General features: G+C 33.8%; 10 protein-coding genes and 2 long non-coding RNA genes across 17 annotated transcripts; 6 read left to right on the top strand and 6 right to left on the bottom strand.

The window, feature by feature from the left end:
• Positions 1 to 7092: 7092 nt before the first annotated feature.
• On the top strand, positions 7093 to 17403 carry LOC149896414 (uncharacterized). Its single transcript, XM_090117554.1, has 13 exons — positions 7093 to 7319; positions 9187 to 9300; positions 10162 to 10245; positions 10521 to 10628; positions 10935 to 11032; positions 11875 to 11941; positions 12366 to 12468; positions 12552 to 12637; positions 14112 to 14294; positions 15286 to 15387; positions 15958 to 16045; positions 16492 to 16616; positions 17284 to 17403. The coding sequence occupies exons 1-13, from the start codon at positions 7290 to 7292 to the stop codon at positions 17389 to 17391; spliced, it is 1296 nt and encodes a 431-aa protein (XP_089973680.1). The 5' UTR covers positions 7093 to 7289; the 3' UTR covers positions 17392 to 17403.
• An 11875-nt stretch (positions 17404 to 29278) lies between these two features.
• Positions 29279 to 45876, top strand: qvr (glycosylphosphatidylinositol-anchored protein quiver). Of its 4 annotated transcripts, XM_090117742.1 has the most exons (6): positions 29279 to 29454; positions 30617 to 30679; positions 39480 to 39539; positions 40709 to 40756; positions 43274 to 43420; positions 43832 to 45876. In XM_090117742.1, exons 2-6 carry the CDS (start codon positions 30655 to 30657, stop codon positions 44029 to 44031), a joined length of 480 nt encoding a protein of 159 aa, XP_089973868.1. In that variant the 5' UTR covers positions 29279 to 29454; positions 30617 to 30654; the 3' UTR covers positions 44032 to 45876. The 4 variants fall into 4 exon arrangements, with proteins under 4 accessions (XP_089973868.1, XP_089973869.1, XP_089973870.1 ...); XM_090117743.1 differs by lacking the exon at positions 30617 to 30679; XM_090117744.1 differs by lacking the exon at positions 40709 to 40756.
• A 6530-nt stretch (positions 45877 to 52406) lies between these two features.
• On the bottom strand, positions 52407 to 59851 carry Atf-2 (Activating transcription factor-2). The gene is made up of 7 exons (XM_090117741.1): positions 59603 to 59851; positions 58633 to 58789; positions 58060 to 58183; positions 56609 to 56731; positions 55316 to 55993; positions 54547 to 54692; positions 52407 to 53077 (listed from the first exon to the last, which is right to left on the bottom strand). Exons 2-7 carry the CDS (start codon positions 58769 to 58771, stop codon positions 53010 to 53012), a joined length of 1278 nt encoding a protein of 425 aa, XP_089973867.1. The 5' UTR covers positions 58772 to 58789; positions 59603 to 59851; the 3' UTR covers positions 52407 to 53009.
• A 170-nt stretch (positions 59852 to 60021) lies between these two features.
• On the top strand, positions 60022 to 61074 carry LOC149896411 (uncharacterized). The gene is made up of 2 exons (XR_016458326.1): positions 60022 to 60376; positions 60777 to 61074. It is a non-coding gene; the product is annotated as an uncharacterized LOC149896411 (long non-coding RNA).
• Positions 61075 to 64459: 3385 nt separating this feature from the next.
• Positions 64460 to 65846, bottom strand: LOC149896410 (uncharacterized). 2 transcript variants are annotated; one of them, XR_016458306.1, is made up of 5 exons: positions 65716 to 65846; positions 65189 to 65423; positions 64990 to 65061; positions 64792 to 64871; positions 64460 to 64687 (listed from the first exon to the last, which is right to left on the bottom strand). It is a non-coding gene; the product is annotated as an uncharacterized LOC149896410 (long non-coding RNA). The 2 variants fall into 2 exon arrangements; XR_016458307.1 differs by lacking the exon at positions 65716 to 65846 and adding an exon at positions 65512 to 65685.
• A 2957-nt stretch (positions 65847 to 68803) lies between these two features.
• Positions 68804 to 71712, bottom strand: LOC149896409 (uncharacterized). Of its 2 annotated transcripts, none has more exons than XM_090117734.1 (6): positions 71625 to 71712; positions 71204 to 71330; positions 70653 to 70720; positions 70255 to 70354; positions 69947 to 70077; positions 68804 to 69103 (listed from the first exon to the last, which is right to left on the bottom strand). In XM_090117734.1, exons 1-6 carry the CDS (start codon positions 71692 to 71694, stop codon positions 68859 to 68861), a joined length of 741 nt encoding a protein of 246 aa, XP_089973860.1. In that variant the 5' UTR covers positions 71695 to 71712; the 3' UTR covers positions 68804 to 68858. The 2 variants fall into 2 exon arrangements, with proteins under 2 accessions (XP_089973860.1, XP_089973861.1); XM_090117735.1 differs by having other exon boundaries at positions 69956 to 70077.
• Positions 71713 to 73529: 1817 nt separating this feature from the next.
• Positions 73530 to 93147, top strand: LOC149896408 (protein prune homolog 2-like). Its single transcript, XM_090117691.1, has 10 exons — positions 73530 to 73698; positions 77114 to 77834; positions 81472 to 81564; positions 82216 to 82359; positions 86476 to 86594; positions 87356 to 87488; positions 89808 to 89944; positions 91240 to 91371; positions 92299 to 92385; positions 92973 to 93147. The coding sequence occupies exons 1-10, from the start codon at positions 73694 to 73696 to the stop codon at positions 93091 to 93093; spliced, it is 1692 nt and encodes a 563-aa protein (XP_089973817.1). The 5' UTR covers positions 73530 to 73693; the 3' UTR covers positions 93094 to 93147.
• An 8507-nt stretch (positions 93148 to 101654) lies between these two features.
• Positions 101655 to 196385, bottom strand: LOC149896407 (talin-2-like). Its single transcript, XM_090117382.1, has 67 exons — positions 196048 to 196385; positions 183635 to 183772; positions 171251 to 171334; positions 170743 to 170837; positions 170296 to 170450; positions 169291 to 169446; positions 168766 to 168869; positions 168273 to 168414; positions 167062 to 167253; positions 165961 to 166039; positions 164178 to 164346; positions 163443 to 163615; positions 162707 to 162868; positions 162276 to 162367; positions 160797 to 160885; positions 159345 to 159464; positions 158788 to 158926; positions 158417 to 158497; positions 157920 to 158044; positions 157414 to 157515; positions 147221 to 147391; positions 146451 to 146652; positions 145867 to 146015; positions 145275 to 145394; positions 144304 to 144414; positions 143841 to 143930; positions 143333 to 143470; positions 142981 to 143099; positions 141543 to 141687; positions 140526 to 140722; positions 135810 to 135939; positions 134698 to 134822; positions 133971 to 134136; positions 133111 to 133203; positions 132744 to 132818; positions 131502 to 131664; positions 129869 to 129996; positions 129141 to 129272; positions 128390 to 128575; positions 127883 to 128037; positions 126942 to 127085; positions 126307 to 126440; positions 125429 to 125541; positions 124863 to 125021; positions 124187 to 124347; positions 120521 to 120623; positions 120077 to 120207; positions 119395 to 119527; positions 118859 to 118982; positions 118079 to 118243; positions 117243 to 117433; positions 114723 to 116498; positions 113322 to 113438; positions 112719 to 112913; positions 111902 to 112097; positions 111248 to 111378; positions 110153 to 110272; positions 109624 to 109752; positions 109095 to 109175; positions 108761 to 108939; positions 108071 to 108214; positions 107447 to 107833; positions 105838 to 105876; positions 105172 to 105259; positions 105032 to 105102; positions 103661 to 104655; positions 101655 to 102175 (listed from the first exon to the last, which is right to left on the bottom strand). Exons 5-66 carry the CDS (start codon positions 170429 to 170431, stop codon positions 103662 to 103664), a joined length of 11061 nt encoding a protein of 3686 aa, XP_089973508.1. The 5' UTR covers positions 170432 to 170450; positions 170743 to 170837; positions 171251 to 171334; positions 183635 to 183772; positions 196048 to 196385; the 3' UTR covers positions 101655 to 102175; position 103661.
• Positions 196386 to 197555: 1170 nt separating this feature from the next.
• LOC149896406 (kallikrein-5-like) lies at positions 197556 to 198404 on the bottom strand. Its single transcript, XM_090117516.1, has one exon. It carries the CDS (start codon positions 198402 to 198404, stop codon positions 197556 to 197558), a length of 849 nt encoding a protein of 282 aa, XP_089973642.1.
• Positions 198405 to 217281: 18877 nt separating this feature from the next.
• Positions 217282 to 223173, top strand: LOC149896405 (uncharacterized). The gene is made up of 7 exons (XM_090117444.1): positions 217282 to 217372; positions 218144 to 218245; positions 218694 to 218900; positions 220536 to 220795; positions 221277 to 221428; positions 221907 to 222093; positions 222991 to 223173. Exons 1-7 carry the CDS (start codon positions 217282 to 217284, stop codon positions 223171 to 223173), a joined length of 1182 nt encoding a protein of 393 aa, XP_089973570.1.
• A 693-nt stretch (positions 223174 to 223866) lies between these two features.
• LOC149896404 (uncharacterized) lies at positions 223867 to 224796 on the top strand. Its single transcript, XM_090117416.1, has one exon. The coding sequence runs from the start codon at positions 223867 to 223869 to the stop codon at positions 224794 to 224796; it is 930 nt and encodes a 309-aa protein (XP_089973542.1).
• Positions 224797 to 230919: 6123 nt separating this feature from the next.
• On the bottom strand, positions 230920 to 240193 carry LOC149896403 (aldo-keto reductase AKR2E4-like). The gene is made up of 8 exons (XM_090117508.1): positions 240104 to 240193; positions 236808 to 236909; positions 236372 to 236482; positions 235009 to 235080; positions 234667 to 234783; positions 232538 to 232705; positions 231818 to 232021; positions 230920 to 231130 (listed from the first exon to the last, which is right to left on the bottom strand). The coding sequence occupies exons 1-8, from the start codon at positions 240143 to 240145 to the stop codon at positions 230951 to 230953; spliced, it is 996 nt and encodes a 331-aa protein (XP_089973634.1). The 5' UTR covers positions 240146 to 240193; the 3' UTR covers positions 230920 to 230950.
• Between the last annotated feature and the right edge of the window lie 5612 nt (positions 240194 to 245805).

Below are 245805 nucleotides of genomic sequence, written 5' to 3'. Positions count from 1 at the left end.
ATTTGTCAACAACCGTCATTATGACTCACGTCAGGAGTGCACTTGTCTTCTATCATTGTTGATTGTTGTTTTGATTCGAGTAAAGAGTTTGGTTAAATTTGTGTTTCAATTTATATATTTTACGATGGAAACGACATACTTAAAGGCAGCGTTCGGCAAATTTTCAATGGCATGGTCATCAGTACTATCAAAAACACCAATTTCAATATGATTTTAATTGATAATAATTATATAGAAAGAGGTTTAATTGTTAATAATTCTACGCTCTATGTTATGACATACGAAAATATCTCAAATTTGACGCGTCAGTTGTCAACTCAAACGCCTAACAGTCGAATAGCGCGCTATCTGGCCGTTGGAGCGGCAAATAGATTTATTCCTCAAATAACGTAGTTATTGGATAGATAAGTCCTATTCGTCTATTGAAAAATTGAATATTTTGTTAACTGAAGAATAAAGTCTATCTAGCTGTTTATCTGGGCATTGAAAAATCGGCCCTAAGGGCTGATTTTTCAATCCTTGGATAAAACTTATTCGTCGAATAATGTATAAAACTACCATTTAAAAATCGTATTCTAATTGCCCGTATTTGACAGTTTACGTGACATTTTAATATTATCGTGTAATACTTTATTGGACGAATAAGTTTTATCCTAGCATTGAAAAATCGGCCCTAAGTAGAATAAAAAAATAGGTAGATATAAATATATAGAGGTAGATCGTTGAGTTACTATGTACTACGTACTAGAGAGGGCATCGCTACTACATTATTTTGTAACACGTGTTAGAGCCAAGTGTCTCAAACATCGCTTATATAATAGCCGCCCCACGCGCGCCCCGCACCGCCGCGATTGCCACACAGATTTTGTTCGTAGTGTCCTCTCTATACTTAGTAATAATACCTCAATGAGGTATAATAAATTAATTTAAATGTATAAGTCAGTTCTTTAAAGAAACGAATCTTCAATGGCGGCGCTTATCATTCCCTCTCGCTCACACACGGCCGTACGGTATGCAAAAAAAATAGGGTAAAGTAAAATGTATTTAATTTTCCCTGTTATAATTTTTGGAAGAAGTGTACAAATATAACCCTCGAATTTAAGGTTTTTGTGGGGGGGAGGGGAGGGGGAGTGGTGAGAATCCCTCCTCCAAAGGGGGGGGGGGTGAGGAGTCACTTAGTTTCTGAGATATTGGAGTTTAAAGTTTTGAGAATTGCCTTGAAATTGCAAAAAAAAATATGGACAAGAAATAATATGAACTTATCACCAAGTTGTATAGTCCCAGCAGTGGGTACTTATATGGGCTGATGATGATGATGAATCTCAAACAAAGAAATAAAGAAATAGGTATTTAAAGAAATGTATTGCTCAAAATTATAATTTTCAAATTTGACTACCTGAATTTGACTACCTGTCGACCCCTATGCGAAACCCGATCATAAATTTAGAATGACAATTATGTATTTGCTATAGTAAATAATATTTTCTTTAATAATATATTCTTTGGGGAAAGTTGTTCAGTTTATGGGCTAATTACGAGACTACGAGTATCTATTAATGGGGATTTTGTTGCGTTCTGTATATGCCATTTGATAGTTCATATAAATACACAAATATCATAACAAAACAGTTTGTCAACAAACAAATTAAAATAATTAACAAAATAATAAATAAAATAATTATCAATTTACGTTATTTTTATTTTCTTTTTTGCTGATCCTACCATCTGTCAAAGTCAGCTTTGGCCGCCATTGAAGATTCGTTTCTTTATTGAACTAATAAATCCTTTTCGTTTATATATTTTAAAATTGGAACCTACCTATCTAAATATGCATTTCGAACCCTATTTTGTACATATTTTTCAATCATTTAACTTTTAAACGTATTAGAATAACGTTCAAATATCAAAGCTATTATTGAATGATATTTTTCATTGATGAATAAGGATTATTCGAATTTTTCGTAATAAAACATTACGATACCTACCAAACCGTCCAAATCTGTCTTTTATTGTACCTACTCCTTTTAACACAATGGATATTGAATCTCTGTCAAGACTCTTTAGGCCGCGTTTCCATCTGCAAGAAAACTTTGAGAAATGTCCGACAGTCTGTCTGACAGCAGCTTGCAAGTCTACTTGCAAGTGGAAACGGAGAATTAGACTTGTAAGCTACTGACAGACAGACTGTCGGACATTTCTTGCGGAAGTTTTTTTGCAGATGGACAGGCGGCCTTAGAGTATATAATATATTATTACAGTAGTAATAGGGTCATTGCGCCTGTTCGCGTCCACATGCCTATTCGCGTCCATTTTGCGGATATCTTTTAGAAAATTCACGAAAATAAGTATACTTTAAGTAAAATTGTAATAAGAAAAATTTCCGATAATACCTCAATGTATAAGAGACATGCACACATATTCAAAATATGCCTGCGCACCGCCTATCCTATTAAAAAAATATATTTAATTTTGGCTATTAAACGAGAGAGCTAAAACGCGCGGGATTTTAAGAAAAAAATAGTGCGTAGCGTCGCGTTTGACGGTAAGTATTTTATTGTTAAATGTGAATTTTTGAATATGTAACTGTTTCTTTACTTTGCTAACAAAACATGGAATAGTATGGATTATAAATCCGCTTATTTCTTTTACAATTAATAGCTAAAATAAGGTGGACGCGTATTACTACACCGAATTTGTACAACTTCCATTTTGCGTCCACGGTGGGCGCAAACTATACCTATAGTGCATAACAATAGAACATATTGCGTCCACATTGTTTTTCATTAAGTAGCAATGAATTGTTTGTTAAAATATGTAATTTAAAATAGATTGTAAATTTTTGACTAAGACTACAAGTTGATAGTTTAAATTTTCATTCAAATTAGCAAATTTTTATGCAATTTTTTTCATTTTAAAATGGGTTTTCTAAGAATGAGACTAGTATCTTTGAGAATGAGAATCAATAAGTTTGTGGTTAAGAAAATCATATAAACAAAAAATAAATTTAATTCATTAGAAACTAAAAAAAATCAGATGTTTTGCGCGAAGTGACAGTAGTACCCACCTCAACGCTTCGCTTATGAGGCGTGCAATAGGGTAGGTAGGTGCAATAGGGTAATCTTAATAGAACTGATTATTATTTATTTACATAACGTAACTTTGTTTTTTGTTAATTTTTAGTTCTATTAATGATGAGAAGATAAATATAAATAAGTTGTTCCAGTTTCCTTACAGTGAATTATATTAATAATAATGTTGATTTTAGGGTTCCGAACCTCAAAAGGAAAAACCGGAATCCTTGTAGGATCACTTTGATATCCGTTCGTCTGTATGTCCGTCTGCCGGTCTGTCTTTCTGTCAAAACCCTTTTTCTCAGTAACGCGTTGAGATATAAAGCTGAAATTTATATTGAATACTCAAGTCTACAGTCCCTTGAAGCAGTGAAAAAATCAAACTTATAAGCCAAAGCAATCAGAAGATACAGCCGTTTATGCTGCAAATTTTCGCAAATTTCGACATTCGCAAGGGAATCAAAACCTACAGGGGTACTTTACGTGAACACAGACACTTGAAGTTTGGTACGAAGCAACGTCTTATAGCACAAATAAGGGAAACATTGAAAAAATAATCATTTATTACAGTTAAAACATATGAAAAAAAAACAGTTTATACTGGAACCCTCGGTGTGCGAGTCCCACTCGCATTTGCTCGGTTTTTATTAAATAACTTTATTCGTAAATAATTAAATTATTAAAATCTAATTTTTATTTGCATTTATCTGATAAAATATCACCCAATACACTCTTAATTCTTTTTCTAAGCTGGTGGACGCGAACTGGTCCACGGGTGGACGCAAACTGGAATTTATGGACGCGAACTGGGTAAATCGCCTAATTCCGCTATTTGTCTAGATAAATAAAAACCACATGATATTTCCAACACAATCGAAAGTAAATCTTAAAATAGACTATGTAATGAACACGTTACATAAATTTTGCGTTGAAATTAGTTCTGGAACATTTTTATTTTCTCCTTCAAACTTTCCAACTGCACTAAGTGGACGCGAACAGGCGCAATGACCCTACTCTAAGTAGGTACTCTGTCCACCAACTGTTCACACAATATTAACCTAATTTAAATAATCGTTTCTTGTAATCTAATGAGAACTAGAATAAGAATGAGAATAATCATAATTCCAATGTTATGTGTATATTTTCATTTTTACCGCTCGTTAGAAATTATCTTTGAATATAAAACGGATAGAATAGAAATAGAGCGAATATATACCTACTATTTAATATACAAGCTAGGTTTTTCGCATTCATTTTATTTATTTATTTACATCACATAGAACTTACTATCATTACAGGATTCTTACCTAATAGGCTGGGGTAGAAGCCTTTAAAAATAATGAAAAGATAAAAAAAATCGCAGTCGGATGAAACCCATTAGAAAAGGAGGGGAATATGATGAAAATAAAAGGAAAAATAAATTACGGTCAATCCGAGTTCGGGAAGTGGGAGGGGGGAGCTTTTAAGAGAAAAAAATGGTTTCTCCTGATTTCCGACAAAACTACAAGTCCTATAGAAAAAAGTTCAATGGCAAAGTTGTAGGTAATTAAAAGTTCTACAACTTTTGTATTAACAATTTTTTCACATAACCTAAAAATTTAGGTGAAAATTTCAAAAAACCAAGTTTTTGGTCTTTTATTGCACGCCTCATAAGCGAAGCGTTGAGGTGGGTACTACTGTCACTTCGCGCAAAACATCTGATTTTTCAAACTTACAATGTCTTTATGTATCATACATTGCACTTGTAAGATAATACATACACACACATATTAAGAAAAAACACTATTTTTAACGTTCATGATATTTTTGATGTCATTTTTGTTATTTAAACTAGTTAAAAAACAGTTTAAAAAAGTTCTGTCTTGGACGTCCGTGTGTCTGTATGTGCGGATCCTTTTTCTTGTTAACACGATAGCGACCGAAATACTTTACTAATCGAGTCTTTTTTTTTCTCTTACGCTTGAGTATGCTCAGGAATAGAACCCTTTCATTTTTCAGGGTCTGATTCGATGTGGTTTAATTGTTATTAAATAAACAAAAATAATAATTAATAAATATTTATTAAAAAAAAAATTATGAGGCGTGCACTTTTGGATTTTCCAAATTATTTTTATCTACTTCAAAATTTATTTTTTTTCTACGAAATTTGGTGGAAACTTACTTTATTATGTCTTAAATACACTGTAATTTTTTCGATTGAAAATATTTATTTTTTCGCCTTATTTTGAATTAATACCAAAAAAACAACCTAATTTTCAATCGAAAAGTCACCCGTCAAAATATCAGCTTTTTTCAAAAACTTGGGGTGCCTTTTATTCATTGAAATCTCTACTTTCATATGGTGTAAAAAAAATAAACACCACGATAGTAAATGTTCTCAGGAAATACATACAAACAGTGTGATAATGAGCTTTTACTAAATCCGGCACACTTCTTGAACTCTATATCTTCTCTTGTATCGGCTTTTCGGTAATATTTCAAAAGAAAAATAATTATCTGTTCTAAGTTTAATATTTTACAGCATATTCAAAAGCAAAATGATGTCGATAAAAACATTTCAGGTAGTTCGAGAAGTGTGCCTGATTTAGTAAAAGCTAATTTTCACACTGTTTGTATGCATTTTCTGAGAACATTTACTATGGTGGTGTTTATTTTTTTTACACCATATGAAAGTAGAGATTTCAATGAATAAAAGGCACCCCAAGTTTTTGAAAAAAGCTGATATTTTGACGGGTGACTTTTCGATTGAAAATTAGGTTGTTTTTTTGGTAATAATTCAAAATAAGGCGAAAAAATAAATATTTTCAATCAAATAAATTACAGTGTATTTGGGACATAATAAAGTAAGTTTCCACCAAATTTCGTAGAAAAAAAAAATTTTTGAAGTAGATAAAAATAAAAGACCAAAAACTTGGTTTTTTGAATTTTTCACCTAAATTTTGAGGTTATGTGAAAAAACTGTGAATACAAAAGTTGTAGAACTTTTAATTACCTACAACTTTGCCATTGATTTTTTTTCTATAGGACTTGTAGTTTTGTCGGAAATCGAGAGAAACCATTTTTTTCTCTTAAAAGCTCCCCCCTCCCGCTTCCCGAACTCGGATTGACCGTAATTTATTTTTCCTTACATTTTTATCATATTCCCCTCCTTTTCTAATGGGTTTCATCCGACTGCGATTTTTTTTTGTTTCATAAATTATCTACTCTAGTCATTGAGATAATATTACTACGTATGGAGGAGACACCACGAACAAAATCTGTGCGCCATTTTTTGCTCTAACTAAGTTTTAAAAATTATTATTTAGTTAGGTACTTAACGATGAAAGTTATTCCTTTGCACTTTTCCGTATTATTTGTATTATTTGTGCAATATCGTAACACACACGAAGGCATGTTTGATGCGTTTCACTTTAAAACCATTAAAAAAAACCGCTCAACATACGTCACATGACGTATGTTGAGTGGAACATAAGTGATGTAGGCGGTGTCGTCTCCTATTAATATTATCTCAATGACTCTAGTCTATAATTCGACAGTGTTCTTTTATAAATTAACAAAAACAAATCTCATCAAACATCAACATCATTAAAATTAAAAATAAGTACTACTTATCAATTATAATCTTAATTAATAGAATTAACATTCCCGATAACATAACATTTATTGAATTTTATAAAGAGATCCGTTTATTAAAGTTATAGGGAATGTGTTATAATTAAATTAGCTACATACTACGCTCATGATTTTAACGTAATTTATTCAAGACCGAAAAAATTAAACAGATTCAGTATCAAACCTAGGCGAAATAATTTATAATCTGTTGTCATCTGTCAATCATCGTTATTTGACATAATTGACAGATGACACAATTTTGACAACCGGTTTTTGAACGAGTGTAAAATAGAATAAAAAAAAGCTAAAAAATATCGATTGATTGTTTCATTAATTAAATGCATTCTCATTATCAATTCATGTTATCGTTATCATACGATTAGAAAAATATTGTTTTGCCGACAAACAAAATGCTACCTGCATAATAAGTGTCAGATTGTTTCTGAACGCACTATTCAATGCACAACGAAGAACGGGGTATACTCGGTCGGCGAAAAATTAAAAGACGTCCATATTTGTTGGATATTTCATTAATCCGTGGTTGTGTATTTAGGGCCAGTGGACTATAAACTCAACACTGTGGCTAAGGTGACACCGTTCCCGAGTATGACTTATTCCGGAAGGAATAAATTCGAGGTGAGCCCATTGTTCGCATCCTACCTTTGTTTGTGTTTTCATCAAAACAGCTGACATCAATGTATCGAAGTACCAAACCCGTTTCTTTGTTCTCCCATGCCTTGATAATCATCGAGGAAAAAAAGATCGAAATTTAAAAACATCTATTGATATGCGATTTTTTTCGAAGTGACGAATGTGTTTGGATTAAAATGCAGTTAATTACATAAACACATTATTTTCTTTGTTGCGTCGCCGGTTTAATGACCTTAGACGTTCAGTCAACTCTTAATCACCAATTACCGTTACGCGAATCCCAAAATTACGTGACCCCTGTGATAAATATAATTTAAATAAAAAAATTACACTTATAAAAATAGTCCTTTTAATACATAATAATCATAATATACAATATATGTATTTGAAACAAATAAATGCAGTTTAATCCGTCAGTCCTCGGATCACAGACACAATAGAAAATCTATTGTGTCTCGGCCCGATCGGGCCGCTCGGTGGTCAATGGGTTAAATGAAGTCATGTAATTTATGTATTTATTTTCAAATAATGTACTAGCATTTATTTATGATTTATCCTCACTTTAATACGTCACTTTGATCAGCGAGGTTGCCATATTATTACTTGTCTCAATGCTTTACTAGTCCAGATTACTTGGACTTTTTAGAATTAAATTAAAAAACTCAAGTTAACATAAAATCACTCAAGTCAACGCAATTTATTAAAAATAGGATCATTAATTTAAGGGATAAAACCTATCCTATGTGTTAATCCAAGTTACCCTCTATACGTGTGCTATATTTCATTGTAATCGGTTCAGTAGTATTTGCATGAAAGAGTAACAGACATGCATACACATACATCCATCCTCACAAACTTTCACATTTATTATATCGGTAGGATTTATTTTCTGACAATTTTTAATAAATCAATTTTCATGAGAAAAAGAAAAGCTATTTTATATAAAACCAACCAGGAAATAATTAAAACAAATTTATTACCATAAAAACAACATTTATCATATACAAACATAATACAATATTAACAGATAATACAATTAATGTACTACAGACTTGATAAAATAAGGATTACACAGATTAGATAACAGTGTTTATAAACATTGTTAGAACCATAACATAGGAGTAACATAATTATATTATAGACTCCATTTGTCACAAGACATGAGTATTTTTATACATAGCAACGGCGTCACACTAAGTTTTATTATTAACTAGCTTTTAGAGCAGTTGGCTTCACTTTAACCTGGGTAGAAAGTAGCATCGTCTATATTTTTAGAATCAGCCCCCCTAGACAAGTGGCTTTCTATTAGCGTAAAGTTCAATAGAATAGATTATGAATGTATGAGATTGACGTAATCAATCGTCGTCGTCGTCGTAATCAAACGTCAATCTCATACATTCATAATCTATTCTATTGAACTTTACGCTAATAGAAAGCCACTTGTCTAGGGGGGCTGATGGAATGTACTCTTAATACAGTAAGTAGAACATTTTATTTGTCCATAAAAGGCCGGCAAAACACCTGCAACACTTCTAGTGTTACGAGTGTTTATGGGCGGTGGTGACCACTTAACATCAGGTGGCCCACCTGCTCCTTTGCTTGCTCTGACATAAAAAAAGACGTGTGGCACTCGGGGACTGCCGCGGTAAAGCTATTGCATGCTATGCCTTCAAGCCACACCTCCGTGCCCGTCGGAGTGGGGAGCGTGAGGTTTTTCGTTACTAAATTTCTGATTCGGTCCCCGCGCTCAAGGCCCGCGATAGAAACTATGCAATAGCTTAAAAATTCTCGATTGTCGTATCTTACATAAGAGTAGGGTTTTCTTTATTTTTCTATTTTTTCCTGTTTACAGATCGCTCGGTTTTCGGGCGAAGATGAAAATCATATAAACAAAAAACTACCAAAAGAACTACTGCTGCGAATACTCTCTTACCTCGACGTAGTTTCATTATGTAGATGTGCTCAGGTAAATATAATGTTTTTATAGATTTTATATTATTACTAGCTTTCGCCCACGACTTTGTACGTGCATCCCCGTTTTTCCCCGTTCCCGCAAGAATTACGGGAAATCCTTTCTTACGGATGCCTACGTCCTAACATCTACCTGCATGCCAAATTTCAGCCCGATACGTCCAGTGGTTTGGGCTGTGCGTTGATAGATCACTATATCAGTCACCTTTGAGTTTTATATATATAGATGTGCCTCCTTGGTGTAGTGGCTTCGATTCACTGCTAGGTAATAAAAAAATAATCATTAGTCTTTGACGCACTTTAAACCACTAGACTCACTGTAGCCTATTAAATGGTCGCCAAGCAATGTCCGAGCATCCGATTCATTGAAATTAACACCTTATAACAGGGCAGTAATGTTCAATATCTATTGTATTGTTTATCAGAAAACTCTGCCTAGTTCACGCGTAGGCATAGTTTTGTTACGGACCTTTTTTGAGCGTGATTGTGATTCTAGCTGTTAATGTACGTCATTATTGTTTGTAGTTAGGTCACTTACATCAAATCAATTTTTCTAAGGAAACAGATATGAAATGCATATTAAGGGCTGATTTTTCAATCCTTGGTTAAAACTTATTCGTCGAGTAATGTATAAAACTACCATTATAAAAACGTATTCTAATTGCCCGTACTTGACAGTTAACGTGACATTTTAATATTATCGTGTAATACTTTATTGGACGGATAAGTTTTATCCAAGCATTGAAAAATCAGCCCTAACTGTAATAAGCATTATTTGCTTGAAATTTGATGACAATAACTTCAAATCTATCCTTACAAATGAAAAATAAGCATTAATAAAAAAGCTTTATTCCAGGTATCAAAGTTATGGAATATCTTGGCTCTGGACGGCTCGAACTGGCAGAGAATTGACTTATTCGACTTCCAAAGAGATGTAGAGGTATCTATCCAACTTATTATAATAAACTAGACACTTCCGATTGGTTTGCGTTAAAAATATAATAATAAATAGCTTTCAGTCGAGAATAATAAAAAAAGAGAAATAATATGTTAAATTGGCGGCCTTATCGCTGTAAGCGATCTCTGCCAGGCAACCTTATAAAAATATTGTAAGCGAAAGGCAACTGAAGTAAAACGAAGCCACCTGCACCTGCTACCAGAGCTGTTATTACCTTTTTACTTATCATTGTTTAAATGTATTTTTCTCCATTCCAGGGCCCAGTAATAGAGAATATATCACAAAGATGCGGCGGATTTCTGCGTCAACTCTCACTGAGGGGTTGCGAGAGCATAGCCGATGGATCTATGAAAACTTTAGCTCAAGTAAATAATTTTAATTTATTTGCTACTCCGGTTTAAACTGGTTTGATATTTGTTAATATAGGCTTTATTGTAGAATGATTTAGGTCGAAATTCATTTTTATTACAATACTAGCGGTCCGCCCCGGCTTCGCCCGTGGTACATATTTACGTTTTCTCTACATAAAAACCATCCTCGTACTTCAAGGAATATAATAAAAAAAGAATTATCGAAATCGGTTCAGCCGTTCTCGAGTTATGCGATTACCAACACATTTTGCGATTCATTTTTATATATAAGAAGAAGAAGAAGATTAATATTTTTTTCAGTCTTGTCCGAACATAGAAGATTTAAACTTGAACAAATGTAAGAAGCTCACGGATCAAACGTGTCAGGCGTTGGGCAGGCGGTGTAGCAAGTTGCAAAGGTAAACATACATACATACACATTTTTTTTTATTTGCAACACAAACACATATAACAATAATATAGGTACAATACTTATTTCACTTTAAACCTTATTGACTAATTGTTATTGCAATAACATGTGTTGACTACTAGACTATAAATTACAATCGCTTACACATAAATAAAGAGTTATCAATAACTAATAGATAATAGGTAATTTAAAAAGGGAAATGGTGTAAAAACTACAGAGACAAATTTCTAATCTATTGAAGGATTATAGATACATCTGCTATTTGGTACAATTGGTAGAAATATGGGATACTAGATTTCCGGCCGCGGCTTCGCCCGCGTTTTCAAAGGAAAACCCGCATAGTTCCCGTTCCCGTGGGATTTCCGGGATAAAACCTATCCTATGTGTTAATCCAAGTTACCCTCTATATGTGTGCTAAATTTCATTATAATCGGTTCAGTAGTTTTTACGTGAAAGAGTAACAAACATCCATACAAAGTTTCGCCTTTATAATAGTACTAGATTTGTTATTTATAAACAGAAACTAGGTATATTATATTGACTGGAACTTTATTTTAAGGAATGAAATAACAAGATAAAGTCTACTATACTAGCTTACCGCCCGCGGCTTCGTCCGCTTTAAAACCTAATAAATTATAGACTGGAAAATTATCTATTTAAAAAAACCGCATCAAAATCCGTTGCGTATTTTTAAAGATTTAAGCATACATAGGGACAGAGAAAGCGACTTTGTTTTATACTGTGTAGTGACTTTTTTAGCATATTATTATGTCAATTGGTTCTAAATTAGTTTTCCTTCGAAAATTATTAAATAATATGTTTATTTTTTAGGATCAACCTCGATTCCTGTCCAAGTATATCAGATATATCATTGAAAGCTCTCTCAGATGGATGTCCGGTAAGTTTTTTGTCATAAAAATAACATTATGTCAAATAATATGAGTTAACATGAAGACATGATTTGACATGACCTTCTAACAAATTATGTGTTTAACTGACATGACATGTTTTTACATATGACAGAATTAAATCATACTTTTTTATATTATGTAAAAATATTTTATAATACATCACTTTTATGAATTAATTTAATAAATAAAAAAAAGTGCGTGTGTGCCGAGCACACGTGCCAGAATTGAAACTTCTTTGGCAAGATTCAAAGATACCAAAATCGTCGCCTTACTCCATGACGTGACGGTATTGCCATGACACGACCATGAAATTTTACTCTCACGTGCCTAAAGGTGTTTCACTTCAAAAATTTAAAATTGTATTGAATAACTAAAATTATAATTTAGTTAACATTTTCATTATTATTTCAGTTATTAACACATGTAAATGTATCCTGGTGTCAGTCGATAACGGAAAATGGCGTCGAAGCGCTGGCAAGAGGTTGTCCAAAGTTAAAGAGTTTCATCTGTAGAGGTACAGCAATTATACATTTTTGCAACAGAATTTAGATACACAATTATTAAAATTGAACTAAACATAATAAATAAATATTTCAGGCTGCAAAAACGTCAATGACAAAGCGGTATCATGCTTGGCCACATACTGTCCAGATTTGGAGGTACTCAACGTGCAGGGGTGTGATGTGAGTATTAATTTGTCAATTATTTAAATTATCAATTTTAAATTATATGGCATAATGTCATAAAACATGGCATAATATAATTTAAAATGTATATGAGTTAACAAATTGACATGATATGACAATTAATGGCCGATCCCAATATCATATCTATCTTCGGTTTGACCCTACTAAAGATAGAAAATGCTATCTATCTTTTGTTTTGGCGTCCCAATAAGCTTAATAGCGATAAGCTAACCTTTCTCTGATCGCTGTCTATCGTCTGGAGGACTAACTGCTTACTAGAGGTATATTTTTCTCTTTGAATTTGTCTATTTGAGCGTCCCAATAACGTTTTGACAGCTGTCAGCCAACAATGGCCGTTCCCAATATCGTATCTATCTTACGATAGACAGAACCTTACTAGCTATCGGAGATAGCTGTCTATCTTTAACCGTAGTTTGAATATTGGGAACGGCCATTAGTCATGTTTGTACAGAGTATGAGTTTATAATTTTCATAGTGTGGGAATACGTATTTAAATATAAATAGAATAAATTTAAAATCGACACAAAATACAAACTATAGAGTTGCATTCTTGTATTCTGTTCCATCCATTCCTGATGTCACATCTAGCCAACATTTTGAAAAATCTTTTATGTAAAAGTGATATTCAACTTTCAACATATTATCTGTACTAACATGTATAAGTAATTTAATAATTACCCGTTGCTATTAATAATGTACGAAATTTTATGATAAACTACCTTTTTATTACCAGAACATAACAGACGAGTCCATATCCCGTCTGGGCGGGGTATTACGCAGACTCTGTGTCTCTTGTTGTTTGCGTCTGACTGTTGTTACTTTTATCAATAGTTATTACTTATTATTATCTATACATACAGTGTAAACTCTATATAACGTCACTTAAGGGACCGTGCATTTTTCGACGTTATAGAGAGTGGTCGTTAAATGGAGAGAAAGGGAAAATTGCATGATTGGTCCCGAGACAGGAATATTATTTTGACATTGCCTATGAAACCATGTTATCATCGCTTGATCAAGGTCTTCATATTGAGGTTTCTTCAATTTTTTGGCAGATCGTCCATCTTCTTCGGCATGCAGAATTTTTTCTTTATTTTTCTACAACTGCATTTCTGAGAATCTTCGGTATGTCAGTAAAAAAGAATGTACACAACTACATTTTCATTGATTTCGGCAACTTAGTCAGTACAACCTAGTCCTAGTTCATAGTGGTAATGTCTTATTGTGGTCGTTAATTAGAGTGAGCGTGATGCTATATGGAGTGTATTATTGTATAGACAACAATATAAACCAACCAAAGTCGAGAAATCTTGACGTTATACGGAGTTTGACGTTAAATGGAGTGTCGTTATATAGAGTTTACACTGTATATGTAAAAGTAATTTAATTTTTACGAATTAAATTATTATAGATATTAATTTCGATGATTAACGCCCTCTTTTATTACCAGAACATAACAGACGAGTCCATATCCCGTCTGGGCGGGGCGTTACGCAGACTCTGCGTGTCTGGTTGTTCCCGTTTGACAGACGCTTCATTATGTGCGTTAGCAGCACATTGTCCAGATTTGGCTACTTTGGAGTTAGCTCAGTGCGCTCAACTTACTGATGCTGGCTTTCAGGCACTTGCTAGGGTAAGTAAAATGTCTAAAGTGTCTGGTTGATTGTTAAAGTGAAAACTTCTTTAGCGGCGTTGGGTTTAAAATCTTAAACTCGCGTCAGGACACGTGGCCTGATCGAAAAAGCGTAAGACGGATGTTTTTTTTTAGCCCTTTTAATCCATGCGTAAGACGGATACCATTCCAATATATCAAACATGCTGAACGTTAATAATCAAGTTTTCACTTCTGCCGGCACTCCCCCAGTGCAACCCGTCTTTTTCGTTCATATATTTATTTATGCTCTGCCCTACTCCTATCCTTTACTTAATTTCTCTCTGTACAACCGGTTGTCTGGAAGAAATCGCTATTTAGCGATAAGGCCGCCGTTTCTTACAATGTATTCTAGATTAAGTCTCGATTTGTAATTTTTAAGAGCAATAATGAATTTAAAATAAATTAAAATAAATAAATAAGTGTCTGGTTGGTGGTGTCTAAAGTGTCTGGTTGGGAGTGTCTCAAGTGTCTGGTTGATTATTTTTCCGTGTTGTTTATTGTATTGTATGTGTGAGTAGAAAAATAGTTGTTTGGTTGATTTGTGGGATGAGGTGTAATTGTAGAGGGTGTGATATATTATGTAGTTAGATATAAGTTACATATTATGTAATATTGAAATGATTTTAAAAGAGCAACTATGGAGTTTCTTGCCGATTCTTCTCCATAGATACTGCTTTCCGAATCGGTGGTAAATGTTAAAAATACTTATGTAATGACGATTCGAAAGTGCTACTAAATAGTAGTCTAATTGAATAAATGAATGTTTGAGTTTGAGTTTGATTTTGGTCTGGTTCAGATAACTGTTAATAGAGCGTCTGGTAAGGTGTGTCTGCTAAAATATGTTTGTAATTGTGTGATCTCTAACGTAATATACAAGATGATTTTTTTTTCATTGGCGAATTGAATTATTTATCTATAAAAGCAATTATATTATTCGCACAGTATAATTGAATTTTGTCTGTCTCCACAGAGCTGCAGAATGCTGGAACGGATGGACCTAGAAGAATGTGTTTTAATAACAGACACTACGCTCGTACACCTAGCTATGGGCTGTCCGCGGTTAGAAAAACTGGTAAATTTATATTAATGACTGGCTCTCCCATCAGCGATCGATTATAATACATAAGAAAAAAAAGACGTGTGTCACTCGGGGACTGCCGCGGTAAAGCTATTGCATGCTATGCCTTCAAGCGTGAGGTTTTTCGTTACGGAATTTCTCGATTCGGTCCCCGCGCTCAAGGCCCGCGATAGAAGCTATGCAATAGCTTAAAAAGATTAAATGAAACAACTTTGCAATAAAAGTGGTCATCTTAAATTTAAACAAATCATATCATACTAAGTATTATTATGTTTTATACGACTAGAACGTATTTATTGAATACTTTATTTCACACAAAAAAGAAATAGAAATACAGACAGATCATGAAATAAGAATCTGTATAAATGGCTTATTGCTAATTTGTCGCGAATTTGTTACAATCAAATATCAATTTTAGTCTCTTTTGCTATAGATTTGCCTCTGCAAAAAAAATGTTGTTATTTAGAGAAATAACATCATTTTTTTATAACTATTTCTGCCTAAATGTGACTTCGTTGCTGACCCTACACAATATATTATATAGTCCTAAAATCAATTTTGCAGACGCTATCTCACTGCGAGCTGATAACAGATTACGGCATCAAACAGTTGTCAATGTCGCCTTGTGCTGCAGAACATCTTACTGTGCTGGGTGAGATATTTTATCATTAAATTAATGTAAATATGTAAATAATAGTTTAATTCATCAAAATAAGCCAAATTTACCACATAGCAGTCTTTAAAATAAAAAGAATGATCGAGATCGTTTATAGCCCATCCAGCCAAAAATAATACAATCAAATTGACATACAAAATACGCTCGTGGGATCACACCGTTGTCCAAAACTTAATCCATACTAATATTATAAATGCGAAAGTAACTCTGTCTGTCTGTTACTCAATCACGCTTTAACTACAGAACCAATTTGCATGAAATTTTGTATAGATATATTTTGATACCCGAGAAAGGACATAGAATAGGTTTTATCCCGGAAATCCTACGGGAACAGGAACTATGCGGGTTTTTCTTTGACTGCGCGGGCGAAGCCGCAGGTGGAAAGCTAGTATGTATGTGTAATATTTATTTCATTATTTCAGGATTGGACAACTGTCCTCTTGTTACTGACGGCGCGTTAGAACATTTGATATCGTGTCACAATTTGCAACTGATCGAATTGTACGACTGTCAGATGGTTACCAGGAATGCTATACGGAAACTACGTGTGAGTATTTACAGCTATATTTATTTTATTTAATATACACAATTATATTTTACAAGTTGACACTTTAATCCGCCTGTCGTATTAATATAATATGACAAACAATTTTTTTTTCATACAACCGTCCTAAAATTTGACATTTTTTGTCACAAAATGTGGGTTCGAATCCCACTTCTAATATTTATATTATGATGCAAATTTTATGTTATAAGTAACACAAGAAAAATAAGTAAAAAGTATATACGCTTTTTTATCTTATCATGTCTTCTATATTATATTATAATAAAAATGAATCGCCAAATGTGATGCTCAGCGCAAAACTAGAAAACGGCTGAACCGATTTCCTTAATTTTTTTTTACTAGCGGTCCGTCCCGACCTCGCCCGTGGTACATATTAACGTTTTCTCTACATAAGAACCAACCTCGTACTTCAAGAAATATAATAAAAAAAGAATTATCGAAATTGGTCCACCCGTTCACGCGTGATGCCATGACCAAGGAAAACGGGTTTCTTTTATATATATATATTGATAAAGATAATATACCTTATGGAGAGGAAACGTAAACATGTACCACGGGTGAATCCGGGGCGGACCGCTAGTTGTTAATCATTATGTTATTTAGTTAGTTATTAGCTTAAATATTTATAATATGAATATTATTTGTACAGAACCACCTTCCAAACATAAAAGTGCACGCTTACTTCGCGCCCGTGACTCCGCCCGTCACTGGCGCCGGAGCCAGACCTAGATACTGTCGGTGTTGTAATATCATATGAAATATCGTTAAACTGTATATATTTAGATAAATCTCGTGTTGGGGTTAAATCGGGTTTGACAAAAATGTCATATTTTGTGAGCAATTTTGACATTTATTAATGTTCAAGTCATGTCGAATCGGGTATTAAAATGTCATGTCATTGAGATACTATTACTACGTACGGAGACGACACCGCCCACATCACTTATGTTCCGCTCAACATAGGTCAAATGGCCTCTCAATGGTGTCTCCTCTATACGTAGTAATAATAGCTCAATGTGTTTTGTGTGTAATTTTGATATTTATAGTAGAGCCATTTTAATAGGCAACATTTGACAGTTCAACAAAATTCAACAACGTAACCTAGTAACGACGACATAGAATAACATGATATTTCGTTTTGTTAGAACTGCACATTTGCTTAACTTTTTTCAATTACGATTACATATTTATAATAATAATGACCGATGCAACTAATTTTAAGATTTGATTTTACTGATAAACCATTCTAAACATAATAAACATTTTCTTATTTAAAGAACTGACGTCGCTACAATTTTGTGTCAATAAACCTTTTTTCTTTATTAATACCAGAGACGTTACTCTAAAAATCGAAATCTGACATCTAGAATCGAATGCATTGGTTACTTGGGAATAAAAATCATCATAAATTATTGACATGTGTTTCAAGTTCGATTGACAATTGTTTCAAGTCCGTATCGATTAATTCGCTTTAATCGATGTTTTTAAGCAGGTTACCACCCTATGAAGATAAAATTGATAGACGTCAAATGTTGCCTATTAAATTGGCTCAACTATAGTGTTCAAGTCATGTCGAATCGGTTTTTAAAATGTCATGTAAAAAAATCAGTTTTCAACTAGTTTGGTAGTTGGATCATTTATACATATATTCTATGATTTTGTGTCAATAAATGTATTTATTTTTGTGTTTTGTGTAATTTTGATATTTATTGTGACTCAAGGGTGCTTTTCCACCAATAATGTGCGAGGATGTTTAGCGAGGAATGTGTTTGTAAGAACCAATCATATCGCTTCATTTAGTTTGAAGTTTGAAGCATTTAGCGTTTGAAGCGATACTATTGGTTATTTACAAACATATTTACTTGCAGTTCATTAGTGGAAAAGCGCCCTAAGAGTGTAGAAATATGCTTTTTGTGCGTATAAATTGTTTTTGCAATAAAGTTGTTTATTAAAATCCGCTTGTACCTTTTAAGTTGAAAGTTAGTAGTTGTTTTCTTTTAAAAACGCATAAAAGGGACTACTGAAAATCAGCGCTTCACAACATAACGTGTAGCAAATGCTGAGTAGCTACCCTTTTTGGCACCACACTGATCAGCCGTAAGTACCTACCTTTTTAATGTATTTTATTTTTTTTCTGTTTATTTTTGTTATTTTTTTTTCCGTTTGTATTGTGTGGTGCTAAATAAACATTTTTTCTTTTCTTTTCTTTTCTTATAAATGTATGTCAACTTTGATTCGTTCTAAATGTATTTTCACAGGTAAATAATATGGCCATTTAAAATGTCATTTGCCCGATTAAACCCTAACATATTCTTAGTTTGACATATGTCATCGTAAGCTAATGTCAGGTTATGTCAATGAGTTTTTGACGTCATGTCAAGTTTGTGACTAAGGCTGCCTGTCCACCGGAGCGGAGCGAGGCAGCGGAGCGGAGAAACGGAGAAATATTAACCAATAGGACTGCACAAAATCTCCGCAGCTCTGAGGTGCGGAGATTTTGTGCAGTCCTATTGGTTAATATTTCTCCGTTTCTCCGCTCCGCTGCCTCGCTCCGCTCCGGTGGACAGGCAGCCTTATTTATGTAATAAGTCACGTCAATAAAAATGTATGTCGTGTGTATTTTTTTTATATACTTTCGTTGTTACAATTCACAGTGCATATTTTTTATATTTAGTAGCAATATCTTTATGAACTTGTATTATATATTTAATATTATTTTCGTCATAATGCTAATTTTATTTTTGTCAAACAAAAAATTGTGTGTGTTTTTATGTATATATCTAATAATTAAACACTAATGAGTTAAGAATCTTATTTTTGTAAATGTTTTTTTTTAATATATCAACTTTGTGACAGAATATGTCAATCTGTCAAATCATTTATATTTTTGTATTTTTCATGTCATGATTTTACTATCTATACGTAATATTTGTGATTAAAAAAACGGAGTTATGTCAAGTTTTTTGTTTATGTCAAAATGTCAAAATGGAAATTTAGTTTATTTTGTTATTTGACAATATCTATATATATAACAGTATGATTTTTTTAATACAAATATTATACAAACCTTTTAAAATTGGGTTGATCATCCTGGAATATCGTGGGAACGATTAGACCGATATTGATGGAGTTTTTAGTCAAGTATAACTTTTGTTGTAAATCATGTTATTGGGACGTAACTTAGTAGATAACTTAACTAGCTTTAAACGCGACTTGGCTTTTGCCTATCCTGGATTAATTTAGGTTATTTTTTTAATTGGAGAATTCCGGGGAAAAATTATTGGAAAAAATCATCTCGTTATGTCCCCCCTTTTGGTAGATTTGTTAGCATCTTAGCTTAGAATCGAAAGGTCCTAGGTTCGATTTCCGATAGAGACAAATATAAATCTACCTTGTAATGGGCACAGAAGGCTGATCACCTACTTGTCCCTGAAGAAAATCGATCAGTGAAACAGATGTATAATGTATCTGCCCCTTACCCCACTAGGGGACACGGTTTTTTTTATTCATATTTGGTTTTTAAGTGAGAATCCTGTTACAGTTCAAATTATAAGTAAAAAAGAATAAAAATTCGTTTTTTTTCGTTTATTTGAAAAACAATCTACCCGCACAATTAACAAAATTGAAATAATATCAATGTGCACACTTTGTTGCTTACCTTGAAATAAAAACTTTAAATAGTCGTATCGTATAAAAAATGTCGTGTCATACGATATCGTATCGGATAGTGTAAAACTTGAAAAAATTTATGGGACTTTAAAATAGTAAAAACGTATTTAATCTCAATAACTAATGTGATTTTTATAAACAGTAATTAAAAATGGACTGAGCGTTTGCTATCTCATCAAGTGGATATAGGAGTGAGGGAGACAGAGATATGAAATGAAAGACGTTGAGTTTTTAATATTGCTTTTATTTAAACAATATAATGATGAAACCACACAAAATGATGACTACCAAAGTTTATCACAATCTGTAATTAAAAATTTCTAACAATTCTTTTTAGTGTATACTAGCTGTGCCCCGCGATTTTACACGCATTGCTCCTGCTGGTCTAAGCGCGATGATATATATCCTATAGCCTTCCTCGATAAATGGGCTATCTAACACGTTTTTTTTTTCAAATCGGACCAGTAGTTCCTGAGATTAGCGCGTTCAAACAAACAAACTCTTCAGCTTTATAATATTAGTATAGACGTGTAAAAAGCTATTCATATACTGATCCTGTTTTGTCTCTCTATAATATATATATATAATCTATAATTATAGGCGTTAGAATTGCTCAGTCCATTTTCTATTCTGTGAAGAAATACATACATGCAAAAACATTAGACAAAGACGCACGTATACGCTCGTCTTCTAGTTAGAGGGATATAGCAAATGAGTCAGAGTAAAAAACATGTATTGTAATTTAGTTATATTGTTGTACAATCAATAAATGATGCATTTTTTATTTATTTTTTGTTTTCTTTTTGTTTTTCCATCACCATTTTTTATTTAAGATACATTTTTCAGTTTTTAAACTATCTATTACTATCTCTTTCTATTGCTTTTAAATATTCTATGCGAAAGTGAGATACATATAAAAAATAAATTTTGCTTTTCAATAAAATAAAATTATATTCTGTCTCTCGCTCTAACAAATCAGATACCAATGCGATAGAAAGAGATAGCATTTGACAAATACAAAGTGATTACATACTTTTGTTTTTAAACAACTGCTGTGATATTAAAACTTATTTCATATATTATTACCTACATGTGATTGAGTTCTGTGAGAAATAATGTGTTTAATATAAATATTATTAATAACCTTAGATTAAGGATTGGTCTCCGCGCGCGCGCTACGTCTAGATACCGCCCCACCTAAAAACAATAGCTCTGTGAGTGCGGCAACTCATTTCTGTAGTGTGTGTTAGGCAATTTGTAAAGACGCTAGTGTGTGTGAAGAATTGGGCTGCCAGCTACATAAATTTTACCTCATAAATGGGAAATCTGGCATCTTGGAAAGAAGTTTGAAAAATATTTTTTTCATCCTGACCTGGCCGGGAATCGAATCCATGAACATGTGACTCAAATCCACTTGCGACGCTACTATACTATAGTCACAAAGGTTGTTTAAAAGTAAAAAAGCGGAAATTAAAAAAATAAAACATATTATATGAGTCAGTTAAACATGGTTAAACAGAAATAAATTATTGTATTATACTTTTTTATACATGTGTTAGTAATAGTATTGAAAAAAAAAAGTTCAAATTATTGCTAAAATATTTCCTCAACCACGTGTATTTTTTTGGATATGCAATACGGCAACACTGAATGGCGTCGTATTTTCGTAGAAAAATTTTTCGAAGTAAAGGAGAAATTTAGAATAATACGATACTTAGTGATGGTACGTGATCCCAGTGTCTTTCTTATTTTTTGTTGTATTATTTTTAAATAGTTTTATGACACAAATAGGCATTTTACTTCAGATTTTGTTCAAAATCTTTATAAATTATCGGTTCACCGTCTCCACACAATGCTTGTGACACGACTGGCTTGGGTACGCCGAATTCGGCGTACTATAAGTTGCCGCATTTTTCAAGTACGCCGGCGGTATCTAGTCGTAGCGCGCGCGCGGAGACCAATCCATAATCTAAGTTAATAACTATATATCCTTACTATAATTATCTCTTATTACATACTAATATTACTATTTATCTAATACTGATAAGTATTATTTACCTTCTATACAGGGTGTCCCACTATTGGTACACTAAGCGCGAAGAGATTTGTAGTCTTGCATACACTGATCACGTAAAAAATAATTAAACAACAAAATCATCTTTATCGGGGTTGGAAAAAAATTTAGTGTAACATTTTTTGATTTTTCGTTACGCGTGACATTTTCCCGTTACACGCCATCTTTTTCCTATCCCTACCACGCGTGATTCAACGTATTATTAAAGTTGCATATAGTATTTTTTTTTGAAAAATAAGGTCATAATGAAGTTTCACCTCTTACGTGTACACGCACACATTTTTTGTTCCTTTTGTTTTCTTCTCTAGTTTCGCGCAGCCGTCGTATACCGCTTTTCTAACGTGAGCATTTTGTCTATGAAAACATAATCTTAAACGATAGCTCACGTGCGGGTGGCAAAGATGGGCGGGTTGCTTGTTATGGGTGTACACAAAGAGTTTTAAGAATTCATCTATTTGAAAAAAAAATGCGTCTGGAATTTTTTAAGTATTTTTTACGTACTAAGCGTATGCAAAACTAAAACCTCCTTTGAGCTTAGTATACCAACACCCTGTATATTGATAATTATAATTATTTACCTTCTATATTCTATACCATGTTCGTGTCGAGTGTGTGTTCCATCGCGATTGGTGCAGTGGAGCGCGGCCTTAAGAGCGTATACGCACTATGCGGGTAGCCGCATTGCGCACTGCGATGCGGCTACCGCAGACCGCACAGTGCGCATAGAAATGAATATTACGTACATAATTGTGCTTGCGGTCAGCCGGACGGCTACCCGCAATGCGGCTACCCGCATAGTGCGTATACGCTCTTAGAGTAATTCTAATTTTTTATGATCTTGTACATATTTCGTGTAATAGTTGAAATCTTTATATTTAATATAACAATACTTCGCTTATATTTTAATATATTATGCTTTGCTTGATTTTTACAGTACTGTAAACCACCAGAATAAATCTGTTTAGTCAGTTATTTTTCTATTTGAAAAAAATACATATAAATAAGGTTTAAATTAAAAACAATCATACCTACTTATCTATGATATATGGCTTTTATCATATTATTAATAAAATAATATAATTTTTATTTATCCACTAATAAGTTAATATTTATTTTTACTATTTAAGATAAAAAACCACATCACGTGTTCATTAAACACTAGTTATATATTTAACCAATTAAATTGGATGTGTAATCAATAATAAGTTATCAAATCAAACAATACTATCAAAATAAAAAAAGACGTGTGTCACTCGGGGACTGCCGCGGTAAAGCTATTGCATGCTATGCCTTCAAGCCACACCTCCGTGCCCGTCGGAGTGGGGAGCGTGAGGTTTTTTCGTTACGGAATTTCTCGATTCGGTCCCCGCGCTCAAGGCCCGCGATAGTAGCTATGCAATAGCTTAAAAAAACAATCTCATTTATGAGTAGGTTACTCATATAATTAATAATATTGAGTATTTTTATGAAAAACTTTAGTACGCAGATGATCTTCGCTAGCATACCTACGTATATCAGAGTGTGGTGTCGCACCGTTAGGCTACACGTACCGTGTTCCCGCAGTACAATGCGGGTGTCGAGTGTGTGTTCAATCATGGTCCGGGAGCCAGCAGCAGATTTTATGACCAAGTTCCTCTCAAGCGGTAATTAGTAAAATGCATCAAAGTATAGTATTATGAAGCCTCGTGAACGTCAGCTGGAGCTCGGTTGGGGGGAAGAGCGGTTGTAGCCTCCCGTATCAGCTGACGGTTTTTCCACCAAGATACAGCCAGCTGACATATATATTTATCCACAGTTACATATAAGCTATCATCAGGTAAATTTTTGTTTGAGAGGAAATAACGGAAAATAAATTTTTCTTTAAATTTAACTTTCATGTTCGAGACACCAGCTGACGTAGGTATAATACACCATGTTGTAACCAGCTGACTATTTTTTTTCGTTGAGATATTGGGTTAGCTACAATTTGACAAATTTTTAGCTGAGAGGAAATGAATGAATGAATGTATTTTTTTTCCTATGTGCGTGGGAGGCTACAACCGCTCACCCCCCCAACTGAGCGCCAGCTGACGTTCACGAGGCTTTATAATACTATACTCTCATGCGTCTGACGAATTATCTCTTGAGAGGAAATAGTTAACCAAATTTGCACCTGGCTCCCTAACCATCATGTTCTATCGCGATACGTGCAGTGGAACGCGGGGCTTTAGAAATTCGAAATCTGCCACTTTTATAAATCCTTGTTAAATTTCAAATAGGCATTGTCTAGTTTTGATAACTTATTTGCGTAACTAATTGTAATTAGATTAAGGCCAGCATTTAACTAATATAGAATTACCCGAAATTGTTAGACAAGTTCAATCACGTAGTGTTTTTCCCAAATAAAAAATTACTAGTTACCCTATACCTTAATGTTCACCAATAAGAACTGAGAGTTAGTGAAAATGTTTTAACCTGCTTATTAGCTTCACCTGTATATTTGTATGTTACCGACACATTTAGCCTCAGTTTTATCCAACATTAAACGGACAGATTCAAACTTTGTTCACTTATCAAGGATCACCATCCACAGTACTGTAATCGAGTTTTCTTTTTGTGTAGAATGCAGTTGTCACTTAATGTGTAAGTGATGGTTTAGATTTTTAAGAGCGTACATATTTACCTATATTTTAAGTTTTATGTGCTCTTATATTTTAATTGATAGGTATTAAATTCCGAAGAAGGTTATCATGTGTAAAACATAAATTTTACTCTAGCGTGCTCTTTCATGAATTGTTGGTGAATGTTACATAGTATCCTTACCTGAAAATAAATGCATTTGAAAATTATTATTTGTTTTATTTATCTTCCCTTTCCTCTATCGGTGCATTTAGATTTTAGATCAAACGAGCGAAGGCTCATTCTAACCCCACTATGTCAAATTATTTTAGTGTAAGCAGGCGTAGATCATTCTTTCGCTGTATTTAGTGCGTTCGAAAAGATTCTGTGCAATGTTCTAATACTGACCAACACGGAATGGACTTTTGCTCTTGCTAGATCATTTATAGTAACTAGGTAGCATAGAGCTCTAGTTCGTTAGGGTATTAATTATGAAAATAACATAAACATTTTCGATGCGCTTTTACTATTAAATGCTATTCAATGTTCTATATTTCTCTTTCCTAAAACTGCTGAAAAGCGACATTAAGAAGGCGTTGTTTTTGTCGTCTTTTCAGAACACAGAATAAGGTATTTCCACTAGTTGATACTAGATGGCGCTGATACAGATATTATTATTCATTGCTATAATAGTTCTCTTTATTGAACACTAGATGGCATTACATTATCAATTTCACTATGAATAAATAATAAATTATGATAGAGCTGTTTTTAAAGTGTCCTATGTGAGCTTATACGTGAGGCAAATGCATTTAACACCTTTTTCATTTATTTTTCCATATGGTCTTCCGTCTGTTTGCCAGTTGTAGCGAGGAGAAGGTTTTTCAATTTGAAAATTACTTTATAACACAAACTAGTGGTCCGCCCCGTCATCGCCCGTGGTATTTAAACTCAAAACTCAACTCAAACATTTATTTATTCAATTAGAATAATTCTTCTAGAAGTACTTTTGAATCGTCATTACATTTATTTTACACTAGAGGTCCGCCCCGGCTTCGCCCGTGGTACATATTTCGCAAAAAAAGGTAGCCTATGTCCTTTCTCGGGTATCAAAATATCTCCATACCAAATTTCATGCAAATTGGTTCAGTAGTTTAGGCGTGATTGAGTAACATACAGACAGACAGAGTTACTTTCGCATTTATAATATTAGTATGGATTTACCACCACATTATATATCAATATGTAGTCTATAGAAGTCAGGAATCACGAAATCCAACGGTGAATGAATTTTTGAAGTCTGTCCCGTAGTTCATGAGTTTAGCGCGTTCAAACAAAAAAAAAATCTTCTATCGGTACAAGAATTTTCAAAATCGGTTGTCAATTTTTAGATTGTTAATAGTTCTCTAACGGTAAATTAATAATGATTAAAATTCGTATTTCGAATAGATTTGCAGTTAAATGAAAAAAATATCTATTATTTTTATTCATTTAACGGTGCATTTACATCAAACGAGCTAATGCCCATTCTAACTCCCCACTATGTCAAATTATTTTAGTGTTAACAGGCGTAGAGCATTATTTCGTTGTTCTTATTGTTCGAAAAGAGTCTATACAATGTTCGGATGCCTGACGAAAGAGTAGCCAAGCGCATATTCTACTGTGAGCTACTAGAAGGCAAGCGAAAACATAGTGGACAACTCCTTCGATACAAGGATGTTCTAAAGCGGAACATGAAAAAATGTGGGATCGATTCCTCCAGATGGGAGGCATTGGCTAATGATCGATCTAAATGGAGACACCTTCTTAAGCAAAACATCAACGCTTTTGAGGAGATACGTTGCAGAGAGCTAGACGCCAAACGCGATGAGCTCAAAGCCCGACCACCTGCGGCAATCAATTATAATTATTGCGGTGGTGTTTTGACGTGCCCCAAATGTAACCGCACATTTTTAGCCAAAATTGGCTACATCAGCCATTTACGTGCGCATGAAAGGGCTGACCCGCCGTGTTGACAATGATATTAGCAGTCGCCGTAGCCGAAATCGGCAAGGAGTGATTATTATACAATGTTCTAATACTGAACAACACTGAATACGTGTTTTTGTTTACACAAATAGATCATGAAACAATGCTCTAGCTCTATGTTCGTTTGATGTAAATGCACCGTTATGCAATAATTATACATTAAACATTTATTGAAGAAATGCCTCTATAGTCGAGGGTAATCTATCTAATCTTAATCTTAATACTATTATAAAGGCGAAAGTTTGTAAGTATGGATGTATGGATGTATGGATGTTTGTTACTCTTTCACGTAAAAACTACTGAACCGATTACAATGAAATTTAGCACACATATAGAGGGTAACTTGGATTAACACAGGATAGGTTTTATCCCCGAAATCCCACGGGAACGGGAACTATGCGGGTTTTCCTTTGAAAACGCGGGCGAAGCCGCGGGCGGAAATCTAGTAATTAATAAATATTTACCGTAATTCACAAATAAATTTCATATTGTTTAGCCGTTTGGCTCTCCTTTTTGGCGTGAAAGAGCAATTTTAGATAGACATATATATTATTTATATATTTTTTCGGAAATGGCATTTCATGACAGCTTATGTTTACTTATAAATATTAATGGGAACACATAGGCCAAGCAGCAAGCAATCTAATTATTAATTATTAATAACTATAGTTCCGCCCCACAGTTTTCCCGCGGACCAAATCACGGCGGAAAGCTTTCATCATCAAAAAAGTGGATAGCATTATATTGTGATTTAAGTTATGTAGCGGGATTGGAGGAGTTTTTAGGTATAATTTGTTATTTCTAAATGAAGAGCCCAGGTTACGTCGACACGTCTTTAATAGATAATAACACCTTACACAAAAGAGCAGCAAACATGGTAAATCTGAAATATCACTGTAAAAAATCACAAGGCGCAAAAAATTTACAACAAGTTGTTATGTTTGATTCGTTCTATGAAATTGAATACAAATCGGTTTAGCTCTGAAAATGACACACAGATTTTTATAATTTTATTAATTTAAGATATTTTTTTGGCGTTAATTAATGTAAATCAAAAATACAAAATAAATTCCCCCTTTATCATACGAATTTTCTCCAGTTGTAATATTTTTAATTCATAAAAAATAGAGCGAATAATCGTCCGTAATTTAAAAATAATAAATTCATTTAATAACTTATGTTCTTAAATCGTGGTTCTTTCATTTAATTTATTGTTAAACCATAGATTGTTCTTATCATTATATTACACACGTTAATGACAAAATAATATATTTATTCGCATGGATTCTCCGCATAGCAGTATGGCGCAGTCGATGTTGTAGTGTTGCCAGCGCCTGTATATTCCCAATATTATGCAATTCTATTTCGAAATGGGGCAGTAGAGCAACTCTACTGTTGCTTAGAAAGTATCAGAAGCTAAATCAGAACTATAATTGATAAATACTTAGATAAAATAGATAAATTAAGGTATTTTTATACGTACACTATGCATCGGTATTTGTTGTTGGTATTCATAGGCTAAATAAAATAGTGAAAGAATAATTTATATTTCATGAAAAAAAATGTTTCTTTTGTTTATTTTGTCATTAAAATCGCCAACAAAAACAGGTAAAAGTAACTTAAGTTTTTTTTAAACAATCCCTCTTATTTCTGATGTAGAGTTCTAATATAAAAGTAGTAAATATAGGTATATAATTATGAGTTGTAGAGATATATATACATTTATAAAAGTTCATGTACTTATGAGAAATTTATTATAATAAGAGATACAATCTTTTCTTTTTCTTATTACACTATAATGTCTTAAAATAATATTGTCATCCGTTCAAATAATATTTGTAATATGATCGCTGTAATTTCCTGTAAGTAAAGATACATTTAAATGATTTTTGTCGTAAGCAATCTTAGAATTAAGAGTTTTCAAACTATGTATTCTTTGTTGGAAATTCAAAATAAAAATAAAATAAAAATAAAATATTTGTTTATACTGTGAAAATTGAGAACAAAGGTAAATCTCATCTATTTTGAATGTAGTATTAATTAATTAATTTACTGCTAAAAACATAAGAAACAACTCCTGAATCCTGATATTTTAAATAATATTCTGTGTTAAAACTTTCAATAATGCTTCAAATTCGACTGAGCCAGTATAGCTCCGATTAAAAATCTTAAAAACTATAAATCCAAATCGATAATACGTCGCATTCTGCCTAGCCAAGGGTAATTTTATCCAAGAGACTGTCAACCCAGTACGCCAGTGTGCGTCGAGCGCGCTGCACGCATTCGCTCATAAAAACATGGAACATAAACTTAATTACACCCGAAAAACGTTATGAGACATCATAATAAATTATAATAAAAAAAATAAAAACAACAAATATGTTCGCGTCTTTATAACAGACAGTGCGTTCGAAAAACTTGTGCTGTGTACAATGTTCATTATTTTTATCGGTAAGAATTCTATTTTTGAATATTTAAAAAAAATAAACGTCAAATCGAATTTATTTCAAAATCTCTTGTTTCAATTTATAAATTAAGTTTTAGGTTAAATTAGATTAATTTTGTTTATTGTGTATCATTCTTCAATGTTAATATCAAATAGATATAGCTATTATCGTTTAATTTATTTAAAAAATAGTTGTTAATTTAACGTAAATAATAGTAAACAGTACGCGAATGTTTCACGCAAGACCCAAAATCAATATTGTCTGCGCAGGGCTTTGTATTATTTTACGCTATAGAGGGCTAGATACTCGATACAATATTAAAAGATTTCTTCCCTCTTCAAAATTCACGCTTAACTTGCGTATATTACGTAAAAATACGGAATATTATGTCATAAATTGGCTCAAATTGTAATGCAAGCAATACACTATAAAAATTATTTGATTTCCTTACTGAACACACACTGAAAAAATAATTGTAAATACACATATTTATAAGAGAGTCACATGTTATATATTATATTTTAAAATAAAAAAAATAAAAATAAGCTCTACATTCGTATCAATACAAAATTAATCCATTTAAATAAAAAAATACAATGTGGTAATTTTGAAATATTAAGCTTGCAACATTTTTAAATGTTAGTCAATATAACATCTAGCACTATTGTTAAATAATATAAAAAAAGTTTTAATATTAGCTACTTTGATGTCACATAAAAATCACTAAAAAGCTCTGACGCACGAACACAAATTCAAATGTATAAAATTAGATTGCAATCTAATTTTACCTATATTTCTAAAATAAAATGGGTGTGATTATGACACGTCTGGACTCCCGCCTTATTATCTGTCAGATTTTATTGTTTCTACTTTTTTTTATTGGCTATTAAATGAAGCACAAAGGCAACAATCATTCTGCCAAATTATGTCACACTTATTTTAAAAATTTACAAAAATATTAAAGTAGATTTATGTACATAGAGCACATTTATATTCTTTAAATTATTACATTACCTATACCATACCTAGGTACTAATACAAAACTTGTATGATTTATGACTAAGTTCGATGAATTGAATGTTATATAATATTATGTCAGACAGGTAAGAAGTAATAATTTTAATACATAATAAATGAATAAAACATAATTTCGTGTGATACGACAGTTTTCTGAAGCCCGCTGTTCAATCGGTGACTCGCAAAGATGCGCTGGATTTTTCCTGTGCCAGGTAAATATTGAATTGTTTCATGTTTTACCATTAAAATTACATTTAATCTGTAATGAGTAGAGATTAATTAGGAATCATAATTTTGAGGGCATTAATTCAAGTATTCCCATTTAAAACGCACCTAGTTATATATGCTATAATAATTATTATGTAAAATAAAAAATTATGTATTATGCTTGCACTGGGCAGATGTACAGTAGGGCAATATGTACATTTATTATTTAAAAAAAATAATTGCTAAAAAGTTAGCCTGTCAGCTTATTTTTTTAATCCTCAATACATTTTACTTACGCTGACAAATTTTAATGCAATTTTCATTGACAGATCATTCATTACATAGAGCACGAAATTAGATTGCTACTAAAATTTAAAAAAATCGAAATATCGGAAATAAAATGGTAAATTAATAATGGTAATACATAAATTATTATCTTGCGCATATTTTTCGAAATGTATTTTTTAGGAGCCAAAGGAAAAACTTTTAAATCAGAAATTGTAGAGATAGGTACTTAAAAACTGTTTTCGCGGTAATACATTATTCAATTCAATTTCCTTTTTTTATTAGGTCGATTAGTTTTTGATAATATATATCGTAACGAAGCAAAAAAAGGCAAAAATATTTAGGTACTAATTATTATGAGTAGGTAATATATATTCGTCGAATAATGTACCTATATAACTACCATTTTAAAAACGTATTCTCTTCGTATTCTAATTGCCTGTATTTGACAATTTACGTGACATTTTAATATTATCGTGTAAGACTTTATTGGACGGATAAGTTTTATCCAAGCATTGAAAAATGTAATATTTGAAGATGCATTAAATACTTACCTCAACATAGAGCCTGTAATGAAGTATAGCTTATTACTTAGAACCTAGATTCCTTATGTAACTACTTACACTAAGTATAAAAGATAATTCTCAAATCTACTTAATAATAATAATAATCTCAAATAAACTTTGCGATCCGCCCCGGTTTTGCCCTACATAAAATCCTAGCTGTGCCCCGCGGTTTTACCCGCAGTGCTCAGCTAATGTTGATTTTAGTGTGATGATATATATCTATTATAGCCTATGATTATAGCCTTCCTTGATAAGAGGGCTATCTAACACGGAATTTTTCAAACCAGACTAGTAGTTCCTGAGATTAGCGCATTTAAACAAACAAACAAACTCTTCAGCTTTATAATATTAGTATAAAATATAGCCTATGCCCTATATTAACCGGGGATCATGACAATTTCCAACAGTGAAAGAATTATAGAAATCGGTCCCGTAGTTCCTGTGATAAGCACATTCAAACAGACTCATCTGCTTTATATTATACTAGCTTACCGCCTGCGGCTTCGCCCGCTTTGTCTATAACCTAATAAATTATGTACTAAAAACTTCCTCTTGAATCAATCTATCTACTAAAAAAACCGCATCAAAATCCGTTGTGTAGTTTTAAATATTTAAGCATACAAAGGGACATAGGGACAGAGAAAGCCACTTTGTTTTATACTGTCACTAGAAATTAGTAACGAAATAGTAAAATGCATCTATCACTTACCTCACAAGGGGACAAAATACATAGGACTTTATTCTCAGTATTAAAACATGACCTAAGAAGAAAAACTCAATCTATGTAAGTACTACGTCAGAGCATAATTAGATTATTATAGTAATATTCTAAAGTATAAATAAATCGTTATTACCTAGAGGATATTTAACGTAACTAAAAATAATTTACTTAATCGATTTTAATGCTTACTCATATTATAAATACGATAGAGTGTATGTTCACGCTAAAAAAGTGCATGGGGAGGTACACCATGCACTTTTTTAGCCTGTCATTAGAGTCCGGTATTGGATGAGATTTCTAAAGTTAGTTCGATGAAAATATACTTTAAAAAGGTAGGTATTATTTTACTATAGTCGTTGAAATTGACTGAAATATTATCAGTTTTTAAAAAATAACGAAGGTCGATGGCCGCCGTAGCTCTTTTGATAAAAGCAAATTTTAATTTCCTTCTGAATATGTACTTACTAGCTTACTAGTCTAAAACATAATAAATTATATACTAAAACCTTCCTCTTGAATCTCTATCTATTAAAAAAAACCGCATCAAAATCTGTTGCTTAGTTTTAAAGATTTAAGCATACAAAGGGACATAGGGAAATAGGGACAGAGAAAGCGACTTTGTTTTATACTATGTAGTGAGTCATTGATCAGGGTAAATTCTCAGAAAAACTTTCAGCTTTTATAAAATAACGAAGGTCGATTGCCGTCGTAGCTCTCGCTCTAAAAGCAAATTTTAATAATCAGTTCTTATGGCGCTAAACTTATTTTTTCCATGTTTTATCATTATTATTTATTAGATATAAAGAATAAGCCAAATCGGTGCGCAATGATTGTACATAAAGCTGAACAGTCTGTTTGTATGTTTGTCTCAACGCACTAAACTCAGGATCTACTGTTTTGAATTGAAAATTTATATTTAAGAAGTCCATTTATAGAAGACTTTAGGCTATAAAAAATCATTAACGACCTAAAACTGTAGTAAAACCTATATAGAACATAGATAGATACAGTGCAGCGTTAAGAATGAACTCTCTCATCTAAAGACGTAACTCTTTCCACAAGACGCCAAAAAACCGGCAAACATGACCCCAGCTGACCTACTTTTCTACAATGTCAGCGAATAATTAAGCCACGCTATAATATGTATCTATATGTCACGGCACTTCTATTTAGTTTTACATATATTTATGTCCTTACTTGAAAGAGAAATGAGATATAGAAGACGATATATATATAGGTATATATATATATATATATACAGTGGTGGACGTTTAATTAGAAACTCGTAACACGATGAAGTAGTCATCAAATTCATTTAACATTTACGTATTAACGTATTAAAGATTAAGTATTATTTCGTATGTAATAGAACACCCGTTTATCTAGTTTTATAAGACAATGCTTAATTTTAATCAAACATTAGCTTAAATTAATAAAATTAAACAACTTTAAGTGAAACCTGATTTCCGAGTATTTTCAGTCTGGACAACAAATTAGAAACAGCATGCTTCGCGTGATCCAAAGTCAAAACCTGTTGAAATGCCGCCAATATTCTTTCTTCTACAAATATTTTCACCGTTTTTTAAACATTCGATCTAAAAGTTTCCGAAAATTATTAATTTGCTTTACAGTATAAATGGTTAAGAGTATGATTTGTGACCAATCAACAAGAAAAATAATTTTAAGTTTACATTTTGACAAAAACTAGAGTTACAGGAAAATTGCAAATCATTTAGAGTGTTCGATAAAAATATCTTCAATGCTATAGTTTATTTAAAAGAGCATGGTACTTCCGAAAAAGTGCCTAGAAAAGCTCGACCATGAAAAACCACTGCACGCGAGGATAGGCAAATGATTCTTTTGGCAAAGATGGATCCATTTAAAAGTTCAAATTCTATTATAAAATTAGTTTTTCCCGAAGATGAACCTCGCAATGTGTCGATGAGATCGGTTCGCAGGTAATTTGAGGCAAAATTTTTTGGAGAGACGCCAGGGAAGTACAGCTTCTTACAAGGAAGGGAACAACGTGTTTCATTTACTTAGAAATATTGCTAGTGGACAGTACGCCAGTGATAAAGTTTTATTTTGGGATGAAACTAAAATTAATTAAATCAATTTTGATGGCAAAGGATACACGCGTCGTTAAGTTAACCAGGCCTTAGATAATAAATAAACAGTTAAGCATGGCGGAGGAAACATTATAGTATGGGCATGTATGGGGTTGTTTTTAGACTGTTATAATCATTATAGACAACAACGGCTTTACAACGTCGTGCCTTAGATTGTATGAGATTTTAACACGTTTGTAAAAACATATTTTCTAATAGAATTGGAACCTTTAAATGGATCCATCTTTGAGAAAAGAATTATTTGCCTATGCTCGCGAGCAGTGGTTTTTCATGGTCGAGCTTTTTTAGGCACTTAATCAGAAGTACCATGCTCTTTTAAATAAACTGTAGCATTGAATATCTTTTTATCAAACACTCTAAATGATTTTATTTTTTCCTGTAACTCCAGTTTTTGTCAAAATGTAAACTTAAAATTATTTTTCTTGTTGATGGGTCACAATTGTTACTTTTACCCATTTATACTGCAAAGCAAATTAATTTTCAGAAACTTTTATACGGAATGTTTAAAAAACGGTGCAAATATTTGTAGAAGAAAAAAATATTGTCGGCATTTCAACAGGCTTTGACTTTGGAACACTCGAAGCATGCTGTTTCTAATTTGTTGTCCAGACTGAAAATGCTTGGAAATCAGGTTTCACTTAAAGTTGTTTAATTTTATTAATTTAAGCTAACGTTTGATTAAAAATAAGCAATTTATTATAAAACTAGATTAACGGGTGTTCTATTACATATGAAATAATGCTTAATCACTAATACGTTAATACACAAAAGTAAATAAATTTGATGACTACTTCATCCTGTTACGTGTTTCTAATTAAACGTCCACCACTGTATATATATATATATATATATATATATATATATATATATATATATATATATATATATATATATATATATACAGTGGTCGTATATATATATATATATATATATATATATATATATATATATATATATATACGATTCCTAAAAAGAGGGCAGTGTTTAAGATTTATTTATTTAAAAGGGACGTTCAAAAATTGAAATAATTGTTCTGGTTTGCATATTAGATTGAACTAGCGGTTCGTCCTGGCTCTGCCTGTGGTACATATATAAAGCACTTAGGGCTCACGTACATATCCAACGGTGAAATATTTTTTGTAATAAGTCCGGCAGTTCCTGAGATTAGCGCATTCAAACAAACAATCAAACTTTAAAGAATTTTAAGCTTTTAAAAACAATTAAGCTTTATAATTTATATAAGAATTGACTGTTTCATACCAAAATTATGTGATCCCATGGAACCCATGTATGTTGTTAATAAATTGTATATTTTTGTTATTTAATAATTTTTTTATCACTGATAGAGTCGCTAGTTTGGCATGAAAACGAACCATTTGTACCACCAGCAATGTAGTACACACTAGGTTAGAGGCGGAAATAAAACACACAAAAACGCTCTGACCGTATATTTCCAAGGGTCGCGGAACTCATCTCATCTCGGGGTCTTCCACGCAGGCCTTCACAGGCCTCGGGGTAACTGTTCGGGGCGACGGCCCCTTTCAGTGGTGGCAACGCCGCCTGCAACTACAGGCGGGGCACTGGGTGGGACCTAATGGTCCGAGGTGTCGTGTCCGGGAAGTGTCCTGCTGCAGTGCGATCGAGCCCGCGTGGTATCGCGGGCGATCTGCTAGCTGCTGCAGGGAGGAATGTCCGTGGGTGAAGCCACCCGCCGCTTAGCGAGGTCGAGCCCGCCGGCAAGGTGCCGGGGGGCGCCCATCAGCCAGCGGCGAGGAAGCGGTCGTGTCCTAGGAGATTAGGTCACGTGGTAGGCCTCTTATGTCCGGCGGTCGCCGATGGTATGGCGCGATGCCCTGCAAATGCTGGGATCGCGCTCCGTCGGCGCGCGCGAACATGGAGGAACTCAGGCGACGAACGAAGTCGTCCAGGCTCTCCATGCGCAGGTCCCTGGAGATGACCTGATTCCGTACGAAGCGTGGTGCTCCGGAGATGGTGCGGAGCGCTAGCGACTGCTGCGCTCGCAGCGACTTGCGGTCTGTCTCTTTGGTTAACGCGAACCACGCTGGGGCCGCATAGGTGAGTCGCGTGCGAACGTACGCCTTGTAGATGCACAGCTTCGTACGGAGAGGCAGGTGAGATGCTAGCATGGGGCGGAGTATGTTCCGCACGGCACGCGTCTGGGCAACTACGTTCTTCACATGGGGCCGCATCGAGAGCGTCTTGTCAATGGTCACACCAAGGTACTTGGCCGTCGGTGACCATTCGACGCTCTCGCCCATGAGAGACACCGGGGGCGGCAGAAGGCGCGCCCGCCCGATGGAAATCGCCTGAGTTTTACCCACGTTGACCTTGAGTCTCCAGTCCTCCAGCCATGAGGGAAGCGCATCCAGTGCTCGCTGCATCTTTACCGATGCGTGCTTGGCGTTCAGCGAGGTGGTGATAAACGCAGCGTCGTCGGCATACAACGCTAAAATAGCTCCGCCAGGGTCGCGGAACTACTTTTCACGTAAACTATTTACCCCATGAAAATAGTTTACGACCAGATCTACCAAATATTCACAAAACATTTCCTAAAAATCAGTCAAGCCGATTCTGAATCTTATAAATAGTGAATTAACAGATAAAAGTGGTTTCATAATTAAATATTAGATTGCTAATCAGTTACTTTTCAATCTTCTTAAACTATACAACAATATACTAGTTACTTACATAATTTATTAATATGTCATGTAAAACCGTAATAAGTATATCTAGGACGAATTAGGATGACCCTATCGCGTTCCACTGCACTGCACAGTGCACACTGCACACACACGACGTCGACAGTCGACACCCGAATTGTGCTGCGGGAACACGGTATGTGTATTGTGTAGCCTAACGGTGCGGGGACACCACATTTTTATATACGTACGTAGGAGAACACTACTAACAAAATATGTACCTAGCTTTCCGTAGAACTTTACAATTTATATACTTAAACCTTCTTCAAGAACCACTCTATCTATTTAAAACCCCCCATGAAGATTTGTTGCGTAGTTTTAAAGATTTAAGCATACATTGAGACGGACATGCAGCGACAGCGACTTTGTTTTATACTTTGTAGTGATATAGATTATTGTCACTCACATTAAATATCACGAGGTTATAACGCATATTATAGTAAACTAGTCGTGCTCCGCAGTTTCACCCGCAGTGCTCCGCTCCTGTTGGTCATAGCCAGTCATAGCGTGATGATACGCCTTCCTCGATAAATGGGCTATCTAACACCGAAAGAATTTTGAAATCGGACCAGTAGTTCCTGAGATTAGCGCGTTCAAACAAACAAACAAACTCTTCAGCTTTATAATATTAGTCTAGATATAACAAAATGGTATCGTTCAACGCGAGAAGCTGTAACATTACGACTAAACTGTAACTACATAGTAAAATTACACTAAAACAAACAGAATATAACGGGACAGCTTTATGGCTGCCGGGGACATGAAAACGTCTGTAAATAATCTTTATAATAAATCAACATTATTGTTTTACGGGTCGTTAGCCATTTTATTTGTTCTGATTTCAGGCGTTGGACATAAATGTATTAAAAACTGAGACATGTTGGTTGGTAGAGCTTTGAAATCTATCTCTTAAGTTTGTAGAGGTGAAATGATCCTTTTTACGAAGAAAGAAGCAGTCGAAAAAGTATTTAGCTTATCGCAGTAGGTATTTTATAATACCTATAGTTTGAAAACCATTGATTAAACAATTACGCAGATAACTCTCGTTACCTCGAATCAGCTGTAGTCTCTACCCCTTTTGAGAACAAAAGTACGTACGTAGGTACATATAAAATACCTACTTATACTCATCTTATACTATTTCCCTTTGAGAGGAGAAATCACACTAAATAAAATCGTAAATACTGTTCAATGTGTATTACGTTAAAAAAAATCGTTTTTGTTTTGTTTAAATACTTACTGTTATTGTACATTTTTAGGGATGGTCCATTCCGTCCATTTGCGTTTTGTGTTAATATTTTTGAATTAATTAATTTCGAGATTTCAATTTTCATTTACGTAGATAGAACATAAACCTAATTTACGTAACAATATTTGTTAGTAAGTGTGCTAGTAGAAAGAATATTTACTTTTGCAGTGTCTCTTTCATTTCAACACTCGATTCATGTTAAAAATCTACACTATTCACTAAACGCATCCAAACCCGAAATATATATCCGTGAGAGAATATTCAATATATTAATCCGTCCCTAGTCTTAAAATAGGTGCCTATTTATAAGCTAATAAACTGCTGACAGATTTCAGCAGGGCATGAGACACGTAAATTTTTACGTTGTTTACACATAAATTGCCTAAACGAAGCATTATTATAAATGGACATTGTATGAAATCATTTGTAATCTTTTATTAAGTTTGTAATAATGTAATGTTTAACCAGCCTTGTATCTATGTAAGCATCCTGGACTCATTTGTACTTTGACGTTTCCTAATTCGATGCTGTCTCTGTCATTTTCAAGATGTTTGGCGTAGGTTAGAAAGAAACAGCAAAGCCAGGAGTTAAAAAATTAGTAAGATTAGTAAGAGCGGAGAGAAGCCTTTAAAATTTGAGCTATTAGTGATATTAGTCCTTTATGTTCATAAATCATAATATATTATGTTTATTGACATGTACATATTCTATCTATAAAAAAACCTACTTATCGTCAAAATCATCACCATCAAAAATTGTGAAATTTTGTATTTTCTGTCATCACTCAGAATACGAGAATCATTCAAGCTTCATTTTTGTAATTTATTCTGCAATAGGCATCGAACCCACGGTCTTTTCATTCTAAACTCACGTGGTCTACCACACCACTCATCACTACAAGATGGCAGATTATGGAAATAATTTTCTTTTCCAAAAACTTTACAAAATCTAAAATGATTACTAACTAGATGACTAAAAATTTTCAAAAAAATAACATGAAAAATATAAATCTGTCTTGCTTTCAGCTTAATCACATAAATTTTAACAGCAATCAATACCACCCTTATGCCTGTATTATATTTTACACAAAATAGTGATGTATAATAATTATGATATAAATTATTTAATTTTTCAGTTCTCCTCATGTCCTGGTTTGGCGTGGACCAAGTAAAAGCAAATTCCTGCATTCGTACTGGTAATGTCGACAAATAGTGGCCTAAATGGACGTTATAGATGTTTTTAGATATTGTGTTGTATTTGTGGAAACATCGATATCGAATCTATCGACACGTTGACATCACTATACAGGACGATCGATTTATTTGGCTTTTTTGTTATTTATTTATTTAATGCCTATGATGAATGTTTTAAATTAAGTCGGATAAAGTTATTCAATTATTATAGAAATATTAATTGTTTCTATATTGCTTATTTGAGTAATGTGTTTGTGTGTGCGTGTGTCAGTGTGTGGTATTATTTAGTTTTGTGTGTGCTAGAAACGTAACCTAATATCAACTATATTATTCAAAGTTAATTCTTTTAACAGCTAAAAAGTAATCCTTTATTTTTATTTCCATGTACATTTAAAATTCCAATCTGAATACCTAACATGACAAATAAAGATTAACGCGAAACAATTTCCAACAGATTAACAGCGTAGTGTTGCGCGCACTCTATCGATATCGATGTTTTATTAAGTGTGTTTGTTCACGTGTTTAAATCCACAGGAATGCGTGTTGACATTAAAAGGAATGGGTAATTTTTGCATGTCTGTTATTTAGACACTATTGGTTCCACCCGGATTCCCTCCTGTTAATAACTGATGTAGAATATAGATTAGATTATTGGATTGGTAGACAAATTGGCGGGAAAATTATAAACGTTGTTTCTTATTTTCCTTTCTTTAACGTGTTGTCGAAAAGTATGTACAAAAACTAGTCAATATTTGAAATATAATTTTGTACATTATGTAGATATATGTTTTTTTTCTGTATAATATTTTGAGATCTTCTTAAAGTAAAAATATATTATTGTATTATATTGAAATACTAGTTTTTGTACGTTTTATAGCTTAAAATAATTAAAATTTCACAAATATCGAATCGTACCCAGTCTACGGCACATTCATTTCTAAAGTTTCCTTTATATTTTCAGTTATTGACAGGATTCTAAATTTCTTTCTTATTTTTTTTTATATCTATGTACAGTTCTGTTCTTCCTCTTACACACGTGAATATTTCTGATTCTAAATTAATAAAAAACGATGTCAAGTTTTTTTTAATAAGTAGATAGAGATATTCACGCGAAGGCCGTGTTTCATACAGCCAATCCCCTTTTTTTACTAATTCTGGCATGGATTTTCAGCGTTGTGGACTCTTACACTCACCCCTCTTATTCAGGCCGAATGCCAAAGTAAGTATGAGTGAATTTTTAAACACAACGCTTGGGCTTTTTACGCGCATGCTGCTTTGTGATATTCAAAAACCCTACAGTATTAATAAACTTATTTATAAACGAAAGATCGAGTGAAAGGAACATACATTTCATTCACTATTTAGTCAATAAGTTAATATAAGCAAAGTACTCATTAAAGTTGTTTCAAATGACGTGGGGTTTTTGAATATAAATAATACTCTATTAGTTTACTTCTCGTCGTAGACTGGGTTTAAATATATTCAACATAGTTAATGCTTAGTTGCATGTTTATTAGATATTAATAGTATAGACCCCTGGTGTTTGTATCGCAGGTATTTTATTTATTTTTAGAAATATATACCTATAGAAATGCTTGGATATTAAATATCACAATATTTTATAATCTAACGTATATGCACGCTATTTCTTGGTGCTTTATGGTATGGTAGTACCGCTTTTAATAAAATTATTTCAAGTAACCAACATATTATCTCACAAACTCAAACTCAAACTGAAAAGAAATTACAACACGAAAAAGAAAACATGCACAAACCCTTATCCACATTTCTGTTGTGTATCGGCAAAAGTAAATAAATAAGCATTTATCGATAATATTTTAAACATCACTAGAACTGACCTTGATAAGTTTTGTGTTTAAGTTGGTATTTATTTTAACTACGTCCGCTGTGAAATTATATTTAGGTTTCAAGAAATCTAGATCGCATAAACTTAAGAATTAAATATTACCTATGAAAATAGCGCATTTACTTTAACTCGTGTCAAAGCTCAGCTTTATTTGGGTCGTTAAGCTAAATTATGATAATTAATGTGTAATTCAGTGACATATAAATTAATATGGAAACCAAGAACAACGCGAGTATATCCACGTTATCCAGACAGTGCTTTCATTCATTTTAAACTAATACCAATAAAAAGTTCTCAAAATCTTTACCCTCACCTACATCGAAGTCGGTTAAAATGATAACACTATATTCAAACAGCATGAAAAGCACACAATATACTTATTATTTGCTTCAATAATACAGCATGCATGTTTAAACGATAAATAACAATGTACAACAAATTATTTGCTTTATATTTTATGTAATTGCATGCAAGGCCTCGAATGTAATATGATAATGCCATAGTAATTGCCTTCAATATGATATATTACAATGACATGAATTTTGTAACGTTTTGCGCACAACAAATTGTAAAACATAACATCGTATGGTCATATTTACAATATTATCATGTCATATAACCAATTTCTAGCAGTGCCAAAAATGCCTTCCTTATTTTTTGAAGTGAAACTTCTTTAGGCGCGTTGAGAGTAAAATTTCGAGGTCGCGTCATGGAGTGGCGACGATTTTGGTATTTTGAATATTGCCAAAGAAACTTCACTTCTGACACGTGTGCTCGGCACACACGCTCTTTTTTACCTTGCCTGTTTATGTAGATTTTTTTAATAAAATACTTGAGTTTAATCCGCTTTACTTTTTTAAACTTTACCGCTTTTTGTAATGTTATTATTGTTATATTATGCTTTATTCCCTAGGCTGTATTTATTTAAAAAGTACAAAAGTAATTTGCACTAAGTATAATAATGAATGCATAATTTAATTTCCTTTCCCCATAGCATGTTCTTGCATAGTTTCTGAACGTTGCATGTTATAAAATAATTAAATATTTTTATTTTAGTGATGTCCGTAAATGTATCGATAAATTGTGTCCGTTTATGTGCTTTGGATCCTGTAAGTAAGTTATTGGTTGATTTAATTCTTGACCTTATAAATTTAATTACGATAATAATTTAAATATATAATATTAGAATCAAGACTATTTGGAGGAAATTCGTTTAATATTTTTTTTGTATTGAAAATTATTCTTATTTGAAAAACTTACCTGTCTTCGTAAGACTTAATAAATGAGGTCTCATTTGAACAATACAAAATATCTTAAATAAATCTCCAAATTAATTAACCTTGCCAGGTAATTTCACAATTATAAATTATATCTTATCGATTATAGTTATAAAAAATACATAGAATATATGTAGCGAAATCCCTGTCAGATGAAAAATCTTTTAAAGCATTTCCAAATTTCAATGTGTTCATATTTGGCACTTACTTTTGTTCGTTTTATGTTAGTGGAAACTAATGGACATTCGGGTCACCTGGTTTTAACTGACCCGTTGCTATTCAACACTAGATACGGTGCAGGGCTTTAACGGCCTGTAACATACAACTAATTGTTAGACTTCAACACGGCTTCAATCATCAATGTGATTCATTCTAGAACCTTGCCAGTGGCAAATAGAACAATTTCGTTCTTATACTTCACCATAGGTAGGTACATTAAAATAACGCTCTTTATTTAAATTGAATTCAATTCAATTGAATGAAGCTTTTCAAAGATTTTTCCATTATAAACATGTCATACGTTCTGACAGGGTTTTCACCACAAATATTGTGTACTCAAACACCAATCTCAGGTTACTAAACAAAATTTCAGCCAGAACAATTTACTGCTATGAGTGCGACAGCTGGACGGACGCGAGATGCAAGGATCCCTTCAACTACACAGCGCTGCCCCGCGACCAACCTCCCCTGCAAACGTGCAACGGATGCTGCGTTAAGATGGTTCGGTATTCCAAAAGTCGTAAGTATTAAATGTCTTTCTTTATTAGTAAATGTGATAATTGTGATAGTATCGTAGCAGTGCTGGAAGAAATTTGAACGAATACGAAATTAAAAAAGTTATTGTTTTTCTTTCCACTTGCTGAGATGTAACTTGGCCAAAATATATAATATTGTAGTTAGTGAACGTGTTGTATATATTGCTGTGTGTCACTTAATTAAGACAAGCCGTGGATCCCTGCCAGAACTTAAGCTGGTTTCGTAGACCATAAATTAGATACACATTCTTATTCTTACATTATAACAGTACAAGTTGTACAACTTACAAGGTCTAAGAAAACATCTATAAGTTATGGATTAAGTTAAACTATGTAAATATATCTAATGAATTGAGTAAACAAATATACACTTATCAATTTGTTACCAATTTCAGCGTACGAGGTCGTCCGCCGCACATGCACATCGCAGCTCCAAATCAACCTATTCATGGTGGATCACGTTTGCATGATGGAAAGTACAGGCAATGGCCACATGTGTTTCTGTGAAGAAGACATGTGCAACGCCGCGTCGGCTGTCACTAATGCGCTCGCATTCACGGCACTGGTCTTGCTAGCATGTGCATGGAGCAGCTGAAGTAAGGGGCTGCTAGTCGATCGACTCGATAAAGCGCATCAATATACGCGTTACATCCCTATTGTGATATTGCTCGTAGTATAGTCTTGGTGACTGGCTTGCTTCGTTGGTATCTCGCTGGACGGCGTAAACGCACATTCATGAATTTATGATATAAAATTTATTGGTTTCCCATTGTTATTATTTGTCAACGTAAGTAATAACATTAGGAATTCAAACGCGATAAAACTAAAAAAATAAAGACATCCATCGACAAATAGCTGTTCACAACACTACTTTACGAATAACCGTTGCGCAATAACGGTATGCAATATCGGTATCGAGTCGGTCGACATCGGTGCAACCCTAGATTTTAATTATTTCGTCCAAAGTAGCTGTAGTGATGCGATTGGTTTTCACGCGTTCGGTTTAACAAAATTCGCAATGAATTAATCGGCTTTACACGCTTCTAATGAACGATACGTGGAAAACTAATCGCTTTTTAAGACACTTCGCCGGCTTCGATTAGATAAAACAAAGACATTTTAATGTTGTGATGACGGAAATCGATCAACAGGCACGTAACACGTGATTTTTTAAGACAGTATTATATTATTATATGCGTAACGAATTCAAACGTTGAATGCGTCAGTCAATCGTTATGACTTACCTCTATGTTGAGTGGGAACCGAATACAATAAGCAAGCTATTTGTTCAGGTTATTCTTCCCAATTACTTATATTTTAAACTCGGCGCTTTTAGGCGTAATTCGGATTTACGATCGGAGTCGAAATATCGTGATTTAAGGTTAAAATATACTTACAAATACACGTCATATAAGTACTTTGAAAATCCTTCAACAACCTTCGGTAACGGTATTCTGAAGGTATCGGTATGTAGCTAGTGTTTATTGTGATATCCGATAAAATATCGGTATTTTAAGAGTTTGTAGAAAATCTTGTTTTTCGAATAATTAATAACTATTTGATACTTATAATTGACGTGTATTTCTATTTATATCGTTATGAACGTCGGCGTTGACGAGATAATATGTTCGTGTAAAATAATATCGGTGGATAGCGTTTAGTTACTACATAGTTAGATTGAGAATTTTCTAAATTACCGCGTTTTAGAATAGTTTGTCAAACGGTCTGTGAAATTTAAATACAGCTAGCTTGAATATACGAAAAATAAAGAACACCTTAGTTTTTTTATAAGATAAATAAGTGCATTCACTTTGATATGCCTGGATGAGATCACTTTGAAGTGATAAGATCAGCTTTTGTTGGTATCAGTAGTAGATAAAAAACCTTTTAAAACAATAAAGAAGTAAACAATGGATTATAAATTAGAATTTCTCATATAACTAAATAATAAAAGTAGTAGTAGTAGTAGATCTTCATAATACTTTATTCAATTATGTTATTAATTTCACAGCCGTTTGACAAAGCTTTTAATCGGTCGCATAGTGATGGGACTGATTTATCGATAAATCGAAATTCGCGCTCTCAATTGGTCCAATTTTAGACCAATGGTATTTGCTCATAGACGCACTTTGAATAGACGAAGTTTTGAAGCAATACGAACGGAAATATGATTATAAATAAACAGAGATGTTTATATATTAGTTTCCGTGTTGCTCCAAAACGCAAAGCACTATTTAGATAGAAATTAAATGAAAAGAGGTGAACTAGCGAGTACTGCCGATACGTAGAATGATATATCGATATAATATTATTATGATATTATATAGAAGTTAGGTCTCCAGTGACGTGATATTGTAGAAATTTAAAATTTCTATCGTTACGACGTGATCGTGGTTCGCAATGTTTTATTTTTATTGTGTTAGAAATTGCACTTTGGCGTAAACTTAAACTTTGATAAGCATCTTATTCTATCTGTAAACATATAAAAACTGAAATAGACGTTTATTAATTGGTTTTTATTTACAGAGAACATATTGCTAGAGTGAAATCCATTCTAAAACATAACGAGAACCAAAACGAACATTTCTACTACTTCAGCTATAGTTACAAAAGCAAATTTACATTGTAATAGAATTTACTTCGAGAACAAATCATCTATCATCGATTTTAAACATGAACCATGACCTTCGTTTCTAAGCTGAATAATATTTATTTTATGTAAGAGAAGCCACACAAATTCCCACGTTATACAATCTTATATCATTTTACTTCTGTTACGCCTACAGTCATTGAAATGTACATGTACTAATGGTTTTGGCCTGTGTTCACAAGTTTTACATGTTGAATCCAATTTTAATCTCGAATTGGTTAGAAATAGTTCTATGGTATCTTTTTGTTAGCAGCTTCTATCTATGATGTTGAATGGCAATATTACTTAATAGATTTGGAAAAGAACATATTACTTTTGTCACAGAAACAAAACTTGTAAGAACTGAAATTGAAGATATAGCTATTGATATATTCGAAGGCTTATATTAGCAGGTTTTATTGTACAACAGAAATAGTACAGTCTGATGCTTAAAACAATTCTTTACAACAAATAATATCCCTTGCTGTACCTTTATATGAGACAGTCAAAATGCAATTTCTAACATTCCGATGATATTAAGGACCTTGTACCTAACAAGTACAAAGTATAATATAAACGCCAGTAATGGTTACCTCGGTTGTTGCAATAATATAATCAATATACATATAACGATTTATTATAACTATAATAGCGCAAGGTTTGCTTACGGGTTCGTTTTTATTCGACGCTAGATTATAAATGGGGTTTCGATACCTCATATACTTTAGGAACGTAAACACCAAGTAACTTTAAATAGTTATATTATACTATCGTTAAGTTTTTCGATTGTAAAAGGTAATTAGATAGATACATTTTATCGATACATTAACGTTACTCGTACGTCCCTATTTACGTTCCCTTGATTTGTCTATTTATACAAGGAGTTCATGAAAACACTATATTTTAGTACGTATTATAAACTAACGTATAAAAATTTCATATTGTATTTAAAAATTCTTCTCTTTAAAAACTACTATTTTATCTCTTTCGCTCGCCTTTTTTAGGACAGGATGCAGAACGCTAGACTTTTCAAATAATATTATGTATAGCAATAAAATACGCTCATAGTTATAACGAAAGTAAAAATAGTGTTGTTAATACCGGTATCATTTATAACGCGTTTACAATAAATTAGGTATCGTTATTTTAATCATACGTTGCTGGTATTCATTCAACAGATATATTAAATATATTTTAACGATAGCTTAATTATTTTAATCAAAATAGATAGAGTATCCAAACTTCCAGATTAGCATAACTTTTTATACTTGTTTAACGAAGTGTCTTAAGTTAATATTAAGTTTGTATGATGCATTTGGTAATTTTGCATGTTATGATGAGGAATGAGCATGGATGATGCACTGTAGTTGGGCTTCCACCCAGCTTTATTGACACTAAGGTAAACTGTAGTCTATTTGAAGCAATATTAAAGTATTCGGGTTGTTGTTTCTGTATACAGAGAAATATCACGCCAAGTATACGATTATAAAATGGGGCGACAGAGAACTAAACCCAGGCAATATTATACTGAAAAAATTTAATTGTGATTTAATATAAGCAATAATAATTTATTGATTAATTGGGCTTTTTACGTAACGAAAGTTTATTCAAATAGACTGCAGTCACAAGTACGTATTATCAAAGGTATGTGGAATACATTTTGTTTTACATTATTACAAGTTTATTACATGGTACTTCAGTATTCCTAGTTACGTATATTATTAATATGATTTGTTAATTAGTTTTTAATACCATTGTAATTTATTATAATAGCAATAATTGGAAACACCAAGTAAAGAGAAATGTAAATAGTTCTTCGCTTCAGTTAAACATTGAAAATGTAGTGTTGAAATATACGTTGTTAATCATTTGTTGAAAAAAATAAGAATTGGCTAAGAAAATATCATGCTGGATATTAATTTTAACTACCATAGACGCGGGTTGTTTGTATTTGGTAGAAAATTCTGAGTTCGTCTGAAATAAACAGATTTCCACTAGACTGTAGCAATAGCTTCGAATATTAGGTTACAGGCATTCAGCCGTACAGTTTAACATTAATTGGTGCTATATAAATCAAACAATTAAATGCTACAGCAGTTTTGTATATTAGTGAAATACGATAGATATTATATTTCAACACAAATTTAAACTCTTCACAGTCGCATATCACGTGTAGATTTAGATGTTCTGGTTAAATATTTAGACTAGATTTAAACATATCTAACGGGTGATGTAAGGGCAGAGTCGGCACTGTTACGATCACCTAGATTGAATGCTTTCCCTTCAACCTTCTTATCGTCTACTCATAATGTCAACGACTAATTTTCTTTCCATAAACTGTGTTAGGGAGAATGAAAACTGAGATATATACTAATAATAATGCATGTCACTGAAAATAATAGCATTATTTTGCAAATCATTATTCATATGACGTACGATTTCAAAGTAATGCAAATATATTCAGTGATTGTACAGTTTTGATGCATCGAAACTCCTTGGTCACAATTTTGTTTTATAATCCCATTCCATATCCATTACAAGTAACTTTTCTTCCATTTTTCCATAAAAGCAGATTCTGCCCATTTGCAGATGTTACCCCTTCACTATCAGCATGCTGAATAACATGTACCGCAGTCTAAAACAGTAATCAAAGATAAATTTATTTGTCGTCACAAATATTCATAGCAATAATACTAAGTGACAAATAAAAGACCTAATTACACATATAAATAAAAACCTATATAAGTATTATGATGTTATACAATTTTGCCATTTAAATTCTAAATTGAAACCGAACACTATCTATTAAGAGAACAAAATACTAATAAACTCTCTATAACGTTCTCTCTTTCAGTCACACATAAGAGAATTACGAATTATTCTTTTAAAATTAATATCAAAACGATTCTAAGTTCTTTGATACCGGTTTTAGACTGCGAGATAACGCTTTCAGCATGTACCGATACCGATAACGAAATTGTAACGTTATACTAAAAACGTTATTCTGTTACGTAACTATGCACTATTCGTTTCACTTCGCTTTTGAGGACAGTTGAAACGACAAGAAGTGGGTATTTTTGTCAACTATTATTGCAATAATTTATTATTAATAATTAATATGCATTTAAGAATGATAGAGATACATGCAGAGTGGGCATTTAATTTTCCTTTTTTTTATTAGATCCTAAATATATATATATTTTTAATAGCTAAATAATACAATTACGTGCCTACATAAGGCATGTTTGATGTCATTAACGTAATAGTTGATACAAATATCCATAGTGAAACTAATGTGGCCTGTCTGTCATTTTTCTTGTGTAATCATGGTCTACTTGTACCTATAAAATCCTTTCATTTAAATATATTTTTATTACCTAACCGAAAAGCAATAATGCAATGTAGAAGTGGTAACATTATACTTTAACCTTTTATATGTGCGAGGGAGATAGCATATTATCAACCAGCAATGTGCAAGCGAGATAGCAGTGCCGCCTATCTTTCGAATATTTTATGGCGCGAAGGTAACATCAATTATTTAAATGAAAGGAAATTCTGTTGTTTCGTTTATAAATCGTATAAAATGTTAATTAAATTTATCGTTTTAAATTGTAATTTATTATTGTTAGTTACAAAGCTAGCCGTAAGGACATTTGTTTTCAAATTTTTATAATTATGCGTTTAGGATACGAAAAATCGCTCATATTGTAATAATAATTTTATTTAGGGCTATTTATTTAGTCGGTAGGTAATTATTATCAAACGATTTATGGTATGTATATAATGTAAGCAAAATTATACATTAATTTCTTTTAATCGATTGAAATTGTATTTAATTTTAGAGTCAAGCAAAAATTTTATCTGGACAGCATTATAATTAAATAATGTATTAGTTATTTACTTCATAAAAATAACAACATAGACAAATGGTAAATTAAAAAATCACGCGTCCATAAAGTTTTACAAGGCGGCAAAAGTTCGAACGGCCGCCATGACACTTCATTGACGCGGAATTTTTGACGTTTGTCATCATTGTCATAACCTGTGGTCATAACATTTTTTTAATGCTAAAATGGGCGCGTATTTGCAAATTACGGGCACCTGCCTTGCTCGCCCATGGGTAATAAAAAAAGTTCAAAACGCAGCTTTATTATGAATAAATCAAATGCGTTCAGCCTCTTTCACTATCATATCAAAAAGTTGATGTATTAGACAGGGATGGAAGAATAATTGTTTATGTAACTGAATTTCTCAGTTTCGTAAAGAATTTAACTTCTAGCTCTTAGACTACAATAGCTACAGTACCAACAGAGAAATATACAAAATATAAAGCTATTTTGCTGACAATATATCGTTGTATTATTTTAATCCCCACTTCAAAACTACATATTTATAAAATAACTATGCTGTCCCGGCAAACGTTGTTCTGCCTTACTCTTATCACTCAGGGGTATGAAAAATAGATGTTGGCCGTTTCTCAGAGCTACCCAATATGCACAGAAATCTTCATGAGAATCGGTCCAGCCGTTTTGGAGGAGTACGGTAACTAACATTGTGACACGGGAATTTTATATATTACTAGCGGTCCGCCCCGGCTTCGCCCGTGGTACATATTTATGTTTTCTCTACATAAGAACCATCCTCGTACTTCAAGGAATATAATAAAAAAAGAATTATCGAAATCGGTTCAGCCGTTCTCGAGTTATGCGCTTACCAACACATTTTGCGATTCATTTTTATATATAAGAAAGATATTAAACACAATTTATAAAACCAGCATACTTATTTATGATTTTTATTTTTCTAAGTTTTAATTACTATACATTTTTATAACGAACTAGCTGTTGCCCGCAGCTTCGCCTGCGTGGAAACGATAAATGTTCATGGTACAAACTTTCATCCCCTATTTTATCCCCTTGGGGGTAGAATTGATCAAAATCCTTTCTTAGCGGATGCCTACGTCCTATCATCTACCTGCACGCATTTCAGCCCGATACGTTCAGTAGTTTTGGCTGTGCGTTATAGATCACTTATGTCAGTCAGTCAGTCACCTTTGAGTTTAATATATTTAATAGATCGGTCACCTAGCCAACAAAAAATAGCCGAATTGGTCGAGCCGCTCTCGAGTTTTACGCTTACCAACACTTTTAGAGGTTCATTTCTAGAGGTCCGTACATAAAGGTAAAACCGGACCCTATAATTGAGATTTCTGTGTTTGTCTGTCTGTCTGTCTATCACCAGGCTGTATCTAACCAACCACGATAGTTGGGCAGTTGAAAATTTTCAGAGATACTATTGGGACTGTGCACGATTACAGCGCCAACTAGCGTCCACAACTTTGTGGGCTCTGTCATATTGACGTTTAGGCCGTTTATTGGTGAAAAAATATCGTAATGAAAAAATAACAAATATTTACGACTAATAAATTGTTGTGATACCACGATTTGGGTGGAAAAAAGGTGTTGAAATTATTTTGGTCATTTAAATCAAATGAGGTAAGTCCAAAAAGTGTGTTTAATTTTGATTGTGTCAGGGTTTGTTTACTTTGTCTCCGCAACTATTTTGTCTCCGCAACTATTTTGTCTCTCCACCCATGGGCTAGTATGAAAGTGCGCGCACGTAGCGACGCAACTCCCCATACAAATTGATGGGAGAGACAAAATAGTTGCGGAGACAAAGTTGCTCGTGCGCGCTAGCTCTTACAGTAAAACAATAAGAAAAAGCTACTGTAATGGTTTCATTATATAACAGTAAATACATTTAAATGTTCCTGTATCGCTAGTAATAAATTAAATATCGTTTTCAGATCGAAATGAGTGTTGTTTAGACCGGGTATGTGTGTTACTCACGATATCAAATTCCAACCACAAACTGTAATTCAAGGAAAGTTGTTGGTATTGGCTGGACATGTCCGAAATGTAGAAGAATTAAGAACAAAGGAAGGGCAGAGTTCAATAATTCACGCTCTCATCATAAGGCAAACATCTATTACGTTGCCACCTTACAAAACGGTTAACGTGAATAGAGCACGAGTAGTCACTAGTGTTAAATGCATTGAGATAATATTACTACGTATGGAGGAGACACCACGAACAAAATCTGTGCGCCATTTTTTTGCTCTAACTAAGTTTTAAAAATTATTATCTAGTTAGGTACTTAACGGTGAAAGTTATTCCTTTGCACTTTTCCGTATTATTTGTATTATTTGTGCAATATCGTAACACACACGAAGGCATGTTTGATGCGTTTCACTTTAAAACCATTAAAAAATACCGCTCAAAGTGGAACATAAGTGATGTAGGCGGTGTCGTCTCCATATTAATATTATTTCAATGGTTAAATGTAATTGTGTTTATAATCAAAGTGGTAAATGGTTTGGTAATGTTTATTAGCGGACTAATGCGATTAAATAATGATATTAAAATGTATTTATGTAGAATCACTTTGCAATTGACAGATACATCTGATGACAGAGCTTACATTATTTCTACTTTTGACCACCATGAGCGCTGCGATAGATTATGTTACCCCCACCTAATACTTCGCACCCAGCGAATATTTCTGTTGCCGCTATAGCAATAAATAAAAATATAAGGTTAAGCAACGGTTGGCGCGGTCATAAATTGGATGTGTGATCTTTTTTTCATATTTAATTTATTTTATTTTGTACTTAAATATTTATTACGTGAATAAATAATTTTTTCTTCCTTTTTCCTTTCGAATTCATTCATTTATTTTGCAGAACGTACAGATATACGGAACCCTTTGTGTCACGAGTCCGAATCTCACTTGACCGATTTTTATTTATATTGATTATCGAAATATAATTTCATTTTAAATCTTGTACAATCTTTTCATTCACTGTGGAATATCATTGCTTCATGGTATCATCCATTTTCTTATTTTTCCAAAATAACTTTTTCAAAAATTTTCAAAAAATTTCTTCATAATTTACTCGTATCAAGATCGATGTCAATTCTATCTGCTGACCGTAGTTTCTCTTGTATGTCTCCTGAAACACGAAAACTTAATTATAAGCTATTCAACTATATCTTAATACTATTATAAAGGCGAAAGTTTGTATGGATGTATGGATGTATGGATGTTTGTTACTCTTTCACGTAAAAACTACTGAACCGATTACAATGAAATTTAGCACACATATAGAGGGTAACTTGGATTAACACATAGGATAGGTTTTATCCCGGAAATCCCACGGGAACGGGAACTATGCGGGTTTTCCTTTGAAAACGCGGGCGAAGCCGCGGGCGAAAATCTAGTACACTATAAAAAAAAGACGTGTGTCACTCGGGGACTGCCGCGGTAAAGCTATTGCATGCTATGCCTTCAAGCCACACCTCCGCGCCCGTCGGAGTGGGGAGCGTGAGGTTTTTTCGTTACGGAATTTCTGTATTCGGTCCCCGCGCTCAAGGTCCGCGATAGAAGCTATGCAATAGCTTAATAATATTTTTTAGACAAAAAAAATCCTTCAAAGGGACAGAATTGAACAAAATTTAAATAGGACCAACTGTAGGGCTTTCAATTAATAAAATAATTATCAAAATCAGTTCACTCCGTCGACAGTTCTGATGTAATAAACCCAAAAAAAGGTCACCCGCGTTATTTTAAATATATGTTATAGTCAAATCCCGAAACACAATCTCTTCGCGGAAGGACTGGTTCATCTTAGGTTTGGCAAAAGCCATCGGGCAATCCTCGAAATACATTTGAATTTCACCTTTTGACTGAAGTCAGCATCAGTCTCGGGCGTAGGCGAACGCAGCATTGGCATCACACGCGCATAAGATGCCTTAGCTAGACAACGACTGAAGAAAATTTATTAGTAAAAGGCCGAAATATTACATTTATTTGGGCTTTGACAAAGTCATTATGCCAGACCTGAGGTTTGACCAGTCCAACCTACGAGTGCCCGAGCTTCGGGGTTTGACTATAACATATACATACATAGGGACAGACAACGGGAAGCGACTGTTTTATAATATGCAGTGATTATCCAGATATATTAAAAAATATTATATTTTGCTACCTATTTTTTAAATCAGATTTTAGTTTTAGATATTATGTTTATTTTGCCCTAAATGAATAAAAATGTAGTAAATCACAAGAAAACATATTTTTTCTTGTATTTACTTCATTTGGCGATTATTATTATATATAGATTTATTAGCTTTCCGCCCGCGGCTTCGCCCGCGTTGTTAAAGAAGAACCCGCATAGTTCCCGTTCCCTCTAATAATAATCCATAGGGATTTCCCGGATAAAACCTAACCTATGTCCTTTCTCAGGCCTCAAGCTATCTCTGGACCAAATTTGAAGTAAATCCATGCAGTACATTTTGAGATTAGCCCGGACATACATACAGACAAACAGACAAAAACTTTATTCTACTTTAAAAAAATATTCAATGTACAGTTTTAACTTTCCTACGATTTTATTATATGTATAGATTTATTAATACTCACTCAAGTCATTTCCCATTGGGCATTTCTTTAGATGTTTCGCCAAAACCAACCTTAACACCTTGACTTCAGAGCTCAATTTTAAGTTGGCATCTCTTAATCTCTGCACCTCCATTTCTTGACGATGTTTTACTTCTCTCAATTTTTCCCTATAAATGATGAAAAAAGTTATTCTATTGTACAAAATTTAACACATTTTGATATCATATAAAGATCTTTATAGGGAGACTAGCTGTGCCCCGCGGTTTTACCCGCATTGCTCCGCTCCCATTAGTCTTAGCGTGATTATATATAGCCTATAGCCTTCCTCGATAAATGGGCTATCTAACACCGAAAAATTTTTCAAATCGGACCAGTAGCTCCTGTCGTTAGTATTATTAATGCGAAAGTGTGTTTTTAAGCTAATGCATAGCTTCTATCGCGGGCCTTGAGCGCGGGGACCGAATCGAGAAATTCCGTAACGAAAAAACCTCACGCTCCCCACTCCGACGGGCTCGGAGGTGTGGCTTGAAGCATAGCATGCAATAGCTTTACCGCGGCAGTCCCCGAGTGACACACGTCGTTTTTTTATCTTTCTTTCACGTCGTTCGTTTATAATATGGAATTTGTGCGGGATATAGTTAAGATAATTATATGGGCTAGTTATTATACTTAGAACTTGGCACCCGACTTTTAAAAAATTCACAATTTTTGTGTTCATCAGAAACCTAGGCAAAATCGCTGTATATACGCTACATAAAAAAAAATTGGTTGTAAATATATGAAACCTTACCTATATCGTTTAGAAGCGGCACTCGAACAACTCCGTTTTTCGTTCAAATCATTAACATCACTATTCTGTTCACCAACACTAACACTATCACTTTTGGTCCTCACTTTACCGTTCACTTTAGGCAACCTCGGTATAGGTAATTTGTGCACAACAGGTATTGTATTTATCACTTTAACAGGTATTAACGTACCCATAGGTACAGGTGGCGAAGTTTTCTTATTAGTGATAACACTTTTTAGTTTTTCCTTCGTCCCGTTTTCAACTGTTTTCACATCGTCCACCGCTTTCATCTTAACCCGTTTGCCGTTTGGCAGTTTTATAATAACTTCAATGTTTTCATCACTATTGTCTTTCTTTTTCTTGTCATGCTCTTTTTTCCTATTATCTTCCGTGACGTCACTTGTCAAGCTATCAACAACATAATCTAATGACTTCTGGCTCATTATTGGTGGGGGTGCTTCTAAATCCTTTTTCTCTATATTAACTTTGCCATCTTTTCTTATTTCGTGAATTTTTATAACATTATTAGTGTAGGAGACTGTTTCAACATCTTTCTTTTCGTGTTTTGACTCATCTGTGTCTTTAACAACTCTGCTTATGGTAGTCACTTCGTTTGTGAGTTTCGATATAGTTGTTGTTTCATATTCTTTGACGGCGCCCGACTCGTCACTGGATGACCTTTAATTATTGAAATGTTAATATAATATGTATGACTGACCGGTAGGCTTGGTTGGTAGTGGCCCTGCCTTCCAAGCCAGTGGTCGTGGGTTCGATTCCCACCCGGGGCAAATATTTGTGTGATGAACAAAGATGTTCGCTCTGTGTGTGGGTGTTAATTATCTATACAAGTATTTATTTAAAAATTATATATGTATGTTTATCAACCATCTGGTTTCCATAACACAAGCGAAAGCTTAGTATGGGATCAGATTGTGCCGTGTGTGAAAATTGTCCTGAAATATTTATTTTTTATTTATTAATTGAATATATAAACCTTTATAGTGTAAATAGCATATCAGCGACTTAGTTGATTCAATGTTATATTAAATAGTAACCCAGAAACAACAGCGCCATTTAATTAAGAAGCTAGGCTATTAATAAAGCTAGTTTGCTGTGCCGGTCACAAATATGGTGACAGAATATTAAAGGTTTGTGCTAAAAAAAATTTATTGTTATATTATTTTATACAATTAAATAAATAATCTGTAACATCAAATGGCAGCAAGACAATACTATAATGAAGTTTATGCTTACAAATAATATGATATTTAAAATAGTATTCAATTTATTTACCTGCTAATAGTAATATTTCTCTGATTATTAGCCGTATAGGTACAATCCGCGTCCAGCGGGAAAACAAGGTGCGGTGTGTGTAGCACATCCTCTGTTGATGATTCCAACGATAGCATGTTGTGCCTGCAAATGGAAAGTATAAAATAATAAAAAAAGTTTGGAAAATCCAAAAGTGCACGCCTCATAATTTTTTTTTAATAATTATTTTTGTTTATTTAATAACAATTAAACCACATCGAATCAGACCCTGAAAAATGAAAGGGTTCTATTCCTGAGCATACTCAAGCGTAAGAGAAAAAAAAAGACTCGATTAGTAAAGTATTTCGGTCGCTATCGTGTTAACAAGAAAAAGGATCCGCACATACAGACACACGGACGTCCAAGACAGAACTTTTTTAAACTGTTTTTTAACTAGTTTAAATAACAAAAATGACATCAAAAATATCATGAACGTTAAAAATAGTGTTTTTTCTTAATATGTGTGTGTATGTATTATCTTACAAGTGCAATGTATGATACATAAAGACATTTTAAGTTTGAAAAATCAGATGTTTTGCGCGAAGTGACAGTAGTACCCACCTCAACGCTTCGCTTATGAGGCGTGCAATAAATAAATAAATAATTCCTTTATTTAACAAGACAGGATTATTACAATATGGTGTATTTCACAATATTAATTAATTTAATAATTTGATATTAATATAATCATGAGATTCATTGGTTCCCGCACTAGGGGAAGCCTGTCCTGCGGGACCAAACAACGATTAACAATATAATATTATTTATAACAGAGCGGCATAGATTATGTGGTTAATATTTAAATTCGTATTCAAGTCATTACATAAAAATATTATTTTAATTCATTAAATTCATAAGTATTTTTTATTAACTAGCTTTCCCACTGTGTCTAATACCTAATAAATATATAATAATATTATAAAGCTGAAGAGTTTGTTTGTTTGTTTGAACGCGTTAATCTCGGGAACTACTGGTCCGATTTGAAAAATTATTTCGGTGTTAGATAGACCATTTATCGAGGAAGGCTATAGGCTATATATCATCACGCTAAGACCAACACGAGCGGAGCAATGCGGGTGAAAACGCGGGGCGCAGCTAGTAAATTATACATATAAACCTTCCTCTTCAAGGGGATGAAAGATTGTACAATAAATTTATATTTTTCACGCAGACGAAGCTGTGGACAACTAGTAATATTATAAATGCGAAAGTTTGTGAGGATGTATGGATGGATGTTTGATACTCTTTCACGCAAATACTACTGAACAATTACAATTTACTTTGAAATTACAATGAAATTTGGTATGCAGGTAGCTGAAGACCCAGAAGACACAGGCTACTTTTTATCCCGGAAATCCCACAGGAACGGAAACTGTGCGGGTTTTTCTTTAAAAATGCGGGCGATGCTTTATAATATTAGTCACGATACATACTTCGCCTCCATGGCTCGCTTGAAGCCCTCATCAAACGGGTTGACAGTGACATGCTGCAGATCTTGGAACAGCCCCACTTCTTCGCAGTTTCTTATAAATCGGGTTGGTGTCGGCGTTTGGTCCGCTGTAAGTTGTTATTAAGTATTATCACTTTGTGAAGATAAAAACAAGATAATTTTAAATTTACAAAAAAGACGCTTGATGATGAAATCAACGAAGAATCTTTTTTTTATATTTTTAAAGTGAACCGTCATGTCCATGGAGTGAGTCAATGATTTTGGTAACTATCTAATCTCTAGAGTCTTTGGTAACTATGAGTCCATGGATCTCAATGAAAACTATCTAATATCCTATATTTTTTCGCAGGCAGATAGCTAGCTATCTTTGTACGAAATTTCAGCCAAATCAGTTCAGTGGTTGAGGTGTGAACAAAACAGACTTTTTGCACTTTTGCTATTAGTACTAATTATAAATTTTAATATTAGTTAGGATTTTACATTAAAGTTAGGAAAGAAAAGTAACCATTCTTATATATAATGTTTAATGATGCTAAAATAATTCCAGAATCCTTACCAGCGAAAGCCGCTTTCTGCTCCATACCAAGCTGCAGCACCATATCATGTTTCTTGGTATGCACATGCAGGTGATCCTCGTTTGTGAATGTCATGCCGCAGTCAGGGATCGTACAGGCGAACGGTTTTTGTGGCTCCATTGTGTTTATTCACATTTTCTGTAATAATTTTTTTATTAATCTGTATGCATGTTTAAAGTTCATAGCAAATGTTATAATTTTCAATAAATAACTTGAAACTAGTTAGTCAATCATAGTAATAACATTTTTTGCAATGTATCTATAATCTTATATATAAAAATGAATCGCAAAATGTGTTGGTAAGCGCATAACTCGAGAACGGCTGAACCGATTTCGATAATTCTTTTTTTATTATATTCCTTGAAGTACGAGGATGGTTCTTATGTAGAGAAAACGTAAACATGTACCACGGGCGAAGCCGGGGCGGACCGCTAGTCTTATATATAAAAATGAATCGCAAAATGTGTTGGTAAGCGCATAACTCGAGAACGGCTGAACCGATTTCGATAATTCTTTTTTTATTATATTCCTTAAAGTACGAGGATGGTTTTTATGTAGAGAAAACGTAAACATGTACCACGGGCGAAGCCGGGGCGGACCGCTAGTTGGAAATATTTTTCTAATTACTAACGACTATCAAATTATCAATGCTGCATTATCTTTGTATTAGACCATAAAAGGAATACAGTAATCACTTCCTAGTTTACCAGAACATTGCATTAGTAACTTGAATATATATTTCAACAAAGATCAAGGAATTTGGTAAACAAGCTTGCTTATAACATGCCCCACTACAATACGGTTCATAAATTGAATAAGAGTTTACCTTTTAAAACAGATACTTCCGTATTCGCCGAATCAAAAGCATAACAGAGGTAAATTGCACACAAATTTATTATGTTTATAAATGTATATTTATAATATAAAAGCGAAATTTTTACCAATACAAACCTGTTTCAGCAATAATGTTATAATTCAGTTGCCCTTATAGGTGAGTATACATTCATTTGCATTCTCATTAAACTTCACTAAATGAATTACACCCATTGATAAGACCACTAATCACTTTGAATAAAAACAACACGATAAACACTCCAAATAGTTACAGTAGTAACCAATTTAATATAGCTTCTTTAAATACTGGTTCGATTAATAAGAATGTGGATAATTCTTTAGATAAATATGTTTTAAATTTTAATTCACAAACACATTCACAAATATTAATGTTGCAGATTTAGGTATTATACCTACACCTGAGACCTACACTTTGTAACAGTGACTTTGACAACAGAATGAACAGTTAAACACCGAGAGTTAAACATCAGATTGAAGTTGAATCATTGATGCGTTCATTATTGATATAGTTTTAAGCGTAGAGTGAGAATGAACCATAGAGGAGGCACTAAAATGACAAGGAATGCGTGAGAGAAATACACTTATGACTATAAAGCTAAGAGCAAGAGAGACAGAAACATTGTTTTTTGTTTCTCTCATGTTATGCGATTTCTTTTGTTGGGGACAAAGGCAGTTTGTCCCAAACAAGCGGCTACAGTCCATTGTTTTGCTAGTTTTCTGTTTTTTCTCGCTGTTAAGTGACTTCAAAGTTTAATAAACGTTGACAGTGATCTGTTTTAATCCGACTTTAAGTGAAAATATGGTGCGTTGTAGTGTGATTGGTTGTAAAAATCGGCCGGAACGAAGATTACCAAATATTACCTTTCACACGTAAGTAAACTTATTTGAAGTATATTGTTTTATAGAACTGGATATAGTTGATACATTTTCATTAACTCTAATGTGAAATTATCTACAAATATATAATATTTTCATCGAAATAGACGTAAACATTTTTTTGTGTTATCCGACTAAATTACGAAGTGTTCTTGTTGTTCAGGACGCCATTTGTTTTTACGTAGTTTCAAATTTATGGTATAATCATGTGATTAACATTAGGGATACCAGTACAGGGTAAAATTTTCCCCAAAATCGTGAAATGTTTTTTTAATATTAAATGTTAATGTTTGTGTAAAGTTTGTTACACGGTTCGGTTTTCCGGTTCAGCTTTCCTCATTTGCATTGGTTTAAGTATTTTTTTTTTCAATGTCGGTTTTTTTGTATATTCCAGGTTACGATGCACATCATAACGCTGAAGACTGCGAAGCTGGCCCTTCCACACGAGCTGCAGCTGCCACTGAAGGCAGCGAGGACCCTGCCCCGTCAGGAGAGGCGGTGTTGGAGTAAAATCCGGAAGGCCACCCCCCGCGCCTTCCTCACCGAGGTGCGGCGCGCCTTTATAAGAACGAACGAGCGGCGGAGTCGTCCATTTTCGTCTGCTACTCGCGCGCACATTATCGCGGACCCTCTGCCCATTTATTTCTACCGTCATTTTGCTGTTCATTTTCAAATAAATGTATTTCGTTTAATTTACTTTTAATTTGAACTATTTCCAGTACGTTTTTATTAGACTACATTTACGGCTGTATCTTCTAATTGCGTTGACATAGAAATTTGATTTTATTACTGCTTAAAGGTATAATAGACCTAAGTTTTTGATGTGAATATCAATTATTGAATACCTACATTACATTTGCGTTCATGAGTAAAGGGGTTATAAGATTAATTTTTTTTTTTATATAATGTAATAAAAAATTCATGTTTTTCGTAATTATTCCCGTATCTGTTTTATAAGATATTATTCTGTCTTCTGATTCAAATTCAATTTGAATCTGAATCAGAAGAAATAGCAATTAAAACCGCATATTCTGAAACTAGCAACTACTTGCAAGGGAATCACAACCTACAAGGTACTCCCCACGTCCTATAGCACAGACAAAGAAAAAATTGCTACAAGCAACATTTAAAGATACAACATAATAAAACAATTAGGTTTGTTCGAAGCCCTCGGTGCGCGAGTCCGACTCGCACTTGACCTTTTTTGTCCTAATTTTACTGTATTTTCTATTATTATTTACCATTGATTGAAATGATATCTAAACTTTAGCCTTGTTTTTTTATAAAAAATATATGAACTGGGATATTTCGATATTTGTGGTTAATTGCGAGAAGTGTAAAAGCAAAAGTTGTAATAAATATTTTAAATACCTACAACTTTACCATTAAACTTTATTCCGCAGTTATAGTTTTTTTAATCCCGATCTCAGATCGATCGTAAATAACTTTTCCTCTAATTTTTGTTACCTATATTCTCTTCCGTTTGAAATTGATTTCATTGTTCTATAATATTACTTTTATGTTTCAAAAGTTAATAAAAAATCATGTTGAACAATATTACTTTGTTAATTTCAAAAGTTAATATTAAATTAGTGGTCCACTTAGGTCGTGCACATGGCCCAGGGGGGGGCATGGCCCATGACCCCCATGACCCCCCCCCCCTGGATCCGCGCTTGTACCGGCCGGCCGCCCGGCTATATATTTTATACCCGTGCGAAGCCGGAGCGGGCCGCTATGTTTTTATATACAACGTTCACAGTTTTTCTGTAGTGTATTTACTATTTAGTATCAGCATTGCACCCGTGCGAAGCCGGGGCGGGTCGCTAGTTAAGTTAATAAATAACAAAATCTTTTCAAATCTGTCTTTTTCTTCATAAACCTATCTTACAAAAAAATACCCAAACATTTATAGATATTTTGCCAGTTTTTCGGATAAAAAGTTTTTGTAATAGTTGGCAACATTGACGTAAGGATTCGCCATCTCGTTCGGGTATACGCCGATGTCGTCTCTAGTACATTCTCCCTCTACGGTTTTAAGTTATGGATTTAGTTTAATGAATAAAAATAGACTTTTGAACTAAAAAATCTTTTTAAATTCAAATAGAAGGTATTTTATATTAGTTTGTTCAATCTACGTTAAAAAAATTATTCATTGATAAAACATTGATGCAACATAGACCAGTGCAAACTTAGCACCCCATCAATGGAATTTTGGGTCGAAAATGACCTTGATCGTTAGGTCCCCGTTAGGTCCTTTAAGGTCCCACAATTTTTTCGTTAGGTCCCCTTTAGTTTTTTTTTAAATAATTTTTTAAATTTTAGGTATAAAAAAAAATGCACTTTAGCACCCCATCCATAGAATTTTGGGTCAAAAATGACCTCAATCGATAGGTCTCCGTTAGGTCCTATAAGGTCCCACAGTTTTTTCGTTAGGTCCCCTTTAGTTTTTTTTTAAATAATTTTTTTTTAATTTTAGGTATAAAAAAGTTACACTTTAGCACCCCATCCATAGCAAAATTGGCAAATTTTATCAAAATCGTATTCTTTACCGTTAGGTCCGTATGGGCTCATCATTGAAATTGTTGAATTATTTATTTTATTAAAATTATAAAATAATAAAAACCTGCGCATGCGCCTTAGAGCATTAAGGCATGCGCACATCATACATAAACAGCGCGAAATTTAAAATGGTATCGTTTCATTTATTAAATAAATCTATTGTTCTGAGAGTGCTTATTTATTAAAAACCTACTTTTCAACCTAGAATTAAAATAACCTGGTATTAGTGTCAATCTATGGTGTCAATATATTTTTTGTAGCGGCCACAGGGCCACACTACGGTCAAGGTATAGATTCGGAAAGAATAACATGCAACAAATCATTAATTTGATTCGGGATGACCTTCGCGTGGACACTCGAGGGGGCGGTATTCCAGTGGAACTGCAAGTGATGGCAGTTATTCGATATTGGGGCCGGCATGAGGTAGATGTGACTTGTGCTCTAGTTTTGGATATATACAATAGAAAAGCCTGTATAACGATCTATTACATTACAGATCCAAGAAGATTGTGCTGACATTCACAGAATGAGTCAACAGACACTTTCCCGTTTGTCCCGAAATGTTGCTATTGCGTTAGCTTCTAAAAGTTCGCGTTATATTAATATGCCGTCGAACTCAACCGAGGAAGCCAAAGCAATTAGGAAATTTGAGGCCATAATATGCGGGATGAAGCGTATCATTGGTGCAATAGATTGCACTCATATTAAGATACGCAAAGTGAGTGGAGAGGCTGGACAGTACTATGTTAATAGGAAGGGACATTACTCCATTAACACTCAAGTATGAACATTGTACAACAACATTTTAGTTTGATCATAGTGTATTTAAAGTAATAAATTTTCATTGTTATGTGTGCTATTATGTGTTTCTAATTTATAATAATATTGATGACAATAATTACAGGTAGTATGTGACTCTGACCTTAAAATCTGCGATATTGTGTGTCACTGGAGAGGAAGTACACATGATTCCCGCATATATAGAGAAAGCTCAATAAAGCGGAGGTTTGAGGAGAATGAATTTCATGGGAAGCTGATTGGAGATAGCGGGTATCCTTGTACTTCGCATCTTCTAACACCAATATTAAGACCAAGGACACAGGCAGAAGAAAGGTACAACCTGAGTCACATACGAACGAGGAATACTGTAGAGCGTTGCTTTGGGGTGTGGAAGCAAAGATTCCGCATACTCAACGAAACAATGCGAGGGTCTCTGCAAGTGATCAAGACCACTATTGTTGCTTGTGCAGTTTTGCACAATTTAGCAATACTCTTTAATGAGTCTATTTTAAATCAAGGTATTTGTGCAAACTAATATGTAAACAAAGTATATTTAATAATGCCAATACATAAAAAATAAGCATATTTTAATTCTTTATTTTGTATTTTTCTAGATCCTTCAGGCCTTGAAAATCAATTATTAATCGATCCAACTATCCCTGATAATATAGAAGATGAAGACGAAAATATAAACAGGGCCATTTATATTGAAACTTATTTTAATCAATAAAAACCATATTTTATTATTTTTCAAAATTTATTTTTTTTAAATATTCCTCCTCTAATGCAAGTATTTGGAGCTTCTTCTCGTGAAGCTCCCTCTCTTGTTCTATTCTTAATAGGTGAAGCTCCCTCTCTTGCTCTATTCTTAATAGATGCAACTCTTGTTGTTGCTTCATTAATTCCTCCCTGCTTTTTTTTGCAAGGAGGAATAATTGATGCTCGTAATTGGAATTTGATTTCCCACTGTAAAAATAACATAAACATTAAACATTATTTCACATAAATCACAGCTGAACAATAAGCACAGGAAATTTCATGAAATTCTATTTTCAACATTACATACTTACGTTTTTTTTGGTTTAGCTTTGAAAATATGATGTGTAGGATTTATACGTGGCAATTCAGTGGAGAAATTTGGCAATTCAGGCTAAAAATAAAAAAATAATAATTATTTTAAAATAATATAAATTTTATTTATAATACTGATATTTTTGTATAACATAACTGATAAAAATATTATACAAATTATTATATAATATGATTACCTATGCATGTGCAGTGCTTTCATCATTTTCATTCAATTTCAATGTATCATCAGCAGACTCCTTAGTAACTTCCTATAAATATATAAAATATAATTACTCAATCTCACAATAAAAAACTATATATGCATAGCGCTATTATCCCTTAATGGATATTCCAAATTAAGGAATAATAGCAGTAGAAAATGTAAAAAATATAAACCTGTTGGCCATGTGTTGCATCGCTATCGAAAGGATTGTTATCAACCACAAACTCATTAGGAAGAGCTGCTATAAGCTCTTGATCTTCAGGCGGAGGACTTGGTGGCGGAGGTCCCCCGCCTGTCATGTTTCTTGCCGTTCTAAATTTGTGTTCCGAAGCCTTAGCTTTCTTCAAATTCCTCCACTGATTTTGTATTTGGCTTAAGTCCCTTTTATGGAGTGAAATGATATTATAACTGAAATATAAATACAATAATAATGTTATTACACTGTAACAATTTATTAAATACAAGAAACTGTTAGAATAAGTAAAACTAAAATAACCAAGACAAAACATCTTCCCATGCAAGTTTTTTTGCTGTATTTGTATTAGTCGACGTATCCTTATTCTCTAATATAATATGTGCTCGCTCGAGCACTAATTATTTTCGAAGCACTTTCTAAAGAGCAATATATATTTATTAATAAGCATTAAAACATGTAAGGAAATAAGTACATTCTATTAGATTTCTTGTGTACATTACGTACCTTATCCTCCTCACTCCAATTCGTCGAACGAGAACGTTTATTGATCATTGAACTCATTTTAAATTAAAACTGAATTTGAATTTATCAAAAATCTCAAATCTGTACAAATGTTTGAAATTTGAAAGTTATCAACCTGTCAGTTAAACGTCATACAAAATAAAGTCTACCATTCATATTTGTCAAAAAGTACATTTTTAGTCAAGTTTTACGTGAATAGCGGGTTTTATTTCGATAATGTTACTAGAAAAAAATACATATATTGACGTAACTTAGTTGAGAGACTGCTGAGATAGGTTTATAAGTACCTATTTTAATCATTGTTTAAGGAGTTGAGAGTTATTTAACTGAGAGGTGTTTATGCAACAGATCAGTCAGTTTTTATAAGTAAGGCTGGTAATTTTTTACGACATCACATTAGAAACCTCAAAAATAGCAGAACTTCTCCACTATTTAATGGATGTTATTATACATATAAACCTTCCTCTTGAATCACTCTATCTATTAAAAGAAACTGCATCAAAATCCGTTGCGTAGTTTCAAAGATTTAAGCGTACAAAGGGACATAGGGACAGAGAAAGCGACTTTGTTTTATACTATGTATAATATAATAATGATAGTGATAGCACAGTATTACAATATTATTTCCTACAGTAAGGAAACGCCTTTGATGTCGCGCGATGCCGCCGCCAGCGTAGGTACTTACGCTGCCACACGAAAATACGCTAGGGTTGCAACAAATGGGAAATAAAACAATTGTGATTATTAATATTATGATGAAATCATTTATTCATATGTACATTCAAAATAATTGCGATTATTAAATCTGATGTAATCATTTGTTCATAAATATATAATTACAGATATTGCACTGCTAAATATTATTTACGTGGACACTTTATTTTTGGATGTTCCTAATTGTATATTATACCATTTAAGAAGTAATGCATTCGCATTGGGATGTACAATCTGATTAGAAAATAATGAGGACAACATATACATAGCTTTGATTTTAATTCAACAGATACAATTATTAATACAATCTTTCTGAAATATTGTTTCCTTCTGGGATTTCAATGTAGATTTACATCCGTAAACGGAACAGTTTTTGCGCGCCATAATAGAATATGTAAGTACCTATGTATAATAAAATTATTACACAAAAAATACGACTGCGTCGTCCTTTCGCGATAGTTAATGCAAACTCAGCGTGATTGCATTAAGCGGCCCGCGTCGCCCGACCCCCCGCCAGTTCCCCTCCGTTTCTCTGCACAAGTACATTCGTCGCCATACTGTAGGAAATATGGTGATACTGTGGTGATAGTCCGGCTAACGAAAGATAAGACTGGAAAAGGCGGCAAATTCAAAAAATCATCATATTAAGGTAACCTAATGGTAACTTAGGTTATAGTTGGAAATAAAGTTTTGATACTTTAATTTATTATTACGAGCTTTGTTTTTTTGAGAGATTAACAACCTCTACAAACTCTTCATCTATATAATATTATATATATGTAATCTGGTACAGTTATCTGATACAGATAAAAAAAGAACAGCTAGTGAAAGTAATAAAAAACATAATAAAATACAATTAAATTTTGTTTAATCAATATAATCATATTAAATCTAAAAGCCGCGTTCAGCCGCGAATAAAGAATAAGAATCACTATCATTATCTCTGACATCATTAACTCTTCCATTTCTGCAGTTATTCCATCTTGTTTTTTTTGTACTGCTCTTCAACATGAATAACATGGTTCGGTCATAGAAGAAATCTCGTTGAGATACTGATTTTGTGTCTTTAAACATTTTGAACGGACAGATCGTTCAATTTTATATTGTTGCTTTAATAGTTTATAACTGGATTACTGGTATCATCCATGCAAAATAATAATAATAATATTAAACAAATCATATAATGTGCAATGCAATCAAGATGAAAAGTATCAAAATATCAAGTCACACTGTGTGTTTTTCCTTGAAAACTACATCTCTTTCAAATTGTTTCTTTTTAAATTTATTAATCATAGTTTAAAGTTTTCGTCATGTTTTCAACTCAGTTTTCAATTATTAGAAATCACTAAAATCCTAAGCTAAAATCGCAGAAAATAAAATCACTTTGACAAGCTTTGACACATCAACAACTCAGGTTTTAATGACAGTTAACTGTTAAGTGTTGCCAAATAAATTTTCGAAATAAAAAGCCAGTCTCATCTTTCGAACCAGACGTGACTAATATAGATTTATTTATTGATTTAATAAATGAAACGATACCAATTTAAATTTCGCGCTGTTTATGTATGATGTGCGCATGTCTTAATGCTCTAAGGCGCATGCGCAGGTTTCAATTATTTTATAACTAGTGCCCCGGCTTCGCCCGTGGTACATATTTAGTATCCTATATCCTTCTCCTGGCTCTAAACTACCTCCCTGCCAATTTTCAGCTAAATCGGTTCAGCCGTTCTTGAGTTATAAGTGGAGTAACTAACACGACTTTCTTATAAATATATAGATTTTAATAAAATAAATAATTTAACAATTTCAATGATGGACCTATACGGACCTAACGGTAAAGAATACGATTTTGATAAAATTCGCCAATTTTGATATGGATGAGGTGCTAAAGTGTAATTTTTTTATACCCAAAATTAAAAAAAAAATATTTAAAAAAAAACTAAAGGGGACCTAACGAAAAAATTGTGGGACCTTATAGGACCTAACGAAGACCTATAGATTAAGGTCATTTTTGACCCAAAATTCTATGGATGGGGTGCTAAAGTGTAATTTTTTTATACCTAAAATTTAAAAAATTATTTAAAAAAAACTAAAGGGGACCTAACGAAAAAATTGGTGGACCAGGACCTAACGGGGACCTAACGATCAAGGTCATTTTCGACCCAAAATTCCATAGATGGGGTGCTAAGTTTGCACTGGTGCAACATAGAGCCTTGCATAAAAAAGGCGGTAAATTCAAAACTTTTTTCTTTTTTTTTCACAAATTAGGCAAATTATAGTTCTAGAACCCTAGAACCTAGAACTTAATAAAAATCAAACACACAATAAAATACAATCAAATTTATTTCAACAGAGCATAAACAATGGATAAATTGCATTGATATAATAAACATTTTAAGTAACACGATAATTTAAGACATATTGAAATGTAATTTCGGGTTAGTGATTGCTTTCACATTGTTCGCGAAATATGAAGTGTATTTTTCTGGTGAATAGCCATGTATTTTAACTTGATGTGGTGTGTACGCGCGTTCGCGGAGGAGTCCTCTGTCAAATAGAGGATACGTTGTGGATCTCTTCTTTCTAGGTGAGTCTTGCATCTGTTGTGAGGGATAAGGGTCCACATAGCGTCTTCCACTAATATCGCTGCCATCCGCTGTCGGGAATATCGTTGGCTAAATTAATAAAACATTGATGTTAAAGGGTTTGTAAGAAATTAGCATAGTTAGATCTATTTACAACATGTACATTAGTTACGATGTTAGTGTATTAAAAACAAAATTGTCAAAATTAAAAGTAAAATAATTTGCGGTTGTGGATACATTTTTATCCTGACCACAGATAATATAATACAAGTCCTTACTCATGTTTTATATGCGAAAATGTGTTTGTTTGTCTTTCTTTCACATCAAAACAGAGCGATTTATTGAAATGATAATTGTATCTGGCAATAAAATTACGAGGCTAGACCGCTAGAATAGGTATTTATATGCTACTTTTTACCGCGGTGAAATATCTCATTTTTAAGGAAATAATACTTGTGCATTGATGTTCAATAATATAAATTCCTTAGTGACGCGTACCTTCTAATCATATCGGAAGAGAAAGTATGACCTCATGACTCTAACACTTTCGCATTTAACGTTCGCCACCATATAAGTAATTATTGTAGTACGTATATGTATGATTAACGATCAGTTGAGAAAAGATGGGCCAACTTTGATTTATAAAAAAAATATTCAAGTATTGAAGCAGTCGAAGTTAAATTAAGGATTACCTAACGAAAACTACTAGTCAGAACTCAGATCGCGTTTCAAATTTAAATAGCGGTTTAAAAAGATATTAACTAGAACAAAATTTTTCCAATCTGTAATATTTATGATTCCACAAGCAACATGAATCGTCAACCTTTTTTAGTAAGTCGATAAAAAATTACATTTAATTTTATAAATGGTAACATTTTTCAATAATAATTAACTCATACACGTAACAAAATTACTTGGCTTGCCTGCGCCTCTGCTGTTGAAGATCCCTGGAGAGGGTTGGCTCTGAGGTTCGCCTGTGTTCTGTTGGATCGGGCCCATTCCAACCACGGCTGGGTTCGGCTCGTTTTGCTGACCTTTCCATGGTCTGCAATATTATTTTTAATAAATTACGTTATAATACGTTGCCCTTTTTCAAATCGGTTGAAGTTGTTGATTACAAACACAAAAATAAAACTAATATTAACCAAAAATTCATTTAACAAAAATCGAAAATGAATGTGTAGATATATAACTAAAAGTACAAGTAAGTAGGTATTCTTACTTATCGGGGAAGAGTTCTCCGGGCTGTCCTCTGGTTTGAACTATTCTTTCGCCATTAACTTCCACCACGCATCTTAAACGAGCGCAGCATGTTGGGAATTCTGTTAAAATTATCAAGAAGAGCATTAAAACAACATAATATATGTATAGGACATATTTTAAAATGGCCTATCGCTATAACTAATAAACTTCTAATTTTATTTTGTGTTAAATAACATTGACATCGGGTTTTTATTTTATTTATTTATAGATAGTCTCTCTCTCTTCTCTGCTCATAGAATATCAGAATGTTCTTAATGTACATACAGTATGTAAAATTACTGGACGTCGAACCCACGTACACTAGCGTAATCGGTAATTTATCAATACTGTATAAATTACATTAATTTTCATACATACCGACATTTTCATCTTCAATATACTCATGACATTCCAACGCATTTTCTGGAATTTTTGGTTTCCTGCACCTGCAATATTTGATGCGAGTTAGTTAAAATAATCTAGCCGATTGTTTCGCCTCTGCACGGATTGGTACGGGTTAAAAACAAAAATGGACAATGCAGTGGCCTTGGAGTTGCAAATATTTCCAGAATACATCTTTTTATTAAAATAATAGCAAAGACAAAAATTTGGCAATGGATGATTTAAAACTTCGTATACGAATTAAAACATACAAAACGTAAGTAAATTAAACTTTAAATACTTTCAGAGTGCGATCATACACATTTTTAAATGAACCCATAAAAAGTTTGTGTAAAAATAGACAGTTTTGAAAGCCCGCCATCGTTTGTAATACAACTGCGCGCGCTATCGTTAAAAAATAAAAAGGCTCTACCAATTAGGATGCAGTTTACGTAGTGTTACATAATAATAATGTAAAAAATTTAAACCGAAATACAAAAACCTAGTTACATTCCCTTACATTTTTTTACTAAAAATAAAGTACTAACCCAACAGCAGCGATGAAATATTTTCCATCCCGTATTTCGCATCTATATCGATGGCAGGTATAGTGGTCTGACCACTCCTGCCAAGGCTGGTAACCCTTTCTTGAATATTTGTCTACACACGCTTGATCTAAAAAAAGAGATTAAATTAATTAGCAGGTATAGGGCTTTTCAATCACGTCTCATTTATTTACCGTTAAAATTCTATCAAATCTGCATATAAAACGGTAAATAAAGCAATTAGGTACTAGAAAATTTTAAGACAACGATACAGTTCTAGAATAATGTACAAAGAAACTGCATTCTTCTCTTACAATGTTAAAACATTTGAAAAAAAAAATGAGTTGGCTACCTCATTATTTATTGAGTGTTAAATTATAATATGTATTGATATAAACGGTTTAATTCACGTTTATTTACTTACAGCTTACATCTTCAGCTATCGCAAATCGCAATCCAAGTCCCATCAGAAAAATTAACGATCTGTATTCCATAATTGTGAATTAAAAAAATATCTAAAATAAAAAAAATATATTAAAAAATAAAGCTACTCCAACTTCCTGGAACACACTGAATTAAAATCGCCATTCACGCTCTAGAAATACGTTTCCGAGAAACGATTATTTTCAAAACTTTTGCGAAATGATACATGTTTTCAAAAGAAATGTTAAATATTTTGTATGTAGTAGGCGGATTTCCCACACTTGTTTTACACATAATTATAGAACTTCTTTAATATTTCCTTAACCAAATTGTATTTAGATGTACACTCCATGATGTATACTCCACTATCATCAAGATGATTATTTTATTAAGTAATAGATTTGCAGATCATTGCAACATAATATTAACTCTGCTCGAAAATCATCCTCTACGATCCTCGGAGCAATCTACGATCGATCAAACGTGATTTCACTTTAGACTAGTCAGCTTTGAAAATGTATATTCGATTACATTACACTCCAATAATTAATTAAAGAGAGATCACACTGGACCATGTCAACAACATTGCTAACTATATCGAGGCACTTTTATAAATACGCGCTCCTAATGAAATTTATTTCCCGAAACTTTTTTAACATTTCACTTTGTATATAAGCTACTTAACATTATCAAGCCAATGGCGCGATTTTTCGAGATACAAATTTACCTGAAATTAGAATTTTAATTTTAATGCAGGTAGAAACTAAAAAAGAGTGTTGCAGCGCTGGCAACACCAAGAACTGTATCGTTTCAGTCAACATATTTCATTCTTTTTTCCATTCGAAAGTTCTAAGAATATGGACCATTGTTCTGTTTCAAGAAAAAATATTTGATTATCTATGTATGAAGGATTTATGTGATTATATTCTTGATTTACCAGAGATGATTAATTAATCAACCATCATCATAATATTATATTTTTAGAATTATTATAATCATGCACTAGATTATAGAGGTAATCTTAGATTATAATATTATGTATTTAAAAAAATAATTACAAGTTACAAATTTCATTTTTGGCAATAATTTATTATCTACTTTTATTAAACAGTTCTAGTTCTGATAAAATTAAAAATATAAATTTTATTGAACGCATCCTTAAATGCCTCGATGTCTCTGAAAGGGCATTGAAACTTTCTGGCATATCAACCCGGCCGCCATTTTGATTTTTTTTCAAAATCGCGGCGCACGATTAAGGTTGTATGCATGGATAGAGGATACATAGACAAACAAAAAATGTCTAATAACATAGTACCCTAAAGCGTCACATTACCGAGATATTTGGAGATAAATATTCACTTATGAGTACAACGACAAACACTAAAAATTGACTTATTACGTGTCTATATGCATAATATTATCTCCAAATAATCACTCCCAGGTAGATTATTATTAATTAACAGTTTATTGGAAGAAAGTAGGTACATTCATTACATAAAAACATACATACATTACATAAAAATGTAAGTAATGTAATGAATACCTAATTTCTTCCTGTAATAATAATAATCTACCTGGGAGTGATTATTTGGAGATAATATTATGCATATAGACACGTAATAAGTCTATTTTTAGTGTTTGTCGTTGTACTCATAAGTGAATATTTACCTCCAAATATCTCGGTAATGTGACGCTTTAGGGTACTATGTTATGAGACATTTTTTGTTCGTCTATGTGTCCTCTATCCATACATACCACTTTAATCGTGCGCCGCGATTTTGAAAAAAAATCAAAATGGCGGCCGGGTTGATATGCCAGCGTCCATACAAAAAGTTTCAAACCCCTTTGATTCGTCCGGAGTCCGTACGTCCGCTAAAATGTCGTAAATCGTAATTCGACATCGACATTCGAGGTTTGTCTGTCGTGTATCGACAGAGGACGGTATTTGTGAATTTTGATTTCGTATTATGTTGAGGGTGCATAAAATAAATCCACATAAAAATAATATTAAGTAATAAACCGTTTGTGAATAGCGCATTGATAAGTGAGTGCACAAAAACGAAAGTACAAATGAAGTAAGTATTTATTTATTTTCACAGCGTTTGCGTGCAAAAGTTCAATGTTTTTAATGTAATATCGTATATTACTTCCTTTATTAACGTATTAGTCACTGTATTGCATTTCAAATAACATCCGTTTTGATGAAATTTTTACATATTACCTGTATCCAATGAAGCAACTTCCTTTTTGCGTTCAGCCAAATAAGAAAATAATCAATTTATTTTTCGTATTATAAATGTCAGCAATTATTAAAATATCAAGGACAGTTGAGTCAGATTGAAAAATACTGCATGCATAATATTTTGTGCATTTCAGTTATTACAAAGGTATTTCTTTAGAAATTTGCGGCACGAATTAAGGGGGGGGAGGGGAGGGAAAGGGAGGGGGGAGGTAAGGGGAGACCCCCTATAAAGTGGGGGGGTGCGGAAACTCCCCCTTCTATTTTTTTTTTAATTTTTTTGGGATTATATTTATACTAGCTTACCGCCCGCGGCTTCGCCCGCTTTGACTTAAACCTAATAAATTATATACTAAAAACTTCCTCTTGAATCACTCTATCTATTAAAAAAAACCGCATCAAAATCCGTTGCGTAGTTTCAAAGATTTAAGCATACAAAGGGACATAGGGATAGAGAAAGTGACTTTGTTTTATACTATGTAGTGATGATGTAGTTAGAAATATAACAAAGATTATGGGCTTTCTTGACTGCTCCGGCGCTGCAGAACGTGGCTCTTGCCCCCGTGTACCTCGTTGCAGGCAGGAGTCTTCACTCGCCTTCGTAGCTTCGGCTTTTTGGGTCGCCTTTGGCGACCAGCCTCAGCCACTCCGGCTCGCTTGACTCTGCCTGCTCCTCAGCACACGCGGGCGCCACGCTCCTCCGCGCCTCCGACTTTTTAAATACACTCTAGTGTATGACAGACAAGTACCACGTGGAATCGGGGTGGACAGATTCGTTTCTGTGATTAACAATTTGTGTGCAATATACATACAATAAAAACATTTTTTTTAAATAATTATTTATTCAAATCTTGTATACATGTTTGATACAATTTACGATGGCAATGAATGGATCCATTTTATTTTTTTCCACTCATCGTCTCCACATACTCTATAATATTATCACCGAAGTTTGCTCGGTGGTTATAGTTATCTTTTTTAAAAAATCTTTTTACAACATGCCACTGGGACTCAAATGGGTCAGAGGCAACAAATGGGTTGTCTGGGTCTGAGTGATTAACTTTTTTATGAACATACCCATATTGCCCCAAACAATCATAATATCGCCAATAATCCGTATGAATTGTTGTCCCCTCAGCAACATGCTTTTGAATGAACTATGGTTTTTAATATGTACATTAAGGCATTTGTTATCTCTTTCAAACACAATTCTTGTAGTTTTGTCAATGTAACTCAAACAATTTTCTACATAATCTCAAAAATTAAAAAAAAGATTTCTCTGTAATTACACGTTTCCTCACGAAAAGCCGCTAATGTATGTTTCAGGGCATCATTATCGATCGATAAAAATTAAAATCGCGCCGAAATTCGTGCCGCACGTTTCTAAAGTCAACCCATTACAAATTTATACATAAAAATAAAACTTGAGTTTATAATTATTCATTAGCTACTTTTCATATTTCCGATTTTTTAAATATGATTTATCTCCACAAACACGTAGGTAGAAGAAATATAATATCCTATTAAACTGATAAAGGTATATTGTTTGCAATTCTGTTATAAATAGTGAAGCTTGAGTTCAATGATTAATAATTAATTTTATTATCATTAGGATATACACCCCTAGTTTATATTATTATAGTAGTTTTTGTCCTACTAGGACCTTAATTGATTAGCAGTAACTAAATTTACTCTAAGAACTATCAAAAATAAAGCTATAAAAAATATCAATCTATTTCAGAGGAATATGAATCAGATCACACAAGAATTTTCTACATTAACAAATTAATGTATTTTGTTTCGAGAAGAAAAATACATATATTTTAGTATAACATGGTGGGCGGTGGCATCTCTTGATTGCCACAATGTGCTGTCTTTTCATTCGATTGCAAATACCTCACACAAGTAGCCGATGGCGACCACTAACTACTGAAGTATCGGCAACAAAATATTAAAAAAAAATGTGTTATGTGGCTGTGGTCCATAGCCCATTTGTGCTAACCTGAACATTGTTTGATCACATCTCATCTCTAAATTGCAGCTTAGCAATATGTTTCTTCAAAAAAAATATAGCGTATATTTCAGAATAAGGGCCGATTTTTCAATGCTTGGTTAAAACTTATCCGTCCAATAAAGTATTACACGATAATATTAAAATGTCACATAAACTGTCAAAAACGGGCAATTAGAATACGTTTTTAAAATGGTAGTTTTATACATTATTCGACGAATAACTTTTATACAAGCATTGAAAAATTGGCCCTTAATGTAACATGATGTTTTTTAATCTTATTTGATACAAGCAATGAACACAACAAATCTTTTCGTGTAGGAAAAAATTCAAAGTAGGTAGGTATATATAATTTAATCTGCATACAATGCAACATGCAAACATGTGGGCTAAAGCTATTATTCTTGGAAGTAAATCAAATTCCAATTTAAAAGATTGCTAGTTTAAAAATATTAGCAATGGCCTTGACATTTGCATGCACTTCTAACTTTGGGATTTTCCCCATTATGTTATCAACATATATTGTTATATTATAAAACCCTGTGTTCCTAAATTATTTAAATTGATTGTTTATCAAATTTAAAGTTAACCTTGACAGTGATTAGTTCATACATTTTAAATGTAATGTTAAGCAAAATTTTCTGTTCACAAATGCAATGGATAATCTATTCTAATAATTTAAAGCTGAAGAGTTTGTTTGAACGCGCTAATCTCAGGAACTACTGGTCTGATTTGAAAAATTCTTTCAGTGTTAGATAGCCCATTTATCAAGGAAGGATATAGGCTATATGTCATCACGCTAAGAAGGAGCGGAGCAATGCAGGTGAAACTGCAGGGTAAAGCTAGTTTAAAATAAAGCTACTTGATAAATCTATCCAACTCTTAAGTTATCTTTTTTGTATGTTCCTAGTACGGAAACCTTCTACAAAGTATGAAACAAAGTTCTTGTTGCTGTCTGTTTATCCCTATGTATGCTTAAATCTTTTAAAACTATGCGGATAACTAATGGATTGTGATGCTGTTTTTTATAGAAAGAATGATTCTCGAGGAAGGTTTTAGTGTATAATTTATTAGGTTTTAGACAGTGTAAAAATAATAGTACCATATAAATGTCGACCATATTTGTACATGTATATTGTATATATTTTGTATTTGATTTAAAAAATGGACAAAAAAAGTAAATTGCCCGCAAGAGCAAATTCCTTTAAACTTCATATTAACACACTTTATTTTGTTCCAGTAATTTCAAATCGCCACAGCACAGCCGCGACGATCTCCTCAACTCACAATCGTCCGATGAGAAAATGGACACAGGCTCGGAGTCCATTCAATCGCAGGGCACACCCAATTCCAACTCATCAGACTTCGAAGATCGAGACGCAGAAGTCCTAAGACTTCAGAACCCGTACGTCCAACGACCAGACCCTTTAGACAACAGAGTGCAAGAACTGTCTGATAGTTTTCTGAACAGAATGTCCGAATTGAATATAAATTCTCCCGACAGTAGGCCGAGAAATCTTAAAATAAGTCCGCCGAAACTCAGTTCGACGCTTACACTAACAACGAACCATCCCCTAATGGGTTTAGGCAGTCCCGATGACAATTACCCAGATTTAATACCGAAAAACAGTCACAAAAGGGAAGAAAAAGACCTGAGTCTGTCATCTATAGAGGGTGATAAAACTGACATAAACGGTTACGAATTCTACAGCCCTCAACGAAACACGTCTAAAAGTAATCTATATATTTCGGACAATTATGTGACGGCTGAAAGTCATATATTAACAGATTCTTTGAATTATTCGAATGGGCCAAGAAGGAAAATTATTCCGAGGTTGTCAGAAACGCCTGGTAAAGAGGGGGTGGTGGAAAATCGTGGTATATCTAGTGAAAGAGTGACGATACAAAGCACGCCAAAGTATAAAATTGATATGCCGGAGAGCGGGAGTTTTCATTCTGGGGTAGGTAAAATCGTAAATTATTGCTTGTTTTATAGTAAAGAACTACATTTTATTTATAATATCTTCTGTGTAGTAAATAGTTAGTAGTAGTGTAGGTATTGGGTTAGGTATGTTACAAATAAGTTAAAATTCCACATTCTTGAGGATAAAGTCCAGAGTTTGAATTCATTGAAAACATTGCATTCATCAAAATTCTTCATTCATTCCTAATCATTGAGTTACCATGTACTACGTACTAGAGAGGGCATTGCTACTAAACTGTTTGTAACACGAGTTAGAGTCACTCGTCTCAAACCATTGTTTTTGGTACATTGATTGGTTTTAATTAGGGATGTAACGATACATGATTTTGCCGATACGATACCGATACCGATATTTGTAGTAATGTATCGGCGATACCGATACCGATACCGATATCGATGGCTTGGTAGAAAAATAAATAGTGAATTATGCATAAAAAGTTACCAACATTTAACAGAGACAACTGTTAATCGTATTCTTTTAAATAAAAATGCCAAATCAAAAAACAACAAAACCATTTATTTTAGTATTATTATTTTACGAAGTCAGTTAAACGCCGACTTACACACAAGAGTAGGAGATAGACACTATTATGGCACAAGGAACAGAAATAGAATTGAAATGCCATTTTTCCGATTAGCTAAAGTTAAAAATTCATTTATGGGTCAAGGTATACGCTTTAACAATAGAATTCCTCATAATATTAACTAGCGACCCGCCCCGGCTTCGCACGGGTACAATGCTGATACTAAATACACTACAGAAAAACTGTGAACGTTGTATATAAAAACATAGCGGCCCGCTCCGGCTTCGCACGGGTATAAAATAGATAGCCGGGCGGCCGACCTGTAGCGCTGCAAACGCTACGTCCCGCAATTTTTAAATCTGTAATATCTTCGAAAATATTCACTTAAATCATACGGTGTAAAGGGCCATATAGATCTATATTAAATGAACAATGTATTCAAGGTATTTAATTGGTTAAGGATTAATGCTGTATTGGTTAAAATCGCATCGAAAATTAGCCATTATTTATCGTAAAAAGTAAATGACAAAAAAAAGTTATTGTGGGTTATCCATAAGAGATAGACATATACCATCGCGGACTTTTCTGTAGACCTTTTCAATGTGTATAATACTTAGTACATTATTTTGATAGAACTCGTAGGGTTCAGCCTGCGTTTGCAATTTAAGCGGAATAAATGTAATTTTTTACGACATCACATTAGAAACCTCAAAAATAACAGTACTTCTCCACTATTTAATGGATGTTATTATACATATAAACCTTCCTCTTGAATCACTCTATCTATTAAAAAAAACCGCATCAAAATCCGTTGCGTAGTTTCAAAGATTTAAGCGTACAAAGGGACATAGGGACATAGGGACAGGGAAAGCGACTTTGTTTTATAATATGTAGTGAAGAGTTTAGTAGTTCTAAATTTAAAACTTATATAAAAAATGTACTAGTTCAGAGAGCGTACTTCAGTATTCAGGAATATATGGACGATAAAAACCCATGGGGGGTTGTCGCGAAAAAACCACAGGACAGTTCTTTGGCATGTTATTATAATATATTATGACGTTACATATGTATTTTGTAAAATTGTAAAACTGACATGATTTAAAAGAGCAACTATGGAGTTTCTTGCCGGTTCTTCTCCGTAGATACTGCTTTCCGAATCGGTGGTAAATTTTAAAATATGTAATGACGTTTCAAAAGTGCTTCTATAAGAAGTCTAATTGAATGAATAAATGTTTGAGTTTAAGAGCGTATACGCACTATGCGGGTAGCCGTCCGGCTGACCGCAAGCACAATTATGTACGTAATATTCATTTCTATGCGCACTGCGATGCGGCTACCGCAGACCGCACAGTGCGCATAGAAATGAATATTACGTACATAATTGTGCTTGCGGTCAGCCGGACGGCTACCCGCATAGTGCGTATACGCTCTAAGTTTGAGTTTGTAAACTTTAAGTATGTAATACACATACAATCAGTACCTAATAAAAGTTTACTATTGGTAGAGTTTTTTCAGAAAACAAAGTGCGCACGCGCGGGCGGCCTCCCGCATCGTTCATTGGGCGCGGGTTTTTGAATTATTTGATATCAAAAAAATTGTTTTTTTGTAAAGTAGGTTTACGATCGAGATGTTTACGTGATAACATAATGCAGTGGCAGCGCTCAGGAGATCGGTCCGTCTCTCTCTCGTTATACCTGCGATCGCGCTCGTGAGGTTTTGGTGTGACACAAGTTTATGAACATGTCACCCGACTAAAACGATTTTAAAAACTTAATCACGTTAAAAATTAAAAAAATTCAAAATTATTTATTTCTTTCCTTTACATAAACAAATTTGTGATTGGAACACTCCTAGTAAGCAAATAAAATGCTTGTGTCAGGAGGTTCCGCTCTTCCTTAACACTATTACAGAAACAGAAATAAAACAATATGAATGAATACAATGCAAAAACATAAAAGAAAAGAAAGAATTTAATAAAAAAATATCGGTATCGGTTGATTTATTATCGGCGATACCGATATATCGGCTTGCCGATATATCGGCCGATATATCGGTATCTGTATCGGTATCGTTACATCCCTAGTTTTAATTAATAATTTTGTTCATATTTTTTAAATAAGATATACAATATTTATTTGTTACATTGATTGGTTTTAATTTATAAGTAACTAGCGGTTCGCCCCGGCTTCGCCCGTGGTACATATTTACGTTTTCTCTACATAAGAACCATCCTCGTACTTCAAGGAATATAATAAAAAAAGAATTATCGAAATCGGTTCAGCCGTTCTCAAGTTATGCGCTTACCAACACATTTTGGGATTCATTTTTATATTATAGAGATAAGAGGCAGAATATCTACAAAGTGTATGGGCGTATTCAGAAAGAAAGCTTGAAACTTATAAGCGCTTATCGGCGCTTATAAGCGCTGGTAACCCGCGCAGGAAAATATATGAACATGCGCTTATAAGCGCCGACAAGTTCCAACAAGTTTCAACAAACTTGTCGGCGCCTATCAGCGCTTATAAGCGCATGTTCATATATTTTCCTGCGCGGGTTACCAGCGCTTATAAGCGCCGATAAGCGCTTATAAGCGCTTATAAGTTTCAAGCTTTCTTTCTGAATACGCCCTATGACTCACTAGCCGCCCCGCGCCGCTGCGCTTGCAGCAAAAATTTGTTCGTGGTGTCCTCTCTATAATAATACCTCAATGTTACAAATATGATAAAAAAAGCAAGACATATTTATTTTAATAGAGACACATAAGATACTAAAAAGTTAACAATTGTTGATAATATATGTCATGGAGTGTTTTTAAATACATCCATAAAGTAAAAATTATATTAATTTCATGTGTATTATAGGTACTTAGTTTAATATTTTATTATTACTAGCGGTCCGCCCCGGCTTCGCCCGTGGTACATATGAAAAATAGATGTTGGCCGATTCTCAGACTTACCCGATATGCACAGAAAATTTCATGAGAATCGGTCCACCCGTTTCGGAGGAGTGTGCAGACTAACATTGTGACACGAGAATTTTATATATGTATAAGATTAACCGACTTCATTTTAATCATACAATTATTTCCAGGCAACAGAGTGGTGTGATTCGCCGTCAAATCTCCGTTCGATGCCCAATTTTGACTTGCCAATTGAAATGTCGAGCACTATTGGAGTACAAAATGTATGTTATTTATTATACTAACTTTAGCCTGTGGCTTTGTTCATGTTGGAGTACGCTAATTTTAATTTTAGGGCTTATTTAATATTATTTTAATAATGTTTTTGTGTCTTCTTTCCAAAGAATATTCATCAAGTTTATTGCATTTACTGTATTACAATTAAATTTATTATTAAATCTCCTTTTTCTAAATCTGCTCAGAATTTTGATAGGAAACAAACGGATAGAAGAGAAATAAACCTATATATCATTAATTTGTGTCTTCACGCTTCACCCTATTTTATTCCAATTCATCTGCACTTTTTGTTAGGTTATATTCCTATATCACTAAGCCAAGAGATAAATTTATTATGATTACTACTAATCATCCATATACACTGATTTTTTATAACTTTTTCCCCCCATTTCATAGATAAAATTTATTGAAGTGAAACTTCTTTATCGGGGTTGGACAAAAAATTTAGTGTAACATTTTTGCGTTACGCGGTACGCGTGACATTTTTGTGTTACGCCGTACGCGTGACATTTTTGCGTTACGCCATACTCGTGACATTTTTAAGGTCATAAAGAAGTTTCACTTCTTACGTGTGTACTCTAGTACACGCATACATTTTTTTTTGTTATTAATTGCAAAGTTTATGTCCCATTTCCCAGAATCTAGACTCGCCAGACATAATATCATCGACGCAAGACGATAAATCGGCGTACCAAGCCCTACTAGATCCCTATACAGGGTCTGTGGCGCTTCGCCCCACGGCCCCGAGAATCTCGGGCTCGCCCAGACGGAAGATACAAGTGGTATGTGGTGTTTTATATAGTAGATCTATATTATTAATTACTAGCTTTCCGCCCGCGGCTTCGCCCGCGTTTTAAAGAAAAACCCGCATAGTTCCCGTTCCCGTGGGATTTCCGGGATAAAACCTATCCTATGTGTTAATCCAAGTTACCCTCTATATGTGTGCTAAATATCATTGTAATCAGTTCAGTAGTATTTGCGTGAAAGAGTAACAAACACACACATACACATCCTCACAAACTTTCGCATTTCGAATATTAGTAGGATTATACATAATATAATATACCTAGTCTGGTCATAAGTTCTGTCACATATGTTTTATTAAATAAACAAAAAGTTACTTTTATATATTTATTGTTTTATATGTGGCAATAAAGCTTACATATTACTTAATAATTTCGTATAAAAATTATTCAAAATGGCATCCATGTTTTGCGATACAAGCTTTCAACCTCCGCGGCCAGTGGTCTATCGCAGCACGAACCATGTCCATGTTTATTTCAGCAGCTAGAGATTGTCTAATCTAAAAATGAACGCCCCTCCACTAAACTTAATTGTTTCAATGTGTGAGGACAAATAATTATTGAACCACTTTATATGTGTGCGCGCGTCGATTCTACTGCAAACTAGGGTTGTTGAGGAAGTGATTATGAGGAAGAGGAGGAGGAAGAGGAATTTTCACACGCAAATTTAGGGGATGCGGATGAGGATGAGGATATTTTTTTGAGGAAGAGGATGCGGATGAGGAAGCGGAAGAGGAAGCGGATGAGGACGAGGATGATAGGAAATTATAATCAAAATTTAAAATTAAAACAAAAGCCACTCTCCTGTCTGTACATATTGAATATTGATATTTTTACTATGTACTAGGAAAATTGCCCCTTTGTCATAAAAAAGCATCTTACTCAGTGTTCATATTCAATAAAAATATTAATTGGTCCAACAGTTTTCGAGCTTATTAATTGCAAAAAAATATTATATGCAAAAACAAGCAAGTAACAGCGAGGGTGGCATGGTCTCGTTCGCCCGATCGCGAATTTACAAAGCCTAGCCTATACAATACTATTTGAGTCCCGAGTCGGACTCAGATATGATTTTGTTTATGCATATTACTCGACAAAACCTAATCTATCTCAGTAAAAACGTGACTCAAATAAATTAGATTTTGTCGAGATATTTTCATACATTACATACGAATACCTAAAACCTAGAGTTGAATAGAGTCTCCGCCCGATAAGATCGGCCCGGCATCGCGCTGCAGCGAGTGCGTTGTCGTAGATACGGCATCCTCATAAATTTCCTCTAAATTTTGAGGAAGCGATAGCGGAAGAGGAATTTTTTGATTTAATTTTTGAGGATGCGGTAACGGTTGAGGAACCCAAAATATTGCGGAACTTCCGCATTATGAGGAAGCGGAAGAGGAATCCTCAACAACCCTACTGCAAACTTTGACACTCGCGCACTGATTTGTCAACTAATCGGGCGATCAGTTCAGGTGCCTAGCATTGTATGGCGGGGAGAGTGCGCTATGTACAGAATGACACGTCCGTTCTGTCGTGCATTGCGTCATTTATGCACTAGTTGGCCAACTGGTCCTGTCGTTCGGGCATGGACGGGACTGGAGGACTGAACGACCAATGAGGCAGACAAATTTGTGTGTATTGCGTCTATACACGTACTTTGAATGTGAGCGTAAACACAGTGGAGGGGCGTTCATTTTTAGATTAGACAATCTCTACTTTAATAATGGATGCTTTGGGTGACTCCAAATTTGGGTGGGATTTAGCGCAGGTGCTCTCCTCTAAATATTACCAGATTTTATAATCCGGAGGATTCAGGTCCGGGCTAGAACTTAGAAGATGGCCAATCTTCATGACGAATGATGTCAATCTGACGGGCGGCTAGCCAGTTTTGGATACTCTTGGCTTTGTGGGCAGGTGCTGAGTCCTGCTGGAATCCCCAGTGTTGATTTTTTAACATGTTCTGAGAAGGAGGTTTTACGAGGTTTTTCAGGACCGTATTTTGGTAAACATTGGAACTTATTTTCACACCCTTTTTACAGAAAAACACCTCTGTTAGGCTAAAATAAGACACTCCCCGGAAAACCATTACTGATAAGGGGTGATGGCCGCGTTGGACTCGAGATTCACGTTGACAAGCTTCTTCATTACTGTGGGTATACACTTTGATATTCTGTTTGTTGCAGCACTCCTCCGCTGTAAATTTTTTTTCATCTGAAAACAGGATTTCACGATACATTTTTCTCGCGTATCGTTTATGTAAAGCGCGACATTTATCCAGTCTTAATTTCTTCACGCGTGTGTTAAGAAGATGCGATGTTTTTCTACAATAAGCCCATAGTCCTAGGTCCTCGTTCAACACCTTTTCAACTGTGGTACTGCTAAGGCCCATCTGCAGTGCTAACTGTTTTCGATTTCGGACCGGACTTTTCCTTATTCGCACCTTTACTGCATTTATCACTGCCGTCGTCCAAATCGTACGACAAAGACCACTTGTATTCCTATCTTCTACTCTTGAATCTTACTTAAAACGTTTTATAGTGCAATAAAAAAATATCTGTGTTATTTGTAAATTTTAAAGCAAATTGAATATTTCTCTTGGCGCGTAACCGCTACGATGCAGAGCGAGAACAGAAAACAAATAATGAAAAATCGCACGTGAAAAAGAAATTTGCGGTAAACATTAAAAATTAGAAAATCTAACATGATGACAGAACTTATGACCAGACTAGTTATATTAGTTATCATTTAAACGATTTTTGTGACTTGGATTCAATTACATTAGAATTAGATTAACTAAAAAATGTTTTAAAAAAATCCTGGTGTCAAATATTAGTTTAGTTTCACATATAATATTTATACCTATATTTTAATCAGTTAAATGCTATAAAAATATGCTTGAGAACCTTTAGAATAGTGCAGTAGGTTAAAAATTTTAATACGCAATTATGCGAAACTGTCTTGTGTAAGTGAAAAAATTCACTCTAGTGTGTGAACCGGGAAATATTTGTCAAACAAAACCATTGTGTTTGCTAATTGTCGTTTTTAACGCGCTTTTATTAGCTTCACCTGTATGTTTGTATGTAATCTACTCGTTTAGACTCGATTTGGATAGACAGATTTAGTTCCAACTTTCTAGCAAGGATCGGTGATAATACAATAATTTCTTGTTTTTTTTAACTATATTTATTATTTTTCTTTTCGTAACGTTCGTACCGTTTTGTTTAATTTCTGTAATGTGTTGCGTGGTTTTTTTTTACGGGACAAAAGATATAGTAGAGTCATTTTATGGCGTCGTTACTAGGTTACGTTGTTGAATTTTGTTGAACTTTCAAATGTTGCCTATTAAATTGGCTCCACTATAGTAGTTATTTCTAAAATTCATGTGTTATTCAGCTACTAACCATAATATTGCCATGTTACAAACAAAATGTATTTATTAATTTTGGTGACTAGGAACAAACATTTTTCAATTATGTTTAGTGTACATTATGATTATGTTTAGTGTACTTTAATTTTTAAACGACTTCAAAAAAAGGAGGAGGTTATCAATACGGCGGGTATTTTTTTATAGTTCTATAATCTGTCCTAATGCAATGTGACAAATTTAATTGTTTACTAGCGCAGTTTCACTCGCGTGGTAGCCATATTTATTTATTTATCTATTTGATGATGATAATCTATTTTTGTATCAATTTTAAGACAGATTAATAATTTGTATTCTGCAAATACCTAAATCAATTATTATTTGTATCTGAATCTGCATATCTATGTCTGTATTCGTATTTGTATTGATATTTATGTTGGCATCTGCATTTAAATTTAAATTTGCACCTGTATCTACATCTATATGTCTTTCTATTTACATCTGTATCTATACCTCTACCTCTACCTCTATCCATATTCTATAGGTACCTTTACCTCTATCTATATTCTATATGTACTTCTACATCTATCTGTATCTGTATTCTATAGGTATCTCTACCTCAACCTGCATCTATATTATATATGTACCTCTACTTCTACATCTATCTGTAAATTCTATAAGTACCTGTACATCTACCTCTACCTGTACCTGTATCTACACGTATATTCCAGCCGCCAGACGAAGACAGTTGCAGTCTAGACAGCGTGTCTGGTTGTTCGCTAGAGTCTGAAGATGAACCGGTGATGCCAGAACCTGTGGACTTTCCCAGTGAACAGGAGGACTCGAAAAGGTTTATTTTTTAATTCATGAATAGGTAAACATTTGGCCGCTGTTTCACCTGATTTTAAGTGAGAAGGCATCCTAAGTTGGAGCATGTTTACCTAGAAGGGGCCTATTCACATTTGCCTTAAATTTATCCAGATTGTAAGAAGCTGGTAGTAAATATTATGTAAAAATTAGAATAAAAAAATGTACAATTTAGTAGATTTTTCCTTTTCAAGCAATGGTTTAGGTTTGATATTGTAAATTGATTAATTAAATTTATTAATAATTAACCGACTTTTAAAAAAGGAGGAGGTTCTTTTAAAAGCTCATGTTCTTATTAGATGAATAAAATGGGCATTACCTTTTTTTAATAGGCTATTTTGCAATTGACAGACATACACTATAATTTTTGTGATATTTAATATTTATACTTTTATTTACTTTCTTCGAATATTTTAAAGAATTAATAAAAATGGAAACGTCAAGCGGCATTTATATACCTTTTATCTGAAGCTATTTTTTAATGAGCAACTAGCTTACCGCCCGCGGCTTCGCCCGCTTTGTCTAAAACCTAATAAATTATATACTAAAACCTTCCTCTTGAATCACTCTATCTAATAAAAAAAACCGCATCAAAATCCGTTGCGTAGTTTTAAAGATTTAAGCATACATAGGGACATAGGGACGGAGAAAGCGACTTTGTTTTATACTATGTAGTGATTTTTTCCATTTTTCTCATATTGTATGTTTTTTTTTCACATTTTTTTTTTGTTTTTTTCGCCCCAGATCGAAATCAACAGCCACGGCGAGCGAATGCAGCGATCCGATACCGGAATATTCCGCGGCGGAGGAATTTCGCGACGAACGGTCGTGGCTTCACGTGCAACATAGCGGGAGACAGGCCACTTGTGATATGAAGGTATTTATTAACTAGCGATCCCCGGCTTCGTCCGTGGTACATATTTACGTTTTTTCAGAATAACCAACCTGGTACTTCAAGGACTATAATAAAAAAAGAATTATCGAAATCGGTCCATCCGTTCACGCGTGATGCCGTGACCAAGGAAAACGGGTTTCATTTTTATATACATACTAGCTGCTCCGCGCGGTTTCACCCGCATTGCTCCGCCCCTATTGATCTTAGCGTGATGATATATAATCCTCGATAAATGGGCTATCTAACACCGAAAGAATTTTTCAAATCGGACCAGTAGTTCCCGAGATTAGCACGTTCAAACAAACTCTTCAGCTTTATAATTGTATTAGTATATATATATGTATAGATTTTTTTTACTTTTAAGCAAAAATATTTTTTGCTCTTTTTTTGAACTGAAGCTCCATAAAATGTAGCTCTTTTTTCATTGAAGTTGTAAAAAAAGCAGGTGCAACTAATCGATTTGGATTTTTTCTGGTATTCTTTTCATGTAAACAAAAGAAATAAACCATGCCTGACTATAGTGTCTTATTTAAAGCTCTGGATTTTTTTTATAACTTCCAACATTGTTTATGGTCTATTGCTTGGCTGTTGTATGGTAATAAAATACTTTTTTATTTATTAAGCATAGCTTCTATTGCGGGCCTTGAGCGCGGGTACCGAATCCAGAAATTCCGTAACGAAAAAACCTCACGCTCCCCACGGGGACGGGCGTGGAGGTGTGGCTTGAAGGCATAGCATGCAATAGCTTTACCGCGGCAGTCCCCGAGTGACACACGTATTTTTTTATTTATATTTTTATTTATTGCTCCATGCTACATTTTCAAACTCAAACTCAAACTCAAACTCAAACTCAAACTCATTTATTTGGCACCACATTATACAGAAATAAGGTAATTATATAAAAACAAACAAAAAGAAGAAATACAAAATAAAATTAAAATTAAAAAAAAGATAAAATTAGTGTGATGCCAAAACGGTCCCCACGTCAGCAAAAGTTACAGAGTGTTTCTGTAACACTGGTTTTCAGTGAGTACCGGTGATAAGGATAACTTGCGGCTCAAATAACAGAGCACGACTGCCAGTCAATATAACCTTAACGAATATAGTATTTATATAATATATTGTACAACAAATAATCGCTTATAAGTACATAATACATATACACATACACATATAATATACATACATACAAACATATATAATTATATATACAACTAGCACCATTCACTACTATCAACTACACAAGAAACAAATAAATACGCCGACAACATGCAGACACTGATGAAGCAAGCAGGTACAGCAGTTATGTAATATTATACGCCGTGTAAGTGGGAAGAACGCGTGAGCCAGGAGGAAACTGATTTTGGTGATGATTTAATTTAATTTTTAAGTGTTTTTTAAATGGATAGACAGATCCTAAATTACGAATGGGAGGTGGAATGTTATTCCAACACTTACACGAAACGTATCTAAAACTACCACGAAAAGCCGCCGTGCTATACCGCTGTAAACGCAGTGCCGGGTTGCTTACCAGACGAGTGTTAACAATACCGCTGCACCATTCCAGTTTTTCGTAGAGGTAAGTTGGTTTTTTACTGGTCACAATACCGAAGAGCAAAGTGGCAATGTGGAGTTCCCTTCTGAGAGACATCTTTAAAATGTTTCTCTCGTTGAGGTAAGGTGTCACGTGAGTGCGAGGAGGTATGTCGAAACAGTATCTTGCACAAGCATTTTGCACTCGCTGCACTATTCGCTCTGTTCTTGCAAGAAGTCGAGGCCCGTATACACAGTCGGCATAGTTAAATTTAGAAAGAACAAGAGCCTCGCATAACCTAGTTCGAATATCAGTGCTGAGAAAATTACGAATTTGATATAAAATTTTTAAACGATAAAAACAGTTCCTGACTAAATTTTGTATGTAGGTTTCGAATCGAAGCTCATGATCAAAAATAAGTCCTAGATTACGAACCTCTAAAACTCTTTCCACTGGAACACCTTGTACCTTTATGTCCAAATTATTACTGACGATATCTTTTATTTGTTTTTTAGATCCCAATACCATGAACTTTGTTTTACTAGGATTTAACGCTAAAGATACCGAATCTGCCCAGGCTGCTATCCTATCCAGGTCTTCATTAATTTTTACCACGGCACTGGATGTATCATTAGGATTAAAGGACAAATATATTTGAATATCGTCTGCATAGAGATGATACTGACAATATTGAATTTCATTTATTACCTCTGCTGTATAAAGAATAATTTTGTCTATTGTCTATGAATATCTATTATATTTATCAGGTAATAGAGCCCTTCAAGCGTGTAATATCACACGGCGGCTATTGTAGTGACGGTGCTGCCATAATTGTGTTCAGCGCTTGCCACTTGCCAGATAACGGCCGGCCGGATTATAGATACGTTATGGATAATTTGTTTTTGTGAGTATTGATTATTTATTTTAATTATTTATATGTAAACTAGCGGTCCGCCCCGGCTTCGCCCGTGGTACCTACATGTTTAAACTATCCTATCTCTAAAGTTGGATCGAACTGCACATGGTGTGCGAATTTTATTATAATCGGTTAAGTGGTTTAGGAGTCCATTGAGGACAAACATTGTGACACGAGATTTATATATATTAAGATTATTTGTAATAAAAGTTGGTTAATGGTCGTCTGGATTGAGTGTGGACCTATCTGAAAATTTCGACTTGACCTTTGGGACATCCTGTATACTTAAATTCTGCTAAAATTTTTATTGTGACATAAACTTTCTCAAACGTTAATCAATTCTCAATTCCGAATCTGGGCTTTAATGTTTGATTAAATGCTTCTGTGTTTAAAATTTCTATAAATATCTTTCGTCAGTGTATTATGTTAAGCCTTAGTAACTTAATTTAATTCAAATTCAAATTCATTCAAATTGAATTTTAATTTGAATAAATTAATTTCATTTGCAGAGGATATTCACAAAACTGATTTTTGCAAAGCTTTCGATAAAGTCAATCAAACAAGTGATAACTGCGTTAAAAACAACCGACTTCAAACTTGCACTTGCAACATTTACAAATATACAGACAAAAATGCTCATAAAATAAAAACTACTGGGCCTATCCGAATAAAATTTTTATGGGACCAATTCGACACCATCCCGCATCGAACAAAAAAAGAATCACGTAAATCGGTTCAGAAACCTCGGAGAAATCGGTGTACATACATAAAAAAAAACATACCGGCCGAATTGATAACCTTCTCCTTTTTTTTGAAGTCGGTTAATAAATTTCATAAATCTTAATGTGTATGGTATCACTGGATCTTTGTTTAATTGTTTTGGTTCATATTTGAGTTATTGAAGATCATACGTAGTTGTAATTTATCTTATCAAATTATGAATATTTCAATCAAATTACTTTGTCGTGAGTTCGGGTGTTCTCCAGGGGTCACATTTAGGACCGCTCTTATATCTAGTTTGATTACAATTTTCCGTTGTTCTTGTGGGAGGTGCATATTATAAATTTTTAAGGTGCATATTTTGATATAACTACATAATATATCATAATATATCATAATATGCCAAAGAACTGTCCTGTGGTTCTTACGCGACAACCCTCCATGGATTTTCATCTTCCATATATTCCTTAATAATGCTGTAATAGGCTGTATATTGTTTTTGTAATGTCCTTGTGAGGTTTTGTGTCATTGAATAAAGGTTTTTCTTTCTTCTTTCTTTCCAGATACGTGATCTGGAGTCTAGAACGTTTGGTCACAGACGAGTACCGGCTCGTGTATTTGCACGGCAGTGCGGGTAGACGGAGAATGCCGAGTTTTACGTGGTTGCACGAGTGTTACAAGCTTATTGATCGCCGGTGAGTAAAAATAATACTTTTGAAGTGAAAACTACTTTAGCGGCGTTGAGCACTTTTTCTGTACTGGGTATAAAATCTTAAACTCGCGTCAGGACACGTGACCTGATCGAAAAAGCGTAAGACGGATACCATTCCAAAATATCAAACATGCTCAACGTTAATAATCAAGTTTTCACTTCTGCCGGCACTCCCCCAGTGCAACCCGTCTTTTTTTTATTTATTTATTGGTTTTAAACATATTTATATAACATTACTAGCGGTCTGCCCCGGCTTCACCCGTGGTACCTACATGTTTAAACTATCCTATCTCTCAAGTTGGATCGAACTGCACATGGTGTGCGAATTTTATTACAATCGGTTATGTGGTTTAGGAGACCATTGAGGACAAACATTGTGAATGTGAATGGGAAGAAATTGTGTTTAAAAGCTAGCCAGTCTATTAGAATTGATGATTCCTCCTAAATCTAGCTTAAGGAGGTACATTGAACCGCACTACAGTGCGGGTAGACGGGAAATGGCAAGCTTCGGAAGCTTCAATTTAGCCCTTTTTTAACTTTCAATATAATTAATGGCAGATATAAAAAGTTTATAGTTTTTTTGTCTTTGCAAAACCATTTGAATAGTGAGTGGTGAAGATTCAATTCAAAAGATATAATGGTACTTTTTTCCACAATTTTTTTTCTACAAATAACTAGATTTCCGCTCGCAGCTAAGCACGCGTTTTCAAAGAACTCGCATAGTTCCCGTGCCTATCTCTTATTCTGGGTCTTCAGCTACCTACATACCAAATTTCATTGTAATCGGTTCTGTAGTATTTGCGTGAAAGAGTAACAAACATCCGTCAATAGCATTCAACATACATTACTTTATGCAATATTCACAATAAAAATTAGCCTATGATTTCTAATTAATTTTTTTTCTTTGCAGGCTTCGGAAAAGCCTAAAGGAACTATACTTAGTGCATCCCACCTTCTGGCTGAAATCTTTCGTCGTCATCACAAAACCGTTTGTTAGGTAAGTGATTAATTTTAACTTTTTTACTAGAATAAAATGATTTTTTTATAGTTTTAATTGTAATGTTTTTTCATATGTTCTTTTTTACTAAATATGAAGAGCAGTAATGCTGTTGATAATCTAAAATTTTAGTTTTGTTACAAAAGGAAAAAAAAAATTATAAAATTAACGTTTGTTAGGTTGTAGAAAGTAATATCTGGATCAACTGAACTGATTTTGAAAATTCTTTGCTATAACTATAGGCTATATTTTTGACCCTGGTCCTGGTGGTGGAAAGCGACAATTAGCTTGTATTCAGATAAATTGATAAATTCTTGATCTTAAGTCATCTTTTGTCGCTAATTTAGCTCCATTATATACTAGCTGTGCCCCGCGGCTTCACCCACTTTTGCTCCGCTCCTATTGGTCTTAGCGTGATGATATATAGCCTATAGCCTTCCTCGATAAATGGGCTATCCAACACTGAAAGAAATTTTCAAATCGGACCAGTAGTTCCCGAGATTAGCACGTTCAAACAAACAAATTCTTCAGCTTCATAATATTTAGATATGCATTCAAAAATTAACCTTAAATATATCTCATTACAGTTCAAAATTCTTCCGCAAATTGAACTACGTGAAGAGTCTCAAGGAGCTTTTGGAGAAAGTTCCCGTCGAACCGAACGCCATTCCAGATATAGTGAAACATTTTGACGCACATAAACGATAAATAGCAGTAAAATTAATAGAAAATTACAAGAAATCTTAATGGAAAAGTCCTTTTTTTAAAGCGCTAATATAAATTTGAATATGCAAGAGATTTTTGGGAAATGTACAAAGAATACACCGGTAGATGGCGCTTTTTAAGGCGCAAACGATATTTCTAAGAAAAAGCGCTTTTTAAAAGCTCTAATATAAATTCGAATAATGAAGAAATATCTCAGAAAAGTTCGAAAAAACAATGTTAGATTGCGCTTTTTAAGGCGTTCAACGAAAAATTATACTTACAAGAAATTTCTGAGGAAAGTTAAAACCACGAACCGCTTTTATAAATGAAGAAACATTCCCGAAAGATTGGAATTTAATGTGTTTTTGTAAAGAAATGCTGTCGTAATAAAAATTATGTCTTTAATATCAATGGATTGCTAATGTTGAAGTAATGTAAACAACTAGACGCTGTCTATTAAAAGGTCAAAAATGTCCAAGTTGTACAAAAATGCATTGAAATTAACATCTTATTTCGTGGTAGTAATGTTCAAAGGCTATTAAATCTCTATATATAAAACTCAAAGGTGACTGATATAGTGATCTATCAACGCACAGCCCAAACCACTGGACGTATCGGGCTGAAATTTGGCATGCAGGTAGATGTTAGGACGTAGGCATCCGCTAAGGAAGGATTTCCCGAAATTCTTGCGGGAACGGGGAAAAACGGGGATGCACGTACAAAGTCGATGGCGGGAGCTAGTAGCTCATAAAACTAAGCGAAGCAAAACTACCTACACGTTTAGGCAGAGTTTTGCCTATATTATGTATTTAGTCCGAAGCAAAACTCTGCCTGCACGTGTGAGTAGTTTTGCTTTGCTCAGTTTTATGAGCTACTAGCTTTCCACCCGCGGCATCGCCCGCGCTGTCAAGGAAAAACCCGCATAGTTCCCGTTCCCGTGGGATTTTCAGGATAAAACCTATCCTATGTCCTTTCTCGGGTATCAAAATATCTCTATACCTAATTTCATGCAAATTGGTTCAGTAGTTAAGGCGTGATTGAGTAACATACAGACAGACAGAGTTACTTTCGCATTTATAATATTAGTATGGATTCAATGGACTTTGAACATTACTAGCAGAGTTTTGAATCGGACAGTTTTTGAGTGTTAAATCTAGTTATGAAACTCTGCCTCACGCTTGGGCAGAGTTTAAATTCGGACATTTTTTGAGTGTTGAGTCTAGTTTTTTCTACTTCAATTAGAGAAATATATTGCAATAAATAAATGATAATTTTGGCGCTTATATAGCTTGCGCTGAAAATCGAATTATGTGGGTGTTTGTATTAAAAAGCGTGTTTTTTTTAAATAAGGATGAAAGAATTTTTCAATGTTTAGAAGCAATTGTGTGTAGGAAATCAATGGAGGCGCATAATAAATGGGTTTTAGCTTTATTTTGATAATGTAAGTTTATTTTTCAAGTACAGTAGATAGTGAAGGTAGTTGTTCATTTAGTGCTAAGTAGTTAAAATCCCAAGTAGATGTGATTTTAAATTATTTTTAAATATGTACATTCCTCGTTTCGAAATTCTAAAAGTATTTTTCCATATACAAAATTTATTTTTATTTCTACATTATCGAATCTCACGTATATTTTTAAAATGTCCTACAAAATTAGAGATATTTTTTTAACGAATCGTGTATACCTGAGTGTTGCCATATCGCGTAGATTAGTGGAGGAAATTATTTTTTAGTGAAATGTAGGGAAAATTATTTTTTAAAAACAACGCAATTGGTTTAAACCTAGATGTGCCATCTTTCCCCTTGTACCTAATATTAATGCTTTATTTTTAACCGACTTCAAAAAAGGCGGTTATGTATTCCAGTTTTTGTATATTTATTTACCACCGTTCGGAATTATTTTTACCGAAATTTGCTCATAAATCAACTTTATTTTATTAAGAAATTAATTGTTTCAAAAATAATATATACTTAAGACAGATCATGAAAAAGCCAATGCAGAAAACATATTGTTATCTCTTTCTGCCGATTATAAAATACATTTATGAGAAAGAGATGAATAGTTTTTACATTAAATGCATAAAAAGCTGTCTATCTCGCTCTTGTGTATGAAGTTTGTAAGTGTAAGAAAGAGACAGAATGATTATAATAGGAAATTGCTGACTGTAAAACGAGTAACAATCTTAATGTCAATAGAATAAGGTTTAATTTCCTTGTAAGTAAAAGTTTTGTTTGTATGTAAAATAATGTAAGATGCGATTTATTAATTAAAACCTTAAACATGTCAGCCATTTTTAATTTTAATGTAATTGATTAATATTGACGTCCAGATTTTTGTGCCCGAGAATTATGTCATATTTTTGCAAAATTAAATTATATAATAATACTTATATCGAAGAACTAGCAATATTTGATTGATATCAAAATCAAAACATATAATTAGTATATACTTTAAAGATATTTTGTCAAAATTATGTAAAACTAAACTATTTTTCGTTGTTCCTCATTGGTCTCAAAACTAAACCAGTGTTTTTTGGAAAATAGTCAATCACATTTTTTAATTTTCAATATATTACATTTCTATATCTTATTTTTAACAGCCATTTTAGTGTAGATTTGGCACTATATAGAATAAAGTGGTGTTAAAGGCACCCTTAAACTTAAACTTCGTAGACATAATTGTAAACATCTCTCAAACTTCGTAAACATTTTTGAGCAACAATTGATAAACAAATGTTACTGGAAACTATCAAATGTTGCAATTTTTTCAAAGAAAAAACAAATCATTTATTTTCACATAATAATAATGATATTATAAGTAAAAACGTGTAGATAGGTTACCAACACAACATTCGTACTTCAAACACGGCACTAACGCACACACGATTAGACGTCACAGTGAGATGGCATGATTCAACTATCGTGAATGAAAGAGACAACTGATGTGAATTGTGGCTAATTAGCCACATTTGACACTTCCGGATTGCTAATAACTTATCTACATCTTTTTGCTAATAATTTCCTGTTGAAACAAGTATAATAATAATGTTGCCAGCAGCATGTTGCTTCAACTTTTGTCGCTAAAATGTTTATGAATACGAGGCTTGGGAATATCCGTTCCCGAGGTACAGATAAACTCACAAAATAGTCTAGGTAGACGGCACAATGCGGTAGGAGGTTTGCTTTAATGTTTACAATTTTATACACCCGCTTGCATTGGCGTAGTTAGTATAAATATATATATGTATTCAGAACAGTAGTTTTTCATGAAGATGCGGATGCTGATTGAAGGACGTTTTTCTCCATTATTTTTATTCCTTTCAGGTATGTAAATTTCAGATAAAAGTGTTCGGATAAAAAGCAATAAACTTATTTACTCTATAACTGCACACGTGTCAGAAGTGAAACTTCTTTGGCAAGATTCAAAGATACCAAAATCGTCACTTTACTCCATGAAGTGACGGTATTGCCATAACGCGACCTTGAAATTTTACTCTCAACGCGCCTAAAGAAGTTTCACTTCAAAAAATATTAATATATTATGCGCTAACACAAAACGAAATTGATAAAATGGATATTTTTCTAACTATGCCAATGTTCGCTTAAAAATTCGGTGCTTCTTTTATAGTGTGGTTCCAGTGTGTATATTATGTTAGAAACTGAATATAAACTGATAGAAAATATTAAGGAATATTATGTGGTTAAGCTTTACTTTATTTTTTAAGACATTCGCTTAGATCTTGGTCCATATTTCAATCTGTATTTAGTTATTTCATTGTCGAAGATTTTAGAGGTATATGAAAACAACTTTAAATTGGAAAACGCGAAAAATTTATTTTGATTTTTACGTTAACTGATTTGAAGGACCTAAATATTGGTCCTTCAAGCCAGGTTATTCATTTATTTAGTGATTAATAAAAAAAACGGTATTTTTTTTAAATAAGTGATTTATTAAGAATTCTCTAACGTTTTTTCTTTTTAAATATTGTGATGATAGAAGGAATTATTAAGGTTTCAATGCAATACTGTAGAAATTAAAAGATATATACAACCTAGTCTCTGAATTAGGCGTGATAGTGTGTGGATGTGTGTAGTGTGTCCAAGTATTATTTTATTGTATTAAATATTATCAATTTTTACTTTATTTTTAAGTGATAAACAGACTGTTTTGGAAGTTTGTCAATCTGCACACGCGAATCTCTGAAACTATTCAAACTTTAAATATAGCTGTGTTTAAAAAGCAATGTTTGCCTACAATCTTGTAATTTTATGTTATAAGTTTTACTTTTTATATTTCATTATCCATACAGAAAATTGAATTTTGACATGGGAGAAAAATGCCAAAAATAACTGTCCGTATGGATTTTTTTTTAGTTAAATATAATAAACACTTGTGGCTGATTTGAGCACAGTTTTTCTCAAATTACACATTCCGGCATTTGCTACAAGGTGTCTGCAAATAAAAAATAATTTGCAGACACCTCTATTCTTAATATAAAAAATAATGCCAACAATTGTTTTTCTGTTATATAAAAGGTTTTATTGTATATGTTTACGAAAGGGAACAATTATATTTGAAATCAAATAATTTTCATATATTTGGCTATGACTAAAAATCTGAATTATTTTTATGTATACTTTAGTGAAATGAATACAGTTTAAATGTTAAATATATGTAAATTTATTCAAAAAATATCTTTTGTGTTGATAAATAACCTATTCACCAAAGCAAAATGCATTTTTTTTCACACAAATTGTAAAATTCCGCATTTTTGTAATTACGGACACTTCACAATGACCGAATAAAATAATATTTAATTAAAATTAAAATAGAAAAATACATTTATTCTGTCATTGTGAAAATGTCTCAAAATATTTGCTACTGGTCTTTTTTATGATTTTCTACTGTTTGCAAGACTTTTTGTTATTTGTTTATATTGTAATAAATATGTGATGAGTATTTTGTGTTTTTATTAACCCTTTAATTTTAAAACAAGCTAGCTGAGAATCTCTTTTCTGACTATCTATATAATCTGATTTATTTACAGCTAGATATTTGTCCAAATCCAAAATGTAGGATAAAATTAATAATACTAAATATATTGTCTTCAAAAACAATGATAATCGCAATCTTCACTTATAGGTGGTTATACATGAAAATATGAAAATTTAGTAGGTACTGCACAAACGCCAAAACAATTGAACAGATTTGAATAAATCATCTTACTTAAATAGGCTATTCACCCGCATGGTCAAAATTAGATAGAATCAATCAGTATCAATCATCAAACAAAAATATCACTATAAAATACCTCCATTGCGACGTAAAGAAGAGAAAACTGAAAATTTTTTCGAAAATTGATTCGCATGTAAATTGTATTCAGATCTAATAAGCAATTGGAAAAAATGTGAAGTGTATGACTATTGCAGATCATTAAAAACAAGTAAAAAGCGACTACGGCTTGTATGCACCATATTTTAGTTATAGTAAATAAGTTACTATAGTCTATAACTAAATTACTATAAAGAATAATACACGTAGATGTAGAAAATACTCGGCAACAACTAAATCTACATAGGTAATAATATAATGTTGGTAATGATACCCAACTTGTACAATGTTTTGGGTCGATTACGAATGGTGACCGTCAGGCGTCAGCTGCGGCATCTTAGTTGGTTGAACAGTGATTAGGTACCTTCTAACATAAAATCATTCATCAGCTTGTCATTTGTTCATTCAGTCATTTTCGCCAGCTTGAAATTTTTTTGTCGTAGATAGTTCATATTATATTAGTTACAGATGTATTTTAAAAAACTCGAATTGAGCTTTTTCTCTGCAAAAGGCTGATGGTCAGCGAATCGCTTGTAGTGTTAAAGATTGAGAGTCGACTTCATCCTACTAGATTTGATATTCTACGTGAATTAATATCTAGGTACTAAATGCGACATTTTTAAATTGAATGCATTTAGGTAATTACATATTTGTTACCATTTTTAAATGGATCTTGATGATACTTTGTAGGTAAGTACAGAAGGCATAGAAATAGTACTTTTTTGCAGCGAGTTGTATCGAAGTAAATTCATGTTTCTCTTTTTAACAGTTTTGTAGTAGGTAGGTATCGGGGTATAATGGTACCCTGTGTATGGTATTGATTTAAAAAGATTGCCGTTAAAATTGTATTTATTTATCTGCTTTATAAGTTTTAATTGTTGATATATTGGTACCTTTTTTACTTTCTGTAATAGTTATGATAAAGTAATTGTTCGTGTTTGGATAAGTTGAAGGTTAGATAACTTTTTAGGTTAGGTCATCATGTCTTTTTATGAGAATCGCATCGAAATCGGTTCAGCCGTTCCAAACATTAGACAACAATCACAAAAAAACAGAAACGTTGATAATTTTGTTTTTATAGGATGTGTTACTATGACGCCTTAAGTTATCTTCTATTGAAAATCTCATCAAAATCGATTCAACCATTCCGAAGTTGAAACAATCACATACACATTAGAGAATTTTGAAAACAACATCACTGTCTTTTATTATTGTTTGGAAAAATAGAATGCCCTATCTTTTAATGAAAATCTCATCAAAATTGGTTCAGCCATTACAACATTTACACATAAGATAGTTAAATAAATAAAAAAAAAAATAAAAAAAATAAAAAAAATAAAAAAAAAATCATCACGTCTATTGTTCGGATAACTATAGGTTGCCCTATCTTCTATTGAAAATCCTATCAAAATCGGTTTAGCCATTCCAAATATCAGATTGAGAATTGATTTTAATGAAATTTTGTGTGCACATAGGGTCTGAGAATTTCTTATCTTTACTTTATAAGTAGTCTTAATGATAAAAGTACCTAAGGCAGAGTTATTATAATAACTTAATAAGAGTCATCTAGTAAAATCAATGTACATTCAGATTTTTATAGTGTATACAGGAAAGGCTAGCAAAATGTGTATAATAAAACAAAGTCTGCAATTTCAATACTTTATTTGTATAACTAGCGGTCCGCCCGGCGTCGCCCGTAGTGCACATAATATTATAGCCTCACAGGATCGTGTCCAAAGCTGAAAGAATTTTTTAAATTGATGTTGCGTTGAGAGATTACACGTTGTACGTTCAAACAAACTCGTGTGAATTACTATTATCAATACATATAGAACAGGAAATCAGTTTCAGTAGTTTTTATATTTTGTACAAAACTATATATTATTTATTCTAGTAGTGGCGGTAGAAGCCAAATATAATATAAGTTTGTATAAGAAATCTTTCCCTAGCAATAATAATAATATGGAAATTCAATCTGTCACCTTTGAAAGGGAAGCTTGCAATCAATCATTGTTATATATCAGAAAAAGTTTGGAAAATCCAAAAGTGCACGCCTCATAATTTTTTTTTAATAATTATTTATTAATTATTATTTTTGTTTATTTAATAACAATTAAACCACATCGAATCAGACCCTGAAAAATTAAAGGGTTCTATTCCTGAGCATACTCAAGCGTAAGAGAAAAAAAAAGACTCGATTAGTAAAGTCGGTTCAGAAGTAAAGTCGGTCGGTCGCTATCGTGTTAACAAGAAAATCCTCCGCACATACAGACACACGGACGTCCAAGACAGAACTTTTTAAACTGTTTTTTAACTAGTTTAAATAACAAAAATGACATCAAAAATATCATGACTGTTAAAAATAGTGTTTTTTCTTAATATGTGTGTGTGTGTATTATCTTACAAGTGCAATGTATGATACATAAAGACATTTTAAGTTTGAAAAATCAGATGTTTTGCGCGAAGTGACAGTAGTACCCACCTCAACGCTTCGCTTATGAGGCGTGCAAAAATGGAACCTATATTATTCTAGCAAGCGATAAGGCGATATTATTTATTGTACAAAAAGTTGTATTTCATATAGTGTTTAAGAAATTGCTAATTATTATGCCTACAAATTATGAAGATGTAAGAACGAAGATGTGGTATAAGTCAGGTAACAGGTTATACTAAAATCAAATGTGTGCGTGTACGTTGTACTAGTGTACACACACATAAGTGAAACTTCTTTATGACCTTATTTTTCAAAAAATAATTTACTATATGCAACTTTACAGAAATACGTCGAATCACGCGTGGTAAGGATAAGAAAAAGATGGCGCGTAACGGAAAAATATCACGCGTAACGAAAAAATGTTACACTAAATTTTTTTCCAACCCCGATAAAGAAGTTTCACTTCAATAATTAATAGTGTGTAATGTCTTCATATTTAACTAGACTTAAAATTACTGAATAAAAGAGCTAAGGTCCATTAAAAACCTTAGCGTTATCTCAGAATATACTGCCCCCCTAGTCAAGTGGCTTTCTGTTAGCGTAGCGTTCAATAGAATAGACTACGAATGTATGAGATTGACGTAGGCTGTAGATAAACGTATCTACAGGTTACGTCAATCTCATACATTCGTAGTCTATTCTATTGAACGCTACGCTAACAGAAAGCCACTTGACTAGGGGGGCAGTACTTTCTTAGAATGTGTATGTAAGGAAGGGGAAAGGAAATAAAAAACAAGTAATTTGAGTTACACAGTTTATTAAATATAAATTACACATAAATGTCGCTACCTCTACAGCTACCGACGATTATTAAAATCTCAAAATAAAAAATAACATGTACTCATTAGTATCACTTATATATCGAAACAAATCATTTATTTGGCTTATAGTTACATGAGATTAATATACTTAAAACTAGCGTACGACTTATTGGTTATAAGTTATCAAAATTACATTGAACAATACAATATATGACTTATAATATATTAAAACATAAATGTCAATCTTAGTACAAATAGCTAGTACATTTTTAAATACATTTATATGGTTATAAAATATAGAATCTATTACATTGGTGTTGTTTACCTTCAGTGGACGTTAGCTCACATGGGCATCACTATCCTATGTTAAAAAAATAAAAATAAATACAAAAAAAAAGCCGCATATAGTTAAGGCACCTTAGCATTGTAAATACATATAACTCTTATATAAAATTTACGCGGACACGTCGCACGAGCGTTGAGGGCGAGATCCCAACTTGCTATAAAAGAAATATAAACAGATATATATCTGTGCTTTTTGTGTTAATTCTACAACTACTATATCATGCATAGAGAATAGACCATAGTCAATATATTATTAATATTTATTTTTTATATATGTTAATTTTTTGGGAACGGATGGACCAATAGTGTAAAATAACAAGTCATTGTCAAAGTATAATTTTGTACTATGTATTTAAAAATACATCTTAATACTATATTCTTAAATAAATCAAATTTTCTGTACGGTCTATTCTTTATCAACTATGATTTATACTTTTATCTACTTAAATTACCAATTAATTAAAAAAAGAAAAACACTTCACTACATTACAATGTAAATAATATTTATATAAAAAGAAGTCAATTTGTTTAGCCAGTTAATTAATAAACAACAATACGTACCTTTTTGTTAAAAATAAAAACATGTTAGAAATTATTAATAATTGCACCGTCAATCACTACGCCTGTTAAATATTACTTTATTAATAATATTATATTATTAAATACAATCTCTATGGCACTAATATCGAGCTACGCGTACATATACCTAATTAAAATACATTGTTAAACCAACATGCCTCTTATGTCTATGAAAATAGAGTTCACTTTTGAACTGCTTATTACAATATAAAATAATTCAAAAATGAACTCTATCACATGGACATAAGAGTCAAAATTGTTTAATAGAAAATGTGCATTGATTGAAAATGTTCTTGTAAATCGTAGAACATTGTGTACAAACAGACAAAATGCTATATACATATAACCTGTAGTAAGGAGTCGTGAAAATAGATAAGGAAAAATAAATAGCTGCTCTTTTTGTACTGTTTCTTTGTGACATTGGCATAAATTCGTGTCTCAAATTATTGAAACGTAATTTTAAAACAAATAATATAATTTTACACTTTTAATAGTCACTTTTACATGCAAAGGTCAATTTCTATATATGTCATTTAAATTTTTATTCATACCTGTTAAATGACACGACTACTACAGGTTATATCAATATAATATATCGGAGGTAGCCACGCGCATAATTAGCGAGATTTCATCATGTTACATGCAAGGCACACATCAAACGACAAATGGCACATCGGCTTTACACAACTACAATTTAAACACTTAAAAATCCAATAAATTATATTTCAATAGAAAAATTCTTTAAGGCATCTTTAAGGTCTCTGCTTGAGAGATAGCACTTTGTGAATTTCAACTCGATTATAATATCAACACATCTTTATAAATAAAATTTTCATAAGCCGGAAAATCTCGGCCATTATAGAGAAAGAATAATTTAGCACCGCTTTCCTTAAATCTAAAAGGCTCTGTGATTACATAAACATTTACAATCTACCGAAAAGAATTGCCAAAATTACATAAGTACAACATTTACAGTGGTTTTTTGGCAGCCGAATTATCACTGGAGGATGCAAACGTGCATACACACAAACACACACACACACAAGCAAAAGTTATCAAACCTTAAAAGTTGCCAAACTTCTTGGTGACCGTCGAGCTGGTCTCCGACTTGTGCGAGCTGGTCATCACCGACTTGCGCTCTATCGTCTCCGAGGTGATCGTTTGCTTCGAGAACTTTTTATCTAGACTGTCGATTTCCTTAACCAGATCTGATGGCTTCTTTACTTTCATGCTGCTGGTCTGATAATCAGTTGATTGGAACTCTGAAGGTCGCATAAAGGATCGACTAGTGTCAGAACTCATTTTCGACTCGAGCGTGTTGAATCGAGAGTCGAGTGTGCTGTAGCGTGAGTCGTTATCGAATTTCGACAGCTCATCTATGCCTTCCAGCTTGATTGGCTCGTATTTAGTGCTTGTGCTCGTTAAATTCACTGGCGATGAGCTGTAAATCTTAGTGGTTGTTATCTTCTGCGTGCCGTTTGGTATATCTTTCACTTCAGTGGTCGTTTCCTCGAGGAAATTCGGGCCACCGTAGCTGTGCACATCTTTGCCGTACGGGGATGACATCTTGTCGAAGTCCGGTGTGGGCACTTTCACCATGTCCATATGTTTGAAATCTTTGAAGTCCTTGTCTATTTTAGTTGGCGTAGATGTGGCGAACGGAGATTTGACGTCTTGTCGCATTTCCGTTTTGATGAATTCCGTTTTAGGGTAGCTCTGGTACGACTCGCTTTTGACCGAGAACTCTGAATGTTTTGTGCCACCGGGAATAGCTTCAGTCGACTTGTGGTGTTCGCTGAACGTCTGTCCGATACCGTCTAACGGCGACTTAGATTTCCTTAGAGTAGAGTATATCGGTTCTTTATCGTCAAAGAAAGTTGGAGTTTTGGGAAGATCACGCGCGTTAAACTTGGGACTCATCGGCGCTGTCACTTTGGGCGCATCGTAACCGTATTTCTCTTCCTTATAGTACTGATTGCTCTCATATTGCCTTTGCTCATCCGTTTTATAGTATTCGTTGACGGGACGCGGCGTGTCGTACAGGCGGGTCTCGTAACTGAAACCACCACGGTCGATTAGTCGGGTGTTAGTGTTTTTAAAGTTAACCCATAACCGAAGGAAGAGGTATGAAAGCCGACACCAGCATGCCATGCGTTTATTGACCACGAATGTAAATAAGAGGCAACACTCAACGGCGCGGAACGGCAAAGGGCGTGTCGCGTTAACATCAACTAAAATTGCCAAACCGCACGTTAGTCGCTATTAATTAGAATTAGAAGCAAACCAAACTCAACACCAACAAGACCGTTACCGTTCAAAACCTTGATTGTCGTCAAACTGTTTCTGTTGATTCTGTATGAAATGTGCGATGACCTACCCCCGGTGCGAGTAGAGAGATAGACGAACCCAATTATGAACCGTTGTCCTCATACTTTAGGAGCGAGATTCGCCTGGGCGGCGGCGGCGGGGCCCTCTCGCGGCGGTAGCTCACCACCTCCCCCCCCTCGGGCACCAAACGGGCTGTTCTCATCACCTCCCCCCCCTCAGACACCAGCCGGCCTGTTTTCACCACCTCCCCCTCCCCCTGCACCAGCCGGGCTGTCCTCACTTCCGGCAGGCGCAACGACTTGACGACAACCGTTTCCTCTGTCATGCTCGTCCTATGTTATATTAGACACCCGCATGCGCAGAAACAACTGTTAGTCGCTACGGCTACATTACGCATTAACAAAATTTACGAACAGTTACCGGCTGCGTGACTGCGAGTCTCTTGTTATGTGATGTAGGAATTAGTTAACGGTAAAATTCCTATTAGAAAGGTAAGTTAAAGATAAGTAATGCAGTCAAACAACCCGTAGCCGAGGCATTATTTTGTTAATATGTAATTATTAATAAGGCTATATCTATGCATATTAAGATTATACCGATTTGCAATGCTCGAATTATTTCGTACAAAACAACTACAGCATTGCCAAACCGAATTAGGCGTTAAATATAAAAATAATCATAATAAACGTCGACATGTCGCACATAGATGCAGCGAAGGGTTACTAGCATGTTGCAGTAGAAGTAGATAGTAACAAATTCGTTTACAAAAACAACGGTTATACGCTTTTATGTACAGAACGATGTGTTTGGCTCAAAAAAAACGCGAGCGGGAGCAAGCTGCGTAATTTACAATGACATAACAATTGAAAGCCTGTAAAATGCATTTGCTTCGTTCACATGGACGACTTACTCGTTTCTCATCGTTCTGTCATTACTCGTAGTTTTTTCTCTGTAAATAAGATATTATTTGAAAATACCGTAGAGACGATGATGCTTCATAATCCGAGATTGGTTCTTATACTATGTTAAAGAAGTAGTCACTTTATATGGCATCTTTATACAATTTTTCATCCTTTCTAAAATTGTGCATCTCAGATTATACATCATCTACGCAGTTTCTTATTATTAATATAAACGGAAGCGGAGTTTTCAGTTCCAAGTATAATAGAAACACATTTTTCGGCAGATTTTTAAGATGTTTAACGCAAAACACTTCGACAATTATCTTACTTTGTACGCTATTTACAATATCGAGTACCAAAAACAGGTTACAATTATAATATTTTTATAAATTTACTTTCGAATAGTTCTTAAAAATCTGTTTCACAATAACCACAATACCCAGTCAATAGAGAAGCATGTTATAGCTGTTCTTTATGGATCCTTGAATTGACCAATGACGTGCCTCCATTTTTTTTAATATTTAAAAATCTATTTTTAATGCGTTATAAAACTTTTTCGAATAACGAAAAGTCGATGTAAGTGTATATCAAAACGGCGGAAAATGGAGGGTATAAAAGACATCTATCGTTCTATATCGATTTCATCAAAAAATGCACATCATTAGGCCAATTCGATAATCTTCCGACGCTTCAAAGCTCATGCAATATCTATAGCGAGTACATGGCTATAGTAATCTTAATACATTATACATTTTATATAAATTAGAATCTGTTTTAATTTTGTAACATTGAATATCATACATTGACTCGTCTTCGGGAAAAAATATAATTTGTAGAACATTTTTTCGAGAATCCTGTGGAAAGTAGCAGGAAAAATCTTGATTTTTTTATATTTTTTTTAGCTTTTTTCATCTGTTTTCCTTACATAACAGAAAATTATAATTATTTTAACATTTTTTTTTAATTTTCCACAAGATTCGACCACGACAGTAACATAGATATTCAATATTTTGTAAATAAGTAACACAATTCATACATCTTATCTAATAGGCACATATCATAAGTACATAAAGGCACATCGTAGTTCGAACGTTAAGTAAATATATTTAAAAATTATTAAAGTAAGTAAATATTATCTAAAATCCAGCAGCGTGTAAGAGAAGCAGAAAATAGATTAGATCATGTTAAATATTACATCTAGATTTAATAATACTTTTTAATTGGACAGTCTATTTCAGTCTTTTTAGTTTGCTAGTTATTGATTTACTAAGAAAACGTTACTTAAAAAAGTTCAGTGATTTGCAAAGTAATCTAAAAACCCATCATTAGGTCCTTTTAATAATATTTAATAATATTTAAGTGGTCCTTCGATTTTTATCGTTTTTCAGACCAAACTCAATAAAAAAATTATAAAATATCAATCATTAATGCTTTTTTAATCATATTTTTATTTTAATTATTATTTTCTCTCGAAAGAAACAAAATCATTTAACATTTGAATTTAAATCAACTATCGAATATAAAAGTTTAATACTATTTAAAATCTTATTTCTCCAAGTTCAAAACTCAACTTTAACTTGCCCCCCCTCCCCCTATACCTAACTGAGTTCAACTTACCGTGTAGTGAAACCCTCGTAATTCTGCTTCGGCGTATCGTCCGGTCGGAAGCTAGAGAAGGACGGACTCTGTGCACTTTTGTGCTCCGTCTCTTTCGCGTAACCGTTGTGATGACCGGGCGACGGGATCTGACCATGACTGGCTGAATTCTGACCGTGACCGACCGAATTCTGACCGTGACCGACCGAATTCTGGCCGTGGCCCGGTGAAGTTAGCCCATAGCCCGGCGAGCCCAGTGTTTGCGAGAGGTTAGCGCTGTGTTGTGTCGTGTTGTATGACGCGTGTTGTGTCGTGTTGAACGACGTGTGTTGTGTCGTGTTGTGAGCACTGTACGTGCTGTTCGGACTGTACGTTGTGTTCGCGAAGCTTGATGTTGGCGATTTGAATCTGGAACGGATGGATCAATCATTTGAATATGTATCTTTATACCATGTTTAAAATCAAATAAAGAATTTAAAATAAATAAATAGGAAATTTTACGTTACTAAATCTTTTGTTGTGTGTCCAAATATAATTAAATCACGCTCATCTCACTCGTGGTCACTGTTATATGTGACTTTAAAAAAATTTATCATCACGGTCATGTGTTACAAATAGTCGTGACCACAACACGAGGTCACTCACCTGTTCCCGTGACCGTGACCATCGTGATCAGTGTCCGTCTCGTCACCGGAAGTATCACCGCGGAGCTTGTATTTCGCCTGTCTGATCGCGGTCAGGCGACCACGTGCTTCCTCTAGCTCTTTCTCTATGCGCAGGACTTCAGATCTGGAAGATTTGTGAAAAAGTTTATATGTTGCGTAATATTTGTTATGGCGTGAGTTTTTATGGCGCATTAATTGCTGTAGTGATGCTTTATTAATAGTTTCAAATATAAGTGACTTCTTCGTTGCTTGAAATAAATAATACTATAATAATATAGTGCTGCAATTCTATCCCCCCTTCTATTGGCAAACAATAAGCAACTACGCTCACACTAATGCTCAAATATTGTCCGAATCAAAACTCTGCCTACGTGTGAATTGGGCAGAGTTTTCTAATGAGGTATACAATAGACAAACACGAAATAACGTATTTGAACTATTTAAGCTATTGCATAGCTTCTATCGCGGGCCTTGAGCGCGGGGACCGAATCGAGAAAATCCGTAACGAAAAAACCTCACGCTCCCCACTCCGGCGGGCACGGAGGTGTGGCTTGAAGGCATAGCATGCAATAGCTTTACCACGGCAGTCCTCGAGTGACACACGTCTTTTTTTTCTAGTTAGACAGTGACTAGTTGTTTAAAACACAACGATCCCCCTCCCCCCACTCACCTAGCATCAATTTCCTGCGCGATCCCCCCCACCATCCTCCTGTTCAACACGAGCGACCTCTCGTCGTCGCAGTGTATCGCGTCTCTAGCGGCCCGCACCAAGTTATCCGTCGATCGGATCACTTCGGCGCCGGCCGATTGCAGCCGACGGGTCGACTCACCGGATGGATCGGCTTTCACCTGCGCATACGCATAAAGGTTAAAAATTCAATTCAAATTCAAATAATTCATTGCATACCAATACATTTTTTTATATAGATTCAGCTGTCTATGCGTGAAAAAGTAGAAAATACGCAACTAAATAAACAAATAAATACACAATCTTTCAAATTCACCTTACAAGCGACGAGCAGTTGTGCGGTGGACGAGGCCACTTGCCTCGCGCTCGATATTAGACGCTCTTCTGAAGCCGCGCCCTGAGGAATTAAACCGGGTTAAAATCACGTAAAAATCAGTATAAAGCAAGAGTTAGGTAAGCAGATAATTTATAGTCGGTTGAAATACGGATACAGTGATTTTTGAGTTGATCTTCTTATTTGTGTGATTGCGTGTGTATACAAGTGTGTGTATGTAAGTAAAATTGTGTGCATGTGCATAATTTATGATATTCAAGTGCAACTGTGAGTTGACAATTTTTTTATCTGTCTCCGTAAATGTGTTTCTGTATACACATTTTTGTATGTGTACATGATTTTGTATGAGTACATGAATGTATTTGTTTGTGTTTACGTGCGTGCGCGCATATATATTTCTTTATGTGTCCTGTTTGCGTGCGTATACATAATATCTGATTATGTATTTCCGAGCGCTCTCTGAGTACGTATACGTACATATACCCATGTATGTATGTCTGTCTGTACCCACCTGTACAAGAGCATTAGCAGCTTCGACCAGCGCATGCGCAGCTGCAGCTACGAGTCTTGCGGCTGACACTAAGCCTTCAGACCATTGGCCGTCGTCCGACGACGATGTGGGGCGGCGGGCCACTTTACCCTGGAAATTATGGTGAAATTAGACAAATTAATTAATAATAAACAATAAAATCATCTATATGAAGATATAATAAAATTATGGGTTGAAAAAACGGTTATAGAGCTATTTTCATTTATTTGAATGATTATTTTAAAAATAAAAATTTACTGAAAAAGAAAGACAAAAATAAGACCATTCTATTTGTGAAGAAAACACAACAAAAATATTTGAATAATTGAGAATGATTAGAAAATGATGAGGCTAGAGAATAATTTTAATAAATAAATCATTATCATTGCAAAAAATGTCCAAAAAAGCACCAACATACTCTTCCTTCTATCCCTTCAAAGTAACATCAACTTAATATATGTATAATTTATTATCATTAACAGTATTTATCCAGTTATCTACAATGAGTTACCTGATCGATAAGCTCCCGCTGCGCGGCGGAAGCTGCGCGAACTAGAGCGGAAGTGGCCGCTATGATCGATTTAGCGGCCTCCAGGATCATTTCGTCAAAGTTCAGTGTTTCGTCCGTTTCCTGAGAGAGATATTATTCATTTTAAATATAATTATTAAGAAAGAAATAATATACAAGATCAACAGTCTTCTATCTACACCAAAATGGCGAAGATTGGAAGCAAGAACAGAAAATTACAAAAGCTGTGTAGAAACTGCTTTCCAAACCGGTGGTAGTAGTATTGAATAAAGTATTTCGACGATTCAAAAGCGCTTCTGAAGTCTTGTTGATTGAGTAAATGTTTTCATTTAAATAATACGCAAAAATTAATTGAATAAGCAATAACAAATTATCAACATCACTGCTCAATGCTCATAGAAGGAAAACCATCGCGAAGAAAACAGTTTTTCCAAGAACAAAAAAATTTGAATTCAGTTTGATTCAATTTCATTAGAATTTGAGAAAATAGAATACAATCTAACATGCAACATCTTCTCTTCTATTCTCTTCTTAACTCTTCTTATCTCCCTGTAGAACGGAACACGGTCGATGTGTAATATGTTTGATTCCTGGCTGATACACAAATAAACAACCAAGAATATCAAACATATCTCACCGACGCGTGACACTAATTCTTCTTTCTTCTTCTATCTTCTGTTCTTCTTTTCATATTACGAAATATTTTGCAAAATATTTGAAGTTAATCAATCAAGTTAATAATTAAGTTATATCTGCGAATACGCTGTTAAGGATTGAAGATTCTTTATAAGTCAATTTAGATTTTAAAAAAACTATTGTAATAAATCTGCTAAGTAAGAAATGTTTCTAACATTTTAAAAAAGATAACACAAACATAACCTTTTTATTGCTTTTTCATTATACACAATTTTACACATATTTTAAAGAATACATTACAAATATATACAAAGCAGCCCTTGCACACGTAGAACAATAATTATAACTAATACATTCACATTTAAAAAAGAAAAGATTACAAATAGGACACATATAACAACAATTTAAACAACAAACAACACATTTACAACAAAAACACACCTGTGTATTCGGCACAACCCTCGGCCTGAGCTTGTCCAGTTTCCTGGCGGCCGCGTCTATAGAGGCGGCTGCTCCGAGCAGCTCCTGTTCCGCGATCACCGTCGGGTCCGCGGGGTCCACCCAGTCCGAACCTAGTACAAATAAGAGTATGAAAAAATAGCATTAAAATAGGTAAGATTGTTTGGTGGATCCGACTCGAAGGACCAAGGACAAATTGTGGGTAAATATATAAAAGTAAATATAATAAGAGAATATTGTAATGGTAAGATTGCTTGTAGGATCCGGCTCAAATTACTATTAGCATTTTACTCAAAGGATCATGGACAAACTGTAGGTTTACTCATTTGGAACTTAATATTTGGAATAGTTATATGTATTTGAATGAACAAATGAAAGGATCGATCCGGCTCGAAGGACCATTCAAATCGTATTTTTTTTAAGTGTCAGAGTTCGAAGGACCAAGCACAAATAAAATAATAGTGTAATAATAGAAAGTAATAGAAATTATAGTGTTTGTTTATAAATAACTAGGTGTTGGTTTTTATAGACAATCAGTATCAGTAGAAATACGAGTGTTTCGAATACAAAAATATGAAATTACTCGTTAATATTTCGTACCCTAACACAATAACCATGTATTTTCCCCCCACTCACCTTTAAGCAACTCAGCGGCCGCCAACATATCCGCGACAGCATGAGCGACATTTCTAGACAGATCGGGCAACGCGGCTTTGCTCGCAGGTGCACTAAGTAACGCACTAAGCAGCGCACGATACGCTTCTGCAGCTGCGCGTGTACTTTCCAACGTGCGCGTGCGCAGTTCGTCGCTTTCCGCCGCGTGTGCTGCGCTCTAGTGACGAAATAGTATATATATTGTAATTTTATGGTCATTTACATTCGTTTTTAAAGGTTTGAATGAATTAAATTTATGATTTAGGGAGAAAAAATACAGAGATCATTTGTAAAAGAAGAACACGCATAGTTCCCGTGGGTTTTCCGGGACAAAATTATCCTATGTCCTTACTCCGGTCTCAAGCTATCTCTATAGCTAGTTAATCCATTCAGTACTTTTTGAGTTTAACCCGGACATACATACAGACAAAAATTCTAAAAACTATATTTCTGGCTTCGGTTTCTACTGTATATCACGCCCCAAGTATTCTTTTATAAAAACATTAAATGTACAATACTGCCTTTCCTACGATTTTATTATATGTATAGATTATTTTGTAGTATAGATTATAGCCGTATAGTGTGTTACAACGTTCGAATTAAGACGTTGCACGTCATTTAAAATGGCAGTATATGTGATACAAATATTGTATATACACCTTAAAATTACCATATAATAAAATGATTTATTTCATTAATAAAATATGGTAAACAGTTCAAGTATTCTCAATATTAGTGATTTATACACTGAAAAATGAACGAACGAACAATGAAACATTATTTAATTTGATTCAGTCACCTTGGCAGCAGTCAGCATGTCGAGCACAGTCTTCCTGCCCAGGTTGGCGGCAGCAGTGAGCTGCTCCTGCCCCGCGGCTCCGCCCGTGCCCCCGGCGGCCACCGCTCGGGCAGTGGCTGCGGTCATCAGCCGCGTGCAACGGACCAGCTCTTCGGCGGAACCGCTGCCCGTGGGGGGAGTGGGGGACATTAGCACCTGTCGCAGAAAAGGGGGTAATGTAGTGAGTAACCGATAATAATGATAGCTACCGGTGATAATTACTGAGCCAGGTAGTGTAACTCTGCAACATGAGCACTTGTTGCGGAGGAAACAAATGCTCATGTTGCAGATACACTGGGAGGAAAATCTGAATAAACCTTTAAAACAAAACTATAATTAATTGATACGACGATAGAACTTAAAAATAACCTAGAAATTGAGGGAAAAATATGATAAATCTTAGACAATCATATCAGAACATAAAATTTATCAAGAAAAGGTTTTGAGGTGTGTAACGAAAATAGAGACATAAGAAACCTCATGTATTCAATGTAATATCTTTTCAGAATTATAACACCAATTATTCCAATAAGACATCATTCTCCAACATTCTACACCACCTACCTCGATCTCCTGCGAAATAGCCTCAATGGTAGACTCCAAAGCCCTGGTTCCCCTCGTATGCTCGTCTTCCACCGCCTTCACCGTCTTCAGCAGTGACGTCACGTTCGTCACCATCACCTGGTTGCCATGGAAACGGGGTTATAGCTTCGTGTACTAGTGTAGTAGATTGTAATAGTGTGACGTAACGAATACTTCTGGAAATTTTAAGTTTTACTGCCTGCTGGATCAATATTCCTCTTGCAATTACGCTCTGATTATGACAAGATATTTAAAAAAAATTGACTTTTTTCATCTTAAGAAACCTCCCAAAAGTATTCGTAACATTGTACTTTAGGAAACCACCATCTGAATTACTCACGAATTTAAGAAAATTTTGGTTAATAATTTTGAATGATTACCACAGTAGCCAATCGCGGCCAAAGCTTTCAAGCCAATTATAAATATGAGCGTGAGTATGATTCTCTCAAGCGTTACCACTTAAGATGATTAAAATAAAATAAATAAAAAGATATACAAACAAAAAATAAAATAAAAAATAAACACCCAAGTGCGAAAAGCTCATGCCAGAAACCCACAAGCTTTCAACCATAAATAAATAGATAGATAAGACAAATTTCCAGCCGCCTGTATTTTTTTTTCAATATTGGACTTTCGAAGCTAACGCAAGTGAAACCTCCTTTTGTGAAGTCGGTTATACATGAAAGCTTTTGGCTTTGTTACACACAATGATAGACCGGGATACCATGATTGTATGAATGTTATCAAATCTAAATTTATGACATTCGACGTAAATCTCTAGAAAAACACAGTTAAACTACGACAATACTAATCTGTTATTTCATCTCTAAAATGCGTTTTTGACAAGTCAGTTAAAATATTAGATATAAATCTATTAATGATACAAAAATACTCGAAAATAGCTGAAATGACATATGACCCTATGAATAATAAATAAATAGGTGAGAAGCCACAATAAGGCGGTGCTGCTACAACACTTGGCGTGATGATTCTTTGTGAAATGACGACGGTGACATGATTTGCTGGAAATATTCAAGTCCCCAATTAACATCTAGGCACGAGCTTCGTAAAAAAGATACTCAAACAATAAAAAACTTGATTTGAGAGAAATTACTGACCCGCAAAATATCCTTAAATTAATAAATATTGAAATGTAAGTTTTAGGATTAGGTCATGATAAAAGCCACGTCTTTAAAGAGCCTGCCTTTAATACAGTCAGATCTGTACCATGCGATATGAGGACTTGAAAATTTCCGCACACGAACAAAAACACCACGAAACAACAATGATCCGTTCCACACCATGCGCTATCCATTGCGTGCTGCGTGTTAGATGTGCTCTGAGCGGCCAGCGGGCGGTTAATGTACATCACAAGACTCTGACCGATTCGTTGCCGCTCGTCGCCACAGCCTCGCTTTCACGGAACTTGGTGTTATCCACGTTGTCTAGCATCTTTAACTGCTCCTCCATTCGACTATTCGGCCGTGACCGTCTCAAGCTTCTGTATTTCATTATTTCGCGTAATCTTTTCAAGTCCTCGGCGCTCGTGTCCTTTCTATTTAGAACAGCTTCATAGAATTCCCACCAGTTGTCTATGCTGCCGAATTGGCGTTCCCGATTTTTCACTATGTCTTCGTAGATCGACCACCAGTTGTTCGCGTAGTACTCTAACGGGTACGTGCGTGTAATGTCCAAGATTTCCAAGTTATTTTTCGACTTTTCATCTCTATTCCTATTTCTTTTCAATGTGTTTTCACTTGAGTTAGATGTGTATTGGTTTACGTTTCGCGTTATATTTTGACTAGAATGCACGTTAAGGATGACATTTTTATGAAATGTTGGTGGTCTTGATTTATTTTCTGTTTCACGTTCGGGTGTAACGTTCTCTTTATCGTGTGTATGAGTTTTGTATTTCTTTATCAGTTCTTTGTAACGCTTTTCTAGTATACACAACTCTTCGTATGTATATTTTGTTATATCTATATTGGTGATATTTAATATATCATCGATTTGAAAATTCTTCTTCCTCCTTTCTATTTCAATGTTAGATAGTTCATTTAATCTTACTATTAACGGATCGAAACCTTTGAATACAAAGTCTTTTTTGGCAAAATCGATCAGATTCAGCACTATATCTTCATACTTTTTATTATATTCGAGATCTTTGTTAATTGTTTTTGACAAGTCAACCTCTTCGATGTACGTGCGTAAGGTGTGCTTTTCCTTTTCATATCTGTCCAATTCACTTTGAATCTCACCCAAAACTAGTTCGTGACCACTAAATCTCTCTAGTTCACGTCTAGTTTCTTCCATCTTTTCCAAATTCCTCTGAGCGAGGGCCTTCCACCATTCCGTATCATTTTTAAACAAACTCCAAAACTCTTTTCTATTTATCGTACTAACTCCGTTACTTAATGCCGGCGATTTGGGGCTATTTTCCGGAGTTTTTTCAGGCGATTTGTACGGTTCAACCGACTTGATTTCAGACGTTTTATCCAAATTGATAATTAAATTGACCGGCTTAACTTTCTTAACTTTGAACACTGGGTTTTTCAATTTTGGCTTTTCCTGTTTAGATTTTTTCGTTATTATTGTTTGAATTGTGCTTATTTTCGTCGTCATATTTTCATTGACCGTGTCTTGCCAATCTAAATCCTCTACAACTTGTGATAATCTCTTCATTTCTGTATCCAAATCGGACGTAACCATTTCTATTTCCCTTTCATTACGCTTCCTTCTGTTTTCCGCTTTCTTGAAGCAATCTGCGCACAGATCTATCAATTTCCTTAACTCTCCTAAGAAAATGCTCTCTCCATATTTCAGTACTCGCCAGTCCATATCGAATAAGCTATTTTTAGCTGCCATGTTGTATCTCATGTTCAAATCATCATCGATTACTCGTTCTGGTGGGTTCACCATTAAGTTTTCTATATAGGCAATGAGTTCTTCGCAACTGTCGTAAAATATGCTTGGCGAGATATCGTCATCTTGGCTCGAATAGTCTAGGAGCTTGACCAGTTCCTCTTCCTGGTCCGATTGGAAGATATCTGTTTCGGAGTCGCACGAGTTGTACTCCTTCAAGTTAATCGAGCGTCTCTTTGCCCTTGGCACTGTGTTCGTTTTGAGCGGGAGACTCCAGCGCTTCGGGTCGGATAGACGCTAGAAACACCCGTTTAGTTACAATTTATACAACGCTTAGCGGACTGTCAAACTCATATAACGAGTTGACGAGTTTGACAGCTCGCTTTGCTCTTTAGAAAGTCCAATATCGAAGTGTACACAACAAACATACATAGACAATGTACAAGCAAAACGTGTCTCTAATTTATGGTGAAGACGTGGAAAACACAATCGAAACATAAATATAAAAGTGAAGACACTTTTTTCTACTTTAATCTACAAAAGTAATTTTGTATTAGGCAAATTAGTGCACCTCAAAAGCTGTTTAATTATTTCATTTAAAATGTTGTACATAACTGAAAAAAACGTATAAAAAATAACAGATTGGTAAAATACGGGACTTCCTGTATTATGGAGTCTGATCAAACACAATTAAATTAAAAATATACACCATTTTACTCATTTCAATAATAGATCTACTATTTATCAGATCTACAATAAAATTGTATCCATCTGGCATCGAATCCAGAGCTTATTGTCAATATACACTTGGCTAAATGTCAATTCAGCCATATAAATACATTACCTAAATCAACTTTCCTTGTTTGGCGGTAACTTTTAGCCCGGCACTTAGCCTGTGCACATAGCCAAGTACAGCACAGTACTGCAGTAAGTAGTGCGGCGTTACTAAACTTGGCTGTCTGATTAAACCACTTGTCCTTACCCACTTTGGCGGCGTATGTCAGCCACTAGCCAAGTTAATGTACTTGGCTTTACACTCACCTTGGCAGCATGTTTCAGCCGCTCCATATCGGGATGGTGCACGTGTTTCCCACTAGCAGCAGCAGTGGCAGCAGCAAGGTCTCTCAGTGCAGCTGCTGCATCTCTTGCGGCGTGCAGCACCAGCACCTGCGGCTCGCTGCCCCCGCGGCCCAGGGATAGAGCACCCTGCTTCACCACCTCGCATAGTTGCACTGCAACACGAATACAGTGTGAAACATAGCACTATATTCATAATATAGAAATAATAATATAAAAGTAATATTTAAATTGAAAATATAGAAAGAATTTTGGTTTTTGATTTATCTTAAGCTTTCGACTATGTTGAACATAAGATATTATTAAGAAAACAATTTTTAAATCGAGGAATTGTGGAATCAAGAATAATGCTCAAAATCTAATTGCCTTTTATTTATCCAACCGAATCAGAAAGGTTACATTGAAACGTTGAAACTTCACCTAGCTCCATTATACAAATGGGTGTCCCACAAGGTTCTATATTAGGTCTGTTTTTATTTGAAGTCTATGTTAATGACATCAGATTTGAGATTGTATTATTTACTGATGATATATTCTGAATTATAAAGGTAAATAGAAACAATACCAATTTGAGTTTAAAGTTTGAGTTGTAAATATAACACTAGTTTCAAACTCGTATACAGCTAAAAATTCAGTTTTCAAGACTTATAATAATAATTCTTTATTTACGATAAACATGAAAAAGAAAATGCGCAGTATTTGTATAATGCAGACCTGTCAAATTTTTGTTATTTCTTCTCTAATCTCTATCCAAATCGGTGTTACTCTAAAAAATCACTATCTACAAAAAAAAAACTCACTAATAGTCCCCACAGCACTTTGTGCAGCGGCCGCCAACTGATCCTGCGACCCGCCGGCACCACCGACCAGACTCTTTGTGTCTTCTACCAATGTTTTAGCCGTTTTTAGAATACCCTCGCGGTGGTTGGAGAACGTGTCTCCCTCTTTGTCTGATTGCAGTGTACCTGTGAATGGTTAGTTTTCTTGTATATAATATGTATGTAGCTTTTGTATTAGTACCTAAGCTATGTAGTAAATGGTAAAAATATATTATCACATATAAATTCTTTTTTATGTCAGAGCAAGCAAAAGGGCAGATGGGCCACCTGATGTTAAGTGGTCACCACCGCCCATAAACACTTGTAACACTAGAAGTGTTACAGGTGCTTTGCCGGCCTTTTATGGAAAATTTATAAAGAATAGAAAAAATTCGATCACGAGGCGGGACTCGAGCCCTCATCCTTTATATTACGATTCAAAAGTGCCTCTAGAAGAAGTCTAATCGAATAAATAAATGTTTGAGCTTATGTTTATTTCAATTCTGTGTCAAATGTGTCAACTCATAATGCACAAAAGCCTCAACGCCTTAGCTAACTTGATTGTGTAGTTTTATGTCAAAGAATGACAGAAATATTTAAAAACTTTCGAATTAAAAAAACTATAGGATAATAATTCGGCTTTCGGCTGACAATTTAAGGCTTAAAATCAAATACCATTTAGTAATCAGTTTTAATCTACCAAAACTATTTTTAACAATTTTCAATATTGAACCATTTTCTACCAATTCCTACCAAACTTACCGGCACTAGCGAACAGTATGGTAGTATCCAAGTCTCCTATAATAGTAGCGATGGTAGCCGCTGCGTCGATACACGCTTGTGTGCCTCGGGAACCCGCTTGTAGAGCACTTAGCATTGAGACCACCTGAGAAACAAAAAAATAATAATATATATGCAGTTTTATAAGCTTATTAAAGAAAATGGAAATATTTTCTTTCGTCATTGTGGCCAGATTATTAAAACCTGTTTTACTCTTCTGTGTGTATTTCTATAATACTTTTGATTTTTCTTATCAATATGTACCCAACATGGTAATTTAATTTATTTGCTTGTACCCTACCACCCTGTACCCATGTACGCACCTTCTCTATCATTATTCTGTATGTATGTTGCACCCATCTATATTTTAGTACCCAACAAAGAACAAAGTTCACAATGTTATTTGTTTGTACCCACCTTTGGCGTTGTTTTACTTTTCTATAGCTTAACCCGTAAGTTATTTTTTATTCGCCTGTACCCTACCACCCTGTACCTTATATCCTGTACCCTGTACCCACCTTCTCATTCACCCGTCTCGCACAGTCACCGACCGCCCGCTGGTTCTGCGGTATAGCTGCTAAGCGACAATGACCACCAGCTCTGACCAATTCAGAGACAGCTTCGCCCACTTCTACGGCACACACGCGGATCCTGGACGACAAACATAGCAATGTTTTCAAATATATTCATGTGTGCAAGAAACCAATAAAAATGTATGTGTTTTCACAACTAGATAAATGGTAAATACCTATCTATTATAATATCCAACTTAGAATAGGAAAGTCCATGACTGTTATGTAAAAATTAAGTGTCAAATGAAGCTTAAAATACGATTCACTTAGAAATCCTTAGATTGTATTCATCATTAATAGTTTCTCTTGTATTTTCTGACTCTAATAACGAATGTATTAGTAAATATTATCAACTTAAATTAATAATTTGAAACAACACCTATAACGCCACAAAATGGTACAGAATCGATCCTATTCTTAGCTGGATTGTATTATATGCCATGTTTCCTATATTTGGTGAAATTAACTAGATTTAACAAAACATTTACAAATAAAGTACGGTTTAAACGGTGCTTCATATTTAATGCTTAACTATTTTATGCTAAAATATTCACTTTGGTCACTTTAAATATCACTAAAAACTTCTTCAAATTCAAAAATACCCAAACCAATAGAAATAAATGCATACCGATTAGCAATATCAGCATTAGGCGTGGTAGCAGATGCGCCGACACTGTCTGACGCCAGTTTCTCATACTTCTGGCACATTTCATTGCCGATCTCTAACAGGCGGGATGGTTCCGTAGCCGCTTTTGCTGTCTGTAATAGGAATTGGGTATTTTAGGAGCAATCTAAAAGGAAAATAATGACAGCAAAATCCGCCTCGTTATCGATTTTTTATATTCTTAAAAAATCTCATTCATAAAGCATTTGAATGCTATAAAACTAAATATCAAAATATAAGGACTTACATCTTTAGAAAATTATGAAATCACTACATTTTCAACTGTGATTGACGGTCGTAATGAGTATTCCAACGATCCAAACCACATTATCTAGCCTAACATATTATATTATCTAAATGAGTAAAAGACAAATCTATAGGAAAAACTAGTATCACGAGTCAACTTACCATATCGGAAGCAAGTTTAGCAATCTCCTTGGCGGCAGCCACCATGCGTGTCTGATAGTCGACGAACGATTCCGTCTCATCGTATGAGCCAATAAGCGACATTCTGTAAATTAAAATCATACATAAAAAACAAAGAAAAGTTCCTTTAATATGGACCAATTTTGTAACACTTTGCTGATATTCTTTATTATTTTTAACAAAATTTAGATTAGAATACGTAGATTTCATATAATATTTTGAAGGTGTGTGTGTGTGCATGTGTATACGGTAAAAACATGTTTGGAATAATATTCCAAACATGTTTTTACCAAAATAAAGATACAAATAAAGATACATATTATGTATCTTTATTTGGGAGCTATAATAGATTATCATCTATGGAAATATTTTATACGTCTTTTAACCAAACTGTAGTAGTAATGTTATTATAAAATTCAGAAAAGAGGAAATTCTACTAATATTATAAATGCGAAAGTTTGTGAGGATGTGTGTGTGTTTGTTACTCTTTCATGCAAATACTACTGAACGCAAATACAATGAAATTTAGCACACATATAGAGGATAACTTGAATAACACATAGGATAGGTTTTATCCCGGAAATCCCACGGGAACGGGAACTATGCGGGTTTTTCGTTGAATACGCGGGCGAAGCCGCGGGCGGAAATCTAGTATTAAAATAAAAAGCAAGGAACTGCAACGATTTGTATTATGCTCTATTTAAAAATATTTCAGCACAAGGATACATTAAAACCATGATACAGGAATTAAAAGATCTGGCACTCAGCGTGAAATGTATAAAATTTTATGCTCGACTTAATGTTAGTTTCAAGGTAAGAAATTAAAATTTCCTAGTGTTATATCACTGGTCGAAATAATTGTAAGAGCTTAGTCATTCATTAATGTACTTGACCTTATTCATCTTCTTGCTTTTTATTGTTTTGTTGACCTTAATACTAGACCGTTTGGGTAGACGTAAAATTTCAAAATTCTAATGATAATTTATCCAAACCTTATTAAATGCATAGTAATTGAGCAATAATTTTTAACAATGCTTGACACGCATACCGGAGTATTTATCAGACACAGCTGATCAGTAATAACATTAATCTACGGTATTTTATGACATTTCCAAATTATATATGACCAGAATAAAACCTATTCATACTTCGAACCATTTAAAATCGGCAACATATGAGAACACTTATAACTGTAGATGACTTAGGCCTATATCATTCACTAATGCATCCTACCATACACAAAAATACACAAATTACAAGCCGATTAATTCGCACATAACTATCATCTCAATTCTTATACTTTGATATACAAAACTTACATTCACTATACCCCTATAACTTTATCCTTATACAGATGAAAACTTACATGTCCCCAACAAAAACCCCAACACTTTTTCACTTTTATTTATTTATTTAAATAAATAAATACGAAACTATTTTTCGCTTTTCACTACGAAACTATAACTTTATCCACTCTTCAACACATAGTAAACAAAAAAAAATGTGTGCGAGTACTAGTGTACACACGTAAGAAGTGAAACTTATTTATGACCTTATTTTTCAAAAGAATAATTTACTATATGCAACTTTACAGAAATACGTCGAATCACGCGTGGTAGGGATAAGAAAAAGATGGCGCGTAACGGAAAAATGTCACGCGTAACGAAAAAATGTTACACTAAATTTTTAGAAAAAGAAGTTTCACTTCAATATCAAATAATATAAACAAAACACGCAAATATTACGACATTGACCGCACGGTGCGTACGCGTGCGTTCTTGCGGACGGCTGATCGCGACCTAGGCCATTTGGTAATGACTTGAACACTAAATTATTGGCGGCATATATTACGTTATATTATGAAATATAAACACTAATTTTGATATTATTTCCAGTGAAATTTAATTTAATAAATATTAAAGCAAGAAACGAAAGTTAATTTTGTTTGTAGGGACATTCCAACTGACTTTTTATTCCAAAGAAACACAACTTATGGAAAGTTTTTTTGGCCGTAAATTATAATATTTGGTATAAAATATATTCTTGCTTGAGGCATCTGAGTGATGATGTTTTCAAAAAATTATATATTGATGGACTTCTTTTGCACTTAATATCGAAGTAAAATACTACAGTACTATTTGAGGCATTTTGAAAAACTTTTCTGCAACTGTCTTAAAAAGTATTCACTACTAATTGCTATGAATTTATTTGCTAAAGTCTTTAAAGGCATATTTAAATTCAGTAACGGCAAGATCAATACCACTAGGCTAAGCTAAAAATCAGCTGGTTAGTGCTCTGCGCTTGGCTCAGATCCAAACTTCAACTAACGGTGACCTAAGCGTAATAAATATAATTACATACATTACGTTGACGAATATTATGAGATATTGATTAAAAATGTCATTTATTAAGCACTCCGGTCCAAGAAACATAAAATTTTCTTTCCCCAATTTTAAAGTAACCCGTGTCGTCAGAAAGCTATGTCTATGTAAATAAATGTACTGTTATACTTTAGTTTCCGCATAATATTGAAATATACAACATGTCGAAGAAACATAAGATTTTACACTCGACATGTCTTCTTCGACTCTATTTCACATGTTTAAAACATAATTATATTCATTCTTTGTATTAGTATTCGTTGAAAACTACTAGTAAATAGTCAAAAAGTATATTTTGTCGAATTTTTAAATTCAAGAAGATGAAGATAATAATTACTACCCCTACATTGAGTAAAATATCATATTTAGATATTTTATAATGAAACACATTAAGATATATTATTCCCACCTATACTAAAATCAAAACAGACGAATCAACGTGCACAACTAGTATATCCTATACTCTATAGCATGTCCTTAACCCGACATCTGGGCGGTTATTTATAAACGTATGACGGATCGGCTATTTACGCACGCTTGCGTGGTTAGAGCGTGAATGGTTAAGATTTTGGATTTATTTTACCTGTATCGATATGATATTTTTAAATTAAGTTTACTGTAAACATAGTTATAATTATTATAGAAATATATCAGGAAACTACCGTTCGTGACCTTTTATGAAAAAAATAACTATAGATGTAAAAGAACAACTATAAGAAACTATCGTTTACCAGGAGATAAAGAGAACTGCATAAAAGAATGAAGGTAAATTGACTACTAAAGAAATTGGTTAGGATACACAGTGGTATTTTCTAAATAAAGGAAAATATTTAGGAGACACAATATCAATTTTAACGATACAAAATTTTAATAAATGTATCAAAATATTATATCTTAAAAAGTGATTTTATGAGAATTATTTTAAGAAAATTTCAATTCATTCTTAGAAAAGAAAGGCTGTATATAACGGTTTTTGAAGTGAGACTTCTTTAACGGGGTTGGAAAAAAATTTAGTGTAACATACGGAAAATTAAATAAATATTTATTTTTGTATGAAAATAAAATGTAACAAATTATCAAAAGTCGTAGAATAAATGTTGTCACATATTACTTATGATGTTAGCTATCTCGTCCTGCGAGGTTGCTGGTGTTTTACAAATAACCCTGTATATCTGTGTGTATATCAGTATGTACATCTGTATGTATATCTGTATGTATATCATGTATGAGTATGTGCACGTATGTTTGTATGTGTGTATGTGCTCACCGCTGCTCCGTCAGCCGGCTGAGCGACCTCGCTATCCAGTCGAGCAGCGGGCCGGCGTCCCCGCGCGCGGCGCTCAGCGCGCGCACCGTCTCGCTCAGCTCGCTCAGAGCGGCGCGCGCGAGCGAGTCCTGAGCGGACACCTCCGCGTGAGCACCCTGAGCCTGCAGGGTGAGCGAGAGGTTAGATGGGACTCGAAGGACCAAGTGTTAAAATATATACTAATGTGAAAAAATACATATTAGTGAACTTTGAGGGAGAGCGAAAGTTTTTTTTAAAGTTAATACAGCTTACTATTGAATATGGACTAGAAGGACCAAAAACGTAAATCTCGATTTGACGTCCAAATATGTAGTAAAAGTATTTCTATATTTTCACATATTTTGGTCCTTCGAGTCTTTAATCATGTGAAAATATAGATGTGAAGGAACAAAAATGTAGATTCGAAAGAGGAAATATATAGATATATCTCAAAGTACCAAAAATTCAAGTATAAACTCAAACAAAAGTGAAAAATATAGTTTCAACGGATAAAATATGAAGAAATGGACTAGAACAAATGTGTAGATAAAGTCTCCAACAAATGTACAGAAATATAGATTTGATGGAACAAATATGAAAATATGGGCTCGAAGGACCATATAAGTTAATAAAACTAGCAGCCCTAACAGTAACTCACCCTAGGGTTGCCACCCGCCTGTTTGGCCGCAGTCACGAGCAACGCCAGGGTCTCCAACACAGTGCGTGCGTGTTGTAAGAGATCGGACTGTGCGTTCGATTCCGTGAGATTTGATGCTGCACCGCTTGCGCCTGCCACTAGGGGCTCGGCGTATGATACCTGAGGGAAAAACATAGGAATTCATAAGAATTATAATAATAAATATGAAAATACTGCAATTTTTTGTAGTAATGGACACAAAAAAATAAAATAGACAATGAATTATTTTAAGTGAAATAGTTTTTCTTATAGTTCAATGCCGGTTTAAATAACGACTGAGCGGTGAAAATTTCGTCCACTTTTTCGTCACAAATTGACACGACTAAATTTAGTTGTTTTGGTCGTGTTAAAGTAAATATAGTTCTGAGTAACCAAGTATGTTAATCTAAACTCGAAGGACCAAATATGTAGATGTCGAAATGAAAGAACAAGGGATAATTATTTATTGTGTAGTCTAGAAGGACAAAACAGGACCAAAAACTAAATTTCAACTTTAAGTTTGAGTACGAATCTTGAGTTGAACTCACCAGCTGCAGCACAGAGTGTCCCAGGTTCTCCGCCTCACTAGTGGAAGCTACACGAACAGCTTCCAGGCGTTCCAGGATCTCAGCAGCGCTGTTTTCTACTTGTTCACAATAACCTGTGTAAGAAGATTAATTGATAAATAGATGTAAATGTAAATATGACTTGGACTTACTGAAATAAAAAAAATATGCGTGTACTAGAGTACACACGTAAGAAGTGAAACTTCTTTATGACCTTAAAAATGTTACGAGTATGGCGTAACGCAAAAATGTCACGCGTACGGCGTAACGCAAAAATGTTACACTAAATTTTTGTCCAACCCCGATAAAGAAGTTTCACTTCAAAAAAAGAATTTATAACTATATTTGTCCAGCAGCCCATTAAATTTCATATAGATTAATACCCATATGGGTACTAATCCTAATAATTTTTAAGTACTTTAAATACAAATGAAAAATTTATGTCCACTTTCCCAGATCTGCGGTATGTTTTGTTCAGCTTATCTGTCAGTTAAGATTGAAACATTTCATTCATTGAATTACTATGAAAATTGACGTTAAAAAGTGTCTAATAATAACCATGGACACATGTAAAAATACAATATTCTCTATGAAACTGACTCCTGACTATTTCTTACTGACATATTATTACTATTTCAAACAAAAAAAGACGTGTGTCACTCGGGGACTGCCGCGGTAAAGCTATTGCATGCTATGCCTTCAAGCCACACCTCCGCGCCCGTCGGAGTGGGGAGCGTGAGGTTTTTTCGTTACGGAATTTTTGGATTCGGTCCCCGCGCTCAAGGCCCGCGATAGAAGCTATGCAATAGCTTAAAAAATTATATCCCCATTCTTTCCGGGTATAATCCACCCGTACTCACCCTGCAAAGTATTAGCTTGTCGCGGCTGCAACTCCTGTCCCACAGCTTGTATAGCGATATGATCTAGTTCCCGTAGTTGCGAACTTAACGTGTCAAGTGCACGTGCGCATTCGCGTTGTCCTGGCGCTTTTTCACTGTCACGGACGATAAGGGTGGGTTAAAATAACATTTTGTAACGATTTTTTGTTTCATTAAAATACTGTATTTTAAGAAGCTTAATATATTTAGTTTTATAGCATTCAAATGCTGTATAAATGAGCAATTTTTGAAGATTTGTTAAAAATCGATCATGAGGCGAGATTAGAACCCGCGTCTTTCGCCTTTCTCTAAAAATGTCTCATTATGTCAAGCTGTTATAAAAATTGTTAAGAATCCAAAAATTCGATTGTGATATGGATTCGAACCTACGTCTTTCACTTGGCGGTGACGTATTAATAAATTGCATCTAACGCTATAAAAAACGCACTGTGAACGTTATCAATAGAGCCATATTATGAATTTTGCGTTGTGCTGTTTTTTCTGTGACCACAACGCGCTATTTTTCCAGTTAATTTGCATGCGTGTATTTTTATTAGACATGTTGTGTGTGCACGTGTCAGAGCTGTTTGTCAATCTGTCCGTCTATCCACACTCACCGTATATTAGCGACCAGCTGTTTAATACTATCGGACACGGTCTTGCTGTGTGCAGCGAGCGCCTGCCAATGGCCGCGATCTGCCGGAGCAAGTGCAAGTGCACGTGCTGCGTCGAGCATTGAACAGGAACCGGATATTATGCTCCTGGGGAACGGAAATATTGTTAAATTTATAATAGACTAGCCCGCCCCGGCTTCGCCCGTGGTACATATTTCGCAATAAAAAGTAGCCTATGTTCTTTCTCAGGGTCTAAAGATTGTCTGTGCCACATTTCATCAAAATCGGTTAAGAGGTTTATGCGTGAAAACAATACATACATACATAATTACAAACTTTTCCTCTTTATAATATTAGTATAGATGAATGATAGAAGTAAGTAAGTATTACTGTTAATTTTCTATTATGACGCGGCCAAAATCGTGTCTTACCAATGGCTTATGACTATCAATTTCTTATTAACACACCAAAACTAAAGCTATCAAATTTTAAAGGAACAAAGACCACTATGAACTTGTTCACCTGTCACCAAACTAGTGTACAATAATAATTAATTAATAAGGTTTTAAAAATTAAATAAATACGCTTAACAAATATTTTTGAATTGTCACCGATAAGTGGACAAAGTTTAAATTGAATTCAGACATTTTTTTATCAAAATTATAAAACACAAGCACCACCGCAGCGAGTGCGTTGTTGTTGAGTTGAATTTTTTATCTTGACTAATGAATATAATATATAATGTGTACCTTTTATGTAAGACAATGAAATAATGTACTTTTTATATAAAATAATGTTGCGGAGCTGATAATATAATTTGCACGCCATTCATGGCTAATGTGTTGATTCGACCTATAATGTAATTTGTTATCTTTGTACACACATTATGCAAATAAAGAGATTTATTTATTTATTTGCGTTTTTCCTGCGTTATATCTCCTCACCTGCCACAATCCAATATCGGTTGCTGGTTGAGCCTAGCCTGCGGTGAAATCCTCGCCGGCACTGCAGCAAACTCTGGGCTATCGGCGAATTGTACCAAGGAACGCACCGCTTCCTGCAGCGGCGCGCATGCAGCACCGCAGCGACTGCGGTTTTCCTATAAAATAAATATATACATAAATACATCATATATTGCATAAAAGAGTTTATAACGGGATAAGTTAGCAACCTGGTTAATAAGTGTATGTAATATTATAAAATAGTGTTAAATAAATGATTATTTATTGCATTATACATAAGGGGAAATGGTGATGTATAGCCATTTTGATAACGTTGTAACGTTTTTCGTACTAACCAATTTTACAAAATGCTTCTTGTAACAATAACAAACACAACAAAAAATTGTAATACCAGCAGTTCACGTGTGATATCGTTACCAAACGAAACAGGCAATCACTTTTTACAAAAATGCGTTCTACAACTTGTATACATTTAAACAACGCACGTACCTGCGTATACGCAGCGTCCAACGCTTTGATCTCCTTGACCAACGCAGCGGTACAATTGGCCACATCTTTAGCGGCTTGCACAAAGTGTCTCTTGCTCTGCGCCTCCACAGAGCGGCCCGAGGCCACGCGACACGCGTTGCACAGTGCGCTCGTGTGTTTCGCTATTACCGTGGCTGCTGATAGCACCTGTACATACATACAAACATAAATATTGTATTTATTAGTATAGTACGCATAATAAAAGATATAATACGCATCTACATACTGTGACCGGTTAGCATAATAATATTGATGTTAAAATGTATATGAAATTTAGTAAGTCAGCAAAATTCGATAAATATTATTTTGTGATCTTCCCAAAGCTTTCGATTGTGTCGACCACAAAAAATTATGTAGAAATCTTTATTTTTATGGAATCAAAAATAATGCTATAGCTTATATAGCTTCTTACTAAAATCTAACAGAATTCAAAAGATTTCGTTGAAAGGAAAATTCTTATTAAGCACAATTTATAAATTGGTGTCACACAAGGTTCTATATTAGGCCCGTTTTTTTTTAATACTTGTTAATGACTATATGTCAACAACTTGACCGTAGAATTTTAATTCTGTATTATGCAATAGAAAACATAAGCTAAATATATGACTTTAGGTCTTCGATGAAGAAAAAATTGCTATAAACTTTTAAGACAAGCAAATTTCTATTTATCGACATCTTTTTAACAAATAATTATTATTTTTAGCTATCTTACCTGGTGTTGATCAGTTCTGGGGTCAGACAGAGTTTCACAAGCCCTCTCTATAGCGGCCGCAGCTCGTGCGAACTGCGCCTGATCGACCAGACCCGCTCTACCGGCTGTTGACGTTTCGTCTGATACCGCCGTCTGGTTGAGGGAGACAGTGGGAATTGTATTAGAATTCGTGTAGAATCATAGTTAGTGGTCTGGTTGGGAGGCATTAGAAATGGTATTACTTATTACTAACAATAATGGATCTATGTAATGTAATTTTTTCAAATAAATAAATTAGAATTCGTGCAGAATCATAGTTGGTAGTAAAGTTAGTGCAAAAGGCTTTTAGAAGCTAAGAAAATTGTTATGATTGTTTTATAAGTAAACAATGTTTACTACTCGAAGGACCAAATACATTTTTTTGTAAATAAGGAATACGTTGGAATTCAATTATGCTGGCCATGATTCTGAATTCTTAAATAAGCTTTGTGAGTAGATATTAGTAGTAATTTTTTATGGAAAGAATTCTTCCTTCGTCGATCCTTCGAGTCAGCCTATAATTTGATAATTATAATTCAGTTCTTGACAGTAATTTTGACTAAAATTTTATAACAATGAAGAATCTTCTCTGTCATGTTGGTAAGACCGCTTTGTACTGCTTTAAAATGTATTATTATCGATTTTTAAGTATTTATTATTAAGGATAAATTAATATTGTTCTATGTGTTTATTATTAACTAATAACTCACCAAATACGCAGCCTGTGCGGCACATTCCACTAGACTCTGCACCGCTGCACCCGCACCGGCGACGCTCCGTGCAAAGTGCGTGTTATCACCTTTCTTGATAGAACTCGCCATTCCTGACATGCCTTCGCCTGTGGGATAACAATATTATTAGTTTTAAATACAAGGGAAAAAATAAAATATTTTTTGTATGAAGTTTGAAATGTTTAAAGTTAAGAAATTTTATATACAAGACACGGTACGAAATATCGTTAGTTTTTTGTTTGTAAAGTTTCAAGTGGAAGAGACAAGAAATTTCTGCAAAATATTTAAATATTGCAATATTTTTCGGTTTGTTATTTATGGCAATATCTGTTAAGGAACATTCTGAATTATTGTCCGTGTGTATAGGTCTACCAGAATCTGATGGCATATTTATATTTAAAAAATTAAAGATTTTCATGTGGCAACTTAATTTGAAAACTATCAAATTGGTTGTCAAATTATTTGTTTTGATGATAAATTTTTAGGATTTTGTCTTCAAAATCTTCTAAATGTCGATAAAACCGCTGCGATCACAAGCAAGAGGTGTTGTTTACAATGTGTATAGAAAAATATTCGATGAAGAAGGGTCAAACTCATCACAATTTTCAATTTTAAAGCGCGTGAAAGATTTTATTGCTAAGTTGGACTTACCCGTTTTGATACTTTAAATTAAAAATGTTATAAATAGGTATATAATATTGTTTGTTGATTAAAATATAATTTTATGAAAACTTATAACAGGAGTTTCCAATTCGGCTATTTGTCAAGTCCAAGGTGTACAAGTCAATTTTATAATGTGTTAAATCTTACGAAAATAAACATGATTTTATTTTATTATTGTTTTATTTTATAAAAAATTATAAACAATCGTTAAATATAGTAAATAAGTTTTGATCTGCATTATCATTACATCCATATTTTCACATGCCATAATGATATATTATATTCAATGATAGGTGTGTAATACATAATATTATGTATTACCTTTAGAAAAGTAATATGTATATTATACATGTAATAAGTACCTACATAATATTACGTGGATATCTCATTATTAAATACAGTATTATCTACTTGTGTAATATAACTAATGATATTGAGGACAAAATAAAAAATACGCAGTATCAAGATCGTTCAGTCCATTTTCCCTAGGGTTGCACACTCAAAATTTTGATTTCCCTAATTGCCATCAGATTCTGGTTTACCTATACTATATTAGATATTTGAAGTAGAGAGGGGAAAATAGTTTTTCATCCACGTGTTATCATATTACTAAGTCAAAATAATGTGTAATTTTGCAGGAGAGGATTCAAAAGTCACATATTTGTCGCGTTTCAAGATTTACGACATATTGTGTTTGTGTATTTATTTATTTATAACAATTTATTGCACAAACTAAATTATGACAAAAAATAACATTTATGCAAAAGAAAGGCATAGGTGGTTCAAGAGGCGGCCTTATTGCTAAGCAGCAATCTCTACCAGACTACCTGATGGGAAAGGAAATGTATGAAGTATATTAAGTAGTTGTGTATGTGTGTAGGGGGGAAGAACTTTAGGTATAATGTTAGAAAACTGACTATTTGTATTTGTGTGTATGTCTGTCACTTACTCAGCGCCTTGCTCTGATCAACAACCGCGTCGAGGCACGCAAAGTAACCAAGATCGTTGAGCGGCTGGCTCGGTGCACCTAACAATGGTCGAGTACTTTCGATACTGCGTATAGCTGCTGCACATTCCTTTTGCCCAGGCGCAGCTTCTGTGCACACGTCCACCTGGAGAAATAGTCAATAAATAATAAAAAAGTGTGTAAAATGTGTGTAAAAAAAGGCTAAAAATAAAACACGAATACATCCGTCCGCGTCGTGTTCTTTGAGAAATTATAAATAAAAAATGTATAAATAATAATTAAAAATACATTTACGATATTTCTTGACATGTCTGCAGCATTTGACACACAAATTTATTTATTTATTTATTTATTTATTTATGGAACACACAACAATAAATACACATTACATTATATATAGGATGACATTATCTAATTACATAATTGTATCTTATGTATTTATCAATTATAGGTGTACACAACATTCACATTAATAACACTTATACAATTAAACATAATAGAAAGAAAAACATAATCAATATACTAAACGCTACTGGAAAAACTGTGAATAATTTGATGCTTATACTGTGCGAGGGATCCGAAAAATATATCAAGATCTGGTAAGAGCATTATTTGTTGGTTATAAGTAGCACACAGTCTCGATAATGGAGCATGTTTGCCTAGGTTAGTTTTGCAAACTGGAACACAAAAAAGGTGTTTTATCGGTTTTCTGGGAAGGCGATACGGTATCTGAAAAGCGATGTTAGAAATAATGTCCTCGCAGACAACAGCACCGTTTACACATTTATGGAGAAATAGTAAATCGTGTAATTTGCGACGGTCACGTAACGAAATCATTTTAAAAAAATCTAAGCGTTCACCATATGGGCAGCGATGTGATATACCTCGAGAGGTAAAAGCCAAGTGTCTCGTAAAGGAACGTTGAATAGATTCAATACGCTGCGAATAAATAAGAGAAATAAATAAGTGGCACTGTATTCGATAGATTTCGCAAACAGGAAACAATACATTACAATCAAAAACGAATATTAATTCCCAGAGAAATAGTCAGACTGTATTATTAACAAATTTAGGTGTACTTCAAGGTAGAATGCTGGGTCCACTTTTGTTTTTAATTAAAAAAAAAAATAAATGTTTTTAATACGTCTAAGAAAACAGTATTTTATTTCACCTTACAACTTTCAAGATCGTGCAAAATTATTTATCCTATTATTTTAAACTCACCAAATGATTAATGCTCTCTGTGACGGCGCGAGCTGCGGCTGCCAGTTGGTTTTTGGCGTTCGGTCGTGTCAAATCCTGTAGCAAAAAAAAAAAAAATAATAATAATATTCTATATTTACACCAGAAGTAGAAAAATGTTCAAAATATTACAAAAATAATTTTTTAAGCAATTTGGTCCTTCGAGTCGAAAACAATAGTATCTTTTTCGACTCGAAGGACCTAGTATTTCTTAGAAGTAAATACATAGTATTTTTTTAAAATTATAATCATTTTTGTAAGTAATCTGTATTTGTACATCATTCTAAACTACTTTAACGATATCTTAAATGTTCTTTATCAATAAAAATTATTTATATGTATGACTCACCTGACTAACAGATTTAGCTGTGCCGAGTAGTTTCGAAGAGTTGACCGTCACCGACTTCATTGATCGTATCATCTCACCGCGCGTTTCTTTCTCCTGCAAATTATCATAATTATATTATATTTTTCCAAGTTAGAGATGTTACAATAAATTAATAATAGATTTCGACGCCATAGAGTGAATGAGGGAATATAGTATTTGATAAAATTTGCCAAGTGTTAATCAGAAGGTCATATTTGAAATTATCGTGTTCTTTGGTAAGTATCTATAGCAGTCATTTTAATAGGCAACATTTGAACATTCATTAAAATTCAACAACGTAACCTTGTAACGGAGAGCTTAAAATAATATATATTTTTTGAGTTATAGATACTATAATATCTTTTTGTAGGTTCCCAATTGAAATATTTTTGAACTGATCAAATACAGGTGTTTAGTACAAATTAAACCATCTGCAGCTAACTTCACAACCCTCTACACAAAGACATATCTAGTTCGCTGTATATCACAGTCCACCTGCAACCAACTTCACACAAGCTCATCTCAGTGCCCACAACACAAAGACATATCTGTTGAAATTGATATTTATTGTTTTATGGCATTCAAATGCTTTGTGTCCCTTAGACACATAAAACTGAAAGAATAGAATAAATTCGATTGCTCTGGCGGGTCACGAGTGGCTGAGTTGGTCAGGCATCCGCCCCGGAATGGCGCGAAAGGATGCGGGTTCGAGTCCCGCTGAGTGATCGAATTTTTTTTTTTCTTTATAAATTTATAAAGACATATCTATTTCCGTGTTTAACATAGATAATCTGCAGCCAACTTCACACCCCACAGTCCACCTGTAGATAACTTCATCTCACCTCAGTCTGCCCGGCCAGTTCAAGCGACACGCCCATCAATCTGTTGAAAGCGTCCCCAAACTGTCTCCCCGCGTTAGACAGGCCCCCAACTTCAGCGGCCGCGGCCACATCTGAGGAGGCGTTGCTGAGGCCTACTGCGGCTGAGTTCAGCTCTGTTTGCAGCTCGCTGTGTGGGGAAAACACGAATTTGAACAAAAGAAAACAATATGATCGAGAACCACTCGCGTTACACAGATGTGTATTCATGATATAACATTTAAAAAAAATAATAAAACGACTTCTATTTAAATAGAACACCTAGATAGTGGCTAGAATGTGTTAGCGCTTTAACATTGTAATAACAACACCTACATTTGTTATATTTTGCAAATAAATATAATTTGAATTTGATAATAATGTTAAAACTATTCGCACAAAAACTATTCAAAATCGCTGCTTGAGGCACTCTTTGCTCAGGCGACATGGGCTTGGTCAAAAAATAGGTATTCCCAATTATATTCCTAAATTATAAGTAACAGCTAGAATAACAATAGCCAGACTTGAATCATATTTTAATAATAACAAAATTCGACTCGATAATTCGACTCGTAAACTATAACCTATAATATAGTCAATAGTATTTAGCGTAGTAATAATAATATTTACAAAAAAAAACTTATTACAAAGACCTCCCTCTGCAAATAAAGCAATTTGAATAACTCCAACATAAAAATAACACGTAACTCACCCATAAGTCCGATCGGATCTGGGCAGATCACCAATATCCAGTATATGCAGCGTGTGTGCAACATCATCTAATGCACCGTCAAGTTCCGTGTGCGTTGGGACCGCTTCTAGTGTTTGTTCTACACTCTGAAAGGGGATACAAATATAAATATCACGGGCATTTATCTATACTTTATAATATAAAGAGGAAAGGTTTTTATGTATGTATGGTTTTCACGCATTAACTACTGGACCGATTTTGATGAAATTTGGTACAGATAATCTTTAGACCCTGAGAAAGAACATAGGCTACCTTTGCGAAATATGTACCACGGGCGAAGCCGGGGCGGACCGTTGGTAGTTAATAAATATAATAATATGTATATGGTGGTAAATGTAAAAAAATATTACGACGCAAAAGTGCTTTTATAAGAAGTCCGATTGAATAAATAAATGTTTGAGTTTGAGTTTACAAATAAAATATTGTATCACGTTAAAAATCTTTAGTGACGTTATAAAATGGTACATATGATACGAATATATTAAAAAATATAACGTTGGCAACACTATGTCTTGTAGAGATGGTAACAATTGTTCAAATAACATTTGTTTCTTGCACATTCTCTTATTCGACATTGATGCACTGTGATATTAAACTAACTTACAAATAATATATTATTCACTCTGTTAATAGAAAGAGATAGAAAATGAAATAAACTGAATCTTCCTCAACAAAGATCAATTAAAAATAGTTTAAAGAATTAAAAACACGCTTCAATATGATAACTAAAGTATTATTATGGGTTTTTGATCAATGTATAAAGTTTGCAAAGTGTTATAAATATTTTTGAAGTGAAAACTTCTTTAGCGGCGTTGAGCACTTTTTCTGTAATGGGTATAAAATGTTAAACTCGCGTCAGGACACGTGACCTGATCGAAAAAGCGTAAGACGGATACCATTCCAAAATATCAAACATGCTCAATGTTAATAATCAAGTTTTCACTTCTGCCGGCACTCCCCCAGTGCAACCCGTCTTTTTATTTCGTTTATTTGCTTTTGACAGTTAATTTAAGAGATATTAAAGAGCTTGCAACACAGGTGAATATTGAATGACAAACTAAATTACAGCATACCTGCGACACACTCTTGGCCATGCTGACGATGTTCGCGCAGTCCACCTCCTCCGAGCTGACGAGGTAACGTTTCACGGTTTCTACCAGCGTCAGAGATGACGTCACCACTTGCCGACCGGACGAGATTATTCTGTTGAACAAATATGTCTTTTAGTGTGGTGTTTATAGTTTTTATGGTAAATGTGGATTGTCGTATGTAAAAAAATTGAATTACGGTGATTGATTTCATTGGAAAATTTTAATTATGAGATAAAATGTCTGAAAAACAGCTACGTAACGCATTTGGAATAACTTTTACATGTGTAATGTTTTGTTAAAATATAAGTATGATATTAATTTCCGAGATAAACGTATCGAACGCTGCGTGTGCGCAAGTAGCTCGTTAAGCCCCACCATGATATATATACATGGTTAAGTGGGCATGATTGTGGGCATGATTGCTTAACAATTTGGGGCATAAAGTAACTAATTTTTGTACTCCTAATAGTTCATTTACATATATCATGAATTCATTAGATAGTTTTACTTTTAATGAAAATAGTATTGTTATTATATTATATGGAGATAGTTTTAAATTAAAAAAACATGACATAGATATAGGATTTCAAAAAATGTTAAAAATTAGTAGTGAGACAAAATGCAAATTTATGTTGTGTACATTACCATATTTGCCTGGTTTGACACAAAATCAATATAAATTTATCTATAATATTAACTTGAAATTATATAATTTAACAAATCATCATAGTGATGCATTTATATATTTTGACATAAATTCTTGTATTAAATCTTTTTGTTTGACAAAGAATACAGTGTATCTGCCATTTAGATATAAGAGAGAACTTGCTATGTTAATAGCATATAAAATTATTAACCAGTCTGGTACATGTTTAGTATCAGACCCTGGATCTACTATAATTTTATGTAGTAGTAATTATATACATCAACCTAGTTTAAGTGTTGACAGACAATCTAGCCCTAAGCTAGATTTAAACTAGTTTATAAGACAACAGCTAAGCAGTCTTTTTCTATTGTGCATCAAAATATTCAAGGCTTGGCTAGCAAATTATTAGAAATAGAATTATTTTTAAATCATAATAGAATTAAAATATTTTGTGTAACAGAACATTGGCTTAAACAATGTCAGTTGTTAATAAATATTGATAATTATAAATTAAAAAGTATATACTTTAGAACAAATGCTATTCATGGAGGTTCTCTTATTTTTGTACACAATAGTTTAAAATGCAAGGAACGAACTGACATTGTTAGCCTTTCTGTAGAACGGACCATTGAACTGTCCTGTGTGGAGCTGGAGCGTTATATTATTGTTTGCGTTTATAGACCCCCTTCCAGTGACTATAATATGTTTGAGACAGTCATGGAAGAAATATTAAAGCGTTTAAGTAGGAGTAAAAAAAAAGTTATAGTATGTGGTGATTTTAATATTGATATACTTTTACAAACACAAACGGCAACACGAATTGTTAATTTGTTTCAGTCATTTAATCTGTATAAACTTTTTAATGAACCCACACGAATTACACCTACTTCTGCAACCTGTATTGATAATATATACTGCGACTGCAACTGTTTAGAGAAAAATATTCTCAATACACTCACTTCGGATCACTGTGGCCAGAAAGTAGTTTTTGAATGGGATTGTTTACCTGAATTTAAAAGAATTAATGTTAGGCCTATAACTAAAAAAGGCATTAATAAATTTAGAGATAATATTAATAAAAGCCTGCCCGTACTGAATGATCAATCCTGTCATAATAATCCTTGTGAAATGTTTAAAAATCTTTTTAATTTAGTGCATAATGAATTTGAAAAAATATTTAAAGTTAAATCTTTAAATATTACCAAGGATTTACCATTTAGTAAATGGGCGACACCTAGCATACATAGGTGTAGGATCGTTCTTTATGAGTTATATGGTATGAAGCAATATAATAAAGACCCATCTTTTCTTAGTTATGTTAGAAATTACTCAAAAACTTTTAAAATTGTTTGTTTTACTGCGAAGCGTTTGTATATCAGAGATAAAATACGCGACTCCGATAATAAAGTTAAAACAGTTTGGTCTATTATTAATGGTGAAATGGGTAAAAGCAAATCAAGTAATACCATAAAACTTGTTAATAATGGCATGGTTATTGACAAAAATGCTGATGTTGCGCTTGCATTTGAAGATTTCTTTAGTAGTGTCCCTGCTAGCATTACTAATAATTTAAATTCGTCTTCAGCACTTGCAGAGACCTTTTTGAGGGACCATGTTGCGGGGTGCAGTACATTATTTGAATTGCGACACGTAACTGCTAATGATATTGTTACAGCCTTTAAGACACTAAATTTAAAAAATACTTGTGATCTGTGGGGAATGTCCGTAAATTTAGTTAATAATATAATAGAAAATAATTTGGAAAATCCAAAAGTGCACGCCTCATAATTTTTTTTTAATAAATATTTATTAATTATTATTTTTGTTTATTTAATAACAATTAAACCACATCGAATCAGACCCTGAAAAATGAAAGGGTTCTATTCCTGAGCATACTCAAGCGTAAGAGAAAAAAAAAGACTCGATTAGTAAAGTATTTCGGTCGCTATCGTGTTAACAAGAAAAAGGATCCGCACATACAGACACACGGACGTCCAAGACAGAACTTTTTTAAACTGTTTTTTAACTAGTTTAAATAACAAAAATGACATCAAAAATATCATGAACGTTAAAAATAGTGTTTTTTCTTAATATGTGTGTGTATGTATTATCTTACAAGTGCAATGTATGATACATAAAGACATTTTAAGTTTGAAAAATCAGATGTTTTGCGCGAAGTGACAGTAGTACCCACCTCAACGCTTCGCTTATGAGGCGTGCAATATTGCGAACAATTTAGCTTTTATATTTAATAAGTGTTGTGACTATGGTACATTTCCTAATTTACTAAAGCTTAGTAAAGTTATACCTCTATTTAAGAAAGGCGATCAAGAAGACTGTAACAACTATAGACCTATCTCGATTTTACCAACATTAAGTAAGGTATTCGAAAAGTTAATATTAAACCAATTGACTAGTCACTTTGCATCTAATAATTTGCTGCACACCAAACAGTTTGGTTTCACAAAGGGGCGCTCAACCACAGATGCTGGAGTTGCACTACTAACACATATATATAAGGCATGGGAAAACTCAAAAAATGCTTTGGGGATATTTTGTGACCTCTCCAAGGCATTTGACTGCGTTGAACATTGTACCTTATTGCGTAAACTTAATCACTATGGGATTAAAGGACAAGCTCAGAACCTCATAGCCTCATACCTGCATGATAGGATACAAACTGTAGTTGTTAATGGAGAACGTTCTAGCGGTGCGTCAATTAACATTGGTGTTCCACAGGGATCTATTTTAGGACCCTTCTTGTTCTTGGTATATATCAATGATCTACCTTATTATTTACAGGATAGGTGTGAAATAGTTCTGTTTGCAGATGATACCTCATTAATATTTAATGTGGATAGGCATGACCCAAATGTTGACGAAGTGAACAGTGCTCTTTTACACATATCCGACTGGTTTACTGCTAATAATTTATTATTAAATGCCAAAAAAACAACTTGTGTTGAATTTTTACTACCAAACGTTAAAAAGTTAAGCAGAAATATTACCTTGAACGGGGAGGTATTACACCCTACAGAATCGACTGTATTTCTTGGGTTAACATTGGACGAGAAACTACAGTGGGGAGCCCATGTCAACACCGCTGCAGGTAAGCTCAGTTCAGCAGCATATGCAGTCCGAAAGGTAAGGCATCTCACCGATGAAGATACAGCTAGATTGGTTTATTTCAGCTACTTTCATAGTATTATGTCCTATGGAATTCTACTATGGGGCAGGGCAGCAGATATAGAAACTATATTTATCTTACAGAAAAGAGCCATTCGTTCTATATATAGTTTACGTGCTCGGGACTCACTAAGAGATCTCTTTAAGAATACTGGTATCCTTACTGTACCATCACAGTATATATTTAATAATATTTTGCATGTACACAAAAACGCCGACTTACACACAAGAGTAGGAGATAGACACTGTTATGGCACAAGGAACAGAAATAGAATTGAAATGCCATTTTTCCGATTAGCTAAAGTTAAAAATTCATTTATGGGTCAAGGTATACGCTTTTACAATAGAATTCCTCATAATATTAAAGAGTTTAGTAGTTCTAAATTTAAAACTTATATAAAAAATGTACTAGTTCAGAGAGCGTACTACAGTATTCAGGAATATATGGACGATAAAAACCCATGGAGGGTTGTCGCGTAAAAACCACAGGACAGTTCTTTGGCATGTTATTACAATACTTATATGTTGTTACATATGTATTTTGTAAAATTGTAAAACTGACATGATTTAAAAGAGCAACTATGGAGTTTCTTGCCGGTTCTTCTCCGTAGATACTGCTTTCCGAATCGGTGGTAAATTTTAAAATATGTAATGACGTTTCAAAAGTGCTTCTTTAAGAAGTCTAATTGAATAAATAAATGTTTGAGTTTGAGTTTGAGTTTGAGTTTGTATGCATGTCTTTTGGTGTGTTTTAAGAGTTATATAAGCATGTCTATATATCTAAGTGTCTATGTCTCATCTAGTGGGTTTTTGGTGTCTATATATACGTCTTCGTGGGTGCGTGCGTGTTTGCGTATATTCCTTACCTAGGCTGATGATCCGGCTCAGCCACAGCCAGCGCTGCTCGTAGCGGCGGCGCGAAGTCCCGCAACGAAGCAGCCAGGTCCAACGCTGCTCGGGCACAAGTGGCCTGCTCCCCGCGACGTGCTCCAGCACTTAGAGCAGCGCTCGCTGAGCCCGCTGCTCGGCCGGCTGATTGGAGCCGGCTGTACGACCATTCCGGCTACAAGGATTGATAAAATAAATATAGTTTAACTAATAAACCTTCCTCGTGAATCTATTCTATCTATCTATTAAAAAAATTGGTTGTTTGTAAAGTAAGTTTACGATCGAGATGTTTACGTGATAACATAATGCAGTGGCAGCGCTCGAGATGAGACGGGAGATCGGTCCGTCTCTCTCTCGTTATACCTGCGATCGCGCTCGTGAGGTTTTGGTGTGACACAAGTTTCTGAACATGTCACCCGACTAAAACGATCTTAAAGACGATATCACGTCAAAAACGCATCAAATCCGTTGCGTAATTTTAAAGATTTTAGCATACATAGGGATATAGGGACAGAGTGATTAGAGGTTAGGTACAGTAGTGATTAAAATATATCCGTAATATTATTGTCATATTGGCCATTAATAAGTGTACAAAGTTTAAATTAAATCTGTCCGTTTAAAGTGGATCAGCATCGAGATTGTTAGTGTTGGATTCAAGCAAACACACAAGTGAAGTTAATAATAATGTATTAAAGTTTCTCTCGGATAAATAGTATAGTATTAAAATATGCAAATTGGTACATTGAAGTTGAATAAGTTCTTTACTTTCATTATTAAGATTCAATATATTGATTTAAGACGTTGAAAAATTGTTCAATTGAACAATTAGAACAATTCATATATTAAATATAACAATATTTCAAGTACCACCTACTAAAATTGCAACAATATACATTTGATTTATTGACCATAAAATGACACTATCAAAAAAATACCTTTCAATTTTTAAGGTCACTATTGAAACATAAACAAACAAACAAAACCAAGTCCCTCACCGTCTGCGCAGGTATAGGCCTGAGCTCCAGTGCAGCAGCAGCTCGCTCCATCTCATCGATCTCCGCTTGCAAGCTGCGCAAGATTTCGGCAGCTGCATCCATTTCTAACCCACGGCATGATGCTCGTGCTCGACCTACTGCCGATCTGTGAAAGAATATATATTTTGAGTACTTTGCGCGGGCAAAAACAAGTATTTTTATCAATATTTTATGTTTACACTAGCGGTCCGCCCCGGCTTCGCCCGTGGTACCTACGTGTTTAAACTATCCTATCTCTCAAGTTGGATCGAACTGCACATGGTGTGCGAATTTTATTATAATCGGTTAAGTGGTTTAGGAGTCCATTGTGTGTGTATAAATATATATATATATGTTTACATGTAAATAATGTCGTTGGTTATGCATTTGTGAATTTTATTGTATAGGATTATTGTATTTATGTGTTACTGTTTTAATACCAAATAAAGAAAACAATAAAAGCACGAACCTGTTTTTTTTTTAACATCTATTACATATAATAAATCTGTAGAAGGGTCAATTCTGTACATTTAAAATATTGAAAAAATAAATAGCAGGGGATGTTACTGGATCGATACCAAGCCCAAATATGTGATTAAAAAAATTTTTGTCTGTCTGTCTGTCTGTCTGTATGTGAAGACATCACGTGAAAACTAACGGTTCGATTTCCATGAAACTTGGTATAATTATACCTTATTATCCTGGGCGTAAAATAGGATACTTTTTATCCTGAAAAAATACGAAGAAAAAAAATAATCTTAATTTTTCAGTTTTATCCATAGACGTTGTTCTGTAGAACCGCGAACACACGTTGGGTATTATTATAGGCCTAGCCGTATTTGAGTCCAATAGATATCTATAAGATGATATTGTCAGAGTTACTCAAAATGGAGAAATAAACCATCCACGCGAAGACCGACATCCGCGCGGACGGAGTCGCGGGCGGAAGCTAGTTATTATTAAAACTAAAAATTATCGGAATAATATTTCGCGTTAAAAATACACATAGTTTTCAACTAGTTCGGTACACAGTGGATCATTTACCTATTGTAATGTATGATTTTACTAGCTTTCCGCTCGCGGCTTCGCCCGCGTTTTCTAAAAAGAACCCGCATAGTTCCCGTTCCCGTGGGATTTCCGGGATAATACCTATCCTATGTGTGAATCCAAGTTACCCTCTACATGTGTGCTTAATTTCATTGTACCTAATTGGTTCAGTAGTTTTTGCGTGAAAGAGTAACAAACACACACACACATCCTCACAAACTTTCGCATTTATAATATTAGTAGGATGTCAATAAATATATTTTTATTTCTTTTTATTTTCATTTATCCCTACTCCGACCATCACACGACATACGACTCACAGACAAAAAATATTTGAGACGATATTATAAGTTTTATTTTAATATAAACCAACCTCAAATCAGTACAACTCGCCGCAAACTGGTGCGTAGTGTCCGCTAGCTGTTTATTCGCCGCGGGTTCGCTCACTGTTGGCAACACTGCGCGAGCCGCTTGAGCCACGTGACCGCTTGGCTGGAAGAGATTGGTAATGTGAGTGTAGGTTGACAATGTAACGTAAAGAAGAAAAAATATAGCAGTTTATGTGTGGGTATATGAACATTTTATCACTTCAAAAATGATTTTTTGGTTATAAAAAAGTGGTAATACTACATGTTACTATTGCACACGATGAAACTTCAAATATTTTTCTGTAACGAATAAGTCCTCTCTATTTGCAATATTTTATCATTTAACATATTGCCAACCTGTAAGAAGCTCTCCGCCGCGGTAATAAGGTCCAAACTCGTGGCCGCATCACTGGGCCTCGCCGCGAACGCTCCGCTCGCTTCGCGCAGGCGGGGCACTTGCTCGCTTAGCACGGAGCATTCGGATAGGAGTGCCTCCTGGAGGGGAAGAGGCAAAAAATATCGTAGGGGAAAGGCAAAAAATCAATACAATTTTGGAAAAAACGAAAAAAAAATATGGATGTCAAATTTTAAATTTTTGAAAAGTAGAGCAAAAGTTATTTCCGAGGATCAAGTTTCAAATACCGTACTTTAAATATGACATAACACTCATAAATAATATTATTAAGATAACTAACTAACATATTCATCAAGATAACTGTAAAAACGTCTGAATTCGATAATTTACTAGCGAAATCAAATTTTAAATACAGCACACACTTATTTTACACATGACATAATTCTCAAAAATCAAAATCCGATAAAAAAGTACAAAAAAGTACAAAAAATGTCAAATATATGAACGAACCTGCGAATATTTATTAGTGTTGTACTGTGTCGCGTTGTGGGCGGACGCGATCAGCTGTGTAGCGCTCGATGTAGCTTGCTTGGCGCTTTCCTGTCCAAAAAATAGTAAAAAATTACTTTTTTTTTCATTTGTTGACTACTTAAACTGCTATTCATGATTTTTATTATATCGCCACTAACACAATACTAAGGCGAACACAATGTTTGCAAGAAACATGCTTTGCTACATGATCTTTATGAAAATATATATTTTGTCAATTTTTTTTATTATCTTAAAATGCATTGACACATTTTTTTGTGTTTTGCATCATTTTCATTTGAAATATCGTCACTATTCTTTATCTAGCCATCATTTTACACAACAAAAAGTCATAAGTTTTTCTCTCATCACTTGAGTGCCCACTTAAGTCACAACTTAACTTCCCACTTGAGCTACTTAAGTTTGAGTTTGAGTATAAACTCACATGCAATCTCGCCACTTGCGCCTCAACTAAATCCTGTCCCTGCGCATAGTCTACTGTGATGTATCGGAGTTCTTCTGCAGCTCGGAGTAGCGCCTCTTGCTTGTCGCGATCCTAAGGAAAATGTTCATTTATTAATATAAATTTTGACGTGACAACGCCTTATAATTCGATAGAGCCGGCTGCACGCACAAAACATGACTCATGCGGCGTTACCTCGCTCTGAGGCGTTCCATGTAAGACTTGAAGTGCAAGCGAGAGCGCGGAAAGAGCGACAAAGAAGCACAATCGGACGTTGTCACGTTAAACTATCGTCAGTAAACCGACTTTACAGACAACCAATTTTTTTTCATGGTTTTGACATAAATATAGACGTAGAATTGGCTAAACAAATGTATCTCATTTTCTACTGCAATAAACATTCTTTTCGAGTTTAAAATATCGTTCTCTTAGTGTGTTATTGCTAAGTATGCACATTTTACATATTTATCCATCATCTTTGTATGAATGCAAGTGAGAATGTGCCTGGTTTCTAAATCTATGTATGTTTAATTATGCAAGTGTGTTTGTACACGTATGCGTGTACGTACGCGTGCGTATATATGTACGTATGCGTGGGTATACATGTACGTACGCCTATGTATATGTACGTACGCGTGCGTATATGTTATGTACGTATGCGTGGGTATACATGTACGTACGCCTATGTATATGTACGTACGCGTGCGTATATATTATGTACGTATGCGTGGGTATACATGTACGTACGCCTATGTATATGTACGTACGCGTGCGTATATATTATGTACGTATGCGTGGGTATATATGTACGTACTCCTATGTATATATGTACGTCCGCGTGCGTATGCATGTACGTATTCGTACGTTATAACGATTTTTTGAACAATTTCGTACATAGCAAGTGCGTGCATATCTGTGAGTGTGCGTGCTGGTGTGTGTTTGTATCCCCATACCTGCGGTTCGGACGCACAGAGTCGGGCCGCTTCAACCATGCGAGCGGTGGCATCTGCTAATAGTTTTGCTGCAGCTAGTAATTTGCCTTGACTCTCCGATGGTTGTTTTTCAGCTTCCGTCTGTAAAATATTAAAATGCGTTATTATTTTTAAGTTTAACCATAATAATATTATTTTAAAGGCATGTGTTTACTTTCGATTTATCATAGTATTATTAACGCTTGTAAGCGTGTATGGTATATTTTTTGGATGAAAAAGTAACAAACATTTGTTACTCTTTCATCCAAAAAGTGCTCGAGCTCAAGTGCCCTGTAAAAATTTGTGCACACAGTGAAATTTTGCCTGGATAAATACATAGGCTACTTGTCAAGGGGAGAGAAGTTGCGTGATCGAGCTAGGATTTTAAAGGTTCTAAATTTTACTATATTTTTATATTTTAATTGGAAAATTAGAACGGTTGGTCCCATTTAAATTTTGTTCAGTTTGGACACATTAAAGTCAGTTTGTGTGTTAGAGTTTCTCGTCAAAAACAATTATTATAGTTTGAGTATTTTCTATTTTTGCCGAAGTTTCACTTCTGACACACACGCACCTTGATATCAGCAATGAGCCTGGCAGTGGCCTGTCCCAGCAGGCGGGCGCTGCGAACCATCTCCCCAGCGTCAGCCGCTGCTCCGAGCCGCTCGCTGGCAGACAGCACGCTGTCCACCGACTGAGATACAGTCGCTTGCCCGCGGCGGTCTGTTAACGATAACATATTATTGATTTTATATAGAAATGTGTAGGATATTCTGTAAAAAGTGACTATTCAAAAGCAAATTTAGCCCACTATAGAACTCAAAATACGCGGGCAGACTGAAAATCAGCGCTGTTCGGACAGCATGCTGTTCCGATCGCCAAATTCATGTATTTTGAATTTAATGTAGTTTTAAGTTTTTGTTTGGCATTAAAACTTGTGTTTTTTTTCTAAGCTTAAAACTCAATAACAAACGAAGCAGTATCGCACTTACAACTATCTTTTAATTATTACAACACTAGCTACATATGCTCCCGCTCTCCCAGTTCACAATTCGCGAGCTGGCAAGCCGCTCCACAGCTTTAGACTGTAGCTGCGGCCAGCACGCTGGGTTATGGATGTTGACCTGTTTGGGACCCTTCAGCAATATCCCAACTTACCCAGCTCACAATGGGCCAGCAATCTCTCAAGTTCCTCAGTCACGCGTCGTGCAGCAGCAGACAGCTGCTCCACAGCTGGGGCCGCAGCTTCAGGCGCGAGCTGGCACGAGCTGGCGAGCCGCTCCACAGCTTGCGCCACTTGGCGGGCCGCGCTCTCGAGCTGCGTGCGGCAGGCCGGGTTGTGGAGGGTTGGGGCTACCACCTGTTTGTCGAGTTATAGTTCATTATTTTAGACTTTTTTTACCTAGAACACAAGCCTTATATCTTTAGAATGTCGTTGGGGTAGTTGGGTTTTTTGGTATTCTTACTGTGTTCTATTTGTGTTAACAAACTACTTACTACGTACAACGTTAACCGAGCAAACATGTTTATAATAAATTTTATTATTATTTCTCTGTAAGTGATTGAAATGTAATCTTTTTGAGAAATAAATGTCTTAAATCGTAAGACTTTTTTGACATGACCATGTAATTTGCACTTGTAATAATAGTGTAATGAATTAACGAATTTAAGTTGTCATAGCTATAAAAGACCTATTTTTCACTTTAAATGAGTTTTCTTGTAAAACAACTGCTATCAAGAAACAGAAATCAACCAAGAATTGTTTCTCATCTGTAATAATAAATACTATTATATCCCTTCCCCCTTACAATGGTAGAAAATCATTATCTTCTGTATTTTGACGATTCAAAAGTGCTTCCAAACGAAGTCTAGTTTAATTTTTTCAGGTAAAACAATATAAATACAATAATGTAAATAATGACAATTACCTTAGCACAAGCGACCAGCTGGCTGGTAGCCAATGCACAGTGTGTAGCAGCCGCTATGATCGTGTTCTGCAGCGGCTGCTCGTCGCGGCACTGAGCGGCCACATTCTTAGCTTTTAGCACGAGCGCTGCTGTAGTGTTGGCGACTGCTTTGGCCAGCGAGAGGAGTATATCCTGTATTATAAATGGTGTGATGTTTCATAGGTGTAAAATAATGGTTCGGACACATAGCACGCCTTACTGCCGCGCTATAACGCCAAGCTGTGTTTTATTACGTGGATTATACTGCCAAATTGAAAGAAAGAAAGAAAGATACGCTTTGGCTATAGTCAATTTGTGACATGCTCAACATTACAGCGCTATAGCGTGGCAATAAAAACGCATCCTATCTATCAAATGTTTGAACAACTAATTCAACGATCTCGTTAAAAATTGTCCGAAACAAAACTCTGCCGACGTGTGTATAAGCAGAATTTTGTATTGAGCTATACATAAATTTTTCTTTAATTTGATAATTAATTAAGCGAGCGAGATCAGGATATTTTGTGATGATGCGATTTCATAAATGATGTCAATTTGTATAAGCCTAAAATAATTTTAAATATTGTAAGGGCCGATTTTTCAATCCCGAGACAAACAGTCTAATATCTACCCCTCGAATAGATTTATTCAATTATTTATCTAACTCATAACGGCTCGCCTATTTTTCAATCGTGATTTATTTGATGAACAACTATCTGACCAAATATTTCCATATTGGCAGCTCTGCTCTCGGAGTGGCGAAACAAACATATTAAATTAGTCAGGTTAGAGCGGGATAGAGTCAACTCTTGCAATTTGTCAACAACCGTCATTATGACTCACGTCTTGTATTGCTCTTGTCTTCTATGATTGTTGATTGTTGTTTTGATTCGAGTAAAGAGTTTGGTTAAATTTGTGTTTCAATTTATATATTTTACGATGGAAACGACATACTTAAAGGCAGCGTTCGGCAAATTTTCAATGGCATGGTCATCAGTACTATCAAAAACATCAATTTCAATATGATTTTAATTGATAATAATTATATAGAAAGATTGTTTATAATTCTACGCTCTATGTTATGACATACGAAAATATCCCAAATTTGACGCATCAGTTGTCAACTCAAACGCCTAACCGTCGAATAGCGCGCTATCTGGCCGTTGGAGCGGCAAATAGATTTATTCCTCAAATAACGTAGTTATCCGATAGATACGTCCTATTCGTCTGTTGAAAAATTGAATATTTTGTTAACTGAAGAATAAAGTCTATCTAGCTGTTTATCTGGGCATTGAAAAATCGGCCCTAAGTGTTTTAACTCTATGTAGGTATCTGAAAAATCTATTTTAATGATCAATATGCACTTATGCACTCATATTCCAATAATATAATAAGTACATATTTATAAGTCTGTGAATTTAAATGATAATTTAGAGTTCAGTAAAAACCTGACGATTAAATTTTCAGCGTGACTCATTTAAGCGAATATTTTACAGAATTTAAAGCAGTTCTTCTCTAAAGGGCTATTAGAAACCCTCATCTAAATTTCAATACATAATACTGATCTGATTTAAAGTTAAGTTCGCCTATTTTTTTCTTTATATTCGTTTCCTCTATAATTCAAATTATTTTTTCATAAAAATATATTACTCTTGTGTACTTAGACGATTGTATTCCCATCTCAGTATGTTATAAGGTTATTAAAATTCAATTATATTCTGTTGCCAATATATGCCTTCATCGAAACCTTATTTCAAGCCATTTATCGAATTTTTTTCAAGCTAAAGTTGCACATGTTACTAAAATTATGTAGTCCTATAGTCCATGAATTTTACCACAGAATAGTTATATACAATTTTACTCAAGAAAGCTTATTATATCAATTGTTATTGGTATTATAATGGATATATTTACAAAATTTATCTGGACAGTTAATATATTATTTATCTTCATATTTACATCATATAGGCACAGCATTTTTCGTTTTTACCACAAAGACTGTGTTTATTAAAACAAAACTGTTAAACTTCAAACTAAACAAATCTTTTAGAGTTTCTGCACTATCTAATCTATGGTAATATATTCTCTAGCCAATTTTTACAACTATATACAGGGTTTGGTTAGTAATAAAATATTTCTAATTATTTTTGTCACTACATTCACTTTACAGACAGTTAGTCGAAAATAAAAAGTCCATTGTAATATAAAAAAGCAAATGTATTAACAAAAATAACATACGGATGGCAAGATTGTAAGTACAAACAAGTGGCACGTGTTTATTTGACAACATTTGCCTGAATAGTATTTAATAAAGTAATAATATATGAAAAAATGTTGTTCTTCAAATTTCCATAGCTAAATGTTGTCAAATAAACACGCACCAAAAAGATTTGTATAACTCGAAAAACAGCGAAAAAAATAAAAACTTAAACGTAAATAAAACAATAAATTTCCCATCGGAATAAAACTGAGTGTGGCTTGATAAAAAATATACTGAAAAAATAATGTTAATTTTATTCCAATAATAAACTGTTACTAAAAATTAATTAAGTGCGTTACAAAACTGTGCATTATGTACTTCTATATTATGTAACTGATATATTGAAAACAACGCATTATTCGTATTAACAAAATAACATGTGATGTACAATACAATGATAAAAAATATGGCAAACTTTAAAAGCTATAATACTACGCCATTTGTAAAAAATTGTGATGAAATGTAGATACAAAATAAAATCCCTCAACCAAATTAAAAAATAAAACTTAAAACTACAAAAAAAAACAGAGAGCTGCCATTAATAACAAATAATCTATACATATAATAAAATCGTAGGAAAGTCAAAACTGTACATTGAATATTTTTTTAAAAGAATACTTGATCCATGATCTATAATCGATATAGAAGCCAAAAATATAGTTTTTAGAATTTTTGTCTGTTTGTCGGTTTGTCTGTTTGTCTGTTTGTCTGTATGTATTTCCGGGCTAATCTCAGAAAGTACTGCATAGATTTACTTCAAATTTTGCATGAATATTCCTAAGAGGTCGGGTGAGGATAGTTTAAACATATTATCATGATATCACCTTCGGGGGAGGAGCTGTGAACCTATATTTTTCTTACATATTCCGTGTACTACGACAGCGTACAATCTAAAGACTCATGTTTAAATGTTGGTTTCGAGTAAGCCATGCTATTATCTAGCTTTACAAAATAAAAACTATGTCATTTACGTAATTTGGGCAGAGAAACAGTTTAATGAATTTAGTAGTATAAAGACAAATTTGAAACAGCGCCATCTATGAGATTTCGTAAAAATCAAATCAATTTACATGTTATCACTACTGAACAACTGTTGAAAATTAATAATTTAAATATAATCATGTTATTTATTTAACTCTTTAACCCATATCTTCCCTTCCCTATAAGGTGCGCTTATATTTCGTGTGAATATACTACATTTTTAAAAGTGAGGGTAGATGTTTATTATTTTAAGTCAAACTAGACACCATTACAATTAATCTAATATTGATTGTGTTCATTGGTTACATTTTTAATCTTCGTGTTTTATAAATTTATAAAGAATAGAAAAAATTCGATCACGAGGCGGGACTCGAACCCACATAATTTCGTGATCGAATGTTTCTATTCTTTATAAATTTATTATTTATAAATTTATATTTATAAAGCATTTGAATAAATAAATAAATAAAATTAAAATAAATGTCATAAAACCAAAAATATCAAATTCAATCTTCGTGTTTTGTGAATTTTCACCATGCGTTCCCACAAAAGGTAAGTTGTTACTTTTATAGGTATTTATTTTTATAATGATAGCAATTCATGTTTTTTATTGGTTTTATAATGGTTTTATATTACACTTTTAGAATGAAATAATAAAATGATGAATTGTTTTTGACTTTTACAAGATTTTGAGGTGCGTTGGGAACAGTAGTTTGTTGATAAAATTTTATTTGTAAGTAGCTTTTTTTATTGATTTACAATTATTAACGTTTGATTTTTTATTTACAGATTCAATGTTCATAAAATTATATCGCCTTTGGAAGACTATTTCTGCTGACAATTTTACAACACCACTTGAAAATTGATGATTTGATGATGAAGATAGTGGCAGCAAGGATTAAGTGGAAATTAGTAATCATCCGCTTCGTCAATTTTTGACTGAAGTTAATGTCCAACGTATGGTTCAATCATTGGAAGTATCTCGGGTAATTTTGGAGGATATTTTTCAGGAAGGAGAGGAGGGGCAGCCAACCACATATCAAACTACTACGTTTTAGTACCGAAAAAAATATTATTGCCAAATGAAACATAAATTTTGCACTCACAACTGTACAAGTTATGATTTTTATTCTGACTTTGCTGTTATCTGATTATAATATTTATCGTTATGGCTATCGAGGTACCGACCGTACTGGGATGAGAGTACATAATATTATACCTACTCATCATCCAGGATTGCTTAGAGCATTTTCACACTGAAAAAGATGTTTTCTTTGAATCGTAGTTGCTTCATTTATTTATTTTTAATCATTTTACATAATATGTTTTATATTTGCCCATTTTCATTATATTTTATAAATAAAATGGAACCAACATAACTTTGTTGTGTAGGTATCATTTCTCTATTAATAATCCGTAGGCATATTTTCCGAGCACCCCATTTAAGGTGCGGTCCTGAAATTATAAAAAGTTAATGTATACTTTTGCCTAATATAAGCTCAAGATCATTTTTGGATAAAAATAACAAAGAGAACTTATTTATTAAAATTTAGTAGATAAAAGAAATTATGTTACGATTTTATAAGAAAACACAGTATATTTATTAGGCGGCGGTGATCTCTTCCAGGCAAAAGATATTCATCAGCTCAATAAAATTGAATAGTTGTTGTTAGTTATTCTTTAAATTCACTGATTGTAATGAGCATTTCCGCATGCAAGTTGTATCGTAGTTTAGATATATCATAGTTTTGACACATTACAGTTCCAACAAAACCCTCAAATTTTTGAGCAGAGTTGAGCAAGATAATAATTTAAAAAATGTGCTGTGTTAAGTATTATAGAAAAGGTTAGTTCGTTGATAATTATCATTTCTTCATCATTTACATGGGTGTTGTTAAATGTTAGTAAAAATAAACTTTGACTGTTAATACTTTTGTTCAGTATTTACCTGTATGATTATTGCTTGGTAATTAATATGTATATTTTCATGTCGTATAGCTAATTATAAACATAAGTGTGATGTGAAACTAGCTGGATTTATTTTTACACACTCACAGACATATATTTTATATTAAAATAGTGTAAATCATAATATTTTTTCACAATTAAAAATATTTCCTTTTTTCTGATGGTGTTGGCATCGAATTAAACCGCGCTGTCGTTTCGTTCACTAAAAGTGATGTTATGAGGACCGAATATGTAGCCGCCTCAACTTACGGAAACGAGAGTAACCTGCGTTGTCTGTTAGTTATTGTATAGTCGAATTTAACGTTACATGGAAATTGGAATCTAAATATATTATGTATACTTAGGTATATTAAATCTGTACATGAAATATATTTCCTAAATAACTATCACGGGGTGATTAGGGATCGACACTGATGCCAAAGAAGCAAACAGTAAAATTTTTGTCCGTATAACCGGTATAGAAACAAAAACTACTCGACGGATTTAAACGAAACTTGGTACAATTATTTTTCATATTCCTGAGCAGAGCAGTAACTCCATTTTTAAGCTTTCGTCGCGTGTGCAACCTTAATGGTTAAAGCTACACAGAAATCATGTATGAAAGAAATGTTCTCCTTATTATATAAAAAATATCTCCCGACATCATAAATGTCTATCTTTTATGGTTGACTCACAATAACACGTGTAACTTCCGATAGCTTAGGAGTTCGAAGCTTTCTGATTATATTTGTCTATAACACTCTCAGTCCGTTTTAACTCAATTTTTATTTTCATGCATCAGTGCCACCTAAAAAATCTTTATCTCGAAATTCGAGCAAAGCTAAGAAAATGAGAAATAAGAGTTCTCAAGAATCGTTAGAGGTATACTCTAGGCCGAAAACAACACGTGTTATGCCGAGAACCTGAAACCGCTTCACAACGAGAATTGCGGCTCACAGCTGACCGCGAACGGCATGTACTATCCCGTGAGACCGAAACCTTCACTGAGAGGGTATAACGTCTCACAGCTGATCACGGCCGTCACATTTTATCTCGAGAATCTGAAACTTTTACTCAATATGAAGACCGTTTGACAAATGATAGGGTGCACCATAATATTATTCGATCTCTTGAAGATGAACATGAGCATAAGCAATGACTAGAGTAGGGACGCGAATATTACAATTAATTGAGACAAAAACGATTATTAAGTTTGTTTAATGAAAGATTAAGAATTGAAACTATTCGGTCTCTGGAAACGGACGAATAGCGAGAGGCCCCTCTTACTGCAGACAGATTTCGCATAGTCTTAATGACTTAGAGGTAAACATAGAAGATCAATCTACGAATTCGGTGGTGGGGTCCGACAAATATAAAAGTGGGTTTTCTTATAACCTCACAATTGATTACAGATCATCTTCTGTATAGGCGATATTAACGTAGTATGTTATTTTTGTAATGCTTCAAAGTGGAGTAAGGAGTCGGCTTTCGTTTGAAGATACACCGGAACCTTTGAAATCACTACTTTTAGAGGAACATGACGTGCAATCTAAACAGTTCTTAGACAATATTCGCTCTTATAGTAGTGCGTTTCAAATGATCCTTTGGTGCTCAACAATTATCAGAAGGTCCTTTCATGCTTACTTTTAAGATACAAGGTCAAGTTTACCATTTGATAGGATCCCTTTTGCCTGAAGGCCAACCTAAGTTTCTTTAAATATATTTTGTATTCGACTACAACGAATAGTCGAATACAAGAATTATCAATATTTCTCGAATTTAAAACTGAACTCATTTCACAATTTTAGAACATGTTTCATCAGGTTAATTCGTATGTATGCAGTTTTAAATCGACATTAGAAGCTTTTCCTCAAGATGGTGATATTAATATAAGATTGTTATAAATGCCGATAGACGGACGTCTATCGGCACTCAGGAACTCCCTGGGCGTGTATAACGCCCAGGCCACAGTATTACAATTTTTCCTACAGCAGGGCGACGAATGTATTTTCGCATAGCAAAGGAGGGGAACTCGCGGGGGGTCAAGTGACGCGGGCCACGTACCATTAACATGCTTAGTTTGTGGTACCGAGCGCGAAAGAAAGTCATCGTGTTTTTGTTTTGTTACTATGTAAACTAACGTAATTTAATACTTAGGTACATATTCTATAACGGTGCGCTCAAACTGTTAATCTAATTTAGATTATTATTTGAAATGCTAAGTAATGTAGAATTTAAATCACATTCCTTCATGTTTTCCTCAGATTTTCAATTTTCTCCGATTTTAAGATTTTCAGAGTGTTCAATTTTAATGTAGTTAAATTTTATAAGAGACAATTAAGAACATTCAAAAATAAAGTGTCACGTATTTTTTTTAAACGACGAATGACCTAAAACGACGTAATCGCGGACGAAGTCGCGGGCAACAGCTAGTACCGAATAAATTCAACCAATAATATTAATATTTTTTTAACCAATTTAGGAACTTGATGGTTAGTATTAATTCTTTTTCCTTTTTAATTCAGACTTCTAAATAAATGCTAAATGACTGAAACCATTTCAACGCTTGCTTCTTAATAAAAATGTGTGCGTGTACTAGTGTACACACGTAAGAAGTAAAACTTCTTTATGACCTTATTTTTCAAAAAATAATTTACTATATGCAACTTTACAGAAATACGTCGAATCACGCGTGGTAGGGATAAGAAAAAGATGGCGCGTAACGTAAAAATGTCACGCGTAACGAAAAAATGTTACACTACATTTTTTTCCAAACCCGATAAAGAAGTTTCACTTCAAAAATTAATATTTTGAACTATGTAATAGCCTCTATATTACTTATTTTACATTATTCTTTTGTTAGTGTTTTTATGACTGTTAATTTTCTTGTAATAATAACATTTAAAATATGCCTCTAATAATATTATGAAATATGTACTTTGAATTCACATTTACACCCTTCCCCAGTCAAATGAATACTTTTTTAAAGTTTTTACAAAAAAAAAATACAGTCGGGAAAAATGCAGTAGTGCTTCAGATTTTTTTCTTTCATTTTTTAAGGATTTTATGAACATTTTGAATAAAATGTGCATTATACATTTTAATATGAATAATTAATAATTTTAGTTATCGCAAGCGTTGACAATGGCTCCTTAAATAACGACTAGATTACAAACTAGTGTCGTTATTAAGTCCAATATCATAATTAAATTTTTTCATAATAATTTCTCGCAATACCACCTTAAAACTAAAAAAAATTCAATTGATACTTCGCAGTCTTTTTCCCTAGTGTCTTTAAACAAAAAAAAATTGAAAAAATAATCGTAAAAATAATTAAGGAAAAGGACGGCAATAACAATTGTCTGAGTAAAAATTAAGTGTATAGACCCGCACCGTTAATACTAAATTCAACTCTAATACAATTATACTAAAGTATAAAATTGTTAAGTCATTGTGATTATTAAGGTTTATTTTCAAACGCACAATACGAAAGGATATAATATATTTCAAATATAAACTATGTTATTTATATGTGCCTTTATCGTGTGGTTAAATCAAACCTATATTTATTTTTAAATTGTCAAATAAAAGATTATTATATTGTCTTAAAACGCCGCCAAGATTCGAGTATGTCTTTTATGCCGTTCTCAATAAAAGTTGGAATGCATTGTAACGATATTTAGTGACGGATAGACATCACCTACCAAGTGAACATTTCAAAACATTTATCATCATCACCAGTTCCTTCACTTTCCTCACAACCGATCTTTCTCAACAACCACTGTATAAAAATGGCTAGTAACACGAAAATCAACGCCAAAATCAACAGAATATTCAACCAATTCTCTTTAAATACCGTTTTCAGTTCGAGTTCTAAACATATACATTGAGTACAACATTTGAGTTCAGTACGAGGACACCGTTTCCTACAAAACTGGCAGAAGCCGCGATGTTTTGCATCGGTCGCCAAAAAGGTAGGATTGTAAAAGATCCTAATTTCAGTTTTACCTTTCGGTACTGGATTGGAATTATTCAATTGTACTGTGGTCGTTCTATCTCTATGTTCACTTGTATAATATTTCTCGCTGCGTTTTATAAAACTTTCGAAATCATCGCGTTTGTAATTCAGTTCATTTTTAGTAAAACTAGCTTCAGCTTTTTCAACGAACGTCTCTGTTGTTGTTAAAACGCGATTGTATTTGTCCAAATTGAACAATTTCATGTTTAGAGAACCGGCAACTTTTACATCTGGTCCCTTTTTAGTTACGTCATTTTTTATACTGTGGCATTCTATTTTCTTGTCGTTAAATTTGTTGAATTGATCGTTTATATTATTTTTATCTGTATTGTTGGAGAGAAAGAATTTTTCGCGTAAAATTTCATTTTTAGTGCGACGATCTAGGTTCAAGTTAGGATTTAAATCAGGTTTATAATTGATATTAACATAGTCGTGGTGAGAGAAATCTTTTTTGAAATTGTAAATTTTGTCCGTTATATTTTTCGGGTGTAAATCCGGCGTTTTATTATCTGTATTAAAATTACGCTTTTCCGCACTATCCCCTAAATAATGTTCACAATCGTGCAATATATCATCGATATTATTATTTTTATTATCATCGACGAGCGGTGTTTTGGCTCGATTTATATCATTTAACGTGACCGGTCTTTTCAAAGTGACATTACAATACTCTAAGCTCCTATAGTAATCGCTGTCTGACTCTTCTTGTATCACATCTAGCATTTTACCCCAGTCTTTACTCGTGTCTACATCTTCGTAAATACCATCATCATCGAAGCTATCTCTCTTATCACCGCTATCTTTATAAAGAACATTTTCATGCGAATCGAAATCAGCACCGTAATCATTTTTGTCCTTACCGAAGAAGACTTTATAGAAATTGTCGTAGCAATAATTGAGTTTTCTATAGAGATATGACTTTTTGGGTTTGTTCCGTTCGTCTGGCGTGTTGTTTGTCTGTCTGTTTACCTGTGTCTCCTTGTCTTGCGGTGTTTCCTCGCCGATTGTGTACAGAACGCTTGTGGACGCTTCTCCGACGCGGGAGGCCGCGTTCAGTAGGTTCTGTCGGGGCTGGAAGGGAAATTATAGCGATTTTATTACATATAATTGTTTTGTTTGACAGTGCATTTGTGACAGATTCAATTAAGTAAGAATGAAGTTTCAATTTAGTATTTTTGTATTTTTCTACTTCGCATCGCAACAGCAAAACTTGAAGAGCTTACCTCAAGTTTTTGCTCTACCCGTTATCTGAATTCTATGTATTTCAAATAAATGCAATAAAGTTTACATAAATTAGTCAACGCTAAAATTGAAAGCAATCCATTTATTACATGAGCTAGTCATAAATAAAATTGTAAAAAATCTGCCAATTTCATTAATTCTTTCGGAAAAACACGTTCAAACAACATCTTTGACTTCAACCAAAAAGTGTCTCTATGTCTGTGTGGTCGTTTTGTCTGTCTGTCCATCCTCACCTCCTTAGTCTCCGGCTCGGCAGCTCTCAACAAATCGGTGAAGGCACTGCACAGTTTGCGTGTAGCGTCCAACAGCTTATCACCGTTGTCATCATCATCCATTAGTGCCGCTATCATTTGCACACCTGGTGATGGAGTGTGGTGATTAGTGTTTGTTTTTTAATAGTTTTTTGTGATTTTTTTGTAGAATAGATAAAAATTCGATTTTAAAGCGGGATTCGATTGGATTCTATGCTTTAATTGTATTATTTTTTCAAATAGAAAAGTCCCTGTAATAGGTTTTCGTGTTAAAAAGTCAGGTTTATTAAATATAATTAATAAATCGCGTTTGAAATCCTCTCTTAAGTCTTTAATTTCTAAATATTAATCGTGGTAACTGATAAGTGATAAATATAATTATGCTATAAGAAATATATTACTTATAGAATAAATATAAGTTGTAATGAGAACTTAATTTAAAATGAAATAAATATTTATATTATAACAAAATTGCTTACCTTTAGTCATTTCAGGTAAGTTTGTGGTGATAGTCGTAATTGCTGCACCAACAGCGGTGTGATCGACTTCTTCGGTAGGTCCTGAAAATAACAAAAGAAATGGTAGACATATTTAATGCAAAAATATTAGAAATGCATTACAATATTATATTTCGTATCATGTGTAAAAGGGACTATCCAAAAGTATTAAAACATGACCCATTGGAATAATACTGTAAATTTTATCAATCATTAATAAGTTTTTGCTATGAATAATTTTTTACAGTAGTATTTCTGTCTGCAACAGTGTTTATCTAAAATACCGGACATTATAAAGATATGAAAATAATAGCATTATAATTTAGTCAATCCATCTATCCACATCTCCTTACCGGCTGTAAGCGTCACCACTTGTGCGGTAGCCGCGTTCATAGCTGCAATGTGTGACGTCACCACTTGCTTGCTTGTATCTAGTGTAGTTGTCTTCCAACGGACGGAGCCGGCGTCTGAGCCTAGTGCTGGTAGTGAAGCCTGTGAAACAAATAATATAAATTAAAAACTCAGAGATTCAATTAGACTTCTTTAAAAAAATTACATTAAACGAGTAATCACGATCAAAAATAGTCCGATACAAAACTCTGCCTACGAGGTAATTAGGCAGTCTTCATATGATGCAATAGATTTTGAACGTTACTGCCACGTAATAAAGTATTCAATTGAACGCAAGTTTTACATAACGATGTCCGGACATTTTTTGACAGCCTTTTAATAGGTAATTGTGAATCTAGATGTTTATTCAGTACCAAGGACTATAAGGTTCAATATTTTATGCAATTTCATTAGTTGAAAAACTCCATCTATCCTAATAAAACTACAAGCAAAAAAAATCTTAAAAAAAAAACATTTTTTTTTTACTCTTTGTAAATTTCTTCTATTTTCTCATACATACCCTTGTCAACCCTTCTTCCGTCTGCTTGATCACTTCTCTGCCACTCGTGATTGTAGACAGCAAAGCTCTCTGCGGCTCGCTCAATATCGATGTGACTCTGGTCTGTTGCACTTGCGATGCCTGTAAGATGTGTGTGTTTTATTTGTCGTTGTTGTAGTGTAGGTAGGAGTACAGTTTTGTTGAGTGTTTAAAAAATCGTTTTTTTTCTAAATCTTTACTTTTAAGTAACGGTTTTGTAAGTAGAAATATTGATATAATATGACTTGAATCACAATTATTGTTTAAAATAGCGAGCTCAATTTATGAGAGGCTTACAAAAATATACAGATATGGTTCTTATTGCAGTTTATTACTTCATTTAGAAAAAATATTATACAAAACTGTACTTCAACCTAGATACATTTTATTTAAATTAATACCCACAAAAACATATTACATATATTAGTATGTTTTGAATTAGATAATCTTGCTGTTTCATTGAAAATACTTCATCCTTAAAACTACTTAGGTCTCTGATTTGAGAGATTTAAGATCTTTAAAAGACACAATTTATGAAAATAAGACTCTAATTATTATCAAAATTTAAAGTCGCAATGAGACAAAGAGATTGTTATAGCAATTACAAACACATAGTCATATTATGTCAAAAACTGAGTATTTTCAATGAAACAACACAATAATTATTAAAATAATAACATCAGGTACCTACACAGACGACATCGAACGCTGATGATTCCATGTTAGTGAGCGTGAACAGAATACATACAGATTAGTTACACACATACACATTTAGTTAGTCGTTTAGTAATGGTTAGTAGTGGTTAGCTTACGTATGGCAAGACAATGATGATATGTTATTTAATTCAATGTTAGTTACTTACGTGTAAATCTAAGATATAACACTGATTTATTGAACGGGTTTACGTATAAAAAATAGTGAGTTGTGAAATTAAGTTTTTACACACATAGAGCTTATTACATGATATTACTAGTTAGATTAATTAAATAAGTATGCAAAAAATGATAAAGCGATGGCAACATAAAAACGTAAATCTAAAGCTAATTGTATGATACAAAATACGGAGGTGAAAATAAATTCATTTATATTATATTTAAAGTTTAAACAATGAAATTTCATTTCTGTACAAACAAAACTGTAGTTTATCCCCCCCCCCCCTCTCCTCTTGGATTTATCTCCTTATTTTCCATTTATTTCAACCTCCACCCACACCTATCCATGCACAAATAAACGGACAAACAAAAAAAACGTGTGTACCGAGCACACGTATCAAAAGTGAAACTTCTTTGGCAAAATTCACATAAGTACACCAAAATCGCATTACTCCAAATTACGGTATTGCCACCTTGAAATAATACTCTCAACGCGCCCAAAGAAGTTTCACTTCAACATGCAAACAAACAAACAAACAAAAAAACACTATAAATACTAACAGCGGGCGGCGTGTGGCCGGTGATCACTTGGCCAGAGACGGTCGTCTGCTGCGCGCCCGTCATGTGCCCGACCGCGAACGATTTTGCACCTACGCGGTATGGCAATAGGGTCACTTGTTGCTTGGCAATATTTATAACTATTTACTATACGATTTGGCTCTTATGACGTACATAATAAAATCATTGATTGCTTGGCAATATTTATAGGTGTAGATTATACGACTTGGCTCGTATACTGTATGTTAATAGTGACACTTGTTGCTTAGCAATATTTTTAGATATGAACTATACGAGTTTGCACCTACGAGGTATGACAATAGGATCATTTGTTGCTTGACAGTATTTTGCGTGGCAATAGGTATTCTCTATACGTATATTGCCATATAAAGCGATCTAACTATCTCTATGAAACTATGACATAGAAAATACAATTTATATATATTATATACTTTGCATCAATTAAAATATAAATTTAACTAGCTTTCCGCCTGCGGCTTCGCCCGCGTTTTCAAAAAAACCCGCATAGTTCCCGTTCCCGTGGGATTTCCGGGATAAAACCTAGCCTATGTCACTCAGAAATGATGTAGCTTTCCAACAGTGAAAGAATTTTTCAAATCTGCCAAGTAGTTTCGGAGCCTATTCAATTCATACAAACAAACAAACAAACAAAAAATCAAACCTTTCCTCTTTATAATATTTGTATAGATGTATAGATTAATCAAAAACTGATATTATACATTATTGTGAATTTAAAATTGACATCACGTCACAATATGTCGTTGAATCGGTCCTATTCTACGTTGAATCGTATTATATGTAAGTATATTGTTTCCTCAAATTTTAGGGTTTTTTTCATTACGGAGTTCGTAACGAAAAAAGCCCTAAAATTTTACTTAAAAAATATCAAAGCTGAACAAAATATATCTGATATATAAATTTTGTACATAACGGTTCATAGTTTCTATTTCTTAAAGAGATCAAAACAATAAGTCAATCTAATTGTATATTGTGCTTCATTTACAGTGTTCATAGATCAGCAGAATTTATAGAAAAAAGAAAAAAAAAATAGCTTTTTGCAAGCTCATATAAAACAAATACTTATAGTTTTACATATTTATACAACGTGTAACATTATAAACGCAATTCTTCAGAAACACATCTTTATCATACTTATACTTATTGTATTAAAAAAAGTTTTCTAAAGACGACTTTCTATACATCAATTATCACTTTTACATAATATATTTACCCTGAATTTTTTTAAATCAACAAAGAATTGCGTTTCCATTACACGCTAAAGCCGAACACATATTGTACCAATTCCTACCATACACTTTCTACCATAACCTACCATCCGTCACACACATTCTACCACATCTTACCAACCTTCACACACTTTCTACCATTACCTGCCATTTCTAATCCTACCCACACTTTCTACCATTATCCATACTAAATCTACCATTTTCTACCACATACCTTCAGCCCCCGGTCGGAGCACAGCCGGCTTTGCTACAGATTCTGTGTTCACTTTGCCCGATTTGAACGTGTCGTGTTGTATTATGTTTGCCCTGGAAAGAAATATTTTTCCAATGAAAATGTATATGTATTATTTTTTGTGTATTTCTTAACTAAGTTCGAAAATATAGGAGTAAATGTTCAAGGGACTTGGCTGACAATGACATTGAAATAATAATTCGTTTTTATAAATCTAATTGTGTCTATTTGTCTGTTTGTAAATGAACTAACATGTGTGTGGAATGCATGAAAGTGTGTTTTTGCGGTTATCTGTTTTATTTTATTATTTTTGTAGTCCGTTGTGTATCCATCTTTTATTTTTTGGTGCTCAAAAATTTAATATGTTTGTGTATGTATTTTGTGTTGGTATCTGTCTGTCCGTCTATACTCACTTGGAGGGCGACACGGAGTCCTCCAATAGCGCAGATCCCTCATTCCCATCCCTCCCGAGGTGATCAGCGGCTCTGCGCCTGCGCACTATTATATCTATGTATCCGGCTATCACTTGTAATATCTGTTCCGCTTCCGTTGTTTGCACCGAGTAGTATTGGTCACTGTAGAGGAGAACATAAGTCAATAACAATATGGAAATACATTTTTTAGAAATATTATTGCGATAGGAATATGCTTAAAGATGATTTAAGTTCAAATACTATCACAACAGTAGTCATGGTAATAACCCATTTTCTCAATTTCTACTATTTAATCAACTTTCTATCTTTCGATGATGATATTGTGGCACGAATTTAAAGGCAATTTGTATTTTTTTATTAAATGAAACAAAAATATTAAATAAACTTTACTAATATTAATGTTTAATTTAAAAATGTATGATATATATTTGTTGTGTTTGTCTCTTTCACATCATATCGGAGCGGATTTGTTATAATTTTTATCAGCAAGTTAAACATTAGTATAGGCTACTATAGACTGCAACGAAACATCGTATTATCGTGCATATTACACTTAACATATACGTATAACTACGAGGATGAAGTCCACTCAAAGCTAGTCAGTCGTGTATGTTTCCGACGACTCAAGAACTTCTACTAACAAAACCAACTCCATTTTCCCACATTAAGCATACCTATTTATCATCTATCTTTCTTTCCTTCGTTTCTTTCTTACCTATAATCCCCAAAATCCAATGTAAACGTGTTAGGACTAGCGCACCATCTCCGCACGGTGGTGAGCGGCCATGTTTGTAACGTTTCTTTGGTGCGTTCGTCCAGACGCAATACTGAGTCTTTGGTGACTCCCAGTAGGCGTGGTACTAACTTGTTCTTGCCTTTCATTTTTTCCTATAAAATAAGAAATTAATGGTTACAATATGGTGCAGGTACACACAATATTAGAAAGAGAACAAGACACTACACACATACATGTGTAGAATTTGTATAGAAAAGGGAAGCAACATAATATATTGCCTGGCAGAAATCACTGCATAGTGATAAGGCCGCCCTTTGTGCTTTTGTTTATTGAAAATTATTATTTTATGTACCTGGTTTATTGCACAATAAAGTGTTAAATAAATAATAATATGTACCACAAAAAGATTAAGAATAATTACAGATATTCAAAACAAAAGGAACATATAGATTGAGAAAGGTAATTTTACCGAATAAATACAAAAAGTAAACAAAATAAAAAGTATTATGTAACACAAACGAATGCACATTATTACGTAAACAATTATAATAGTAAAAAAATAGAAAAGATCGTTTAACATCATATAAAGCGATCCGGCTCGAAGGACCAATGTGAGTAACAATGTTACTTTAAAATTCAAATGAAACGAATCCGTGAGCGCAAAACAAAAGAAATTATTATTTTCAGTAGCAATAAATAATATATTTTACACACCTTAACCAAAAAGAAAGCCACGCCGTACGTCGGCAAGTCCCTAGCGCTCTTGGTGTAGAGCACTTTAGCGTCCAATTCAGACAGACCCGTGTGTTTGCGGTGCTCTTTGAACACTTTCTTCTCTACGCCTTTCACTTTCACGTAGGACGCCGGGAGGAATTCTTTTAGGCTGTTGGAACGGTTAAATATAAATACATATTATAATACAGGGTGTAATCGTTAAGTGTGCACAGGCGATTTTTCCGTAAGTATTACAGATAACAAAAAACTTTAAACTGATATCGAAAGTTCTTAACCTAATGAGTAAAATGGCGGTAATAAATTTTTTAAAATAAATCGAGAAATATCAAAAAAATTATCTTTAAACCCTCCCATACATGAAGTATGAAATATGAAAGATTTTAGCTTTCTTTTTCTTTTTTTGGTTTTCTGCTTTAATTACTTCGCAAATTTGAAGTGACATTTTCACGCATTTTCCGCATGCGTGAAAATGTCCGGAAAATTCCCGGAAAATTCCCGGAAAATGCCTGGAAATGCTGGGAAATTCCCGGAAAATGCTTGGAAAATTCCGGAAAAACCGTGGAAAATGCCTGAAAAATATCCGGAAAATTCGTGAAAATGTCCGGAAAATGCCTGGAAAATATCCGGAAAATTCCCGGAAAATGCGTGAAAATGTCCGGAAAATTCCCGGAAAATGCCTGGGAAATATCCGGAAAATGCGTGAAAATTTCCGGAAAATTCCTGGAAAATGCGTGAAAATGTCCGGAAAATGCCTGGGAAATTCCCGGAAAATGCCTGGAAAATTCCCGGAAAATGCGTGGAAAATTCCGGAAAAACCGTGGAAAATGCCTGGAAAATATCCGGAAAATTCGTGAAAATGTCCGGAAAATTCCCGGAAAATGCCTGGAAAATATCCGGAAAATGCGTGAAAATGTCCGGAAAATTCGTGAAAATGTCCGGAAAATTCCCGGAAAATGCCTGGGAAATATCCGGAAAATGCGTGAAAATGTCCGGAAAATTCCCGGAAAATGCGTGAAAATGTCCGGAAAATGCCTGGGAAATTCCCGGAAAATGCCTGGGAAATGTCTGGAAAATATCCGGAAAATGCGTGGAAATTTCCGGAAAATGCGTGAAAATGTCCGGAAAAAGCGTGGAAAATGCCACTTCAAATTTGCGAAGTAATTAAAGCAGAAAACCAAAAAAGAAAAAGAAAGCTAAAATCTTTCATATTAAATGTATAATGTATATGGGATATTCATATTTCATACTTAATGTATGGTGGGTTTAAAGATAATTTTTTTGATATTTCTCGATTTATTTTTAAAAATTTATAACGGCCATTTTACTCATTAGGTTAAGTACTTTCGATATCAGTTTAAAGTTTTTTGTTATCTGTAATACTTACGATAAATCGCCTGTGCACACTTAACGATTACACCCTGTATATGTTTTTATTTCTGTATCAGTTTGGTTAAAAAACTGTTTAAAATATTCAGATTTTACAATTGTGAAACATTGTCATGTCTCTGAGCAATATGGTCAGTTCTCAAAAGAAATATTAGAGTATTTGCTCGTAAAAGAATGCTGTAGTTCAGAAAAAAAACGGCATAATAAACTATGACTAGTTACACTACGATTTTTCGGCGATTTTATGTAATTTTAACTGTATTCAAATCTATACTGATTCGCGATATAATATATAAATGATATCAATATTAAGTCAAAAATACTAAAGCAATATAATTATAAATATTACTAGTAATAAATATTACTAAATACTCACTCCAAGAAACCAGGCGTGTGTTTATCTTCTCTATGATCTCCGAATTGTATTTGACATTGGATGCCAGCAAATTCACACGCTGTAAATAAAGAAAGGTATTGTATGATTATTCTGCTAAATACATAAATAAATCATTTAATTTCACAAAATAATTTTACAAATTAAAGTGACCCCAGACTCCTGATATAGTAAAAACTGTTTTTCAAGAGCCTGTTTTTTCCATTTACAATTACACGGACACGAAGATATCAGTGACATTTTAAATAAAATCAAAATCAATTAAATTTTCATTCAATTAAAACTGTAAATCTAAACGTGTTTTTGTATAATGACACCATCTATTTTTTATCTGAGACTTAAAGGACAATGAACACAAAATAAAAGGCCCGTTTTGACAGTTCATGCTAAAGTTTTCTATTTTTTAACTATCGAAACGTTCTTTGCTTTGTCTCTGTACTATTTATCTCCTCATGTAGCTGAATTAAGGTTTGTTAATGTACTATTTACCCATGTGTTTACATGAAACTATGTCTCTCTAAACGTCTCTTGTGGTTGTATAAAGCTTTGTCATTGTATTATCTACTCATGTAGCTGTATGTCGCTATGTCTCTGTACCCTACACATTTGGTTGTATGAAGATTTCTTGTGTACTATTTATCTACTCATGTTGTTGTATCAATATTTGTCTCTATAAATTACTCAAGTGGTTGTATGAAGCTATTTCTGTACTATTTATCTACTCATGTGGTCATACATGACCACAAAACTTGATATATTGTCTCTGTACTATCGATCTACTCATGTGTACTCATGTAATATTTATGTATATTGTTGTATGAAAATCTCGACTCTTTACTATTTATCTACTCATGTGTTTGTATGACGGTTTTTCTCCTTACTATCTCATGTACTATCGATCTACTCATGTGTACTCATGTAATATTTATGTATATTGTTGTATGAAAATCCGACTCTTTACTATTTATCTACTCATGTGTTTGTATGACGGTTTTTCGCTGTACTATCTCATGTACTATCTATATTCTCATGTGTACTATGCATATTACATGGTACATGAGGGGTTATGTACTACAAACTGACCCTTGTCCTGTGTGACGGGGTGCGTGCCGTCCAGTATCGCGTCTCTCGCCTGCACGTACAGCAGGTTCAGCTGCACCGGGTCCCGAGAGTCCACGTTGCGGTCCGAGAAGAACAACTTGCGACGCAGTAAGAGTGTTTCTGTGACGTCTATGCCCTGTTCGCGCAGCGTTTTCGATGGCTCCACCCAGTTTACTGTGAAAAAATTTTAAGTTAAAAAAAAAACGCGCTTAAACTCATGAAATTGTAATGTCACCTATCTATACATCTATACAAATATTATAAAGAGGAAAGGTTTGATTTTTTGTTTGTTTGTTTGTATGAATTGAATAGGCTCCGAAACTACTTGGCAGATTTGAAAAATTCTTTCACTGTTGGAAAGCTACATCATTTCTGAGTGACATAGGATAGGTTTTATCCCGGAAATCCCACGGGAACGGGAACTATGCGGGTTTTTTTTTTGAAAACGCGGGCGAAGCCGCAGGCGGAAAGCTAGTCCTTGATAAGTGTAAAAAGTTATCTAAAGCAAAGCAAGCTAAGCAAAGTTAGCTAAACATTCCGTGATACATTAATTCCCAACAAGCTGAAAATCAGTAAAGTTGTTCAAAATACAATCATAATTAGACTTTAGAAATTACCCATTGCAATGCATGGAAAAAAATTTTTTAAGGTCAATGGTCAAAAAAAATATTTTTTCGCGATTTTCAGGGAAACTATAAGTTTAATCGGTAAAATATCGTAGATAAAATTGTAGATCATAAAATTATCTACAAAAACGTATACTACGTGTAAAAATGTGAAAAATACTTAATGTTTTGGAACGAAGTTCCTTATTGCGCATAGCAAAGGTGAAGACGGAAAAAATTAAGACGATTTTCAAATATCAGTATTCCCTATATCTTGGTACAGCCTGTAAATCAGCGCTGTTTTTGTGCAGCATTTTGCTGAGGCTTTGTCCATTCGCCTCATTTATGTATTTGTATGTAATGTGTTTTCACCATCACTACATAGTATAAAACAAAGTCGCTTTCTTTGTCCCTATGTCCCTTTGTATGCTTAAATAAAACTACGCAACGGATTTTATTGCGGTTTTTTGTAATAGATAGATTGATTCAAGAGGAAGGTTTTAGTATATAATTTATTAGGTTTTAGACAAAGCGGACGAAGCCGCGGGCGGTAAGCTAGTCGACAATATTTTCTTTCTATCTACATACCTTCATCATCAGTCCTCAGTTTCTTCCTCAACTGGTCCATTTTAGCATCCCTCTCTTTTTCATGGTGTCGCCTGCGCAATGTTAATGTGCCGTAGTTAGGCTTTTCACACGGATCCGCCTCTTCTTTTTGTTCTTCGCGTACCTGTGAATGAATGAATAATATGAATGAATGAATAACACGAGGTAATGTATGGGATAGAATTGATTGATTATTATGACATAATATATTGTATAGTATGTGGGATATAAGTAAATTATAACTGTATATTTATATTTATACATTATAGAAGAACTTAAAAATTACGCTTCCAATTATCTATTTATACTAGTACGTATTAGACTACCTTTTCAAAAATATATTCTAATTGTCAGTTATTGACAGTTTACAAGTGAAATTTTAAAATGTTCATGTAATACTTTATTGGACGGATAAATTTTAACCAAGGATTGAAAAATCGGAGCTTAAATAAACAAAAATAAATATAAAACTCACCAAACCATATTCATCATAATTGGTGATACCAATCTTGGTACAAATCACCACCATGAGGTTCGCTACCACTTGACTGTCATCAACTAGCAGTGTCTTCACCGTACCTAAACAAATATAAAAAATTATTAATAACAAAACATGCTTTAATGTGGAGTGTATGTTATATTTTAAACACATTTATAAAGATAAAAAAGACGGGTTGCACTGGGGGAGTGCCGGCAGAAGTGAAAACTTGATTATTTACGTTGAGCATGTTTGATATCCATCCGTCTTACGCTTTTTCGATCAGGTCACGTGTCCTGACGCGAGTTTAAGATTTTATACCCATTACAAAAAAAGTGCTCAACGCCGCTAAAGAAGTTTTCACTTCAAAAATAATAATATATTGCAGTCGAAAATAATACCTCTTGATTTATATTTTTAACAAGATATTATGTGCTTTCATTTAGTCTTATTTTATTTATATTAAATACAACAAAATTAAAGATCAAACATAATTGCATATAACATACAAAGAAAACTAACCATCCAACATCCGGACCCTCAGGTTCCTCGTCTTCTTGTTATACTCCAGCAGATCCCCGTTCCTGAGCATGTAGTAGTCGAGGCTTCTAGAGGCCTCCAGCCAGATGCCTTTCTTGTTGTCCTCCTCGGAGGCAAGGAAGAGGCCGTACTCTTTTGCTGTAGGGGATGGACAATTTCTTACAATACTTGTAGAAAGATAAAATATCTTATAAATATCTTCTTTTTTATATGTAAATAAATATTTCAGGGCTAAATAGCCCAGTGAAAATTCACACACAGCATGATCTGATCCCATACTAAGCTTTTCGCTTGTATTATGTAATCGAGATGGCTGATAAACATATAAATATACAATTTTAAATAAATACTTATATAGATAATTAACACCCAGACACAGAGCAAACATCTATGTTCATCACACAAATATTTGGCCTGGGTGGGAATCGAACCTACGACCTCTGGCTTGCAAGGTAGGGTCACTACCAACTAAGCCAACCAGTCAGTCACTTATGAAAGTATGTGTCACTTTGTTTATCCGCGATGGACTCCAAAACTACTGAACCGATTTTAAATTTGATTTGCACCCCGTGTGCAGTTTTAACTAACTTCAAAGATAGGCTAGGTTACATTTCCGTTTATAGTCACAAAATTATTATTTGAATAGTCACAATTATATGTTCCAAGCAATCTATACTAATATTATAAAGCTGAAGAGTTTGTTTGAATGCGCTAATCTCAGGAACTACTGGTCCGATTTGAAAAATTCTTTCAGTGTTAGATAGCCCATTTATCGAGGAAGGCTATAGGCTATATATCATCACGCTAAGACCAACAGGAGCGGAGCCACTCGGGGGAAACCGCGAAGCGCTAGTTCTTACATGTGGCGACATCTGCTGACTGGATTAAGTCTTCAATAGATGGCGCTATTATTCAGTGACCCGTTTGCCGAACCTAAGAGTTCCGTTTTTCCTTTTGTGATTTGGACACGAAATAAGTGAAACACACCATCGCTAGTGTTCGCCTCCAGGATCTTCTCGCGTATGATGCGGCACGCGTCGTACACGGTACTCGTCGGGTCGAACTGTATCGTCTTTACCACCTTGCCGCCCTCTATCGAGATCTTGAGCGATAGGGATGACATTTTGGATAGTGATCTGGGTCTGGAACAAGGGATAAATAATATTTTTAACACGCCTTATCAAGTAAATAGTTTAAAGTAAGTAAGAAACACGCTTTATTGGAACGAAGTTCCTTATCGTTTTCGTTTAAAAAATGCTTTCTGAACGCCTGATGAAAAAAAACATTATTTTGACGATTCAAACACCTAAATAAAGTCCATGTAAATCAGCTAGTATGAAATGTATATTTATTTGTTAATAATAGACGGGCTCTATCCTTGGTTATGTCACTGTACTCCTGCAAAACTGCTGTATCATTTCCGATGCAACTCACCTGTGTATAGTAGCTGTGCGAGCTGGCTGCAGCCGGGGACTGTCCCCGCTGGGACCACTGAACGAGTGGTGTCTTTGGCGATGGTTATTTGCGTTCTGAAATATACCCACATTGTAAATAACTGTGTTCCCTAGTGGGATATAGGGCAGATATGTATAGTACATAACTGATAGACTTTCTTTTAACGAAAACGTAGATGAACAGCCATGTGTTTCAGATTAGAAATTTTTTTAAAGTATCAGAAATCGAACGCACCTAGCCTACCTGCATAGAAATGTGAACTATGTTTTGGCTTTATACTGAACTCATATTCATATATTTTTATATTTATATGTTTGAGATATTTTTAAAGAATATAAAAAAAATCGATTACGAGACGGGATTCGAACCCGCGTCTTTGTCCTTGGCGAATACCGTTACGTGATCGAATTATTTCTATTCTTTAAAAATTTCTCATTTATAAAGCATTTGAATGCTATAAAACTTAATATCATTTTTATATACATACAGTGTCAATCAGCCGACTCCGCTCGTCCGGCGGCGGGTGGAGTCACGCGGGCGTGTGCGTTTGCGGTGCAGGCTCGTTTGCCACCTGCAAATTAATAATGCTATTATTAATTAAAATGATAAAAATATCAAAATATAATAAAAATATGTTAATAAATCGTGAATTGCAATCGATATGTTTAAAATACGCAATTGGTCAATTGGTTTTTAAAAATAATAATGTGAAGAAATTTTTTCATAACATGCGGAAACTGCTCAACCGATTTTGCTGAAATTTCATATTCCCAATGCTATTAGACTAGAACGTTTTATGACTAGATATATCTTTCTACAATTATACCTAACGAAAAATTATTTTAAATAAATAGATAAAGTAACTTTCTACAGCATTTTATTAATTCATAAACTTTCTTATAAAACACTTGTAACATGACACATATCACAAATAGATCAAAAATAATAATTAGAACATGTAACCTATATAAACTCTACATTGAGTTTGAGTTCGCACTCATCTGTCACACACAAAGCGAGCCGCGTAAACATCCCGGACGCGGAAGACGGCCGGATGAGATTAAAAATAAAATAAAAACAACATAATATGTATGTCGCAGTCATCTGGTTAAATCTGCTATTTAATTGAACGACAAGCGCGTTAATTGAATGACGAGTGACGACATAATTTACTTTTATCAAACGTTCACAGGAAGAACCCCGCTTCGCAAAGCTCCTCGTGTAGTTTAAAATACAATGAACCTACTACCTAAACTAACGCACCCCCTGATCCAAGCCAACGACTAGTCTAAATGACGTCCAGTCAAGACTTCGAACGTTACAACAACTTGACGAATAATCATTTATTCACTCAATTAAATATAACCATTCAATGAATGAGCTAGTCATTCAATGAAACAACAAATTCCACCAGCTGACTGCAACATATAACAATAACAACACGCGGACAGACGCGCGTAGCTAGAGCGGTGACTCACGCGCAGATTTTATCCCGTCAATGTGAGACAATAAGCTATATTTGTACGTTAAATCATGTTTATTAGCTGTTCGATAGATTTTAGATTAAAATAGATATTGTAGGACATTTTATGCTACACCTGGTTTCATCGCATTCTGTACGAGTTTCTAGTCACAACGTAAAATGATCGTTAAGTTTACTGAAATATTATTTTCAACGTATTGTTAATTATTAATTTGTAGTGAAGACCATTATACTTATAACTAACTATTATTCATACTAACACCAAATCTAGGTATGTGTAACATATTTTTTTAATTAATGGTATTGGCGTGCGATCTAGGTAGCTTGTCTTGAAAATTATCGACCGAAATCTTTCTCCAATCATAATTAATAAAATAACTTCGTAATTCAAGAAAATTGGACGAAATCAATATAATTTCATTAAGCATGTGTGACAATAATTAATCCATTTATAGTAAGAAAATTTACAACAAATAAAACTAACTTCTTTCTCTATTCCCGCAAATAACGAAGCGATCTCGCGAGCGACCTGAGGCGCCGCGGGACGCATGAAATAATATGAGATTGGAAAGAAACCAAGAAAAACATCGCTGTACTGTATTATTGATTTTAAATTCAACAGACAAGCTCCATATTGTAACATCACGATTTCTACCAGCCCAGTAATATTAATATATATATTATGCAGTTCGCGTTGTATGTGGATTAAAAATAACGACGATAAACGTCTCACATCATAACCTATTTTCACACAAACTTCAAATAAATCAACTCATACTATATACGCACCTATACGTATACAATCAGATTTATGATAAGACAAAGTACCTATATACCTACACAAATAATGAAAGAAATAAACAAATATAAATATTTTTGAGGACAATTTTTCACACACGGCACGATCTGATCCCATACTAAGCTTTTCGCTTATGTTATGGAACCAGACGGCTGATAAACATACACATATAATTTTAAATAAATACTTATATTAAACACCCAGACGCAGAGCAAACATCTATGTTCATCACACAAATATTTGCCACGGGTGGGAATCGAACCCACGACCTCTGGCTTGGAAGGCAGGGCCGGTACCAACCAAGCCAACCGGTCAGTCAACAGAACCTGACAGGAAACGGACAATAAAAACAACTTGTTAACATTCACACGATTTAACAAACAAAACACCTCTTATAAAAACAAAATCCTATATAAAAATAAACAAATACGTGACTATAAACAAACGGAAGCGATTTCTAGAAATAGACCAACTAACGACCATTTCGTCACATCGACTAATTAGTTGTGTTAATAATAACAACATACACGGTGAGTTAATGACATTTGCTATATTCATGTGTATGGAAAATATTGTTTCACTTAGAAAGAAAGAGAATCATTTGTATTTTATACAATAGACGATCAGTACGCTATGGAAATACTCAAAAATTACTGAAATGTTTTAAAAGACACTCATCAAAGTAGTAAATTAATGTCAGATCTGCGTAGGCGGTACACAGGAGAACTAACTCGACTTCAATTTTAAACAATGATGAAATGAATATAGTTAACTAAAAAAACTAATAAACACGCTTTAATAACACATTTAATAAGCTTAAAATTATTGTATCGTCACCGATCCTTGATAAGTGTACACAGTTCAAATTATATCTGTCCGTTTAAAGTCAATAAAAATCGGTCACCTGCACCATACCAGTGAAGATAATACAAGCGTTTTAAAACAAATTAAAATAGATCTGATCTGCCCCATCGAATCCCATACAGTCAGAATACATTAAAACAAAACAGATCTAGCCTACACTTCCAATATAGCTTTAAGAATTCATTAAAAACGACCATCGCAATAATCATACACATTACCACCGCTAGTTTTGCATAACTGCCCCATCATCCCCACGCTTCCACACAGAGGAATTTTAATAGTTCACAACGGGATTGACACTCAGACGTTTTGCAATAAACTTGTTGAACACCACGTTAAGGGATGATGTATGGGAACCATAAAAAAGTCTAATGGCCTATGGCTAAGTGAAGTGCATTTGCAAATTGCGAAGGCACGTTTAATTCAACTGGGTTCAATTTCGGGGCGGGTGAATTAACGAGAGAATATAATATAGGTTTTACTACACTAGGTTTTGGCTCGTGGCTTCCCTTGCGTTGACCGTCATTTGCAAATTGAGCATGTGATGCAGAGCCTATCATAGTTACTCGACTGCGCAAGAAAATAGAGTACTTTTATGTTTTTTTTCTGTTATGTGATATGTCATATACCTACTTTTATTCACTTTGTTTGACCCTTTTTATGTATAACGATTACGCATACTTAGATGTATTTAGTCAACATTAATGTAAAATATATTTCTCTGTAAGTCATTCTTAGTTAAATTTAATCTTTTTGAGAAATATTCTAAAATGAAATAAGGATAATATTTTATTAAATATAGATAGTAGACATCTAATCGAATATTAAAACTATCTCAGTACCTAACTAAACTATTATCGTCGAAGATTAAGTTCTCATTTTCAATATTTATAAACAAAAACCTCAATCTCAAAAAAATTGCAAAATATATTTATATCCAATAAAAATTCTGACGTGTTCACAGCACCGAATTATCACCGCCCATTAAACCGCATCAGAGGGTGCATACGCGTTTAGTGTTTATCATAAAAAACGTCACACCCCAACGCGAAAACTTTAATATTAGTAAATGTAAACAAATGAACGTTGAAATATACTGTATTATACAATATCGAATAACGTCTATAAATATAACGTAGGAGCTGTATAGTTTAAAATTTATAAGCTCCTATAAGCATTCGCATTCGCGAAAGACATGTCAGTGAAAGTCGCTTCCCGTAATTTTGTCCGAAGTGAAACAGAGCATCATGACATGATTTAAACCTAAAGCATTTTGGCCTAATATATTATGTACCTACTATGTGCGTTTTATTTTTTTCCGAGCTATACTACTGCCGGTAATCGTAATTTATATATTATGTACGTACATATTCTGTGTCTAAACACAATAAAAAACAAAACCCCTTTTCCACAGTCAGTTAAATCTCCACACTTGCATACAGATGCTCTCGATTTATTCACCCTTTCTCGTGACAAACGGACGCAAGTTTTTCACATTACTCGTATCACTTGCGTCCGGAACGTTTTATGTTATGACACTAAAACTTAATCTTTTAGAAATCTTTACCATGTTGAAGAAAAGGGGGATGTTTTTTGAGTCTTCGTGTAACTATATGGTATAGTCTCAGTATGAAAAGTATCCGAGAATAAAATATGGAATCAGTTTCATGCAAAAAAACGATAAAACAATTTTTTTTTAACATTTCTATGCCGTCAGATTAATTATTGTGTAAAAGTTTGCAATTTCTATGTCAATAACTCAATAGATTATTGCTAGAAATAAAAAACGAAGTAAAAAACTACCTATATACTAATCAATTAACAAAAATAGTACCTAGATATTAAATAGTTAAGTACTTATTCCGCAAGAAATTGATATAAGTACACAAATGAATCAAACAAAAAAATCAATACAAAATGCAGCCAACGCCGCGGCACCCAGCTAACTTCAACTCAAAACCAAAGTCAAACATTGTGAACATTTCAATTTTCCAATTTCGTATGAAGCACGCAGCCGCGTGGCCCACAAACCCGGTTGCCTAGCAACGCTCCCGACGCACCGTCGCCAACGACCCGTACACAGAACACAAGCGATAATCGACCTTATTACCAGCACTATTAAACACATTTTTCAAAATTACCGAGTCCAAGCATTCGAAACTTCGAAGACAACCGATAATAAACTTTATTTATCACGTAATTAGGCACATATTTCAATATTTAATAGTCCATGCAAAATTTCGTCACGGGAAAATGAATTCATAATCAATCGACTTACGACACATTTTTGATTGCAATATAAATTTTCTTACATCGATCAAGTACTTTACTTCTATTTACGGAGATGCGCTGTAACAATTTAAATGAACAAGCCGTGTAGATAGCAAAATATCACACGCGATACTGTATCTTATCCGTGTTTAAATAATAAAAATACATATTGGCATTGCAAATTCTACGATTCCGTAAGGAAAGGTAACTATACTACATAAATTTAAAATATGTATTTTGAATCCATAGTTTTAAAAAGACATTTAAACATGACTGAATGAAACAGCTAAATGCAGAAACGTGTGCCATTTGCAATTTGCATGATTATTTTACAATATCAAGAAAAATAAATATTTTTAGAACTCCTAACCTGAAATGTGCTAGAAAATGTTAAATATGCAATATGTATCATATTAACAAAACACGGAGATATACATAAATAGATGTTTTTTTTTTAACATTATTGTATGCATTTTTTGTCAAATTTGATTAAACTTCAAATAAATTTCGACCTTGTAGAATTAAACAATGACTATTACTTTACATAATTACAAAAATCAATTGATTATAATTCAAATAACACCCCCTCCCTACCCACCCCACAACACAGACCTATAAAAGTATAATCCACCTATAAACGTGTAATCCTTAATCCATTGAAATCAGCGCAAACACGTTCTACGCATGCGTCAACATAGAGGCGGGATCGATCACTCCGGCGCCGGCTCGTCTGCCGCCTGTGCGTCTGTCCTTCTCTGGGATAGAGCTGACAGGCGAGACGGGCGGCAAATTGGGCGTGGTTCTTTGGAATGGATCTAGGGACACTTCGAGAAAGTTCGAAGACTTTTCTATAAAAACTTATTCAAACTGAACCTCAAAGATTTATTCATCCAACTAGAATTACTTTATGAAGCACTTTTCCATCGTCAAAATACGTAATTTAATATTTACCACATTTATTGTTATAAGAAAATAATTATAAATCAAACGAAGAAAATATCTAGAAAAATGTATATGTGAACTGATACATGTGAAGAAGATACATTTTACGACGCAATAATCTTGCTGTAACAAGGCACATACAACTGAAACAATCCACATCAACTAAAGAACAGCATAACATAAAAAATCTATAACAAATAAATCATAAATTAAACACGCACAATAAAAAACAAAACGTGGAAGCGGAGTTCGATGACCGCAACGAACCTAATCATCTCGCATTATCAACAGCAGATACCGCTGATAACGATGTCAGGAATAAAAATAATATACTGATATGTGATGCAGTCGATATAGCACCGGATGTCGGAAGTCGGCGAGGGAAATCGGATAGTCTGTTTTCTATTAGCGAATTAGGGGACATCGAGTGTAATAATACAACAAAACTTGTTTTTGAAATTTAATCATTTTTAGAGACAGCGATCGAATCGGATACCATTTTCTGTATTTTATAATATAGATGATGAACCTAAGAAACCCAATACTGCAGTAAAACAAAAAACAGCAAAACCAACAAACGATAGACGAACCGACAATCATGAAACCAATAAAGAGATCCATCAATATCGAGTTAACGTTGACGATTAACAAATAGCCAATCCAGAGGACAAACAGCGCGCTAACAACGCCAAACACGGCGCTAATGTGTGGGGTGTTCCCGGGTCCGCTAATCAATCAACTCGGCCCGTTACAATCAACGCCGCGGGACATAATGCGCCCCCGCGGCGGGAAAAGCCGATCTGGAGAAGCTAATGAATGACGTGAAAGTTGGATCCGACTTGATGTGGAATAACTTGTGTTTTTATCACAATTGGGACATAGAATTCTATGTAAAACTAGCGGTCCGCCCCGGCTTCGCCCGTGGTACATATTTACGTTTTCTCTACATAAAAACCATCCTCGTACTTCAAGGAATATAATAAAAAAAGAATTATCGAAATCGGTTCAGCCGTTCTCGAAGTATGCGCTTACCAACACATTTTGCGATTCATTTTTATATATAAGAAGAAGAAGATATGGAAAGTTGGATATAATATTTAGGAAAAAAATGTACAATACCAACTAATTTGTACGATTAATAACTAAATCAAAAGATAAATAATTCTGAATCAACATGGACATGCACTTTTTTAATTAAATATTTGCAAACAATAACCCAAATGGAATTCACTCCAAAATTTTCTTTCAGTCCAAGTAGAATTTAGAAACATTTTGCGTTTATAACAAAACGTTCACCAAATTGTTTGTAAATTGTAAAGACCTGAGTATATTTTTTCTATATAAGCTCGTTATCCTAATTCTTTCCAACACAATTGAAAATTGGATAATAATTGTTTAAATAGCGATTTGCGACATACCAGATATAATAATTGGAATCGAATACACGATTAGGGATATAATACTTGGAAATAAGCAAATTAATATTCATCAGTAAACAGAAGACTACCTACCGCGACCGTTTCAATCAAGCTTCTTTCATAACAATCTCTAGATAGAAAATAGCAATGGTCTCACTGAATTCAATGCAAATTTGCCCCCGGGGTGTCCCTCCAATCAAACGGTACTAACGATGCGTAATCATGGGCTACGCTGCCGTGCAGTTTACAAATTAACAGATTAAACTTATGAAAGAGAGAATCTAATGTGATAGGGCGAACTTTATGAATTCTATCGCTTTACTATTTAACTTCTTCTGTCCCAACTTTGACGAATACAGAAATTACACCTTATACGATTGAGATAGGAAATATAATTTGTATAACGTTGCTTATACATGGGTTATAAACAGAAGGAAACGTCAAGAAATATCTGGGAATCGCTCTAACTTTTCCTGTCCCACGTTTGACGAATACGGAAATTTAATCTTATACCCTTGATATATGTTTATGATGCAATATTACACTGGGGTAGATCCCTTTAAAAATAATAAAAAGTGCAAAAAAATCGCAGTCGGATGAAACCCATTAGAAAAGGAGGGGAATATGATGAAAATTAAAGGAAAAATAAATTACGGTCAATCCGAGTTCGGGAAGTGGGAGGGGGGAGCTTTTAAGAGAAAAAAATGGTTTCTCTTGATTTCCGACAAAACTACAAGTCCTACGGAAAAAAGTTCAATGGCAAAGTTGTAGGTAATAAAAAAATCTACAACTTTTGTATTGACAATTTTTTCACATAACCTCAAAATTTAGGTGAAAAATTCAAAAAACCAAGTTTTTGGTTTTTTATTTTTAACTACTTCAAAATTTATTTTTTTTCTACGACATTTGGTAGAAACTTGCTTTATTATGTCCCAAATACACTGTAATTTATTTGATTGAAAATATTTATTTTTTCGCCTTATTTTGAATTAATACCAAAAAAACAACCTAATTTTCAATCGAAAAGTCACCCGTCAAAATATCAGCTTTTTTCAAAAACTTTGGGAGCCTTTTATTCATCAAAATCTCTACTTTTATATGGTGTAAAAAAAAATAAACCTTACCATAGTAAATGTTCTCAGGAAATGCTTACAAACAGTGTCATAATTAGCTTTTACTAAATCAGGCACACTTCTCGAACTCTATATCTTCTCTTGTATCGGCTTTTCGGTAATATTTCAAAAGAAAAAAAATTATCTGTTCTAAGTATAATATTTTACAGCATATTCAAAAGCAAAATGATGTCGATAAAAACATTTCAGGTAGTTTGAGAAGTGTGCCTGATTTAGTAAAAGCTCATTTTCACACTGTTTGTATGCATTTTCTGAGAACATTTACTATGGTAATGTTTATTTTTTTTTACACCATATGAAAGTAGAGATTTCAATGAATAAAAGGCTCCCCAAGTTTTTGAAAAAAGCTGATATTTTGACGGGAGACTTTTCGATTGAAAATTAGGTTGTTTTTTTGGTATTAATTCAAAATAAGGCGAAAAAATAAATATTTTCAGTCAAATAAATTACAGTGTATTTGGGACATAATAAAGCAAGTTTCCACCAAATTTCGTAGAAAAAAAATAAATTTTGAAGTAGATAAAAATAAAAAACCAAAAACTTGGTTTTTTGAATTTTTCACCTAAATTTTGAGGTTATGTGAAAAAATTGTCAATACAAAAGTTGTAGATCTTTTTATTATCTACAACTTTGCCATTGAACTTTTTTCCGTAGGACTTGTAGTTTTGTCGGAAATCAAGAGAAACCATTTTTTTCTCTTAAAAGCTCCCCCCTCCCTTTTCCCGAACTCGGATTGACCGTAATTTATTTTTCCTTTAATTTTCATCATATTCCCCTCCTTTTCTAATGGGTTTCATCCGACTGCGATTTTTTTTTGTTTCAAAAATTATCTACTCTAGTCTATATATGGTTGCAATTCGTATTACGTTTCTTACAACACACGTTATAAACCGAAGAAAATTTCAAGGAATTCCCGAACATGTTTCAAATTTTCATATAAAGATTATATTTTAAATAAACGACGATATCTAGAAATAAGCTTCATTACTAGCTACAGCAAGTAAAATATCTAGTGCATTAACCTAAATTTTCACGTATAAAAGCACGTTTTGAACGCACAAATGAAATAAAACGTAGATTCATTCATAAAGATGAAGAGGACGCTACGTGGAATGAAATAGTAAGTTTTGAGTGGAGCCTGAAACTGAAAGCGGAAAGCTGAAACACGTGACTTACAAGTGGCACTTACCTCGACCGGCAGCAGCGTGTCATCTCGCGGTCTCGTTCCCACTTTAAACAATACTATATTCCTTCTCGCTCTCTCACTCCCTGCTAACCTTTCGGTTTGAATTAAGAGTTCAAATTCTATTCACGAAGCAGAAACGTTAGAAGAATTCAAAAAGCTGATAGATATTTGTGAAGTTTTATAAGTGCGGGATCAAAAATGGGCCCTTGCGGTGCACCAGTATAATTGAGTTCCTTTAAAGCGTTAAGGCAGAAGTTTAGACCCGGGATTGAGAGAGCGGGACCTCCGCCGCCGCGGACGGTCCACGAAGGAATGTTCCTCGACCCCAGCAACACGCGAGGATCTCGTACTCCGAACTATGAACCATCTCAAACGCTCATGAGGGGTCGCCTCACGCACGCGCAATAGTCGTCTCCCGTCACCCTCGCACCCACGTAAAAAAGGGAGCCATTTGGGGATGATATTCGGAGGGTGAAAAGACGGTGAAAGATGGAAATGCATCTCGGACTACGCTCGGATTTCCGGCGTTCGTGATTTTGTTTATTGATTCGCATCGAACCGAAGACGCCACGCTCTCGGCCTGCCGTGGGAGTTATTAATCCCCTTATCATGTCAGGAATGAATTTACTACCGATGAACTTCGGCCGACAGCAATAAAAATGTATCATCAATTCTATCTGATGCTCTTTTTATATCGCCGGGGTAATAGCGAGTCGAAGTTGCGCAACTTGTAAATCAACTTTTATTATTGTAAGAAAAATTTGTCCCCCAAACGAAAACAGATTTGGCAACAAAAGAGTACTAAGTGCGGAGCGGAGGCGGACCAACAAAACAGATGAAAAAAATAAAAATAAATAAACAGTTCAAACCGCGATTAGAGTGGCAAAAGGGTGGATCGTAATTTACGTAGTGAACTGACGAACAATTATGCATATTATTTAGGTAGCGTAGTGCGTCGGCGTGGAAGTAATACGTGAAGACGTTAAGGGGTGAGCGCAGTTGACAGTTTGATTGTATCAGACGCGTTGTTGATATCAAAGGGTCTCGGGCGGCTGAATGCCGTGCTTTTAGCGGTTGATGATATAATTGTGCCATTTGTTAAGAAAACATTCGATAATTCGACATGATAATAATACAAGAAACATAATACTATACGGAAAATTATAGAGGGGTAATGGCAAGAGATGACAAACGTCGTTGATTATTATATAATGCATCGAGCTAATTAGATAAATACATATAAACACACAAATACTGCATTTATAATAATTAATCAAACAGATAATGTTAAATACTAAATTGGCACAGCTCCATTCATAAACGAAATAGTTAATTAAGGAAATTAAGATAGTATTTTAAACAACTTCAATAACTTCTCTATCTGTAAGGACAAATATCAACGAAATAAAATATAGCCTTTGTTACTTCACAATAATGTATCTTTCTATAAGTGACAAATTATTAAAATCGGTCCATACATTTCGATTCAATACAAACAAAAAAATCATTCCTCTTTATAATATTAGTGTAAATAATTATTTATATTTTGACTAAGGGATGATCCCTATCTGAACTTAGTACGTTTCGACACAATTTAAACAGTGCTTTGACAAGCAATTTGCGCAAACATTATCACATCACATGGATGCACTTGAGATAGTGTCACGAGGAATTAATTTTGATAATATTTATCTTTCATTTGGATACGGTTCGCAATTATAATCATCAGTCGGTTCATCTTAACACATATTTACATACCTAATCTATATGCATTGATGGAGATAGTTCTGCGATAAATTTTCCAAACTCAACCATTTATTCAACTAGACTTCGTTTAGAAGCGCTTTTGGATTGTCACTAAAGTTATATTTTACTACAAAAAGCTTTGATATATGCATTATACATTATATATAATATAAGCTACATGGATGAGTTAATTTAATTATGTGCCTTTTAATTCAACATGTAACAACAGATCAAGTGACAATCTTGTAGTGACTAAGGAACATCACAATATTTCCAAACTAGCTTACCGCCCGCGGCTTCGCCCGCTTTGTCTAAAACCTAATAAATTATATACTAAAACCTTCCTCTTGAATCACTTTATCTATTAAAAAAACCGCATCAAAATCCGTTGCGTAGTTTCAAAGATTTAAGCGTACAAAGGGACATAGGGACATAGGGACAGTGAAAGCGACTTTGTTTTATACTATGTAGTGATTATGTTATATTATAGTGATATTGGTTACCTACTATCATTTATTGCGATTTCACTATGCATACCGAATGACATACTTACATCTATATGTGCAGTTTTGACAAACGGTCCCAAATTTTTCAGCATTTACATTTTCCTAAGCTTTTCTCAGCTCACGTGGTGCCCCTTGGTTTTTTAAGCAACACCATAGTAAACTCTAAGCACAAAACACCCTGCTGTGATGTAAAATCGTTCGTGCCATGACGTCAATGTGACTTTTATTGCAAAAAAATATTTTTTAAATCTCTGTTTTTACACGTTTTTAGTTGCAGTAGAGTTGATGTCCGTATTTTTGTTTGTCACCTCAAAACTTTCGAATGCCTATACCGATTTAGATGCTACTTTTTTTTAGATAGTGCTCCATTTTCACCAAATTTGCGGTCTTATTTTTGACATCTCAAAGGCGGTTAAGTTTATTATTAAAAATGCTCAACTGCGTATATGTTTTGCATGAGCATATTTTTTACTTTAAATATTATTAGGTATAATTACTTTAATTAATTTTAATAAATACTCACTTAATAATTTCGGAATTCGTTAGTTTCGTTCGTTAGTGTTCTTCTTCTCTTCTCTTCTATTCTACTTGTAGGCACTCTTTACTCTTAAGGCACTCTGTTTGGCGTGTTTGTATGTCCGTCTATTTCACATCTCAACACCTGAAACAAATTTATATAAAGGTCTATATTTTGATCAAATGATTGGTGATGTTATTCTAATTTCGCATTAGCTGAAAAAATAAATTATCGATTTTATTAATGTCTATAATAATGTTCTATTTCTGTTAATTTAAGATTGGAGGTAAGAGCTGAAAATCAGTTTCCATGATCTGATGAATTTAAATTTTTATTTACTCAGTTTATTATATATATTATTTCACGTAGAACATATCCTGTTGTTATATAGGTAGTTGGCTATCAAAGTTATCTATAAATAAACAATAACAAACAATTAATTAAAAACGTAGTAATTAACTAGATACATTATCACCGCGTCTAATCAAATAACACAACAACTTACATGTAGAAATTATAGACTTTTTAACGGATTTTAAACGCGATTTAATCATTATATTATTTTCCCGACGTTACTTACATGTAAGTAGGTGATATAAATGATATTATGATATTATTTTCGTGTGTGTAAGAAATAAGAATGTATGTTTGATACTGTTTCACGCAAAAACAGCTGATTAGATCTATATGAAATTTGGTAAGCAAGGTACATACGATTATAATCAATCATCATCTTCTAACTATAGAAAACATACCTACTTATGTCCTTTACCTTGTTCTAAAATGTAGAAAACTAACGCCACAAAAATAAAAACTTAATGGTCTTCACTCTTCATACATAAAGGTAATAGAAATCACTGTTTAATGCTCCCTTAGGGCGCTTGTGCACTACAAGGAATTTTACTGTCCGGCATTCCGATTTTTTACGGTCCGGTATGGCATGAAAAAACCGATGAATTGCTTGTGCACCTGTCCGTCTTTACTCGGATCAGTGCGGTACAGTTCAAGGAAGTTTGGCGGTATAATGCTATCATAAATGATTGTTTTTGCATTTTACAAGAAACGAGTAAAAAATATAGAAGGTGAAATATTATATTACTTCGTTATAATAAAAAGTAAAGTTCCGTAAGAGATTTAAAATGCGTGTTTCACTTATTTATTTTAATCGGTGACGAGGAGCTAAAGCTATTCCCACTTGAACTTTAACTTACCAACACTTACTTAGATAATGATTAAAGGTCAATGCTTGGTCAATGTATATAAAATCACAGACTAATAATAATATACCTACTACGTATACAAATAAAATAACAATACCGACTTCTCAAATCTCATTGCCAACTAAAAGAAAGTAAAACAAGAGCTTGCTTTTAATTGGCATATGCAGTAAAAACAGTATAATCCAAGCAAGTGGGCATTCGAAAACAATTATACCTACAGCGACTCGTAGACACAAAAAACCATCCGGAATAGGGAAAAGTAAAATGTCGGACAGTAAAATTACGTATAGTGCACAAGCTAGTATATAGATTAATGGCGTGCCATACCGGACCGTAAAAAATCGGAATGCCGGACCGTAAAATTCCTTGTAGTGGACAAACGCCCTTAGAGTATGTATTAGCAAAATGCTCCCCATCGAATAAATTTATTCGATGTCAAAGTTGAATTATTAAAGTTTTTACTACGATTATTACATTTATTTACCACATCTAACGTAGAAATTTCAAAGCATAAAATTATCTGTATATTTTCACGTTGTATTTTCATAGAAATATTTAAAACATTTGATCATCGTATAAAACTAAATATTAAATTAATATAAAACCTAACCTAACCTATTAGGTATTTCAAGTTGTAATCGTCATCACATGCTTACGTTTCCACGTCATCACATTCAATAGTCCGGGATACATCGCCCATTTTTGCAAGTGATTACTATCAAGCTAATTTTTCGTGAGTAGCTTTATTTTGATGAGATGCCCAATAATTTCATGTACGAAACTCTCGATTGTGGTAGCTTACAGAGGTAACAAGGATAAAAATTTTTGATTTGACGGTTCTCAAATATTTATTACGCAATTTGTAGGACAATATGTCTGTTGAATTATATAAGTATTAAATAAGTGAAAATAAAAAAATCAGCTGGTTAGTAATCATTTATGATGACTTCGTTATCGATACACATTGGAAAGGGGGACTCTTTGATCAAGCCATAGATTTTGTAGGACAAATATTTTTTTTGAATAATTTAGATAATTATCTTGACATTGAACAAAAAAAAACATTCAGTTAGTAATTAATATTTGAGAACTATCAAATCAAAATATTTTATCCTTGTTTCCTCTGGTAGCTACCACAATCGAGAGTTTTGTACATGAAATTATTGGGCATCTCATCAAAATAAAGCTACTCACGAAAAATTAGCTTGATAGTAATCACTTTCAAAAATGGGCGATGTATCCCGGACTACAACTCATATTTTATTATCAACATCACCCTATAGATACATCACACCAATTCCACCTCTTTCCCAATTTTAACATCCCGGTATCACCTATAACTTTAAACACTCGCACAGCCAGCAGGCGCCGATCTCCCCGGGGCGGCGCCGCGCCGTCCGGGCGCCGGGCCCCGCCGCCGCGGAGCCATTTATGTAACCCGGGAAAACATATCCGTCCCGGGAAAGCGGGCTTGTTTGTCCGCAATGATAAGTAACTAGTTTTTCGCGGCTTGTCTAAAACCTAATCACTTCTGTGTCACTACATAGTATAAAACAAAGTCGCATTCTCTGTCCCTATGTATGCTTATTGCGTTTTTTTGTAATAGATAGAGTGATTCAAGAGGAAGGTATACAATTTATAAGGTTTTCGACAAAGCGGGCAAAACCTTCCTCGAGAATCACTATCTATTAAAAAAAACGCATCAAAATCCGTTGCGTAGTTTTAAAGTAAGCATACATAGGGACTTTATCTTATGCTATGTAGTGGTGAGTGTATATTAGTAGGCATACCTACCAAATAAGAACTAATTTGTGTCATCTATGAAATTCACTAATTAACCGCCTACTTACTCGCCTTTCTTGTTAATCCGGGACAAACATCGAATATTGATAGGTATTTTATTTATAGTTTTTCTTATGTTTTGAATTGATAAAGTGATAAATACTTAAATACTTACATAAAAAAATTAGTAGGTAGTTAATTCGTCTGATTTTTTCTCGTTAGTAAAATAATCTATCTTTAAGGTCTTTGAAGGCCTTAATTTTATGTACCTATTAAGCAAAAATAAATTTATAAATTGAAAATTCAAAATAAACGTGTATGTTTGTTTTTAACACAAAAATTGAATAGGGACTTTTAAACGCGATTTATTCATTACCGAACACAATGCAATTTGCAGCGAGCGCGCTGCGTTGTCAAGGAATAAACTGACCTTTCACAAATAAAACGCGATTTAAATCCGTCAATACTCAAATTCAAATGACCAATCATATGTGCAGCATAAAAACTGTGCTAACAATTAAATGTGCACACGCCGTGCACATAAACACAACTATTATGTTAAATAATTCATGTCGCGTAAACCGGTTACATTGTCATGCGCAAGAGTCGGTGTGGCACGCGTGTAGTGCAGTTTTAACTTATTTTTTTTTGCAACTTATTTTTAGTGGTGCGCCCCTGCTTTTCCCGTGGTACATTACATAGCCAATGATATTATAAGTAAAAAAGTGTAGATAAGTTATACCCTCGTTAGTTGTGCACTCTGGGAGTGGTACTTTAAAATGTGGCTAATTGGTCACATTTTAAATCAGTTGTTTCTCTATAGTATTTTCTGATGTTTGATTTTACGCGAGTATTATACATTTAGAAATTAAAGACTTTTTAACGGATTTTAAACGCGATTTATTCATTCTATTATTTTCCCTTTCCTATTAGTCTCCCCGTGACCACGCTCGCTGTAAAGTGTTCGAAACGTCGGGAAAATAATAGAATGAATAAATCGCGTTTAAAATCCGTTAAAAAGTCTTTAATTTCCAGTTGTTTCTCTTCCGCTCGCGATAGTTGAATCATGTCATCTTCTACTTATAATTTGTGTAAAAAGTTATTGAGATACCTAATACTTATTAATTTTTGGTGACCATTTTGGTTCTGTTCTTTTACAATTCTTCGAAATTGTAATTACGTAAATATTATGATGGTTGTTTGTAAATAAATTACAGAGTTATGTTGCATATAAATAATAGCACGAAAGTCAAATATTTGCCTATAATTGTGAGAACTGAGAGGCCGAATGGTCAAGGCATAAGCGGGGGCGCGGGTTTGAATTCCGTCATTATTATTACGTCACACCGCCCAAAATGGTACTCACCATCGATTGTTCTAGTAAAATATACAACTTCTTTTACTACCTTCACTTTACTTACTTACTTTAACTCGGACAAAGTCGCGGGCATCTCCTAGTCTTGGAAAATCCTTTCAGTCATAAGAGATTAAAAAAATAAGGGCATGTTTATGTAGTAGTAAAATAAAATATGAGGGCAATGTCGAAACGGACCATCAAACAATGTGCATACAGCCTAATTATCTTATCTAGTTTTCGAAATAAGTGAGAAACAATTACTGTTGTAACTTTGTGAAATGATAGGCTGTTTGGTGATTGATGCTAATATAATTGTTATGAACCTTTACCTACTGTTTACAAATATTTCTTATTATTAGACACAAAAATATAATTTCGCCATAAAAATACCTAAAACATCTGTATCTATGAAAGTAGGTATGTTTTGGGGAACTTCATTATTGTAATAGTTTAAAAATTAAAATGAATAAATCATTCATGCGTGGGTCCAAATATAATTCCAAAATAAGGTAAGTATAGGTATGCTTATACTATGAAAAGTCGAACTACGATTTTTCAACGTTAACTTACATGAACCAAAATTGTTGCAACTAAATAAATCTTCAGTTCGTAATACATTATGTATCTACCTAGCGAACATATCCACGGCTTGAAACTAGCACATACATTGATTAGCACTCATTCCATCATGCAACACGCATCAGTTACGTCAAGTAGTCCAAAAACTTTACGCCTAATTCGGACACAAGAGCGAAACAACCAAAAAACCATAAAACAATAATCATACAGCAGAATTCATGAACGTTCCCAAACATTATTGTCAGGAGAAGGATGTTATGAAAGAAAAGCTTATGAAAAATGCGCCAAAAAATGTAAATTAACGGCTATTAAAAATTCATTCGTTTGATAATTTGCGCAAAGACAGGACGTCTTTTGGTCCATATCGCTTATAAGCAATCTCTGTCAGACAACCATTGAATCGGGATAAAAATTACTCGTAATCCTGTTAATACCTTTAATGCGAAAGTTTGTATGTTTGTTACTAATTCACGCAAAACTGCAGAATTTTCATGAAATTTGGCACACCCATAGGGAGTAACTTGGATTAACACATATGTACATAATGCTAAAGTATTAGTTATTGATATCCGGTGATAATCGTCCCAATTTCAAAGAATTGAGCTTTCCACATCGATACTTTACCAAGTATTAGGTACCTTATACCGTGGGCGCGCCCTCACGACACCCACGGAGGGCTTAGAAAGTTGTCACTTGCTGTTTCACACCCATTATAGCCCTGATCTTTTTAGTTTGTATAATATATTTTCTTTAGGGATTTTTATACTATCTACAGACAATATACGGATAGTTTTTCAGAAGCTTCGTCTGGTTAAATATTCTGTACAACGAATCGAAACAGCAAGCAAATATGTTTTTATTGCTTAAAAAGAGGGTAGATCAAGAAGGAATTCTTAATACATATATATATGTACTTGTAAAAGAATATTTATTTGCTCATGAGTGACATGACGTCATCAACCTTAGGTCCAATTATATAATTTATCATTATCAAATAATCAATATTATCTCGTAAACAATGTCCTTCCTATATCCGTTTTACTTTAATTTACAAAAACATAAAATCGATTATGCACTATTTCCAAACAAGCTTGTTTTTACAAGCCTTTTTACTAGATACAAATCGCCGTTTTAAACCGGCTAGCCATGTCAATGCAACGTCCGTGACATACAAACAGATAAACAAATATGGTAAAAAAAATGTTTGGAAAAAATAACCGTATGTAAATATAAAATAACCATTCATTCTCATATCCTAGGTACATGATTTTTATTTTTTAGATGGTTGCATATAAAAAAAAGACGTGGCACTCGGGGACTGCCGCGGTAAAGCTATCGCATAGCATGCCTTCAAGCCACACCTCCGTGCCCGTCTGAGTGGGGAGCGTGAGGTTTTTTTCGTTACGGAATTTCTCGATTCGGTCCCCGCGCTCAAGGCCCGCGATAGAAGCTATGCAATAGCTTAAAAAATATGTTTTTACTAGAAGTGGTAAGAAATCAAAGGTATGAAATATGAATATACATATACAGAAAACAATACGCATGGACCATCTAGAATCTGTCCTTGGTGGAACGACTGTCCACCATATAAAGACACGAGGAATGAAGTCATTGATCTATCAATTAGAGCTAGAATATTAATTATCGAGTTTGAGATAACAAAAGAATATCTACACTAGTAATACAAATCTGAATACTATGTATTTGAACGCGCTAATCTCAGGAACTACTGGACCGATTTTAAAAATTCTTACACCGTTGGATATGTACGTGATCTCAAAGTTCCATCTTTATAGGTATACAGGCACAGAATACTCAATAGTAGTTAACGCAACGACAGGCAAAGCCGGAGATAGTATAAAGTCTCCAAATTAGAATTAGAGGATAGAAAAATTTACCCGAGGAATTAACTCATAACTGCATTTAATTTTTGTTACTTTTTAGTTTTTTTATTATATCAGAATCTCTATTCTTGTTCCAGTCTTATTTTTAAGTTTTCTTTCCCTGTGTTTTCTCCGCAAATTGAATTATTCTCATTATTGAACCGCAATATGAACATGACACCAATAATAATCAATGGTGACACATCCCACAACGAAACAAACATACAATAATTAACAATCCAATAATAATACACAAAAACAGTACCAGTACGTCATCTCCATTGACTACCTGCTGACTACTTGCTGACCCATTAAGGTAGCCTTGGGGATTGACTCATTTACCGCTTCATATCAAACGAGTATGTGCAACCTCGTTTTCCTTAAAAAATTGTGAATGTCTTTTAATTTAGTTATTTAGCTCAATAAATCTATACTAATATTATAAAGCTGAAGAGTTTGTTTGTTAGAACGCGCTAATCTCAGGAACTACTGGTCCGATTTGAAAAATTGTTTCGGTTTTAGATAGCTCATTTATCGAGGAAGGCTATAGGCGATACGACCAACAGGAGTGGAGCCACGCGGGTGAAACCGCGGAGCGCAGCTAGTAATAAATATAGTTCAATTCATGAAATTATTCTTTTGTCACCGATCCTTGATAGTTAAGTGTACAAAGTTTGAATTGTATCTGTCCGTTTAATGTGGGTCAAAATCGAGTCTAAAGGAGTCGGTTACATACAAACATACAAACATTCACTCAGGAATAATGCAGCTATCTCCGTTTTCACGTTTTTTTCGTAAGTACCTAGATGTTTTTTATTCAAATTCAAACAAAAATCAAATCTTTTACTTTTAAAAATAATACTTGCATCACAAGTCAAGGCAGATTACTTCGACCTTTGCGCACCTATTCTAAATAGCAAAGAAGATACCGGAAGTCAATCTAGCTGTAGCATAATTAAACCAGCAACATTGCCACCGACAGGAACCGAACACCGTTACTTTCGCGAATTGTTGATGCTCAGAACCTGATGTTAACAACGTTAGTTATACATACAGGCAATATGCATGTGGTTTGCTTGGTGACCCTTTTCATATAGGAGGACCATTAATTAACATTTAACATAGTAGGTATTAGACGTAACTTTTGATTTAATATTTTTGTGGATGAATAGTTGCCAATGTAGTCGTTATTATTTCATGTCTGAACATGCTTTTAAGTAGGTACCTACCTATCCGATGAACAGATCGTTATCGATACGTGTTCCCAAACATAAATCTATGCCCATTGAATCCGCATTCAAGATATAGGAAGAATATCTATTATCGTAATGAAGTTAGTTAAATACTGAAAAATTGAGAATTGGACCTCTCGATCAGTCATCACGCAAAGACCAATAGCAGTGAAGCAATGCGGGTAAAACTGCCGAGCACAGTTTTTTCTATAATCATTTCAAACCCCATACATATATCATCAAGTGAATATTTTGCAATTTACGTAGGTAATATTTCATAGTCCATACATATATCGTTTCGATAAGCGCCATTTTTAAGTCGGTTTATCACTCAAGCCTTTCATACGAGTATGAGTTTGTTCAAAAACTGCTGACCAAGGCAGTTTGTATCATATAGCGACCGCGATATTGCTTTAAAAACAGTGGCTTTGAGAAAATCAGGTCAAGTGCAACCGCGTGTCAGACATAGTGATGTTATAAGATGTTTTCTTAGTATTAACGTATTAAAAGCAATTCGTCATTGAGAGAAGTGTATGCGCAAAACCGCTGAATCGATTTCGATGAAATTATTCATAGCGTTTATAAATAACTATTCATTTTCATTAAAATATAATTATTTGTGGTTATTTTATGTTAAAACTAGCTGTGCCCCGCGGTTTTACCCGCATCGCTCCGCTCCTAGTGGTCTAGCGTGATGATATAAGCCTATACGGCTATACCTATAGCCTTCCTCGATAAGTGGGCTATCTAACACCGAATTTTTCAAATCGGACCAATAGTTCCTGAGATTAGCGGGTTCAAACAAACAAACAAATTCTTCAGCTTTAGGTATAATATTAAGTTTCAATTAAAAGGCAGGTCACTTTTAAACAAGAAAAGTTTACCGCCGTTTCTCAGAAGCCTTCCGAACCGGTGGTTACGTAATGTGATGTAAGACATAATACGCAATGCAGATTACTTATAGGCTTTAATTTATTTTGTAGCAAGTAAGTTAGTTCCAATAAAATGAAACATTTTTACAATTACCAAATACCGCACTTACAATTTGCTAATAACATCTTCTAAAAAAACTCAATAGGTGGTACACCTTGAGTCTTACCTATTTAGGGATGTGTCCCTGGGGTATTCAACATATTGTTATAACCTGCAGATAGCCCATATTTCACAGATCTTTACAAAAATATAGACGTGTCTGTGCTTTGTAAAACGACGACATAGGTACATACCTACCTATTTTCTAACTAAACGCGTCAATACTTAACTTTCGTATGTTAACCAGCAACAAGGCTCGTAAGTCTTAAAAATACCACAGGCTCTCCTTCATATCCTTAATAATATAATCTCCTTACTTTTACTCAAATAATAAGATGAATAGCATGAAGCATCCCAACACGCTTCCATCACGGAACTTGTGAAATTAGGATTCTAAATATAGTTCCGACGGTAGTTTATAGTTTTACTGTGTTCTACATACACCGGTGTTGCCTTTGTCGAAACTGATACAAAACTGTTTGTACTATAGAAATGAAAGACCAACGGATTTTAAACGCGATTTATTCATTACTAGCTTTCCGCCCGCGGCTTCGCCCGCGTTTTCAAAGGAAAACCCGCATAGTTCCCGTTCCCGTGCGATTTCCGGTATAAAACCTATCCTATGTGTTAATCAAAGTTATCCTCTATATGTGTGCTAAATTTCATTGTAATCGGTTCAGTAATATTTGCGTGAAAGAGTGAAACACACACACACACATCCTCACAAACTTTCGCATTTATAATATTAGTAGGATACCTACCATTTTCAATATGTACCTAACTAGAGAAAAAACCATATTTAACTACATTCTCTACAAAGATGTAACAACCAATTATGATCAAGTCATTGAATTATACTATCAATGAACGCTGACCATGTTGGGTCTGCGTTGGTGTACATAGCAAAATAATGTGTTAATAATCTTACTTCCTACTAAGTAATTATCTTTACTATCTGTAAACTGTTTGATTAAGCTAATCTCAAGAACTACTGATTTCAAATTGTAACATGTTTTTTGTGTTGGTTCGTCCATCTATTGTGGAAGTCTATAGGTTATATACGGTGATAATAATATGATCGATCGCAGGTAGGTGTAACTGTGTATTATGAATAACACAGTATAAAATCATTATTGACACAATAAACAGTAAAATCCATAATTCTTATATATAAAAATGAATCGCAAAATGTGTTGGTAAGCGCATAACTCGAGAACGGCTGAACCGATTTCGATAATTCTTTTTTTATTATATTCCTTGAAGTACGAGGATGGTTTTTATGTAGAGAAAACGTAAATATGTACCACGGGCGAAGCCGGGGCGGACCGCTAGTATTATAATAAAACATAGTGTATCAGGCATATAGAAAACTAGCTATTCCCTGCAGTTTTACCCGTAGTGCTCTGCTCCTGTTATGTTCGTATTGCCTTCCTCAATAAATAGGCTATCTATAACCGAAAGAATTTTTCAAATCGGATCAGTAGTTCCTGAGATTAGCACGTTCAAATAAACAAACAAAATCTTCAAATTTATAATATTAGTATAGATGTGTTCTAAAATTGTTATGCATTCTACATTACAATACAATTAATATTCCATAACAATTTTTAATAGTTTAACATTGCATCCTGTATATTATCAACTTAAATAGGTTGAATTTTATTTATAAACTAGCTTCCGCCTACGACTTTGTACGTGCATCCCCGTTTTTCCCTGTTCCCGCAAGAATTCCGGGAAATCCTTTCTTAGCGGATGCCTACGTCCTAACATCTACCTGCATGCCAAATTTCAGCCCGATATGTCCAGTGGTTTGGGCTGTGCGTTGATAGATCACTATATCAGTCACCTTTGAGTTTTATATATATAGATAAAATTAACGAAATATCAATAAGGTCAACTAATAGTTATTGTACCATATTATTTGGCAAATGTTGTGCCAGGTGATCCTTGTCCCTTAGGAGTATAAAACATAGTTTAGTATTATATTTACCTAAACAGAAAAATTCATAGAAATTGGTCAAGTTTTCCGGAGGAATTTTGTAAAAAATACTGTTTTGGGTTATTTTTTATAAAATGAATACATTAGAACAATTTTTTGTTTTATAGATGTTCAATAGGTACATTATGTCATTTTTTAACCTTGTTGATCAATAGAAGGAAAACGTAAACATGATGATGTAAATGATCTTGAAATAATTTAAGTTTCTACGATATGAGTTTAAGTTGAATTTATTAATTCTTATTTCTTGGAAAGATGTTAAATATTGTGAATTTGCAAATAATTTTCAGTAAGGAAATTTTAGAAACTAGCTATGTACCTTTGACCGCCTCCTTGGTACAGTGGTTGACGCGTGAGCGTAGAACCGAGGGGTCCTGGGTTCGATTCCCGGTGGAGACGAAGAAAAAAAAAAATGTCTCGGTCTGGCAGGACACAGAAGGCTGATCACCTACTAGTCCCTAAAGAAAATCGATCAGTGAAACAGATGTATGAATAATGCATCTGCCCCTTACCCCACTAGGGGACACGGGACTTCACTTTATGTACCTTAGTAATTGCTAATTATATACCTCTTTACATATAGAAATTTAGTTCCACTTTATACAATTGGGATACCTTTTATTTGGTGTCTAGAATCATATGTTATACAATATTATTTCATAATGGATAAGGCAATTTATCTTCTAAACGTTTAATTGAATTACTAGCGGCCCCCATTCCAACGTAACACCTAAATTTACTTTAGCCTTTTTAAAGTTCGTTTTTCTACAACTGGTGCTATTTAGAAATCTGATGTCATTACTATATGGGTTTATGTAGGCGCTAGCAAGGCCATGACAAATTTAGTTATTGTTTAAACGAATTACTTGGATAAATTAACTTTTACAACAATTTCTTGCAATTTTATCACAACTAAATGCAAGTAAAATGCGAAAGCTCCAATTAATATTCAATTTGTATTTAAATGTCAACAATAAAAATTATTTGATCGACAGGAAATCGATGAATGAGAAATGTACCAAAATTGTTTCCCACGCCCAAAACTCCATATAAAACTGAAATAATGTCGAATCCAAATTCCATACAGCTTTCGATCGATATATTTATACGAAATCCTGAAAGCTCCATACAAGATGGCGGGAATATAACCCGACCAAATGAAGTAGAACGGGAATAAGTGGAACGGCAACGCTAATGACCCGACCTAAATTTGGACGGGTTATACGTCTGATCAGACAGATGTATGGATTCTTATTTCGTACTCGATTTATATAAACATATGAACATTATTAATATCTCTACGCATTACTTTTGTCGTTATCTTCATTTACTTACCGTTTCCGTAGTTGTTTGGGACTTTTAAAACCACAAAACACTTAATTTTTAACACAAGCACTCACACGCCCTTCAGTATGTAACAACATCACGAGAACACTGCGCCCTCTAGCGCAGAGTTAATTCGAAATATTCTTCACCTGACGCTAAGTTCACACCAGTGTTAATTGAATTTTGCTGGTTAATTAACACTCTGTTTATAATAATGCGTGTATTTCATTAAATTTGTGAGTAATAGATAAGGGAATGCGTACTCGGATGGAATATGTTTTAATTCATGAAGCGCATAGCTTCAATTTAGCCGCGGTTGCCACATTAGAACTGAAGTATTGATTTTGTCCAACGCAGCTGATTCATTGTGGCCCTACGTAATCAAGAGAGCGAATTCGCGCAATTTTGTAATACGAGAGAACGTCTGAGTCATCATTTATCATTATTTTTGCTCTATTATATATACAATAACATGCTAAACGGGTAGAATCTACTCGCATACCTACATTAAGCGCGAATTAAAAATGCTGATTGAATTGAATTGATTGAATCTGATTAAAATTTTTAAATTGGAATTTAATATTTATCTATTTATGTAAATTGTTTTATGGTTATGAACTGAAAAATAACAATATCTAGTAAACTAGACGGATGTAGACACCTTCGTTTTCACGCAAAAATCAAATCAAACCATCACCACTCACAAGGACTGAATGTAGGTGTGTAGATAAGTTTTATAAACAGTCCTTAAAAAATCTCAAACTTTTTAATTGTGTCATAGCTAGGATGTAGCTAGGTATAACATTTAAATAAAAATCGCGCTTGAGTACCTCTGTATCTCTATAACTACTTATAAATGTTTCCACATGGAGGGACTTGATAGATGATACGATTTTAACTGTTAATGATAATTCAAATATCAGTATAATGCATAGCATGCCTATACGGTATACCCTTTATTAACGATACAAAATCATTCAAAATACTAAATTATTTCGATTTACGAAAACAATATCATCAAATTTAATATTTCCTTCCTATTTGGTCGTACAAGCAGACTTGGCACGTATCTTGCTATGACAATTCGGGCAGGCGCATTAAATCAACAGCTTTATGCTTGGCTTTATGAATGCGGATGTCAATTGGATATACCGCCTGTAGGGAATAATATTATAGTGGAATTAATTTTTTGCAATTTTTCTAATAATTTGATGCTGGCTCTATTATTTTAACGTAGCTTTTAGTCATATGCGGTTCCGGTAGTTATCTTCTTATATATAAAAATGAATCGCAAAATGTGTTGGTAAGCGCATAACTCGAGAACGTCTGAACCGATTTCGATAATTCTTTTTTTATTATATTCCTTGAAGTACGAGGATGGTTCTTATGTAGAGAAAACGTAAACATGTACCACGGGCGAAGCCGGGGCGGACCGCTAGTTACTTCATAAATGCATGTATTGGTAAGTAATAAAATAAAACTTTTAACAAAAAACAATATATTTTAAATAAGAAAAATTATCCATAAAACGTAGTATGAGTCAATTTCAAAACCCAAGTTGCGAAATACGAAACATTTGTAAATATTGCCAATTTAACTTCACAATCCCGCGGCTTGAGAGCCAGCACACCCGCCAACTTATCCCCTGTGTACAAAGGTCCGAATTCATGTACGAAACAATCTTCATAATCAGACATGTCTACACATATTAAGCTCTCATCTATTTGTACACCAAAGCTCTCATAACATCGGCTGTTGGGCGCGAATTTCAATTCGAAACTGTCAAAATCGTTTATCAAATAAACGCGCCTGTCCATTGTAGATACAGTTTTCCAAATGCTTGCATCAAAATGCAAAACCTGTCTTTCGTCGAACGTGGACGAGCGTAGTGTGGTAGGTAATTCTATATTGAATTTAGCAACTGCTATATCATACATGGGCATCGTGTTATTCGGGTTAAATTTTTCGTGTATCCTCCAATACAGAATTGGGTATGATGCACTGATATTTCTCGCGAAGTCATGGAGTAAGAGCACTCTATGCGTCGCGCCCTTTTTTCTGCAATGCGCAGAAGTTACGATCCATTTTACGAGGACGACGCTTGCAAAACAGGCGAATGACCATTGCGAGGACGTATTCCTGGCGATAGCAGCCACGTATGGATACCTTTCTGCTATAGACACACTGCTATTATCATTTAGAGAGATAACAGCTATGGATTTAGCGACATGGTACACTCCAGCGCCTGGCAAATAGTCCCGTTTTCTCTCTTCCACGGTTATTTCTGTTGCAAATTTGACCATAACGCACACAGCCATGATGGCAACTAATACGATTGCTGTTAAGATAATACATGCTGCTTTCATGTTCTATTTTGTGGGATGCTTTCATGCAAGATGCAAGTTGTACATTTCTTGTGATTGACATATTTGTGGCAATGATAATTTGACATTGATTAGGAATTGCTCTATCTCTATGGTAAGGTTACATTCAAACTCAAAACTCAAACATTTATATTTTATTCAATTACCTAGACTTCTTATAAAAGCACTTTTGAATCGTCATAACTAGTGTCTCAGTGGCAACCTGCATAAACTTATGAAAAGGAATTTGTATTCCCTACAAATTCATCGTAGATATTATAGATTTGCCTGAAAAATAATCAGATTTTTTAACATTTACAACTTATCAACTACATTCTACTGAACTGTGAACACAGTATTAACTATTTTCGTGGTAAGATCAAGTATTAAAAAAAAAGACGGGTTGCACTGGGGGAGTGCCGGCAGAAGTGAAAACTTGATTATTAACGTTGAGCATGTTTGATATTTTGGAATGGTAATTGGGTAATTGGTATCCGTCATACGCTTTTTCGATCAGGTCACGTGTCCTGACGCGAGCTTAACATTTTATACCCATTACAGAAAAAGTGCTCAACGCCGCTAAAGCAGTTTTCACTTAAAAAAAACTACTAACAGATAGGTAGTTGGCTACGCCTTTGAAATTATTTGAACTTCATTTTTTCTATGGTGCTTCTAATATCATTAACTAAACGTTATTTTTCATTAAATTCTAGAAATATAATGCTAAAGATATCTACTATAGATAAGTGAATTCTCTAATATGCTTTGATTATTTCAAAAATGCAAATACAATTCAATCCTCGGACAAAGTATGGTATGTGTCACATGACAACTAAACTTAGGGCTGTGAGAGCTTTGCAAAATATTGACCTCTCCATTGATTTGCTAAGTGACTATCGGCTTATCGACCTTGATTTAAAAGTACTGGATGAGACTAACGTAAATTAAAGCTGGAATGAAAATACGCGTATTTACAGAAACTAAGTACCTATCTATGTACTACACGTGTACTCAATTAAAGTTTTAGTCATTTGCTGTGTTGATAAAATTTTTGTTTAGCAATATAAGTTCAAAATGGAAAATTTTAATATTGAATTTTAAAGAAGTGAAGTAGTTACATAACTAACTAAATTGTGTATTGTTTTTGTTGTATTTTTTAATTAAAAAAAATAGACTTTTATAAGAGTGTCTGTTCATTGAACAGCTTTACCAAGGATAATAATTTGAGGGAGGTAAATAATAGTCAATAGAGCTAAAACAAAAAAAAATGGGATTACATTAAGAAGTGTAAAAGTTACCATATTTTATCTCTTCCAGTACTCTACATCAATAACAAAAGAAAGGGATTGACTGTATTTGTAAAGATTTGTTCACCACGCTACGTCGACGAGGGCCCCAACTCCTAAATGATATTTATGACAACCACGACTGTTACATGGTGCGTGGATTCTTTTAGACGATTACTTCAATGGGGGAATGAATATTATTCATATTTGTGAAAATTTTAGTTTGTTTTTGAAATGTGCAATTTTTGTATGCTTCGGTGACCACACTGTCTGTAAAGTGTTCACATAAATCGCATGTAGCATATTCTAATTAATAAATAAGTAGGTAACTTTTAAATTAGTTTGAATACTTTTCAGTTCATCGTAACAAAACTATACTAATATGTACTAACTACTAATATTATAAAGCTGAAGAGTTTGTTTGTTTGTCTCAACGCGCTAATCTCGGGAACTACAGAATTTGAAAAATTCTTTCGGTGTTAGATAGCCCATTTATCGAGGAAGGCTATAGGATATATAACACCACGCTAAGACCAACAGGAGCGGAGCCAAGTGGGTGAAACTGGGGAGCGCTAGCTAGCTAGTTATCATATAAAAAATCTAATCTTTTCTACTTGTCTAAAAACATTTTTCAATATTTCTCTTATCGTAAGAAGTAGGTAGGTAAGAAACTACAATGTTTCGCGAAAATCAAAGCTAGCAATCAACCCTCCGCGAATAAATATATTTTATATAAATTATATTATCTACAGAACAATAAAAACATGTTACGATTGGGGTTGCTATCTCTATCTGTTTCGATATGTTTAGGGAGATATTATAACTGTGCGAAATAACTTGGCAAAAGTTTCTAGTTTAAGTTGTTTTTCTGTAGAATTCCACATTTAAGTTTTTAAGGTAGTCTGGAAGAAATAGCTACGTAACGATAAGATTTGTGCATGTTTCTCTTATTATTAATATTTGTTAGGTAGGTACTTATGTGAGCAATCATTATTTACTTAAGTAGGTAGTACGAAATTTATTCGCTTGCCGATGTTTGCCTATCTGTCTCTATGTATGGTGAGATCTTTAAAACAACACAATTGATTTTTATGCGTTTTTTAAATAGATAGAATGTTTCTCTATGAAACTTTTAGTATATATGTATTTTTTATGTTTTAGCCAAAGCGAAGCCACCGGAAAAAAATACTTACTAAACCTGTCATTTTGAAACGAGTAGGATTTCATTATTCTTGTAAAATGAAGAATAGCAATTATAGATTTTTTTTTGTATCTATTACGTCTAACTCATATTAAGTTATCTAATTATCAAAACAACCCCTTCCTAAACTAAACTAAATTATATTTTTTAACTGATTTATCTTCTAAACCCATTAGAGTTTCCACTTCATATTTCACCGCTATTTGGCTGTGATTGCTGTTAATTCATTAGTGCGATGTAACAGGGGTGTTTATAGTTATGAATAATATTTTTATTACTGTAGGGGAGGATCCCGGTTTGCGATTTTCGTGACGATTTATGAAATACTTTGGGGATGTGATTGGCTAGAATTAAGTAGATGTGTTTTGTTTTTTCTTGTGTTTTAATTCTATAGAGTTAGTAAAGAAAGCATTTTAACGGATTTTTAAAGCGAACCTCACATGACAACCTTTTATTTAAAGATGATTCACAGCTGTTGACTGACATTTTAAATCTGAACGTGAAAGTGTATTTTATTTTCTTAAATTTGGTCCAAATTCTATCCTTTTATAATATTAGTATAAATATTTATTGTAACGTTGATCTATCTTAACTATAATGAAAATGTAACAGGTCAAATTCAGTCCATTTTTGGTTAAATGAAAATTTATCAAAAATGTATGCGTGTACTCGAGTACCTACTCACGTAAGAAGTGAAACTTCTTTATGACCTTAAAAATGTCACGAGTATGGCGTAACGCAAAAATGTCACGCGTACGGCGTAACGCAAAAATGTCACGTGTACGGCGTAACGCTAAAATGTTACACTAAATTTTTGTCCAACCCCGATAAAGAAGTTTCACTTCAAAAAAAAATATCGAGCACTTATTCAAAAATAATTTTAAAAGTTATTATTTAATGTAACTACGTTTTAACAAACCATAGTGCTCTAAATAACAAAAAAGATACCGCCTAAAATATATACTATGCTGATTCTACAGGGTGTCCCACTATTGGTATACTAAGCTCAAAGTAGGTTATAGTTTTGCATACGCTGACTACGTAAAAAAAAACTTATAAAATTCCAGACGCATTGTTTTTTCAAATAGATGAATTCTTAAAACTCTATGTTTAGTACACCCATAACAAGCAACTCGCCCAACTTTGCCACCAGCACGTGAGCTATCGTTTAAGATTATGTTTTCATAGCCACATGCTCACATTAGAGAAGCGGTATATGCCGGCTGCGCGAAGCTAGAGAAGAAAACATGGATTTTTAGGAAAAATTTAGCAAAACATTTTTGACGTAATTTTGTTGTTTAAGTATTTTTTACGTGATCAGCGTACCTATGCAAAACTACAAGTCCCTTCGCGCTTAGTATAGGTACCAATAGTCGGACACCCTGTATATTATTATGCAAAAATCTCTATAAGTATGACAGCACTTTGAACTGTGACAAACAAACAGGAATGGTGTTATGCACTTAGCGTAATGAATAACATGTTGTGTAATCCGGTTATGCTCGGATTTTCTGCTGCTAATATGAAAATATGAAGATTAATTTTGTTTATGGTTTATGAAGAAAATAAGTTGGTGGTGTTATAAGTACCTATGTTCTTTATTTTTACAGTACTAGATTTCCGCCCGCGGCTTCGCCCGCGTTTTCAAAGGAAAACCCGCGTAGTTCCCGTTCCCGTGGGATTTCCGGGATAAAACCTATCCTATGTGTTAATCCAAGTTACCCTATATTCATTGTAATCGGTTCAGTAGTTTTTACGTGAAAGAGTAACAAACATCCATACATCCATACATCCATACATCCATACATCCATACTTACAAACTTTCGCCTTTATAATAGTATTAAGATAAAGATTAAGATATATGTAGGTAAATAAATAACTAATTCATAATAATTCTTTATTTATTAATTATTATAAACATTTAGGTAACATGGTACATACATGAAGATGTTACATTTATAACACTAATAAGTATACCTATTGTATCTTTATTTCATTTCATTCTTTTTTTTAAATATTGGCGCGCTTTTCACCATAAATTATAGATATTATGTCAAATGTCAAACTTAGAGTTGCCGAAAATAAACTTTAATTGAAGCTAAGTAGTAGGTAACTACCTATATTGTAAAATATCGTAAAATAAATACCTAAAGCGGGTGATCCACTGGCGAGCCGACGAGCCGACGGTTTAGATCGTTGACTCGTTGGCTCGTCGACTCGCGTTGGTGATCCATTAGCGTACCAAACAGTTTACTCTCATCGTTGGCAAAGTCATGGCGTGTTACTTGGGGGTACTTTTAAATCAGGAGAAAGAACAAAAAAAGAAGAAAAGACGCAGATATTGAATGGTGTTTTTAATATCAGATATTGTACCGTTGGAATCATTTTTTTGGTAGATCTCTAAAAGTTTATTGTACGCGGAAGTTTTTAGCAATTTATTTTTATAGTCTCTGCTGATGTACTTCCATAGACAATCATGTTCCTAAAAACATTTTATAAATTCCGACACAAACTCGCGACGAAACGAGCGTAAATCCATTTTTGTAGCTAGACGCAGCGCGTGCGGTCTACACGAAAGTCGCAAAAAGACTGTAGGCTCGCCGGCTCGCCTGATCCACTGGCGGTTTTCTGGACCGCGGACTTAGAATTTCAAGCATGCACAACGAGCCAGCGAGCAAATTCGCCGTTCTTTAAGTCCGCAGACTTTTAAGTGCTCCATTGGCGGTTTAGACCTTTGGCTCGCGAGTTCGTTAGCGTACCAGCGGTTTTGCTCGCCAATGGATCACCCGCTTAATACTTAGATTAAGGATTGGTCTCCGCGCGCGCGGTACGACGTACGACGACAATCCTTAATCTAAGACCTAATAATAGAGGATTGAGGAAGATTATACTGTGATTGTCTTGACCTGTGGTCTTGACTTGTTTTCAGGTACGTAAAGTTTTTGTAATAGTGTAATAATTAATAAGACAAATGTAGTATTAACTACTTATTAACATGTGATGTGTTGAAAAACTCGATACTTGCAACTTGCAAGTTTATTTTTTTACCGTTTTAAGAAGTATAAATCTTGTCATAACTTTTCGTCTGTTATAAGTACTTACCTAAATTGAATAATAGTGGATTTGAATAGTAGTAGCTGTGGACTGTGGTTTTATCCGCCGGTGAAACCGCGGGGCAAAGCAAGTATTTCTATATGTAACAGACACAAGAAATGCGACTCATCCCGGACCCCACATATAAATCAAAGTTACATTTAGTTTTATCTGCCATCATCCCTCTATTGGAAATAAATTGAGATACATTACACGAGTTTACAATATTATATTGATACTAGCTTTCCGCCCGCGGCTTGGCTCGCTTTCTCTAAAACTTAAGAAATTATATACTAAAACTTTCCTTGAGAATCACTTTAAAAAAACCGCATCAAAATCCGTTGCGTTGTTTTAAAGATTTAAGCGTACAAAGGGATATAGGGACAGAGAAAGCAACTTTGTTTTATACTAAGTACCTATATAGTGATATCTAAATATGTAACATGCATGTAACATGTATCAAACAATTGCAAAGATTTGTACAATAATTACGTAGTACATCTACCTATACATATAATAAATCTGTTGAAGGGTCAATTCTGTACATTGAAAATATTGAAAAAATAAATAGCATAGTGTTACTGGATCGATACCAAACCCAAATATGTGATTAAAAAAATTTTTGTCTGTCTGTCTGTCTGTCTGTCTGTATGTGAAGACATCACGTGAAAACTAACGGTTCGATTTCGATGAAACTTGGTATAATTATACCTTATTATCCTGGGCGTAAAATAGGATACTTTTTATCTTGAAAAAAATACGAAGAAAAAAAATAATATTAATTTTTCAGTTTTATCCATCTAGACGTTGTTCTGTAGAACAGCGAACAAACGTTGGGTATTATTATAGGCCTAGCCGTATTTGAGTCCAATAGATATTTATAAGATGTTATTGTCAGAGTTACTCAAAATGGAGAAATAAGTAAACCATCCACGCGAAGACCGACATCCGCGTGGACGGAGTCGCGGGCGGAAGCTAGTAGTAACTAAATGCAATAATTAGACTTGTTTTAGAATCGATCGTCATATTATTTACCTTATTTATCTGTTCCGTGTTATTTACCATCGTCTCGGAAATTTCTATAGAGAAATGCCCTCAAGAAACTGCTTTAGAAGATTATTTTTTCTATTATTGTAAAATAAAGTAACTACATGCTCTCACATAAAATTACCATTAAAAATAATACCTAAATTTTGAATTGGAACTTACTAGTCATTTTTGAAGTTTGCTTATATAATTCTACTAGCGGTCCGCCCCGGCTTCGCCCGTGGTACATATTTACGTTTTCTCTACATAAAAACCATCCTCGTACTTCAAGGAATATAATAAAAAAATCCAAAAGTGCACGCCTCATAATTTTTTTTTAATAAATATTTATTAATAATTATTTTTGTTTATTTAATAACAATTAAAACACATCGAATCAGACCCTGAAAAATGAAAGGGTTCTATTCCTGAGCATACTCAAGCGTAAGAGAAAAAAAAAGACTCGATTAGTAAAGTATTTCGGTCGCTATCGTGTTAACAAGAAAAAGGATCCGCACATACAGACACACGGACGTCCAAGACAGAACTTTTTTAAACTGTTTTTTAACTAGTTTAAATAACAAAAATGACATCAAAAATATCATGAACGTTAAAAATAGTGTTTTTTCTTAATATGTGTGTGTATGTATTATCTTACAAGTGCAATGTATGATACATAGACATTTTAAGTTTGAAAAATCAGATGTTTTGCGCGAAGTGACAGTAGTACCCACCTCAACGCTTCGCTTATGAGGCGTGCAAAAAGAATTATCGAAATCGGTTCAGCCGTTCTCGAGTTATGCGCTTACCAACACATTTTGCGATTCATTTTTATATATAAGAGAAGATAGGTATCTATAACTGTACCATTTTCAACATGGCTTTTAATTTTTATTTTTATTATACACCTACTTACACTCGACATTGCATAGTTTTGGGGCTATAATAAAATCTAATTCAGTATCGAAACACTCATAACGTAACATTACCTAAATATCTGTGGGGTACTGCTATCAGTTTAACATTATTTATTGATATCTAATATCATTCCTTTTTATTCAATTGTTACAGAACCCTGGGGTAAAAATTGTAAAAATATTTAAGTATAAAATGTTTTCATTGTGTCACACTAAAAATGCAATAGGGTGTTCGACGAATTTGCTACGATAAGTATTTTTTCTCATTGTTTTGATTTTTTTTAATATTTAAAAGTACTTGCGTAATAGTTCTCAGTAACTACCTGTATTACACACAAAAACATTAGACAGGGTTTATCTTTAAGTGCGGGTTCTCATATATCTGGTTTTGTCGTATTTCACATAGACAGCTATTAAAGTGACAGATCCCTGGTTTAAAGTTAGACTGTGTTTAAATTGTTATATCGTAATACGATACATATTTAGTAATCTGTGCTAAAGGGAATCCCGTTCATATTTCCAAAGCCTATTCTTTTAAAAAATAACTATTGTTAATCAACATTCCCATATTATAATAGTTCAGTTAGTTCGAATCGATGTTATTGCACGCCTCATAAGCGAAGCGTTGAGGTGGGTACTACTGTCACTTCGCGCAAAACATCTGATTTTTCAAACTTAAAATGTCTTTATGTATCATACATTGCACTTGTAAGATAATACATACACACACATATTAAGAAAAAACACTATTTTTAACATTCATGATATTTTTGATGTCATTTTTGTTATTTAAACTAGTTAAAAAACAGTTTAAAAAAGTTCTGTCTTGGACGTCCGTGTGTCTGTATGTGCGGAGGATTTTCTTGTTAACACGATAGCGACCGAAATACTTTAGGTACTAATCGAGTCTTTTTTTTTTTCTTACGCTTGAGTATGCTCAGGAATAGAACCCTTTCATTTCTCAGGGTCTGATTCGATGTGGTTTAATTGTTATTAAATAAACAAAAATAATAATTAATAAATAATTTTTAAAAAAAATTATGAGGCGTGCAATTTTGGATTTTCCAAACTATTGCCTATTTTATGGTCGGTTCCAAACATTCTTCTACAAAAGTTTTTATTACGAACAATAACATTTTCGCATCATCAATAAAAACAGCAAAGTCATTTAAAACAACGGAATATCAAACTACCCTCGATAGTATAATGAAATCAACCCCAAATGAAACATAGAGACAATAAAAATTATAACGACGTCACTCCATTAATGTTAACTTGTTAAATTTTGTTTTGCCAGTCTGTTGTGGTGAGGACGGTGTATTTGAGAGTTTTAAGATTAAAAATTTTAAGATTTCTAACAAGAAATGAAAATTACTTAATAAAAAAACTTGAAATGTTTTTATATTGACCTTAAAATGATCTATAATTTTTAACAGTAGCACAAAATTCTTCATAGATTTTTAGATATTTGTACAATACAAAATATCCCTATGTTGATGGGTGTGTTTTAATTCAAGTTAATTAAAAATGAAGTTCGTACCGCCTAATAGTCAATCCAGTGTGAGTGAAACAAATAAAATAAAAAATCACTACAATTCTTCGTACACTCGAAAACCCCCTTTCTATAATGGTCGAGTAAAACAGTGATTTTTATAAACAGGAATTTTATCAACAGTCTGATTTTTATTTCATAAATTATATTAATTATTAGTGTATTAAATGAATATACTTATGTTTAATTATAACTAGCAGTCCGCCCCGGCTTCGCCCGTGGTACATATTTACGTTTTCTCTACGTAAAAACCATCCTCGTACTTCAAGGAATATAATAAAAAAAGAATTATCGAAATCGGTTCAGCCGTTCTCGAGTTATGCGCTTACCAACACATTTTGCGATTCATTTTTATATATAAGAAAGACTAGCGGTCCGCCTCGGCTTCGCCCGTGGTACATGTTTACGTTTTCTCTACATAAGAACCATCCTCGTACTTCAAGAAATATAATAAAAAAAGAATTATCGAAATCGGTTCGGCCGTTCTCGAGTTATGCGCTTACCAACACATTTTGCGATTCATTTTTATATATAAGAAGATTAAAGAGCAATCAAAATAATATTGATCCTGCTCGATCAATTTCTGTATATTCTTCAAAGTTTTCATAAACTGATTTTTTTTTTCTATTTTTACTTATATTTTTCAACTATATCAAATGCCCCCACCATACGCAACTGTTTCTTTTCCCAGCGTCTAGGGACAAATAACATTTGTTATTTTAACCATTAGCAATTAATGTTTTAATCGCAGCTGTAATGTTAACTGTGACATGTTAGTGAACTTAGCAGATCATTTTTAGCAGATCAAAAAAAAAATGTGAGTTCTGATCGCGTGCAGTTGAGTTCTACAGTTCCTGATACTTTTTAGAAATAGTTCTGACGTTTTTACCTTAACAAACGACATTTGAAAAAACCCGAACAGGACGCGGCTTAACGTGATGCTAAGACGTAATGCTACGACGTGATGCTACGACGTGATGCTACGACGTGATGCTACGGCGTGATGCTACGCTGTGATGCTATGGCGTGATGCTACGGCGTAATACTACGGCATGTGTTACGGCGTGATGCTACGGCGTGATGCTACGGTGTGATGCTACGGCATGATGCTACGGCGTGATGCTACGGCATGATGCTACGGCATGATGCTACGGCATGATGCTACGGCATGATGCTACGGCATGATGCTACGGCGTGATGCTACGGCGTGATGCTACGGCGTGATGCTACGGCGTAATGCTACGGCGCGATGCTACGGCATGATGCTACGGCATGATGCTACGTCATGATGCTACGGCATGAAGCTACGGCATGAAGCTACGGTATGATGCTACGGCATGATACTACGGCGTGATGCTACGGCGTGATGCTACGGCATGATGCTACGGCATGATGCTACGGCGTGATGAAATATGACATAAATAAATTTTCTAGTGTTTCATTTTACGCGAGTATTTCTAAAAAGTATCAGGAACTGTAGAACTCAACTGCACGCGATAAGAACTCACATTTTTTTGATCTGCTAAAAATTATCTACTACGGGAAGTTGGCAGATCATTTTTTCAAATGTCGTTTTTTAAGGTAAAAACGCCAGAACTATTTCTAAAAAGTATCAGGAACTGTAGAACTCAACTGCACGCGATAAGAACTCACATTTTTTTTTTGATCTGCTAAAAATGATCTGCTACGGGAAGTTGGCAGATCATTTTTTCAAATGTCGTTTTTTAAGGTAAAAACGCCAGAACTATTTCTAAAAAGTATCAGGAACTGTAGAACTCAACTGCACGCGATAAGAACTCACATTTTTGATCTGCTAAGTTCACTAACATAACTGTGACGAGCGTAAAGGGAATATTGTGTTAAGAAAAACATTTTTTAAATAATTGTCATGGTAGTATTGACAATTTTCTTTCGTAGTTGCAATACAATGTTATGTATTAATAACTAGCTATCCGCCCTCGGCTTCGCCCGCTTTTTCAAAAACCTAATGAATTATATACTAAAACGCTCCTCATTAATCACTCCATCTATTAAAAAAACTGCATCAAACTCCGTTGCGTAGTTTTAAAGATATTAGCATACATAGGGACATATAGGGACAGAGAAAGTGACTGATAAAACCACATGCAAATAAGGATTGTTTTATTTATTTATTGTGTACGTGGATGTACCTTTATTATTTAAGAATAGTTATAGTTTTTAAATTAAGTATTAATTCGCTTTTCAAAGGCGAAATAATTTCGGAAATAAAAAGAAGAAAGAATTATATTTTTGAGTTTCGTGTACAAAAATACCTACAATTCCTCTCTATAATATTAGTGCAGATAGTGAAGTTGCTACAAAAATATCTTCCAATCAATCATTAGCAGACAAAGCAATACGACTCCGTAACAATAAAAGTTCCCGCGAACAAAGGGGACAGACAGACAAATTGTAGACAACTATTGTGACTATGCTGCAAGGAAAGAGGGGATAATCTCATTTCACTGAAAAACATTTATTAATTCGACTAATCATTTTGGAAGCTCTTTTAAATCATTATTTATGTATTTAGAATTTAGCTTTGCAAATATTCATGTGATTATGCGTATTACACATTAATTAATATACATACGTTGATAATATCGTTAACTAATACTAATTAATACTGTTTTTACCACTAATTATTGAATATAATATATTTTTTTAATTTAAAACTACGAGCTGATGTTCACTCAGCTGTTGACCAAATCGAAATCGTCGCCTTACTCCATGACGTGACGGTATGGCCATGACGCGACCTGGATATTTAACTATCAACGCGCCTAAAGAAGTTTCACTTAAAAAATACTTATTTAGATAATATAAAAGTACATCCACCCTAACAACTATAGCTGTCATTTAGCGGAAGTGACGTCACGCCGGATCCTCCGCGCCGGAAGCTGCGTCATCTGTTCCCAGTAATGGTTCTTTCTTGAAGGCTTCAGTGAGTTTGCCGAATTGTTTTTATTTGTTGCTAGGAAATGCCCGCGAATTCGTCTACTTAATGATTTTTGGCAAGCTTTTCCGTTAATAAAAGGTAGTTACTTTTTCCACTGTAGGTACTTGACAATGTATTTTTTAAATCGTTAAATTTGTATGGACCAATTTAACGATTTATTTACGAACATATGGATATTTCTTAGTTCAACCAGAACAAACAGACACTAATAATTGAAATAAATGCTTAATTCGATTGATTTATTAATTAAAATTGTTTACCAATAATAAATACACAAAATACATACCCACTACAATATAGTTTCTTCTTATCATTAAATACATGCGTAAGTTTAAAAACTTGTTTTGCTTCTCATCAATAAGTACACAGCTCGTAGTTTAAATAGTATTTAAAATAGTACAAGTTATAATTTTTATTAGCAATTTTTGGTATAGCATAAGACTTCATATTTATAGAAAAACAATTAGTTCCACCTATACAAATTAGGGCTGCCACCAAAAACTTATTCAATTTTTTTCCATCAGCTCCAAATAATATATATCAAACCCAAGTCACAGTACTACAAAAGATTCTCAAAATGAAGTGTAACCCATAAATCAGAGCCCTCCGCTATGCCTCATTGAATATCCACATTTACATATCTAACATGCATGTACATATTTTTATAGATGTGCCGATAGAAATGTAATAAATATGGGGATAATACAATTGAGATATTTTATGTGTGATATTTCACTGATGTTATGTAAGTCTATGTGGTCTATACTAATATTATAAATCTGAAGAGTTTGTTTGTTTGAACGCGCTAATCTCGGGAACTAGGTACTGGTCCGATTTGAAAAATTATTATTGGTTTTAGATCATCGAGGAGGAGGAGCCCATTCATCGAGGAGGCTAAAGGCATATTTCATCATGGTAAGACCAACAGGAATGGAGCACTGCGGGTAAAACCGCTGGGCACAGCTAGTTAGAAATATAGTTCTGTCCCATGGAACATGGTCCATGGAACGATGGAAGGCTCTAAATTTTGGAAATGAATCTTTATTTTTTGCTGTTGTTTTTAATGCTATGTAATTATCTATTTCTACACTTTTAAATACATATAGGTAGTTTACCTATTTAACCAATTACATTTTCATAATTATGACTAATTTATAATATATTCGTGAGGGTTGGCTGGATAGCTGCGACAAGTACATAAGAAAATGTTGACTCTTACTATTATCGATTTATATATCTGTTTGTCCCCGTCGCTTGGCGCCCATTAAATCCCAAACTTTCGATAAAATACTTTTAACTCGATTACTCCACCCCAAACTATTAAATTTGCGTTTGGCCAAATGCTACAAACAGATAATTAAGTAAAATAGAATATAAATATATATTACGTTTCCAATCCGTTGATTTTACAGGGGTCGGCGCGGACATCTTGAAAGGCATTTAAACTAATGACATATTTTAATAAAAATTTAATAAAAACTGTGTGCATTGTGAATGTGCTTTCGAAAATCTAAATCGAATTCCTAATTCTAAAACATGTAGGAGATACGCTGTCCATTGATAAAAATCAGTACAGTCGTTTTTGAGTTTATCGCTAACAAACAGACAGTCATGACGAAGGACTTTGTTTTTTAATATGTCGTGATACGCATCTTCACAAAATTCCTGCTTGGAATCAAATGTAGTACGGAAGAATTCTACCATACCCGTGGCCCCGTCGTTGATGCGGCTTGACGGAACACAGTGGGGTTTTGGTCGGTAGGAATCCGACATAACCCACGGCCCCTTCCCCGGAGGCCGTGGGTATCTATGCAAGATTTCCCCACTTAAAAAAAAAAAAAAAAAAAGGTATTGATGGCAAATCTAAAATAATAAATTAATTAATAATCATTTTAATAATCTTTTTTTTTATTACCTATCTTTTGAAATAAACACTTCTAGAAACAAGAACTTCAAATTCTATCTCATAGGTGCATACAAATTAACGAGCTATAGCTAATAAAATCTCATACCTATACATAGATACATATAACATGTTTCCATGTTAATATACAATATATTAAATTTTTATAAGAAATCGGATATATTATGTAGTTATACCGATTACTGTTTTTGAACGTACAAAAAATCATTATTTCCACAGTTGGCAGCCCTACGTAGAGTGATTAATTAATATCTTCCTTTGATATAATTGTTTAAAGCTGTAAAAGAACACTTAACACTAAAACGTTTACAATTTAATTATCACTTGATTATGCCAAAAAAACTAAGTTTTCTATTTAGAAAACTTAGTTTTTTTGGCATAATCAAGTCAAGCAATCAGCAAATGCTGATTGCTATCAATTTACTACTTTTCTGTCCTATTGCCGCTTCTGCGTGCTTCCTCTCCATAAGAACCTTCACGGTATAAAAAATTGCCGAATTTGTTTTAGTTTTCGAGTTTTACGCTTAGCATCACATTTGGTGATTCATTTTTATTGTATAGATAGTCTAGGTCATTCACTGAGGAATAATAACTTTAATTACTTAATGGTAGACTTTTCACAATTTTGTACCTAGGTATAGTGTGTATTATTTGCAAACGCGTTCGGATTCGAATCCTGACGCGTGAATAAAAATTCTACCCTAGTTTTATTACAGACAATAACCATATATCTTAAATTAGAAGATCTAAGTCCATCTGTAGATCAAATTACGATAAAGATCGAGTTACCATATAGGGAGCTGGGAGAGATGTTAATTGGGGTGAAAAACACCCCAAATGCCTGGTCAGTTCGCAACTCGATTGTGATCTTAATGGTAACTGTTAAATTGTGGTAATTTTAATATATTAATTAGATTAATAATATTATTTTCCTGAACAATATTGAACCATCTTCCACGATCCTAAATAAACTTGTCTATTGCATAAAGTGGAAGCTATTGACTGAAATAATTTACCAATATCTTTATTTATCTAGCAAATGAGTGATGTACATATTTCGCAATAAAAGGTAGCCTATGTCCTTTCTCGGGTATCAAAATATCTCCATATCAAATTTCATGCAAATTGGTTCAGTAGTTTAGGCGTGATTGAGTTATAATATTAGTATGGATTATTACGTAACCAAAAGCTCTCGGCTATAACCTACGCTATATAGCCGCTATGCTATATATTCTACATTTATGTGCCACCTATCATGTGTCAAGTACATAAAACAACAAAGAGTCAGACACGCATTGTAGGTAATGTCTGCGTAAGATAATTGAAACCACGATCTCACGTCAAAACCCTTTTACGCCCTTTTATCAAGAATTAGAGACAATACGTAATTGATAATAGACAAAAGATGCATTTAGCACCATTATCATCTATTTTACACTTACATAAGCACATGAAGGCTTTAAAATATCACGGGGTGTAAAGCAAAATGGCCGACAGCAGCCCACCTGTAGATCTCGCCTCTGATTGGTCGATACGGCCCCTACCTTTGACTTTAAACTTTACATTTACCTTGGTATATTATATACTATGTTTCTGGAATTTTCCTTGAGAGGTAAATGGTAAATGATAAGGAACCTTGTTAAGTTTATGGATTGTAGAGAGGTTCTTATGTAACGACGCTACAAGAGTCTAGACACTAGGTTGATTTTATCATTTTTTATACAATTACCTACTTGCTATTTAAAGCTTATAAAATACATAATATTGTTCCTAACTACTCAGCACCTATCAGTATGTTTTAGTTTATATGTGTTTTGTTAATATGAAATTATAATGATCATCACTGTCACTACATAGTATAAAACAAAGTCGCTTTCTCTGTCCCTATGTCCCTTTGTATGCTTAAATCTTTAAAACTACGCAACGGATTTGAATGCGGTTTTTTTAATAGATAGAGTGATTCAAGAGGAAGGTTTTAGTATATAATTTATTAGGTTTTAGACAAAGCGGGCGAAGCCGCGGGCGGTAAGCTAGTTATTAATAAAATAATAAGGTGTACCGCGTGGTTTCACCCACGAAAAAGTAAAAACCCGCGGGTATTTTAAGCATTTCTATATTTTATGTCACAATATGTACAATACAAAGTATCTTAATATATATATATAAATCTCGTGTCACAATGTTTGTCCTCAATGGTGTCCTAAACCACTTAAACGATTATAATAAAATTCGCACACCATGTGCAGTTCGATCCAACTTGAGAGATAGGATAGTTTAAAAATGTAGGTACCACGGGCGAAGCCGGGGCGGACCGCTAGTATTATTATATACCCACATCACTCTAAACTAACATCAAAATCGTTCAGTGGTTTCATTGGTTTATTTCCATGAAATAACGAAAAAAATTTTAAAGTCCGTCCACTAATTTTCAAACCTATACAAATAATATTAGAGATAATTAATTGATAATAATTCCTCGTCTTTTTTTCTTCTGAAATTACAGATTTAATTAAGAGAAAAACAAACCAAAAAGGCAAAAAAAAATCAAATTTCAAACATTGACAATATTTAAAATTGTTATCCAATGTTATGAATGATTCGGAGTCACCAAAAAAAAAATTAAAATCGACTACCTAGCTAGCAATAATAAAAGCCTTCTAACATGTAGAAATGCATGTTCGTAAATAAACTAAATCAAAAGACATAGATAGATAGGTCCAAAATTTATATTGTGGCAACCCCAACCCGTATTTTGTACAATAAATTAATATATGAAACAATCCGCAGTGCACTATTCCCCATAGCAACCGATTTAACAAAATTAGGCACTTTTATTCCTCGCCAGACCCTTAATCCTTATCAACAATATTAAGCGCAAGCAAAACTTTTGTGATAAACATAAATCTATTATAATAGGCTCTATACGGAAGCTGAAACTGCGTCGCGTCGCCCGTCTGTCTGGCGCCTTAGTTACAGTGAATACACATTTTGATATAAAAGGATTTAGTTTTCCCCTTCACATTTCACTCAGCGCTAGTTACGTGCCGCCTATACGTGAGCCACACTGAAAGTTTTCCGTAACTCATAAATAAAACAATTTATTTGTCTGATATTATATTAACTATGTATTTTTTTAAATAGAAATTATATTTTAAAATTACTATTTTTTTAAATTTGTCTGAAATTATATAGTATAGTAAATAGGGTAAAATATCAGACAAATAAATTGTTTTATTTATGAGTTACGCAAAACTTTCAGTGTGGCCCACGTAGTATCTACCTATCGCCGTGATATACATTTTTGAAGTGAAACTTCTTTAGGCGCATTGAGAGTCACGTCATGGACTAAGGCGATGATTTTGGATATCTTTGACTCTTGCCAAGGAAGTTTCACTTCTACACGTGTGCTTGGCACACACGCTCTTTTTTTTCGTTTTAAATTACATCACGATACATGCAGTGAACAGTGAAGGTAAAAAATTCGATCAGCAAGGTGATCTTAGAAAAATAATATATAATTTTTAGTTTTTTTTTATCGTTATCTATCTGAGTTATTGTGATTTAAGTATAAATATATTGGGGTAAATATTTGTGTGATGAACATAGATGTTTGCTCTATGTCTGGGTGTTGATTATTATCTATATAAGTATTTATTTAAAATTATATTATGGCTGATGGTTTTCATAACACAAGCGAAAGCTTAGTATGGGATCAGATCGTGCCGTGTGTGAAAATTGTCCTGAAATATTTATTTATTTTAAACAGCCACCACTGTAGGCTGATGGAACTAGGCAATCTTATTTGCTTAATAAAAATGATCATTTTCCGCATTTTTTGTCTTAAATCTGGGAATTGTTCTAATCTATTGTATTGCATGGTCACCTTACATTCTTACCAAAATAGCACATACGCAAGGCATTTTCAATCCTATCTCCGTTAAACAAAGCCTAATTTCACACATCCATTCTCCTAATAGATTGATCCACAGCCAAATTTGAACTTTACTGCATTGCAATAAAAAGCACTTTTATGTTCCATGAAGATAATGGATTTTTCTTGGCGTAGACGTGTCTGGGTGGCGCCAGGGATTTTAACGTATAGCAATGAAATTAAGGCTCTATTACTTTGATTTAGAGTAGTATTTTCTTTGCACATATAATAGTTACATAAAGGGCAAGGAATAACTGAAATTATAACAAAAGCTGACTTGTTATTTACCGAGGTTTGGAACCTTTTAAGAGCTATTGCTTTCCTTTTTCCACTTATTACAATTCGCATAAGTGCTTCTCTTTTGTGTTCACTGAAAGCTACTTATACTGTTACATAATACTAAAATATATTTCGGTTTTCCTCGTTTACATAAAAAATATTATCCAGATACATATATAATAATTTTGAAAAATTGCCGGTATTTTTCTTTATATTTCAGGCTTCAGCATACATTTTGATATTATATTTCGAGTGATTAAAGTTTCACAGTTTAGTAAAGTAAGTACTAAACTGTTTCAGATTATAGCATTTTCATTTACTTATTTTATTCTCTGTAGCGACTTCGAAAATGCATTTTCTTTCTTTTAAAGTTCTAGCATATATGTAAATAATATTATTTATAACAGTTAATTCATAATATTCTACCATTTTCTAATAATGACAATTGACAGATAACAACTTAGTTTACTGATTCAAAATCGTTTTATACCTTTTCATAAGAAGAAATATAGAGCCACAGAGCATTAATTAGAAACTTCCAAGGAAACTTCATAAAAATAATGAAAATTACAGTCATCGTAGTTATGTCAGTTATGACCAGTCATTTATTATTTTTATGATATTTTGTAAATTAAAATTATAGTTATTTATAAATTATAATGTGATCAAATTCCCTGTTTTTGGAGGACCATGATTCTCCTAAAATTATTAAGTTTTTCGTTTATTGTCATGGTGTTTGCTTATGATTATGAAGATTTGGAATATGACGAAGACTACAAAGGTAAATCTAAATTATGAAAAGGTTCACATGTTTTCAATATTAAAGATACACTGATAAGGATACAAAAGTCGTTGGTCTAAAAATATAAGGAGAAAATGTAAGAAGTAAAATTACTAGATATTGATTGGTATAATCACGTAGGTTCTAAGTAACTACGGTCTACTTATTCAATGTTTATGTATTAAATATGAATAGTACATGAAATACAGGGCTATAAGTACTGTTAACGTAGTCTACTCGAATACGTACATACCTATTTGATAAGATTTTGCTATGTTACGGTGAATTTACATCAAACGAACATAGAGCTAGAGCAAGAGCATTCTTTCGTGATCTTTTAGTGTAAACGTAAACTCGTATTGAGTGTTGTTCAGTATTAGAACATTGCATAGAATCTTTTCGAACGCACTGGGAACAACGAAAGAATGCTCTACGCCTGTTTACACTAGAAGAATTTGACATAGTGGGGTTTGAATGAGCATTCGCTCGTTTGATGTAGGTAATTGCGCCGTTACATAATATTATTGTATCGCTTACATCTATCTCTACATTAAAATTCATCCAAATCTAATTACCTGTTGAGCTTAATTGATCGTAACATTTGGAATTACATAAAGTAATAGGCATTAAGGTGATAAAATAATAAATTTAATTTTCATGTTTTAAAACTTATCTTCTGCTTGAAAACTCATAACATCCCCTCTAGGGTAAAAGCTGCTGAACTTCACAAATTGTGAAATAAGAAGAATAAAACTATTCTCTAATCTTCAGATTACATGGACGATGATGCAGAGGAACCTCCACCGAGGGTCCGACGGTTCCCCACTCTCTTCAGCTCGCAGAAAAACCCTCTCGATATTCGTGATGTTAGGGGTTAGATATTAAATTTATATTTGATAATGTCATAATGGTTATGGTGGTAAATCTTATAATATAATATCATGATTACGATTAACTAGGCATATAATTTTAAAAAACCTATTTCAATTGAAACACATACCTAACTGCAATGAAACGTTTGTGTTCGCCTAATTTTAACCAAAAAAACAAGCAAGTTACCGTCTATATAATATGTATATGTGCCAAATTTCATGAAAATCGGTTCAGCAGTTTTTGCGTGAAGGAATAACAAACCAATAAACATTCATACATCATTAGGCTTTTGAAACATGCACGAGCATCTTTTTAACACGCTTTTAGTTGCTCCAACTCAACGATCGGTGACAATAAGTGTAAAATTTTAAGTCTTTTTAAACTATGTATATCTATTAATTTTTATGGTGACGAATCAAGGCATAAAATATTCTAACAACCATTTCAGATGCAGTGAACCAACTCCTAGCCACCATAGACGAGGGTACCACGAAGTACACATACCGACCCACAAGGCTACCTCTCTTCGAAGACATGGAGTACACAGATCAAGCTGAGATGCCAGCTCCTCAGTCTATAGACTATATGAGCAAACCCACGCGATCAAGCGCAGTCGGATGGTTGAGAGCAAAATCAAAATCTTCTATTGCTAGCAGTAAGTTTGTTTGAATAAAAGGAGAGCAAGACGTATTTTTACTGCAGAAAATGGAGATCAGAATTGTGGTTGTTACATAGGTTACACAAAATAAGTATCACACTAAAACTGATATGAGCGGAGCAATGCCGTTAAAACCGCGGGGCACAGCATGCTATAATGCTATTTATATATTTACGAGCTGTACACCGCGGTTTCACCTGCATTGCACCCGATGTTAGTGAACTTAGCAGATCATTTTTAGCAGATCAAAAAAAAAAATGTGAGTTCTTATCGCGTGCAGTTGAGTTCTACAGTTCCTGATACTTTTTAGAAATAGTTCTGGCGTTTTTACCTTAAAAAACGGCATTTGAAAAAATTTATCTGCCAACTTCCCGTAGCAGATCATTTTTAGCAGATCAAAAAAAAATGTGAGTTCTTATCGCGTGCAGTTGAGTTCTACAGTTCCTGATACTTTTTAGAAATACTCGCGTAAAATGAAACACTAGAAAATTTATTTATGTCATATTTCATCACGCCGTAGCACCATGCCGTAGCATCACGCCATAGCATCACGCCGTAGTATCATGCCGTAGCATCATTCCGTAGCTTCATGCCGTAGCATCATGCCGTAGCATCATGCCGTAGTATAATGCCGAAGCATCACGCCGTAGCATCACGCCGTAGCATCACGCCGTAGCATCACGCCGTAGCATCACGCCGTAGCATCATGCCGTAGCATCATGCCGTAGCATCACGCCGTACCATCATGCCGTAGCATCACGCCGTAGCATCATGCCGTAGCATCACATCGTAGCATCACACCGTAGCATCACGCCGTAGCATCACAGCGTAGCATCACGCCGTAACACATGCCGTAGCATTACGCCGTAGCATCACGCCGTAGCATCACAGCGTAGCATCACGCCGTAGCATCACGTCGTAGCATCACATCGTAGCATCACGTCGTAGCATCACGTCGTAGCATTACGTCTTAGCATCACGTTAAGCCGGGTCCAGGTCGGGTTTTTTCAAATGTCGTTTGTTAAGGTAAAAACGCCAGAACTATTTCTAAAAAGTATCAGGAACTGTAGAACTCATCTGCACGCGATAAGAACTCACTTTTTTTTTGATCTGCTAAAAATGATCTGCTACGGGAAGTTGGCAGATCATTTTTTCAAATGTCATTTTTTAAGGTAAAAACGCCAGAACTATTTCTAAAAAGTATCAGGAACTGTAGAACTCAACTGCACGCGATAAGAACTCACATTTTTTTTGATCTGCTAAAAATGATCTGCTAAGTTCACTAACATTTGCACCCGCTCCTGTTAGTCTTAGCCAGATGATATATATAGCCTTATAGCCTTCCTCGATAAATGGACTATATGTATAAGACCGAAATATAAATAATTTTTCAAATCGGACCAGCAGTTCCTGGGATTAGCGCGTTCAAACAAACAAACTCTTCTTTATAATATTAGTATATATTTAAGAATATAGTCATCATATTATTACATAGTTTATTTCAATACTGTCTGGCCGACTCCACCTACATCTTATAACAGAGAATTACTGAATTTCATTTAAACTACTAAAGTACTATTTTTCAATTCGGTAAAAAAAATACTTATTTCTGTGCGTCGCCATCATCCACAGCGACCGAAGCAACGAACGCGACAACAGTAACGAACGCAACGACGACGGTATCAACGATAGCAACAGCAAGATGGCCGCTCGACGTGCCCGCGCTGCTCGACCTCATAGCTGTGCTCGCGGCGGACTACGAGACGAACCTGACGAGGAAACTGAACGAGTCTCTGATGCAGATGTCGATACCCACGTGCGAAACGTTCACGCCCGTGAAGGTGACCACGTCGGAGTATGATGCTAATGCCACGGGCACTGTTATTGCTAAGGTAATAATATATTCCTAGCTATTGTTATAATTAATGCGAAAGTAATTCTGTCTGTCTTCATGCGCCAACCACAGAACCGATTTGGATGTAATTTGGTACGGAGATAGCTAGAGACCTTAGAAATTACATAGGATAGGTTTTATCGATCTAGTATAAAGTATATTTAGTAATCAAATATGTACAAATAAAGTTAAAAAAACTCACATTAATAAAATTTTATGGGATCGAAGTTACCGATCCTTGATAAGTGTCTTAATTGAATCTAAATATGTAATTTGGTTACATACAAACACACAAGTTGTGTTTTTTTGTGCAAGCAGTTGTAACAGACTTAAATTGTAGAGTTCCTGTCTACATGTTCATGTGTTACAGTATACAGAGTTTAAAAACCATTTATATTTGAACTACATAGAGAATAATACTAAAAATGTCTCTACATAAAATTACAAAAAAAGAGGTGATTATCTAAGCAATATTATAGTGTTTCGTATGCGGCCTGGAAGAGGAAGGCGTGCCCCACTCTGCCCCGTGCGCGGACGCGTTCGCCGGGGACTTTCTGCCCCTTGTGCCCGTTGACCCCACCGCGAGAGCCAAGATATCGAAGTACAGGAAGTATTGTAAATATTTGAACATGTGAGTTCTATGTTTTCACTAAAGTGCGTAAACTCTGACACAACTTACACGCTATTTTCTATTAAAATGTTGATAGCTTCTTCTAATTATTAGTTGTAGACGGAAAAATAGATTATTCTAAGCTGTCGCTTCGATTTTTACAATGGTAAAATAGTTATAGCAACCCATTAATTCTCTCTATTCTTTTAAAAATGACCTGTTTAATAATGGTAAAATGATTGTTTGTAACCACTTAAATCGCTCTCCTAGCGCTCTGTTATATTTCTTCTGCTAATGCTTTTTTAAACTAGTCAAGAGTGTTAGAAATTTTTAAGGACGTTTATAAATAATTCGATGACGAGACGGGATTCACCACGGCGAAAGACGCGGGTACGAATCCCGAATTTTTTCTAATCTTTAAAATTTCTCATCAGTTATTTACTTTAAAAAAGCATTTGAATGCTATAAAACCATCAAACAGTAAAGAGTGTGTCTGCAGCAAAGGCTACAAGTACAACGAGACGCAGCCCCGCGCGATATTCGGCCGCTGGACGGGCGGGTGCGGCGTGCGCTGGATCGACCTGAGCGGCATCTACACGCAGCGCACGTGCCGCAGCCGCTTTCAGGCAACTATGGGCAAGCATTACGCTAGCAAGCGGATGGCTAGGCTGGAGATGGCTCTACTGGTTACTACCTTTTGTTTATCTGTCTTTCACGACGTAACGGAGAGATTTTATGATGTGATTTTTATGTCTGCAGATATTTAGAAAGCTTTTTTGGCGGTGAAACATCTTATTCTGAAACTTCTTCGTCTGCGCAGGCAGAAAGCTAGTAGAGATAAACTACGATAACATGGCGCGCCCCTCCAAATTACTGTTTCAATGTGTGTAGTGACATCCTTACGAAGGAGTTTGTATGTAGTTGTACGTATTCGTCTTTAGTACTTATTACCAGATTTGTTGGTCAACTAATCATAAGTTGCCGAGCGCCCAAGACAACGCACGTGTCGTTTTCATAGAATACGTCAGTGCAGCGCCATTACTAATAATAATGAGCGATTAGAGCCTGACTAGTCGAGCAACAAATCCGTGGATTTGTTTTTGTTTGACGGCCGTCTCATTACGCACACATGCGTTGTGAATCTTGGTGGTGCATTGTAAATACTTTCACAAATACTTTCAAACGTTTTGAATTTTGGAGGGGCGCGCCATGTTATCGTAGTTTATCTATACATCTTATATATAAAAATGAATCGCAAAATGTGTTGGTAAGCGCATAACTCGAGTACGGCTGAACCGATTTCGATAATTCTTTTTTTTATTATATTCCTTGAAGTACGAGGATGGTTTTTATGTAGAGAAAACGTAAACATGTACCACGGGCGAAGCCGGGGCGGACCGCTAGTACTATTATAATATTACAATTAGTGATACATGGGTGATGCTTCCAGATAATAAGCAAGGGCATGGACTACCTACCGATTTTAAAGTTAGGCATTGTGGATCTACGATTTAAAGATGTATTTTTGACTTTTTTGAGACAATTTCCAGATTACCGATTTTCAGAATCAAATTTTGTTTCAGACCCTAGACAACGGCTGTATAGTGAGCCCCATGGCGACTCTAGTTCCACTATCCCGTGGTGTCTCTCTATTTGCGCGGTTCCATGCCTGCGTGTGTACGGGCAGCTGGTGTAATAGAGCCATACAAAACGCGCAATGGACATCATTCATTTTCATATTGTCACTGCTAATAAGACGATTATAATATTGGTCAAGTGGATTTTATTTTGGTGTTCAGATTTCAGAATTATGCGTTGTACGAACGTTCGCTTGCTTGTTCGATACTGCATTTGTTTTTGGAAGTTTGTAACTTAAGCGGCAATGTAGGATGAACAAGCGATTATATTTAACATTATCGATGTTAACGTATTTGATCACTCCGTAAATAAAAATTCTTATTACTCAGAAGCATTTGTCAATAGTATTGGAAACTGCACCAAGTGATTAGTTGAAGCTTACGTTTGGATTACAAAACATTATTTCCACATATTTACAAGTAAGTTCACTTAAAATAAAAACACTTGGACGGAAGAAACTTATCTGGATGTCATTTGTCAATATTATTTTTCGACCTACCCTAGAAAAATTTAAGAATATTTTTCTTGCAAGTTGTCACTACTGCCAAGAGAGCATTTATTGATGTGCAAAAAATTTTAATGTACTGACAAACCACAGATTAAAGAGGAGCATTTATTGCTGTACTGTTTACATGTTTATTAATTTTGATAATTTATTATAAACCGCTCAAGATTAAGATAATTCATCATTCTTGCTTAAAATGAGTTCCTGTAATGCCTGTCACCGTGTTATTAGTATTACCGAGAGGTTATCATGTTCACTTTGCTCGCAATGTTACCACTTCGCCTGTGTGAATTTTACGAAAGAAAACTTTACGAAAATGTCCAGCAAAAATAGAGCGTCTTGGAAATGTCCGGAGTGTAAGGTGACTAAGAGGAAAGGGGATATTAGTGATACCCCAGTCAAAGATTCGGGTGACACGGTTACAAATTTCGGGAATAAAGATGATGTAATTTCTATTGATACCTTTAATGAACGTATTTTACTGTTTGAGTCTACAATTTTGACTAGAATGGAGACATTGCTTACAGAATCTTTTGAATCAAGGTTAAAGACTGAATTTGAAACAATCCGCAATGATGTTAAGTTAATTCCAGAACTAGCAAAATCGGTCGAGTTCTTTTCATCAAAATATGACGAAGTTTATAAAGAACTACAAGAAGCGAAATCTGAATTATCGGAACTTCGTCGTGAGAATGTCCAGCTTCGTGAAAATATGAAGCATTTGACTTATAAAGTTGATCAAGTGGAACTCCGAGCACGTGAGAATAATATCGAAATTCAGTGCTTACCAGAACACACCAATGAAAACTTGGTTAATACTGTGATGCAGCTGGCAAAGATTACTTCGTGTCCTTTAATCGAGAAGGATATAATCTCCTGCACACGAGTGCAAAAAGTAAACCCTAAATCGAACAGGCCGAAATCGGTTATTGTTAAGTTCTCCTCGACACGTCTACGTGATTCTATTCTGGCTTCATATTTTACATTCAACAAAACAAATTCAAGCGACAAACTGAATAGTGCACATCTCGGAATTGGAGGAGAAAAGCAGCCAGTTTATGTGATGGAGCACCTGTCTTCTTACGTCCGAGAACTTCACGCTCAAGCCCGTATCCTCAAGAAAGAAGGAGTGTGTAAATACGTTTGGGCTCGCAATGGCCGTGTTATGGTTAGAAGGAGCGATTCTTCACCGGCTGTGTGGGTTAAAAATGCGGACGTTTTAAGTAAGTTCAAAGTGCTAGGTTAAAATTTTGGTGTTCTGTTTATATCTATTTTTAAATGTCTTTTAAAATACTCACAATGAATTCGTTGAATATTTATTATCAGAACTCTAGAAGTATCCGGGGTAAATTACTCGAGTTAAAACTGTCGAGTTCCGCATGTACATATGATTTAATAATTCTCACAGAAACATGGCTTAACGATAGTGTTTTCGATGCTGAAATTCTTAATGATAGGTACCAAATCTTCAGACGGGACCGATCCACTACTATTAGTCGCAAAAACGACGGTGGTGGAGTGCTTATTGCCGTTTCTAAACAAATTAAAGCTTCCCGCATCTATTCTTTTGAAAGTGAGATCGAAGATTTGTGGATAAAGATATCTACTAATCACAATAATACCAGTAAAAGTCTTTTTATATGCGCCGTTTATTTACCACCACCATTGACGCTTCTTCAACTGGAATCCGAATTAGTTTCAATGAGTAAAGCTTTTGCAAACATGGGGGACAGTAATGTCTTAATCGTCGGTGATTTTAACACGAGTAAACTTGTATGGGACATACCCTCCACTCAACCTGAACACCACTCAATGACATCGCTTAGGGCGGATTCTAATTTGATGTCTAGTTGCTTGAATGATTTTTTAGCATTATACAACTTGCGGCAGTATAATGCAGTTTTAAACTCTGATGATAAAATTTTGGATTTAGTCCTCAGTAATATTGATTTTGTAAAGACAGAACTAGCTTTATCAGCACTGACTAGGGTAGATTGCTATCATCCGGCTATTAATATTTCAGTAGACTTTCCAATTCATAAAATTTTTAAAAAGGAATAGAATAGTGAAACTTAATTTCATGAAGGCTGATTATGAAATTATTAAAAGTAAACTTTATGAAATTAACTGGAATGCAGAATTAGCCACCTTGAATAAAGTAGACGACATGGTAGAAAAATTTTACTCCATTATTAATCATATTATTGAGGACAATGTTCCCAAAAAACATACGGACAAAAATTGTTTGTATCCTATTTGGTATGGCAAAAATTTAATAAAACTTATAAAAGAAAAAGAAAAAATAAGAAAAAAATATATTAAATATAAAAATCCGATGGATAAACTGGAGTTCAACTTAGCGAGAACTCGATGTCATAATGAGATTAAACTAAGCTACCAAAGATATCTTAAAAACGTTGAAGTTTCTATAAGTGATAATAATATAAAGGCATTTTGGTCGTATATATCCGCTAAAAGAAATTCGAAAGGTACAATACCTGAGGAAATGCTTCTAAATAATGTTGCTTATTCTTCTCCTGCAGATATATGCAGTGCCTTTGTTCAACACTTTTCGTCCGTGTATACCAAAAGTAATTCGATTAATTTAGTTCCGCCTATAGATGAATCTTCTCCTTGCAATAATATTTTGGATAGAATTGTATTAGATAACGCCTCAGTGGTAAAATCTTTAAAAAAATTAAATATTAATAAGAGCGCTGGACCCGATGGTATCCCCCCTGTTTTCGTTTCTCGTTGTGCTGATTGCCTTTCAGTGCCATTGAACATAATATATAATAAATCTTTAAACAGCGGTTATTTTCCCTCACAGTGGAGGAAATCTAATGTAGTCCCTATTCCTAAAAGCGGCGAAGCTAGAGATATACAAAACTACAGACCCATTTCACTGTTATCTGTGTTTGCAAAATGTTTTGAATCGCTGATATACCCACATTTAACATACCACTTAAAGTCCCACTTAATACCTGAGCAACATGGTTTCCGTGGCGGGATGTCTACCTTAACTAATCTGGTCACTTACACTGATGATTTGTGTGATATTATCGATAGTGGCCAAGAAATAGATGCAATATATATGGATTTCAGTAAGGCGTTCGATAAGGTGGATCATTCGCTGCTACTTAGAAAGTTGTCAAGGGTTGGTGTTCATGGTGTAATGTTAAAGTGGTTTGCAACTTACTTAGACAATAGAACGTCAAAAGTTACGGTTAATGGCTATGAATCGCAGCCATTTGTAGCTACTTCGGGTGTTCCTCAGGGCTCGCACTTGGGGCCTATTTTGTTTTTAATTTTTATTAACGATTTGTCCAATGAAATTAATTACTCAAAATTTATACTTTTCGCGGATGACCTTAAAATATTCAAAAATATAAATAATTCAGAGGATGCTAAATTTCTTCAAGACGATCTAAATAGAATTTCAGTATGGACAGTTTCTAATAAGCTACCGTTAAATATAAATAAATGCAAATTTATAAAATTTTCCAAAAAGTTACAGCCACACTCATCTTCGTATTCCTTAAATAATACCACCCTTGAGGAGATACCCCAGGTGCGAGACTTAGGAGTAACATTCGATAAAAAACTAGGTTTTATTCATCATATTAATAATATAGTTACGAAATCTCTAAAACTTCTTGGATTTATATGGAGGAATTGCAAAATGTTTAAAAGTGTTTTACCCTTAAAAATTGTATACTGTTCATTAGTTAGATCTCTCTTGGAATATTGTTCACCAGTCTGGAATCCATCTTATCGATGTCATATAAAGAGACTTGAGTCTGTCCAGAAAAAATTTCTTTATCTACTTACTGTTCATCAACAAAAACTTAAATCTTTAAAATCATACGACCTCAGATTAAACTTTTTTAAAATGGAAAGTCTTAAACATCGGAGATGGATGGCAGATCAAATGTTGTTATACAAAATTGTTACTAATTCGTACATTTGTCCTAATCTTCTTTCAAAAATTAATATAGCTGTTCCGAGGAGATACTCTAGGAAAACCAATGTATTTTTTGTCAAAAGATATAGAACCGATTTAGGCTTCAACAGTGTCATTGCTAGAGTTTGTCGGGAACATAATAGATTATTCAATAGTACAAAAGTTGACATCAACTTCCTTAGTTTGTTTGCATATAAAAACGTTTTACATAAAAATTATACTGATAAGAATAATGTTTTCTGATTAGAATTTACAGTACGATTAGAAGCTATAATTTGATACAATTCAACTCAAAAACGCATGTTGTATTTGCCTGTAATTGGATCTACATCTTGCTATGCATGCTAATTATGTCACATACTCAAAATATATTATAAATATAAGATGTACATCTGTTGGCAAATCAAATAAATAAAATAAATAAATAAAATAAATAAACTTCACGGTATCACAGATTAGTGAATAGTAAGGTAAGTATAGTTCGATTCAAACTTAATGGCGGTTCGAAATTTAGATGCAAGTGCAGGTGCGAGTGCGCACTAATATCTAAAATTGTTTTCTGCGCATCGGACGGTAAGTACGATGTTCCGAGCCGCCATAAGTTTGAATCGTACTGTACTATGTGTGCAGAACATAAAGTTTTGAACTCTGCTGTATACTTAGTAACATGAAGATTGCGGAATATTTTTTCCAAACTTATGAAATTAACAAAGCCAGTGTCAACTTTGCAATGTTTCCTTTATTCATTTTCTACCTGGTTATTTCTTATGTGACCATTATCTGTATTAAATATATTTGAATCAATACAAAATAGCTTTGATTTATATTCAGGCTCTAATCTTTATCAAAACTTGTAAAACAACCGTAAACTTTCGAATTGACTACTTCTCTGTGTATTTTATTAAACATGTAAGTACAATGAACGTAATCTATTTATGTACCTACATATAAATATATTTTATTTTTTGGATGATATACAGTATGTGATGTACCTTTTGGAAATAAAGCTTGTATTTTATTTACCTATTTGTGTTTCATTTCAATTCCCTTTCTTGATAAAATGAATTTAAGATTTAATTTTAACTAACAATTTATGAAAAGTGTTAAACTGTATAATTAAATATTAGTTGGAAATTTGGCCAAGTGCCAAAAAATCCGTGTTATCCTTTAGATCGGTTATTGGTTATTAACACAATTAAAAACATATTAACATTTTGATATCAACGCCATCTAGTTCGTACTTAAAAAAACATTGCAATTCAAATTGTGGAAGTTACAATTAGTAACTCTACCCATAATAATATTATCTTTATTGACTCTAGAATTCAATAAGTTCACCCAGCAAAAGTCGATCCTAAAAAACCATAATTCATTATTAATTAATATCCCTTATATTAATTTTAATTTATTTAAAGTGCCTTTAAAAATATAATAATAACAATATTGCACGCCTCATAAGCGAAGCGTTGAGGTGGGTACTACTGTCACTTCGCGCAAAACATCTGATTTTTCAAACTTAAAATGTCTTTATAAACTAATATAGTGATTCCAAGTGATTCTTATGTCGACGAAATCCCATGAAAACCTAGGTTTATTTTATGTATTTAATTTATGAATTAACATTATTAAGATATTTCTTTCATTTATAAAAGAGTGATTATTCAATACAGAAGTCACTCTTACAAAAATATACTTTTGATTCTTGGACATGCTTATGTTTCCTCTCAAATCTCGAACTCTACGCATTCCGATGTTATAAAATATCAAAAAAATACCGATACAGAAAGACATACTGACATCTAGTGACAAATCTTGTAAACGGTTGTACATATTGTGTGTTTTCAATTTATTTTTATTAATTCCTTTCAATATTTTAATGCTTTTCAACAGATGGTTTTTGAACTGATTTTCTGTATTGGTTTGTTACCTCAAAACTTTCGATCAGATGAACCGTTTTTGACGATTCTTTTTTAGGGTTCCGTAGCCAAAATGGCAAAAACGGAACCCTTATAGTTTCGTCATGTCCGTCTGTCCGTCTGTCCGTCTGTCCGTCTGTCACAGCCGATTTACTCGGAAACTATAAGTACTACAGTGATGAAATTTGATGGGAATATGTGTTGTATGAACCGCTACAAAAATATGACACTAAATAGTAAAAAAAAGAATTGGGGGTGGGGCCCCCCATACATGTAACTGAGGGATGAAATTTTTTTTTTCGATGTACATACCCGTGTGGGGTATCAATGGAAAGGTCTTTTAAAATGATATAAAGTTTTCTAAAAAACATTTTTCTTAAAGTGAACGGTTTTTGAGATATCAGCTCTCAAAGTCGTAAAAAGTATGTCCCCCCCCCTCTATTTTTATAACTACGGGGTATAAAATTCTAAAAAAAATAGAGGTGATGCATGCTAATTAACTCTTTCAACGATTTTTGGTTTGATCAAAGTATCTCTTATAGTTTTTGAGATAGGTTGATTTAACTGTAATTTATTATATTTGCTGCTACGGAACCCTTTGTGCGCGAGCCCGACTCGCACTTGGCCGGTTTTTTATTTATTTGAAAACTAGTGCCTTCCGGTTGTTAGTTTTTGTTAAAAAAAAATAAACATTGCATATGTACCACGGGTGAAGCCGGGGAAGATAGTGAAATATTTATTTATGCTTAGTTTAAAACGTGGTAAAGCGAAGTAATTTAGGCTATACTCTACAATTACCATGTTAAGAATAAAATATTATTCACACGTGAATTTGCTTTTATGCATTTTGTAAGCTCTTTTTTTATTCACTACTTTTACATTAAATGTATTAAATGTTTTTCAATGGAAATAAAATGTCTTACATAAAAATTACTAAAAATAAATGAAAAACTATTTTCTCATCTCTCTATGTTTGCTCTACTATCCGATCCTATCCTACTAATAATAAAGTTTGTGAGGATGGATGTATGTGTATACTTGATACTCTTTCAAGCAAATACTACTGAACCGATTACAATGAAATTTAGCACACATGTAGAGGGTAACTTGGATTAACACATAGGCAAAGATTTATCCCGGAAATCCCACGGGAACGGGAACTATGTGGGTTTTTCTTTGAAAACGCGGGTAAAGCCGTGGGCGGAAAGCTAGTAGTCCATATTTTGTAAGCTCTTTTTTATTGACTACTTTTACATTAAATGTTGTATTAAATGTTCATCAACGGAAAAAAAATGTCTTTAATAAAAAATAAATTAAAAACAATTTTCTAATCTCTCTATGTTTGCTCTACAAGATATACAATGTTTAATAATTCAGAAACAAACAATTATTAAGATGAACTACATATTGAAAGCCAGTTGTAAGTGTTTGTTTCCTTTGTTAGTTCATAATATTATATTCGGATAAGGTTTAAAATAAAACACAAACATTCACACAATATAATTTAATACATAAAATACTTAAAACGGATAGTTAGGGTCATTGGCCCACTGGGGTATGACTGTCAATCTGTAGTTACTGTCGAAAGTTTTTAGCACTTCTTTGTCATGCTTTGTTAGCCTGAAGTCGAATATGTTGATGTTTTCTTCAATTCTCTTTGGATTCACGGACTTTGGGATCGGTACAGCGCCTAGTTCGAACTGAAATAGAAATTATTTTGATTATTAGGATGCTTTTCCACCAGAGATGTGCGAATATGCGTTGTGTATGTTTGTAAAGAACCAATTCACCTGTTATGTGCTGACGAGGCGACGTAAATAAAGCGACAGGATTGGTTCTTTACTAACACATTTATTTATTATTAACTTGTAATATTACATTAAATTCTGTAATTGTTTCAATTTCATTCAACCTCAATAAAAATAACTTATCGCGTATTCGCGTGTGCCCTAATGTTCATTCCCTACCTGTGTACATGGTGAATTTATTATACATTTTGTTTCTCATAATGAATATCTATTATCACAAAAACAATATTATGTGCGTGTACTAGTGTACACACGTAAGAAGTGAAACTTCTTTATGACCTTATTTTTCAAAAAATAATTTACTATATGCAACTTTACACAAATACGTCGAATCACGCGTGGTAGGGATAAGAAAAAGATGGCGCGTAACGGAAAAAGTCACGCGTAACGAAAAAATGTTACACTAAAACGTTTTTTTCCAACCCCGATAAAGAAGTTTCACTTCAAAAAAATACATCAAAATCCGTCTAGTATTTGGTATTATAGAAAAAAATGAATTGTTGAACTAGAATCACAGATAGAGTCGAGATCAAAAATGCGATTTCGAACCCATCTCTTGATCTATTTTTTTTAACTTACCAAATATCTCAGCACAACTTGCGGCACGGTCTTATTATACTTCTTGGCGATATCCACCAGGGCCGGATCGTCGACTCGTGGCGGGGGGGCGCCGGGCCGCGCCTTGCTCGGGAACAGGGCCCCGAAGGGAGTGTAGCCCATAACGGTAATACCGTGTTGTTTGCAGTATGCGAGGAGCTCTGGTTGTTGGAGGTTGAGGTGCAGCTAGAATATAATAATATTATTTAACTAATTATAAATTTCTTCTTAAGCGTTGCATTCGGGTAAATCGAGCAGATGATATTATGTAAATTGATTATAGTCTGGTACAGACTATAATTTAATACAAATTTAATACTGCGCTCTTTTGGCGACAAATTAACAAACATCCATCCTCACAAAGTTAATGAAATGTGTAGGATAGAAAATTACCTACCTAACTACTTGAATAAATAATAAGCAATAGATAATGTTTATTTGCAAATAAACCATTTATTTATTTAATTTAGAAACAAATTTTGGGAAATAACATTGCAAAAACACTATCTGGATACTTTTCTAGGTACTTTACAACATTTTTCTATTACTTCTTTTCATTTAGTTGTACTATTTTTCCTCAGAAAACAAATTCTCGCGTATACAAAGTAACAGAATAAGATGGTACATAATATATTTGTAAATAAAGAAAGTAGACTTGTTACATATGAATTAATATAGGACCTAAAACATAAATCTACCAACCTCAATCTGCAGCACAGACGGCACAACACCGGTCTCATTGATCAGCCTTTCTATCTGTGTGATATTAAAGTTGGACACACCAATCGAGTGCGTGAGGCCCTGCGCGCGCGCGTCGATCAACGCACGCCACGTGTCTAGATAGTCTGTGTTGTCTGGTGTGTTGTTAGCCTATAGAGGTAGGATATTTTATTTATAGTAAATACACACCTGGGATAAGGATATTTTAGTTTTTAGATTACAAGTAAATAAATATTTTAATTAGGTGTGGAGAAATACAATTACATGTGGTTCGTGGACGTCAAACAACATACATAGGTACTATATATAAAATCTGTGCACAGGTGATTAGAATGCTAGCTTTATGCTCACGGCTACGGTTGCTTTATGTAAAACCTCATTAAATATTTACCAAAACTGAAAACAGTATTCTATTAACTGAGTCTTCCTCTTGAATCACTCTCGGGTGACTCATGGACAGAAGTGTTTCAAAGTACACAGAATGGCTTTGATCAGGTTTGTGAGTGGCTTAAATGTAATGTTTTAACGCTAAATGTGGATAAGACTAAATATATTGCCTTTGCGCCAAAAAAAAATCTTCTTCCTCCTGCAAGTTACAACATTACCTCACATATATGCACACCTATGACTTACCGAACCTGCTCTTGTCCTTCTATACAAAGAACTGACTCTATCAAATATCTTGGTGTTTACTTGGATCAAACTCTCACATTTAAGCCTCACATTGAAATTTTAGTCACACGGATTCGCAAACTGATATATATATTTAAAATATTGAGACATATTGCTGATTTTCGGACAATAAAAATGGTTTACTCAGCTCTATGCCATTCAGTCATTAATTACTGTATTAGCTCCTGGGGAGGCGCTTGCAAGGTACACCTCATAGAAGCTGAAAGAGCACAAAGAGCCATACTCAGAGTAGGGGCTGGTTTACCATTTCGCTATCCTACCTGCGAACTATACAAACGTTGGGATGTCCTAACTGTCAGACAGACTTTTATCTTATCTGTTATAATAAGGCAACATGCACAAATAAAATATGATCCGAATTTCAATAGGGACAAGCGTAGAAAAGATATTATATGTAAAAACAACTCTTTTAATACATGTCTGTCACATAGATTTTACTATTATCTTGGGGCATTTTTATACAATAAAATCAATAAGTCTATTTCAATATACTCCCTTAGTACATCAAGGTGTAAGACGTCGGTATGTAAATGGCTGAAAAAATTAGACTATCAAACATCAGAAAATTTTATTCATACAATTCGGTAAGTAGAGAAACTGAATCATACATACGCTATCGCAATAACTCATCCACACCTACCCTCAATCACACATATACGCGCTCACACACGCAACACGCACGCACACACACACACACACGCACTCACATACGCATACACAAACACACATACACAAACACTCACATTATACACTAAGTATATCAATTCATTTTAACTCTTCACCTCATCTATAATAATTTATAATATATCCATTGGTAATTTTTCGATATTAATTTTTAATTTAACTTTAATCACAATTAATTATTATTTCTCCTTTAATGTTCACGTTCATTGTTTATCTGATAGATGTGATTGTTAATGCTTGGGGGCCTGGTGACCCGTAACTCAAGTATTTTATACTTATCGCGGGCACCAGTCTCTCACAAATGTTAGTGTTAAGATATATAGATTAACAATGTATGTGTTGATTGTGCATTTGTGATGAGAAAATAAATAAATTTAATTTAATTTAATTTAATTTAATCTATAAAAAACACATCAATAATTGCTCAATTTTAAAGATAAAGCAAACAGACACACAGACGGCGGAAAAGTAATTTCTATCATTGAAACTTACTGCAATCATAATAATCGATTAAAATATATAAGGTGTGCTTTTATTAGAACTCTATGTAAATGATAGAGCAGTCGATTATCAGTTTATTCTTTTAAACATTTTAAAAGAGAAAAAATACATTATAAATATATGTAATGGATGTATCAATAGGTATAAATATACAAGATACCTTTTATATCTTTAGAATATTATGATTTATAACCACCACACGACCAAAGTCACAGTCAACAACTAGTACTTACATAAGTTCCAACAGGGAAATGAATAAGGTACAAATCCACAAAGTCCATGTTCAGCTTCATGAGAGAGGCTTTGAGAGCTTCTGGCACCTTCTCTTTGGCATGCTGGTCGTTCCAGAGCTGAAATATGATATAATTTATATATGTTATAATAAATTATTTATTAATAAGCCGTAGTATTATTTATTACTAATTTTAAGCCTCGTAAATATATTTAAGTATTAAAAATCCCTTCTCGATGCAGCACCAAATATTTTATTACCTAACTTTTCCCAATAGCTTTTGGACTCAGCCATTATTCTCGAATGTATTTATTTTTAAATGAAACAAAATCAAAAAGCTCACCTTTGTAGTAACAAAAATATCTTCTCTCAAAATTACTCCCTCGTCTATTTTCTTCTGAATCGCGCGGCCAACCTGAAAAACAATTAAATTTAAAAAATAAGCAGTTAATACATTTCGCTCAGTTTAACTGAAAGATACTCTACCTAAAGTTATCCCTACTAATATTATAAATGCGAAAGTAACTCTGTCTGTCTGTCTGTTACTCAATCACGCCTAAAGTACTGAACCAATTTGCATGAAATTTGGTATGGAGATATTTTGATACCCGAGAAAGGACATAGGCTACCTTTTATTGTGAAATATGTACTACGGGCGAAGCCGGGGCGGACCGCCTAGTACATATATAAATATTCATGACTAGGTATAATAAAAGTTAATTACGGCGGTATTTACTAAAACTTTAAATTATTAAAAGTTGATTCTAGCTGTTTGTTTATCTTGTCTCCAATGCAGGTGGCCGCGTTTTGATGGAACTTTTCCAAAACTTTTAAAATAAAAAAATGTGTGCGTGTACTAGTGTAAGCACGTAAGAAGTGAAACTTCTTTATGACCTTATTTTTCAAAAAATAATTTACTATATGCAACATTACAGAAATACGTCGAATCACGCGTGGTAGGGATAAGAAAAAGATGGCGCGGAACGGAAAAATGTCACGCGTAACGAAAAAATGTTACACTAAATTTTTTTCCAATCCCGATAAAGAAGTTTCACTTCAAAAATAAAATAATAAATAAAAAATTATATGCATAATGTAATAGGCATTTAAATCATATAGGATGTAGATACCTGCTCAAAAATATATTTTATGTCAATATGTATAATTATAAATAACTTAGCAACCGGTAATGTATCCAAAAATATAATAAACATTAAAACTAATGTGATAAAAATTGTATAAATAACAATATGTTTGCCAAAAACGTATAATTTAGTCACATTACTCATCCTGAACATGAAAATTTTAATTCGTCAGCCGCGAATAAAGTGCTTTAAATTATTAACTTCCGATATTATTACTCAACCAATAAATAATCAAGGTCATTAAATCGACGGACGCTGCAAATGTGTAACTATTTTTCTTATTATCTTCTAAATACAAAAACAAATACATATTATGTAACTACTTTATTCTGCAAGAGCTTCCAAAATTCTTACAATCTGTAGGTACCCTAGGTAGGTATAATGTTTCACCAAAGAAAACCAAGAGACCAAAAACTTCAATTTCGTGCCAAACGGTGTTTCGCGGGTTTGTATCCCGCCTATCCCGCCCGTGATCGATTTTTTTCTATTCTTATAAAATTGATATTTGTAAATCATTTGAATGCTATAAAACTCAAATATAAAATTCATAAAAGTAATGACCTGTGGTTCAGTATCATACAAGGCAGCTGTATCGATGTGTCTGTAGCCGGCGTCGATCGCTTCCTCTACCGCTTTCTCCACTGAATTATCTTCCACTTGAACAAAACCACCCTGAAATTTCAATAATATGTATTAAGAAACGAATATCGTTGATAGTTTGCTTTGGAAGAATTTGTATGTAAGGTTGTTGCAGCCAATTGGTTAAAAAAGTCGTTTCATTAATAGCCTAGGCTCTTAAACAACCTAAATGATATCCAGCAAGTATCCAGCCATTAGGTAAGACAAACACGGCTTATAATCGAAGAAAATCTAATAAAACGGTTGAATAAAGAGCCTAGAGTGTGACTGGGAAATAATACCTATCTAAACTTAATTTTACAGTATGTACGAAACTACATCGTATAATTAATTATTGATTAGTTTTAATTTTACTTACCTTTTGATCTAGACCGAGCCACGTGCCTAGACCAAAAGTAGGCATTATCCATCCATCGTTGAGATTCAACACGGGAGCTTTCCCTGCAGTTTGACCGGCAATCTGTAACAAATACAAAATTGTATTACAAATACAAATTGTATTACAATTACAAAATTGTATTACAATTACAAAATTGTATTACAATTACAAAATTGTATTACAAATACAAAATTGTATCAAAAATACAACACAAATGTGAAATTTTGTTTTATTTCTCCATCCATCGTAATTTTGACATGATTTTAGAAGTGCAACTACAGAATTTCTGCTCTTTTCTGTAGAAACTGCTTTCGTAACCGGTGGTAAATGGTAAAGATATGTTATGACGATTCAAAAGTGCTTTAGAAGAAGTCTAATTGAATAAATACATGTTTGAGTTTGATATCGAATTGTGCCAATTGTTATAATTTTAAACAATAGCAAATGGTGAAATAGTTTCTCAATACAAATATTATAGAGCTAACGTGCTTTGCATTTTTTTTTCATTAATTTACAAGCTATGTCCTACCAATCCCCTAAGTATTGAAAAGGACGGAATTCCCCGCGTAAATCAAACCCATAAAGTTTTCAAATAACCAAAGTTTTTGCCTGTAGTTCTGTATCAGCTAGTAACAATAAAACCTTGTTACAAACTACACATCTTCTACAAACTGCTCACGAAAATTTCGCAACTAAATTAACAAATACTAAGGTTGGCATCTGGAATTGAGGTGTGACAAGTTTGACCTTTTGTGTTATTATTGTATTGTTATTATAAATGTGATATGAACCGCGACTGTTTGTTAATATAGGTACTTATTTTGTATAAATTTATATTCAAAGGTACTTAGCAATAAAATATTAATGAACAAATTAATGAGTGATCCTTTTAACTTCGCTAAAGGATGAAACTTATTACATAATAATATCATCAAAGCTTTTGTTGATAAAAAATATAAATGATATAATTTAAATTAAAAATGAGAATTCTTTACTTAATCTCATCACTATAAATTATGAATAAAATATGATAAAATAAAGATATCACGGATAATTTAATACTACTACTTGTGAAAATGTACATATTTATCTCTTCTATAAAGCTGAAGAGTTTGTTTGTTTGTTTGAACGCGCTAATCTCAGGAACTACTCGTCCGATTTGAAAAATTATTTTCCCTGTTAGATAGTCCATTCATCGAGGAAAGCTATAGGCTATATATCATCACGCTAAGACCAACAGGAGCGAAGCCACGCAGATGAAACCGCGGTGCGCAGCTAGTAAGTAATAATTGGTTAATGTCGAACGCGTATCAAATCGCGATCGCAGCCTAGTAACTAAACTAAGACCATATTGCCAAAAAAATACAATTATAGAAATAGTGTGACATTTAGACATATTTATGGGCTATAATTTTAAAGCTAGCTAAACCGGTGTGTGCCTGATAGTTGAGCATAAAAATATCAGCTCATATTCATTGAAATTAAAATTTTATATGTACCTATATTAAGCATAGAGCAAGTTTAATATTTTAATAGAGCAAATAGGTAATTTAAAAATTAAGATGTTTTAAAAGTACAGCCAGTTTCAGACAATTAAATTGCCATCTAATTGAATAACTACCTAATATACGTTGTGGAAAAAGATTCTACGGAGACAAATTTTCCGCTAGTTCAGATTTCGCTCTATGAAAAGTTAATATCTAGTATAGTATTAGGGTGCACTCACACACATCAGTCACCGTCACGGCACGTCACCGGACAGGATTAAAAAAAAATATGTATCAATAGTTCTAGTATGACTCTGTTCCCACACGACAGTCGCCGGCACGAAATCTATCAGTGACGTCACCGGTCAGGCACGTCAAATAATCTTTCCATACATGTATCATACTTTTATCCCCACTCACCCGGTGCCGTCACGTCTCAGTTCAGTCAGCGTCGTGCTACCGTCAATAATTGCTACATGTTCTCTAGCGTGACACACGTCTAATCACTGACTAACCTGATGTATGTGTTCAATGATTCAGTCAAACCGGCGACGTGACTGACGGACAACATGACGGTGACTGGTGTTTGTGGATACGTACACAAACCGTCACCGATCAGTCATCGGTGACTTGACGGTGACTGATGTGTGTGAGTGCACCCTTATATTTATATTATCTGTGTTAATATACAGTACCTACATATTTAACTTATTAGGCATCCAGTTGTATTGTTTACATAACATATTACTCCATTTATCTGATAGCTAATTTTTATTGTTACGTTTAGAAAAGAGTCGAAATTTTTTATCATAACAGTTTACATTTAAATCAATGTTTAGGAATTACTTTTCATTGTGTTGCCGTAAAACTGCTACTTCGTTTTTAGAAGTGCTTTGAAAGAAGCCTTGTAAATTGATAAATATTTGGGTTTGAGTTAGAAGTACATAATATGTAATTGTCTTTTTAGCTTTGTTTAGTTAAGGAAAAACTTCCACTAAGCATTGGTAATTCCACTACAACTCGCGCACTTAATTACCTATTGTGAGACAAACCATTGTTTTCAAATAATTAGTTTTTAATACGGATATGTTTGTAATGGAATCATTTACATTTTCTGAATAATCTACAAACGAGAACATTAATTTACATTTAATTTACAAATAAGATACAAATAACAAATATATAATATGTAAAGATGCATCTTGATGGTAAATCAGGAACTAGATACTTATCACTACATATACTTACTTAGTATAAAATAAAGTCGCTTTCTCTGTCCCTATGTCCCTTTGTAATCTACGCAACGGATTTTTTTAATAGATAGAGTGATTCAAGAGGAAGGTTTTAGTAGGTATATAATTTATTAGGTTTTAGACAAAGCGGGCGAAGCCGCGGGCGGTAAGCTAGTTATTAAATAAAAGGGAAACGAACTCCATCAAAAACACTTCATTGTTCATATTTTGACTCTACATTATTAATTACAAGTGATAATATCGTGCTTCGATAACCTCGAAGTTCTTAATTTTTTTTAATACAGATTAATCATTAATATTAACTACTTATGCCTCAAGTTCAAAAACATATCTCTACAATAATTAGATTTTATTTTGTTTTGTCACTGTTTCCATAGAATTCATTACCTATTTACTAAATAATTTTCGGACCTCGTAAATTTTAATTTCTGATATATGTATATGTGAATAGCCGCTCAAAATGCAAGAACTACCTGTGAACTATCTAATTATTTCAAAATATCAAGTTCATATTTTCAAAATATATTTTACTTACATGATTTGCCAAACACAAAATAACAACTGTAAACAACAACATTGTGCCAATCACGTTCGTTCTCTGTGAGTCCGCCACAATGACTGGTGATATAGCACAGTATTACCATTATTTCCTACAGTAGTGCGACGAATGTACTTGTGCAGAGAAACGGAGGGGAACTGGCGGGGGTCGGGCGACGCGGGCCGCGTAAAGCAAACACGCTTAGTTTGCTTTACCTAGCGCGAAAGGATGACGCAGTCGTATTTTTTGTGTAATAATTTTATTATACATAGGTACTTACATATTCTATTATGGCGCGCACAAACTGTTCGGTTTACGGATGTAAATCTACATTGAAATCCCAGAAGGAAACAATATTTCAGAAAGATTGTATTAATTGTATCTGTTGAATTAAAATCAAAGCTATGTATATATGTCAGATTGTACATCCCGATGCGAATGCATTACTTAGTTAAATGTTATAATATACAATTAAGAACATCCAAAAATAAAGTGTCCACGTAAATAATATTTAGCAGTGCAATATCTGTAATTATATATTTATGAACAAATAATTACATCAGATTTAATAATCGCAATTATTTTGAATGTACATATGAATAAAGATTTCATCATAATACATATTAATAATCACAATTGTTTTATTTCCCATTTGTTGCAACCCTAGCGTATTTTCGTGTGGCAGCGTCATTACCTACGCTGGCGGCGGCATCGCGCGACATCAAAGGCGATTCCTTACTGTAGGAAATAATGGTAATACTGTGGATATAGCCTGATCTGTCCAACAATTACATCCTGATGAGAATCTTTACCTCAAAGATTAATGATAGAATAGAATTGAAATTTTATATTTTATGTATTTATTTATCCGGTGTAGTGGTTAACGCATGCATACTGTGTTTTCTCTGCTTAAGTGTGTGTAACTATGTAATTTTCTGCTCTTGTAAAATAGAGAATTGGATTGTCTTCAAAATAAAGACAGATTAAATATTATGTTAATTGCATGATACCTATTATTATATTTTTAAATTAATATTTAGGTGGTACTAGTCGTACAGATTTCAGTTTTATGTCTGGAAACGATACATTACGTACCTACGTTGTGTACGAAATTTCGAATTCCTGAATATCAGTGTGAGTTTAACGTTTAATTACATGCAATATATAGACACTATGTTTGCTTTTCTTTTTCCCAAAATAAATAAACAAACCTTGATAGTTCTGTAACATTACATAATCTTTGACAAAAAGTTCACTCCTCTCGAATTCGCCATTTCCAGATAAGGTGAATTTACATAACGCTAACATTTAGTATTTGATGATAAACTAGGTAGATATTGTTATTTAGTCGTCTCAGTTCTCACCAAAAGTTAGGTTCAGTATTCCCTAGTTAGGCCTGCTTATTGTATCTCCAATCTCTACCATACTCCGAAAATAATAAATAATATTACAGTATCACTATTGCAACTAACTCATATGTACTTTATGAATATTATAAAATATGTTTCACAAGCTTTCGCTCGCAGCTCCGCTCGTGTTTTTCACACTTTTTTTCATAAATTTGCATAGACACTATCTTAAGTGTTTTTGAACAATAAAAAGTGGCAATTTAATATTTAGGGACTGTAAAATTTTAATTTTAAATTAATACTTAAAAATGTACCTTTTTCCTTGCTTTCTCCAATCCTAAAGCTCTATTTAAAAAAAAATAGCTGCATCACCCATTTTTTTTTAATAATTGAACCTTAAAAACGTAATTAATAATTTATTATTAAGTTATCAAAATTCATTCAACTATGCTGCATATTTAAGCATATAAAGTTATAGATATCCGTAGACCGAACGTTAATAATCTCTATATTATGGCTTATAAAAAAACGTAGATAATATAAGTTACGACATACAACCTTGAAGGAGTCAAGTCAAGACCTTTTCAGAAATAGTCTATTTTAATCCCTTATTGCCTAGGCATCTATTATTATATGAACGGGTATCTTATAATCATACTCTTCGTAACATAGAGCTCTATCGTGTAATCATGTTTAGCCACAGAATATATAATAGAAGCTAAACGCTAGTTTAGCTTTATTACAATACTAGCTGTGCTCCGCGGTTTTTCCCGCAGTGCTCCACTCCTGTTGGTCTTAGCGAGATGATATACCTATAGCGCCTTCCTCGATAAATGGGCTATCTAACACAGAAAATATTTTTCAAATCGGACCAGTAGTTCCCGAGATTAGTGCGTTCAAACAAACTCTTCAGCGTTATATTATAGTAGTACTAGTTACTATAGTGAGTTATTATTTAAAATTTATTATATACACAGTTTTTTTTAAAGTAAAACTTCTTTCGCGTTGACAGTAAAATTTCAAGGTCATGTCATGACAATACCGTCACGTCATGGAGTAAGGCGACGATGTTGGTATCTTGAATCTCGACAAAGAAGTTTCACTTCTGAAACGTGCGCTCGGCACACGCTATTTTTTGTTTTATTACCTTCTTTATTAATGATTTAATGTATGTAATTCAAATTACTGATTGTAACTTGTGTTCTATTAAAAATGTGTTCTTCTCTTTAAAACACTTTACACTGAAAATAATAATAATTAGGTATCTAATAATTAGATAGATTCAAAATTCGAGGAATATGTTTGTTATCATAAATTTGAAGTGAAAATGAAAAATACTTGTAGCTCATTAATGAAAATGATCTATAAAAAGCTCACAAATATTAAAAACAAAGGTTGAGTATTTACGTATTCATATTATAATATTGTAGTTTATGACCTCGTTATGTCGGTGCATCATAAAAATTGATTTTCTTATTTTTGGCACCGACTGCTTGTTATCTATTTAGTGAATCACTCAGTATTTAAAAGACCTCTATAATAAACATTAAAAATTATTAATATTTAAATTATTTGATTTCCATATATTTTAATACCTGTAAATCTAAATTCTTCATAATTGTCACCTCTACACACAATTTTGACCATATTTTGCACACTTTAAACGGAAAGCGTTTTATTTAAACATTGTGAAGTTATCAAGGATCGACGACAATAAAATAATTTCATGAGTTTTTTTTAGTTTTTGTAAACTATATAATAAGTATTTTAATTTGGACTAATAATTACATGTAGTTACATAGGTACTTACAACAATGATAAAGACATAAGATACGACGATACGAAGTTGCTCTTTCACTCGTCTAGAAGTAAAAATGTCGAAATGAAATTCTAGATAAAAAATATGAAACCATGCAATATTTGAGTAAGTACATATCCAAATACGGTACATGTTAATTTCAATATAAATATTTTAAAAGCGTTAATGTACCTTTTGTTTGCGATTCAAAAGAACACTTTTTGCATAAAAACTATACGATTATAACTGGCTGAAGAGATTATAATTGTAGTAATTACTTGGACCATCGTATTTTGCAATAATAAAAGGAATAATTAAGTTATCATTGTTTTTTTATTTAATTTCAAATGATTGATTATTTCATGTTGTCTTTGTTTAGAAATACATATACATATAAGACATATCTAACTGTAGATAATTAATCTGTTTTTGTTTATACAAGTTACATCTTGGTTACATCCAATACCATTAAAAATTACCACCTAATTGATTAAAGAGTTTCAGCTTCATTTGGCATCAGCCTTTGTATTTCTTCTACCTTATATAAATTGTATAATGTTTATTTATTTTAAACGAGCTGTGCTCCGCGGTTTTACCCGCAGTTTCCACTCCTGTTAGTCTTAGCACAGGTCTTAGCGAGATGATAATATACACTGTTAGCCTTCCTCGATGAATAGGCTATCTAACACCGAAATAATTTAAAAAAATCGGACCAGTAGTTCCCGAGTTAAGCGCGTTCAAAGAAACAAACTCTTCAGCTTTATAATATTAGTATATATTATTATGTATTATAATATTATGTATTATAATATTATGTATTAGTATAGATCAGTTAAAGCTCTCTTGCCCGGTTTGAAGTTTAATCTTTACATACGTTAAGTTCCAATAAAAACGGTTCATTGGTGTCCAATGTGGCTTGTATTTAAAAGCTTATCAAGCTTTTAAACATTTTAACTATTAACTAAAAGCTCTTTTACACAATAACCTAATTATCATATGTATAATGTCAATCACGATCTCATCATATTAATAATTATAATATACTAGCGGTCCGCCCCGGCTTCGCCCGTGGTACATATTTACGTTTTCTCTACATAAAAACCATCCTCGTACTTCAAGGAATATAATAAAAAAAGAATTATCTAAATCGGTTCAGCCGTTCTCGAGTTATGCGCTTACCAACACATTTTGCGATTCATTTTTATATATAAGATAGGCAAAGGTATAAACATAACTAGTTTTACAAGGTCAGACGTTGATTCAATGAAGATTTCTCTGACTAGTTTTTAATTGAAATAAATAATATATATTTATAGAAAAAGTGGACTAAGCGAGCATGCAAAAACTAAATTCAATTTAAAATATTATGATAGAAAGTAACTTAATACAAAAGCATGTTATAGGAAGGTCGATGACATAATATGTGGACATGCTCTGCATAAAGTTAGTATGTATATTGTATACCTAATGTATTAAATCTATACCAATATTATAAAGCTGAAGAGTTTGTTTGTTTGTTTGAACGTGCTAATCTCGGGAACTACTGAAAAATTATTTCGGTGTTAGATAGCCCATTTATCGAGGAAGGCTATAGGCTGTAATATCATCACGCTAAGACCAACAGGAGTGGAGCACTGTAGAATAAGAACAAAATTCATCAAAGTGCGATGAGGTGTATTTTTTAATTATTACCTTATTGCGCCAGTAGGATAGATACCTATTATATTTTTTGAGTTTCTAAATTTTGAGCTTGAATGTCTTCATTCTATTCCAAATGGCTTGATACCTTCATAGATTTATTTTAGTTTAACAATCGATATATTTTCATACACAGATATTATAGAATTTAAAATGGAGAGCCTTTATTGCCATATTATAGATATGTGCCTGTATTTTTAATAAGAATTTTCAGCTCAATAATTGAAGTGAAACTTCTTTATCGGGGGTGGACAAAAATTTTGTGTAACATTTTTGCGTTACGTTACGCCGCGCGCGTGACATTTTTGCGTTACGCCGTACTCGTGACTATATACATGTTATATTAAAGTGATCAGCAAAATCAAAGGGTTTGTTTTAATTCTAATTCCAGTGAATTTATAAAAAAGTAAATAAGTAATTACATCTATTTTTCTAATACTTAGGTGTAATTATGGTATTTATTTTTCTAAGTTATTTATGATTAACCTCACTTTTTGATTGTATTATATACAATCAATAAAACCGGCCAAGTGCGAGTCGGGCTCGCGCACAAAGGGTTCCGTAGCAGCAAATATAATAAATTACAGTTAAATCAACCTATCTCAAAAACTATAAGAGATACTTTGATCAAACCAAAAATCGTTGAAAGAGTTAATTAGCATGCATCACCTCTATTTTTTTTAGAATTTTATACCCCGTAGTTATAAAAATAGAGGGGGGGGGACATACTTTTTACGACTTTGAGAGCTGATATCTCAAAAACCGTTCACTTTAAGAAAAATGTTTTTTAGAAAACTTTATATCATTTTAAAAGACCTTTCCATTGATACCCCACACGGGTATGTACATCGAAA

This window comes from Colias eurytheme, chromosome 28 (assembly GCF_061535395.1).
Source record: "Colias eurytheme isolate Ceu_HAF_F1 chromosome 28, ilColEury1 Martin Lab GWU primary, whole genome shotgun sequence".
NCBI lineage: Eukaryota > Metazoa > Arthropoda > Insecta > Lepidoptera > Pieridae > Colias > Colias eurytheme.
The sequence above is the reverse complement of the archived record's forward strand: the minus strand, read 5'-3'. Positions and strand labels throughout refer to the sequence as shown.

What these genes read in the sequence shown, in the direction of transcription:
- LOC149896414 (XM_090117554.1), top strand. Translation starts at nt 7,290, where the DNA reads ATGACTTATTCCGGAAGGAATAAATTCGAG. An exon ending in ACTTCCAAAGAGATGTAGAG is followed by an intron (nt 10,246 to 10,520) that starts GTATCTATCCAA and finishes TCTCCATTCCAG; the next exon opens with GGCCCAGTAATAGAGAATAT. An exon ending in CTATGAAAACTTTAGCTCAA is followed by an intron (nt 10,629 to 10,934) that starts GTAAATAATTTT and finishes TATTTTTTTCAG; the next exon opens with TCTTGTCCGAACATAGAAGA.
- qvr (XM_090117742.1), top strand. Translation starts at nt 30,655, where the DNA reads ATGCGCTGGATTTTTCCTGTGCCAG. An exon ending in CTGGATTTTTCCTGTGCCAG is followed by an intron (nt 30,680 to 39,479) that starts GTAAATATTGAA and finishes TTAATTTTTCAG; the next exon opens with TTCTCCTCATGTCCTGGTTT. An exon ending in AAATTCCTGCATTCGTACTG is followed by an intron (nt 39,540 to 40,708) that starts GTAATGTCGACA and finishes ATGGATTTTCAG; the next exon opens with CGTTGTGGACTCTTACACTC.
- Atf-2 (XM_090117741.1), bottom strand. Translation starts at nt 58,771, where the DNA reads ATGGAGCCACAAAAACCGTTCGCCTGTACGATCCCTGACTGCGGCATG. An exon ending in GCAGAAAGCGGCTTTCGCTG is followed by an intron (nt 58,184 to 58,632) that starts GTAAGGATTCTG and finishes AACAACTTACAG; the next exon opens with CGGACCAAACGCCGACACCA. An exon ending in AAGCGAGCCATGGAGGCGAA is followed by an intron (nt 56,732 to 58,059) that starts GTATGTATCGTG and finishes TTCCATTTGCAG; the next exon opens with GCACAACATGCTATCGTTGG.
- LOC149896409 (XM_090117734.1), bottom strand. Translation starts at nt 71,694, where the DNA reads ATGGAATACAGATCGTTAATTTTTCTGATGGGACTTGGATTGCGATTT. An exon ending in TATTGAAGATGAAAATGTCG is followed by an intron (nt 70,355 to 70,652) that starts GTATGTATGAAA and finishes TAATTTTAACAG; the next exon opens with AATTCCCAACATGCTGCGCT. An exon ending in CAGAGGCGCAGGCAAGCCAA is followed by an intron (nt 69,104 to 69,946) that starts GTAATTTTGTTA and finishes TATTCCCGACAG; the next exon opens with CGGATGGCAGCGATATTAGT.
- LOC149896408 (XM_090117691.1), top strand. An exon ending in CCAGACGGAAGATACAAGTG is followed by an intron (nt 82,360 to 86,475) that starts GTATGTGGTGTT and finishes CGTATATTCCAG; the next exon opens with CCGCCAGACGAAGACAGTTG. An exon ending in AGGCCACTTGTGATATGAAG is followed by an intron (nt 87,489 to 89,807) that starts GTATTTATTAAC and finishes TATATTTATCAG; the next exon opens with GTAATAGAGCCCTTCAAGCG.
- LOC149896407 (XM_090117382.1), bottom strand. Translation starts at nt 170,431, where the DNA reads ATGTCATCCCTATCGCTCAAGATCTCGATAGAGGGCGGCAAGGTGGTA. An exon ending in AGATCCGATCGGACTTATGG is followed by an intron (nt 134,137 to 134,697) that starts GTGAGTTACGTG and finishes TTCCCCACACAG; the next exon opens with CGAGCTGCAAACAGAGCTGA. An exon ending in CGACGAGCGGCAACGAATCG is followed by an intron (nt 113,439 to 114,722) that starts GTCAGAGTCTTG and finishes CATGGCAACCAG; the next exon opens with GTGATGGTGACGAACGTGAC.
- LOC149896406 (XM_090117516.1), bottom strand. Translation starts at nt 198,404, where the DNA reads ATGAAAGCAGCATGTATTATCTTAACAGCAATCGTATTAGTTGCCATC.
- LOC149896405 (XM_090117444.1), top strand. Translation starts at nt 217,282, where the DNA reads ATGATTCTCCTAAAATTATTAAGTTTTTCGTTTATTGTCATGGTGTTT. An exon ending in CGATATTCGTGATGTTAGGG is followed by an intron (nt 218,246 to 218,693) that starts GTTAGATATTAA and finishes CAACCATTTCAG; the next exon opens with ATGCAGTGAACCAACTCCTA. An exon ending in GGCTGGAGATGGCTCTACTG is followed by an intron (nt 222,094 to 222,990) that starts GTTACTACCTTT and finishes ATTTTGTTTCAG; the next exon opens with ACCCTAGACAACGGCTGTAT.
- LOC149896404 (XM_090117416.1), top strand. Translation starts at nt 223,867, where the DNA reads ATGTCCAGCAAAAATAGAGCGTCTTGGAAATGTCCGGAGTGTAAGGTG.
- LOC149896403 (XM_090117508.1), bottom strand. Translation starts at nt 240,145, where the DNA reads ATGTTGTTGTTTACAGTTGTTATTTTGTGTTTGGCAAATCAT. An exon ending in TGTATGATACTGAACCACAG is followed by an intron (nt 235,081 to 236,371) that starts GTCATTACTTTT and finishes ATTGTTTTTCAG; the next exon opens with GTTGGCCGCGCGATTCAGAA. An exon ending in AAGTTGTGCTGAGATATTTG is followed by an intron (nt 231,131 to 231,817) that starts GTAAGTTAAAAA and finishes TTTCTATTTCAG; the next exon opens with TTCGAACTAGGCGCTGTACC.